This window comes from Thermobia domestica, chromosome 7 (genome assembly GCF_964235325.1).
Source record: "Thermobia domestica chromosome 7, izTheDome1.hap1.1, whole genome shotgun sequence".
Classification (NCBI taxonomy): domain Eukaryota; kingdom Metazoa; phylum Arthropoda; class Insecta; order Zygentoma; family Lepismatidae; genus Thermobia; species Thermobia domestica.
The window spans coordinates 202452324-202740681 of record NC_137460.1 but is presented as its reverse complement, the minus strand read 5'-3'; the positions used below and the strand labels follow the sequence as shown (position 1 = coordinate 202740681).

Genomic DNA, 288358 nt, shown 5'->3' with positions numbered 1-288358 from the left:
ATGACGTCGGCCTGATAAACCTTGTTACTATTCAACTTGTATATGCGAAAATGGGATTTACACTTAATCAAAATATAAATAAATATATTATTCAGTGGGAATATGGTTACTAATGAAACCTTTCGATTCATTACATTTAATTTGAAGTAAAGAGAGTAAATAAATTGTGTAATTAAACCGAAATCGAATAAAAAAATTATTAGGTACAGGGTGCGTAAAAAAAGTTGCCATTACTTTCAACTGTAATGGTACATTACAGTTTTCCCCGGCCCATTAACAAAATTTTGTTAGAATAACAAAATTTTGCTAATTGGGAATACTAACTACTGATGCTTGTTAAGTTAACACACTCATTCATCCCATTCAAATGTAACCAGTCACACTAGGACAGTATATTATATCTACTTGGGGTATTGCGCGAGTAATTCGCTACGTTTATCTTCTGTACAATTAAAAATCTTTAAATTTCGAAAATTGTGAGTTCCGATACTTTTTTTTCAGTAGTGTTCACATAGCAATAGAGCGGACAGAAGTTCTAACTGAGAAATCGACAGAAACAATTCGTAAGGCTTCACTCGCCGACTAGCATATCCGATGTCATTTGGATCTAGTTTTTCGACTATCACTCCCATTTAATATTGTTCTAGGCTCACCGTTACCACGCTCTTGCGAAGGGACTGAATTCTGGGGTCAATTTACATTATTGTTACTATTATTGTTATTATTATTATATTACCCTGACTATTACCGTTCTCCCTTCTTCCGTACGTCCTGTTAAAATTCCTCCTGGCGTTATCGCCCCTATCCGGGTTCGATTCCATGTTGGTACGGTCATAGGGACGATAACTCCGGCGATTGTTGAACATGGGCCGATTCCTGAATAGTCGCCGGCCATTACTGTTGTTTTCTGAGCCATACCCACTAGGATAACGAGATCCAGCTTGGGTATAACTCAGGAAATCTGTCTGACAACTTGCCGTTACCTTTGTTTTCGTTGGTTTTAAAATCTTGGCCTGTCGGGCGAAGTATCGTTTTGGTGGACCACCAATTTCCTTGCCGCACAAGGCAGCCAGACGTGAGGTGACTTCTCGCACCGTTTGGCACAAGTGGGACGCTATGGCCCGGGACTCATCGGGTGGAAGAGCGTTAACTATAATATCTACCAGTTCGGCCTGAGAGGGATGTTCAGCTATCTGATAATATAGTTCAATGATTTTCCAAGCATAGTCCAAGAGGGACCCATACTTGGAGCGATCATACCGGAGTGATTGTAAGTTTCTCTTTTGGAGCCACTCGATGTGCTCATTACAATACTCTTCCTTGAAAAGAATCAAAAAATCACTGAACGTCCGGATTTGGTATTTAACAGAGGCAAACCATGCGCCCGAAGCGGCGATCAAACATTTCTCGACTATTTGTAGGCGTTCCCCATCAGTGAGTTTGTACATATCTAGATATTGCTGCAGTCTCCGCAGGAAAACTCGAGGTAACCCGTTAGCAATGTTCCCATCGAAAGTGGGAAAACGTTCAATATCCCGGAGGGAAACTTTAGAGCTCATACTATACGGGGCAGGAAAAGAATCTATTGGAATCAACGCGTTATCCTGAGCGGTTGGGGTTGTCACCGGATTTGCCACCGACGGAGTGGTCACCGAACTGAACGCTCCCATATGACCAAGAGAGGTTCTATAATTAGTGTCGACCATCTGAGTTTCGAACTTGGGACCCACCACGGCAGTAACCGACGGTCCGGCACATCCCCTTTCCCCTCCTGGCAGCACGCTGTAAGAGTGTACCATTCCAAAAGTAGAATGAGCATTTACGCTAGTGACTGTTGTAGTCACAACACTTGACTGCATCGGTACATTGAAATTGTTCAACCATGATTTCGAGGTTGGCTGATGCGGGGGACAATACATTGCTGTGTCCCGTGCTTCAGGCAACACTTGACATTTTCCCGGTGGGACGTTACTTGTTTCTGGGAAAATTTTCCCTGGAGAATCGCTATCAGGAAAAGGATAGGAGATATCAGACTTCCAATTTAGTAATATTCCCCTTAAGACTGTCTACTTCGGTTTGAATTTGACTAATTCTTTGATCAACCGACTCTAGTTTAGTTTCTATTGATAAGTTGGATATTGCAACATTTAATTTACTTATTTCAGCCTGCTGCTGTTCAACCTCTTGTTCGATGTTACTGAATATTGTGTTCGTGCTCTCGAACCTTACATCTATTTCATTTAATTTTTCATTTGTTTCGTCTCTGAGCTGCTCGGTAGAATGTTGGGCCTGGTATCTAACCCGGTCTAGTTCAGTAGACGTTTGCTCCTTTAATTTGCTAATTGAAGAAGCAAAGTCTAAACAGATCTGATCAAATTTACTGTTTAGTACCTCGAATCGAGCGTCGGTCTCTCGTTTCGAGGTATCAAACTTTTCATTTATCTCACGCCTCATTTCTGCATTCTCACGTCTCATTTCTGCATTATTTAGTTCCATGTTAGTGAATTTTTCGTTCATCATTTCCATCATCTGGCGAATTAATGCAGACGTGTCAGACCCTCCAGATGACATTCCTTCCTTCGGGTTTGCCGTCTGATCCCGAGAATCATTGTGATCTCCATTCTTTTCATCATCGAGGTCAGATATCTCCGCTGGAGATATTTGGCCTCGGTCCTTTTCACAATCCTCACAGTATTTTATTATTTCCCCGGTTTGAACTTTTTCTGCATTTTCAGCAGTATCATCCAAATTGGTGCAAGCAAAGTTGATCCAATTTAGTCCACAACCGGTGCATCTTATTAATCTCCGCGGGGCGCGAGATCTTTTCTCTTTTTCATCTAACGTGCATTGAGTGCACGTGACTTCACATTCGTCCTGTGACACAATGACCTTATTTGTTGCCATAGTTTTGAGACACTTTACAAAAGACAAGATATATATAAAAATACACATATACTATGAAATACTTATTCGCTATCAAGACAAGTATTATTCATGAATTAAAGGACTCCCATTCTCTTTCCTTCCTTGAAACCCTTCTAGCGTTTAGTTCTAATTTAGAAAAAATTTTGACACTCCTTGTCTTTTTCTCCCTTAGAAAAGGAAGAAAAAATGACAAAGTAGCCAACGACTCTAGTTGTTTCACTTGACTATAAAATTTCTCTTATTAATTTCAATGTTGTAATCAATTCAACATGCCCTCAACCTCACTCTTTGACATTCTTAAAAAAAATTCAGATCTACCGGTCGCCATTTAAACTGAGATCCGTTGCCATGGGAACAAACGTTGTCATGACAACCATCCTTGTCGCGGTTCGCCAATTCAAAACTGATTGGCGTGATAACTTGTATTGTTCAATAAGCATTTTCAGATCCGTTACCACAGTAAACATGTGTTACCATGGCAACAATCTTGTCACGTGTCGCCAATCTAAAACTGATAAAGGGCAAGAAAAAAGAAAAGAAAGACTCTGCAACATTTGTGATGCATGGAATAAGTCGTGAGTGGGAACCCTTCGCCCCTGGTGGGGGGGATATTCATGAAGCTATAGGCTTATGTCTAATTATATTGGAATATATTATCCATTTCTTAATTTCGAACATACTAGGTTCGACCGAAATGAGAAAACTTTTTTCGGACTTCTGAAAAAAAATAAATACATGACCGTGTTTATTACATATAGAATTCCCAGTCACGACCCCCTTTTCAGTTTTATTAAAAAAAGAAGAGAAGAGAAAATTGGGATGAAAGAGAAGAAAAATAGGGAAAGTAAGAGGATGAAAAAAGGCACTGTTACTGGATAATTTTGAGAAATATGGTAAAGAAAAGTGAATAATTATGGAATTGGGATCATTTCCAATAGCTAGTGGGTGAATGTTTGGTATTAAGGTGATCAAAGGTAGACACATGTTAACCCATACATCCCATACCTAGATCCATTTAACCCCAACTACCGAATTATCCCAATCTAGCTCTGAGATAGATGAGAAAATTTAATTTAACCGTTTATTCAATATTTCCAGAAGTTCTAGACTAATATCCAATATTTGAAAAATAAACGACGAAGTTGATGGCATGTTAGAATCGACCACAGAGAAAAAAAAAACAAAGTAACACATCTATTTATTGAAACTTTTGACTTTCAAAGTTCTCTCATGATGATCATTCGTTCAGGCTACTTCGGTCCTTTTTACTTCCTTCATAGAGCCAACTTAAGTTAGTATTGACATTCAATGACTTTAATTGCCAACTACCATTAATTATAATAAGTCACACATATATGTCAAAATAATTGGTGCACTTAATACTAAACCTACATTTCACTCACACACACATTCATACAGGACAATGTATACTTCAGGTTGTATTTAGTTGAATTAAACTAACCTAACTACATTTCTATAGACATTTATTACATTTCAATAAAAGAAAACGGTTTGACATAACAGGAAAAATTTGATATATGAAAAAAAAACGTTTCATAAGCATGCACAGAAATCTCCTACTTTCAACAATATCAAATAACACATTTCTCTTTCTAGAGATATTAAAAGTTGGATTACATTAAAAAAATAATATTCGACAAAAGACGAAAGACAAAAAATAAAGGAAAAAAAGAAAATTCAAAGGTCAACATATTTAAGATTCAGTGCAATGAATACATATCATTGTGAAAAAAAATATAATTGGTTAATCATTCTTAAAAAAAAACACTTTAGTAGCATTTTATTGAGTCTGTCCCAAGAGGTGAAATTTCGACAATTTTATGAGTCTTTGTTCTCACGTCGATAATAACTCCTTTTTCAACTCTCTTTATTCACTATGATTGGTGTCCATGAGAGTATTTAATCGTTTGTCTTAACGACAGACAAAAATTTAGTTTCTTCATATTATATATAAAATTTTCATTTCGTCACTTGACGCACTTGATATAACATTTCAAAGTTTATCGAGATTTAAAATATCGAGTCCAGTCCCAAACATTGGGAACTTATTTCCATTATACGATATCTCAATGGACCCATCCTAGGTCCTGTATTCACATTACTAAATTATTAGCCAAAATCAGTTTAACTTAAGATCACTAAATTTTTATTACCAGTATAGATTGTGGAGTCAAGAGATTGTAGTCACTGAACTGACGAAAGCCAAATAGTTATGTTTCCAGTCGTAGGGAAGGATTTGTTTCATAGATTACTGATAGAAGGATTCGTTGGTGGGCGCACTGTTTCGTAGTTTACTGATTTCACTATTGATCTCGCAAAATAAGTTTGGATATGGATTAGGGTTATTTTTACTTTTCTTACGACCTGCTACTTGTTCCATTTACATTCAACATTTGACATATTATTAAAAAAATTGAATAGTTACAAACATTACTAACAAATTAGTAAGGTGTCATTAATTATAAATTACGCGGTAATACTTTACATCACAAATAATCGGTCAATGTCGGGTGTCAAAAATCTATGGCAACCTAAAGCAACCAGGATAAATACCGAGCCTGTTACATACATACTCGTAAATATATATATATATATATATTCATATTACTCAATATAATAAATTTCACTTTAATATCCATCTTAGTATTTCGTCGACATTTAAATTCTACATAACCTTTTTATATTCGATAAATATTCACATTTTATTGGCTCAAAGACAAAACAAAAACCCTGACTAACAAAAATTATTTTCTCTTCTCATAAGGTTGCGACATTGAACTATATATATATAAACCCGATAATCGACAAAGATTCAATTTACTAAGATCCGCGCATAAAGAAATGGTTGATATTATTTAATAAGTTGACATAAGAGGTGGAAATACAACAAATAGAGCAGGTACGTAAACCTTTAAACTATGTAAGTACATATATAGATGTATATACAGAGAAAGAAAAAATCAAGGTTATTTGAAACTAGTGGGCCCAAACGACTAATACATACACCATATAACCAATCAATAGAAAGAAAAACCAGAAATCAGTCGTCAATGGGTATAATTTGTACGATCGATGAATAACAAGTAAGTTTCTGGGAATCTGAAAGCATAGTGTATATTCTCGTCAGTTTCTCCCGTGGTGGATTGAGTATCGTGAAAATGGTCCTGAGTTGTGCTGAAATACCTCCGCGAATTGCATTCCTCGATGTCTCAGTTAGTACATACGATCGAAATAAGTGATATGAATATTGTATGTTTTCATGAATTTCAGAACCGGGGGGGGGGGAAGGTTGAAAAATTTTAAAAAAAACTTTAGAGAAGAAGTAGAGGAAAGAATAGGTAAAAAGAGAGGAGACAGAACACTACAACTACGAAAGATAAGTGGTCGAATTTACGTATACAACATACTATAACCAAATATTCTCTTTTATGCCAAAAGGGGTTCGGCTTACCAAATAAATAGCCGAAAAAATATGTCTGCAAAGTCGAGACGAGTCTGTGTCCTCGATGGGATTTTCGGACAGACAAAGGCTTTAGGGAAATCCCACCACTCCCGTATCCGGGCAACGCCCTTGCAGATTCCGGAATCCACCGGAAGGTTGGAGTAGAGTCTTAATTTGGAATTTCAGAAAAGAAAAAAAATCATCCGACCTCTAAGAAACTAGGAGAGTCCAGAATAGTAATGAAACTAGAGTAAAATAATATCTAAGATATCCCTAATTAGTGATTTGCCAAAATAAAAAAAATAAATAAACTGAACTTTGGATAGGTGATTTCAAAGACCAAACATCACCGATGGCTACCCTGCGCAGACATGCCAAAGTCTGGGATGTCGTTAATTTCCCTCATCTAATTAAACTAAGAAAAGAAATGAAAATACTTAAGGGGACTAGGGGTCGACATCCGGGTACGCGAATGAGATAAATATTAATTAAGTAGCGGTTGATTTAATCGGATAGTCCGAACTGGGCTGTTAGCTATATGAACACTGCACAATAAATAAGGTAAGCAACGAAGAAAAAAATCTCGGAGAGTCAATGAATGTTAAAGGTACAAATGACCAAACCTGTACTTTTCGATGATCACAGGATATAGCAGTTATTTTTCTTAATTATCATTTCTGTCAACCTTTAAAAGTAAATCCCACATGATGCTACCCTATCTGTTGAAAGGCTTAAGATCCGGGGCTGTTAATATGAGGTCCTTAAATGCGAAGTAACACACAATTCCCAAATACACTCTACTATCCAAATAGCAAACTCGGTTGGATGAATGTACTGGTGTAGAAGTCAAAACGCGAGAGATTTTTAGTAAACATATTCATATTCTCACTATATAACATACACTAGGCCTATCCATTTAAATATAGGTGTCATATCATCTCATTCATATTTTATATCATATTATTAATATATCATTACATTCATTCATTATTTACTCATTTTCGCGCTAAGTAATATTTTATAGACACCCTATTTCATACATTTTACACGCAGGCCATACACATATTTATATTACACACTAATAAATATATAATTTTCACAATCTATCACGCTCAAACTACCACACGATAACATTCATCGAACCACTGACTCTTTGTTTCGAAGCACCCAAATCGTATTTACTTCGCAGTAAAAAAAAGCATACGTGTATTTACTGAAAGTTAAATTGCCAACGATGATTTTACTCCTGATTTGCTGATAAAACTAAAACAACAATGGAGATTTTCTACAGCCACGGGAAAAGAGAATATAAAACTACATTTTGAAACAAATAGTAGCAGCATATGGACTTTACCTCTATTAAGAAAATAGGCATTCTTTATTTCAGTGGATATTTCAATTTCTACTTGACCTAGCAAGCTGTAATTTTCAGAACAGTAAGATCTCATGCTATCTTATATGAATGTATACTCATCTGAACCGAAAACCATGTCCACGGGATGTAATTTGAGAATAAATGGCCAAAATCAAACAATCTAGTTCGCTAAGTCATGCGATATCGTAATGTCAACAAACAATTGACTACCAAAAACGGACACGATGGCGCTGTAGTGGAGGCATAATTTACCGTGTACTGAAATATATACTTGTACTTATTAATCAGAAATCTAATATTTACTCTCGTTTAGTGTGCTTTGAGCTAGACAAATGGTATTAAACTAACGCATATGAACTACACTGTCCTAACCGTAGAAATCACACACTCACACAGAACTACTAACTAAACACACCACTATAAATACTACACATAAAAACTAACTACACAAGCACCATTTAATTACATGCGTATTGAGGAAAAGTACTCCTTTTTGGTATATAGAGTTGGCTCTATTAAACTTTAGGGGGCAAAATGAGAAGAGTTAACCCTAGGTCCAATTGACCTGACCAATTGTTTACATAATGATTGCTAAAGATTGATGCCCTGGAGGCACCTTAACGAGGTTCATTGAGGGACCCTTCCCCTGAGAGGGGAAAAGGCCCTAATACAAACAATAACTAACCCATTCCCCCGCTAGAACTGGTTCAATTTGGAAATGAATAGGAGCCCCTTTTTGTTAGCTTAAGCTGCCATTATGATAATTAGTATTACCGCTATGAAACCTACCATGTACATGCAGTTATTGATTAATTAAAAAAAATCACATTTACTATACACACTATAATATATGTACGAAACCAGGTCGTATTGTCCCTAATCCCTAACTGAATTTGAAAAGATCAACAAAAAAATCACTTTCCTATACTGTCTATCCTATCTGGGCAGCAAACATGGCTTCCTGCAAACCGAAATCCTGAATCAGATATTTTCCCCTGGTTTTACAGTTCTTTCAACAAAAATATGGGTTTCCTGGCTCCTGATTGATCACACGACGTTTACGATGACATTTAGTCTAAATTTTACCTGTTTTACACTCGAAATCCACGTCTTTACCAGCCAGTATAGCGTAGTTGATTTCCACGGCTGTGCTCGTAGAGTCGTTCTTGATTATTATATCAACATTGCGCCGAAAACGACAAGGGTTGGAAAATTCCACCAATGAGGCAGAGTCCTCCAGCCGCGGAAATTACAAAGCGAATAGAAATTTGGCAAATCCAGATATAACCGGATCTGAAAGTGACTATGGACTAGTGAGAGGGGGTGAGGGAAAGATTAGGTACCTGACTGAATTCTACATTGGTCTGAAATTAAGAAAATTTATATCCAATGACGGAATTATTTTTTGGTATGACGTCGGCCTGATAAACCTTGTTACTATTCAACTTGTATATGCGAAAATGGGATTTACACTTAATCAAAATATAAATAAATATATTATTCAGTGGGAATATGGTTACTAATGAAACCTTTCGATTCATTACATTTAATTTGAAGTAAAGAGAGTAAATAAATTGTGTAATTAAACCGAAATCGAATAAAAAAATTATTAGGTACAGGGTGCGTAAAAAAAGTTGCCATTACTTTCAACTGTAATGGTACATTACAGTTTTCCCCGGCCCATTAACAAAATTTTGTTAGAATAACAAAATTTTGCTAATTGGGAATACTAACTACTGATGCTTGTTAAGTTAACACACTCATTCATCCCATTCAAATGTAACCAGTCACACTAGGACAGTATATTATATCTACTTGGGGTATTGCGCGAGTAATTCGCTACGTTTATCTTCTGTACAATTAAAAATCTTTAAATTTCGAATATTGTGAGTTCCGATACTTTTTTTCAGTAGTGTTCACATAGCAATAGAGCGGACAGAAGTTCTAACTGAGAAATCGACAGAAACAATTCGTAAGGCTTCACTCGCCGACTAGCATATCCGATGTCATTAGGATCTAGTTTCTCGACTATCACTCCCATTTAATATTGTTCTAGGCTCACCGTTACCACGCTCTTGCGAAGGGACTGAATTCTGGGGTCAATTTACATTATTGTTACTATTATTGTTATTATTATTATATTACCCTGACTATTACCGTTCTCCCTTCTTCCGTACGTCCTGTTAAAATTCCTCCTGGCGTTATCGCCCCTATCCGGGTTCGATTCCATGTTGGTACGGTCATAGGGACGATAACTCCGGCGATTGTTGAACATGGGCCGATTCCTGAATAGTCGCCGGCCATTACTGTTGTTTTCTGAGCCATACCCACTAGGATAACGAGATCCAGCTTGGGTATAACTCAGGAAATCTGTCTGACAACTTGCCGTTACCTTTGTTTCGTTGGTTTTAAAATCTTGGCCTGTCGGGCGAAGTATCGTTTTGGTGGACCACCAATTTCCTTGCCGCACAAGGCAGCCAGACGTGAGGTGACTTCTCGCACCGTTTGGCACAAGTGGGACGCTATGGCCCGGGACTCATCGGGTGGAAGAGCGTTAACTATAATATCTACCAGTTCGGCCTGAGAGGGATGTTCAGCTATCTGATAATATAGTTCAATGATTTTCCAAGCATAGTCCAAGAGGGACCCATACTTGGAGCGATCATACCGGAGTGATTGTAAGTTTCTCTTTTGGAGCCGTTCGATGTGCTCATTACAATACTCTTCCTTGAAAAGAATCAAAAAATCACTGAACGTCCGGATTTGGTATTTAACAGAGGCAAACCATGCGCCCGAAGCGGCGATCAAACATTTTTCGACTATTTGTAGGCGTTCCCCATCAGTGAGTTTGTACATATCTAGATATTGCTGCAGTCTCCGCAGGAAAACTCGAGGTAACCCGTTAGCAATGTTCCCATCGAAAGTGGGAAAACGTTCAATATCCCGGAGGGAAACTTTAGAGCTCATACTATACGGGGCAGGAAAAGAATCTATTGGAATCAACGCGTTATCCTGAGCGGTTGGGGTTGTCACCGGATTTGCCACCGACGGAGTGGTCACCGAACTGAACGCTCCCATATGACCAAGAGAGGTTCTATAATTAGTGTCGACCATCTGAGTTTCGAACTTGGGACCCACCACGGCAGTAACCGACGGTCCGGCACATCCCCTTTCCCCTCCTGGCAGCACGCTGTAAGAGTGTACCATTCCAAAAGTAGAATGAGCATTTAAGCTAATGACTGTTGTACTCAGAACACTTGACTGCATCGGTACATTGAAATTGTTCAACCATGATTTCGAGGTTGGCTGATGCGGGGGACAATACATTGCTGTGTCCCGTGCTTCAGGCAACACTTGAATTTTCCGGGCGGGACGTTACTTGTTTCTGGGAAAATTTTCCCTGGAGAATCGCTATCAGGAAAAGGATAGGAGATATCAGACTTCCAATTTAGTAATATTCCCCTTAAGACTGTCTACTTCGCTTTGAATTTGACTAATTCTTTGATCAACCGACTCTAGTTTAGTTTCTATTGATAAGTTGGATATTGCAACATTTAATTTACTTATTTCAGCCTGCTGCTGTTCAACCTCTTGTTCGATGTTACTGAATATTGTGTTCGTGCTCTCGAACCTTACATCTATTTCATTTAATTTTTCATTTGTTTCGTCTCTGAGCTGCTCGGTAGAATGTTGGGCCTGGTATCTAACCCGGTCTAGTTCAGTAGACGTTTGCTCCTTTAATTTGCTAATTGAAGAAGCAAAGTCTAAACAGATCTGATCAAATTTACTGTTTAGTACCTCGAATCGAGCGTCGGTCTCTCGTTTCGAGGTATCAAACTTTTCATTTATCTCACGCCTCATTTCTGCATTCTCACGTCTCATTTCTGCATTATTTAGTTCCATGTTAGTGAATTTTTCGTTCATCATTTCCATCATCTGGCGAATTAATGCAGACGTGTCAGACCCTCCAGATGACATTCCTTCCTTCGGGTTTGCCGTCTGATCCCGAGAATCATTGTGATCTCCATTCTTTTCATCATCGAGGTCAGATATCTCCGCTGGAGATATTTGGCCTCGGTCCTCTTCACAATCCTCACAGTATTTTATTATTTCCCCGGTTTGAACTTTTTCTGCATTTTCAGCAGTATCATCCAAATTGGTGCAAGCAAAGTTGATCCATTTTAGTCCACAACCGGTGCATCTTATTAATCTCCGCGGGGCGCGAGATCTTTTCTCTTTTTCATCTAACGTGCATTGAGTGCACGTGACTTCACATTCGTCCTGTGACACAATGACCTTATTTGTTGCCATAGTTTTGAGACACTTTACAAAAGACAAGATATATATAAAAATACACATATACTATGAAATACTTATTCGCTATCAAGACAAGTATTATTCATGAATTAAAGGACTCCCATTCTCTTTCCTTCCTTGAAACCGTTCTAGCGTTTAGTTCTAATTTAGAAAAAAATTTGACACTCCTTCTCTTTTTCCCCCTTAGAAAAGGAAGAAAAAATGACAAAGTAGCCAACGACTCTAGTTGTTTCACTTGACTATAAAATTTCTCTTATTAATTTCAATGTTGTAATCAATTCAACATGCCCTCAACCTCACTCTTTGACATTCTTAAAAAAAATTCAGATCTACCGGTCGCCATTTAAACTGAGATCCGTTGCCATGGGAACAAACGTTGTCATGACAACCATCCTTGTCGCGGTTCGCCAATTCAAAACTGATTGGCGTGATAACTTTGTAGCGTGAATTTTCGTCCGAGAAAAAAAATATAAATGTTTTTGGAAAGATCTTGTAATCCATCTATGTGACGGTAAATGCTCGCTTTGATTAAGTGATTCGCGTTTGTAACGCTAGGGTGAGCTGAGTCTAAGCCTTGACTGCGATGTCACCGTTTGACCTGACATCTAGTGGCCGAATTGAAAACCTGTTCAACTGAACGTGTTATCTTTAGTTCTATGGACAGGTGAGGTAGAAGGAAGACGTGAATTCCTTTTGATCCATTTGATAGAGTTTAAAATGAGTTGAATAGAATAAGTATTAGTAACATTTAAGTTTGCTATATTCACTGTCTTGGGAGGCTATTTAATTAGGCTAATGTTTTCTAAATTCAAACCTTTTCTTTTTCTCCTACGATCAGTGGATATTGGTAATATTTCTTGGGAAATTAAATTTAGAAATTAATCAAGGTATTTTTGGCTACTTAACTAGAAATTGCTACGATGTAGTAGTGAATGACTTTTGGTATATCAGTATATTTTGAAGTGCTCATTTATATTTCTTCGTGTTTGTTAATTAGATTCCATTTGGTACGTACTAAAAATCATTTAATCAACTCGTGCGTTTACTGCAATATTCATTCTATTTGTGTGTTAAAATTGCATTGATTTAAGATTTTTGCTCCTTTAAAAACCAGTTATATAGAGCTGTCAAAGTTTGCTCCTTCAGAGCCAAAAATATAGGCTTTAAACGATTTATATTATTTGTTTGTTGTTTGGCTTTACGTTATTTGTTATATTCAAAGATATTCATATTAATAGTTGTTGTTGAAAATTTCCCTTTGAAAAAAAAAGTTAAAAATAAAAGTTTACTAGCATGTATTTCATGGAGTCTTAATGAAATGAACCAAGGTCCCTATGTATGCGGTGTATTTCGCTACATAGAAAATATATTAAATCACCTGTCCATAGAACTCGGTTCTCTGTAGGCCGAGAAGGCTCCATGAATGTAGTATATAAATGCCTTTGTAAGAGGAAAATTAGTAGGCGTGTATTTTTGCTCTCGAAATTTAGTAAAAGTAAAAACCCTTTTGGGAAGTATTTAACCTTCAAAATTATAATACCTTATGGATCAGTTTGGAAATCTTAGTGATACAGATAGAGAAAGTAATACCTCTTTTGGTACTGATTTAGTATTGAGTGGCCACACTTTAGACGATGTTACTATGAGTGAGAGTGTAATTTCGCGTATAGAGAGCCCAAATAATGCTCACGTTAGTGGAAATAAAGGCCCTTGTCATAGACATAGTGAAAATATAACCATGGAACCTCTGGGATATGTTAAATTTAATGAAAATGTTAGTCAATATAGAGAACCACCTAGCACAAGTTTGATGTACGGTAAAAACCATATGCAAAATTTTCAATCTTTTACTGACGAAAGTGATAGAACCACTTATGTTAAGACATTTTATAGGAGTAATAGTGGAAATGAACCTATTAGTGAACAAAGTCAAAGTAACTTGATGGGTAGAACCTTACAATGTGGACCCATAAGTGCACAGCCTAAATTAAACCAACCTTTGGGATACGGTTTTAAGTTTGATAAGTATCTATCAGAAACTGTGTATAAATCAGTGCAAAATCAACTTTATCATATTCCGTACGTAGACGGAAGTGATAGTTTGGCTTTCTGTCAGTTCTTATTGAAGGTGGAACTTTTGATATCACGTGGAATTGCACCGAATGAAGTGATTTTGGTTTCGGTTTTGGGTAAACTTAATGGTGATGCGTATAGGGAGATGCAAGTACTGTTGAATGAAACCTTAGAATGGCGCCATATATCTGAAAGGTTACTTCAGTTATTTGTGTCTACTATAGCACGTATGAAATTCACCCAGGAACATTTGTACCGTATTATGGGAACTTCCGAACCATTTTATGAATTCGTTCAAGAAAAAATCTGTGTTTTGAACATTTTGTGTATTCCCATGTGTGAGGAAGAATTTTGTACACTCGTGTGCAATTTAGTAACGCCTGAAGTAAGAAATGTACTCGTTTTAACGCAAATTCCAACCAGTAAGCAACTTTTGTTAGATTTTGCTAGGTCATACGATTCAAACTTAAGGTATACCAAGGATTTTCGTACCGTTTCACCTAACCAACCTATGCGTATTTCTTATGGGAGTAATATTGTTTCTCGCCCGCAACCTAAATTCTTTAGTAAAAAGCCTGCGTTTTCTAATGCTAAGATATATGGTGGGTGTAATGCTTGTGGGAAGCCTACTCATCGTTCAGTTACATACAATTATAATTCTAAACAATTTGAAAAGTGTGAAAATAATGCATGTGGAACTTTGCCAACTGAAAACTTTACTTATCAACAAAATGTGGCAAAAATAGTAGTGTCAGTTTGTCACGAAAATGTCTTTTGTGTGATTGATAGTGGCTCATCTATAAATTTAATCGGTAGAGAATTTTTAAATAAACTGAAGGAAAAATGTAGACCAAAAACTAAATCAGTGAACATTTCGATTTCGGGTATACCTGGAACTAAAACAAGTAAAGAATTAGTGCAAATCATATTTTTTATAAAGCGTAAGAAATTCGTGGATTGGTTTGCAGTAGTTGAGGAAACTGAACTTAACCTTTTGCTCGGTACACCTTTCTTATACGAACACCAAGTTTATGTGGATTACGCCAAAAACTTAGTGCATTTTCCTCGAGAAAATCTTACTGTAAAGTTAGCTTCTAACTCCGAGAGACCATGTGAGAACAACTTCTGTGCTCCAGTTTCTAATTTCAGGGTTGCCCAGGAAAGACCCTTGACACCTTGCTCAACCGGCAGTGGTCTGAATGGGAGACACAATCCTGAATCACAAAATGTTTGTCGTCGGGGAAGAGAGTCTGTCGTGAGTTATGGGAATGCTGATGTGGGAGGAAAAGGAGCTAATCCCAGATCGTCGGCTGCCTTGTATGCTGAAGCTGGTCCCAGTGGTGTAGGACAGCAGGGGGTTCCCTCAACATCTTGCCAAGCTGAAAGGAGTTTCCAACCAAATCATTCTTCACCGGATCACAAGGAGGACGAAGAAAAAGGTACAGTTGATGTGTTAACAAATTTGTATTCACCTGATCTTGAAAGCTATGTTAAAGATCTTATTTCTAGGTATCCGGATGTAGTCACTGATAAACTAGGTACAATTAAAGATTATGAAATAGAAATCCAGCTTGAAGATAAGAGTCCTTCGGTGACTCAACCATATCCTCTAGCCAAACATAAATTGAATGAACTCGAGAAATTTGTAGACGATCTAATAGCTAGAAATGTGGTTGAAGAAGTAGATAGCTCACCTTATGTGTCTCCATGCTTTTTAGTTGTCAATAATGACAAGTCTAAGCGGCTCGTAGTAAATTACTCTAATATTAATAAGAAGGTGGTAGCTTCAGGGTATCCAACTCCCAATGTTGAAGCGTCTATAGCAAATATAGGAGGTCATAAAATTTATTCAAAATTAGATCTAAAGCATAGCTATTTTCAGTTAAAACTAGCTAAAGAATCTCAAAAATACACTGTATTTGCTACACCAACTAGACTCTTAGCTTTCAAAACTATGCCAATGGGTTTTTGTCATTCCGGATTTGCATTAACTAGAGTTTTAAATAAAATATTTAAAGACTTAATTGGTGAACATTTAGATCTATTTGTTGACGACATTTGTATACACACCAATGATGTAGAAACACATAAGGAAATTCTAGAAAAGGTGTTTGCTCGATTAAAAGAATGGGGAATAACCATCTCTCCTAGAAAAACCTTTTTGTTTAAAAGAAAAATAAAATATTTAGGATATGAGTTTGAAGGTGGAAATATGAAAATCGATCCAGATAGAGTTGAAATTATAAAGAATCTACCTAAGCCTCGTAATAGGAGAGCATTAGCAAGGTTGATAGGTTTTGTATCATATTATTTGAAATTTTTGCCAGGTTATTCAGAATATTTAGCACCTTTGTACAAGTTGAAATCTGAAAAGGTCCCTTTTCGGTGGGGAAAGGAAGAAGATGATTTGTTAAATAAAATTAAAGAGGCAATAGTAGATCGTGTTGTCCTGAAAATACCGGACTTTAGAGAGCCATTTGTTATACACTGTGATAGTAGTTGTAAAAATTATAGTGCTATTTTATCACAGTATGATGATACAGGTAAACTTCGACCCGTCTATTTTTGGTCTAAGGCGATTCCAGAGAGTGAATGGTCAAAGAATATATTTGAATTGGAGACGCGTGCTCTTTGTTTAGCACTTTCGAAATTTGTCATGTATTTGTTTAAAAAATTTACTGTTTTCTCAGATAATTCCAGCCTAACTTGGATATTGCGTAACCACAAGCGTCAGCGCAAATATGGGTATCTGATCGAGCGTATCAGTAAGTATAAATTTGATGTAGTTTATCTGCGCTCACGCCGTAACCATCTTGCAGATTATTTAAACCGTATTTATCAATATACGGAGTTCACTTCTCCATCTGAGGAAATTGTAGAAATTGATGAGTTTGAAGGCAAAGAGGTACACGTATCGTATTTTAACTTGTGGGAGGAGCCTTTATTAAATGAACCTTTGCATAAATATCAACGCGAAGATACGGAGTTGAAAGAAATTATAGATAAAATAGAAAGTGGTGAAAATGTAAAGAATTATAGTCTTAAAAATAATATTTTGTTAAAGAAAACCAATGGTAGAGTAAATGGTGGTCAAAGAGCAGTAGTACCAAAATCAATGGTAAATACCGTTATAAAATATCATCATGATGAAGTCGTAGGGGGCGGTCACAGTGGGATTTCCCGCACGATAGGTAAGATAGCATCTAAATTTACTTGGAAAAATATGTTCGATGAAATTAGGAACTATATACGCCAATGTATTGTCTGTCAAAAATCGAATGATAGGAACACTCTTAAATACGGAGAATATTATTCCAGGAAAATAATCTATCCATGTCACACTTATTACTTAGATGCCTTAGGGCCTTTGCCTAGCAGTAAGGGTTTTAAATATATCCTAGTTCTTGTAGATGCTGCTAGTAGATTCGTTGTAATGGAACCTTTGAGAACCTTAAGTTCACGTCTTATATGTGACAAATTAGAAAAGATCTTCATGTGTTATGGGTTATGTAATAAGCTGGTTCATGATCAAGGATCATATTTTATGTCTACGACCTTTAAGAACTTTCTTTTTAGCAGGGGTATTCAAAATGTTACTACATCTAGCTACTCTCCTAGCTCTAATTTAGTTGAAAGACAGAATAAGGTAATTCGTCTAATATTAAGATCTTACATTCATCAAAACCAAACGAAATGAGTTGATTTCATTAGACAAGTTCAATACACCATGAATGTCAGTATAAATTCAGAAACTAAGAAGACACCTTCTGAAGTTTTCTTGGGGCGTAAAATGTTCAACCCTATGGATGTAATTTGGCTGTTAGACTTAGGTATAGTAGAGTCCTCTACAAATAAAGAAGAGATTAGCAAAACGATCATGACGAATATAGAAAAGGCGTGGCTCCGAAAGGAAAAGCTTTATAACAAAAAGAGAGTTCCTTGTACTCTTCAAGTAGGGGAACTGGTTCTTGTTAAAAAGATTATGAAGGCATCTTTGGTAAAAAGTTCAATCCAAAATTTGCATTGCAATATTCTGGCCCATTCCGTATTTTAAATTATCCGACAAAGAATACAGTTTGGTTAAAATCTGTTGAAGATCCCACTAAGAAACTAAAAAGACATGTAATGTATATAAAAAAGTATTACCCTCCCCGAACTTCAGATGATACAGTAAATGAAAATCAAGGTTAAAAATATAAAAGGAGTTAATTTAGTCTAATTAGAGAACCTATGTAAATAGTGTATATATTTGTGTGTATGTTTATTTTGGAAGAATACTGTTCGTTGTGTTTGTATCCTGCAGGAATGTATTGTGATCGAGATCTGTATTGTCCACAACGCTTGTCATATTGTCAGTCCTGTTGTCAATGTTGTCATCCAACTGGTGCAAGGAGCAATTCCAGAGATCAACTTTGAAGATCCTGTTATTGAGTGCAGTGCAATGTCTCGACTAAGAAGAATATGTATGTATGTAACTAATCCAGGCCTGGAAACCAACAAGTAAGAGATCTATTCTTTTCTTATCGAGTGACATTGGAAATATGAACTTTACAAAATTGCAACTCAAATTCGCTATCTGGAAAATCTTTATAAAAAAATTTTAAATGCGGGAGGCACTTTATTATGTAGCGTGAATTTTCGTCCGAGAGAGAAAAATATATATATAAATGTTTTTGGAAAGATCTTGTAATCCATCTATGTGACGGTAAATGCTCGCTTTGATTAAGTGATTCGCGTTTTTAACGCTAGGGTGAGCTGAGTCTAAGCCTTGACTGCGATGTCACCGTTTGACCTGACATCTAGTGGCCGAATTGAAAACCTGTTCAACTGAACGTGTTATCTTTAGTTCTATGGACAGGTGAGGTAGAAGGAAGACGTGAATTCCTTTTGATCCATTTGATAGAGTTTAAAATGAGTTGAATAGAATAAGTATTAGTAACATTTAAGTTTGCTATATTCACTGTCTTGGGAGGCTATTTAATTAGGCTAATGTTTTCTAAATTCAAACCTTTTCTTTTTCTCCTACGATCAGTGGATATTGGTAATATTTCTTGGGAAATTAAATTTAGAAATTAATCAAGGTATTTTTGGCTACTTAACTAGAAATTGCTACGACGTAGTAGTGAATGACTTTTGGTATATCAGTATATTTTGAAGTGCTCATTTATATTTCTTCGTGTTTGTTAATTAGATTCCATTTGGTACGTACTAAAAATCATTTAATCAACTCGTGCGTTTACTGCAATATTCATTCTATTTGTGTGCTAAAATTGCATTAATTTAAGATTTTTGCTCCTTTAAAAACCAGTTATATAGAGCTGTCAAAGTTTGCTCCTTCAGAGCCAAAAATATAGGCTTTAAACGATTTATATTATTTGTTTGTTGTTTGGCTTTACGTTATTTGTTATATTCAAAGATATTCATATTAATAGTTGTTGTTGAAAATTTCCCTTTGAAAAAAAAAGTTAAAAATAAAAGTTTACTAGCATGTATTTCATGGAGTCTTAATGAAACGAACCGAGGTCCCTATGTATGCGGTGTATTTCGCTACAACTTGTATTGTTCAATAAGCATTTTCAGATCCGTTACCACAGTAAACATGTGTTACCATGGCAACAATCTTGTCACGTGTCGCCAATCTAAAACTGATAAAGGGCAAGAAAGAAGAAAAGAAAGACTTTGCAACATTTGTGATGCATGGAATAAGTCGTGAGTGGGAACCCTTCGCCCCTGGTGGGGGGGATATTCATGAAGCTATAGGCTTATGTCTAATTATATTGGAATATATTATCCATTTCTTAATTTCGAACATACTAGGTTCGACCGAAATGAGAACTTTTTTTCGGACTTCTGAAAAAAAATAAAATAAATACATGACCGTGTTTATTACATATAGAATTCCCAGTCACGACCCCCTTTTCAGTTTTATTAAAAAAAGAAGAGAAGAGAAAATTGGGATAAAAGAGAAGAAAAATAGGGAAAGTAAGAGGATGAAAAAAGGCACTGTTACTGGATAATTTTGAGAAATATGGTAAAGAAAAGTGAATAATTATGGAATTGGGATCATTTCCAATAGCTAGTGGGTGAATGTTTGGTATTAAGGTGATCAAAGGTAGACACATGTTAACCCATACATCCCATACCTAGATCCATTTAACCCCAACTACCGAATTATCCCAATCTAGCTCTGAGATAGATGAGAAAATTTAATTTAACCGTTTATTCAATATTTCCAGAAGTTCTAGACTAATATCCAATATTTGAAAAATAAACGACGAAGTTGATGGCATGTTAGAATCGACCACAGAGAGAAAAAAAAAAAGTAACACATCTATTTATTGAAACTTTTGACTTTCAAAGTTCTCTCATGATGATCATTCGTTCAGGCTACTTCGGTCCTTTTTACTTCCTTCATAGAGCCAACTTAAGTTAGTATTGACATTCAATGACTTTAATTGCCAACTACCATTAATTATAATAAGTCACACATATATGCCAAAATAATTGGTGTACCTAATACTAAACCTACATTTCACTCACACACACATTCATACAGGACAATGTATACTTCAGGTTGTATTTAGTTGAATTAAACTAACCTAACTACATTTCTATAGACATTTATTACATTTCAATAAAAGAAAACAGTTTGACATAACAGGAAAAATTTGATATATGAAAAAAAACGTTTCATAAGCATGCACAGAAATCTCCTACTTTCAACAATATCAAATAACACATTTCTCTTTCTAGAGATATTAAAAGTTGGATTACATTAAAAAAATAATATTCGACAAAAGACGAAAGACAAAAAATAAAGGAAAAAAAAGAAAATTCAAAGGTCAACATATTTAAGATTCAGTGCAATGAATACATATCATTGTGAAAAAAAATATAATTGGTTAATCATTCTTAAAAAAAGAAACACTTTAGTAGCATTTTATTGAGTCTGTCCCAAGAGGTGAAATTTCGACAATTTTATGAGTCTTTGTTCTCACGTCGATAATAACTCCTTTTTCAACTCTCTTTATTCACTATGATTGGTGTCCATGAGAGTATTTAATCGTTTGTCTTAACGACAGACAAAAATTTAGTTTCTTCATATTATATATAAAATTTTCATTTCGTCACTTGACGCACTTGATATAACATTTCAAAGTTTATCGAGATTTAAAATATCGAGTCCAGTCCCAAACATTGGGAACTTATTTCCATTATACGATATCTCAATGGACCCATCCTAGGTCCTGTATTCACATTACTAAATTATTAGCCAAAATCAGTTTAACTTAAGATCACTAAATTTTTATTACCAGTATAGATTGTGGAGTCAAGAGATTGTAGTCACTGAACTGACGAAAGCCAAATAGTTATGTTTCCAGTCGTAGGGAAGGATTTGTTTCATAGATTACTGATAGAAGGATTCGTTGGTGGGCGCACTGTTTCGTAGTTTACTGATTTCACTATTGATCTCGCAAAATAAGTTTGGATATGGATTAGGGTTATTTTTACTTTTCTTACGACCTGCTACTTGTTCCATTTACATTCAACATTTGACATAGTATTAAAAAAATTGAATAGTTACAAACATTACTAACAAATTAGTAAGGTGTCATTAATTATAAATTACGCGGTAATACTTTACATCACAAATAATCGGTCAATGTCGGGTGTCAAAAATCTATGGCAACCTAAAGCAACCAGGGTAAATACCGAGCCTGTTACATACATACTCGTATATATATATTCATATTACTCAATATAATAAATTCCACTTTAATATCCATCTTAGTATTTCGTCGACATTTAAATTCTACATAACCTTTTTATATTCGATAAATATTCACATTTTATTGGCTCAAAGACAAAACAAAAACCCTGACTAACAAAAATTATTTTCTCTTCTCATAAGGTTGCGACATTGAACTATATATATATAAACCCGATAATCGACAAAGATTCAATTTACTAAGATCCGCGTATAAAGAAATGGTTGATATTATTTAATAAGTTGACATAAGAGGTGGAAATACAACAAATAGAGCAGGTACGTAAACCTTTAAACTATGTAAGTACATATATAGATGTATATACAGAGAAAGAAAAAATCAAGGTTATTTGAAACTAGTGGGCCCAAACGACTAATACACACACCATATAACCAATCAATAGAAAGAAAAACCAGAAATCAGTCGTCAATGGGTATAATTTGTACGATCGATGAATAACAAGTAAGTTTCTGGGAATCTGAAAGCATAGTGTATATTCTCGTCAGTTTCTCCCGTGGTGGATTGAGTATCGTGAAAATGGTCCTGAGTTGTGCTGAAATACCTCCGCGAATTGCATTCCTCGATGTCTCAGTTAGTACATACGATCGAAATAAGTGATATGAATATTGTATGTTTTCATGAATTTCAGAACCGGGGGGGGGGGGGAAGGTTGAAAAATTTTAAAAAAAACTTTAGAGAAGAAGTAGAGGAAAGAATAGGTAAAAAGAGAGGAGACAGAACACTACAACTACGAAACATAAGTGGTCGAATTTACGTATACAACATACTATAACCAAATATTCTCTTTTATGCCAAAAGGGGTTCGGCTTACCAAATAAATAGCCGAAAAAATATGTCTGCAAAGTCGAGACGAGTCTGTGTCCTCGATGGGATTTTCGGAAAGACAAAGGCTTTAGGGAAATCCCACCACTCCCGTATCCGGTCAACGCCCTTGCAGATTCCGGAATCCACCGGAAGGTTGGAGTAGAGTCTTAATTTGGAATTTCAGAAAAGAAAAAAATCATCCGACCTCTAAGAAACTAGGAGAGCCCAGAATAGTAATGAAACTAGAGTAAAATAATATCTAAGATATCCCTAATTAGTGATTTGCCAAAATAAAAAAAATAAACTGAATTTTGGAAAGGTGATTTCAAAGACCAAACATTACCGATGGCTACCCTGCGCAGACATGCCAAAGTCTGGGATGTCGTTAATTTCCCTCATCTAATTAAACTAAGAAAAGAAATGAAAATACTTAAGGGGACTAGGGGTCGACATCCGGGTACGCGAATGAGATAAATATTAATTTAGTAGCGGTTGATTTAATCGGATAGTCCGAACTGGGCTGTTAGCTATATGAACACTGCACAATAAATAAGGTAAGCAACGAAGAAAAAAATCTCGGAGAGTCAATGAATGTTAAAGGTACAAATGACCAAACCTGTACTTTTCGATGATCTTAGGATATAGCAGTTATTTTTCTTAATTATCATTTCTGTCAACCTTTAAAAGTAAATCCCACATGATGCTACCCTATCTGTTGAAAGGCTTAAGATCCGGGGCTGTTAATATGAGGTCCTTAAATGCGAAGTAACACACAATTCCCAAATACACTCTACTATCCAAATAGCAAACTCGGTTGGATGAATGTACTGGTGTAGAAGTCAAAACGCGAGAGAATTTTAGTAAACATATTCATATTCTCACTATATAACATACACTTGGCCTATCCATTTAAATATAGGTGTCATATCATCTCATTCATATTTTATATCATATTATTAATATATCATTACATTCATTCATTATTTACTCATTTTCGCGCTAAGTAATATTTTATAGACACCCTATTTCATACATTTTACACGCAGGCCATACACATATTTATATTACACACTAATAAATATATAATTTTCACAATCTATCACGCTCAAACTACCACACGATAACATTCATCGAACCACTGACTCTTTGTTTCGAAGCACCCAAATCGTATTTACTTCGCAGTAAAAAAAATCATACGTGTATTTACGTTAAATTGTCAACGATGATTTTACTCCTGATTTGCTGATAAAACTAAAACAACAATGGAGATTTTCTACAGCCACGGGAAAAGAGAATATAAAACTACATTTTGAAACAAATAGTAGCAGCATATGGACTTTACCTCTATTAAGAAAATAGGCATTCTTTATTTCAGTGGATATTTCAATTTCTACTTGACCTAGCAAGCTGTAATTTTCAGAACAGTAAGATCTCATGCTATCTTATATGAATGTATACTCATCTGAACCGAAAACCATGTCCACGGGATGTAATTTGAGAATAAATGGCCAAAATCAAACAATCTAGTTCGCTAAGTCATGCGATATCGTAATGTCAACAAACAATTGACTACCAAAAACGGACACGATGGCGCTGTAGTGGAGGCATAATTTACCGTGTACTGAAATATATACTTGTACTTATTAATCAGAAATCTAATATTTACTCTCGTTTAGTGTGCTTTGAGTTAGACAAATGGTATTAAACTAACGCATATGAACTACACTGTCCTAACCGTAGAAATCACACACTCACACAGAACTACTAACTAAACACACCACTATAAATACTACACATAAAAACTAACTACACAAGCACCATTTAATTACATGCGTATTGAGGAAAAGTACTCCTTTTTGGTATATAGAGTTGGCTCTATTAAACTTTAGGGGGCAAAATGAGAAGAGTTAACCCTAGGTCCAATTGACCTGACCAATTGTTTACATAATGATTGCTAAAGATTGATGCCCTGGGGGCACCTTAACGAGGTTCATTGAGGGACCCTTCCCCTGAGAGGGGAAAAGGCCCTAATACAAACAATAACTAACCCATTCCCCCGCTAGAACTGGTTCAATTTGGAAATGAATAGGAGCCCCTTTTTGTTAGCTTAAGCTGCCATTATGATAATTACTATTAACGCTATGAAACCTACCATGTACATGCAGTTATTGATTAATTTAAAAAATCACATTTACTATACACACTATAATATATGTACGAAACCAGGTCGTATTGTCCCTAATCCCTAACTGAATTTGAAAAGATCAACAAAAAAAAAATCACTTTCCTATACTGTCTATCCTATCTGGGCAGCAAACATGGCTTCCTGCAAACCGAAATCCTGAATCAGATATTTTCCCCTGGTTTTACAGTTCTTTCAACAAAAATATGGGTTTCCTGGCTCCTGATTGATCACACGACGTTTACGATGACATTTAGTCTAAATTTTACCTGTTTTACACTCGAAATCCACGTCTTTACCAGCCAGTATAGCGTAGTTGATTTCCACGGCTGTGCTCGTAGAGTCGTTCTTGATTATTATATCAACATTGCGCCGAAAACGACAAGGGTTGGAAAATTCCACCAATGAGGCAGAGTCCTCCAGCCGCGGAAATTACAAAGCGAATAGAAATTTGGCAAATCCAGATATAACCGGATCTGAAAGTGACTATGGACTAGTGAGAGGGGGTGAGGGAAAGATTAGGTACCTGACTGAATTCTACATTGGTCTGAAATTAAGAAAATTTATATCCAATGACGGAATTATTTTTTGGTATGACGTCGGCCTGATAAACCTTGTTGCTATTCAACTTGTATATGCGAAAATGGGATTTACACTTAATCAAAATATAAATAAATATATTATTCAGTGGGAATATGGTTACTAATGAAACCTTTCGATTCATTACATTTAATTTGAATTAAAGAGAGTAAATAAATTGTGTAATTAAACCGAAATCGAATAAAAAATTTACTAGGTACAGGGTGCGTAAAAAAAAGTTGCCATTACTTTCAACTGTAATGGTACATTACAATTTTTGTAGTAAAGCTTTTATAATTATTTCAGTAGATCCGAAAAATTAGTTCACTATATTCCTTATTTTTTAGTGATATTCCGTTTTTTAGTGATAGTGTTACTTTTCCTTAAAACGCACAGAAGAAACTTTCTACATGAATGCTTTTGTTTAATATTTGGGTAGTTGCAGAGGTATGTCCTTGGAGGTCCGGATCCCCTTCCCGAAATCCCGATTTTTCTGTAAGTTTTTGCCTAATATTAGAGCAACTTTAAAAATTTTAATACCATTATTATTATTATTATTACTGAAGTTTAGTGAATTTAATGGTTCACCCAGTTCCAAAAAGGTTAAGGGCTTTATTTATGGTTGTTTCAGTCGTAGAGCACACAGCTCTGGAGCTTGTGTCCCTGGATCTATCCCAGCGCCGGCCCAGTGGGCATTGTGCTGGAGAAACGCCGTGTGTGTAAGTTTTCTCGGGGTTCTGTTTCCTCCCACTTCCTTCATTTCGCAATTTCTTTCATTCCTATCATCGACGTCTTCTTTACCCTAGCCGGCATAACCATGGAACGTAAAACTTAAAAACAATTTTTCTTAAGACTCTTGTCAGTTCAGTACTCCTACTTTCTTCTTGAAATTTTACTGGAAATCCTTAGTTTAACATTTAGCTATTTGTAAGTACGTACGCTGGTGGTCCGAACACTTCTCTCTAAGGCCCTTCGCAGATTACACGACTTCGTGTGTCAAAGACGCGCGACAGGCTGTCGCTGGATTACGCGACTTCTTATGTCGAATACGCTTGACAGGCTGTGTTGTCGCATCGCTGATATTCGACACACGTGTAGCGGGAATGTGAAACTTTTCTAGCCAGAACAAGGGGACAATGCATTTCATATAGTTTGTCTGCAATTGCCGTAATACTAAAAAATCTGGTATATTCTTTAACGACAAAGTGCAAGCATATCAATGTACGTATGTAGCCTGTAGTTGCCGGTAGTAGTAGTGGCCCCCGTATGCCCGAATGACTCATCCTCACTCTCTTTTATGACCAGGGTGAAAGGTCAATGACCTGGCCCAGGGTCAATGACCGAGGGGTACCTAGGACCACCCCCTCTAAATTTTGGCAGGGGTACCTTGGCCCATCCCCTAAATTTTGGCAGGGGTACATAGGACCACCCCCCTTAAATTTTGGAAATTGCCAAATCTAAAAATTTGGTATGGTAGCCTAGGACCATAGTATGTACCCCTATTAGTATTGGGTGTCTATGTCGTTCCCTTTCATGGGTAAAAAATTGCCAAAAAGTCAAATTTCGGGGGTTTTTGACCTAATTTATCCCCTTTGATGAGGTATTATTACCCTATATAGTTATATGGGCGTATACAGGGGTTCATTACCTATCATAAGACATGGGTATATTAATGCACCCCTTGAAAAATTTGGGAGGGGTACCTTGGCCCACCCCTTAAATTTTGGAAATTGCCCAATTTAAACATTGGGTATTATAGTACAGGACCCTAATATCTATTATGATAAATTTGGACGGTCCACCTTGTTTCCTTCTAGGGGTACAAAATTGCCAAAAATATAAACGTAAGCAATACGTTATACCACGTGTTTGGTTTTCGACCTAATTTATCTCCTTGGATGAGGTCCTATTACCTTATATAGTTATATGGTCATGTATAGTGGTCCATTATCTATCATAAGACATGGGTACATTGGTGCACCCCTTGAAAAATTTGGGAAGAGTACCTTGGCCCACCCCTTAAATTTTGGAAATTGCCAAATCTAAAAATTTGGTGTGGTAGCCTAGGACCATAGTATGTACCTCTATCAGTATTGGGTGTCTATGTCGTTCCCTTTCATGGGTAAAAAATTGCCAAAAATTCAAATTTCGGGGGTTTTTGACGTAATTTATCACCTTTGATGAGGTGTTATTACCCTATATAGTTATATGAGCGTATACAGGAGTCTATTATCTTTCATAAGATATGGGTACATTGGTGCACCCCTTTAAAAATTTGGGATGGGGTACCTTGGCCCACCCCTTAAATTTTAGAAATTGCCCAATTTAAACATTGGGTATTATAGTACAGGACCCTAATATGTATTATGATAAATTTGGATGGTCCACCTCGTTCCCTTTTAGGGGTACAAAATTGCCAAAATATAAACGTAAGCAATACGTAGTACCACGTGTTTGGATTTTGGTCGATTTTATCCCCGTTGATGAGGTCCTATTACCTTATATGGTTATATGGGCGTATACAGGTGTCCATTACCTTTCATAAGACATGGGTACATTAATGCACCCCTTGAAAATTTGGGAGGGGTACTTTGGCCCACCCCTTAAATTTTGGAAATTGACCAATTTAAACATTGGGTATTATAGTACCGGATCCTAACATGTATTATGATAAATTTGGATGGTCCACCTCGTTTCCTTCTAGGGGTACAAAATTGTCAAAATATAAACGTAAGCAATACGTTGTACCACGTGTTTGGTCTTTTGGCCCAATTTATCCTCTTGGATGAGGTTCTATTACCTTATATGGTTATATGGTTATGTATATTGGTCCATTCCCTATTATAAGACATGGGTATATTGATGCACCCTTTAAAAATTTGGGAGGGGTACCTTGGCCCACCTCTTTATTTTGGAAATTGCCCAATTTAAACATTTGGTATAATAGTATAAGACCCTAATATATATTACTATAAATTTGGGTGGTCCACCTTGTTACCTTTCATGAGTAAAAAAAAATGCCAAAATATAAAGATAAGCAATATGTTGTATCACATGTTTGGTTTTTGGCCCAATTTATCCCGTTTGATGCGGTCTTATTACCGTATATGTTTATATGGTCATGTATATAGGTTCATTTCATATTATAAGACATGAGTACATTGATGCACCCCCGGGAGGGGTATCTTGACTCATCCACTCAGTTTTAGAAATTGTTTAATATAACCATTTGGTATCTTCGTACAGGTCTTCAATATGTACCACTATAAATTTGGATGGTCCACATCGTTCCCTTTCATGGATAAAGAACTACCAAAAATCAAATTTCGGAGGTTATTGACTCCTATTTAATACGTTATATGGTTTATTATCTCTATATGTTTGTTTTCTTTTAAATTTGGGAATTATAAAATAACATAATTTGGTAAACGTTTTCTAGGACCCATTGGTGTTCCTCTTATGGCCAAATATTCAAAATTTAAAGGTTATTGACCGGCTTTATTATTGAATAAGTACAGGATTTATTACTTTTTCATAAGACACAGGTGTATTTGTGTACCAATCTTAAATTTTGGAAGGGGTACATTTCTTATTGTCGTATCAATAATTGGTAATTGTTCTTTGGGTAAATCATTAGGATCACGTGATCGGTTATTGACCTATGAAGGGATTAGGAGTCCAGGACATTGGTACATTGAAACTTTGTAGGATAATTTGATAATGCGTCATTGGTTTTGATTATTCCCGCCAAATATAAACGTAAGCAAGACGTTGTACCACGTGATTGTCCTTGATGAGGTAGTGTACAGGGATTCATTTCCTTTGTTGTGGTACTTCTTAAGTTTGAGTACACACACACACACACTTCTAGAAAACAGTTGGTTCTACTCAGGTAAACAATTGACGGACATTATTGACCTTATTGAACATATTAACTCTAAGACTTAGGTATATCAAGAGAAGTATTCTTTAAATTTGGGAATGGTGATAAACAGAATTTTAACATAAGGTGTGAAATTTGAAACAATACATTGAACTTTAGTCACAGCTCATAGTCTAAGATCATTGGTGGTGATTGATTTGAAATCTGATAGCTAACCTTATTGAATCTTATGATTCATAGACGAAAGGCAATACATGCTACAACAGTTTAAAATTTAATCATAAGGTGATGTAATCTGACACTAGCAAAGTTATTGTTAATGCAATTTGATTGGATGATCACTATCTTTCCTGCAATCTGATTGGTTGATCACTATCTTTCGTGCAATCTGATTGGTTGATGATTTTCAAATCTTTGCTGTATTCAGTTTTAAGTTTTGTTTAACATTTAAAAATCTTGGTTTCGTTCAACATTTTGCACTCACTGATAAATATGATCAAAACCGTTTATTTGTTAATCGAATAGTTAAAAACCGGATAAAGTTTGACGGTTAACCGTGAAACGTAAAATTTTTTTGTTTGAAATTTGTTTCAAAATTTTTTGTTTGAAAATTTTTTTGTTTGAAATTTTTTGTTGCAAAATTTTGTTTGAATTTTTTTTTGTTTCAGAATTTTGTTTGAAAATATTTTGTTTAAAATTTTTTTGTTTGTAAATTTTTGTTTCAATTTTTTTGTTTAAAATTTTTTCGTTTGAAATTTTTCGTTTCCAAAATTTTTTTCTGTTTCAAGATTTTTGTTTGAAAAAATTTTTCGTTTCCAAATTTTGTTTCAAATTTTTTGTTTGAAAATTTTTGTTTGAAAATTTTTTTGTTGCAAAATTTTCTTTAAAATTTTTTTGTTCGAAATTTTTTTGAAATTTTTTGTTTTTCCAAAATTTTTTTTGTTTCGAAAGTTTTGTTTGAAATTTTTGTTTCAAAGTTTGGTTTGACATTTTTTAAAAGTTTGTGCACTCAGAACTAAAACCTCTGGCAACATTGTGGTGCAATAGTACACGTCAGAATATGGGGTTGTACTTGAAATGAAAAAAACACAATTCATTGAAATGGATCATTTTATTACACTCCACATACATCCATACCAGATAGTGGTTCTGGATATTGTCGATACAATGTATTTTGAACTTCTTGCACTAGTTTGTCTTTAGCATATAATTTTAATTCCAGTTGAAGTCTTTTAAGGTCTAATGCAATATCAATTGGTGGAAACTCAATGTCCATTTGATCACAAATAAACTGTTTATCAATACAGGTATGCACTAGCCGGAACTGTTTAGAACAAAAACATCTGGCAACGTTGTGGTGCACGTCAGAACATGATAATGCAACGTCATCAGTTTTGCATCATATATAAGTATCGTTCGAGTTAGTATTCATGATAACATCATCATGGCTACTTGTCTGCAGTTTCTAAACACACGTGATGTGATGAAATCATTTACCAAAATTACTGATTTACAACAGAATGTACCTTATAGAATCTTAGCTAGCCAAATGATCCCTACAAAGTTTGGATTAAGAATCGTAGTGAAGCTTGAAAATGATAAGAATATAATTTTACCAGCAAGATATTTACCCATGGAACCATCAAAACAAGAAGAACTGCTGCGTTTCTTAAATACTGGATCTGAATCTTTATGTTACAAAGGATTCTTGGGTCGAAGTCATCAGTTTGAATTTAGTACACAGCCGGATTCGTCAGCAAAATCATGAATCAGCACATTTCTTTCCAATGACGTCAGCCGTAGTTGTATGAATTTGGTTGGTCGGCATGACGTCAGCAACTGTGATGAAACCATGAATTCAAACGTCAGCACATTCCTTACCAAAGACGTCAGCAATAACTATAAACCAGCAAATACAGTGTCATCCCACGAAATCATTTGAGCAAGTGCTTTTCAGGAGGAAAGATGTGTACTTCTAACGATAAAGAGTTCATCTTCGCAAGCTATTATCCAATAAATATATTTCAAACAAAACATGTGATGATTGGTATCAGTGCTAAAACATTTGAACCTGTGATTCGATTGGGCAAAGCAGAACAATTTGGTGTACAACTGACCTGTGAAGAATGGCAAATATTATGTTCACGAATCGACCAAATGAACGATTATTTTCATGATGAGCTAAATGTGACCATAGTCAAATCATTAGGCTCAAATCATGAAGTGGTGCTGCGTACAGTCCTCGAAGAGAAGATGGTGTTGTTACGTAAAAAGAGTACATTCCATGTCCCTCGCAACATGGTGTATCTAACACAAACGGAATGGAACAAATTCATCAGCGTATTTCAGTGTGTGAAACATGCAGTGGAAGTGTGCAACAAAACTAGTATATTCCTGAAAAAGTACTATTTTGAAAAATGTGTTATGCATATTGTACAACATGTATCTAGATATTGTGATGGTTGTCAACATCGTTCTTGGGTGCATAACTGTATTGATAAACAGTTTATTTGTGATCAAATGGACATTGAGTTTCCACCAATTGATATTGCATTAGACCTTAAAAGACTTCAACTGGAATTAAAATTATATGCTAAAGACAAACTAGTGCAAGAAGTTCAAAATACATTGTATCGACAATATCCAGAACCACTATCTGGTATGGATGTATGTGGAGTGTAATAAAATGATCCATTTCAATGAATTGTGTTTTTTTCATTTCAAGTACAACCCCATATTCTGACGTGTACTATTGCACCACAATGTTGCCAGAGGTTTTAGTTCTGAGTGCACAAACTTTTAAAAAATGTCAAACCAAACTTTGAAACAAAAATTTCAAACAAAACTTTCGAAACAAAAAAAATTTTGGAAAAACAAAAAATTTCAAAAAAATTTCGAACAAAAAAATTTTAAAGAAAATTTTGCAACAAAAAAATTTTCAAACAAAAATTTTCAAACAAAAAATTTGAAACAAAATTTGGAAACGAAAAATTTTTTCAAACAAAAATCTTGAAACAGAAAAAAATTTTGGAAACGAAAAATTTCAAACGAAAAAATTTTAAACAAAAAAATTGAAACAAAAATTTACAAACAAAAAAATTTTAAACAAAATATTTTCAAACAAAATTCTGAAACAAAAAAAATTTCAAACAAAATTTTGCAACAAAAAATTTCAAACAAAAAAATTTTCAAACAAAAAATTTTGAAACAAATTTCAAACAAAAAAATTTTACGTTTCACGGTTAACCGTCAAACTTTATCCGGTTTTTAACTATTCGATTAACAAATAAACGGTTTTGATCATATTTATCAGTGAGTGCAAAATGTTGAACGAAACCAAGATTTTTAAATGTTAAACAAAACTTAAAACTGAATACAGCAAAGATTTGAAAATCATCAACCAATCAGATTGCACGAAAGATAGTGATCAACCAATCAGATTGCAGGAAAGATAGTGATCATCCAATCAAATTGCATTAACAATAACTTTGCTAGTGTCAGATTACATCACCTTATGATTAAATTTTAAACTGTTGTAGCATGTATTGCCTTTCGTCTATGAATCATAAGATTCAATAAGGTTAGCTATCAGATTTCAAATCAATCACCACCAATGATCTTAGACTATGAGCTGTGACTAAAGTTCAATGTATTGTTTCAAATTTCACACCTTATGTTAAAATTCTGTTTATCACCATTCCCAAATTTAAAGAATACTTCTCTTGATATACCTAAGTCTTAGAGTTAATATGTTCAATAAGGTCAATAATGTCCGTCAATTGTTTACCTGAGTAGAACCAACTGTTTTCTAGAAGTGTGTGTGTGTGTGTACTCAAACTTAAGAAGTACCACAACAAAGGAAATGAATCCCTGTACACTACCTCATCAAGGACAATCACGTGGTACAACGTCTTGCTTACGTTTATATTTGGCGGGAATAATCAAAACCAATGACGCATTATCAAATTATCCTACAAAGTTTCAATGTACCAATGTCCTGGACTCCTAATCCCTTCATAGGTCAATAACCGATCACGTGATCCTAATGATTTACCCAAAGAACAATTACCAATTATTGATACGACAATAAGAAATGTACCCCTTCCAAAATTTAAGATTGGTACACAAATACACCTGTGTCTTATGAAAAAGTAATAAATCCTGTACTTATTCAATAATAAAGCCGGTCAATAACCTTTAAATTTTGAATATTTGGCCATAAGAGGAACACCAATGGGTCCTAGAAAACGTTTACCAAATTATGTTATTTTATAATTCCCAAATTTAAAAGAAAACAAACATATAGAGATAATAAACCATATAACGTATTAAATAGGAGTCAATAACCTCCGAAATTTGATTTTTGGTAGTTCTTTATCCATGAAAGGGAACGATGTGGACCATCCAAATTTATAGTGGTACATATTGAAGACCTGTACGAAGATACCAAATGGTTATATTAAACAATTTCTAAAACTGAGTGGATGAGTCAAGATACCCCTCCCGGGGGTGCATCAATGTACTCATGTCTTATAATATGAAATGAACCTATATACATGACCATATAAACATATACGGTAATAAGACCGCATCAAACGGGATAAATTGGGCCAAAAACCAAACATGTGATACAACATATTGCTTATCTTTATATTTTGGCATTTTTTTTACTCATGAAAGGTAACAAGGTGGACCACCCAAATTTATAGTAATATATATTAGGGTCTTATACTATTATACCAAATGTTTAAATTGGGCAATTTCCAAAATAAAGAGGTGGGCCAAGGTACCCCTCCCAAATTTTTAAAGGGTGCATCAATATACCCATGTCTTATAATAGGGAATGGACCAATATACATAACCATATAACCATATAAGGTAATAGAACCTCATCCAAGAGGATAAATTGGGCCAAAAGACCAAACACGTGGTACAACGTATTGCTTACGTTTATATTTTGACAATTTTGTACCCGTAGAAGGAAACGAGGTGGACCATCCAAATTTATCATAATACATGTTAGGATCCGGTACTATAATACCCAATGTTTAAATTGGTCAATTTCCAAAATTTAAGGGGTGGGCCAAAGTACCCCTCCCAAATTTTCAAGGGGTGCATTAATGTACCCATGTCTTATGAAAGGTAATGGACACCTGTATACGCCCATATAACCATATAAGGTAATAGGACCTCATCAACGGGGATAAAATCGACCAAAATCCAAACACGTGGTACTACGTATTGCTTACGTTTATATTTTGGCAATTTTGTACCCCTAAAAGGGAACGAGGTGGACCATCCAAATTTATCATAATACATATTAGGGTCCTGTACTATAATACCCAATGTTTAAATTGGGCAATTTCTAAAATTTAAGGGGTGGGCCAAGGTACCCCATCCCAAATTTTTAAAGGGGTGCACCAATGTACCCATATCTTATGAAAGATAATAGACTCCTGTATACGCTCATATAACTATATAGGGTAATAACACCTCATCAAAGGTGATAAATTACGTCAAAAACCCCCGAAATTTGAATTTTTGGCAATTTTTTACCCATGAAAGGGAACGACATAGACACCCAATACTGATAGAGGTACATACTATGGTCCTAGGCTACCACACCAAATTTTTAGATTTGGCAATTTCCAAAATTTAAGGGGTGGGCCAAGGTACTCTTCCCAAATTTTTCAAGGGGTGCACCAATGTACCCATGTCTTATGATAGATAATGGACCACTATACATGACCATATAACTATATAAGGTAATAGGACCTCATCCAAGGAGATAAATTAGGTCGAAAACCAAACACGTGGTATAACGTATTGCTTACGTTTATATTTTTGGCAATTTTGTACCCCTAGAAGGAAACAAGGTGGACCGTCCAAATTTATCATAATAGATATTAGGGTCCTGTACTATAATACCCAATGTTTAAATTGGGCAATTTCCAAAATTTAAGGGGTGGGCCAAGGTACCCCTCCCAAATTTTTCAAGGGGTGCATTAATATACCCATGTCTTATGATAGGTAATGAACCCCTGTATACGCCCATATAACTATATAGGGTAATAATACCTCATCAAAGGGGATAAATTAGGTCAAAAACCCCCGAAATTTGACTTTTTGGCAATTTTTTACCCATGAAAGGGAACGACATAGACACCCAATACTAATAGGGGTACATACTATGGTCCTAGGCTACCATACCAAATTTTTAGATTTGGCAATTTCCAAAATTTAAGGGGGGTGGTCCTATGTACCCCTGCCAAAATTTAGGGGATGGGCCAAGGTACCCCTGCCAAAATTTAGAGGGGGTGGTCCTAGGTACCCCTAGGTCATTGACCCTGGGCCAGGTCATTGACCTTTCACCCTGGTCATAAAAGAGAGTGAGGATGAGTCATTCGGGCATACGGGGGCCACTACTACTCCGGTCCCCCTTGACCCGCGTAGTAAATCCAGGGTCTAGTCAGTATATTGCTACATCCGCCACTGACTACATGAAATATTACCTTCATGCCTCGCACCCTCTCTATATAAATTTCATTGTGGAAATGAAATGAAATCTTTGAGTTTTACGTCCCACGGTTATGCCGGTTAGGCTAAAGGAGACGGTGATGATGAATAATGAATGAAATGGTGGAATGAAGAGTGGGAGGAAACGGGAGAACCCCGAGGAAACCCACGCACAATTTCATTATGGAGTGTCACGAGGCATCAGCGTTATGCCTAAATGCTTATAAAACATTATTTTTCATATTTTTGTACAGTATATATATTAAATACACAGAACATAAAAATAACGAGATGTTATAAAATTACTATTGGCCTAGGGAATCGCAGTTTGTGTATGTGTAAAATATATTTGGGAATATCTGATCATTTGTGCTATTTTTTAGAGTCTAATTTGAAATAGAAAAGAAAAGCGGTAAACAATATAGTTTTATTTTGCAATTTCCACCAAACAGTTCATTGGATTAGTACCGAATTTTGGAAAATGTAAGAAAGAACAAAATGGCAACATCCAGTGTACTACCGATCCGATTTTTCTCTTTCGATGGCATATCCATTAATCCACTATGGAATGCACAACACACTTTTCTCCACTATTTTCGTCTTTTCAATTCTCTTCTTATAGGAATCACTGCTGGAGTTCCGTATACCAGGTTGTGACTAGGTATACGCACGAGTCGAGATTTAAGCCTGTCTCGACTCGAAAATTTGTTTGTCTCGACTCGAATTCGAGACAAGACGTCTCGAAATTCGACTCGAGACAAAATTTACGAGTTAAAATATACGCACACATCAGCCAGAACATTATGACTACCTACCTAATTGTCAGTATGTCGACCTTGGGCACAAATAACAACGGCGACACGTCTTGGCATGCACGCAATGATCCTTGATAGGTCGCTGAAGAGAGTAGACACCACATATGCAGACATAGGTCCTCTAATTCCCGTAAATTCCGGGGATGGGGACGATGCGCCCTGACGTCACGTTCAATCACATCCCAGATGTGTTCGATTGGGCCCAGATGTGTTCGATTGGGCTCAGATCCGGCGAGTTGGGGGGCCAACACATCACTTGGAACTCGCCCCTGCGTTCCTTGAACCACTCTATCACACTCCTGGGCTTCTGACATGGTGCATTATTTTGTCAAAAAATGCTATTACCGTTGGGAAACATGGTCGTCAGGAACGGGTGTGCGTAGTCTGCAAGCAGTGTGCGATACGCCTCGGCCGTCATGGTACCTTGCTCGAGTTCCACTAGACACATGGATGCTCACGTGAATGTTCCCCAGATAATAAGTAAGCCGCAGCCAGCTTGTTTCCGTCCCGCAGTACAGGTGTCAAGGAGCTGTTCCCTTGGAATACGACAGATTCGCGCCCTCTCATCGTCACGATGAAGAAGTTATCGAGATTCATCAGACAATGGAACGCTGTGCCACTACAGTGGTTATTCAGTACATACCAGAGTTGGCGTGGGTCAATGAAAACTTGACCCACGACCCACTGACCCACCACCCACCGTGACCCACGACCCACCATGACCCACCACCCACCGTGATCCACTCTGACCCACCACCCACCATGACCCACTGTGACCCACCACCCACCATAACCCACCATGACCCACTCTGACCCACCATCCACGGTGACCCACTCTGACCCATCACCCACCATGAACTACTCTCATCCACTTTGACCTACTCTGACTCACCAAAATCCATCGTCACCAACTCCGAACACGATCCACGGCCTCTTCTGAACTGACTAAAGAGTTTACACTTGTAATAAAACAAGAGTGCGAAATTATCACTAATCGGAGTTTGAATTTCTAGTCAATCGCTCAAGCACAACTCTGTTACAATAACTAAGAGAGTATTCTTGCAAGTGTTAATTTCTGAACGCATTCCCCAAGAAACTTCTATTCGCAGGAAAATATCCCTGTACAATATGGAAAAGGTTATGGTTTCTCAGTTCACAGTATTTTTTCTCACAAAAAAACTTGAAAAATCAGTTTTTCATAGTGTATAAATGTGGTCTGGTACCCTATGTGAGAGCATTTCCATAAAGCATGCTCATAATTGTAATTTGTGTAATCACTAAAACACCACGTTAAATATAAATTACAAATATGCATAATTGCAATTATTATGAATATTTATTCAAAGTAGTTTACCTAAAGCAAAGAAGAGACTTACTAAAAATTAGGTACAAAGTTGAATAACATAAGTAATTAGCCATTAGTAATACAAGTATACATTTTCCGTAACTCGTAATTTTCCACCTTAAAACAAATCTGAAATCGGATTTATTTCCTGTTGGTAACTTTTTCGTGGTAAATCGTCCGCAGCGGAATGATGTCCATCCTTCAGCCAAGAAATAACTAGCTCGTCTATTTCGAGCTTGTCTAGCGGTGGGTCATTAACATTGATGAGCAACAAGTTAGACAATGTTTGAGCACTTAGTCTATTTCTAATATGTCATCTGTAAATTCATAAGGAGAAATCCCCGTTTGCACTCTGTCGTGGAAATTGATAATACTTCTACCCGATTTCTGCAACTTCTCATCGACAATCTACTTGTTAGACTCAAGTCTGATAACGATTTTTCTTGGTCAGGTTTGAAATACTCAGCAAGAAGTATCATCTCTCTATCACCATACAACATCTTTTCCATATCGACCATGTCAGTTGGCAATGTCGACCCATGTAGAACAGAAACTTCATCTACCACACCTTTGATAGGGAATCTTGTGAATAAATTATCAATTAAAGCCTGATAAACTGATGATTTCTTATTTGTTTATAAATCTAATTTTTGTAGTTACACATGAAGGTTTGATACCATTACCAAGTTTCCTCCCCCATCTAGAAAGCGAAAGGGAACGAGGTTCCTGGAAAGTGTTCAGAGGTGAATGGGAATTTCCCTCCTTCCCCTTCAATTACCACACTGCTGTTTGCCATGTACCAAATTACGATGAATTTCAATTAAATTATCATAATATAATTATTTCCTTGTTGAATTATCATTACTTTTCAGTGGAAAAAAGGATGAAATTTCAAAGTTCCAAATCAAAGTAAGTAGACCAACGTAAAGGGGAAAAAAAGTATAAAATTTTCCATACAATTATGCGTACAATCCAAACTTAAAAGTTCCGTGTAATTAAGCTTACAGTACAAATTTTATGCCTATTTTTCTCACAACTTTATGGGTTGATTGTCCTGTGCTGTAAGCGATCCATATAATAAACATAAGCTTCAGCAATTATTATAACAGAAAGCAATGGATATATGAAGCCAAGCACTGTATTTTTTGTTTCTGATTTTTTTTTCTTAAATGACATCGATCGTTTTCGATCATTTTTACTAGAGGTGGGCACGAGTCGAGCTGAAACTCGACTCGACTCGAATTCGAGTCGAGTTTCGAGCCGTGTGAAAGGTTGTTTTCTCGAGTCGAGTTTCGAGCTGAGTTACTGTTTTTGAGATTGAGTTTCGAGTCGAGTCAAGTTTGGTACATGGCTCGCTCGTTTAGCTCGTTTTAGCTCGATTTGAAATCATGGCCTGATTAAACTGTAAAGTGAAAGCCATGAGAAATGTAAGCCGTACTGTGGAATACTTTTAGTGTTGCTCACGAGAGGGGACACTGCTTGCATCTCATTTCGTCTCGATAACGAGAGCACAATAGATTTTTTTAAAATAAAAGGACAGCCTCAAATGTCGTGAGCACCAATATATGTATATACTGTAGTTTTTACCATCAAGGATGAGACCTGCACGGTCGTATTTCTGAACTTAAGCAGAAGCCCAACCCGGGTAGTGATGTCAACGGGCTCGGCTCGGATCAACTGAGCAAACAGCTCGAGCCGCCTCGGTTGGAATGAGCCATCGGCTCGGCTCAATTGAGCCGATGGCCTGAGCCGACTCGTTCGGGATGAGCCACCGAATCGGTTCGGTTCGGCCCTGGTGAGCCATCGGTTTTTGCCGTCTCGGTTAGGTGAGGTGTTGACTCGGTTCATTTCTCGGTTCGGCTCGATAGTAGATGAGCTGTGAGCCGAGCCACTCGATCCGTTGACAAGCCTAAATACGGGCGGAGCACCGCGGTGATTTAGATAACTGCTAACTCCAGAACAGAAAAAAACAGGGTTGCCGGGGTATTCTAAGATGGATATAGGCCTATACATGATGTGTCTCATGTAACCCCTCTTTACTCAAATTGATGTTGGCATCAATTTATCTCCTGGTATACACCTTTATGCTATAGCCGTGTTGAAGCAGCTCTCACGTTATGAATACTCGTAATTAATTAATTAATACATAAAATTTACCATATTTTCCAATATTTTATCATATATATCTCGAATAACCCCTCCAACCATAATTATCAACATTAAATCTCCTTGTCTTTATATATGTGACTGTGTATAGTTGCGTTGAAATGGCTCCCATTATGAATGATTAATAAAAGGGATAATTCAAAATTGATCACTTTTCTGAATATCTTATCATAGGCTATGTGAGAAATTACTAATTTTTCAGTATTAACATATTGGTTTATTAGTCTGTTTTTCTGTTAGTATCAATCATTATAAAGAATTCTAGTGACAAAAGAAATAATACTTAACTTTAAATTATCTTCATAATACTCTTTCGTAATATTCCTATATTACCTTTAGCTTTATAATTTTCCTATGGCATTTTTAAATTCCTCATATTTAGAATTTCTTGCGAGAAGAATAATCGTCATCTAGTTTCTACATATTATTATTATTATTATTATTACCAATATTATAAAAAGCCTATTCCTGATAACAATGTTGTTATTTGTATAATATGGGCAGCTCGTGGAAACATAATTGTATGCCACATTTTTTGACTTTCGAGTAAGTATGAAAAGAAAGTTCATCATTCCTATGGAATTCGATACAATGACACATACCAAACAAGTTTCCCTTGTGGTTTAATACCAATCCAGTCCACCTAATAACTTAATTTTACCAGAAGTGACAATTATCATGATGTTCGCTAAATCCTCTCATATCATGGTAAAAACGAAATGAATCTTTAAGTTTTATGTCCCACGGTTTTGCCGGTTAGGCTAAAGGAGACGGTGATGATGAGAGATGAGTGAAATTGTGGAATGAAGAAAGTGTGAGGAAACGGGAGAATCCCGAGAAAACCCACGAGCACGGTGTTTGTCCACCACAAAGTCCACACGGCGCGAGCTGTGATCGAACTAGGGACCCCAAGCACCGGAGGTGACCGCTCTACTACTGAGCTACCGTCCCCCCCACACATCATGGTAAATAAAGTGATGACTTCGCTTCTTCATATTTTGTATGGCCGGAAATTCTCTTTTATCTTATTCATTGGAGGCAAACGTTCTTACAGATTTAGACTGGACTGCAACTGAACACGTGTGGTTTATTGTTCAACAGCCCTGCAACTCTGCAAGTAAACAAGTTACCACCAAACGGAATCTGTAATCAGAGGTCCCTCCCTACAGAGGTTCAGACTTTTCTTTACTGAATAGTTTTAAGCTCTTTCCTTTTTTATAGGAGGCAATAAAAATAGGAGAAGAACAATATTACTTTTCTGCGGCAGTGTGTCATTTATTTGAGCAAAGCTATGGTAGTCAAAATTTGCAGACACTCCTCAAATAACAGGAAGAATCGCACAGCTATTTACAAAGGCAATCGGAAAAACAAGTTCATTTCTCTGCTTTCACGAAAATATTTACATGTGTGACACTTTGCGTGCTGAAATTAATAATAATAATAACAATAATAATAATAATAAGAAGAAGAAGAAGAAGAAGAAGAAGTACTAGTAGTAGTAGTAGTAGTAGTAGTAGTGTCATTGATAATAATTGTATTGTGTATGTATAATACTTCAAGAGAGTACTTGAACTACACACACGATTAGGCTCGATTTGGCTCAACTCGAAACTCGAACCAAATTCGAGTCGAGTTGGAGGAAATTTTTCGAGCCGAGTTCTCGAGTCGAGTTCAAACATGTCTGTTTCGAGTCGAGTCGAGTTTCAAAGAAAACTCGCTCGTGCCCATCCCTAATTTTTACAAACCAACTCACTACCAATTTTCCATATTTAGAAAAGTGCCCCTCCCCCACATAAAGGAGAATTTTAAAAATGCTAGGACACATTCTGTTTATTTTCAATAAAGAGTTAATACACTGAATTTCAGCTCCGTAAGTTTAACGGGTTGCGAGATACTCATTTTTTTCCCGCAAAAATTTGAATCCTCACTACCTCCTTAGGATATTATGCATTATAATAAAAGCAATATAACATCCCAATTTGGATTAAGACCGAACTATATATCAAAAGTAATTTCATTTGACTTGGCAATTTGACCGTGATGATCAGGCACACATAGTTACATGCATTTTTTTATATATTACAGTGATTCAAAAATGTATTTTTTTCCAGTAGTTAGCTCTAAAAACTCACAGGTCTCGAAAGCCAAGTTGTAGTGTAAATCCTATTGCTATTATTACAATTAAAAATATCAATATCCAAAAGTGCCTGAAGTTCTTTTTTCACTTGGTTAGATATACTCACCTCAGGTAGGTAGACAGAAACAAGTGGAAAAGGAAGGGAAATGAAGGTCTTGAAAGTAAAACAGAGACAAATTTACCAATCGTCAGAAGATACTATCTACAATGCAGTGAGCAGAGAGGGTCGGTAGACCATACTGAGTCGGTGGGTCGCAGTGGGTCATGGTGGGTGGTGGGTCGCAGTGGATGGTGGGTCACAGTGGGTCATGGTGGGTGGTAGGTCACAGTGGGTCATGGTGGGTGGTGGGTCGCAGTGGGTCACGGTGGGTGGTGGGTCACATGCTGTTGACCCACGACCCACTGACCCACTCAGAAAACTTGACCCACTTGACCCACTGACCCACCGACCCACTCCAACTCTGGTACATACAGTAATTACAATACCGTACGAAAGGCTGCTTACATTTAATGTTTCTGAAGAACCTGCTCGTACACTAAATTACATTGATCTTGTAAGTCACACTTAAAACTTATAGGCCTAACAGAAAATAAAAATATGTATGACAAACAATTACGTATGAATGAACTTTTGTAAAAGCACTGACTTCACACAACGTCGACGGACACACTATTGTTTGTTTATCGCTAGCGTTATATTAAGACAAAATATAAAAAAGCTTCTAGTGCCCGCGTTTGGATTTTTGACGTTCGGATTATCGACATCCTACTCTATATACAATGTATTTCGCTAACGGAAAAATACTTAAAGCAACAAGTTTTAATTATACTTTTTAGTTTTCTGATTTCTGGTAAAATCTCTTTATTCTATGTATATTTTTGAATTACTCAAAAAGATGATCTTATTTACATATACACATATACACCACAACTGAGTAAATTTAAGAAGCGACAAATATATTAAAGGACTGAACATGTGAAACTTCCGTTCGTTATTATTAAAGACTAGCAGAATACCCGTTCTTCGCACGGGGAGAATAGTTTCATTTTGGACACAAAGGGCACCAAAACTGTCACCAATCAACTTATGGAGCCCCAAAACTATGAATTCGACATTAATATCGGTAATTTTCAATTATCGTTACATGTCACCATTGCCCCTTAGAGTACTAATGGGACTGAATTTTGGTTTAAACGGCCGGAAGTGTCACTGTTCATCTCAGCGACCCCGAAAACTATGGATTAGAGAATAATATCTGTCATTTTCCCCTTCCCTCAACTTGCACCATCAAAGTGATACAATAAAAACCATCCTGAACCTCATCTATAGTAGTATTGGCTCCACCCTATCGCACTCTTGATTATCCAATTTGCGTCCACCATGGTCCATAGCGAATGAATTAGGGATGCTTTGGCCCGGGATTGCGTCACCTATTGAAATTTTGCTTATGCTTATTCAGGGGCCATGCACGCTGATGCGAATGAGTCAGAGGTACCTTGGCCCTGCTATGACGTCATTGAATTGGGAGTTTTGGATCAGTTGTTATGATGATTCTTTAAAATTACTAAAAAATATGGTCTTGATGATTCATTACGTTATGAAATAGTACAGGTTTACGAATGCTTTTTATTTTTCGTTCCCTTTTATGGCATAAAATTTGGAGATTGTTATTCCTTTGATGAGATGGACTAACACTGGTGCAAATAAAATCTTTAGTTTTACGTCCCACGGTTATGCCGTTTAGGCTAAAGGAGACGGTGACGATGAAAATTAATAAATTGGTGGGAGAAAATTGGAGTATCCCGAGCATAATGTTGCCCACCACAACCTACTTTCGCGGGGTTTGAACCAGGGACCCCAATACAGCAGAGGTGAACGCTCTACCACTGAGCCACCGCAAACCTACTGGTATGAATGAATTAGAGGTATTTGGTGCGAGCTAATATGTTCGTTTGACGTCACTGAATTGGGATTTTTAGCTTGGAGGTTGTGATGGCTTTTTCGTTCCCTTTTATGGGTATAACATTACTAAAACAAGGTTTGATCTCTTTCTTGATCTATTACATTATGAATTAGTAGACCCCAGTAATAGTATAAATTAGTATTAGTATTATTATGAAACTCGAAAACTTTGGAGTTCCTCCGTGGCTAAACGGTTATCGTATGCGCCTTTAACGTGGGAGACCAGGGTTCGATTCCCGGAAGGAGCTCATGCGGTTTGGATTTCACGTTAATTACTAGGTTCTATCCTCGCTGCTGAACGGGACGTTAAACTCAAAATCAAATTAACTCGAAAACTTTGGGAGGAATACTTAATTTTGGTTATGGTTTAGTTTTCATTCATGGAACTTATGGGACTCGAACCACGATATTTAATTGTCAAAAAGTGTGTCCAGGAAAGCATACATTTATTTGAGACGCATAAAAGAGGGGCGATCCCAGACTTGGTTAACAATAATAATTTATATTGTATTCGTTTGTGGATTAAATAAAACTGTTGGAAAGATTTAAAAAGCTTCTTTCTGCATTGACTTATAATCATATGTTGAAAAGGAAACGTCAACTATATCGTGTTACATATGCTTACATATTCGTTGTCACAGTATCGTTGGCATTGTTTGTTCGAACAAGTACGGTGTTTAATTGTCAAATAGTGTGTAATGCTTTACTTTGAAAAAATATATTCATTCTTTGAGAAGGAGGAAAGGGATGAGATGATGTTATTTTGGACCTAGTTAGTACCTCTTAGTGTTTTCGTCTGTGACGTCACATTTACGTTTTGTTTAAATCTGATTGGTTCATTGTAATAACGATTAATCATACTTCTGTAACGAGATAACATTGAGGAGTTATTTCTTATGACAAACAAGAACACTTATGTGTAATGGTTTACTTTGAAAGAATACATTCATTCCTAGAGAAGGTAAAAGAGGGAAGTGATGAACGGAAACTAGTTACTACTTTTCGTTTCCGTTCGTGGATAAATAATAATGACGTCATGAGTATAGGCTTTTATAGGGCATGGGTACATGAACGAACATGAAATTTCATGATTGGTGGATTAATTTGGCAGAACCAAAGTCATGGTCTCCAGAACTAATTTTAGTATTTGATCACCTAAAATTGCTAAAGATATAATTTGGGAAGGTTTCTAACCTCAGGTATTTTCTTTATTAGTTATAGGCATGCACAGGCTAGATTTAGTCTCCTAAGGTCATGAGTTTTATTCTCGATGATGACTTATATGACTGATATTAAAAAAAATGTGCTGTTTTGGATTTATGCTCTACATAGACGTTGTGTGAGCTCTTCAAAGTAGAGTTTACTGTCACTTTATTTACATATAATGAGGATATGCGTACCTTAATGCACTCCTCTTAAGCTTTCACGATACTTTAAGGTTACCTTCTTGGTCTTGGTGTTAGTTCGTGTAATTTATATCTTAAATAACATTGACGGTTTAGTTAAAATCATCATCTCAAAATATTGTAGCCAAAAATTTCCAGTGGGTGCAAAGAGGGAATTGTTTCACGGTTAACCTTCAAACCTTATCCAGTTTTTAACTATTCGATTAACAAATTAATGGTTTTTAACTATTCGATTAACAAATAAACGGTTTTAACTACTTGATTAACAAATAAAGGTTTTTAACTATTCTATTAACAAATAAAGGTTTTTAACTATTCTATTAACAAATAAAGGTTTTTAACTATTCGATTAACAAATAAACGGTTTTAACTATTCGATTAAATTTTGAGTCCACTAATTTCCAGTTATTTTAAAAGTTCAAGTGAAAATTTGAAACTAAAATTTGTAGAACTCAAAAGTTTAAAATCAAAAAATTTGAACTGGTATTTTCGAATTAAAAGTTTCAACCTGCATCAAACTAAAAATTTTATAACTTGAAATTTTCAAATCACAATTTTCGAACTAAAAAAGTTGAAACCAAATTTTAGAAATAAAAAATTGAAACTAAAATGTTCGAACAAAAAAACGAAATAAAATTTTTAAATTCGAAATCTCAAATCAAAGAAAAAATCAAACTGAAATTTTAGAATTAAAAGTTTTCGAAACAAATTTTGGAAAATACAAATTTTCGAAAAAAATGAAATAAAAAATTTCGATTTCAAATTTCTCAAATCAAACAATTTCACACTGAAATTTTTGAACTAAAAATGTAAACAAATTTTCGAAACATGAAATCAAAATTTTCGAACCAAAAGAAGTTGAAACCAATTTTTTAGAACTAGAAAGTTGAAACTAAAATTTTCGAAAAAAATGAAATCAAGATTATTTCAAACGAAACCTGTCAAGCTATAAAATAAAACGAAATTTTCAAATCAAATTTTTGAATCTAAAATTTCAAACCAAAATTTTCGAACTGAAAGTTTAAAGTTTCGACCAAAAATAAATTCGAAATTTTCATACAAACATTTTGAAAAAAAATAAGCAGCGGTTTGAAAGTGATCACTTAATTAGATTACACCTTAGAAATAAACGGTTTACAACAAATGAACGTTTTTGACTAATCAAAGTGTAAAATTAATGAATGGATTTCAAGGACGTTAAACGTAAACCTTAACCAAAATCAAGTATGCCTCCCAAAGTTTTCGAGTTAAGTTGATTTTGAGTTTAACGTCCCTTTCAGCAGCGAGGATAGAACCTAGTAATTAACGTGAAATCCAAACCGCATGAGCTCCTTCCGGGAATCGAACCCTGGTCTCCCACGTTAAAGGCGCATACGATAACCGTTTAGCCACGGAGGAACTCCAAAGTTTTCGAGTTTCATAATAATACTAATACTAATTTATACTATTACTGGGGTCTACTAATTCATAATGTAATAGATCAAGAAAGAGATCAAACCTTGTTTTAGTAATGTTATACCCATAAAAGGGAACGAAAAAGCCATCACAACCTCCAAGCTAAAAATCCCAATTCAGTGACGTCAAACGAACATATTAGCTCGCACCAAATACCTCTAATTCATTCATACCAGTAGGTTTGCGGTGGCTCAGTGGTAGAGCGTTCACCTCTGCTGTATTGGGGTCCCTGATTCAAACCCCGCGAAAGTAGTTTGTGGTGGGCAACATTATGCTCGGGATACTCCAATTTTCTCGCACCAATTTATTCATTTCTCATCGTCACCGTCTCCTTTAGCCTAAACGGCATAACCGTGGGACGTAAAACTAAAGATTTTATTTGCACCAGTGTTAGTCCATCTCATCAAAGGAATAACAATCTCCAAATTTTATGCCATAAAAGGGAACGAAAAATAAAAAGCATTCGTAAACCTGTACTATTTCATAACGTAATGAATCATCAAGACCATATTTTTTAGTAATTTTAAAGAATCATCATAACATCTGATCCAAAACTCCCAATTCAATGACGTCATAGCAGGGCCAAGGTACCTCTCACTCATTCGCACCAGCGTGCATGGCCCCTGAATAAGCATAAGCAAAATTTCAATAGGTGACGCAATCCCGGGCCAAAGCATCTCTAATTCATTCGCTATGGACCATGGTGGCCCCAAATTGGATAATCAAGAGTGCGATAGGGTGGGGCCAATACTATTTCTATGTTGAAAATTTTATCGAGATCGGCAAAATTTCTAAAAATTTTGAAGCCATTAATAAAAAATAATTTGTTGGGAAATATTACGGAAAACCGGAAAATATAATTTAAAATCTATTTCTTCGTTTGATGCTAGTAATCTTACTTGCTGTAACATGTTTGCAGCATTATACAATGTATTTTGCAAACAGGAAAAATACTTAAAGTAACAGGTTTTAATTTTACTTTTTTAGTTTTTGAAATTCTGGTAAAATCCTCCCTCTTCATTATTTGTATGTTTTTCGAATTACTCAAAAAGAGATATGATCTTATTTACACATACACATATACCGCACATGTGAGTAAATTTGAGCAGCGAGAAATATATTAAAAGGGTTGAATATGTGAAACTTCCGTTCGTTATTATTACAGACTAGCCGAATAGCTTGCACGGGGAGAATACGTTTCATTTTGGACATATAGGGTACCAATGAACTTATCGAGCCCCAAAACTATGAATTCGATACTAGTGTCGGTAATTTTCAATTACCTTTACATGTTGCCGTCCCCTCTTAGGAGTACTAATGGGACTGAATTTTTGGATTTAAACGGCACCTTCTGTTCATCTCAGGGACCCCGAAAAGTATGGATTCGACCGCCATTTTCGATCATGTCTCTCTCTCTCTCTCTCTCTCTCTCTCTCTATATATATATATATATATATATATATATATATATATATATATATATATATATATATATACATATATATTGTTGAGGGATTGAAGTTAAAGAGATTTTATTTATAAAATTTTAATAATTGGATTGAAAAGAAAAAGATAAAATGAATGTGAGAGAATGAAAAGACAAAATTAAAAGTTAAGTAATTGCAGAATTAGGTTAATGAAATAAATTTCAAAATTGTGTTATTCCAGTATTGTTGTGGTTATGTCAGTTGTAAATGCAGACGTGTGAATGTGCCATGTTGTGATTACGTAGAATAACAAAGATGAAATGCTGTGTCAGAAATGTCGTGAGAGTAAGTTGTAATGTTTGTTATTATTTGTCAATTGTTCACATCGACACAAATTTTACGATGTGACAAAATTGACAGATTACGGAGATAGACGTCTGGAGATTTTGTCTACTTGATGATCATTGCAGAAATGTGAATTTCGGCAATGAGATAGCAAACACGTGGAGCAACGTGAAGCAAGGTGGCAGTTTGGAGAGTAAGAGGTTTGACATAAATACTCTATGAAGATGAGATCATTCGTCAGAGAGAGGTCTCAGATGAGCATTCGACGGAGAGAGGTCTCAGACGATCACTCAAAGGAGAAGAGACTCTCAGTTTAGTCATTTGACATTTTATAATTCTACGAGATTTACTTTGAGACTGTTCGTTAGCTATGGTGAACTAGTCTGTAATACCAGTTTTACAATTGTTCGACTTTGGAATATCTCAGCAGTATAGTTGGAGTTTACTCTGCTGCACCTTAGCTTCTTAACATCATCATCATCTATCCTGAAGGTATGTGTTTGCTATTCGTTTTTCGTCATCATGTAGAGAAAATAGTCAGACTCCGTAGATTGTGATCTGGTAACGTTTGTCCATTCTTCACACAACAAAGTACACTTGAACATTACAAATTATCATTGAAAATACAATGATTTTAAACTTCACTTGTCATGTGTTTACTTTTTAGAAATAGTAATTGTGCTTTCCCGGACATTACAGAAAATGTTCGGAGGACAATCTTCCTGTGTCTCTGAGTTACGCATTTGCTTTTAAAGGCACACACAGGGGGGTTAACAATATATATATATATATATATATATATATATATATATATATATATATATATATATATATATATAGTTTTTTTTTAATAATAAAGGTGCCGGTACGCTGGACCTCACGTTCACAATGGTTAAAAAGTTGGAAAGTTGGTTGCATGGCTTTCAGGGTAATAATAATAATAATAAGCACAATATATATATAGCACAATTATTTATTTCGGAAGGGTTAAAGGTATTCGGGGGGTTCAAGTTCAATTTGAGGATAAATTATATTAAAATTTGTAAACTTGCCCCTAGAATTAGATTAAATTTGCACAAAAATCAGGATTTCGGGGGGTCCAGAACATCAAATTCCACCACCTGCGTTCGTCTCTGTTGAAATATCTATGTTTTATAGTATATTCCAGACAGGAACGTAAATTACGAAAAGACAGCATAATGTTTTAAAACATGGTTCATAGGATAAGAAATATACTCACATGGTCCTTGGCAATTTTTAAAAAACGACTATATTTTTTTCATATCTGGAGATAACTACTCGATGTTCCTCTACACACTACACACTTATACGTACGTTTAAGATTCAATTAAAATGTTCATAATTCGAAAATATTTGCAGCTTTATTGTCTGCCACACCACGCAATAAATCACAAGACCAACTAAATGAAAGACACTTCATTGCTGAAAATTCATCCCACGACGTTTTAGTGTCCCCGAAACCGAAGCTGCTTGTAAAAAGTTCAGATTCACAGGATCTCTTGAGCCGCTGTAGTCGGAACTTCAATCTTTTCCACCTGTAATTGAGCACAAACTAGACAGCGCGACGAGTTGAAGTTGCTTCTCAATGCGAAAATAATAATAATAATAAGATTTTAGACAGAAAGCTTGGTTTACTAAATTGCTTTTCTCAATGTGTCCGCAAGTAACAAAAGTGAGCGGGCTTCCATATCCAAAGAAGTTTCAACCAAAGCATACAAAGAAACAATAACACAATAGTTTTGATAACATCTGTGTGGTCCTTCGGTAGGCTACAATCCCGTAACAAGCTAAATCCTAAATTGTAAAATTGGTAGGAGGAAAGGTGAAACGCCCACTTCCGCCTAGCCTCCTCCATCCGAACCCAAGTGAAGAGTTTTAAAAAATAACCAAATTAAAACTCAAACTGTCAATCTGGGCTCACCCAGATAAAGCCTCGCAGAGCGAGCTTACTGGGGCTGTCTCATATCACGAATCCACCTCGATGCAAATAGCAGACAATCGATCCAATATTACACACCAAACATATCAAACAAGGTAAACACTTCAAACATATAAAACAGATAAAACAATCAAAACACAATGTTTCAATTTTTCATAAATTTATTGCAAACGATGTGAAGATGGTGTATATGCACTAAAACGTTTGAATAATACATATACACATTATTTAATTAACCAGTCATTTGCCATTAGAGATAACTAAACTTTTGAAAATGTAAATCTGATCAAATTTCGATTATCTAGTCTTCAAATCATTTGTTCCAATTCAAACTAATTAAATTTAATCTCTGGCATATTATTCCAAATATAATTTAAATTCCAAATCTCTTGAAAAACTTTAGAAAGAACAGTAATTAAATTTATGAATTCTCAGGAAAACATCAAAAACAGTAAAACTTGAATTCTTCTCTGGCAAATTTATTCCTGACCTAACGTCAAATTCTAGTTAATTAACATTTGTCTATGTCAGTCTTCAAATATATTTCATAGAATAAAACCTGTCTTTAATAATAATTCAAAATTTGTCTATCAACTTTAAGCATTAATCAAAATACCAAATCTTAACCTTTTGACAACTGGAGAAAAAATTGACTAAAGTTCATTTGATTGAATGTAAAGATTATAATCTCCATAAGAACCAGAATTAAGTAGCTGCAAAGAAAAACAAGATCAAAGAATGAAATACTGAATCTAGCGACGGTTCAAATTTCAAACACGTAGTCCCCGTTAATATTCAGCATTATACTTCGCCATTTAATTTGGAGGAATATTCGGATTAATTCAAACAAAAGCAAAGGTCCGCGAATTTTTCCTTCTATGGAACCAATTCTACAGACGACCTCACATATTAACATAGATCGCGTGACACTACTACTTATTTAATTGAAATCAAATTTATCACTCACCTCTGTATATTTTATTCGATTTTACCTTCAATCAGTCTCCCTTCAATAGAAGCCTTGGCTCCTTTTTGACTGGACAGATAACCAACAGATAGAGCAATTCTTAGCTCAGTGCCAGTCTGATATTTCCTCAAAAATTATGCTAAATTGAACTATCCCGATAAATAAATTATTCATGGAACAAAAGTTTAAGTACGGCAATTCTGGCGATAAACTGGTCGAAACAAGGTCAAACCCAGCAATCGAGCAATTGACCAAAATCGAATTTGTACACCACAAATATTTCCTTTTTCTATATTTAAAAAAAATTCCGAGAAAGTAACAACTGAGAAAGTTATAGTAAATATACTTTGATTTAACTCTTGGAGCACTAAAAATTATGTAATCTGAGGGATTCGTAATCACTTTGTATTCACTGCCCTCTTTGGCCACCGAAATCCCTTCCCGGCTCCGTAACTTTCTTACCGTAACAATTTCATTCTTTTCTTCTCCAAATTCTTCTCGAATCACAACAATCTCATTCCAAATTACGAAATATAATAAAACATTCTATTCACCAAGAATAAAGAACAGTATTAAGCTCACTGGCACTGAATTTCGAGTTGCGCCACACTCTCCATTCAAACACATAGCCTAGCTACCACAAGCAAACGAAGCAGAGAACGCGACAACGAAACAAACCACCAGGGTTATATCAAAGAACTTGTCAGCGCAAGCTGGAGTTACGCTGGCTGGTAAAGATTAACAAGTTAGGCTCTGCACTCAAGTTCGCGCGCATAGCTCTTTCTCGCCAGTTGTCAACAGTTACAGTAAATACAGTCAATTCCTCCACCCATATTTCCTTCTATCTTTCATTTTTTGTTTTTTATTTTTGTACACATTCATCCTTCGTCGATCGTAGCATCTCGAAGGGATGCAATGCTACAAAGGGTAGTTTGGACTACACCCGTGGCCAAAACAAAAGACTCGTAGCTGGCTTGTATAGATAATTGAATGGATATTTTCTAAAATTTCTACATCTTGAATGCACATTTCCATTTACTGAATGCCCATGTTGTGTATGCACATGTGTGTGTATGTGTGTGAGCGAGAGAGAGAGAGAGAGAGAGAGAGAGAGAGAGAGAGTGAGTCTGACTTTTGCTCACCGTCCACTTTTGTCTTATTGCTTTATTTATCTCAGAAATTCAACCCTCAACTTTCGATCTCATGGCTATTGAATTAGCGACAGACAAATTTGTTGTGAGACAGTCTTTTCAGAAAAAAAATCTGGTTGGTTCAGAACCTTTATGGTTAATATTACCGTGCGAAAAAGGAATGAACAAAGAGAAGCGCGAGGATTTACCAGCCAGGGAAAGATCCCTGAATATTATTAACTGGCTTCAAGAAGAAACAAAGATTCGCAGCTCTTTCTCCTGAAAGAAAAAAGGAAAACGAAAACAAACAAAAAACTGATATTCAATAAACTTATACATGTACTATTTGGTTTTTTTTCAAGTTTCTTCTCAACCCATTTTTAAGACAAAAAAGGAAATATTCCGCTACCATTAAAAGGTGCCAGTATGCCGTACCGTTGCGCACCGACAGAAAAAAATCGACATAATATATATATATATATATATATATATATATATATATATATATATATATATATCTTCTCCCTATATATATATATATATCTTCTCCCTTCCGCTAAGTTGCGGGGTTGAATTTGGATTTAAACGGCCGGAAGTGTTACTGCTCATCTCAGTGACCCCGAAAACTATCAATTCGACACTAATATATGTCATTTTCCCTTCCCCTCTTCTCTCAAGTTGCACCTTCAAAGTGAAATGATATAAACCATCCCGAACCTCATCTATGTTGAAAATTTTATTGAGGTCGTCTGATGATTCAAGAGTTATTAAGTTAAAAACATACTTTCATTTTGATTGTAATAGATAATCTGTCGCACTAGAAAACATGTATTTGTTTACATACAGGATTTTGTACATAAAGTTTATATAAGTGTCTATATTAAATATTAAATAATAGTAATTATATGTTTTAGTGCATGGGTATTAGTGAAATTTGCCTACTGCTCTTTCTCTTAAGAAGTAATTTAGTTAAAATTAACAAAACTTCACCAGACCAAAGAGCATATTGAGAACTCAGTTTTATTCAAAAGACCTATTTGTTGCAACAGAACGCTTTATGTTGGTAGGCTTGTATGTAACTGGAATTAATGCATGTAACTGTATGTAACTGTAACTTCTGTAATTAATGCACACCCACGAATAAAGGACATAACACAAATAAGTGCAGACTATAAATTTTCAACTAGCTGAACTTGCGCTCTCTACACAGCGCATCATTCACATATGAGCATGAATCTCCTTGTCATTATTCATATTTGTACATGTCCCTTTACAGATACAAGTGAAGAACGCCTTCATAAAAATCGGGAAGGGGTATCATAAAGGGGAATTTTTCGACTATTTTTTTTCAATATCTCGCACCGTTTGCAAGATTTGAGCCCAGTTGTGGTTGGAATTTCTAATTCATATATGGCCAGTGTTTTCTTTCTCTTTGCATGCATTATGTAATAAGTAAATAAATTACACATATTATTAATTATGTCAGTTATATACTGAGTTCATTATAAAAAAACTCTCCAAACAATGAAGATTCATCTTAGACTGGAGAAATGGTTATCCTTCGTTTTCTTATCATTTGGCCATGAAACAAACATCTGAGAGATATATAACCCCTATATACAACTATGAGATGTTGGAATATATAACTCGTAGGGTATGAAGCTTTACTTTTTCAAAAATTTCAGTACTTCCAGTGTACCCCTAAAAATTTAATAAAGAACTAATGGCCATGTTTTTTAAATATTCATTAGAACTGGACAATTTACACAGAATTTGGAATCGATCAATGAAAACGGCACCTTTCTAGCACTTGTGGGTTCAATATCTCATTGTCGAAAGGACTGGAGATAAACATATAAACTTTTCTGTAGGGACAAACATACGCGTAAATCTAGTATTTTAATAAAAATAATTGGGATAGTTTTATTTTCGAGTGCTATTTTTTAATATTCGCAATATTGAAATTTTTGAACTTATATTTTTCACGCGTTTGAAAAAAATATATATCATTACTAGTAAAATTAACCTAATACAAACTTTTCCGGGAATAAATCGAAAAAAAACTGTTTTTTACCAACAGGTTCAAAATGTCGGGAGATTTTACAACACTAGTTCAGACATTTGTACTTGGCAGAACATTAAACTCTGACGTTAGTTCCGACGCAGTTCGCTGCCTGTCCTGTTTTACCAGTCTGCTCAGCCTACGACGTCCGACATATGTAATGAGGTGGGGGGGGGGCGCCCAACACCTCGACGTTTGGACGTAGTTTCCCCTTGGTTTCGCCACTTGTTGAAATCACTCACCTCAGCACTCCTCGAACACCTGAGGACGTCCTGCAGTTTCCGAAATTCTCGTGCCGAGTGTTTCTGAATGAGTACTTTCTTCAAAATAATATTAAAAATTATAGAAAGATTTTCGAGACATTCGAGTCGAGATTTTTACGAGCTGTCTCGACTCGAAAATTCGAGTCGAGAAATACGTTTGTCTCGACTCGTCTCGAATTTTACAAAGTGTGTCTCGACTCGTGCGCAACCCTAGTTGTGACTGAATTTCTGAAATGAAAGTGTCTGTATCGAAAGCTTCTATTGAGCTCATCTTTCAGAATGAGTTTCTGGTTGTAAAAAACGTAAATTGTCGTGTAGTATGCAAAGGTCTTAGCTTGTCGCAGGTGGCAGGTTCCCGCGACAAGCCTGCGACAGTGTCAAGCTTGTCGCGTAGTTTGCGAAGGTTCCGCGCCACATCCATTGTAACAAATGGGAATTCATTACCCCGTGACAAACCTGCGACAGAAAAAAAAAATTGTCGCGCGTCTTCGACACACGATGTCGCGTAGTCTGCGAATTCCCTAATCCCGACTATTTTGTAACTTTTGCCTACTGTCAGGGGCGGTTTTACAGATTTTAAAACAATCTGTCCTCGTATAGAATTTGTCTTCTATATTATTATTAGTAGTAGTAGTACTGAAGATTTCAGACTTCAATATTACATCCTATTGCAACAAGATTGAGGATATTTTCAGGCTGTTTCAGTGATACACTCCTGTTCACAAACTTGGAAGCTCCAAAGTCCAAACAAATAAGATTAGATCCGTCACAGTTCTCGCATATCTATACAGAGGGAATTGCATTATCCCTCAATTCTTTATATAGACAAGAGCTGTAAGTCGTACATGTGACGCCACTAGCCAAGCATGTTGAGGCGCTCAGTTATCGTAAAGAATTTGTGAAACGTGAAGATGCAGAGTTCGAAACTCGCTGTCTGATGTTTTACCTATTTTTTAACATGAAGATATGATGAAATACTTAAAGTGTAACACTTTTTACATATATAAATTGCAATTGTAATTATTTGATTTTGATATTAAAATTGGTGTTTACTGCCTATATTGCATTTTTGTTTACTTTCAAACAAATACTTACTAGACTTCTCGATTTAAAATTTCTAGTATAATCAGTGACACTTAGATGGGTGATATTAGACTTAAATAAATGCAAATAATCATACTGAAGTTGATAGCAAAAAGGAAAAGAACTTGGTTTGGACACTGGCTAAGGATGAATTGCCTTATAAGAGATACTTTGGAAGGATTAGTGTCTGAAAAGAGAAGAGGTGGAAAAAGAAGGTTTTAACTCCTACACGATATGAAGATCTAAACTTCGGATGCGTTAACATAAACTAAGGAGAATTTGTCTTGACCACGACACATGGTAACGCCCTTTCTTTGGGTAAAAGAATTTGGATTATGTATGCGTTATATTGATATTTTAACAAAATATGCATACGAATATAGAAAAGAATACTTCCTATGTACAAATCTTGGTTGAGCGGATATATGGAACGTATTGAAAATGGCGAACAAAAATATTATTATTTCTAGCAATAGCAGTACTAGTGGAAGTTAGGAACAATTACACAATTGCTAGGAAACAATAACGTTTGCTTTTGATCAGGCAAATTTTTATCGATACTAAGGATAAACCTCATGTGTTCCTGAATTGTTTAGTAAACACGTTACGACAGTACGAATCAAGGTTATAGATAGAGGTCTGCGCGGATATAAAATATGGCATCCGCATCATCTCTATCCGCACCCGCATCCGCATCCGCAGATAATGAGGTAGCAAATATATACAACTTACATATTCTATAATAGTCATGATTTCGAAAATATTTTTAAACACATTTTAAATAGCTATCCCTTGTAGTTGTCTTAATCAAACGAAACAATATATTATATCAGTTTTCTCGTGATCAAATATCAGCTACGCTAAATAAAATGTAATATAAACTGTGCAGATACAAATTAGAAATTAATGAACGATCTATGTACTTACCCAAGATCTTCAAATGCAGGTATCGGATCAAAATAATGCCACGTAGGTGATATCCCCTCTATCGAGTAATTTTGGACCACGTCACTAAGTTTTTAAACATCATTACTCATAAAAAAGGAACATTTGTTCAAAACACAAAGGTGAAATAGAAATAATCGTTATTAAGAATTAAAAATTAATCGCAGCACCGCAAACAAATTCACATACAACCACACATAACAATTCACATTAAAAACACTTCATATTTATGGTAGAGGTTTTAACGCAAAAGAAGAAAAAAAAATCAAACGAAACATAATGTTCTAGTTATTATTTGCCACAGAGACAGCACACTTTTTTTTTTTTATACATGTTGCAAATTTTGGAGTTAAGGTAAGTTGCTGTTGAGAAAAATTATATCATCGACTGAACTTGGATTCAGACTAGTGCGTCGATCCTGCAAAGTATGACCTGCAGTTGAAAAACTTCTTTCGGATGGAGCACTTGTAGCGGGCACAGAGTGGACAAACAATGCTACTTTGCTCAGAAAGGGATACTCTTCTTTTTGTTGAAACCACCAGGCAATGAGGTCAAAATCCTCCTCGAAGTGAAACTTCCCATGTACATAGCTGGTAACTTCATCTTTCCGGCTTGATGGACTTCCTGTGGCTTCATCATCAGAAGAATCTTCAAATTCATGAAAGGTGCCAACACTGACCTTTTGCTTCTTTATTGGTGGAGATAGTCGTTCTTCTCGGATAGAGCTTTTCATCCTCTTCGCTACCATCTCTCTAGCATTGTTTTTAACTTCTTCTCGCTCATCCTCTGAGAGAAACTTCATACTTTTGTATTTAGGATGAAGAAAAACTGCCAATTTATGGATCATTGTTATGTCCCACTTTTCACTGATAAGTGCAAGCGCCTTTTTCTTCAAGTTCTGAAGAAACAAACAGTCTTGTGTTGTTTGTGTTCTCAACATACTTTGAAGTTTCTCTTTCCATAATACAGCAAGAAATAACGTAGGCCTTTTTGAAGCTTCAAGCTCATCGGAAGCTGCTTTAAAGGGTGATAAGAAAAGTATCAATTTTCTTAACAAATCCCTGTTTAAATCATCCAATAAGTCTTCTTTGTTCGCTTCCTTCAGAATGGATAAGATGTTCTCCCACTGTGTTTCGATGCTTTCAAACATAATTAATTTACTATTCCAGCGAGTGTCAATATCGCCCTTCAGGGTTTTATCGAGACGATTTTGCAGTCCGGATCTTTTAAAGAATGTCGTAAGACCACGGCAAGAACCAATCAAATACGAAATATCATCCACTTCTGTGTTTGAATTTGTTGTAGTGTTCTCTACAATTGTGTTTAAAATGTGAGCAGAACACGATATCCTTGTGTATTGCCGCAAAGCAGAAACGATATTTGGACCTCTGTCAGTCACAAACACTACTTGGTCAATAAATTCTTTGATATTAAAACTTCTAAATACGCGAACAATCTCAATTCTTATATTATCACCAGTCTTTTTCATCTCACAGTCCAATCCCCTAGTACACAAGACGCGTTCTTGCAGTGCTCCTTTGTGAATGTAATGAAAAGTGACCCCTAAATAGTTTATTTTCTATACCGATCACTCCACAAGTCAACAGTCACTGCACCACCAATATCATCAAGCACCTCCTTCACCTCACTAGATACCGTATCTCGAAGAGACGCAGCTTCTTCTGTCAACGCCCTAGAAATCGTGGTTGGATGTGGAAGTAGATCTTTCGCGTTTATTGGTCAATATTTCGCACCCGTTTCAAGCAAGAATTGCGAAAATTCTACAAAACCGTTCCCAGAAACAACAGAGAAAGGAACAATATCTTTTGAAACAAAGGTCACAAGTCTTTTTGTTGCACTTTGCTTTAAGTTCGGTGGAACTGGAACACACTTGTTCTGTGGTTTCACATTCAAAAAACTAATCATCGGCGCCTGCTTTAGATCACATTTGTGTTTTGCTATATTTGATGTACCTGACTGATGTCCCTTGTAAGTGTAAACTTTCTTGCATTGGAAACATGCCACAACATCTTTGACTTTAGTATCACCATCGTACACATGACCAAAACTTTTCCATATTATTGATTTCAGTTTATTTTCTTGCACAATAGTATATACTCCCTGCTTTAATTTGGAAGTAATTGTAGTGGCTGAGGTAGCCTCCATCCCAAACTGACACTAGCACCAGCAATTACACTAAATAAAAAAAAGTCTCGAAACTAACAACGCAATACAATCTGCATGCTTTCACGACCACGCTTTTACTGAAACTAGAAGTAAAAATAACTTCGAATACAAATAGGAGGTCTATGCCTTTAATTTCGGGACGAGGCAATAGAGGAAGTTTAGAATTTACTTTTTTTTTTTTTTTTTTTTTTTTTTGCAGCTTCCACTTATTGTTGGACACACTTAGGGTCAGAGAAACAACGCATTGGTTGTTCTTTCTTTCGTTACCAGAGGCCCAGAATATATATACACACACGAAGAGAAGGAGAGAGACAGAAATTGCTGTTATAAAACTCCAATCCGTCGGGATCTTCGGATTCGGGGTCATTGGTACCTCTCCGAAAAGAGAAATCTGCGGGATTGTAAATGTGCATTCGGTATCTGCTGTACTTCAAAGAAAACAGTAAAGAAGAACAGTCAAGTAACAGTAAAGAGAGAGAGACAGATGAGCGTATTTTTCTAGATTTTAGCTGCTGAAGAATGATGTGATTTGTTTACTATTTCGGTGACCTACGCGCTTCTCCAGTTTGCCACCAGTTTCCAGCTTTACGGAAGGGGATGTGGTGTGTTAAATTATGGTTTTGGTTCCTGACCTCTCAGGCTGGGGAAACTTTATTTGAACACATTTCTTCATCTTCAAGGCCAATGGTCTGAAAATTTTCAGCTTTATCAGAGGGTCTTTGGCGGCAATTATTTTTCATTTTTTACAGTAAAAAGCGATACTCGAGGAGTACCGAAGGGGCCTGTCGTATCGTTCTTTTTAGGTCAGAGATGTCATTCACCTACAAAACGGCTGCTAAAAATATTGAAAAGAGCAATAAAAGGACAACTCTCATGTCATTTCTTGTCCTTTTGCTGTCACTGAGTCACAAGCTTCAAACATACTTATTTTGATTTTAGCTATTATTCAACCTGTTTTAAAACGTTTAATTCAAAACAAACGTTTCTTAGTGCTCTTTCCATCATCAAAAATTTTATAGTGATTTTTTTTAGGTAGAGAAAAAATGTAGGATACCATATCCGCAACTTTATCCGCTATCCGCACAGAAAAGAAATATATATCCGCAGATACTCATTTTGCTGCGGATATCCGCATCCGCACAGACCTCTAGTTATAGACATGTGACGTCATGTTGTTAGTATTTTCCCTGTGAAAAAAGTAGTTTCAACTCTAAGACCGAGAGAAATGGAATATTTTTCATGTTATTATACATCAGAAGTATCAATATTGTAAATGATAAAAAAATCCTTAATTACCTCAGCGGGAATCGAACCCAGGACCCCTAATTTACGAAACTAATGCTCACGCCACTACCTTAAGACTGCTCTTTTAAGTAAGAGGACAAGACACTCTATATGAAATGCGTATAGCAAATTGCACACGTTTACGATTCCAGCGTTTTAATAACGACGAAACTCTGATTTTGATCATGATAAAATACTATAGTCCAGAGAATTAAAATTTAAATAAGAAAACTAACAAGACATTCAAACACTCAAGGACATGAAGGAGAAAGTGGTCTTAAGAGTGATTCGAACCTTCAACTGCCACTGCTCTGAACTGGAACCTGATGCCCCAGACCATCTTTTCCTCTTCTTTCCAATTCACCGAAAGTTTCTCCGAACTCGTCTGTATATTCTACTCGGTTATACTCGTTTTACAGTTATTTCCAGTAACCTTGAACGACAGGGACACGAACACAGATACATCGAGGACATTTAAAATTTAAAAGGCTCTCCCACCGGGAATCGAACCCGGGACCTCGACCACTGAACTATCTAATGAGTTCCTAAGGCAAGTAAGCTTAAGGTGGACAATATCATCCTCGTGGATTTTTCGATAAACTCTCGTATCCTCCCACTTTATCAATTCAACGATTATTCCATCATAATTCATTTACTTTAATCATGGTCTCCCTTAACCTAACAGGCATCATTGTGGGACATTAAAGGTAAAGCTTTCATTTCATTTTCAAACGGTTAACCGAAACCAAACCATACCTAAAAATAGGTGTATTTTCTGTTGTTCATTAACGTGTTCTCAGAAAAATATAAAAAGAAATAAACATGAAGAATCGTAACTTCATTCAAAAGTGAAAGAGCAGATTCATAATACCTTAATCTATAAGAAAGCATTACAGGAAACTTCCGAAACTTTTCCAAAATATGTATTGATATTCTGAGAAGTGTCAATATAGTGTCTGTTTTCAAACAAAACAACCAAATTGCGGTTCGGTTTATGAAATAAATCGACACATTCTGTTTGAACCTTAAACCGAAACCAAACCAGTCAACCGGGTTTTGGAACACATCTTGTGGCAAGACTGTAATTGATGTTTCTATTGTCTCGTGAAATATTATCTCAATGCGTGAAATGAACTGCCCATTATGTAGTGCAAATTTGGAGATAAAACCTCTATTTCCGCCCATATATATAACATGTTCTATAATTCGTGTAATTATCCACAGCACTGGAAGAAGAAGTTTTCACACTATTAATGTGAAGTTTGGCACTTATTGAAAAATGTCTGATTTTCTAAAATTTTAAAAGTAATTCAGAGAAAGTCATTGTTTAGCCTTTTTGAGGATGTAAACATAAAAGTTCATTTTCTGTATGGGAGATTCAACGTTAAATTTTTGAAGCAGTTTCCTTCAGTCATTATTGGTAAGGATATTGGGGCACCTGATTATTATTTGTTACAAAATGCAATAATACACATACGCAATGCAAATATAGTCGTCTCGAACATAATACGGGATAAGGCTTTTGGGGAGCAAGGGGCATAAGAAGGTGGTGCGTGGAGTGTTACGAAAATCCCAAATTGTATTTTGGAAACGCCAGTAAGCGTCAGATTAATCACAAATGTCACAGAATTGATATTCCGATGCTTCTTGTGTTTGTCAGAGACTGATATGGGCTAGAGCTCCCCTCCAAAAGTCACATAAAAATTCGGCATAAATATCCTTACCAGGGACACGGGAAGAAACAATTTTTTGGTCAACTAATTTCAAAATTGGCGTTCTTGTAGAAAAAAGGTAAGCGTTTTTGAAATCTGGATCGCTATTCTGGTAAGGTGTCCGCTTAGGGGAACAGGGGGTGAAGAGTATGATGGTGAATCTTTATAAATACTCCAAATTTTATTTTGGATGTGAGAGTGAGCGTCAGATTAATTACAAATTTCAGAGAATTGATACTCCGATGCTCCTTGTATGTGCCAGTTACTAATGTAAGTCTGCAGTCTCTCTTCTAACAATCACATAAATAATTTGCCATATTGGAGGAACATAACCTTAGGAGGGACATACCTGAAAAAGCTACTTTTTGGATCAATTAATGTGAAATTTGGTGCTATCGTAGTAAGAAGGTATGAGCTTTTCAAATTTGGAATGTTATTTTGGTAAGTACTGCCTCAGGGGGGCACAGGGGCAAATTTTTTAGGGTGATTTTTAAATAAAAATGCCAAGTTTTATTCTAGAAATGAATATGAACGCAAGATTAATTACAAATGTCACAGATTTAATACTCTGATGCTCATTGCATGTGCATGTGATTGATATGTGGCTACGCTCCTCTCTTCCAAAAGTCATATCAAAATGCACGATATATATCCTTAGCATGGATATACGGGAATAATGTAGATGTCTTATGTATTTTATCATTATTGGAGACAAATTTGGTGATTTTCTTTACAAATCTCAAATCTACTCTAAATGATTTGTAACAGATTATGCATATAGCTTTGTTGTTATGGTCACTAGAATATAATTAAAGAATTTGCATTTTTTTAAAAATCAATTGCAGGGCCGGAGGCACAAGGTGAAGAGGTTGCCAACTGGAAAATGAATTTTGTGTTTTAAATGTGGATATTTATTAAAGAAAATATTATGATGAAAAATTTCCAAATAGCTTCAAATAAATATTGTACAGACCGAGATACAAATAAAATACACGAAAAGGACAATAAAGTAGAATCTTTTCGTGATTGGCTGTAAAACACCCCTTTACAATTGACATGGACTCATACATCAATTGGCGCCAATGCCACATTCACAAGTGATGCTAGTTTGAGAAAAAAAATTTCCCCCGGCGCAGAGAGATTTAGGAAAGATTTTTTAAAGAGGGAAAAAGGGAGATTTTACGAATATGAGATAAAATGTAGGAAAATTTAGGTTTTCAAGAGGTATTACGCAACGGCAGTACGACTAAATACAGCGGAATTCTTTCCACAATCCGACCATATGTACAAAACAGAAATATAACACACTCTTCATTCGTCTCCGAACAACCCTTCTGCTTGAAATGGGAATGGATCAACAAACAAAAGGAAATCAACTACACGTATTACTTACGGATTGGGTGGTATTATCACAGTAAAAAGAAATGTTTTCTAGAGTGCTTCGCCTTGTCATGAACGTAGTGTCCCCGCGTAGTGCTGGGGCTCAATGACCACAGATATCGTTGTCAGTATGTTCAACAATGGAATGCTCACAACATTGGAAATGATGAAGTAAAAATTTTGCATGGATAATGCACTAGATGTTGTACTAGTACATACGTCTGCGTGATTTGACATCCATTGGTGAATTACTGATTGAGATAACATGACCAGCGTTTTGAACAATGAAATGCTCACAACAATGGAAATAATGAGAAAATCAAAATTTTGCACGGATAATGCACTAGATGTTGTTACGCGTTTTCAACAATGAATGGTTGTAACAATGGAAATAATGAGAAAATCAAAATTTTGCATGGGTGATGCACTAAATAATGTTGAGGTACGATAATGTTCTAAGTTTGGTTTTATTATTGTTGTAAATAAAGTAGTTATTGTGCTCCAATCTTTTTTTTCCTAATATATTTCTATTGGGCGAGGGTTACGCCATCTAATGGCTCAGGTTCAAACTGCTTAGAGATAGGGAAGAACCTTAAGGGTTTGGGAAAGGTCAGAGTAAATGAAATGCACATTTTCGAAGTTCAAGTGACTAGGCTTTTGTTGTCCATTGGTCCAGGAAGGGGTCGAATACTAAGAAAAGACGGGTGGTAGAAATGGAATTTTTGATCATTTCTGATGGAAATTTCACTGAAGTTCCTAATATCAGTGCCCACTGCTTAATGCTCACTTTGTTAATGTACATTAGTCCATTTGTCATTCGTCAACATTTTCGTTTCTATCGTGAGTCGTTTCGTTTTTTTTTTATGCCTAGGTAATGATGTGTTTTCACTTTTCAATAGTATTTCGTTTTTCATGTTATAATAATGGCCAACGTAAAAACCAAGTGAGCATTTTATCGGAAAAGAAAGCACGAAACTTAAGAGAAGATGAGAGGCAGGCGAAGGCTCTAAAACAGTTTCTTTTGACTTCTGGACAAAATTTCAAAAGTGATAATCATACAAATGTTGAAGAGGGGCAGTTGTCAATACCAGTTATCAGCACTTGCAAGTTGACAAACTTTTGAAACTAAGTTTATTTTACTTGATTGCAGGAATTTAATAATTAAAATGGAATTGATAGGTCTCTTCAGTTACGGGTCTGAGTTAAATTTAACGTATTTCAAAATTTATTTGAATACAATTATTTTTCACACAGTATATATGTATATAACTCAAAATGTAACTGTAATCGAAAGGTCATTAGGATTATAAGTAACACTTTTGTTTTTTTTTTTTCAGAACTCTCACAGTTAATCACAGCAGCTATACATATGCTCGTTGTATTATAACAGTGTAACAATCATTATCAATCCATTCTCCTGTTTAAAATTTAGATGTAGCGATATTTCTAAACATTTGGAAATAGTCCTAATGCAAAGTAGAGTTTTGATTATTAGTTACTTATATTCAGGGATGCACCGACGGAGGTGGTCCGAGCATCTGGATCCCCCGAACTTTTAATTTTTGAGAATATTAGCATAATTTCAGGGGACAAATACTCAAAATTTATATGAAGAGTTCGATGAAGGATGCCACACATTTTGTGCAAGAACAACAAAAGTCACTGCTCCATAATCGCTGCCGTTTTGCTCGCTCGACATCGTTGAATTAGTGCAGGTGCATAAGAAAATATTTCCTAATCCGTGGGATTTCGAATGAAGAAATATTATAACTAATCACGATGAATTTCTTATGAAGTATATAATCATGTGCTACCAGGTGTTTTGCCTGATTCCACTGCAAACGGATTATATGACGACGTAATTTCAAGAAGGCCACCAGAATAGATACTAATACCTTTCTCTGTCTGTAACTCGTTTATGGCTAATTCTATGCAAATTTTGTAGATGACATTTTTTGTTCGGAATGAAAAAAGGAAGAGAAAAGGTTATTATAATATTTTTTATATCTCTTACCGTTTCCGAGATTTCTCAGTTGTTTTTCCTTCAATAGCAACGGCATATATCAATATGTTCCACTTGGGGGAAGGAGGGATTTTGAATGACGAAATATTATGACTAATCGTGATGTATTTGTAGTGAATTATATGATCATTTACTACCAGGTATTTTGCCTGATTCCATTGCACACAGGCTGTATGACGTCATAATTTCAAGATAGCCGCCAGAATAAATACTAGTATCTTTTTATCGTCTGTAACTCATTTATGGTTAATTGTATGCAAATTTTGTAGATAACATTTTTTGTTCAGAATGAAAAAGGAAGAGAAAAGGTTATTATAATTTGTTTGGGGAGCAGGAAAATTCGGTGTACAGAAAATTCGGTGTGGGGAATGTTAAGTGTAAAGAAAGATTCGTTGAAGTAGGCCGTAGGATTTATTAAAAACTCAACTTTGAGGATAAATGAGTGTATTAGTTTGAAGTTCAAATTTTGTGTAGAACGTATTTTTACTGTCTACTATCATTTTTACTGTTTACTTTCTACTTTATATTGCTTTATATTGAATTGTGTTCCTGAAATTATTGGAATTCTAGATTTCGAGGGATTTTAACATTTTATGGCCCTTACATGACGAGAAATTTGTCCTCCAATCAGACACTTTAGTCCTCAAAGTCCTCCAATCAGCCACTTTAGTTTGTTTACCTTAAAGCAAACAAACTAAAGTGTCTGATTGGAGGAGAAGTCAACTATTTGTACAACTATTATCTGATAAAACCATCCTGCTTTATATTGCCCTTTCCACTAAGATTTTTTTGATCAATATATTTTTGCATCTTACATATGTATATACAGAGTGATTCTTTGAAAACTCACGGATTTCATTTGGCTCTAGAATTTCTAACTGAAGTCAGATTTTCATACGGTTTGCTGCAAATCATCAAGGAGTGATGGGAGATTTATGGGACTATGTTTACTGGTTTAAATTCATCCGGGGTAATATAGAGCAGGCCGCAAGAAAAACAGCAAATATTCGCCATTGTACGTTACAGTTCGAATGAGATATTGGATATTTGAAGCGATATCACATGTTGAATAGAGATTTCTTGGGTGACTTAAGAGTCGGTACCTGACATCTTTCACAACATCCGCCAGCGAGGTCCGATGCTTCCGTCTTCCTCAGAAGCGATCCTGTTTCCTGCAATTTATTCACTAACGACCATATTATGTTCCTGTCTGGGGCAGAACGTGAGGCAAAGTTGCGTGTAAATGCCCTTTGCGTAGCAACAACAGATCCCGTTCTCCAAAAACTTTTTAACGATAAAATCACGTTGCTCCAAAGAGTACATTATTGTAACTGTCTCCTGATCATATTGATACAGTAGTACAGCATAATTCTCAATACAACGGCCCAGTTTCTTGTTTCTTATTGACCGTCGCGAGGTTGCCATCTAACGAAGAAACTCAAATCTCCACACCGCACCTCACCCAATTCCAATTCGATACAGTGGCGAATATTTGCTGCTTTTCTAGAGGCGTGGCCGATATTACCCCAAATTAATTTAAACCAATAAACATAGTTCCATAAATCTCCCAACGTTCCTTGATCATTTGCCACAAACTGCATGAAAATCAGACTTCAGTTAGAAATTCTAGACCCAAATGAAATCCGTGAGTTTTAAAAGAATCACCTTGTATATGTTCTATGATGTACTATAGGAAAGGTGTTTTTAGTTGTTCCTATAACTATTCTCTGAACTTATAATTGTTTTATTTCTGACAAAAAGTGCCAGCTTCATTGTGTGATGAAAAGTAGTTTATAGTACCCCGCGAAAGACATGCAAGAAGTAGTGGACTGAAGGCAAAAAAATAAATTTGCTTTTCTTGAAATAGGAAACAACATTTTATTCGTTACATTTTATGGTTTTCGTTTTCACAATATGAAGTGTCGTAAATTATCGTAAGTGGTAATATTCAATATGTATTACACCGAATCTACCTTACACCTAAATTTCCCCACACCGAGTTTTCTGTACACCGAATTTTCCTAGACCCAATTTGTTTGATATCTCTTACGGTTTCGGAGACAGTTATAGTTTTAATCGCACAAAAGGAAATATGTTCTTGGTTTGAGTGCCACTTATGTTATGTAACTCGCTTCATAACTATGGACAAAGATTTCCGATTTGAAAGGATAATTTCAGACAATGTGGAATTTTTGAAGGTGTTTTTGCTTCTTTTTTGGTCTTTATCTCAGCCCTTATTCAACCGAGTTACACCAAATTTGGTGGTTAGCCTTTTAAGGCCCTACAAATTTTGAAACCGATCGAGTGAAATATGCAGGGTGTTCCTTTTTTTTTTTTGGTATTTTTTCAACGGTTACCAATCTGTTGTCCGGGCTATTTCTCTGCCCCTATTTGAAACGATTTATACCAAATTTGTAGAATGATTTTGTATGAATATCTAGTTGTGGCCTCCAAAACTTGAGACAGGTTGGAGGAAAACTCACTTGGTATTTGATACTTAGCTAGAAGATTCACTCAAGAACCATACGAAGAAAGAAAGAAAGAAAAAGAGCTGGGAAAGAAATGGCTGTTGAGTATAACATTACAGACTCTATCAATATCCAAAGATTGTCAATAACATCTCTCTTGTCTCATTCAAATCTAAGGATGTATTAACATCATATCTCGCAAATAAAGTCATATTGCATGCACAAAAGATTAAACAAAAACTGATAGATAGCTGGAGGAATAATTCAAAATCATCAGATGGAAATGATGTTAGAGAACCTCAAAACACTCCTCTTAAGTTGATACCAAAATTATCCTACATTCATTGTGCATTTCACGTCATTCTACTAGTCTGCACATATATTCACCAGATACAGACGTTTTCATCCTTTCACTGTCGTGGTCGCAACATTTTCCAAAAGGCACTAAGTTTGTCACTGGATTTGGTGCTGATAAACGATTTATTGATATCAATCTCGTTTATTGCAGTATATGACCGACAAAAGTTCAGGCTTTGGTAGCTCTTCATGTGCTTTCGGGCAGTGATATTACCGGGTCCTTCAAGAATAAAGGCAAACTATTTTTTTCGAAAGGTTTCCAAATAACAGAGAAAGAAGTTATTCAGGCTTTGGTATTACTTGGATTAGAAGAATTTAAACTAGGCAACTAGTTGAGCAATTATTTGCCAAGTTTACTTGCCAGGATAAATATCAAACATAGGTGAATTTCGCTGATGGATGTTTTCAAGAAAAGATGTGCAAAGTGAAAATTTACGTCCAAGAAAATCCTCCCTGACACCGCATATTTTAAGAATACATTATTAAGTGTTGGAGTGGCGCAATGGTGATAAGCAACATCCAAACTTCCCAGAACCATCACGGTTTGGATGGGAATAATCTGGAAACAAGTATTCTCCTATGATGAGTTCGATGCCATGTGCACCACAATGATTACTGAAACTAGGACGTTGTGTTGTAAATTGCATGTGTAAAACACGGACTTTACCGTGCACAGAAATGTGTAAGTGTGGTGGCGATGAAGAGATCTGCGATAACAGAGATTTTGCAGACCACGGTAAAGAACCCTTGGACTCGAAGGATAACCTGTGAAGTTTTCTCTGTATAATATTTTTACGTGTTAATTATAAGTAAAAAAGAATTGTGTTCATACCGTATATTAAAAATAATATAGTTGAAACACGTAGAAATTTGCAATATTCTTAGAATATTATATGTAAGTAAGTAATAAACAACCTACCAAAGTAATTTTCAGTGTTGCTATCGGTAAATTTGAATTGGTACTAGAATATTCACCCTCCAAATTATAGGTTAATGCAGCGAGAACAATGCTCCGAACGGTTTTTACGAGGGAAGTTGGAGGGGGTATGTGACATGTCAAAATAATCGAAAACGATGGTGTTGAATCTATAGATGCTGTGGTCGCCGACGTATATAATGACACTCCTGATGATGTTAACTCAAAGCTTAACTGATAAGTTTTTATATCATATATTTTGAAATCTTATAGAATTTGCGCATTTGCCATGCGAAGTGCGGCTGGTTTATATTATATATATATAATATCGCTTAGCGGGGAGGGGAGTTTAATTTAGGAAATTTAACAAAAATCTGTAACTATTTTATTCTAGCACCTACTGTAAGTGGAGTTTTCCTCCGATCTGTCTCAAGTTTTGGGACAACTAGACACTCATACAAAATCATTTTAAAAATTTGGTATAAATCGATTCAAATAGGGGCGAAAAATAGCCCGGACAACAGATTGATAGCCGTTGAAAAAATACAAAAGAATTGGAATACCCTGTATATTTCACTCGATCGGTTTCAGTATTTGTAGGGCCTTAAAAGGCAACCCACCAAATTTGGTGTAACTCGGTTAATAAGGGCTGACAAAAAGCCCAAAAAAGAAGCAAAAAGACCTTCAAAAATTCCACATTGTCAGAAATTATCCTTTCAAATCGGAAACCTCGCCCTCTATAGTTACGAAATGAGTTGCATAACATGAGTAACACTCAAACCAATAACATATTTCCTTTTGCACAAATTACGAAACCTAATTTCACCTGTAGCCTTGGCCGAAAAGTTTTTTACTTTTTTTAATATGAATGAAAAACAACTGAGAAATCTTAAAACTATGATCATATCTCGGAAACGGTAAGAGATATTAAAAATATTATAATAACCTTTTCTCTTCCTTTTTTCATTCCGAACAAAAAATGTTATCTACAAAATTTGCATAGAATTAACCATAAACGAGTTACAGACGGAGAAAGATATTGAAATTATGACGTCAGTCTGCAACTGAATTAGGAAAAACACTTGGTAGCACATGATTATATGCTTCTATTACAAATACATCGCGATTAGTCATAATATTTCTTCATTCAAAATCTCACGGGATTATATATGCCCTTGCACTAAATGTAGGGTCACAAACAGCGTTTTCTTTATCGCATTGTTACTGAAGATGAAACAACAAAAAGAATTGCTCAACCCCGACTAACAAGCGGCCCGCGTGCAAACCAAGATCTTCATTCTCGAAAGACCATGTTGTATGATGTAATGAGAAGGAATAATAAACTGCCTGAGCGCAAGTAACATTTTATGCAGAGTTATACGTTCAAAAACTGACCAATCAACGAAACAATTCAGTCAAAAAGACTGAATAGGTGAGATGTCATTCTTCAACACGACACCCTCGTTCCCACATCGCCAATATGACCAAATCCGCGATTCAAGAACCTGAATGGGAAATCTCATCCACTATACTATCCAGACTTGGCGCTGTCAGATTTTCATCACTTCCGATCGTCTTCGAACACTTTACGTGGTGTATCGTTCGATAATGACGTGGAATTGAAGGGTTGGTTGGACGAAATTCTTTGGGTCAAGACCGGGAGATTTTTATCGCCGAAGGATCAAAAAAAAAAAAAAAAAAAAAAAAATATTGAACGATCGGAGGAAGTCGTAAATAGTAACAGATAAAATATTAATGATTAATTTGTTGTAGCTTGTTTAAAATAAATAATAAAAATGTTCATGAATTATTCCCGAACTCAATATTTCCTCCTGCATAACATATTCAACGAGTTGAATATGCTTATTGTAATAGGAACTCATTTTCAAGGGGTAAATAGCTAGGTTGTAGAGTATAACCACCTAACCAGAATAGTTAGGTTAGGGCGCGGATGTAGAGTACAATATATCACTGATCATTCTTAACAAACTCAACTAATTTAAAGTAAAGGCAATATTTTAAATCACTACCTCAATCTCACGATAAGTTAGAGTAGATTTGAATAGCTTGGGTTAATATAAGGTAGAGAAGAAAACTTAGGTGATTAGGTGAAATAGAAACATCAATAACTCTAACTTAACCATCCCTTGTCAAACTAGGTAAAATCTATGCCATTTTAAGGTGCAAAGCATATTATGCACTTGAAAGAACTTAATATTTTATAATACAGTTATCTATCCCAGAAGAAATTCTCTCCAAATATATGAGTATTCGGTGAGTTATTCTCATTCTCGTTGGTTGGAAATTTGAAAAATGAGAGTGGTGTTCTCTTACTGTTAACAGGTTAAGTACCACCTGTATTGCAACAAGAACATCTCCTATAGCCAAAATGTTTTTCATCATTTTTGGTTTCTGTGTGTCTTCCTAAGTAATAACTTATTTATTTTAGGTAATTCTGTAGTATCAGTACTATGTAATATTGATTCTTTCTTGTGGTGACACGTTGGTCTCACGTGGCCCCAGACAGACAGTGGTCCTGCTCCGGTCTCTCAGGCTTAGTGGCCACGTGAGACCAACATGTCACCCCACAAATTTTAGCCGATTGTACCCAGACGTTGGACTCAATTCCACAGGTAAGGTTGTTTCTTGTACTACTAGGTTGACTACTAAAAACTACAATAGCTTTTAATGTAAAAAGTGAGATCAGTGAGTCACTACAGGACATAAGCTAACAGGGAGCAGGAAAATTCGGTGTAGGAAAATTCGGTGTAAGAAAACTCGGTGTAGGAAAATTCGGTGTGGGGAATGTTCGGTGTAAAGGAAGATTCGTTGTAGTAGACCGTAGGATTTATTAAAAACTCAACTTTCAGGATAAATGAGCGTATTAGTTTTAAGTTCAAACTTTGTGTAGAACGTACTTTTACTGTCTACTATACCAAATTTTGAAAAATTGTGATCGTGAAATAATTTCAATTCTAGATTTCGACGGATTTTAACATTTCATGGCCCTTACATGACGAGAAATTTGTTTTTTGACGTCCGTTCGTGTGATTAAGCGAAGCGACTATCTCTACCAATCGACATTTAATTTAAAAATTAAGTTTTTATGCTGTTTTGGAGGATGTCTCCTAGAATTTTCTACTTCCAAAAAAAAAAAAAAAAAAAAAAAGAAAAAAAAGAAAAAAAGAAAGAAAATGTAGGTTACTAGACGGCAAAGTTGAAAATTGTAGATTTTTCAAAAGTGTTCTGACGATTTTAAGTCTATTTTATAAATAAATATTTAAATTTTACATAGCCTATGTATATGCAGAGTAATTCTTTCAAAACTCACGGATTCATTTAGCTCTAGAATTTCTAACTGAAGTCCGGTTTTCATGCGGTTTCTTGCAAATCATCAAGGGAGAATGGGAGATTTACGGGACTATGTTTACAGGTTTAAATTCATCCGGGGTAATATAGAGCAGGCCGCAAGAAAAACAGCAAATATTCGCCATTGTACGTTACAGTTCGAATGAGATATTGGATATTTGAAGCGATATCACATGTTGAATAGAGATTTCTTGGGTGACTTAAGAGTCGGTACCTGACATCTTTCACAACATCCGCCAGCGAGGTCCGATGCTTCCGTCTTCCTCAGAAGCGATCCTGTTTCCTGCAATTTATTCACTAACGACCATATTATGTTCCTGTTTGGGGCAGAACGTGAGGCAAAGTTGCGTGTAAATGCCCTTTGCGTAGCAACAACAGATCCCGTTCTCCAAAAACTTTTTAACGATAAAATCACGTTGCTCCAAAGAGTACATTGTTGTAACTGTGTCTTTATCATATTGATACAGTAGTACAGCATAATTCTAAATACAACGGCCCAGTTTCCTGTTTCTTATTGACCGTCGCGAGGTTGCCATCTAACGAAGAAACTCAAATCTCCATACCGCACCTCATCTAATTCCAATTCGGTACAGTGGCGAATATTTGCTGCTTTTCTAGAGGCGTGGCCGATATTACCCCAAATGAATTTAAACCAGTAAACATAGTTCCATAAATCTCCCAACGTTCCTTGATCATTTGCCACAAACCGCATGAAAATCGGACTTCAGTTAGAAATTCTAGACCCAAATGAAATCCGTGAGTTTTAAAAGAATCACCTTGTATATGTTCTATGATGCACCTTATAGGAAAGGTGTTTTTAGTTGTTCCTATAACTATTCTCTGAACTTATAATTGTTTTATTTCTGACAAAAAGTGTCAGCTTCAATGGGTGATGAATAGTAGTTTATAGTAATACCCCGGAAAAGACATACAAGAGGTATTGGACTCAAGGCAGTAAAATAAATTTGCTTTTCTTGAAATAGGTAATAACATTTTATTCGTTACATTATATGGTTTCCGTTTTCCAAATATGATGTGTCGTAAATTATCCTACTTTGTAATATTCAATATATATTACACCGAATCTACCTTACACCAAAATTTCCCCACACCGAGTTTTCCGTACACCGAATTTTCCTACACCGAGTTTTCTTACACCGAATTTTCCTAGACCCAAGCTAACAAGAAGTTGTGTGAGACTAATCTGGCACCACGTGGCCGTAAGGAAATATTTTATGAGACCAACGTGGTCTCACGCGGTATTTAATGTTAATGGGGTGTCTCTTTTTTATTCGGCAATATTTATCTTAATTATTGCAAAATGTAACTTCATTTCTTGTAATGAAAAACTTTATTATTATTATTATTTACCTTTAATCATTTTATTTCTACCATGATCAATATTACCGGAAGCTACTACTAAATAATACATATTTACAATTTACAAACTACAACTTTTAACCTCAAATGGAAAGATATTTAACAATCACAATTAAGTACTATTTTTGTTTAGCTCAGCACCTCTGACAACCTTGATCCTGGTTAGCAATAAGATAATCAAAGAGAAAAAAGAATGAACAGTGCTATTATCCTCATTACAAGGACATATTTCACAGTAATTAAGATATCTTCCCGAGATGAAAACGTTAGCACGTACTAGAAAGAAATGGGAATATTCTAATTTCTAAGGCGAGAAAAATTTAGACAGAAATTCTTCTACAGCAACAAGGTGAATATTAAGGCTGTGTCCAACACTCGAAATGCGATGGGATTTCCCTATATAATAACATGGCATATTTCTTTCCAAAATATTATGAAAACTATTTATTTTATATATTTCAAAATTCGTCCAAATGTTTGTTAGTATTAATATTGCATGTTAGTATTAATATTGCATGTTCACTTTTACTTTTTTTTTGGTAGGGTAATATTAAAGCGCGCTAATTAAAAATTAATTTTCTTCCATTTAAAAGCTGTTTAATTTATAGTCTTTATGTGGCAACAACGCAGAACAGCAGATAGGAGACTATACATTGGGACAGAAAGAGAGGGCTCTTTTTCCAGGAATTCTAAAAACCTTGTTCACCCCTCTGGACCTTTCCTTATTAATCTTCGCGACACGTGGTAGAGATTTATGATCCCTTCTGGCTAAAAACCAATGTTGTCTCGATTCCTTTTCTTTCTTTCCTTTTTCCTAGTTGAAATATATATATTTTTTTAAAATTTTTGTTGTTGTTAACTGAAAATAGGAAGGAAAGCTGTCTCCTTATTTTTCCGGACTTGTAACTACACAAGTTGATCGGAGGTACGGCAACACTGAGAGCGGTGACAGCTTAGGCGCGCTATACATTACGAGATCAATCCTAGGAAATATCTTAGGATTTATCTTCGGAAAAATGTTATGACATATCTTGTAGGAAATCTTACCCTTGTGTGCCATACACGTGAAGATTTTTCCTGTCTGGCCGAATGACGTATATCAACATTGTGAAATAGTTCTGTTTAATAAAAGTATAAAGTTGAAGAATTACTATGCTAACCACACTGCACATCCCACTGATATTAATATCAGGCGCTATATTGTTAAATTGGATACCTCTAAAAAAAAAAAAAAAAAAAAAAAAAAAGCGTAAGTCAGAAGGGTGCTGGTATACTTTTGGCGCACCACATTTTAGAAGATTTACAAGTAAAATTTAATACTTTGCATGAAAAGACATATTTATAAGAAACAAATTTTTTGGAAGCAACATAATTAAATACAAAGTAATACACCTGTATTTTATGTTTACAACTGTAGGGTTACTAGTGTAAAATCATTATAAATGTTTTAACGACGGTTAAAATAGGTGAGACAATGTTTAGCAGAAAGGGTCCAGCTATTTTTTTTAAGAAATGCTACAATTTCGGTAGTTTATATTCACATTAGTTTAGTTTAGGTTGGTTCAGGTTAGTTACGGTTATGTTACGTTAGATTATATTAGTATATTGGTCCAACACAATTTTCAAAAAGTGATAGAATTTCGCTTACTTCTATTAATATTAGGTTAGTTTAAGCTAGTTAACTTCATTAGGTTAGATTTAGTTAGGTTGTGTTAGGTCTAAGTACTTGCATCTTCCATTTCTTCTGTAAATTTTGTATGTTCTGCTTACTTCTGGACCCCTTCTGCGAAACTTTTACGTAAGTGAGTGCATATGAAAGTTGACCGGTGATACTATTTTCCACCACCGGTGTATTACTGCATAGTTTACAGAAGGTATAATTTATGTTTACGAGTGGAGCGCTACTACCACGATACCGTGACAAGTGCTATTCAAACTCTTATCATTGCCAAAACCCACTCGTTTTCACTACATCAACTGACGCGCCTGCTTCCTTCGCTCGCACCCCCTCACTGACGCTCGGAACCCCGCTTAGCCCTGCTCTGACTAGGTTAAATAGCATTCGTACTTTCTAGAAACAACCTAGCACAACTTGGTTTGCGTTTTTTGCACTATAGTTTTTATACTAGATATATATATCTTGATCCCGTATTTATACGCAAATCGTAAAAGAATTGTAGTTTATCAACAATTGCTTTTGTTGGTCCTCTTCAGGGATTTTATCTATGCTATGTAAGATATTTTCATGTCGGTCAACGCAAATCATTTGGAAAATAGTGACAAATTATAATTTTTCAACAATTATTTCGAGTGGTACATCTAAAGTAAACCTGCACGATCTGAAGATACCTCATCATTTGTGTTTTCATTTGTTTTGTTTTCACTTTCTCTCACCTGATGTCGCTTAAATCGAAATCTTAAGAATTTTCTTTCCGAAATAGAGCGTGCTCTAAACAAGAGAAATCTCATAGGATCGTTCAGAACACAGGAAATGACATGGGATCTGTTGCCATGCACGTTGAGATTTTGACTCTAGGATAAATCGTAAGAGATTTCCTAGGATCTATCTTATAGTGTATAGTCGACCTTACACGCTCGCGAGAACTAACCGAGGGTTGTGGGGGTGAAAAGAAGCAGTGGTTGGGGAAAGAGCCCTTTAATGCTGTCCCGATGTATAAGCAGGTAGTTTCTTTCATTCTCTGCCCCCCGCTAGTTCACGTGCGTGAACTCTGAGTTGTCCCCGCAGACGAAGATACCAATGGAATGCAGATTGACAGCAGATAAGAGCAAATTTAGTTTTCTCTCTCTTCATAGATCATAAAGATTTCATTGATTCTGCGTAAACATCTCGGCGAATCGTTACCTGTAGAGGCATATTGGAACTAACGATGTACGGAAGTTTCAGAAAAGCTCTCTGTGTTGTTTTCAAGTGAGAGAAGTGTTCATCTTGTAAAAATTGTTTTGAACTGTATAGTGAACTGAATAGCAAACTCGCTTATTTGTCGCATCAACTGACAAAAGTTTGCATAGAAATCAGAGGATTTACTCTATTGTGATGGATAGCGAACTACAAAATAGTAATACATGTGTAAGAAGAAAACGGTCGAGAATTCATTATTCAAAACTGCCAGAGAAAGAATCACGCCAAGGATCTGTTCTTCAAAGATATTGGAAGGAAAAAAGAAGAAAGCTTGAAGAGAGGTAGGTGTTAGTTTTTAAAGTTATTTGCGTAATATATTTTTCACGTGATAGCTTACTGTGTATGTATATAGAAAAATGCAATAGCGTATCCATGTTTTGAGTGTTCTGTAATAGTTGTGAAATTTCCTTTCCCCGCTCTATACACTACCAAATGGTAACCCATAAGAAAGATTTAGTTCGATAATCATTTGCCTCTGGTAAGCAGAGTTGCACTGTTGTACCTAGGTACTTCTGCACAAATTATATGTTCATTATTAATAATAATTGTATTAGAAGTAATTCTAGTGTTTAAAGTAGGCCCACCTGGAATGGCTCCTATGGATGTTAGCAAAGAATTCCTTATCTGAGTGCAATAATTCAGTGAGTAGATATTTTGAAACACATTTGTGCTTTGGTGTTATTTTTTCTGTCCTACTGAAAGGGACGTATATATTTGTAGTCCTTTAAAGATGTCACAATGACATTTATTTGGGTCAATTATAACACGATTCTGATAAACAATATCATCCACAAAGACTGTGGAGCGCCAAGTGCAGTTGATTGGAGAGGGATCGTCTGGCGGATCGTCTTATGTACAATTTACGTACAAATTACAACCTATTACTTGTACGAAAATGATAGTGGAATGTACGAAAATTTATTGTTGAGTTCTACGTTCCACGATTGTGCATGTAGGAAAAGATTATTGAAAATAAATGGTGATAATAAAATGAGCGATGAAAGGACATAGGCAACTATGCACTAACTTGGATTGGAACCCGCAACAGGCATATCTCGCGATCGCCGATCTAATATATTTGATTTGGACCGCTCGACCTTACCTGTCGACAAAGGAGCTTTCTATATTCAGTGATTTGGAAATTATATTGTACTCTATAGCAGGGTTAAAAGTGTATTTGAAAAGGTCACGCCGTCCCCCGTGCCTATCTTTGCCCATTGTAATTTTTTTAGAAAGTGAGGGGACGCCACAGATATTTTCTGGAAATGGGCGGACGGCGTCCCCCGCACTTTTATTCCTGCTCTGTAGGCTAAAGGATATGGATGATGAACGAAGTGAATCATCAGGGTTCAATTTGAGGACTACAAATTTGATATAAAACCGGGAAAACCCATGGACAAGAGTTTGTTCCCCCCAGAATAGTATTTCCTGGGATTGAAGAAGGGACTTCTTGCACCGTAGATGACATGAAAAGAGTACTTTGAAGCAACAAAACATTTTTCTGATAGTATATTCCAGCTTATGTTATTGAATAAATGAACAATGAAAATAAAATGAAATCTTTGAGTTTTACGTGTCACAGTTATGTCACGTAGGCTACAGGAGACGGTGATGATGAGAAATGAATGAAATAGTGAAATGAAGAAAGTGGGAGGAAACGGGAGAACACGAGGAAACCCACGCACATGGTGTTAGTCCACCACAAAGCTCACCTGGCACGAGCTGGAATCGAATCAAGAATTCCAAGCACAAGAGGTGAATGCTCTACCACTAAGCCACTTCGGCATCTGTATAATGAATTAAAGAGGTCGCGGACATAAGCTCACCGGCAAAAAACTCACCGGACATAAGCTCACCACTAATAATATAATTGTATTATAAAATAATTAATGCAATAAAGAATACAATAATGTTAACTAATTACATTTATAGCTTAAACTAATTAAATTACAAAGGAAAAGAAACCTGAATAAAATAAATAAACAATGGAAAAATGGCAAATGGAAAATATGACAAAAATAAGACTAGACTTTGAATATTAACATGAAGTAGATTTTGAATATTAAAATATAATAAATTGAAAACAGATTTGGACAAAAAGAAAAAAAAGATACTAGTTTCTTTTACTGAAGAAAGCAATCCAACCCCCTCCCCTGTGCTGAAACTTTCGGTGCAGGAAATTTTGCAGCACAGAAATATCGGTAAACGAAATTTTGGTGAAAGGGTATATCCTTGTTACTTCTTTTTCATTATGGCTGACAGTATCTGAGATATATTTCATTTTCCTTCTGGAAAACGTATGATGTGTATGAAGTGGTATTAAAATCCAGACTTTGACTAGTAGTAGGCCTAATGCAATAGAAAATAGAGCTATTAATGCTATATATCAGTTGTCAGATATCAGAATAAAATAATTAGGATATTGCACGGTTTAATGTGTTAAACGTGGGCAGGCTTTGAGGAACTTGTGATAAAATGCTCCGGATATTTAAATATTGGCTTTGACAGCTAGTAAGCCTAGTTCCTCAACAGAAAATAGGCTATACGACTAATATCATATAGGAGTTACCAGACATCAGATTAAAATATTAAGAATGTTGCAGAGTTCAAGTCTTAAGGCTGTCATCATATTTGTACACCAGTATTCATCAAATGAATCTCTTTCTTATTTACTGAGAACAAAACTACTACTTATGAAACAAAAAAAAAGCTTGGATCTTAGTAAATAAGAGAAAGATTTGTTTGAGTGTTGGTCTGCAAGCACGACGGCAGCACTAAGATGCAAGGTCTAAATACATCTGAGTATGATGAATACGTTAAAAAAAACAACGAGATTTTATTTTCAAAAAGAAAGCCTATCTAAATAATATGGAGATATTTTTACTTTCCCTTCGACACCCTAAAAAATAAAAATATTCATTTCTGGCAACTTTCTGTGAGTTAGTTGCGTGAGGCTACGAACGTGCCAAACTAAAGGATCTCGAGATATGGACATCTTATTATAATAACTGAAATTTCCACCTCTTTTTTTCTTTTTCTTTCCGACCAATGTTTGTTCCCTTCTAACAAGCAATGTTTTCCAAACGTCACACCAAATTTGCTTGAAGCTCCTGCAGTAAAGAAAGGAATCAAAATAAGACATATGTGTTTTTTGTATCGGCCAACGTGAGGGATGAAGGAGGCAAACACCCGGTTCGCATGTTATGGGGCGTTTGCCTCCTTCATCCCTCACGTTGGCCGATACAAAAAACACATATGTCTTATTTTGATTCCTTTCTTTACTGCAGGAGCTTCAAGCAAATTTGGTGTAACGTTTGGATAGAGTGATACAAAACCTTTTACGAAGGCCACAAGTAGTATCACACAATGCTGATTTGCTTGAAACATGAGCATACTTGTGGGACGTAGAACTGATGTGAATAGATCATGGGGCCCAGTGGTTTAGCGGTAGGACGCTCACCTTTGGAGCAGGAAATTCCTGGTTCGATCCCAGGTCACATAAGTGTGGTAGACAACGTCGTGTGTTTTCTAGGGGCCTTCCCGTACCCCTCCAAGGTCTCGTTCTATCAATTATGTCATAATTCATTTACTGTCTCCGTCTTCTTTAGCCTAAAATGCACAATTGTGGTCAGATGTAAAACTAGTAATTATATTTCATTGTCATTTACTTTACTTGAGCACAACTCCCTGAAACCCTGCTCGTTAACTTGGAAATAGCACTAAAATACATTTATTATTTCCCTTAGACTTCCTACGAATAGATATCTGTATATATTTGCAAGGAAAGTAGTGTTGACATTGCCGCTGATAATGTACAAACAAATAAAAATAAAAAAAGTGTAAGAGGTCCTAAGATCCAGCTGACAAGTGAGCTACCATTTCTCTTTTTCATGTTTTGCGAAACGAGTTCACATAGAATTTCATTTCATTGATAGTACGTGATAAATTGACAGTACAGCAACTCAAGTCTAATTTCATATAAGTTTCTTTCAGATCACAATCTTCTGTAAGAAGTGAATCTCTTCCACATCTTTCACATGACGTACTATCTGGGTCGAAGGAACAACAACTTGAAGCAGAAACTGTAAGGAGTCAAGAGTGTGCAGCGATTCATGTTCAAATGAATGAGATTGATGAAGCTCATGTGCCAGCATCTCGAACTACTGTTGAAGAGGAGTTACCTGAATTGTCAATTGAACATGAAAAATTGTTTAATGAAGCGCCAATTTCAAACAGCCGAAGATTAGTTGATCTAAGTATATTTGTAGAAAAGATTCGTCAGATACAAAGGCATTCCATTGAGTGTTCATTTGGGGGATATATGGTACATGAATCGTCTATACATTACGGTATTGTCAGTGTGTTAAAAGTTCAGGTGTTGTAAGGAATTGTGTCCAAAAAACATATCTGTTTCTACAGCCAACAAAGAAGCTGTTCACTTTGATGCAGTTTGGGAAGCACTAAGCATTGGTATTGGGTTTGCGCGAAGTGAAGAGTTTTTTGGAATTATGCAAGCTCCTTACATGTCCTACCCGATCTACCAGAAATATGAGGCAAGGTGTGCAGAAGTGATGGACAGTTTGAAAGTAGACGCAATACAAAAAGCCATTGTAGAAGAAAAGGCTGCGGCCATCACTAAGGGAAGTGTTGATGAAAATGGAAATGCCATGGTTACGGTTGTTGTTGATGGTGGGTGGTGCAAAAGATCTTATGGACATGGTTTCGATTCCAAGAGCGGCGTTGCCGTAATTATTGGTGAACAAACTAAGGCAGTAATATACGCGGGCGTCAGAAACAAATATTGTCTTATTTGCAAACTCTCTGAACACGAGAAAAAACAAGTCAAAGAGCACCATTGTCACAGAAATTGGAATTCTTCATCGTCGTCAATGGAATCAGATATTATAGCAGAGGGTGTAAGGTGGCTCGTTGAAGAACATGGAGTGTTATGCACTAATATTATTGCTGATGGCGACTCTTCGACGATAAGAAAGGTAAAAGAAGAAGTTGCTTTCCCTAGTAACAGACTTAGTGAAAATGTCGAATGTGCAAATCATGCAGTTAGAAATTTAAAAAAGAAACTAATTGCAATTAGTGAGAACAGCAAAGCATTTCCAGGCAAAAGTGGTTTACTAGCACGGAAACTTCTGAAGTCAAGAATAAATAGTATTGCAACAAGTATTCGTCGCAACATAAAATATGTTGGGTCCAAAACAAATGAGTTTACTGATGAAGAAATTAGCAAATTTAAACAGTCGATACATGAAATAGCATTGCACGAGTTGGGTGATCACACATTATGTGGAGATAAGAATGACTGCAATTTGGAAGGGGATGATAAAAAGCAAATCGAGTTGTTGAGAGAAGTAGGAATGTATACGCAAATACGTGAAGCAATGATACGATTAGTAGCATTGACCGATAGTCTGCTTTACAATAAAACCAACAATCCAGCAGAATCATTTATGTCACATGTATCTAAGTGTATTGGCGGAAAGCGTATTGATTTCGCTAGAGGCAAAAGCTATAAAAGAAGAGTCTCAGCTGCTGTACTGTCATTTAATAGTCCAGCACAACAGTGGCATGGAGACGTTTTTAAATCGAAGTACAGTGACAGAAAATGTTCACCACTCCAAAGACTACTAGTAAAGCGTGCGAAGAAACTAAGCAGAAATAGGCAATATAACTCGCGTAGACGGTTAATTGATGCATATGATGGAGATTCTGAAACAGTGGCAGAATCTCCAAAGCAACTTGAACGACAAGATTTGGATTACGGTGCATGCGATGCAAATCCTCAACAAATGCAGGCCCTGATTAGTGAATTTTTAGTAAATACATTGAGCGTGGACGAGAAAAAAAGAAGGGAGATAGAAGAGGACACAAGGATGCAAGCAAAATGTCAGAGATGGAAGGAAGAAAGAATGATACGTATAACTGCATCTAAAGTAAAAAGAATAGCTTGTAGACGGACTTGAACACTGTCAGCACCGCTGGTAAGGGCATTATTATACTCACCTACCTATTCAAACCAAGCCATAAGCTGGGGTAGAGAACATGAAACGACAGCAATTCAGAAATATGAAGAAAAAGTAGGCGTTACAGTAAGCAGATGAGGACTGTTTGTTGACCTAAAAAATCCTTTTCTGACTGCATCACCGGATGGAATTGTCCACACAGAAAATGAAGAAGACTACTTAGTGGAAATCAAATGCCCGTACAATGGACGTTACTGTTCGTCTATTGCTGAGTCCTGTCAAACTATTAAAAACTTTCCTCTCGCTATAGTAAATGAAGAGTTTCAACTTCCAACCTCTCACAGTTATTATTACCAAATTCAAACAAAGCTCGCTTGCGCCGATGTAAATCGCTGTGATTACGTTGTTTTTATACTTAAAGATCTAGCAATTGTAAGAATAAATCGTGACAGGGCGTTCATGTCCAAGATAATTAATAAGCTAGAATCATTCTATATGCATTGTATATTACCAGAACTAGTTGATTCCCGTGCACGTCGCTCTTTGCCTTTGAGAGAACCTGAAAGTATATTAGAAGCAAGAAAAAAGCAAAAAGAAAAAAAAAATGAAAGTTTGAAGTAAGGAATGTTTCATAGCATTCCTGTATTTACAATAAGTTTTAAAGAATGTAAAATAAGGATGATTTATAACTATTAAATTACTGTATTTGTAGATAGATTGGGAGGAAGGTGAGGGAGAGTGGTCAGAGTTTAGAGTACTGCGATTTAATAATTTAGGATACCTTGTTTTGTTTGCAAAATACTGAATTTACACCCAATGATAAAACAAACAAAAATGATTGTTATTTTAACAGTTGTGGTTTTGCTCTGTGGTGTAGAGATTTCTCATTATTTTTATATAATATTTTCGAACAATAATGAAACAGAAAATTACATAATAGGCCTATGTTCCAGTTTAATTTGTTTTGTTGTGTATTTGTATATATTAGGCTTACTTGACTTTTGTGTACTGTACTAAGCATGTAGGCAGATAAGGTTGTCTCATTTCTGACAGCAGCCAGTCTTGCCTTCCGCAACCCTTTCTTCTTCCGAACCATATGATCAGATTGTCAACTAACATAACTTCGAAGATATACACTCTCCACATTATTAGATGAACAATCTTTTCTCATTTCATAACTTGTTATCCTCCCCTACCAACTTTTGAAGGTCAGTGCGGAACAATGGTGTGAATGAATCAGGAGAGATTGTATCAGCAACTTCACGAGCAGGAAAAGAAACCCTGGCAATTCTCCAATACTTGAATTTGTGTTTATTTTTATATTATTCCCAGCGTTATCAGATTTATTTTTAAAATGTAATATTAATTAACTATAAGAGCTAGATTAAAAATAAAAAAGTGAACATGTAGTATTGGGGTAGGTTAACATCTGGAGAAAATTTGAACTGCATAAGACAAATAGTTTTCATAATATTTTGGAAAGAAATTCACCATGTTATTATATAGGGATTGATGATCTCAGCTCAAAACGTTAGACACGGCCTTAAGATATGTTACACCACGTTCTGTAATTAAATTACACAATCTGATTTAAAATTTTAGACTTACCGCATTCCAGTTGTGCAGTAGAAACCATAGTTTTAGGTAGCACTTCAAAATTTATAGCACATTTGCGAAAATAAACAATATTTATCAGTAATTCTGAGTTTCAATAATCAAATTTTGTTCCAGCTAGTGACGGTTCTTGAACGAATACACATCAGTATAAAATAAATTTTATCGATGTGACTTCTCTCAAGGGCCACCACTGGTTCCAACTTTATTTAATTGTTGTAAAGTTTCGCATTTTGTTGAAATTCTTGGCAATAAATATGTCAACTGTCATTAGTGTACAGACAGTTATAAAGCAAGAAATTTCGCATAATTTGTGTCTGTTACTCAACGTCAAAATCTGACTTATACATTTGAAATGAATATCAAAGAACAACGCATTGCGATGAAAGCTGCTGTATAACTGATTCGTTAGCGAGCTTTAAAATTGGTCTAATAATTCGTTAATTTGCTGGGGGAAATGGTTAATATTAAACTATTATCCATATTCGCCGGATTTACCTCCTCCTGACAAGACTTGACATCATTTATAATCAAAAAGGCGTGCTTGACTGTTTAAAGGAAAACCCTGAACGAGATTTCATATTTGTTGAATGAATCTTATTTTAAGTGCGATAAAAATGCTCTTTTTGTTTTTAGTCCTAAGACTTATGAACTGGATTGTGCATTTCCCATTTCAATTAGGTACTGGTAACAATGACTGGACTTTTATTTTCCTTTCCGAGCAACACGCATGTCAATAAGTACATACCCGTGTTTAATTATTGAAAACTTTCTAATATTAATAAATAATTAATATTTGAATACTGTTTTTATGCTTTTAATATTTCAATACAAACTTGACGGAGACCATTACTAACATCGTAATGCAGCACTAAGTGCACGAGAAAGTAGGTCGAAACATTACTTTCGATACAGTCATTCAGCATCACTTATTTCGATCTACTTTCAAGAATCTCTTATAGAGCAAGCACCAAAACACTCTACCAATAAGTCGTTCCACAGCTTTTCATTCACTTTTCGCCTCTCCTCTGGGATTTCCTTTTTTGGGGCTGGTTTTCCCACTACCCGTAACTCATTTAGTTTCTTCTCTGAAAAAATATAAATGTACATATATCAAATAAAAATTAATGAAAGATATCAAAATTCAGCTTAAATACAAATCACTGTAAATTATATGGATTATGTCAAGATTGTTTCCAAATTCTAAATTCAAATTATGGATACAAACACAAGCATTTTCTATTCTGCTAAACAGACATCTAAAACTTGATCCAAAAATATGAAAGATATGCAAAGCACATTTTGTTTTTATATAAAAGCCTCTCTGACTTAAGTCACTTATCAGTCATTCAATTATACATCAGCTCAACATGACAAAAGAAAATCAAAATGCGTCTGCTATTCACTGACAGTGTTGCAAGCATTAACTTTGCACATCATCCGTTGAGATCTTCAATGTAAGTACATTTCTATATTTCTGATTTTGATAGTATCCTATTGTTTAGTTCTTGCATTCAAACACAGCATTAATTTATAAACTTATACTAATGCATCTATTATAAACTTATGAGATGATAATTAAGTTTTCTCATTAGTATAACACAAATATTATGCAAAAACAACTAATAACATTAAAATCTATGCAATCTTAAAATAGCATATTTGTATTTTGTTCTTTACAAATCCATAGAATTTTTCCGTTCTCTTTCTAGAAATTTTATAGGTTAACCTTACCTGAGTATCAAATGCATACATATACACACACACGTGCAATAAAACTACAACTCTAAATCGTACTACCATATAAGACCACATGGAGAAGAGGTAAAAAGCAAAGAAAGATTTAAAGAACAAAAAAGCAGATATACAGCGTTCAAATGAAAACCAACTTGTCCCCACTTTCCCACCTTATCTGATGAAGTATTTAGCGAAAGTGCTGTTAGTGTACTTTGTGTTGGGTGATGATGTTTTCACTATTGTCATGTACACTAATGTCCAAAATTATTGTCGCATGTCTATAAATATGTTATTGTAGGAATATAATTTGATAACGAATTCGTCCGGTATTTCTTACAACGTCAGTATGTGTATAATCGGCAAAGACATGTATGTGGCAAATTTCACGTCAAAAGAGCAGTAAATAAGAACAATAAAACGAAAATAGAACTTCCTTGTCCATTTAGCAACATTTTGTTTTACCCATTCTAATTTTCGGATTTATAATTCTTTTCCTATGAAATTTACCACAAATACACATTTCCCGATTATACACATAGTATCAGTATTAAAAGTACCCTGCAAAATAATTATCAAATTATATTCTTACAAAAACACAGTTATAGATATGCGACAATCATTTTGGACATGAGTGTACATATACATATAAAGGGTGTAACAAAAAGGTACGGTAAACTTTCAGGGGTGGATTGGTTATGGGTAGACAAGCAAAAAGTTTACGTGACCATATGTCAGGAAAATGCATTGTTACAGGGTTACGGCCATTGAGCCGTCTGATGATGTGAAATAGTCCCTTAATGTGACTCAATTTAAACATGAATAGCTCGCCCCCTAATTAAGCTAGAAAGGTAAATTTGGTATCAATGTGTTTCTGAAGGATGAAGTTTTCGACTGATATGTACTTCATGTATGTGGAGGGTATCACGGTGGACGGGGGAGGGTAACTACGTGATGCAAAAGACAAAAAAATGGGGTTTCCCTTCCCCGTCCGCCGTGGTACCCCCACACATATGAAATACATATCGGCGGAAAGCTTCATCCTTCAGCAACACATTGACACCAAAATTATCGTTTTACCTTAATTAGGGGGTGGGTTATTGACGTTTAAATTGAGCCACATTAAGGGGCGACCAGAATATGACTATTTCACAGCATCAGACGGTTCAATGGCCGTAACTCTGTAACGATGCATTTCCTGACATATGGTCATATCAACTTCTTTGTTTGCCTACCCATAAGGAATCCACTCCTGAAATTTTGCCGTACCTTTTTGTTACACCCTGTATATATGGCCGCTGATCCTACAGGGCTGCTGAATAAAAGAAATCATTATTTTTTTAAAAAAAAAGTTATTTTCACAAAAAAATCCTTTTCTGGAAAGAAAAAACTTCATCTCAAAAAAGCAATCCTTTCTACATCTCTATACTTACGATCGTATTCACTCAAATTTGCTTCCTTTGACCACTGTCCTAGAGATCTTACATAAGTAAAGTAATCAGAATCAATACCCAATCCAGCTGTAAAATCAGGATTCTTCTGCTCAATGAGATAAAGCAGTCGAATAGACAAGCGCACATTCATGTCTCGTCTCTTCTCAGCTTTTTCAGCAAGCCACAAGAACATATCTGTAATGAAATAAACCACAAAATCGCATAATAAAAGAGGTAAATTGGTATACACAAAATAAGATAATCATACATCAGCTGGTATTTACTAATGTTTTACCCACAAATTATCAGTAATGACAGGAAAGAAGATGTTTTGAGTTCATTACTAATAAAATATTTTCGTCAATCACATATTACCGTAACCACGACATAATAAACGATATATCTGTTATTAGATTCAGTAGATTTTCAGCAGTTCGTTTCGTTAGTTTTATGATACTGAATCTATTACTTTACAGAAGGTCGCTTTATCCTTATGATAGGTACTAGTACTATAGGTGCCGTCAGAGGTACTACGTAACTTACACGTCACACGTGAAGTAAGATTGTCTGCGATTATCATGTCTCCAAAAATGCATCCGCCCTGAGAGGGTTACGTAGTACTATTTTCCGACACAGACTATAGGCATAACCAAATTGAAAACAGCGTAAGTGTAAAGGTTTCGCAACGACACAACTCTTGAAGGACACAACACTCGGTCAAAAGCTGAAGAGGAAACAATTAGAAGGTTCGTGCGATTTACTACTGTGGACGGAAACAGCACGCACAGTGAATTCGCATATGCAAGAAAAGTTTCTTCATAAATTTTATGATGGTGGCCGATTTCTGTACCATGGGGAAGTTTCCTACACAGAGTGGCATGGGAAGGAAAATGCTATTTTCTATATACAGTACGTCTTAGATTTCATATACCGCCACATGCTCCTGCTTTGTGTGACTGAGAACGTCCTAAAGACAAGACCAGAAGCCGCACCGCCAAAACACCAGCAGCCTACATGGCTTGTATGGAACAGGAGACAGGAAACAAAACTATCTCATTTAGACACACCTCAGTTATATCGCCAGATGGATCACTCATGGACTTTCGTGCTTTTGGTGTATTAAAATGAAAGATCACAAAACGTCGAGCAATAACATTTGAGAAACTTTGAAAAGTATGCAAAGGACGAGTGGGCTAAACTAGATCAGGGCTGTGCTTAATACAAGCCTCCTTCAATGAAAGTTCCGATATCATGCAATTGTTCATCGCCAAGACTATCATACTGAACACGATCGGTAGTGGAAAAAAGTTTTACAGTCTCGAGAAAGCGAGTACCACACCATAAGGACGAAATGATATCCGTTGGAGAAAAATATTTTCCAACGAAACCTTTCAGGGAATAAGGATGCAATAGATACGCCATTCACAAAAGATTTACATATCTCAGAAGACTGTGGAAAATGTTTTAGGACCGTTTCTTCTATAGTAAACTAGGATCCCTTCTTTTTGTGGATACTATATTCAACAGAGATAAAATGATAAAATATAATCTACTTTCGAAGTCAAACGAAACAAACTCCGATCTGGTGTATCTGCACTTTTTAGATCTTCCATGCCACACTTAAAAAATAAAATAGATAAAAGGCATTTAATTTTATACAAATTCTTTCATACTCTGGGAAAATCTACTCAAAAATCGAAAATGAAGCAGAAACTCAAAATATTAAGAGGGCACGGCATTAGACAAGCTGCTCGCAACTATTCAACGTGTATAACTGGTTTCGAAACAAAAATCTGAAACATTTTTAACATTACAGATTCATTATCATCGAGTATAGCCTTCCCATCTTACAAGGTATATTCACGAAGTGTCCCCTCGGGATTTATGTGAAATGGATTCAAATGCAGTTCTCCGCGGCCCAATGTGTATTGTACTAATTTTAGCGGCCCATAACGGTAATTTGTATATTTGTGGGCCTTCATATATATCCGGAATTCAATCATGTTCGCTCGGACACAAAATTGCTTTTAGTTTCTTTAGATGTAACTGAACATGAATGTAGGCATATGCAAAACAAATTGGATCAAGCACTGCTTCTCTGACACATTACCCACCTCAGTCGCCATCTGGGATCCTCATATTGGATTCAACTTTCGGTTTTTGAAATGGGAATAGGTGCAAGTGATACATCAAATTTATTTACAATGTTCTTGGAAAGTTACTGGTGTAATGAATTTTACCGTTGCTTGTACCAACGTTGCATGTTAAATTCCTCCAAGCACTTTGCGAAAGGACACTACAGAGTAATATCAGGTACTCTTACATTTTTAATGTTGACAAATCAAAATAATTTCTAACTGGAAAACTACTGTAGGTATAAACAACATTGAATTCCGGATATATACCCATAAATATGCAAATTACAGGTATGGGCCGTTAAAATTAGTACAATACACATTGAGCTGCGGAGAACTGCATTTGAATCAATTTACACGAATCCCGCGGGGACACTTCGCGAATGTACCTTGTTAGAAATAATGAAAAAGGTCACATTAATTTCCTGAGTGCAGACATGTTGGCTTTGTTTCTAGAATAACACAATTTTTGTTACACTTCTAGGTTCAGTGAAGATTCTGAAGACTCCAGACCGGAAAAGGTTGAGAAATTCTGCTATACAGAATGTTTCCGTAAACTTGGATACGACTTGGAGAGATGATGGACAATGATAAAAAGTAGTTTTACGAAACAACTATCCGGAAATGCGTTGGTTCACAGCTATACCTCGCAAAAATTTTGCCGGAACGATACAAAAGTTGTCATAACTGGAGAAGAAATTGTCAGATTGAGGTCCGATCAAAGAAATTATTATGTTGTTTGTCCTGGATTCCACTACCGTAAAATTGGATGAGGAGTATTGGCGCTGCAAGGATAGTCTCACAGGAAAGTAGGATATTTCTGGACTTAAAGCGACCGTTGCCTTATTTCACTTTGTCGTCCTCATGTAATGTTTTTGTTTGGAAAGTTGTCTGTTCCGTGAACATATGGTCCTAGCGACAAGCTGCTTGGGCGTAATGCGAAATGCGGACACTGAAAATGGCATTGGATTAGTTTAACTTTTGTCGCGTACTACAAAAGCAGAGCATGAGCGTCACGCGTTAAACTTAAGATTTCATTTACAAGCTGAGTACGTAAAAAAGGAAGTAAGAAAAACATTATGCACAACTGACTTACGGCGTTGCCCTAATCACGGATTCAATCTACAACATGGCACAAACACTCTGTCATTCAAAGCATGTGTACGAATTTACTATAGGAACAATGTTTGCACGCCCTCTTCAGTGCAATTCTAAGAGCGAATCATCTCTTGTCGGGTATAGAGCTCCCTCGTGGCTAATCGGTTAGTGTACTCGCCTTTGAAGACCGGGTTCGATTCCCGACAGGAGTTAAGCTGTAGGTCCACGTCTCATATAGCCTCGTTGCTGAAAGGAACGCAAAACTCAAGTCAAATCAAAACCTTGTCAGGTATATTGTGAGATGTTTCGTTCTCTACACTGGAGAAGGCATGTTGGTAGTCCTGTAGTTAGTCATGAAACACTACTGTGACGAATGCATCCTTCTATGCAGTCTGTAGTAGAGAGATTACTTTAACATTGAAATAGAGTTCAAGCTTGAAGAACTTGGAAACGATAATGAAACCCAATAAAGCTTATCGGAACAGGTATCCACAAAGGAGGTATATCCAAAGCACTCTATGTTTTCCAAACTTTCCAGTGTATACGGAAAACCAGACACTTGCGATTAAAATTTCAATACTGAAAAGATGAACTACTACAGGATGGTCCAGAAGAGGGCGTACCCACCCTCCCATTACTTCTTCGAAGACAATGTTAATGGACATTCTTACCTGGAAATGCTTAATGAGTGGTTGATGCCTCAACTGGAAGAAAATGGTATCAAAGACACTGTTGTGATAGAGCAGGATGGAGCACCAGCGCACTTCGCGATTCACGTGCGCAATTACCTGAATCAAACGTTTCCTGGCCGCTGGATTGGAAGAGGTTGTACATCTTCACCAGCTCCCTTTGCCTGGCCTCCAAGAAGTCCCAATCTAACGACACCAGACAATGCTCTCTGGGGTTTCATAAAGCAACAAATAAGAAACACTTGATATCACACGACGCAGGAATTACGAGCAGCTGTGGAACACACCTTCACCCTCGTGACTCCGGAGTATCTCCGCAAAACATCTGCCAAAACTTGGCGCAGAATTCAGCTGTGTTACCACATGGATGGTGATCATACCGATATTTATGATTCTTAAGACTTCAACTGTGTACAGACATTCTACCGTAACTAACACTATACTGCTGAAGCCAAAGGGGGATACGCCCACTTCCGGACCACCCTCTAGACTCCTGACTTTGAAGAAGTGGAGTTTGATCGTGCGACAAAAACAACCTTGAATAAGCACTCGGGACTTAGCACATGAAATGAAGGTGGTGCACAATACTGTTTAGAAAGTACGTACTGCATCAACAACAACTAGACTTCTATCATCCACAGACAGTCCAGCTACCACCACATTGTATTCACTGAACGTACGCACGAGGGTGTCTTAAATCAGAAGATGGTAAAATAAAAATTACTTCCAATGGGAAAAATTAGTTAACTTTTCCTGGGGGTCCGGACCAGCCGACGCCGAAACCATACTTTTCTGTAAATTTAGTCCAATTTTAGGATTTTTTTTTTTTTTTACGAATTTTAATACAATTTATCCTCGTATTGAATTTGCCCCCCTCCCCCCCAAAAAAAAAACTTTTAAATTCCTTCCGAAATAAATTTCTGTGGCTGAATGGCTAGTGCAGCGTTGTTTGGCAGATTCAGTTTTCATCTTTGTGTTGTTCACAGGCGAGGCATGCTCAACGGAAGAAGACGGTGTACATAATAGCTGGAACACTAATGCGTAGACCAGCGCAAACTTTCACTCTATAGTTGTGAAGCGTCATAAACAGAGATTTGCAATAAACGTACGAGTGATCAGTGATCAGCTAATAGGCCAGTATCTTCTTCTATCCAAATTGGGTTATTAGAGAACGTCCCGCTTGGTAGGCATTAACGCATGAGGTTGAACATGGGGAGGACTCAGCTGTTCATGACGCTCTTGATTATATCGAGTACTGCCACAAATTCTGCCTCAAATATCACCTCTATAAAAAGTCGAAACAATTTTAGTTGGTACAATTAATATTATTGGTTTTTGAGTACTGATATTCAACACTACTTTTCAAGTGAAAAAAATTCAATATTGTCAATAAGCAAAATAGGCTGGGGACTAAACGAAAATACACGAACAATCATCAGCTTGTACAACGCTGGACTTGATGCACCAACAATATTCAGACTCCTGGAAAAAGTCTAGACTTCCAGGACAAAAACAGGCCACGGCAAGAAACGATGAGGTTAACACACGGTAACCAAAGTCTGGCAGGATATTATGTACAAATTTCATAAATCATTAGAGCCTAAAAAACCAGAATCTCCCGAGATCCTATGCGAAATTAAAAATCATGGATAATGAGACGAAAATATTTCCAAAAGATAATGTTATATTTTACGATTATACTGCAATGCATGTCTATTACTGTAGAAAAGGACAGCTTGTAAATCCAACTTCGACTCTCACAAGAAAGAAAGAAAACAATCAAAGCCCTTGTAAACCAGGTATACTACGAACTGCTATTGTCAGATCATAATTATAATTTATTGCATCCGTTCATCGTCATATAACAAAACTGGACATGTCAGTTTTACATACACTGTATACACTAACATACATACAATTATTATATATGCATTATTCTAAATTCACCCGGAATCAACAATACATTTACGAACAGTGGTTCACTATCTCATGTTGTCTCTTCTATCAGTGTCCATCATCCCTCCAAGTTCTACCCAAGGTCATGGACACCTCTATATTTTGAACAGTCTCACACACACAACTTATTTTCAACCTCACTTTACAGGCGACAGAAACTGTCTGGAAGACACAAACGAAACAAAACTTTCTTATTTCCTCCCTTGTTACATTTTGAAGTTTTCATTTAACACAATATTCAGAGTTTATCGCAGTATTTATTATTTTGATAAAATTTACTTTCTCAATTTTCCTTAAGGAAAAGTTGTGTCCAAGTATTGAGTTTATTGTAATGTGGGTTCCTATGACCACGGCATGGAGCGTCCTCAGGTTGTGTATTGAGGAGAAAACCTCTAGATATAGAGCTTAGCTGCGAATATATTGAATAAGGGTTGTTCTCCAGCTTGCGCGTTTGGTGCAATTCTAATAACCCTATCCTGTAAAAAAGACACTCGTTCAGGAACATTCACAAAAACATCGGACCACGACTAGTAACTTGGCATGACTTCACCAAAGTGAAATGAATATGAGATTTGGAACATGCAATATAAGAAGGCATGCTTGTTAAAATCCGTAACGAGTGACTTAGAGAAACACAGGATGGACCTAGTAGGAGTTCAGAAAATTAGATGGAAACTTTTTTTTTTTTTAAAAAAAAAAAGAAAATACAAATCACCAACTAAGAACAGGGACTTTTGTTCACAAACGAATAATATCAACAATTAAACGTATTGAATTTGTTAATGATAGACTTCCTTTTATTACTCTTCATAGGCGGTGCTATGATGTTATAGTTCTAAATGTACATGCCCCAACAGCAGATACAAATGATGATATGAAGGATATTTTATACGAAGAAGCAGAATATGTATAACTCTCGCGATACCATATGCATACTATTAGGGGATTTCAAAGCAAATGTAGGACAAGAGGATATTTTCAAACAAATCATAGGGAATGAAAGTCTACATAAGAAAAGTAATGACAACAGCGTTAGACCCGTGAACTTTGCAACGTCTAAAACCTTTATTGTGAAGAGTAAAAAATTCCCACATCGTGACATTCATAAAGATACTTGGACCTCATCATATGGAAAAACAAATAATCAAATTCATCACATTTTAGTAGATAGAAAAAAAAATCTAGCATAATTGATGTTCGCTAGTTTAGAAGAGCTGACTGTGACACTGATCACTACCTAATAGCAGCAATTATAAGAGAGAGATTATCGTTCAAAAAAGGAAATCATTAGCATCTGAAAACAAAGAAGTTTGATTTAAAGAAATTAGAGAGGGTTTGGCGAGAAGAGAATATCAGATTGAAATGTCAAATAGACTCTCGGTTTTAGAAAATTTGGAATTCACTAGTGTTGAGGATACTTGGATTAGGGAAAGCTTTCTTCGAGGAACGATAAATCCCGCTACTTTCCTGGGCTTCACGCTCACCTGATATACAGCCCATCAAACACATATGGGATATGGTTGGTCGAAACGTTGATCCTTTAGCAGACAGGGTCGATGTCTTGTGCATTCGCATGTAAGCAACATGAAAGGCGATCCCCAGGAACACATTCAACGCATATCTGATTCGTTGCCACGTCGTAGAAGCTATGCAGCACGTGAAGGCTTCACGCCATTATCAAGGTTAGAGATCTTGTATAGTTAAGTTGTATTTATTTCTGCAGTGGTGTAAGAATCTATGGAATAAATTTCATTCCACTTATCGCCTTTCATTTTGTTAAAAGTTTCACAAACAACAATGCAAACTTTATAATTCTCTGTTCTCATAGAAGTGGAAATGATTCACTTTGAGTAAGAACTTTTCACAGGAGACATCAAATCTAAAGAAAATTGAATTAGATGCTTCCGAACGAAAGAGAACCCTACACTTAATCGCGAAGAATCTCAACCAATAAATGAGTATATTACAGGGTTTGTCCAAGAAGTAATAAGACTTGCCTCCGAGCAGCGCTCCAGTCGCCACCAAAGTGCTCTCAATGGATGGTGTCGGTGGTGGGAGTCTTACCTAAGCATCGCACCGCGTGGCAGTCGCTTCTGAGCAGTGAGAGAATGGGGATCGATCGTTACGCAGTGTTTTTTTTTATTATTATTATTATTATTTTAAAATTTTATTTTATTTTATTTTATTTATTTATTTTTATTTATTTATTTATTTTTTTTTTTTTTTGTCACGGGATAAAAAGCGAAAAATGGAGCTGACGATAAAGCAGCGATATGCCAACAAATTCTGCGTTCGCTTGGGCAAAACTGCTTTAGAGACTCTTGCCTTGATCGAGCAGGCCTACGGAGACAATGCCATGTCGAAAGCCCGGATTTTTCGCTGGCATAACGACTTCAAAGACAGGTGAAGACAGTTGAGGACAAAGATCGATCTAGACGCCCTTCGACGAATTCTTCGGATGAAAGCGTATCAAAGGTGAAAACTCTTGGACTCTGATGGTCGGTTCGGTCTGCGATTAACAGCGGAAGAACTTAACATGTGCAAGTCAACGGTACACAACATTGTAACCGACAATTTGAACATGAGAAACGTCTGTGCAAAATTGGTGCCAAAAGTGTTGAGTTGACAAAAACAACGACGAGTTGACGTGAGCCATGAAATGGTAACGGTTGTGGAAAGTAAAGCAGACTTTTTCCTGTTCCCCAAAGTGAAAACCGCCCTGAAGGGTCGCCGTTTTGATGACGTTGACGCCATCCAGAAGGCCGTAATTAAATCTTTAAAAGGCATTTCGGAAACTGACTTCCAGAGAGGGTATGAATCATGGAAATCGCACTGGCAGTGGTGCATCGACGCCCAAGGGGACTATTTTGAAGAATTTTGAGTTGTTAAAATCGGATGAATGAATTCCTGTTTATAGACTGAGTCTCATTACTTCTTCGACAAACCCTGTATACACAGGTCCCTAAATTAGCAGACATAAATTACAGTGGAGATTCTTTGTGACGCCAGAAAAAGAGTATCGTATGCATATGTGTCTGCAAACGTGACGATAGGTTATTAGATGGTTCTAAAGGGCACCCATTATTATTCGGCCGAAAGAATGACGGTGAAACAATAGTAAGAGTTGATGCAACGCAAACAACTACGAACTGACGAAGTGAACCTAATAAAACTAGTATTTGCTCAGAAGTATATGCATGTTGCCATGAAAATCACGAGAGAATTCAATGATCTGCAACTCTGGTTGTATTAAAGCATTTATAATTATAATACATCTATACGCATTGTTACATGTACACTTTGTATTTTAAATTATTCGTTCTCTTTTCTATTCTAATTTGAACAAATTATCCACCTACCAGTTTTCTCTTTCATGTGATTAAAATCGTCCAAGAGAAGATTAATAAGTTTCCGGACTACGTAACGTCTACAGGAGCATTTCTCATCTTTGAATTTTCTTTTGAAGGGAACAGCCCGCCACGTTGTGCCAAGAGTGTAGTATATAAAGCTTGAATGTACGAATTGAGTCAGACGCTTTGTCACCACTTGCGTGCTAATCCATGATCTTCCATGCAAATTGGCAGACATTACTGCCATCAATACCTGCAGCGCACACGTATCTGAAATAAGTAAATAAATGAAAGTTATTGCATTGAACGTTATTAACGACATGAGAATTAGGTAACTGTTACACACACAACAATACTAGAATACGTATCTTTTCATCAAAAGTTGGGCACACAATGTTGGAGTAATTATAGACACTATCAATTTAAAGTTAATAAATTATTATTAATGAATGTAACAACTATCTACAGTGAAAGCTACGTATGTTGACACACTTGGTTCTTTTTTTAAAAAAAGTCCAAGTTTATAAAAGTTTCCAAATACGGAGTAATCCTAGAAGATGATCTTATAGGAAGCAGAGCCCAAATTAAGGAAATGCTGAGACAGAGTTTGAGTTTTTGTGTTTTGAAATGAAATCTTTGTTTAACGTCCTACGATTATGCCCTTTCGGCTAAGGGAGACGGGTGATTAAGGCAAGTGAATGGTGATGGAAGAGTTGATAAAATGAGAATGTGGGAGGAAACGGAAGTACCCTCAGCAAACTCACGGACACTATGTTGTCGAGCACAAACTTACTTGGCCGGAAATCGAACGAGGAACCCCACGCACCAGGTTTGTGTATGTGTGTTTTACGTCCTTATGTATCAAGATTATGAAGAACAGGACTTACTATTGACCTGGACTCTAAAGCACGACCGGTGCAATTGGTGGATGCACAGACGATGATGTAAGCTCGATTTTCAGAGCATATGCCGTTTCTCACATTATTTTATCACGAACAGAGTTGGATTACACGACAACGACATTGGTCCCAGCCAGTGATGAAAATTTTCCGATTCACAAAAACATACTCCACTTATTCCTACATTATTGTTTAGTCAAGATGTGAGATGGAAAATTTTCTTTCTATTTTTCCGGAAAATTTTCCGTTCTTAACAAATATCAGTGATTAACAATTCGTCAGTATTCATAAAATTGATTGAATTCATATATAGAAATGTTAAAAAGTGAAAGATCGTTTAAAGAATCTCAAAATTTTCATGGCTTAAACAATTTTCAGTACTATGTAGGAACAAGTGAAACAATTTTTCATGAATCGAATGAATAAGTGGATTATGTTTTTATGAATCGGAAAATATTCATGACTTTTAATAAATTGAAATTAATGGGATATTTGTACTCTACGAACTCGAGGTGTGTTCTCTGCACTTTGCATACACACACACACACACACAGAGAGAGAGAGAGAGAGAGAGATAGTTGAATTGAGTTGATTTTGAGTTTAACGTCCCTTTCAACAGCGAGACTATATAAAACGGTACAAACTGATTAATGTGGAATCCGAACTATATGAGCTCCCGCTGGGAATCAAAGCCAGGTTCCCCATGCCAAAGGCGCGTATGCTAACCGCTTAGTAACGAAGAACTCGCAGAGCGAGAGAGAGAGAGAGAAACACTGTAAAATTTTATTTCACAACTTGAAATTAAAAATTTTCCGGTTCCCGAAAGCTAATTGGAAAATTATAATTTGTTGCTGACTAACTTTCCTCTACTGAAATTCAATTTTGTAGCTCTATGTGCAGTTAAATATAGTGGAAAATTTTCCACCTAACATCACTTTACATAATATCCAAAATTGTCAGGCCTATGAAAAGTGTTTTCCACTTGTTTCTACATCGTGATGAAAAGTTTTCGATCTATGAAAATCCCTCTCACTTGTTTCTACACATCAATAAAACTTTCCGATTCACAAAAAAGTTGTTTACTTCTTGCTTCAAAATGATGAAAACTTTCCGACTCATAAAAAGTTCTTCAATTTTTCCATATAAGGCAGAAAATATTTGGATTCATGAAAAATTGTTTAACTTGTTCCTACATAGTACTGAAAATTCTAGATTCTTTATACGACCTTTCTCAGATTCTTTAAACGATCTTTCACTTTTTAACATTTCTATACATGAATCCAATCAATTTCATGATTGCTGAGGAATTGTTACTTGATTACTGATATTTTCTAGAACGGAAAATTTTCCGGAAAAATATAGCGGAAAATTTTCCGAAATGGAAAATTTTCCACCTCACATCATCCAGCCAGGTTAGAGAGATGTCGAAATTAATAAAGTTTTGCTGTGTATAGTAGTAAAAGCAAACTTTAATAACACAAAATAAAATAATAAGAAGAACAGTTTCTGATCTTGTTTGACGAGCTTTCGCAACACGAAGTTTATAAAGGATGGGGTCCTTTATTGAACAATGATCTAAAGCATTACCTTGGTCAGGCTGGCTACAAAAATTATGGAAAAAAAATCAGTTTTTTTCTGGTATTCCAGAATATTTTTTTGAAATTTTTGCTGATACGTTATCAGCTACACAATTTCCAATGTTGATGAAAAAAAATCATGATAATAAATACGTAAAACGGTAACGATGACGATAACGATAAAACGATGATAAATATGTAAAATATTTTTCCCTAGTCCAGTAAAAATATGAATAATATAAAAACAAACATAATGTGTTTTATTAAGAAATTACAGAATATTAATTTAATAAAATTCCTGCACAAAACAAGAAATCAAACATTTTCCATGAAACTTTACTTCGTAACATCAATCACTCGATGAAAGCTTCATCACATATGAAAGGAAAAAGTCACAGTTAGACACTCATTGAAAAAGGATGCATATAGATACATTAAACTGGCTGCCGTATATTAACGACCTATCTTTAGAAAAAAATCAATAGTATTATCCACTTCATTTCAATTGTCCAAAGGCTTTATTTGTTCATCAATATCGCGCACATCTTACATTATTTTATCTACTGAGCTTCAAGCTCGTTCAGGATGATTTTTCTTATCCTGTATTTAGCTTCTGTTTGTTTGTTTGTTTTTTTTCTCTTCTTCCCGTTGTTGATTTGTTGCTACTTCAAAACGAGTACTAGCATTTCGTGCGTAATGAATCATAGATTTGCTTATGGATAGTTTCTCAAGACCACCAGGAGAAGCTACTGAATTGTATGTACATCTATGTGCTACTAGAGTTTGTTCTTTAAATTAATACTGCAGATTACACATTGATTGAAAATCCTTTTTCTAGATTTGAATTTCCATGATAGAAAATCCAGACCATTTTAACATTTCCTAGATCATAGCACTCTAAGGGTGGCGAGCACCAACCAAGAGTAAGTGAAACTAAAGTAGTAACTTACTAAGAGAGAAGGAAATCGGTGACTTCCAGTCGAGAATACTGAACTAAAGGATTAAATTACTACAGAAGTAAAATTTTCATTTACTACTGTAGTAAATTTATTTATTCCACAAGTGGTAGAGAGCACCATAGAAGAGTACACTACTACATTAGTAACTTTAGGAGTAAATAAGGACAAAATTTACTCCTAAGCAGTAGTAGGAGTAAAGTTAGAGAGTAAGATGAGTTCTTTGGTTTCTGCGTGTTAAGTATCGAATTCTATGGTTTACTTGCTCTACGAAGAATATAAGGAGATGGCAGAAGAGGTATACATCCCAAGAATGAGGCTCTTAATGGAGAGAAGAGATCCATTTGCGATGTATAGCGACAATGATTTCAAAGAGAGGTTTGGGTTTCGTACGGAATCTTTCGAGTCGCAGTTTGGTATGCTGGAGCCGTAACTGTAGCATAATTCTGACAGGAACCGTGCTTTGTCTCCTAGTTGCAACTTCTTTTGTGGCTTGCAAATATTTCGCACTGGTATATACTTATCAGATTGTAGCAGGGGATCTCATTAACTGCGGAAGAGCTTTTAACAAAGTGATAGACAGTTCTATTGCCTTAAAGCCACTGCATGTATCCATGCCAAGAACCAAGAAAATATATCATTGAACAAAAGAGAATTCTATCGAATTGGTGGATTGCCGAATGTCATAGGGGTCATAGATTATGTATATATTGCCCATACTTTGTCCTTCTTGAGCACAGGCAGAACTATATAGAAATAGCCAAAATTTCTTTTCTATCGATGCACAAATCATTTGTGATGCCAATATGAAATTTTTGAACATGGTAAGCCGTTGGCTGGGTTCCACACATGACGCACGCATTTAGGACAATAGTAGAGTTGCTGTAGAATTTACTAATGGACAATATGATGGGTTGATTGTTAAGGAGACCGTGGAAATGCTCCCTCCAAACATCTTATGACTTCTGTATTTCTACCCCACATAGGAGCCGAAGGGCGCTAGACTAGAGCCCGTATTGCTACAAAATATGTAATAGAACGTACAATCGGTGTTGGAAGAAACGTTTCCAAATTCTTACTAAAACAATGTGATATAAACAGAACACGTGTGGGAATGTTATTGTGGCTGCTGCTGATCTACACTACTTTCGAATAGAACTGAAGGCGTGTTTCACCTTAATGCTATGGATGCTAATGACATCAACCAATATGCATTTCATAATACAGAAACAGATTTTGCAAGGCAATCTGTCAGAAGGGTATTACCTAATTATTTTTAATTAAAATTTTACCTAATTTTCTAGTAAAATAACAAGTTAGTGTACAGACTTTTCCTTCTTAAATGAATTAATAAAGCACTTCTTTTATTTCTTTTATAGTTACGTTTCTCACTTTTTCTTTTCTTTTTCTTTTTTTCTTTTTTGCAATTAGGAAATTAATATTTTCATATTATTTCTTACTTCAGTACAAAAAGTTATACAATAAAGGTGTTTTGATAATTTCTAAGAAAAACAAGATGTCTATTATAATTTTGCTAACACAAATTAATATTAGAATGTGGTAATTAGAAAAATTAAATGTACTAATACTGAAATAATATACACACATATTATGTCATGTGGAAAACAAAAACACATAAACCACTAGAAAAATATCAAGCAAATAAAATACGTTTTATACATATCCAACATATTTATATTTATTTACAAAAACATAAACTTCTCGAACGTATTGTCTGAAGAACCGGAACCTGAAGTTTGCTCCATTTCATTCTTGAACTTTCCATTTAAGGTTATGCTCTTCTATGATTTGTCTTTGTCTTTCAATTAACAACATTTTTGCATTATATTCCTCTAGTATTAAACGCATTTTCAACGAATGAAGCTCGTTTGCTTTTTCCAACAACTTCCTGCTCTTCACTACAACCCCATATTTTCTGCTTTATTTCATAGGTGCACCTTCCGATAAGCTTCAGCTGTCGATAGAAAACGAAATGCACGTGCAAGCAGTGTGCAGAAATGGCTTACTTCTTTAGTAAAAAGGCGTTACTACTTTAGTTACAACTAAAGAAGTAAATAGAAATTGAGCTCTCCAACATTTACTAAAAGAGTATATTACTACGGAAGTACTTTACTAAAGTAGTCCAGACTAAAGAAGTAAGGGTTACTATAAGAGTAATTTACACTAGTTTGGTGCTCGCCACCCTAAGTATCCAAACTGTTTAGCCTTCTCATACAGCCTCAGTGCTGAAAAGGACGATAAACTCAAATTCAACCTATCAACGAGGAGGCATTATTTCATCTTAATATAACACAGAACTTATGCCACTGAAAAACAAATTAGATGTTTGACTAATAGTGTAATAAGAAAAAAAATGAAATGAAATCTTTGTTTTACGTCCCATGGTTATGCCGGTTAGGCTAAAGGAGACGGTGATGATGAGAGATGAGTGAAATAATGGAATGAAGAAAGTGAGAGGAAACGGGAGAACCCAGAGAAAACCCACGAGCACGGTGTTTGTCCACCACAAAGTCCACACGGCGCGAGCTGGGATCGAACCAAGGACCCCAAGCACCGGAGGTGAACGCTCTACCACTGAGCTATCGCGCCCCCTAGTGTAATAAGAGTGTGACTATTAAATGGAGATATAACGTATTAGATACAACGAAGTAACGTTTAACGGGTGATTAAATAATTTCTGCACAATTTTCAAGCTCATCGTATCTGGGTACAGCTCATCATATCAGTCGCGTTGTTGTTAAGTGATGAAGAGAAATGTATTTTAAGGTAGAGTTGAAAGGCATAGAACCTCTAATAAACATGACTTCGGTTAAGTGTGAAACAATACCTAGTCTAGCCATAAATATTGTCACAAACTTTTGGCTTTGACTGTAGAACCTGTTGTGCAGGTGGCAAGGTACAATTTAGCTCAAGGTCAGCCCTGGCCAGTGTGTGTCGAACAGGGAAAGAGAACGGGTGGATCTGCTTCGCTTAAGCATGGAATGGAGTGAGTACAAAAATAGAGTTGCAGTGTTTGCGTTGCATAAGGGTGAACATTCACCAAGTGAGATTTTCAAACTGCTGAAACTTCTGAAAATCAGCAAAAGATTTGTTTACCGCATAATCCAGCGGTTTACTGAGACCGGCAGTGTACGTGGCCGGCGAAGGGATGGTCGTCCTCGCAGTGTGAGAACAGTAGCAGCTGTTAAAGCAGTGGCTGCTCATGTGCGGCGAAATCCACTCCGAAAGCAGATCATCATGGTACGGGAGCTCAACATGGCCCCAAGATCAATATCCAGGTTACTTTCTGAAGACCTGAAGGTCAGAGCTTATCGGCGGAGCACGGAGCATTTCTTGACACCACAGCTGAAGCAGCAGAGGAAACTGAAGCAAGACAGCTCCTACAGCGGTACGCCAACAATGGACATCGGCAAATCCTCTTTGCCGACGAGAAAATCTTTACCATTGAAGAGAGCTTTAACCGCCAAAATGATAGGATATATGCAGCAAGCTCTCGAGAAGCTCGTGGGAGAGTTCCTAAGGTTCAGAGAGGTCACCACCCCTCCTCAGTCATGATTTGGTGGGGGGTGAGGTATGAAGGCCACACCAGACTTCACTTTTGTGAGCAAGGTGTAAAAACAAGTGCCAGGGTATATTTGGAAACTGTTCTGGAGCCTATTGTGAAGGACTTGAGTGACACCATGTTTAACAATGATCACTGGACCTTCCAGCAGGATTCTGCGCCAGCTCATAAGGCAAAGATGACACAACAGTGGTTGGAGGCCAATGTCAGATTTCATCTCCAGTGCTGAGTGGCCTTCTGGTAGCCCTGATTTAAACACTCTGGACTACAAACTGTGGGCAGTGTTAGAAGACATGGTCTGCAAGAAAAGATCCTTCACTTAAAAGTTTGAAGCGTTCCTTGGTGGCAGCAGTGGCGGATTTTCCGATTGATACTCTCCGTACTGCAATAGATGACTGGCCCAAGAGACTCAAAGCCTGTGTGCGTGCCAATGGTGGACATTTTGAAGTTTGATAGGTGCCAATTGTAAAGAATATATGTGGTTATAACATATTAAAAGCAGATTGAAAAATCTCAAACTGTATTTCATATATTCACAAAAAAGTGTGTGACAGAATTTATGGCTAGACTAGGTACTGTTTCGGCAGCGTTTATATGACCTTCTTGGATCTATGAAAAAAGTGGATGAGGTAAGAATTTTTAGCAGGGTTAATTATACATGCAGAACCACTTATTCTATCATCAGTCGCTATGAAAAAGTCTGCCAGTGGAAGAAAAATCCAGAGAAAGTCGCCCGTTCAAATTGGATAACGAGGAATTACAAAACCTCAACGAAGTCTGTGAGAACAAGCTCAGAGTTACCCATAGGGGTTTAGCACGTAAGTTTAGGGATTCCAAAACTGTACTTGTCCGATCTGAAAGTGTGGCTCTCCAATATCATAAGTGACAAAAACATTTAAATACAATGGAAAACAACTCAAACAGATACCCGAAAAGTACCAGAAATTGGGAAGTAGCTTATGAACAGTGACTCTACCGTCGTTATGAACGATGAGATATACTTTGGATTTGCAGGGATCCAGAAATCTCCGGATTTTATGTCGCTGGTGCCGAGTAGGTATCAGATGACGTCAGATTTAAGAGAAAAAACAAACAAAGAAACAAACACACAAAATAATCCTAAACGTGTCGTCTAAGTAGCCATCTTGTCGAAGTGGGTCACTGAACCTTACATTGTAACCGTACGAAGCCCAACTATCACTACTGAAAAGTATATAAGCAATTGTTTGAAAGAAAGAAAAAATAAAATAAGTCCGTTTATCAACAACTACCGCCAAAGTGAGAAAATTATCTTTTGACCCGATCTCGCGAGCAGCCATTATGCAAAGAAAATACGTGACTGGCTAACGAACCGAAACGTATGTGTTGTTCCAAAGAAGACAATCATCCCAAACTTACCCAAAGTCAGGTTTGTACATGATTTTTGGAGTATGTTAGCTTATATGGTTTAAAGAGATGGCTGGGAGGCCAAGTCTGAACGCCAGCTAACGCTCAATTCCGGCAAAAGATGAGAGAGCAATTGATCCCAAAGTGACTCAGAAAATGATGGAGAGGATCCAAGAAAAACTTCGACAAACTGAAGATGACGATGCCTTTGCCATTTCGTAATCGCATGTTCTTTTACACGTAGCGAGTTCGAGGAATAAGAATGAAATTACTGATTGATTTTAGTTGATTTTTCGTGTTGTGCAGAAAATTATTTACTCATCCGTTATTTAAAGATCCCATCATCTTTCGATTGTTGCTTGTTGTGCTGAATTATTTTCTAAGAAGAAAATTTACAGTGAACATTTGCAAAAGCATCATCCTATCCAAATTTCTCTCCAGCGAAGCTACAAATGCGGTGAACTCATTAAGAAAACAAACAAACAAGCTAAAACAGATACGTGGAGGAAAAACATACTTGAGTGGAGCTGGCAGAAATATATTGTTAATTTTTCAATGAGTCCTATTACTATACTCACTAATTTATTTTGCTGTTTATTGTTTCTCCTGCTCTCACTCCATCATGGCGTTCTTTATTAGGGTATCCACAGAAAATTCGTTTCCAATTTCCCTGATTTTCCTTAACTGCATTTTCAATTTTTCCCTGACACTTTACTGGCCTCCACCGTCCCCAGCCAGCCAAATCTCATTTTTTCTGCAGGTCTATATGTATATATACATACAGCATACACATACATATGTATATACATTTTACCTTTTTACATTATGCACACAAGATTACAAAGATTTATAAAGTTACAATTACAAATTACAAAATACATTAATATTAAAATGTGTTGTATAAGATTTATGCAGCATTATTAGTACACTAAAAATAGCATGGTTTGAAAGCAATTTCTTCTGTATACAATATGAAGGATGTGTTGAAATGAATAATTATATTAAATTATACAGTCATTAAGTGTAAAAAAATTAAGGGGACTTCAGACACACATGTCCTTATGCAAAATGCAACATGGAACTGCAAAATGAACAAATCTCATACATAAAAATAGTATGCTTTGAAAAAGCTATTTATTCTGTAAGCTGAGACAGTCATAGCTGTACACAAAAACACAGTAAAAGTACACAAAAGCATTTTACAATTCTAATTTTTCACAATAAAAAAAATTAAATCTCTTGTTTTTCTAATTTTGAAAGAGAGTTTTGAAGAAGAGATTTTCCTGACTTTTCCTGATTAAGCATTTTCTTTAATTTTAATGACTTTCCAGAACGTAGACCTCATGCTTATTGTTCTCAAAAATTAGGACTCTACTTTTCTTAAAACAAATATCGAGTTTTATGCCAAAATACAATGCTTTCAGGGAATCCATATTACTAAACTGAAGTGTTTAAGACTCAACTGAACTGCTGAAGCAATGCTCTTGAATTTAATTGAGGTATATCAAAAATTTAAATCAATCCATTATACTCACAATAACCACATGATACAAGACAGAAATGTGCCTAATTTCCCGATAATAATAATAATAATAATAATAATAATAATAATAATAATAATAATAATAATAACAATAATAATAATAATAAATGAATTAATTAAAAATAAAATAACTTTAGTTCATGATGATGAACGCGCACGCAACTAGTAACATGTGTACATATTATGCTTACCTTTCTTAAAGAAATATTTATCCTTTTTGGGAGGTTGATAAAACGTTGTGATATCTGTAAAAGAACAAAATCAGTGGACCATTAAATCTTGTTATAACATAATACTTTAACATCTGTAGCTACAGCGAAATCTCTTACATAACGAACACCGATGGAAAATCTATTGTTACGTAAATGAAAGGTGTCTGTTACACAGAGATTGAAGAAATTTAGTTCACTTACAGCTCATACAGTACTTTATGCAGTCAGTAAGTAGACTGATTTGTAAATGTGTAGCTAAATAAGTGTCAATATGGAAATACTGCTCAGTATTCGAGTTACTGGGGGATGAATACTAAATTCCCTTCTGTACAGAACAAAAAGTACTGCTACGAAGATGTGATTATATTGGTGTATAAGTATTGGCGCAAAATATTCTGTATACGTGGTCATTATTATCACAAGTATATGCCACTGTCCTGTAGAAATCCCTTAATTTGCGTACTGACTGCACTAAAAGTAACAGTAATACAAGACAAACATAAAACTTCAAGTTCAGTTGCAAATATTCTGTGTAGTGGTTCATCAGATCATTGACTAATGACGAAGACATTTTCTATGGGGAAAAGGATTTTCTGTCTACCGTGCTGTAATGCAATTTATTTTTAAATTGCAGAAAATAAGTATGAATTTAAAGTAGTAAACGTTCGTTATCAAAATTGTGGTAAAATATAGGAGGAAAAAAAAAAAAAGACCGCATCTGTACCTGAGAATGTCCGTAAAAGAGATATTTTTATCCCATAATAATATATGCTGTATATTTTTGAAGGGACAAAAATCTGTCCTATCATCAAGGTGGCCGTACACTTTCGATCCTGGACAATTTCAACCCTCATTTTTCCCCGTCCTGAAGTTTCTTGAGGGTTAGAAAAACAGTCACTGAAAACTTAATTATGCAGACAGAAAGATGAAATTAGTTTCGTGAAAGAAGAATAGCCATTTGCGTGCATAACAAAATTTTAATGCCATGTGCATAGGAGGGTGGGTGTGATGACATTTTGCTGATCTTCTAATATACATGTAACGTGGAATGAAAACATTTCTTTTAGACCATACTTTAAAAATCCCCAAATGGAACTAGGTTTAGACAGTGGCATGTGAATACATGCTAACAAAATAAATTACCTGCTTTTGGAGGCTACGACGTCACAGATCAACTAAAAGTCGCTAAGTTGCTACAGCATCTCGCAGGACAGTCATAAACTAAGCTATAGCAGATGCTATAGCAACTCATAGGTACGAATGTGTTAACGGATGTTTCACTATATTACAGTACTTTTTCTTTTTTTTTTTATTTTTCCTTTTTTTTGTTTAATGAGTATTCTTAAAGTTTTAAATAAAAATGCAGTTTTTTTGCAAATGCAAGAGAAGAAAAATGCTAGCGCAAGCACATGAAAATCAAAATAAATGTTATTTTCTGTCTGTCTTTCATATAAATGCTGAGCTTTTGTCTTACAAATACATAACAGGTAATTACGAAATTGAACTGGATGGAATTTACACTAATGAAATCCGAATAATATTAGATAACAAATTATTATTTCCAAAACATTTACAGGTAATCACATCTGAGGTCAGATTTTTTTTTATCTATGTTAAAATAGCTTTGCTGTACTTTTTCAAATATTAACACTTGCAAAACTCTCTACATATGTAAGGTGCATTCTCGTTTTGAATACGGTACGGTGATTTGGAACAATGAAAATAATAATAATAATAATAATAATAATAATAATAATAATAATAATAATAATAATAATAATAATAATAATAATAAATACTATTGAGTCTATTCAGAATAACTTTCTAGCTTGGTTACGATGGAAGTTCAAATATTTCAAAAATATAAGTTTGTATAGTACATAAAAAGAACTGCATCTTTTGTCTTTAGCCGATAGGCGATATATTTTCAACCTTAAAATTTTTCATAATATTCTTCACGCAGGTTCCTTTATTGTTTTTGTTTTCATAAAAACTCTTAACACTAGAAATTTTGTTCGTTTTCTCTCTAAGGCTTTTACTCTTTAAAATCATCTAATTATAAAAACATTGATACTGTAAAGAAATTTTATTCTATTATACACATTTTCCAAACTAAATTTGTTAAAGTTCGGTCAGAACTTATTCAGTTGTTAAAGAATTTTTAATATTGCCTATTTAATTTAGTGTGGTGCCCTTTGAGATGTGGTATTATTTGGGATTTCTCTTTTAAGGTTTGTTAGTTCTTAATTTTAACCATCTCTTTCCTTTTTTTCTTTCTTTTTGTTTTGCCCTTTCTTTTTCTTTCTTAGGCTTAAGTTTATTGTTCATGATCGGGTACTGCATGATCTTATTTTGTCATAATTAATATGAGTTTTTATTTATGATCCATGATTACATACTGAGCTTTTAACTCCGTATGTAATCATTTCTAAGTTATTGTATGTTAATTTTTATGATTTTGATTGTGCAGCTTATGTGTTGCAAGTGTAATCTACTTGCTGCCAGATATATTCTGTGACATTGTTATATGAGTTTGGTTGCATGTATCATTTACCTGTTGTCCGGGAGCACCTGTGGCTGTGTATGTTGTTTGCTGCCTAATACATAAAATAAAAATTGTATATAATTCATTAGGAGCGTTTAGGGGTAAGGGGCAATTGTCCCAGGACTTTCTCTGTTTACAGTGCATAGGTGGATTTACTCTGGTAATTTATTTTTATTTTTGGTGCTGCGTTTGTTTAGAGGGAACTTGAGAGGTTAATACTTGTAATATCAATTTGCATTTACAATTCATCCCATCTACATTTGATCCCATTTTGAAAATACATAAAGCTCCTGCAAATGCAACCTATCTGTCACTTCAAACGCAAAATGAATTTATATCGTGTTGTGGTGAAGCAGCGAACGTACTTATTATTGAAGAACTAATTTTAGCTAAGAAATTCAGCGTTATAGCATAAAACCCGCGATATTAGTATCAACGAACAATTTACTATATATGTAAGATGTTAAAGATGATAAACTAGTAGAATATATATATATATATATATATATATATATATATATATATATATATATATACTATATAATTCGTAAAACTTACATTCCAGCAACACAAAAAGCTTTTCTAAATGCCTTGTGTGATTTGAGAGTAAAAACGGAAAGTGTATATATGTGTCAGACCTACGATGGTGCAAGTGTTATGAGACAGCATATTTTAGGAGTTGAATCTATTTTCAGATAAGAATATCCTTATACGATCTAAACATATTACTACGCTCATCAACTTAATTTGGTATTATTATATGCATGATCATTAGGGAAAACAAAGGATTTTCTTTTTTTTAACCTTTTACGAAGCATCCATAATTATTTTTCCACAGTGCTTCCTCACGGGTGCCTTCAAGATACTCAAAAAACAGTTGATCTGAAATTTTGAAGTATACTATTCTGGAACCTCTACACAACATCGTATAATTGTTTATCTTTACACACATATTTGGAATCACGAACAGATTGAATGCATTTCTGCAAGTGAGGAAATTACTCTCGCAGATGCTCATGTATTCAATACCTCAGTAGAGAAAACACTACAAGATATTCGAACGGAAAAAGCAGCACTAAATCTTTTTCAGAAGATATTTAAATTTGCTCAGGAAAATAACATTGATATAACAGATCAAGAGTCTAAGAGAAATTCAAAGTTTGCAGGCAATAAACTTAATCATTTTATAATTACTGCCATGGTCTCATCTGAAACGTCGGCAGTTCTTGGGTTAATATTCTTTAACCTATGTTACATACTATTATAAAGGAGCTAGGTCAGCGCTTTGGTGATGAAGGCAAAATTATTTTGCGAGATGTGCAGACTTGCCGTTCTAAATCATCAATTTTCCTAAATAAAAGAAACACTGGAAGCTTTTGCGAAAAAGATTGGAATGCAGTTCAATAAATCCGAAATAAACGTAGTGTAAAAATATGTTTAAAATGTGGAAATTTCACCTAACCTCAATACTACTCCAATGTTTAAGCTTTACTTCCCAAATCTATATTTTCTCACAGCAGAGTTTTATTTCAAATCGCATTGACCCTACTGGTGTCATCATGTGTACGCAAACGGCTTTTTAGTGTTCAAAAAGACTAAAATCGTACCTGTGCAATAGAGCAGGATGAGAGAGAACGTCTGCTCTGGCTGTTTTGCAAATCGAACAAGAAGTAGCCGCTACTTTTAATTTAGAATCAAATAATTGACGCGTTTGTAACGAAAACAAGATAAAATCTGTGTTTTTTTGAGAACTAAACAATCTAACAAAGTTGATTAGTGCTGTAGCGAAGCTTATATTGCGGTATGAAATAATTTCAAAATTGAATACAGATGCAAAATTGAGTGTTACGCTGACGAATTACGTAGTGCTACGGGCAAGCATCACTAAACAATTTCGTGTGTGTAAAATAACGTACATCAGTATTGTGTAAAATTGAAACTCTTCAGAATTTATGAATATTCTTGACATGTCAAACGTGGCCATCAATATCTTATTTGATTCAGGAGTACACACTGAATATTTCTCTCTTAGGTTTGTGACAGTGCAAGTATTACGAAACGACGCATGTGTGAATACTTTTGGACAGGACAAACGTTGTATTATTTTTCAGAAAGACCATCGAGCGGTATCATGATCTATCGCTCGAGCGATCTATTGAAAACAATCCATTTGACTTAAAGCTAATATTTATCTAGGCCCATTGTCGAAAAAAAATGTCAAATTTGCAATCCTTTATAGCTTTGTTCCTATTTAATCGAAATACGTCATCAGGGTGTCTACTAAAATTCCAAAATGAAATTTCGTGACTTTTTTTGTGACCTTTTCTTTACCAAATCAAAAAATTTCCTAACATTTTCAAGAGCGAATTTTGGTGCGAATTAGGCCGAATTTTCATCCATACGATAGAAACGTACTTTGCTTGCGATTTGGTAGTGTCTAAAGCCGACCACAGACATTTTTGGTGGTGAATTTTGACGTTTTATAGAACAAAATTTTCCAATCTGTGCTTACATTTGTACAATTAAAAAAAAAAAAAAAAAAAAAAAAAATCGTGACCCAAAAGTTAAATTTCGTGACTTTTTCGTGACTTTCATGACCGATTTCTGATTTCGTGACTTTTTCGTGACCGATAGACACCCTGGTCATTTCATGGTCACAGTATTCAACACTAAGATACTTCGGATGTATGTTGCATGTTTATACTTGCGTTATTACTGTTGTAGATCCCTAAATTTTGATGTTTCTGATACTGTAATGCCTTTAGTTTGTAACATTGAATAATAAATGCGGTACTGTAAATTTGTCAAATAATATAACGATTTGAAATGTATAAAAACCTGACATAGTGCCATTTGAAAAATATAACTTTATATTGGACTGGCAATACGGTTAACATGGTGATATTGCAATATATATCACATTATCCCACTGTCGACAATTGTATCATCAAACTTTCATCCTTTTTTATTAAATAGTTTAAAGTTAGAAGAGCGTTTGAAGATAAATCGTGGAAAAATATTGTTTTACAATTTAAAGAAATTACCTGAATTAATGCATAGAGCGTCTAGAATTTCTGGATACTCATACAATCCCTCGAGCATGTCAAATATTAACAGCATTGTATTATATATTGGTCTTGACATAATTAAATTTATGATTATCCTGGTTATGATATCCATGCTGTAACAAAGGAAAAAAAGAAAAGGCAAATGTAAGCGAATGAACACATATTCAAGTGAGTGTGTTTCTACTGCTAGTGGCAGATAAAAATGAGTAATTGCAACAATACAACTGCTACCGCTAGCTGAAGAAATCACTCCAAATGGTAGATAATCTACGATTAGTTTAAAATTATTGCTGGCACACAGGCGTCAATCGTTCCTTCTCCCAGTGTGATTCTCTTTTGAGAGTTCCCTCAAAAAGTAACAATAAAATTTGATTTAAACTTACTCAATGGTACTGATCTTCAATACTCTCCATGTATGTGGCCTTGGTTAAACGTGTTTTTCTTAAATAAATCACGTAATCTTTATCCGATTTTTAAGTTGTTAATTGGTTTACATATTTCAACTAGTTTTCTGCCAACTTTTGAAAATTTTAATGACAACCTTTTCTTTATACCTTCCTCTATTAGAACAATTATGTGCCTGACTGATTGAGTAATTCTCCTGTTTCAGAGCATTCAATTTTTTAAGTATACATTTCAGGTTGCTTGTAAACTAAAATTATGATGTAAAGAACTTGTATTCCTCGAATATAAACCACAAGTGAAAGTTTTGTACAATATACTCAGTGTGTATCCAGTTGCCTAGTACTGGTTGTTTGTAGGATGTCCAAATTGTAGTACAATTCCATCCATATACGCTACAGAATATACAGTACTACACGATCAAAGACAGCACTAATCCATTCGCGACCACTGATAAACCTCACTTTTGTGTCGTAGACATATCCTTGATATAGCTCCATAAAGGAACCGACCCGAGTTATAACGATGAAAAAGGTGGTCAAGTGTCGGACGACTTAAGAAAGGTTGGTCTGAACAATTTTGAACATGCTGCATCCAGTGGAAAGGTACACCGTCGCGTTGAAAAATAATGTTGGGAATATCCAGGATTCGTAGATTTATAAATTGTTGTACTATACTCTTGTATGAAACAGCTGTAATGGCTAAAAACTGTCTATCATTAGGCCACATCAAGCATTAATCCCTCTCGCTCTTAGTATCTGGTCATATAGTGATTCTCGAAGTGCCATATTCTACAGCTGTCAATATTAAGGGCGTTGGCACTCTACTCAGAATTACTAAAAAACGCAATTTATCGAAATGATCTGAGTATATAACATTATAGCAATATATTTAAAAGTAGTAATGATTAATTTTATGTTGATATAATCAATATGCGCTTATATAATTAATTAATAATTAATTAAAATTTGTTCCAATTTAGTGCAATAATTAATAAAAATTTCGTTCCAAAACTTGAATATGTTATTCCCTAATTATTATTGATTAGAATGAAATGGTATTAAATTTTTCTTGAAGCTTGATTTGTTTTCAATTATCTTAAGAACTAGATATTGGAATGAAAAAATGCAACTGAACTGCACACCACAGCGCAAATCCGTTTTTTGATCACTTATATTTGTCGAAAGAGGCCAGCGATCTTCAACATTTATATATCGTTCTAAACACTGAAATGTCTTCTTCCTCTCGATATTATACTTCATCATGTACTACCAACGTACTTTATGTATTTCGAGAATAAATGCACAAAGTGTTAACATTTTAAAAGGAACATCTGTACGCTAGCGCCACTCGCATTTTCGACGGGATGTTCTACAACTACAAGGTCCTACTATCACCTATTTCGCAGTGTAGCTAACGAGTTGAAGGTGTTACCAATCAGGCGTGAGCTGATATACTGCAAATACATAATGGCTCGTAAACGACCTTTATCAAAAACCAGAAAACGAAATAAGCGCTCAAAATCTGCTCGAGCCGCAGCTAAACGTCGCAAAACTGAAATTGTTGTTTCTGTTGATGATTCTTTTCCATGTTATCAAGAACAAGGAACCGCTGAAGATTCAAGACAGCATGATGAAAGGTAAGATTGTATATATATATATATATATATATATATATATATATATATATATATATATATATATATATATATATAAGCTTCGTGTTACTGGAGTATTCGTTTTACTTATTATTTAATGTATATTTACATGATTTTTGTCTCTGGTTTTTAATTATGTTTTGTTTTCGTTGTTTAGCATCTGTTCTCAGTACCTACCAGTTTCTATATACAATCTAATATATTGACTCGCTATTTAGACTGGGACGGAATATTGTATTACATTTAATACTCTCTCACTGTGAACCAAATAAGGGTACCATTGTACTGTAAGTTATTTCAATAAATTAGAGTGCTAAGAACAGTGGCTCGCAAGGATACCCGTGAACCGTACGCCATACCAGGGGGGGTCTATCTTCGAAATCTTGGTTTACGTAGGTATAATATTTGTCAATTAGAATCGGACAGTAAGTAAGATATAAATAATGTTGACGATTAAATAATATAATAATATTCACATGTGAGAATCATTTTCGTTCTGAAATATTCCATGGTACGTATAAAATTTGTGCATGTCATTTTGTTCGATCTTTAGCACAATATAATAATAATTTATTGTTAATGGACTAGAGATTATGTGGAATTAATTATGATGATACATATCATGACAAAGAGCGATGTATACGAATATGATGTTGATTAAAGAGAAGAAGTACGATTATAATTACATGCCACTTGGTCCTCAAACATATTTGTCAAATAAAATATTTACTTTTGCAAAACTGAGATAGGCAGCTTCAGAACTGCGTAAACTGATGAGCAACTAGTTATATAATGCAGTATAACTATATGGATATTGTTCATGGGTGGACAACTTCACACTATCCCTCCTCTCTCTAAATTATTTCTAGTATAAAAGAACTCTTTCGAAAATAATAATTTTAGCAACTAACCTAAACTAACGATTTGAGATGAAAAATCTGAAAATCGGACGGGTAAGTGTGAAGTTCCTTATTTCATTAGTTTGAATAATAATAATAATAATAATAATAATAATAATAATAATAATAATAATAATAATAATAATAATAATAATAATAATAATAATAAGTGTCATCAGTTATGAGTACATCCTAGCTCGTAAACGGTACGGTGGGGAAGAGATGAACGAAGAATTTCTCTGCTTTGCACATCACGTGACTGACTAGCTTCGGGTTAGAATTCCAAGAATTGAGAAGCAAGCAAGCAAACGAGGGGATCTGATAAGACTTTTTTTTTTTCATTTGTGCTGCACAGAGGGTTTTCACATTGGAATTGGCATGTCATTTCTACTCCCCCTCCTGCCGGATTGGTTTTCCTGTCTTGTTCCGCCAAAATGTTTCTAACTTGTAAGTGTTGACTCAGCCGCGAGCATTTCAGGTGCCATAGTAGGGTATCTGTTTCGCTTTCTTTCTTTCAAGGCATGGTAAAAACGCCAGTCGGGAATCATATTCGCAAGCTCCCGCATCGTAGGCTATGACTTGAATGATTTTTTTTTCTCTAGAATTTATTTACATGTTGTACTATAGCAAGCAATTTATGCAGCTATTTAATTCACTTGGGTACTGGCTACTATTTAATTCTACAGCGGAAAAAAGTTGTGTAGAAACCAAGGATGTAGCTAGGGGGAGCACGGGGTCCAAATCTTGACTTGCCTTCCAAATATTTAAACTAGTATATAAATACTAGTTTGCTATTTATACTACTAGTTTAGTATATATGCCCCCCACCCAAATCAGAGCTCTGGCTACGTTCCTGGTAGAAACTAAAAAAAATGTAATTGCTGAGAATTTTGAACGTCCGAAAACGTGATACGCAAAAAAAAAAAAAAAAAAAAAAAAAAAAAAATTGACGCGCAATTACCAGCTTTGATGATTATTGCATCACAAAAGTGGTATGATAGAAGAAAAAAATCATTCCTCAGTGAGATCCGACTTTTCCAACTTCTAAAATGTGGAATTTGCTATTTATTTTTCTATAGGAGTATTTTTTTTCATTTGCTCAGAATTTTCTGGGATGGGTTGGGTAAGACCCCCGTCCATCTGCACGTCTCTATATATATCACGTAGCTATCATTGTATCACAATGATGCCTCTGAAACTTCTGGATTAATTTTAGATTTCCAAACTATGCTATGCATAAGAAATTGAAGTCCTTTAGAACGGCTGTGTCCGTCCGTCTGTCTATCTGTCTGTCTGTCAACAGGTATCACAGCAAAAACGGTAAGAGCTATTTTCATACAATTTAAGCGGTAAAAACTATCGACAAGTGGTTTTCGGGAATCGATTCAGCATCCCAGGAACAGATTCCATCTCCTTCAAAAACCTCCTACTTAAACCGAAAGTGGTCGATTTTTACCACTTCCTGTTTCAACAGTAATAGTCATAACCCAGAAACGATAATATCTAGCGTCAAACGGTTCTCAGAAATCGATTCAAGGTGTGAAGGAAACAAAACACTTCGACTTTTGTATTTCCACTAAAACCGGAAGTGGTAGAAATTCACTACTACTTCCGGTTTCAATATTGATTTTCATTGACATAAAACTGTGAGAGTTATCGACAAGCAGTTTTCAGAAATCGATTCAGCATCCTAAGAATATGTCCTATCTCCTTCACCAATCTTCAAGTTAAAACGGAAGCTATACAAATCGGCCAATTCCGGTTTCAACAGTATTTGTCATAACTCAAAAACGGTAAGAGGTATCGACAAGAGGTTTCTGAGAATCGATTCATCGTTCCAAGAATAGGTACAATCTCCTTCGACAATCTTCTACTTAAACCAAAAGTGGTAGAAATCAACTACTTCCGGTCTCTACTATTTTCAGTTTTACTATGTAATTTGTATAGTTTGGAAGTCTACCGTAGTTTCACACTGTGGAACGATACTCACTTGTTTCTTCTTTCAGAGACAATCGTCAATCACAGAATTGATATGTCATGCTCCACTAATTGAAATCAAGCGAAATTCTTTTAAAATTCTTATAATTTATGTGTGGATGGATACACATTGAGTAAGTAGAGAAAATTACGAGAATTTCTGGGAGCCTATCAGTTTTGTGGATTCATGTAATTATAAAATATGTTTCAACTCTACTATTCCAGGTTGTCTCGAAACTTCGTTTTTACTTATTTCGCAAACATATACCTCGACAAAGATAATTTTGAAGGATATGTTTAATAAACATTCCTTTTAATATTTGTAGGAAAAGTAGCTATTTGTGCTTACAATATCGCTTACAAATTTCAGTTCACCCTGTCCTGTTTCAAGAATACTTTACATTATTTTTCATATTAGGTCAGTTCAGATGAAAGTACTTTATTGAAGTATCCTCCCGCGGACAGCATAGGAATTCGATTTATGAAGAACATCGCCGCAACCGTCTAACGTCATCCACGTTCGGTAAAGTTGTGAAACGTAAAGATCACACTTCGTGCTTCGTAATGTGTTGGTGAAAGACATTTTACACAAGAGAAATCTATCGACACCATCAATAGAATACGGAAGAAATCATGAAGATGTTGCTCTACGAAAGTTTGCGGAGGAGAAGAATGTGACAGTAGAGAAACGAGGATTATATATTGATTCTAAGTATAGTTTCTTAGCTACTAGTCCAGATGGTAAGAAATATTTTTCAACTTCTTTGTTGATATAATATAATAATTGTTTAACTCTAATAAGTACTGTTTGTTCAGTGTGTTATAATTAGAGGTATTAACTGAATCTGAACGAAACCAAACCACTTCCTTTTTGTTTATGGAAAAGGGACAGACAGATTATTATATTACTTTAAAAAAAAATCTTTTCATTCTAGTCTATCAATTAATTCCCTCCTAATCATATTTCAGGATATGTAGTAGAAGATGATGCGTTAGTGGAAGTAAAGTGTGTTCCTTCACTCAGAAATAAGGATGTCACTGAAGAGATAAAGAAAAAGAAAGGGGCATTTTTTCTTAGAGCCCTTCCAGACGGAACTATAGGACTAAATACTAACAGCGACTACTACTACCAAATTCAGGGCCAGTTGAATATTACAAAATTAGACAAATGCTTTTTAGTTGTATACATTGATGATAAGTCACCTTTACACATTGTGGAGGTAAGAAGAGATGAAGAATTATGGGAAAATGTTATGCTACCGAAACTTATACGGTTTTTTAAAGAGTGTATTCTTCCTGAGATAGTAGATTCTATGGTACAACGTGGGATGCCCTGCAGAGACCCGGAATATATCCTAAGTGCTCAAAGCAAGATCGCCAAGAAAAAAGACAATGATCGAGCAAAGATGAAATAGGTGTAATAATGTACATACTTACTGCAACGAATTTGTGTTCTAAATAATCGTGTTTAGCATGTGTATATAATTATTGTTACTATTATTGTATATTTGCAGTTCGTTAATTACTCTTGTAATGTTTTATAATACTGCTTGTATCGTGTTATTCGAAATGCTGGAAAATGCCATGATTTACTGGATCATGGTTAGGAAATATAACCATGAGTGTTTATTTGTTGTTTTTGTATTATAGTTAAGCTGTGTATATGTATTTGAATTTGTTCATGTTGATGTACTTGTTAATATTGAATAAAGTAACTTAGGGTATTATTATATGATATAAAGACTCAAAATAGAGAACTAAGAATGATCTAAATAGTGTAAATAATTTATAAAATGAAAATTATCATTGCAACACTTTATTTTTACTCAAATATTCTGTTACATATTTTTTATTCACATAGACTCTTATGTACTTATGTTACTCTCAAATAACCGCTTAACATTATTTCCAAGTTCCAAGTTTTTAAATGTAGTTTATAATGTAGTAACTGTATTCTTGCGCTGAATAACCAAACAATCATACCATTATTTGTATTTTAGTATAAATAAAGAAATCGCTAGTCTGACTAGCCCCAGGTAACTGGGAAAGCAGCCAAGAAGACATTGTACCAGTGTTTCTCAAACTGTTTGGTAACAACTCCCAAAATCGGTAAAATATCAAGGAGTTTGTAAGTTTAAAAATATTCATTCGTAAATGACTTTGTTACATTAGTATTATACAAAGAGGAGACGTCGTAACTTTTACTGACTTCTAAAGCGGGTCTAGAGGTAAATTGTTTGAGAATCACTGTGTTACACATTCTTGGCGGTCACAAGCCCGGTGAATGCTGAGCGACAGTTGCCGATTGCTTTTCCTGTCATTTGTATTTTGTGTATATCTTTATGTAGAGAGGATAGAAGTGTGAAGGGGAGATCGACCAGTAGGGTAAGTGAGCGCGAAGTACGTCAGGGAAGAATGAACATCTCCGCTCTATAGGACGAGTTTTTTGGAGTGAGTGACAGCTTCTACACGGGGAGGGTTACTGATCGGATCGCGCGTTGAACAGAAGGATGGGTATACCACCATTGAAAGAACTCCCCCGCCACGGTTAGTGCTATAGATATAGACTGCTGCTACCAAACATGTTCTTCTAATTACTTGGTTCTCAAGACAAGTTTTTGGGCCATTCTTTTTCCTTGAAATCCCATCCTTTCAATTCGTATTTGATGCTTTTGTATTTCAAGGCGACAGAAGAGGTTTCTATGGCTTTTTTTTGTTATATTGTCGTTTCAAAATTTTATTAAATTTGATAAATAATAACAAATGATATATATAAAACCAGAGTAACCAGACGACGGTGTATGGCCCTGCACCGGCCCTAACCAGGGGTTTTCCCAGAATTTTGTCTCGGGTTCTGTATTTTTGCTGGGGGAGTTTGGATATTGATGCATGGAGGAACAACATAACGTAAACGAAATTACATGTGTGATAAAATAAGGCAGAAAAAACATTTTCTAACAAGTACACCTTCTCCAAAAAATACTTTTCATGGCTTGATCGAGGGCTATTTCAGAATTGACTATCTCTACAGGGTGCCCCTGGAATTTTCAATTAAAGTTTCTAACATTTCTTCATACATTTACCCAGGGACGTACGAAGAGGTTGGGTACTGGGGGCCCGGAACCACCCCCCCGAAATTCCGACTTTTTTCTAAATTTAGTCTAACTTTAGGGGTAATTTTACACATTTTAATATAATTTAACCTTAAATTGTTTTCGGACCTTCCGAAATGATTTGGACCCCTTCCACAATAAATTCGTGCGTACGTCTCTGAGGCAAATACAGATACTTTATCTTTAGGGGTGATATGAAAGGCTATGTATTTTTCTCTGTATCGATCGATGAATTATGGCAACAACCATTCAAACTATTGAAACAGATCAACGTGAAGCTTCCACCACAGCAAGCATATATAACAGGCACGTATCCAGGTGGGACCTGGGGGCTCATGTCCCCTCCGAAACTGAAGTACGTTTTTAATAAACATACTTTTACGTTTTTGAGATTCTTTTGTTTCAAATTACTTCGAGTCTGTCAAAATTTTGGTCAATGTGTTGTCGTCTTCTTTTAAGTCCAAGAACATACCGTGATACCATTGCCCCTTGGTGGAATAAAAAAGAACACTTTTAAATAGGATTAAAATTTCGTTTCTGTTCTGTTTACAACTTTAAATGTAATAGAAGTATACACTCAGTGTTTTCTTGTTATTCTTGTTATATGCTATCGCAGACATTTTCCTTAGTTACATATCTCTCGGAAATATTTGTTTGACTTTCTTTGAGCCACAATACAGTTCGTTCAAACTAAACTGGTTCTTATAATGAAAAGTAAGGGAAAGTTTAAGCAAGAATAGAACTGTTGCATTATATTATTATTATTATTATTATTATTATTATTATTATTATTATTTTGAAAACAAATTGATACGTGCTTACGAGACTTCCCCTTGTCACCCCTCCGCGAAAAGAAAACCTGGATAAGTGCTTAATATATAGTGATTAAATTCCCATCAAATCAAATAAGTTCTCATGTATCCGAACTTGATACATGTATTCAAACTACAGACCAGGAGAGCATAACGTGTTCTACAAGATAAAATTTTGAGATGACCAATTTCACATCACATCACATCAGGATTGTGAAGACAAGGGACGTACTCAGGGAATGGGTCCGGACCCCCCCAATATCCCGACATTTTTGTAAATTTAGTCTAATTTTAGGGGCAATACAAAGTTTAATATAATTCAGCCTCAAATTGTATTTGAACCCGCCCAAAAACTTTCGACCCCTCCCGACATAAATTCCTGCATACGTCTCTGGTGAAGACTATATCTGAATTCGGTTTCTCGTAATAAATAATATAAACAAAATTTTATATAGGCATATTTAACATTACTGTACTCTTTTGAATAACAGTTTCATGATTTGTTAAGATTGTTTTCTGATTTATAAGATATTATATTAGATTCAGCTAAAAACATACCACCATATTTTAAACGTTATAACATATGTGGCAACAGTAGCGTAACTTGAAGCCTCAGAGTCCCCATAGCCCTTGGTTATGTGCCCCCTGGGACGCAAGGCTTGTGGGGGCGCAATTTACGCCTATGTGTGGCATATACTATTGGGAAATAAACTATTCAATAAAATGATTCTGACAAGTATTCAGTGACATAAATAGAAAATATTTTGTCCAGCAGGATAAGTGGCGTAACAAGATGAAGGACCAAGTGAGGTGCCCCTCCCTCAATTCTGATAGAGTTTGAGGGGCGTCAAAGGTACATAAGATTCATTTTGCAGCCCTCAATAAAACAAAAAGGAGGCAATATTACAAACAAAAAAGTATATTAGTTATTTCTTTTGTCGGCGCTGACTGACTACGGTCCGCCTTCGGTAGAATCTTTTTGTACATAAAGTAGTTACTATATAAATTTTCTTTGTACTGTATATGTGAAATGAACCCTCCAAACATAATGTATAAATAAACATGAATAAAAGAATAAATAATTCTATGTAATATTGCAGTCACGGGAGATGTAAACATATGCCTTACTCCCTTTATCTATCTGTTAGGGAAGCGTAATAAAATAGGTTTCCCCCGACATTTTAAACTTCCTTACTCGGCTGAGTAGTGTTTTCTTTTTTCCTCAAAATCAGCTAAACGGAACGTTTTCCTTCTTTAAAAAGTAGTATTACTGTTTTATTACAAACAGTAATAGTTTTTAGGACTATATTGAGGAATAAGAGCTCAAGATTTAAAATTATCGCACTTTTTCGTACGGTAATCGGATTTTGATGTACATTTGCGGACAGCCAAATTACTGTACAATTTCCATCTCTAAATCGAACAAAATCTGTTTTTAAATACATTAGTATTTTATTTCGTAACAGAAGAAAAGACTTGATGGGTTGAAAATATATAAGTATTGGGAACAGAAGGAAGAAGTTAAAGGGTTACTTACAAAAATAAAAATAACGTAAGTGTATTAGCGCGATATTGCACTCATTGGTACGCGTTTTCGTGCACAGAGAAATAATAATAATAATAATAATAATAATAATAATAATAATAATAATAATAATAATAATAATAATAATAATAATAATAATAATAATAATAATAATAATAATAAAACGTATCAGATACTCCATAGAAACACATTATATACCAAGCAATACAGAACAAGTAATCATTTCATTTCTTCCTTTTCTCTACTTAAATGTATTTAATTTACTGATATTTCGTATTCTGAAAATGTACAAGAATGAAGATAAAACAAGAAATTCCCATTTATCAAAAACTTTCAGTACTTTTTTTTCCTTTTTCTGAGACTTCAAGGGGGTCCGAATAATGATGAGAATCTTGAAATTATTTTCATTATTTCGATCACTGGTTCTTAACAATGGCTTAACGCCCCCACAGGCGTTTTCCTTTCTAAACGAGGCTTGGAACAAAAAGGGGCGATTGGAGGGTGTTTGAGATTTCATGACATGTTATAGACTGTTTTCTTATTATTAGACGAAAACTATGACTTATTTTACCAATACACACAAACATACACGTATAAATATACAGAAGAATTGTGTATATATAAAACAATTATGTTCTTTATGTTCATTATTTGTCAACTGATTTGACTGTATTTAACACTTTTTCATTATTGAGATGGCAACATCGAATTAAACAACAAACATTTTCACACACGTTTTTGCGAGCGGAGGCAAGACCGACTGCGATGCTAACTCCATCTCTGGACGGAGAAATAAAACTCGTGAAAGTCCTTGGCTGTTAACACATCCGCACAAGATTTTGTGGCCTGGCTCAATATGAAGGAGCATCTCTCTGCAGAAAATGCTTGTACACGAGATTTGTGATTTTGCTTTCTTGATTTAACTGCAATTATAAATGTAAAAGTGGAGACCTTTGTGAAGAACTTTGAGAACTATTTATTATTAAATTAAATTCATATTAAATTGTAGTATATTAAATTCACGACTAGCAATAAGAATCGACTTACTTGCGCTTTTTGCAAACATCCAACTCGCATCTTCAACATGTTCACCTGATATGGACGATCTGCCATTCCTTGTACGTTCTACAACACTTTTGTTTCTTTGAACTTATTGATCCATTACAGGAAGAGATTTCTTCACTTTTCCCGGTTCTCCAGAATATTTTTCGGAATTTTCCGATATGTAATTAACCATACATACTTTGTCATGTTGATGGAAAAATAAGACCAAGAAAACATGACAACGATGATGCATAAGTAATATATTTTTTTTTCCTGATCAACTAGAAAAATTAATAAAATAGAAACAAATACGACGTATTTTATTGATATTATAGAACACTTACCTACTAAAACTTCCTACGCAAAGCAAGAAATTGAACATCATCTCTGAAACTTGAATCTGCAACTTTAGTCACATGATGAAAGTTTCGACACATATGAAAGGAAATAGTCACATTGAAGCACTCATCGAAAAAAGGTGGACGTGTGTTCATAAAACTGACTGCAACATATCTTATGTAATTCATTTCACTTTTCCAAACGTTTCATTTTCTCATCAATATATATTTTCCATTATATTAGTCTCCTTAGATTCAAGCTCGTTAGAGTGATCTTTATTTTTCTGTCTTCAGTTTCCTTTTGTTTCTTTTTCTCTTCCTCTCGTCGTTGCTTCTGCAAAACAAGTACGAAAATTTCGTACATAATGAATCCTGGACTTCCTTATGAATAGTTTCTCAAGGTCATCCAAAAATACTACTGTATCATATACAAGTCTGAGTACTACTAAAGTTTGTTCCTTTAAATTATCTGCTACACATTGCGCATTTTGAAAATCCTCTTTCTAGATTTGAATTTTCACAAGAGAGAATCAAGACCATTTTTAAAACATCTTTGAATCATTTTCCTCTGAAATATCCAAGTTTTTTAGCCAAAAGTAATCCAAATACTAAGAATACTGATCCATGATTGTTTTACAATTTGGATTTGAACTAAACTCTTAGAACTGCCTCACAACTCTACTTGCCTTGTTGCCAATAAACTAATTACTTTCAACTAGTTTACAAAAAAAAAAAAAAAAGACTTAATGCGATTCACTCCAACATCAGACCCTGCAGAAACATTTAAGATTCAAACACGAAAGAGCTCCAGTCAATTTAAATTTAAAGGTGAGTTCTCCAGAAGTTTAAGAATAAATTTCCATAGATAATTTCTGCAATTTCAGCGGAAGTCCACAAATGTCCAAATCGTTATTGGTTGACATTTTTTAAAGGTAATGTGTATATCAAAACCAATGGCAATCTTTTTCACAGGAAGATTTTCTTCATTTGCCACATCAATTCATATACATTAACTCGAAGAACTGAAACTTCTGGTTTTACAAATTTACATTGAATCATCATCCTTTTTATTATTATTATTATTATTAATCACGCCCGATAAAGTGTTGTTATAAAGTTCACTGAGAGGAGAGTCAGTTTGAAATTCAGCAAGGAAAGGTTCTACTTCTGAACCAAGTGACTTAGAAATGTAAGTTTAGGATAAGCATTTTATCTTCATACATACCTGACACGATCTGGTAGCTCGAAGAGCTCGGAATTTTTTTATTCTTCCTAATTCTGCCACACTTAATATACAACAGAATATACGAACAAATGTAACGGCTCGCTGGACAACAATACTATTTTCAACACAACACAGAGCAAAACTTCACCGGAAACTTTTCTGAGTCTTTACAGGTGTGCTGTACTATCTGTAAATAAGTTATGCTCAGCTCTTAAGAAATTCAACGACTCTCCATTTTGTAACCTCAACTGCAGCCTTAAGTGTTCCACGCAAAGTAAGTAACGCACAGCTTTTTATATCAAGTATGACAGTATCATTTTGCACCGTCTCTTGATATCTGGCTTGAAGGTATGCAGAAATCTAAAGTTTACATTATGGTTATCCATTGAAATCAGAATCATCTTGTTGAATCTGAAGGGTGAAAGCGTCTCTTTAAAAGTGATTAAAAGGTCAGAAGCTGTACAATTTTCTAAAAACGCCAATGTCAAATAAGGCGTGCATATTGGCCTTTTTACTCCAGAATCGCACATTTATGCCTCCTTCAACATCTGAATTAATTTATTTCTAAAGGATGGTGATAACCCCAAACTAAAGTGTATGCTATTTTGTCACGCTGAAGCTGCATTTTTCAGGCAATCTCAATGTCTGGGAACGTAAGTGATACTTTCAAATCTTTAGCAGCAGTTCGCATTGATGTATGCCATTATACTTTGAATATATCATGATAATTCTCCTTTTATAATGTTCTTTTTACTAAGGATCTCTGTAAACTATTTCGTTTCATCCCTGAACTCGTACGAGTTGCATCGTAGAATCCACATTTGAGCAAGCAACATCACCAGAAACCAGAAATACCATTTACCTGTACAGATGAGGTACAAATTGGATGACACTCAAAGTCAGAAGGTAATGGCTTGTTTTAATTCACAAAGGCGTAAATGTTCCTAATATTAAAATGGACAAGGCGTCTGCATATGCTTTTTACCTTTCATGTAACTTGATATCGCTTGCCTTCCTACGTTACTCAGCGAAAAAATGTTCCGGCAAATGTTGCAGCGATCGCAAAATTTTTCACTTGGTACTTCTCCAATTCATGATAAAGAATTATCTAACAATCAGAAAGGACTGAACGTGGCCTTGGAGTACATGGAAACTGTGTATGCTTATCTGCAGAGGGACACTGGATACAACGAACATTCAACATCACAACTACAACACCTCTTCACTTTCGATCCGGCGTCTGCAACTTGAACAACCACGCTAAGCCAGCAGAAAGCTGTCACCAGGCACTCCGTCTCTCCGCTTCTCGACCGCTTTTCTATACAACAATAAAAACCTGTTGTTGACAATTGTATTAAATATTTTTCTTCTACCACACACCCCGCTTCGATCTTCTGCATTAATCAATTTGTATTTTATTTATTTATTTATTTATTTATTTATTTTATTTTTATTATTATTATTATTATTTATTTATTTTTTTTTTTTGACAAAACCAGTTTTTGTGTTTAGGTATTATTAAGTTTCTCTATGATAAAAAACGAAAGTGCTGAACTAAAATGAGTAAACAATGAACCACGATTGCGTGCTTAATACACAATAATAAAGGGTATACACTCATACTCAGATTGCTATTTATTCATTTAGAATTTTGTGCAACAGTGTTTTTATTACTTTGAATTAACTATTAGCTTCGCACATTTGAATATTTAGAAAATTCTATTTTCCAGCAATGAATAATATCGAGAAAATAAACTAAAGCGGAGAGAGAATAGCTTAATCCTCAGAAAACTAAAGTCGTACCCAGGAAAATTATTTCACGGAAGAAAGAAGTCAAACCAGTGTAAATTCATAGTTTCACAATTTCCTAATGCGTCTTACGTTTACTGACAGACGAAAATAATTGCGTAACGTCCTGCAAATTGAGATAGTAATTATTGAGTTGATGATCTAACAGTGAAAGGAATGAGAATAGAGGAAGAAACAGAACTCTGAGAAAACCCGCCTATTCTGTGTTTACTTACCACAAAATCCAGGACGCACGAGTGAACGTTCTACCAACTACGCTACCGAATTGTGTTTAAGTTACTATCAATATGCACCATGTTTCTAAATCGCAATCTGAAATACGAGGTCCGACAATAAAGTAATGAGAATGTTTTTTTCAGCTGATGCTGGCAACCCTGCAGACTGAAACAGCCGCCAGCGTGTGGCCATGGACCTGCTTCACTAGCACAGCAGGTGGCACTCAAGAAATATTATTCATTGTGGAGTTAAAGGTTGAAGAGTGCGGTCGTGTATTGGATCCCAGTCACAATGGAAGCACGTAAGATTGAGCAGAGCTACGCAATCTTTTTCTGTGTGAAACTTGGTGAGACTGCCGCGGTAACGTACCGGAAGCTTCAGTAGGCCTTTAGAAGTAAAGTATTATCAATGGAACAGGTGTATCGTTGGCACAAAATGTTTGCGGAAGGCAGAACAAAAATCTAAGATGAACACCGCTGTGAGCAGCCCACAACAACACGAACGGAAGAGAGCACAGACAGGGTGAAGGAACTTATGCGAGTGGATAGACGATTAACCGTGAAAATGATTGCAAATGAACTGAAGATGAATCGAGAAACAGTGCGTCTGATATTAACTGAAAATTTGGAAATGCGAAAAGTGTGTACCAAACTAGTTCCGAAAAATCTCACACAGCAACAAAAAGATGACCGAAGGACTATGGCGGCTGATTTGTTGGACCAAGTGGAATCTAACTCGGATTTACTGAACAGAATTATCATTGGCGATGAAAGTTGATGTTTTCAATATGGACCCGAAACGAAACGTCAAAATGCGCAATGGTGTTCGGAAGATTCGCCACGACCAAAGAAAACCCGCATGTCGAAGTCCAAGGTGAAATGCATGCTTGTGTGCTTTTCTGACTCCAGGGGAATTGTCCATAAAGAGTGGGTACCTCCAGGGCAGACAGTAAATCAACATTTCTACATAGAAATTCTCGAAAGACTTCGAAAACGTGTCCGTTGTGTTCGTCCAGAGATTGCTGACACCTGGATCCTGCATCACGATAATACACTAGCCCATACTGCATTGTCTGTTCGGCAGTATTTGGCACAAAAATCCATTACAGTGTTACTACCCCCTCCTTATTCACCGGACATAGTCCCATGTGATTTTTTTTTCTGTTCCCAAAAGATGAAAGTAGTTGTTAAAGGAATAGCAGAAACCAGAATACCATTCTGAAGCAGAAACAGGCATGATTATTGATGGAAAAGACTAAATATGTACTTTTAAATGTATAACAATAAATATTTTATAAGCACAAAGTAGAAAATACACTTGGTATCTTAGATATATCCCATATTTCATTATCAAGAGTCCGATGAAAGTAGTGCAGGTATCTACTAAGTATTAATCCAATGCATAATAAACTTATACGCACTTCCTTAAATAAACCTCTTTACGAATTAAAATACATTACAATTGAAATAAATTAAAATTAAAACCACAGAAGCTCAAATACGAGTAACAGAATTCCAAAATCCTTTCCCTTGTATGACAAGCTACCCTCACTTAACGCAGGACAGCAAACTCTAATAAAATCGAAAAAACAGTGGGAACAAACAAGAAATTATACGTGCGCTAAAAATGAATTTCCCATTGGTTCCTTGATCCAACTGCATTTTATGGTTAATTCACTAATATGATATTGATATTCCCCTGCCCAAACAAAAGTAAAAGATAATGGACACAATTAAGGAACATTAATTTGTTGCATCGTTAGTGGAAAATACAGATAGGTTTCCAAGTCTGAAGTTGCCAATTAGGAAAAAAAAAAAGCACTAAATCACATCTGAGATCATCTTAAAATTTTTCATTTCAAATGTTTTTAAAATCTCATTCTTAACAAATCGAAATTCCTTGATTCTTAGCAGGGTTCCCTAACTATTCCCGATCTCAAGTTTTCTGTGTATTCTCAGTTTTCCAAGTTTGTCGCCACCCTGCTGGTACACTGTTCTGAACTTTTACTGCACTCGAACAGCAGATTTTATTTCTGCAAGCTCCAAGATAGACAGCTTTTTCCTGCAGAGGCGCCATTTCACTTTACTGAACCAATTTGAATCACCACTCGTCCAAGTCCTAAAGTAGTGCAGCGTTAGTAAACTGACTTCATTATCTGCTATTTTATTCACTCACCATTAAAATACTTCCAAGCTTTTCTTTAAAAAAAAAAAAAAAAAAAAAAAAATCTTACCTATAATGGGGAAATCCAATAGCACGTTTGACATGAGATATAAAATAAGCAATGGTAGCCACAATACCCATATACGGACGAGGATCTTTCTGAAAAAGAAAAGCAATGAAAGAAACGATATATTTAAATCAGTGCAAGGAATGTGTGTACGCCAATAAATAATGTAACTGAATTAAACTTTGTCTGCACGCAAAATTTCGTTTAAAATATAAATCGGTTCGAAACCAGAACATGTAAAAGTTGGACACTTCTTATAAATTTCATTTCACCTGTAAGAGGTGGGCAAAACCTTTATTGAGTTAGCGGTACTTATCATTTCAGAAATCACTGGCGGTTCACTTATCTGTTCCTCAGCCCGCTAGAGGCCATCATGCAATAAAACAATGATCGATACAGAGAGTATGACACAGAACACCTCTGACGACTTGCCGGCCGACTAGTAGACCACGGTCGAAGCGTTGGCCTGTAACATTTCAAAGGACGAATAAATTTCAGTAGAGGTTTTTATAATTGAAACCGGTTATGGCAACTTCTCATTCGAATATCCACTTTCTTCAAGAAAAAGCAGCAGAAACTGGCATCCCTTCATCCAGATCACAGAGAAATCTCTCTGAACATTTTGCCGATAGACTATTGCATCGTCCGTCTCCTCAAACAGGGCTTTGCGCAGCGGACGGCCTGTGAATGTGTGAAGAGAAATGATTGCCAGTGCTTATTAGCCACGTCCAATGGAAGGTGCGGTGACGGGCGATGGTTAGAATGCAATGCCATCAAATAGAGTATCATCAACGGTGGCGTCCTGCAATTTCCAGAAGTAGGTTCATTTCGAAATCATCACTATGGATACTAAACGACCTTTGTGTGACCAAGTTTAGTGTACTAAATGAATGTAGAAGGTCCATATAATTTGTTTCTAAATTCCATTAATTTGTTAACACATGGTTAACTAACTACAAATATGAGTACTATATATATACATGTACGAGCGGCACTTTGAAGTATCACATTAAAGAGGTTATGTTCGAAAGGTACTTCGTGGTACAATTTTTTTGTCGCTTTGCAACAGGTGGAAACACGATGTAGAAGAATTTTTCCCGCCAAGCATTTGAAAGGTGTGCTAGGTACTGTAATAAATGGTACGTGGTCAGAGATATTTTACTTTTGTCTACACTCTCCGTAGTGGGTATGCATTGTTAAGTTTTGCAATGAGTGAGACTGTTTAGTACGAGACAGCTAATTGTTTTCGATGGACCTAGAAGTACCATCCGGACTGGAAAGGTATAGTTTATGCCCCTTTATTATTATTATTATTATTATTATTATTATTATTATTATTATTATTATTATTATTATTATTATTATTATTAATATTTGTAATATTTGAGAAGAATTTTGAATACTGTTCTCTGTAGGTAACACAACAAAAATGTAAAACAAATATTGTCATAAGCTCATTTGGACATTATTTTGGCTGTATGCGGCTCAAGCAGTTTAATTTTCTTTTATTTTAAAAGGATTGTCACTTGCAAGCAGACTACGTTTCTCTGTGTGCGTTTTCGCGCTCAGAGGATGCAGACGACTGACTTGACCTTGGCTAGTGCTTCTTTAGCCAATCACAGCTCTGTCCGCTCTTACGTCATCCAGCACGAGAAACTCACGCGAACAGCGAGAACTAAAGAGATTTGGCGGTAGGCAACTTTACTTGGCGCCGAGACAAGAAAAATGTAACATCTCAAATACCTTGCTACAAAACATAATCATATACTAATGTAATTCAACATTCGCCTATCGGTTTATATTACAATATATAAAAAGGCATCGATACCCAATTTTAGTGTAATATTCAATACCTAATATAAGGTAATGTAAGTATGGTTAATTATTAAAATTTTAAGTCCATTTGTGCGTATTGATTGTGATTTGCATGTTATGTCCTCAAGCCTCGTGGTAATCAATTTATGTACATGGTACTGAAAATAATTCTTACTTGTTGTTTGTGGTGTTTATTATCTTTCGAAAAATATGATGCTGGATCTTTGGTGCATAAGCATATTTAAAGTTGTATTTGGAATCTTTGCTTATGTGTAGTTGGCGTTTAAAGGAGCTCGTTTCATCGTCAACGCTCGGGCAAAACATTCTACAAGGATAAATCAAAAAGTAAGGTGAAATTGCCTGTCAAACCCATAGTATTGTGTGTAGCTAATTAATTCTTCTCCATGTTACAGGTAATCTGGTAATAGAAGTGTGACGGCTTGTACAACATTCTATGTCCACCCGTCTGGTGCTGAGAGCAACTCAAAGATGGCGCAACGACTGAAACATTACACCAAGGAGGAAGTGCGCGGTGTCATTCGTTTTTTCTGGGCCAAGGGAACAAAACCATGTGATATTCATCGAGAATTGGTGCAGGTCTACGGAGATAGTGTTATGTCGCTGAAACAAGTGTACGTGTGGTGTAACGCATTTGCAAGTGGTAGGAGTACTGTCACAGATGATGGCAGAAGTGGCAGACCATCAACGTCCATCACCGACACGAATGTGGCTGTCGTCGATGCCATGATTCGTGAAGACAGAAGAGTGCGGTTGCAGGGCATTGCCAATGAATTGAATATCTCTTATGGTTCCGTAAGCGGTATCGTCCATGACCAACTGGGCTTCATAAAAGTGTGCGCGCGCTGGGTACCCAAGCTTCTGAGTAACGAACACAAAAACCAGCGAATGGGCATTTCCCTGAGCCACCTCACACGTTATGCCGACGAAGGAAATTCATTCCTTCATCGCATCATAACGGGCGATGAAACTCCGATACCTCTATGGACACCTGAATCCAAACGTCAGAGCATGACATGGAAACATCCATCGTCACCACAGGCCAAGAAATGCAAGACAATAGCATCTGCCCAGAAAACAATGGCTACTGTCTTTTGGGACCGTCTCGGTGTTATTCATGTTGAATTTCTGGAAAAGGGTACGACCATTAATGCAGACACCTACTGCCAAACCCTGGACAGGCTGAAAGCAGCCATACGGCAGAAACGGCGGGGGGCACTCCGAGAGGGCGTGTTGTTACTGCATCATAACGCACGTCCACATACAGCCGAACGGACCCGTACACACCTCCGCGGGTTCAAGTGGGAAATTCTCGATCACCCTCCGTATAGCCCTGATTTAGACCCGTCAGATTACCATTTGTTCGGCCCCCTGAAGCAACATCTCCGTGGGCAGCGTTTCCAGACACTGACAGAGGCACAACAGGTTACACGTACCTGGTTAGGAAATCTGGAACCACATTTCTTTGAACAGGGCATGGATGATTTGGTGCCACGTTGGAATAAATGTTTAGACAACTACGGTTCCTTCTTCGAATAATAGTGTGATACCATACTTCAAACATAGTAAAGCTTCAACGACGTATCTCTGTACGCTTTTCTGTAAATCAACAATTCACCTTACTTTTTGATTAACCCTTGTATGTACGACTATCTAATGTAATGTTTGCTCTCTTAGGATTATCATCTTATGGAGTAAACGTTATAATATAAAGTTTCTAACAACGCCGTAGAAAACTTCAATCACGCATGAAGGTTTGGGAAATAAAGAATATTTGTACACATGTGTTTGTATAGTAGTCATCAACAAAATAACTGAAACAATTATAAGTCAGTTGCGTACGCAGAAGTTCGTCAAGGAGGGGGGGGGGGTTCAGGATTTCAAGTTAATAATTCCAGGTGTTTTTTTATACATCTTAATATGGCAAATGTTTATTTTTGCATATCTTGCTTAAGGGAGGAGAAGGGGGTTAAAATTCCGAAACCTCATCTTATGTCCGCCACTATTAACAGTAAAGGTAGCCCATCGAGGAAGCTCAATGGGGCCTACAGGTACTATGGACGTAAGACTTCATATTTTCTCAAACTCAGCACAGTTAAGATGGTGTAATTATCTCTTATCACGTAGGCAACTCTTGAAGGCTCACTTACTATCAATCGAAGTAAAAGAATTGTTGGATGTAGAAATGATTGCTATGATAGAATACGTGGATTAACACTGTCAACTGTACTGATAATTGTAAGAATCCCATAGCTATAAGAAATCCTGAATATAGTCCTTCGGAGTGAGAAACAAAAGAGTTGTTATAATTTAGGCACCAATGCTCACCGCTTACCAGTGCAAAATTGAAGCTGGGAGAAGGAAAAAATACACAATAAGACTCTGTCTTCCCTCCTGTCAATAAAGATTCTGAAAGGAAGATTTGGAGACACTTGTAGTATTTAAACAACTCCAATCGGTAACAGAAAAGAAAATACTATGTTTCTGAAGTGAAAAGACCCTCTAAGTAGTCATTTTTAAAACTTACTCAGGATTTTTTTTTTTTAAATAAAAATAAGAACAGCAAATGAAGTATTGGGGATTAGTGAACCTCTGGGAAGAACTCAAGCAAAGGTAGAACGAGAAATAAGCCCCATCCGGTTGGTAAATACATAGCTTATGGACTATAACAACAGATCTAAATAACGTCCTTTGATAAAATAGTTTACCCACTTTCTGTCTATTATTATCATTATTATTTCTAAACTCAACTATTAAACACTTACACCAAACATTTACATCACTTCTTTCACAGTCCGCGTTCTTACAATATTTACAGTGTTAACTTTGCAGTAGTTATTCAGAAATGAATCTATTATAATTACGCCAATTATTTTTCTGTTTTTAAAAACTCCGAGTGGTTAAAATGCACTACTTAGTCTAATTTTGTGATAATCCGGAATTTTCATGTAATCAGCTAGTTTCCACTATTATTACAGATTTCCATTATTATTCAATTATAGACCTGTAGTCTAGCAACGAACACATGGTTAGCGAGTTGCGACATACCATGTCTCTAACAGATATATTGGGAGCTTTCTGGATCTAGTGGCAGTCACGTTTGCCTCATGGCGCTGGATGGACGCCAAAAATTGGGGTGCACCGGCCGAGCACGAATCTGAGACCACACGAACATGAGTTCAAAGCTCTAATCACTACAGTACCCCAACCTTCATACATATACAGTACATGAATAAATAACTATTCCTTCCAGCAAAATAAAAACACAATTATTATTGGTAACGAACGACATTCTTTTTAGTCCCACAAACGTTCGATTTACAAACTACACATAAGAATCTATTCTGAAGCAGTTTGATGTGACCTATCGCCTAATATGTTTTCTACTTGGACAATATTTTATTTAAACAAAAATTAAAATGTAAAAGTTAATGATCAAAATGAAATTTTTGAGTTTTACGTCCCACGCCTATGCCGGTTAGGCTAAAGGAGACGGTAATGATGAGTAATGAATGAAGAAAGTGGGTGGAAACGGGAGAACCCCGAGGAAACCCACGCACACGGCGTTTGTCCACCAAAAAGTTCACTTGGCGAGGGGAGGGTTTGAACCCTAGACCCCAACCACCAGAGGTGAACGCTCTATACCACTGAGCCATCGTGACCCACAAAGTTAATGATCATTTTAGGCTATAACTTATTAGCCATACTATGCATTGTCGTCTTACCAGTATCATATTGAAAAACTTAGTGAGGGTATATTTAAAAAGTAAACAAGAAAAATAATCATAGATTTTACCTTACATGCAATGAGTCTTGAAATCTCTTCGAACTGGTCCCAAATAAACTGTCTCTTATCTACTATTGTAAAACCTGAAACGGAAACATATTTCTTGCAAAAATAACAATCTTCCTTTTCTTCCAATCTCTTCACCACAATATCCTTTTCGTTAACTTCGTCTGACTTCGTCCATCTGAAGTAATAATCGTCGCATTCCTTTAACACAGTACGATAATTGACAATAGATGGTTTCTCCGGATCACTTGTTCCGTCCTTACCTCCTGATTCTTTATTCGAAACGCCACTCGTACCTTCTTCTACAACATCCATCGGGACTTCTTTTCTATCTTTCACTTGAGCACCTGCCGTCCGAACATCACTTTCACTCTTACCTGCTAATTCTACATCGAACTGAGTTTCATCCTCGTCTTCCCATAGATCGACAATTTCTAGTCTGTGTGAAGGTCTCGGCAGACTTTCATAAACTTTTCTGCTCATAGGTGGCACTGGTATTATCTGAAGCGGACCGTCTAATGTAAGTCCAAAGTCTTCGCAATAAGCTTTGACAGGAGGTTCTACGTAGTCTCCAAAAACAGCTCTTTTATACTCTTTAATGTCAACGCGATGGCAGCACTTGTGAAGGCCTTCCGTCAAATATCTGGCAGTGAATGAAGTAAGACTCGCCATGCGACCAAGGAACGACAAAGTCCGCCTCATGTAACTTTTCCTTTCATTTACACACCATAGTCTGCGAAACAAAAGAAACGGAAAATGTTCAAAATGTTCTAGTACAATTTTGTTTTTGACTGAAACTGAACTCAGCGTTTAAATTCTGTAATCATTTAAACAAATTCTTATGGATGTTAGTACTAGACACAGAACAAAGATACAATAACAAAGAAAAATTCTCACGCCGGGCGGTCTCCAGGAAAGTCCAATTTCAGTGCTCTCACATGAAGCAGTTATTTATCTTCCTTTTCTAAAATTATTTCTGGTCGTCTTTATTTTGTGCTAAGTGTTGAAGAAGCACCGTATCAATACCACCATATACTGCACCTTTGATTAAGTGTAAAATGAAAAAATAAAAAATAAAGTTACTACGAGTGTACTACACGTACAACTTTCGTAAGAGGGATAAATTCCAGTTTGTTGGAAAAAAACAATTCTGTTACATACCTGAAGCTTCCCTCACTGCTCTACATAATCACCACCTTCATTTAAACATTTGTTGTATCTGTTCATGAGCTTCAGGATTCCCATGTTATACTTTTCTGCAGTTCCAAAACGTTTACCGTCCAGAAACTCTTCCAGCTTAGGGAAAAAGTGGAAATCGCTAGGAGCAAGGTCTGGACTATAGGGTGGATAATCAAAACATTTCCATCCGAATTGATCCAGCAATTCTTGAGTTGCAGCAGCAGAGTGAGGGCGTACATTGTCGTAAAGAAACACAATTCCTCCAGAAAGCATTCCTTGCCTTCTGTTTTGAATGGCTCGGCGTAGTTTTCTTAAGAGTCTTACAATAACGATTTGCATTGATCGTAGTACCTTTTGGTATGTAATCAATCAGAACAACACCTTTACGATCCCAAAAGACGGCTGCCATGATCTTTCGTGTTGACAGAATCCGAATTTTCTCGTTGTGTGTGTGTGATGGCGAATGATGCCACTCAAGTGATGATTGGCACTTGCTCTTTGGGGTAATGTGAGACACCCAGGTCTCATCACCAGTCACAACCCGATCAAGAAAGGTGTCTCCATCTGTGTGATATTGTGTCAAGAATGTAAACGCTCAGCTGGCCCATTCACTGAGTTTTGTGTTGGTCTCTCAGTTGTCGCGGAACCTATTGTGCACGAACTTTGTTGTAGCCGAGATGTTGCAACACAAATTCACAAAGCAAAGAACGAAAAAAGTATGGAATGTGCAATTCGTCGAGAATTATGTGCCGGTCTTGCAAGATTCTGTTGTCCACTGCAGTCTTCACGTCTTCTGTGATGAGTGATGGGAGTCCAAGTCGAGTTTCATCGTGCACATTCGTTCGTCCATTGTTCAGCATTTCACATTTTCTCCAATTTCTTTCTCTTCTTACATTATCACTATACATTGCTTTCAGTTGAGTAAATTTCTGCCAGTTTTACCTTTTGAGTATTCAGAAATCAAATAATAGTCCTTACTTCACAGTCGGCGGGATTTTGAATCACGAAGTTTATTTTGACCGCCCAGGTGCACAACGGTGACTTCTTGCAACCTCCAATCACGGCATTATGAGCACAGTTGTTGCGAAAGCCAGTTGATCTTGAAGAAAGAAAGAGGAGTGAGGTGTGCGGCCGAAAAGCTCGAGAGGCCTTTTGTTTGAATGTAATGACCACCTGGCTTAATGAACTGGCGGCAGAAGAGTATAAAATGGGAATTCTAAAGCTGGTGAACAGATACGACAAATGTTTAAATGAAGATGGTGATTGTGTAGAGAAATGAGGGAAGCTTCAGATATGTGACAGAATTGTTTTTTCCAATAAATATTGTGCTTTTCATTTTATATAACTAAACGGTCTTTATTTTTCGGATGACCCTCGTATTAATAAAAATTCCGGATGCAAGAAATAATATGAGGAAAACATTTTGTTACTACCAGATATGATCTATGGATAAGATACAGCACGATATATCAAATAACATTAATTAATAACATCAAGACATCACAACAAAAAAGAATAACATCAGGAAAGAAAAACATCACATATAATAATCACTGATAGTAGCATTATTGCATAACTCCTTTAGAAAAGATGTTATGGAATGGAAACTGGATTACTGATTATCTTCTACGAACTCCCGATTTAACTTGACAACTGGCAAAAATGACACAACTTACCAACAAATACATATCAAAGATGAGAAGTTCATTCCCACTTTTTCCCCCTATTTTTAAAATACTCTATTTACCTTATATTTATTCTATCTACCACCTTATATTGCCACAGTTCGTTAATTTCACTCTTGGAATGATTAATATTCATACTATTCTACGCATAAATAATTACTCACTGAGTGGCGTAGCTTAAGTATCCAATAGATTATAAATATTTGTCTTATACACAACAGCAAATACTTGTATTCCGGCGTTGTAGTTCGTTATATCATCATTATATTAAATAAACAAGTACATAGATACCGCACTATATCTTAGCAACCGAAAACAATCTCGATTCGTCGTCATAACAACGACTAAAATACAGAAGTCAACATACAAACTTGGAATCAGGATTTAAAAAAAGAATCATTTTTGTTGATTTTTAAATTTAAATCGATTTTTTAAAATTTAAATCAAATCTTTCTTTTCTTATAATACATACAAGTCGTGAACTGAAGAAAAAACATTAGGAATTAGTATTAAATGTTAATTATGCTATTTAAGTGAAAGTAATGGGGTTGAATTTTGAATTAATTCACAATCGTTAACCTATTTTAATCCCAAACAATGTTTCTTAAGAATCAAGGAAAAAGTGCAGCAACGATTATACCCTGGCCGGTGAACGATGATTTCTGAGAGCTTTGCACAAGGCCACGGCGAGCGAGCAGAAGACAGCAGGGCAGCCAACCTTAGGCTCAGAATCTGTCGCGTCTCCATGGTGACCACCGCACATTGCCAAACTTTCACTCACCTCCTCTAACCCTCAACGAGGAAGCAGACGATTCTCCCCTTGCGCGAGAAGCACATGGCAACACCGCACTCTTCAGTCGTCCTCGTGAGCTGAACTGTCAGAAATCATCGTTCGCCGGCCAGGGTATAACAACATGACACTTTTTTTTTCACAGAAGTTACTGATATTTGGCAGGGGCATATTTTTAAAAAATCGGAACTAGCTTGTAGCACGAAATACATATAAAATACATAAATTTCGCCTAGAGTTATAAAATCTAAAACAAATTTAAGTTTCGGAGGGGGATCGGACCCCTCTAAATACACCCCTACTATCTGGGAACAAACATACACGCACACAAAAGAATTTTCGTTTTAAATGCCGAATGGTGATTTCCTCGGTGGAATAGTTAACGATCTGCAAACCTATCTTCTGAAGACAAGAAAGCAAGATTGCTCCCGTTACCCGTTCAAAACAGGATATTTCCTAATCATCCTCTGGATGACACTCGCTTTCATACTGTGCTGTACGTACATTTGAGTCTCATTGTCTTATGATTATTATCTTCCATAATCGAAATAACAGAACAGAAACAGCATTTTACTAACTAACTAACTAACTCTATGGCCTATGGAACCCGGAGGTTCAATGCCGCGTTCACAAGAGCTCTCCACTGAATTCTTTCATTAGCTAACTGCCTCCAGTTTCTATTTTGTATTCCAATCTCTGCGAGATTCATCTTAATATTGTCCTTACATCTGCGCCTAGATCTTCCTAATGGTCGTTTTTCGATTGGTCTTCCAGTCAAGACTTTGAAAGCGTTTCTACTTTCTTCCATTCTAGCTACATGACCCGCTCATCTATGCCTCTTAGACTTGATGACCCTAACAATGTTGGGTAAACCGTATAAATTATCTAGTTCCTCGTTATGAAGTTTCCGCCATTCCCCATTCCCGTTCCTCTTGGGTCCGAATATTCGTCTCAGGACCTTGTTCTCAACTACTTTCAGTCTATGTTCTTCCCTCAGACTAAGCGACCATGTTTCGCAACCATACAGAGCAACAGGCATGATTATCGTTTTGTATATTTTAAGCTTCAGATTCCTCAACAGAATTCGCGACGACAAGAGATTTTGAACCGAATAGTAACACGAATTCCCTGCTTTTAGTCAACATTTAATTTCTTCGTGAATATGATTTTCCTCTGTTAATATTGAAAAATGAAATGAAATCTTTAAGTTGTACGTCTCACGTTTGTGCCGGTTAGGCTAAAGGAGACGGTGATGATGAGAGAGGAATGAAATGGTGGAATGAAAAAAGTGGGAGGAAACGGGAGAACCCCGAGCAAACCCACGCACACGGTGTTTGTCCACCACAAAGTTCACTTGGCAGGAGCAGGGTTTGAATCCGGGACCCCAAGCACCAGAGGTGAACGCTCTACCACTGAGCCACCGCGGCCCCAACTCTTAATATTGATCCTAGATATTTGAAACTATCCACTTTATCAAAAGTATTATTTAATATTTTAACGCATCCATAATTTGCTGTATTACGTTCCCGACGCACTTCCATGTATTTACTTCTAAACCCATGTCCCTGCAAGCGTTTAATAAGATCTCTGCATTTCTTCCTATTGTTCTCCTATTATCACCTATTAAATTTACATTATCAGCATATGCGATAACCTAGGCCCTGGTTGCTATCTTTGATTTTCCTTATAGCGTATTCAAGAACAAAGTTAAATAATAATGGCAACAACGCATCTCCTTGTTTCAGGCCATTTTCGACGTGAAAGCTCGTGGACAAAAATTTTCCTACCCGGACTTTACTTTGGGATTCATTTAAACATATCTTAATTAATCTAATTAGCTTTCTCGGTATTCCAAGTTCTGTAAGAACGTTGTATAATGTTTCTCTCCTAACCGAGTCGTACGCCTTTCTAAAATCAATAAATATTTGATGTATCGGGGTATTGTATTCCCACTTTTTTTTTTCGAATATTTGGCGAATGGTAAATATCTGGTCGATAGTTGATTGATTTCGTCTAAATCCGCACTGATAATCTCCAATAATTTCATCTGCGTATGGGGTCAGTCTTGCTAATAGAATATTTGAAAGGATTTTATAGGATGTTGACAGAAGAGAAATGCCTCGATAATTATTACAGTCAGTTTTGTTGCCTTTCTTGTGAATTGGAACAATGATTGATTCTTTCCACTCTTGTGGCAATTCTCCCTTGTTGCAGATAAGGAGAATGAGTTTGTGTATCTTATTCCACAATTTTTCGCCTCCAGCTAAAATTAACTCAGCCGGAATTTCATCTACACTCGGAGATTTGTGTTTCTTTACTTTCTTCATAGCGGTTTCTACTTCTATTCCGGTTATTTTACTTACTGTCACTTTAAATTAATACTTTATACTTTATAACGGTTTAATTAATACTTTATAGCGGTTGTTTTACTTACTGTCATTTAAATTAATTTATTTCGGAATTTGATTTAAATCAACGATTTTTATTTTAAAAAATCAAATGATTTAAATCCAGTGTTGTGTAAGTTACTTGTAAAAAATTAACGCGTTACAAGTTACTTTACTTTCCCTTAAGATGTAACGCGTTAATTGCCCCAAAAAGTAACTGTTACCTACTTCGAAAGTAACGCGTTACTTTTAGGTTCGAAACTTTGAATATGTGAGAAAAATCTTATTACTTTAATTTTTCTACTACCACTATTCTTATTCTTATTCTTATTCTTATTATTATTATTATTATTATTATTATTATTATTCCACGTTCTGAAGAGCTTTATGTGGATGCAAAAAAAAAAAAAAAAAATCTTACTTGATAGCTATATGAACATTTTTATATAATGTAACACTGACTAAAATGCCATACTGTTTACTCGTAGGGATGGGCACGAGCGAGTTTTCTTTGAACTCGACTCGAGAACTCGGCTCGAAAAATTTCATCCAACTCGACTCTAATTCGGATCGAGTTTCACGTCGAGTCAAGCCAAATCCTGTGTGTAGTTTAAGTACTCTTTTCAAGTTTCCTACACAGACAATATAATTTTATCAACGATACTACTACTGCTAGAAATTATTATTAATGATAACAACACTGTGTATAAACATGAAAGGTATGCGGTTTGTATCTGAATATAAAAAAACTAGTTGATTATCAACCTCGGTAGACGTAAAGTTTAAGAGTCAAGGACATTGTTCATGAGCTTCTGAATTTGGGTTTAGGGTCTGGGTTGAGTACTCGGGCTCGAGCCAAACATTGTTAAAAGTTATAGTGCGCTGGCCAAATATGTTCAAAACTGCTCGGCCCGGGTTTAGAATTATCAATGACTCAAGCAGCTCGGCTCACAGCTCATTCACTATCGAGCCGAACCGAGAAGTGAGCCGAGCCAACAGTTCATCCAACCGAGGCGGCTAGGGCCCTCAGCTCAGTTGAACCGAGCCGAACTAAGCTCGTTATAAAAATTTCTTGAGGTCTCGTTGTCGAGACGAGACGAGATGCGAACAGTGTCTCCTCTCGTCGGCAACACTAAAAGTATTCCATATTACTGCTTATACTGTATTTCTCATAGCTTTTGCTTTCCAGTATAATCAGGCCATGATTTCAAAACGAGTTAAAACAAGCTGAACGACCGAGCCATTTATTAAGCTTGATGTCAAAAACAGTGAATCGGCTAGGAACTCGACTCAAGAGAATTACCTTTGACTCAACTCAAAACTCCACTTGAATTCGAGTCAAGTTTTAGCTCGACTCGTGCCCATCTCTATGTGTTAGAAAAAATGGTTGCTTATTATTATTCTGCTAAACTAATTATATAATAACAATGTTGTTATGTGAAATTAAAAATACAGAATATAAAGAAGCATTACACTACAACTAATAACATGAGAACACACAAACTGGAGGTGAATCAAAATTTGCTAGTAATTCTAAAATCGATACATGCTTATTAAAGCTAATTGTTCCAAACTATATAATCAACGGGACTCTAGAATAGGCAAACTGATCTGAAAGAACGCGAATATTACATACCATCAACAAAATATTTTCTAGTAGTGAAGTACGTCTGCTCATCAGTCAGATTCATATTAATCCCTTACTGTATATCGTTAATTATGGCACCCTAGATGTTGATAAAATATTTCCCGCGTGGGAACTTCTGACACTTTACTTTTAAATTCTGTCCACCTTCATCCTCAGCTTTAAAGAAAAAAGAACGGTAAAATATTTTCGTTCTCCATCTTTATAACAACACCAATCAAAGTAAAATAGACTACCGGTGCAATTGCACTCGTAGTTCACTCACTGAATGTATTGATTTGGAGATGTCAAAATCTATGACAAAATCTTCCAGGTGCTTGCTTTCAGTACACGCGATTTCCCTGAGGTTGTGCTCATCTTCCGAAAATAGCAAGTGGCATTATCATCTTACCTGCTTCTCTGTCTGTCGGTCACTGATATAGTTCATGCTCCATTGCTCTATTCTGAGAAATTCACTTACAGGAAAGAAAGGTTTGTTTCCGAGAAAAATATACATAGGTTGTAGTTACCCATCCGAAATGTAACGCGAAAAAAGTAACGCAAACTAGGTACGTTACTTAAAAATTTGTAACGCGTTACCTTACAGTTGCTTTGGGGAAAATGTAACGCGTTACTTAAAAAGTAACGCGTCATTAGGAAACGTTACTTAAAAAGTAACGCGTTACTTCCGTTACGTTACTTCCCAAGACAGTTTAACTCGCACTGATTTAAATCAATCCACCCTGCTTGGAATAATCAACAAACAAATCGATATTAATCAGTACATTTTAACTTCCTTTTTCTTTTAGTTAGTGCAACATTTAAAAGCACTTTCTGCCCTAAAGCTGAATATACACAAACATTACTGTTGCATTATCGTTGCAACTCATACTACAAATAGCCAAAATAAAAAGGCTTACAATTTGTTTCATTTAAGTTCCTTGGCAAAGTTAATGTACTTTGCCTTGTCTTACACTTAACCATTTAATACAATCATTAGAGAATAACAAATGTATAACTAAAGAAAATAAAATATTACGAGACAATTCTTAAGAGCAGAGAAGGAAATACGCGGAAGCGTAACTTTGGTGCTACTAATTACTCGTCAGTTTTTTAATTATATCCGGGATTGAATTCCATGGACGTCCTATTGCTTACTGTATAAGATTCTGATTAAAAATGTGTTTTATGCGGTGGAATTTTCAAAGTTTAAAGACTCAATGAAGCGTGGCTGTGTGAAGTGAAAGATTTCTAAGAATTGAAATTGAAGCATAAGAACTCAGGTTGACCAACCTTCAGAACTTTGAATAATGCAAATGAATTCTGATACTAACGAAGAGTTTCCAGACTAAGCCACTGTAAGTGTTTTTTGTAAGGAGTCACATGGACATATGGCTTCAGGTTAAATACAACTCATATGCAGCTATTTTGTATTCTCTGTAGCTGAGAAGAGAAAGAAGTTCTTCAGTTAAATCTTAATACACAAGTCAGAAAATACTAGTGTTGGACTAGTGCAATTTTTGTCGTAAGGAAACAGTTTTCTAAGTCCTTTAACGAATGTAAGGCTCATTAAGCTTTTCTGAATATTTCTTTTATATGATTTCAGCAAGAAAAGTTTTTGATAATAACGATTCCTTGATTACAAACTATCTCACAAAGTGGAATTATACGCGTGATCACATTTTGTCAATGCGATTTAGTATTGATCTCGAACCTATAATAATAGATTTCGTCTTGTTTGGACTTATTTTCAAGCTATTTTCTTTGCACTGTTGAAGGATATTATTTAGACCGTCGTTTAATATTTTTATTGATTCCTGCAACTTCGCCAACGAAGATGCAAGTTCGCATTGTAGATAACTAGCATACAGTATAAGTGACACTTTGCAACTTTTATTTCATTGTGACGTCATTAATACATACTGAGAAAAGATGGAATTTCAAAATGCTTCCTTGCAGTACATATGTTATTTTTAACCAATTAGATCAATCGTTTGGAGTGTTTTCGTTGACTTGCTGCTAAAGGATCCAGACAATATTAATGATTAGTTAACGTTGTTTCTGAGGGCTGGATTTCTTCTTGTTAAATATGATTTGTGTGTATGTATGTGTGTGAATTTACTCTAATTTTCTTCTAGGGGACAATACTCTGTATTATTTTAGTGAAAGTCTGGATTTGTTTTTGTTTTTAAGTGGACAGGCTGTGTGAATAGTTCGTTTAATTCTATTTCTCTAAAGCGTACTTTTCTCTAGTCCATTATTTCAATTCGATTTGTTTCTTATTAAGATATTAAAAATATTCTAAATTTATAGTCTCTCAAATAAATTAACTATATCCAGATTAATTCCTTTTGAATATCTGAACATGTACATACATTCATTACAGAATGGTCGTTCTTTGGAAATGGAATGATTTTATTTTTACTATTTATTAATTTTTTTGTTCAACATCCCGCGATTACACTCGTACTTTTTGAACTACAGGAAATGGATGATCAATGAAAGTGAAGGATGAAGAATTTTTTGTGCTCCCCTACCGGGAATCAAACTCGGAGCCAAGTGCACCAAAGACATACGCACTAGACACTAACAAGCAGGAAGAGTTAATTCTCGTTCTTCGCATGTAAAATATTTAGTATATATATTTATTTATAGCCGCGGATCCAGGATATGACCAAGGGAGGGGCTAAACCATAGTTTGCCGCTTTATCCAAGTGTAAAGAAAGCAGGATTGAAGCCTATTTTATCCAGTGTATACCTCGGTGTCATGAAGGGGCTATAGCCCTCCCCTTGGATCCGCGTCTGCATATACATACATATATACAGCGTTTTATTTCTGAAAATAAAGGTGTCGGTATGTTGTACCTCAGGTTCATAATGGTTAAAAGGCTACATACCTTTCAGGGTATTACTATTATTGTTATTATTATTATTAACAATACTAATTATAGTGTTCAGTAGCATATGACTGCAGTCTTGTAACTAAAAACTCTTACGTACATATACAAAAATGCTTTTAAAATGTCAGATTCTTACATCTTAATTTTATAAAACAATAAACATAATGATAATCAGTACTTCTTAGTGATTTGTTTCTTGTTTTTTTCTTTCTTTTTGCAAAGCTGTGAAACTAAGCTGCTATTGTTTGTTTTCAAATGGCATCAGAGTTCCACAAATACTGAATTTCAATAACAACACACGTTCTTCAAATACTAATCACGCTACCAAAATGTTTTAAAATCTCTAATAAATTAATGGATAAACTGCGAAAAAAAAATCTAACGGATGTTTTCACTTAACTCTCTTCCTAATAATGAATAAAAACAATTAATTGGATACATTAAAATAGGAACTGAGCAAAGTCTCCTCTGCGGAGAAAGTACAGAGGTGGAGTTCCAACAGAATTTTTGTACTGGCTTTCATTTTAGTTGAACTTCAACGACAGACAAATTTGTTGGGATTATTTCATGGGAAGTCAATTTTTTCAGAAAAAAAATCTGGTTGGTTCAGAGCCTTTATGGTTTATATTACCGTCCGAAAAAGGGATGTGTAAGGACGTCCCATCGAAAGAAATATACAGAAGGGCCCAAATGTTTCTAGTCCCTGAATACAATTAATTGACTTCAAGAAGGAACAAAGATTCGCAACTCTTTCTCTAGAAATTAAAAAAAAAAAAAAAAATACAAGAAAAACAATGAAGGCAGATTTTTAATAAAACTATATATTTAGTATTTGGTATTTTCAAAATTTCCCGTTAACCCTTATTACGACAGAGGAAATACTTAGTTGTAATTACAAAGGTGTCGGTACGCCGTACCGCCAGAAATAAATAAATAAATAAACAAACAAACAAACATACATACATACATACATACATACATACATACATACATACATTACATACATACATACATACATACATACATACATACATTACATACATACACACATACATACATACATACATACATTACATAAATACATACATACATACATACACATATTATATATACCGTGGCGGATCCAGGATATGATCAAGGGAGGGGTTAAACCATAGTTTGCTGCTTTATCCAGTGTAAAGCAGGATTGAAGCCTATTTTATCCAGTGTATACCTGAGCGTCAAGGAGGGGCATAGCCCTTCTTGGATCCGCGCCTCTCTATATATATAATTTTAACTTTTTAAAAGGAAATTTGTTGATGCAAGTTAGTTGAGTTGATTTTGAGTTTAACTTCCTTTTCAGCAGCGAAGCTATGAGACGGAATATACTGACTGATTAACGTGGAATCCGAACCACACGAGCTCCCGCCAGGAACCGAACCTGGGTCTCCCACGCCAAAGGCGCGTACGCTAACCGCTTAGCCACGAAAGGTTGATGCAAGTTCGATTTCAATGGGAAAAATGAAATGATTTTTTTTTAATGTCCCATAGTTATGCCCTTTACGTTAAACGACATGGATGATTAATAGAAGAGAATGATTATGAAATTAAATGTTTATGCTCTCACTGGGAATCGAACCCAGAACCACGTGCACTATAGACAGACGTGTTGGGAATACGGCTCTAACCCTAAATGGTACAAGACAAAAATCAACTAATTTCATTAGCCCTAAACGGTACAATTGTAAACGCCAAGTCCTAAAAGCACTACCATCGCGTCCATGCCAAGAATATTGTAGAGGCAGTACAAATAGCTAGCGAATATCACCATGTTTTATCGAATATTTAAGTTTATATTTTGTAGCATGGATACTCATAGGTGAATAGATTATAACTCACAAAGCGTCAATGACATTTTAGGGGATCTTTCAGAAGCAATGTTACTGAAATTTATGAGAAATTTTAAAATATACATAAAATGAGTATAATTAACACAAGAACAACACTTTTAATACAGGCCGCATCCAGAGCTGGGGCGGGGAAGGGGTGATGTATTGAAGTACGAGACACTAAATCAGTTTAGAATCAATGGCATAGCAAAGTGGACCAGAATCGAATTCTGGTAGAAAAGGAAGCATACATGTTTTTAAGTTCCGAAAGACGTTTAACCAACTTCAATCCGAACCAACAAGAGTAATTCTCAAATTTCCAAGAAAACACATGCCCTGTTTCACAATTATTTATGTACGAGGTGATTCAGAAAGTAAAGCCTTCAAGCCCACTACTTTGCCAATAGTACTGCAAACATTCTTAACTATTTATCATTAATGTCACTTGTTTCACTTTTCTATCTCTTCTCATTCCAGAGTAATGGAGCAATCCATAGCATCCCGTGGTGACGTCCGGTTGAAACAGCGGGCTGTCATTGAATTTCTGACTGCGAAAGGTTGTGCGCCCAGAAACATTCATCGCCAGCGACGAGTTGTGGATATACCATTAAGACCCAGAAACGAAGCGTCAGTTGATGGAGTACCGCCACATGTCCTCTCCTCCGCCAAAAAATTCAAAGTTGTTCTATCTGCTGGCAAAGTGTTGACATTCTGCCTCATCCTGCCTATAGTCCACATCTTGCGACCTGCGACATTTGACTCTTCCCCAACAAGGGCTAACGCTACAGTTGTGACGCGGATGTGGAAGCAGTAGTCCGGCAATGGTGTCGCCAGCAGCCACCACAATTCTTCGTCGACTGCATGAAAAACATTGTTTTGCGTTGGCGCAAGTGTGTTGCCCGAAATGAGGACCATGTTGAAAATTGATGTCACCATTTGTAGCTGACATTGCACGCTTTCCACTGATACCTATATCAGTGCTATCTGTTGAACATAAATAAAGGTATCACCTTCGAGGCATTTCTTTCTGAATCACTCTCCTCTTTATTTATTATTATTAACAATCTAAAGGTGGGGTGAATTTGCTGTTGTCTTAAGTGATTTGATCAATAACAATAAGTCTCGTTGGAAAGCCTCAAAGAAAACATGCGCAATGTTTCATAAGTTACTGTTAATCTGTTTTACAAAATGGTGTGAAACAATCCGAAACAAAAGTAACAATTCCCTAATCTCAAGAGAAACACACCCATCTTTCATAAAATCGCAGAATTTTTGCGAAAATTTCGCGGAGCGTATATTTTAATTATCGATAGAGGTAGGGTTAAATTTACTTTCTCATTATTGATCAATTTCAATCTGTTTGTTCGGTAAGCCTCAGGAAACGCATATATCATATTGCAGCAATATCCAATACTTATTAACTAAAGTTCTCGAAGAAAATATATTTTTAAATACAATGGAAGAGGGTTAAATCATTTCCATACAATTGACTCATTTTAATTCCATTCCAGCGGATTGCAGGAAGACCTAAAACATCATACACATTATACTGTATAAAACCGAATAATTTTTACGAAAATTATAGCGAAACACATTTTTAAATGAGGGAGGGTTAATTCAATCCTTATCAAGAGTCAATTCAACTCTCTTTCTTGAGTAATTTTAACCCTACGCACCGGGGATTATGGGAAAGCCTCAACAAAAACACACACCATATTGTGTCAAATTGAAATATTTTTTAATACAATTATCGTGAAACATTTTTCTTAAAATAAATGGGTTAATGTAATTAATATTTCCATTCATGGCAAATTTCAACCCCAAATAACGGGAATAATTGGAAAGTCCTAAAGAAACCATTTACTATAAGAACATTGTGAAAAATCTGAATAATTTCTAAGTAGGTTCATATGAACATCGCTTTGTTATCATATCAGGCATCTATGAATACTTGCAACATAGAGTTAATTTTATCCATTTTATCCCCTTTTTCTCATCGATTTCAACTCCAAACGAGAGACTTCTTTACTAACGTTTGAGGAAAGTACGTACTGTATAATTAAAATCACTTAAATTTTATGGGAGTTGGACTGACAGACATACATTCAAATGTCTGTTGCATTGAATGGTAGAAGCTATATTACACTTGCTTAGTTCGAAGAAAAATATATTTGCGGTAGTAATCACTTCAACGACACTGAAAAATTATTTGCTATTATATATATTTTATAAAACCCGAAGTGAAGGATTAATAATTACTGCTTAAACGAATTTTAACAACAACTTAATTAACTTACAGGAGCCGCACGCTACAGTAAGGTCCGCCTTTGGCTGAATTTAAAATGTGATAAAACGAGTAGGAAAGGATGATACACAAAATTTCCATCATTTTTAAATAAATTTTCTGTGATAGGAAGGGGTGATTTTATTTTGTCTCTTTTCCTAAAGAACTTTTTTCCTGTCACTGTTCCCTTCCATATCGCTACACAATCATCGACATATCTACTAAAGAACACTGATTTGTCCCCCCCCCCTTTTTAATCTTACTTTCATCTCACCATCATTCATGGCGATTTCTGCCAACGCCACAATCAACCTTGGCCCTATACTAAGCCCCTACTTAATTTTAACCAACGTATCACCTGTGATGCAGTAACTGTTCTTCCACAGAGCTTTAGGATCTTTTACAGATCCTCTTCACTCCAGCCATTAATCCTACTGTCTTTCACCTGTCCTGTGATCACTACGGCTCAGAAGTTGAAGACCCAAAAATTGCGTAGAAAGGACCTATAAAAAGACCTAAAAATATCTTAAAAAAAAAAAAAAAAAAAGACCTAAAAACTAGAAAAAAGAACGTAAAAATAAGACCCAATTTAATAAGAATTACATATTTAATGAATATAATGCTCGTCAAATACATGCTTCTGGTAGGTTAACGGTCTGTCCTTCCATAAACTGAAGTACAATCTAAAATACGAAAACTTACTCACTCTTCCCCCTCCTCCCAATGCTGGAGGACATTGTTACACCTCCTATCTGACTTGTGATTGTTGCAGATCTGGTTTTACCAGTCCAGTTGTTGAAGAATGTCTTATCAATGGAATTTTCTTTACTAAAAAAAAGATGTTTAAGAGGTGATGGTGATTCGAGTTAAAGACCAGTAAATTTATTGTCGAAGGATGAAGGGCAAAAAAAGACGTTAAGACCTACGAAAAGCTTAAAAAACACCAATAAACAAAAACGCCGAAAAAGGCAAAACAAGGACAAACAAAATCCATCATTTTCCGGCCTAGAATGACCCAAAATGAACATATATTATGTTAAGTCTCGTCTTCAGGCACTCGTAAAAAAGATGATTTTTCCACAATTTTCGGGCCCTAGTAATCACCCTTATTTTGTTCCTTCTTAAACTTGGAAACATAGCTTTCACATCAGCACTAAACATGTTCTTAACTTGAATCTGCCTTACTTCTCCCAACCTTCTCTTCAGTTCCACTGAGTTCTTCACACTACTAGTTTCTTGTTGCCTTCTTTTACCTCTCTTTATCTCTTGCTCCAGCGATTCAAATATATTGCCTCTGCAATCCAACACTGGTCTTAGTTTAATATTTCCTTTTTGAATTTTTGGGAATCCCTTCATAACCGGTATCTTACCTTCTTCATTCAGACGTTTCCTATACCCTTCTTTTGTCAACAACACCATCACTTTTTCTTTAATTTCTTCACTCATAGTTTTGTCACCTATTACCTCATAAGTTTCATCATACAGCTCACTCAGTCTCTAATTGTACCATTGTTTGTATATAACCTCAATTACACCCCCTTTGTCTGCTTGGTTGCACACATATGTATTTCCTTTTCCTTATATTCTCTGACATACAGGTTGGGAACCATTCCTATAAGGCACTGAGTTACAACACTATTTCAGACAACATATATGTACTAACATTGACGGCAAAATGGAACAGGATTTTATTGACTAAAAATGCTCTCATGAGTTATTAGATATGTACATCAGATGTATATATTCTAAAAGTGGACCTCTCACTGGTCTAGGTGATACCGTGTGCCTCTGGTGCACATGGTTCGTGTTCGATTCCCGGTGGAAGAGCACTGAAATTTGAACCCGTTGCGGTGGTTTGTGTTCGCTGCAATCGTGATGTAAACTGTAGGTCAACGTCCTATATAGCCTTGGTGTTAGAAAGGGATGCTAAACTTAAATAAATAAACAAAAAACTCTAGTGACACTGACCTTGGACCTAATATAGTATCCGCGAAATCTTCAGCACAGTCATAGGCATCTTCTGGTGTGTTTTCAGGTTCTTTTATAATTTGATATTGTTCTATTTCCTCTTCCTTCTCCTTTTTCAAATTGTCTATTTCCTCATCCAGCATCTCGTGGCAGTAATCTATTATTGATCGGATTGATTCCCTAGCCCGGGGATCCTCCAGGGATTCCAGAGTAATTAACGAACTTACATCCATAAGGAAATGATTGTCAAGTTCATAATCAAGAGGATCCCATGTTGGTTGTGACTGTGATTTGTCCTTTGGCTCATTCATTCGGGGGAAAACACGAACTGGTGGGTAAATCTTCTTCGGTTCATCTTTTGTAATGCGGTGCTTGAATTTGCATTCTTCAGCGTTATATTTCAAAGGGTGTATCATCCTCCACTTCCCATCTAATTTCGTTGGCAAGGTTTTAAGTCTCACTATGTCACCGGGACCTGGATCCCGTCGTCTTGTAAACCAGCCAGTCCCAAGCATTTTGCCTAGGATACAATCTCTAAGCCAAAAAGCTGAAATAATAAAATAAATAATAAATAGTAATGTTAATAATAAACATGTTATCATCACATTAATTATAATTAACTACAAAATTATACATTTGTGACAGTTTAGCATCCCATTTCAGCAACGAGGCGAATGAGATGTAGACTACAGTTTAAGCTGGAATCCGAACCACTGCAGTGCGTTACAATTTTAATGATGTCCCACTGGGAATCGAATCCGGAACCACGTACACCAAAGCGATTATTAATGACACTCCTCATAGGTTCACGAAGGTAAGTCAATTGATGCAATGTTACATTAATATATGAATATCAGTTACTGCTCTGAATCTTACCACAAGTGTGGTGTAGATGCAGCACAACCATTTATTGTAGACGATGCTAGTGGTCAATGTTTTATGTGGCGGAGTCAATCGAGTGTAACCAAGAGTAAAAGAAAGAGCCCGTTTATTCAATACTGAGACTATGTAAGAGTTATCAGTATCTCGTAGTTAAAAGTAATTTTATCAGATTCAGCACATTGTATACTGGTGTTAGATCATGATTTTTGTGCTATCTTTTCTCTTCAACGTTTTGAAGAAATTTGTGGTTGATGATTTGAGAAATTATAGATATAAGAAAAAGTAAATATGACAAATTTATTGCTATCGGTAGCAATACATCGCAAAGAAATAAGTTAATGATGAACTTTCGTAATCTTAAGAGTTGTGCTGTGTAATATTTCCAAGTATAGTATATCGTTTCTACAAAGAGCTAAAGCTCTGATACAGATTCCATAAATTAGAAATAAATACCGTATACGCTCGCGTAATGTCCACACTTTTTTTTTTTTTTTTTTTTTTAAATCGCGGTGTCAAAATGTAGGTAAGGACATTACGAGGGTCGTTCAAAAAACGCACAATTTTCAGTCACATTTTTTTCGAAGTAAATTTCATTTTGAACTTCCTTGAAATCCAAGATACAGGTGAGCAGGAAACCTGTTTGAACTGCACTTAGTTTTTATCTCTCGTCTGCTGACCGGATTTCTGGCGCCAACGTTACGACTCACGGACACCTACACGAGAATGTAAAGGAAAGTTTCTCTTTTAAACAGAGTGTCTGGTGCCTGAAGTACGAAAATTAGTACCGTATTAGAAATACCACAAGACGTAACTTAGATTTTTAAGCTGTGATTTATAGGGTGCGGACAATACGCGGGTCATTTTTTTTTCCCCAAAAAATCTCTGAAGTTGGGGTGCGGACATTACGCGAGCGTATACGGTAGTTTTGGTATTCCTTGATGTCTGGCATTTCTTCCTCTGTTTTTATTTCTATTTTCCTTAAGAAATCGAGCTGATTACGGGCCTGAGCAAACCTAATGAATAATAAATACAAATATACTGGCTTAATATACAGTCTCTAAGACTTAAAGACTCACTCTATTATCGATTCTCCATTTATATAGGCATAATTGTTTACTAATCCACTGGAAGATGCAGCAGTTGAAAAGGGCAGAAGCAGGCAAGTAGCTCACGGGTTAGGGCGGGTGTTACGAACTAAATCATGGTACAAATAATGCATAGTAAATATATTTAATATATATATTAATGTATTACAGAAATCAAGAAATCGTCCGTAAGTCTTTAGTATAGCTTTGATTCAGAAGGACAGAATTACAGTCGGTGGTCTTTCAACTTGCATAGGGATTCCCACCTGGTTGAGCTGGGGTTTAGCGTACCGTTCAGAAATGAGGCTATATGAGATGAACCTACAGCTTAACGAGGGGCCGGAACAAAATGAGCTCCCGCCGGAAATACAGCTCGGGTCTCACGTATCGAAGACGCATACGCTAACCATATAGCCGCAAGAGAGCTCATCTTAAGAGATTCTCTCAGTTGCACTACGCAAATGGCGAAACGATAAGTATTTTCAAATACAAGTGCTGTCTTTGTAATTTCCTTAGATACTACAACAATAGTACGTAAAATCACAGTTTCTGTGAATCTCCTACATAGGCTTTTCCCTTCTTTTTTCCTTATGAGGCTGTAACGCATTAGGGTTAAGTACTAGTCTTACCTAATAACATAGAGACAGCCAGAATCGTAACTTTTTCTGGAGGAGGGCAAGCGTAATATTTCGACTCCCTAGAATTTAAAACTTAATAAACATTTTTGTTACTTCTAGTGGCCCTTGCTGACTTTTACTACAGAGGTTGTTCAGTCTACATTTGGCCAATTTCTACTTACCTAAAAATCTAGAAGAATCCATGGCGCCAGGTCCGTAAGTGCTCAATGTGTTTCCCTTGGTTCCTAACAATAGGGCGGCAGCGTAATTTCCACTGTAATAGGTTTCTCTGAAGAACTGGAAGGGGAATCTTGTCCCATTCCCTTTGCACAGCTTTCCAAAGTCCTTCAACAGTTGTCACACACCGTTTTCCCAAAGCTCGCTTCAATAATCCAAATCCACAATAGTCCATAGGACTTGCATTTGGAGATTTAACAGGTACCTCATTGAAAGGCATCACATGTATACCACTTGCCTCCTCCATCTCCCTGTAGAATGCGAGGGACGATCATGAGATATGTGATGAGACCTTGGCCATGTGAATGCACACCAGATTGGCGTCATTTCCGTACATTGTTGGAATCTCATGTTCGTAGATCGGCCGCATGATCTGCTCCTGAAAATACTGCGAATTTATTTTGCAGTTCTTCGCCACCCTACGAATCTTAAGTTTACCTCGGTAACAGTAGCCAGTAACGACCATGAACCCTTTTGGGAAGGATTCTTTACAAACACGGACCCACCTTCTGAAGTTCCAGTAACGACCATGAACCATTTTGGGAAGGATTCTTTACAAACACGGACCCACCTTCTGAAGTTCTTGGTGTCTTTCTCTTGGTACATGATGGCTCTCGGTTTGCCGCAGTCGGAAAGGTAAATCCATGCTTCATCGAGCGTTACGACGTACATCCACCTTTGTTTTGCCAGATGCCGTTCGTACAGCTTCCGGGCGTTACACTTTCGTTCCTTTTGGTGAGCATCCGTGAGAAGATGGCCGCGAGCTTTCATGACTTTTTCCATCTTGAGTTGATGGTGTAACGTCCGGCTCACAGTCCCCAAAGACACGTCAATACGATTAGCCATACACCTTTGTGTTGGTGAATTTTCTTGCATTGCCATTTTGCGAAGTTTCATGGTGGAGGTGGCCTTGCTGCATCGCTTCCTAGGCAAATTCGTTGGAGATCCAAATGGTGGAGCTTCGTCGCCCTTGGACTTTTTAATAACATTTTTTATTCCACTTAAACTTATGTTGCAACCATTCTTCTTGCACTGTTTTCTAATGACAGAAACACTAAAGTGGGCGTCATAAAGAGCCGCAACATAGCCTTCCCAAAAACCGTCTTAGTTTGGGCGGCATTTTGGTCACAGAGCGGAAACCAACACACTCGGAAAAAAAATTAACACTCACAACAATGGTCCTGTTTGTGCGTTATTGTCGTCCTCGCGGAAAAACAACTCCGTTCCCAGGAAGCCACTGCACAACACTGCAGGACGCCACGAGCCAGGTCGGGTGAGTCCACTCTGCCCAGGAAGGGGAAGGAACGAAATCGGCCAAACGTAGGCTGAACAACCTCTGTAAAGTAGGGCCCAGGAAAATTGTTTACAACTGGGGAATATTTCAAGCATGATCGAAAACGCATCAGTTATAAGGTATTCTTCCGGTCGTCCGATTTGAGTAAAGTTCAAGACATGATCCGAGTCAATCGAAGAAATGGCTTTGCAGTTGAGTTGCTTACATGGCACACGTACATCTTTGTGCATGACCAACTTTATCTTAGAGAAATATATTTCTTCAAATGATGAGGCAGCAACCAGCGCCTTAAATTAATTCTTCAACTTCGCGCGAATTTGCCCCCATGGCCCCTGGCCCAGGGTCAATGATCTAGGGGTACCTAGGACTAGTGTTGTAAAAAAACGGTTTTTTTCTGTGAAGTTTTTTTTTCAATAAAAAACATCGTTCTTTTTCATGTTCTCTTTCAAATGTCTGTTTTTTTTCTGGCGACTATTATTTATTGATTTATGTTGCAGATTATTGAAATAATCAACAGAACTTGAGTCGAAGCCCTTGTAACTTACAAATCGTTTGTTTCTTTTTACCTATACGAGCAAAATTTTTGTGTGATTATTCCTTTCGGACCCAGGTCATTTTTGGCGTTTTCCTACATTTTCAGTTAGTGATATATTGCTCAAGAACCATTCGCTCGATTGATATGGTTAAGGCCTTGTTTTTTAGAAAATGGATGTGGCTATTTTTTGATGTAAGTTGCATTGCAGTATTGCCAACGGGTGGGAAATTATTGAGGGAAATGTATGGCTGAAAGTTTACAAAAAATTCCCTAATCGAATTTCAATTTTTTTTTTGTATCTAGCACCACTGCTGCTATATGGGTTCAAGTCACCTAAAAAAATTCTTTGGTGTGTTAACAAGGTACAGTGCAATCCTGAAGTTTCTGGCTTCCATTAAAAGAGGGAAAGAAAAAATTCTCTGTCATCATACACATGAAATTTTGACACTTTTTACGCCTTAGAAGCAAAAAATCAACACATATGCCGGGACTACAGCTTCTCTAATTACCCTATTTAAACTTTTTATGGTGCGTTCTGTAGGGCAAAGAGGAAGCTTTCAGTTAGTGGTACCCTTCTTTCAATGTTGCCAGCAAGAGGGTAATAATAGAGGAGAAAAGGGAAATTTTCCGAATTTCTCACCTAAAACCGGGAATTAATTGTTTTGGCTGGAAACACTGCCATCAGACAGACGAAAGATATCTGACAATAAACCTTGCTACTTCAAGAATACATTCTACAAGTATCATTGCGATATCTAACAAAGTAAGCATGAAATTAAAAAAAAAATATCTCATTCTACCTCAGAAATTCACCATTTTTTTACCATTTCAGAACATAGTTTATTATAAACCTCAACTGTACTTCCCCTAATTGTTCTAGTGAAACCTTTTATGGTGCGCTGTGTAGGCTAAGGAAGAGGCTTTTAGACACTGGTACGTTTGTTCGAGTGTAGCCAACAAGAGGGAAATAATAGAAACAAAAAGGGATTTTTTTCCAAAATTTGCCCCTAAAATCTGGAATTAAAATTTTCTGTAGATGGCAACACTGCTATCAGACACACACACACACACACACACAAACTATCTTAAAATAAGCTTTGGAATTCCTCTAATATATCCTATAAGTATTGTGACTACATCTAATAAAGTACGCATGTCAATAAAAAATATCTCATTCTACCTTAAAAAATAAGTTATCTTTTCAATTAGAGAACAAGATCTACTGTAAACCTCAACTGTACTTCCCCTAATTATCCTATTGAAACTTTCTATAGTGCGTTGTGTAGGGCAAAGACGAGACTTCTAGATATTGTACGTTTGTTCCGATGTAGCCAACAAGAAGAAAACAAGAGACAAAACAGATAATTTTCCCAAAATATCCCCCTAAAATCTGGAATTAAAATTTTCTGTAGCTGGCAACACTGCTACCAGATAGACGCAAACTATCTTAAATTAAACATTGGCACACAACTAATATATCCTACAAGTATTATGGCGATATTTAAGGAACAAAGCTTCTAATTACCAAAAATATATTACGGTAAACACAAAAGGGAAAAGCAACAAATATCAAGGGTTAGAACCTAAATACGAATTTTTCGTGCACCCCCTAATTACCCCATTGTTGCGATCTGTACTTGCGTTTGTTAAGTAACAACAAATGTTCGATTGTAGTAAGTTGACTTGCACTCGGACGTATAGATACGGATTTATAAACAAAAATCTCGAATTTTTTGTCCAAATTTAAGGAAGTTTTAATTTCCCTAATTGGCAACACTACGCGTAGGCCCGTCCAATTGATATCAACAGTTAGGTATCCATCCGAGGTATCTATCTGGCAAGTCTTAAGGAGGTCTTTCTACAACGAAGCTACAGGGAAAAAAGAAATAAAGGAAATTCGAAATTAGAAAATTCTCGAATTTTTGACTGGGGTGAAATTTAAAACGGAAATTCGACACCAGAAGAAAAAGAAATTAATATGATAAACTATGCTTCAACCATATTTGACAAGAATAATATCCTGATATCTTAATTAGTGTCCACACAGGAGCGGATTTAAAAAGTGACATACCCGTGTGTGCTACTTTGGGCACCTGGGCCACCTAGTGTACTCGTACATTTGATTACATTTTTTAGTACTAACCCGTGTTGTTGTTGTAGGTATAGTCTCGACTAATAATAATATCGTTGTTGTAAACAATAACTTTACAAGGAAAATTTTCTCTCCTTTTTACATCTTAGTTCCAACACTGTTGGTGAGAAATGCAGGGTGTTTCAAAATGAATATCGGAGTCTTAAGTCTTCGTAGTACTTATTACATTTTACGTACAATTATAAGCAATGCATCAAGTAAAAGAGCACCTCAAACAGTCTTTGCTACAAGTGTTCGATGTGAGATTCATTCGTCACACGGTACACATCTAGTCGATAGGCGAGAAAGGCCCATAAACTTTTCGCCATATGGCACAAAACACATTCAATTTAGGAGAGTCTCGTTTCAACTGTACCATTCCTGAGGATTTGCTGACGGCCAGATGCAAACATTATGAGTGTTCACATTAGCTCTTAGGTGAAATGTCGATTATCACTGAAGACGACACGTTCCAGAAAATCTTCATTGTTATGCAGCAATATTTCACTTGCGAAATTGGCACGTAAACCGTACACTGTAGGCTTTAGACCTGTAGCAACTGCAAACGATATGGACGTAGTTGCAAGCGTCTCCTTAATATTCTTCACACAGACGGTTGCACTGTACAGATTTAGTCTTTATTAAAACACAAAAAGCTTTCTGCTCTCTAGTCTCCATGTTTGCTACTTGCTCTTTCTAACGGCAGACAGAAGAAACAATACATGCACATGTGTGCGTACAAAACTGTTTGAGTTGCTCTTTCATTTGATATAATATTTATAATTGTAAGTTAATTGTAATAGACACTACAAAATTTCAAAACCCTAATATTAATTTTGAAACACCCTGCATTACTTCAAATTGAGTCATCCTATATTCATGATTCGACCATTTACTTTAGCATTGTCCATGTGACCTTAAACTAATGCAATATAAACATAATTTATGAATGTAGAATTCATATAGGCCAGCTTAGTAAATGTAACTACCATCATCATGAAGTCTGTTTCCAACAAGAAATGTTTAATTTAAATAATATACTTATAACTAGAGACCGGATGTTAGGCAAAATGCCTATTCTTCAATGCTAAAGATATGATCAAAAATAACGTTCTAAAGTTTATATCGGGGATTATAGTTTCGATTTAAGCCAACTTTATTTAGCCTATTTTGCCTATTTCGCCCCTCACTGTCTAAATAATTGCTTTAGTGCCTAATGTTGCGTATTCTATGCATTTACTTTGAAATAAGATATATACATACATACAGATATATATATATATATATATATATATATATATATATATATATATATATATATATATATATATATGCTTCGTTTTTTACATATAGAATGAAAGAAGACATTAACAAACAGGTATATTGCTTTATTTTTTGAACACTATTTATGACGAATCTATTTTTTAAAATTGTGTTGATGCCTATTTTCCTGCTTAAATTTTAATTGCCTTTTTGCCTGCCTATTTTCCAAGTTTTTAATGCCTAAACATCCTGTCTCTACTTGTTATTTTGCCGGACCCTCCAAACTTGCCGTTCCATGCAAATGCACGTGTTACAGATATGGTAGAGCCGGCTCTGCATATCATATATATCTACTCGACAAATTATTTAAAAATACTATTAGGCAAATTAGTTTTTACCTTTAGACAAGTTATTTGAATTTTATACTGTTCGTGACATTATTTTCGTATATATTAAAGGCCTGCTTTCACGAAAAAACAAAGTTTCATTTCTACTTTTATTTCCTAGTTGATATTGATGAAAACTGCTGAAACCCGAATTGTTAATAGGTATGGTATTTATGTAAATTGTAAAATATTTGTAGCGTATCAGTATCTAGCGTTTAATTTATGTTGCATTTTACGGTGATTATACCTACATAAAAATATTTAATACTTATATAGACGTAAGATGCATTAGAAATGACTATTTGAAAAAAAAAACGAAATTTAGAAAAAAAACGAGAGGCAATGTTTTTTTCTAAAAAAACGTACATTTCTGAAAAAATACGAACGTTTTTTTTTATTTAGAACACTACCTACGACCCCTCTAAAATTTGGCAGGAGTACCTTGGACCACCCCTAAATTTCGGCAGAGGTGCTTAGGACCACCACCCTTAAATTCTGGAAATTGACAAATTCTAAAATTTGATATGGGACAATCCAAATGAAATCGACCAATTTCCAGGTCAAAAGTTGCTGACAAAATTTATTAATTTTATTTTTTACCTAAGATTGTACCACATTCAGGGAGTTGAAAACGGGTATTCATTTATTTTTTAGCCTCGCAGATTTTGTCGTAGCGGCCATTTTGTATTGGCGCCTGAGCGTATTTTGCACTTTTCAGAAGATTGCGTTAAATTCTGTAACTTTTTCGGTTTTAAAGATAATGTGTTCAAACCAAAACCATATGAAAGATAATGGATAACATTCAGTGTTCTGTGCATACTGAGACGTACTTTAGAACGTCGAAGAAAGAAGTTCTGAACATTGAGGTTGGAAACCTAGAAATTGTAATTTTGGAATGTACATTTTGAAACGAAATGAGACTCACCTTCAATTCTTTGTCCACATAGAAACTAGATAGTAAACAACATCCCGAACTAGTTTCAGATTTGAGAACTATATACTCGATTTTTTGGAAATTTTCAAACTTTGCGAATTTTCGAAAATTGTGTATTTTCACCTCAAATATCTCAGGAAGGACAGGAGTGAAAAATCTCAAATTTGCACAATATAGACGTTAGTTGTGCAGTACCAAGTGAGTTAAATTATATCATTGAGACTTGAGTAGTTTCTGAGTTATAAGTTGTTGCAGTGATGTGAAATTCACCATTTAAAAAGTTGAACAGATGTACAGGTTTTGTGTTGATACAGTATCTCAGGCATACAATTTATCTATGTTTCATCAGAAGAAGTGCAGCCAAACACCAAGAAATTCGAGATTTGCTACTAGTAAGAGAATTATTAATACAAGATCATATAGATTTATACTTCTGACGAAAACACAAATCAGATGTTATGAATACTCACAATCAGATGAATTTACTGATTGCAGTACTTCAGTACTTCCAGAATATATCATGTTGTCATTTGCACCTAATGATACCGAAGACTGTATTTATGACAGAAATGGTGGATTGAGGGAATTGAAGACATCAGTCAGGAAAATAACGATCTTTTTTATCACTTTTCCCATCCCCATGGCCCAAGAACCTCTTTTACACTATGTACGAATGACAAAGTGTGGGTGCCAATCACTAAGGTTCGCCGGAAATTCACACACACAGAGTTCACAACTCCTACAGGTCGTACTTTCAACATCAGTGCCAAACTCTGTACACAAATTAGTCAACTATCTACTTCACTGATGTCTTAACAGCAGCGCTATAGGCAGAAGAGAAATAACAGGCGACTTTTGTTTTTTGTACAAGATATGATTCATAAATTATGCATACTTTGCCTATTTAACATTACTGTCGAGTTATTTTGACTTTTGCTACAAAGTATATATTCACTCTTTGATGAGGCTTTATTACCTTATATGGTTATATGGGTGTGTAGAGCGGTTCATTTTCTTTTATAGGACATGGGTACATTGATGCTTCCCTCTTAACTTTGGGAGGGGTAAATTGGCCCACCCCTTAAATTTAGAAATTGCGAAAATTAAAAATTTAGTTTTATATTATAGGAACGGAGTATATACCTCTCTATTTCGGGGCTCCACCTGGTTTCCTCTCATGAGTAAAAAATTGCCAAAAATTCAGATTTTGGCTCCCCTATTAAATTTTGAGAGGGGAGTGTAGAACCACCAATTAATTTCGGTTGAGTTGATTTTGAGTTTAACGTCCCTTTCAGGAGCAAGGCTATATGAGACGGGACCTACTGATTAATGTGGAATCCGAACTACATGAGCTCCCGCCCGAAATCGAACCCAGGTCTCCAACGCCAAAGGCGCGTACTCAACCGCTTAGCCCTTGAATTTGGGCATTATAAAAAAGTAATTCGTAAATGATCACTAGGACCCTAATATATGTCATTATAGATCTTTCCTAGTAAGATAGTGAAATCGGCCCTTGATCCAAATTGGGTTGCTACTCACCCAAATGGTTACCCTTGACCAAAAACTACCACAAAATAACTTTAACCCCTACCCCCTCCTTTTTCCGAATTATCGTATCATACATGCTCAAAATTGAACATTTTTTAATTTTGGTGGGGGTGGTCCAAAAATTTTGAAAGTTTCACAGATTGTAGATACTATCTAGATGCAGAAGTGCAATTTTTTTCAAATCTATCGATTAGTATTTTCTTTATTTTTTTGCATGTTGAAAATTTCAAAAAAAAATGTAGAAATATTTTTGGGGGATACGTTCCTGATTTTCTGGTTAAAAAAATGTTATACCCTTATGTACAACATATATTTTTTTCGGGGCCTGAAAACGATGGCAACATTATCAAAAAGAAATAAAACTGAAGACAAACGTGTTTTTCGCAGTTTTTCCACCATTTTAGGATTCTCAGGGTGAAAGCCTCTTCAAGCAATTCTTTGCCAAAGTTCACAATTTTCCTTTCTCTTGCGTCCCTTCTGCTTGTGTCGTTCTTTGGCTGCTTCGATTCTGTCCATTTCGGAATAAAAACACCAACTATATCTTGTAATGCTCCACTTCGTGATCGATTACAAGATTGTATTTATAATTATTTTATTTACAGTTTTATAGTTTCTTGTGTTCTGAAATTTCTTATTTGTGATGTTCAGTCGTTTATTCTTTTAGTAAGTTATTCTATATTGTTACAAAGTATGTATCTTACAAAATTTATACAGGTAGTAGGCAACTTGGATTTCAGTGTGTGCCATATATTTACGATATTATTTAAAAAGAAAAGAAGAAAAATTGTACGTGAAAAAAAAAAAAAAGACAAGAGATTAAGATCCTCGAACTATGCGTATGAAATTAATCGGAATGAAATTCTAGAAGTTCTTGGACCCATAGGGTCCTCATAATGTTTTCTTCCAACCCGATGTTCCTGATGTCTATTGTGTAGCTTCACATTAACGTACCCTCAAAATTTTAGTTTCTTTAATGAAGGTTTGATAGGAAAGCTATTTTCTGGGTTTCATCTTCAATCGTTGCGAGTAGCTACATTTATGACCCGTAAGTTACAAATGAGGATATGTATTAATGAATATGTTTGATAGAAATGTGTTGATAATCAGAATAATACATGATTATATTATTCGACAGATAATAAGTTGTGGTTATTGTGTTATTAAAGATGTTTATATAAGCCAAAGAGGCAAGCAAATAAGTAATTAAAGAATTAATGAAATGGCGTAATTTATTGAATATGAATAATATATATATAATTACTAATCCGTTCAAAAACCGAATTGTCACACATGGTCGTTAATCATAGAAGCAAGCTACCTCATAATGTTATTTTACCTAAGCTACCTAGTTAACTAATATACTCACCTAGAAATCCTAACCCAATCTAACCTATCAACTTAACCTAAAGCACAGAAGAGTTAAAATACTTACCTGTCAGTGATGATTGTTATTTTTAAATATATATTGGATACATGGGTACGTAGTGCTATACAATATGTGGGCCTCTAAAAATTCAACATTATTCGTTTTCTGTTGTTATTGGTTATATAGTTTCATGTGATTCGTAGGTGGAAGCTTTTGTTCCAACGGACTTGGATTCTGATAAAGAAGATCAGATGCGTTATATAATACTGCAAGATTTCCTCTTGCTGGCGACCAAATTATGGGCTGGTGCCATCTCGTGGTGATAGCTATTTTCTTCATGAAGACTACGAGATGTCATCTTTACAATATGTTTGATGTGCACCTATTCCAACTTCATTTTCTATGGAATTTCAGTGGTTCGATGGGCTGCAGACTTTCGATACTTCTAGAAACCATATGAAATTAATTATGAACCACCATTGTCTGCTGACTTACAGCTCCACGCAGCAGATGGGGTGCAGTTCAGAATGGCGACACCATCGCAGGATCATATTGGAGCTGAATCCACCTACTTGGAAGTCAAATAGAATATAGTGGTACTGGAACAAAATGTTTATGTCTACGAATCAGAAACTAAGGAAAATTTTGCACATTTAACGGACGTCGGGAAAAGAAGAATGTTATGGGTGCCCGAAGGGTTCAATTTTATGCATTGTACAAAGATAATGCAAAACCAAAATATGAATAAAGACAGTCAAAAAGATATATGTGATAGTGATGTGAAAAAGAAAATAAATGAACTAAGTCATAGTCAAGGGATACCGTCTATAAGTAAAGCAGGTGTACAGATACAAACGGCAATCATAACGAGAAATTCGGAAGGAACTAATGAATTATGTAATATAAAAGGTGATAAAGAAAGTAACGTGAGTATAAATGATGCCAGTGAAGTTACAAAGCAGGATTTACTGAATATGATACTATGCAGTATTGAGGAATTTAGTCTGTTTTTCCAGTCGGAGACGGAAAATCTATGTAAATGTATGGAAGATGTGAAACTGGAATTGAAAAGTGAAATAAAGCAGGTAGTTACTACATTGAAATCTGGAACTCAGGAAACAAGCACGGAAACGAATAGTGACGTAGAAGATGCATATGAGAAAATAGTTGATGGTAGATCAAATGAAGTGACTGACAGGGAACAAACAAATGCTAATCACGAAAAGGCAAACAATGCTGTGATTAAGTCCAAAGAGAACGCAATTGTTAATTGTTTGAAGAAAAGTGATGTTATGGATGAGAACGAAGAACTTCACTTAAATGAAGATTCTAATGATAAAGATGTTGATAGTGAATCACAGGAGGATTCATTTGGCAAGCCGCAAGTGGAAAGTGATGATAAATCAAATCTGCAAAGTGCTGACGAAAATCAAATAGAGAGTAAATATGAATTGGAAGTGGAGAAAGTAAATGAATTAGAGGAAGAACCAAACAGTCAAGATTTTAAAAGCGGAGATTTTACAGGAAGGGAGACTGATAATGAAGAATCTCAGGAATTAGATGGTTTGGATGAAATGAAAAGAAAGGAAAGTGACCTGGAGTATACAGAAGCAGATAAATACGCGATAATAGAAAACGAGAAAGACACCGACATTAATGCTAACCTAAAAAGTGATAATCCTTACAATTTGCAATCACGTGAAAATGTTCACTTCAAAAGGTGTAAGAGAAAAATTGCAATAAAGAAAAAGAAGAGAAAGAAATTCAAAATGAAAAGATATTTGATGAACAGGCAGAAGAAGAAGCCACAGTCCATAAGATGTTCAAAGAGAAAGAAAACCAGAAGAAAACTCATAGGGAACTTTCGGAAGAAAAAGGTAAAGATAAAAACCCAAAATCAACTATGTAACCTGAAGAAAAAGAGGAAGAAAAGAAAGAAAATTGGACTGAAGAAGAGATGGAACTATTATAGGAGGAAAGGCAATAAAGTGGAAAAAGATATACGCGGAAGAAAGCGGAAAAGAAAGAAACAGACATATAATGAAAAGATGTGGAACAGAAGAAGCTGGAGAAGAAAGAGACGGAAAATGACAAATGGATGGTGTTTCATTGTGTGTTTTGCAATTTATTATTTCATTAAGGATTAACATCAACTAACAGATGATTAATTTTTGTTCTTATTGTTTATTATGTTATTACCATTGTTTTGTTTGTTGAACTTCTCACCATAAATTTATACCTTAATAAACTGGTCCCTATATTATAACCAAAGTCTGGAAAAATTATGCTGCATTAAAGATATCTTAAAATTTTATGCAGCTCAATACTATTGTAATTTAAAGCATTTCCATATTCAGAGAGAAAAGGAAATTATTTCCAAATAATGATACTCAAATGACTTAAAATAATTTAATAAAATTTTATCTCAAGATAAAATTTTTGCATGGCCCGGGAAATTGTAATGCTCCACTTCGTGATCGATTACAAGATTGTATTTATAATTATTTTATTTACAGTTTTATAGTTTCTTGTGTTCTGAAATTTCTTATTTGTGATGTTCAGTCGTTTATTCTTTTAGTAAGTTATTCTATATTGTTACAAAGTATGTATCTTACAAAATTTATACAGGTAGTAGGCAACTTGGATTTCAGTGTGTGCCATATATTTACGATATTATTTAAAAAGAAAAGAAGAAAAATTGTACGTGAAAAAAAAAAAAAGACAAGAGATTAAGATCCTCGAACTATGCGTATGAAATTAATCGGAATGAAATTCTAGAAGTTCTTGGACCCATAGGGTCCTCATAATGTTTTCTTCCAACCCGATGTTCCTGATGTCTATTGTGTAGCTTCACATTAACGTACCCTCAAAATTTTAGTTTCTTTAATGAAGGTTTGATAGGAAAGCTATTTTCTGGGTTTCATCTTCAATCGTTGCGAGTAGCTACATTTATGACCCGTAAGTTACAAATGAGGATATGTATTAATGAATATGTTTGATAGAAATGTGTTGATAATCAGAATAATACATGATTATATTATTCGACAGATAATAAGTTGTGGTTATTGTGTTATTAAAGATGTTTATATAAGCCAAAGAGGCAAGCAAATAAGTAATTAAAGAATTAATGAAATGGCGTAATTTATTGAATATGAATAATATATATATAATTACTAATCCGTTCAAAAACCGAATTGTCACACATGGTCGTTAATCATAGAAGCAAGCTACCTCATAATGTTATTTTACCTAAGCTACCTAGTTAACTAATATACTCACCTAGAAATCCTAACCCAATCTAACCTATCAACTTAACCTAAAGCACAGAAGAATTAAAATACTTACCTGTCAGTGATGATTGTTATTTTTAAATATATATTGGATACATGGGTACGTAGTGCTATACAATATGTGGGCCTCTAAAAATTCAACATTATTTGTTTTCTGTTGTTATTGGTTATATAGTTTCATGTGATTCGTAGGTGGAAGCTTTTGTTCCAACGGACTTGGATTCTGATAAAGAAGATCAGATGCGTTATATAATACTGCAAGATTTCCTCTTGCTGGCGACCAAATTATGGGCTGGTGCCATCTCGTGGTGATAGCTATTTTCTTCATGAAGACTACGAGATGTCATCTTTACAATATGTTTGATGTGCACCTATTCCAACTTCATTTTCTATGGAATTTCAGTGGTTCGATGGGCTGCAGACTTTCGATACTTCTGGAAACCATATGAAATTAATTATGAACCACCATTGTCTGCTGACTTACAGCTCCACGCAGCAGATGGGGTGCAGTTCAATCTCTGTTACAATCCTTCCACTTCAACAGACTCTTGAAGTTAAAACCTCGCGTCGGTTCCTCGTATTAGTGCTTGCCTCAGTGGTCGCACCCAGTAGCGCTCTCTACCGCGAGCTGTGTGTAACTTTGTTGTGCAAGAGTTGGGTGAAGTGGAAGCACTGTTGCTGAGATGTATTTGGTGTTTCTGTTTCGAAATGAACACAATCGAAGCAGCCGAAAAATGACAAAAGCAGAAGGGACGCAAGAGAATGGAAAATTGTGAACTTTGGCAAAGAATTGTTTGAAGGGAGTCCTCACCTTGAGGGTCCTAAAATGGTGGAAAAACTGGGCGAAAAACAAGTTTGTTTTCAGTTTTATTTCTTTTTCACAATGTTGCCATCACTTTCAGGCCTCGAAAACATTTATGTTGTACCTAAGGGTATAACATTTATTTTAACCAAAAAATCAGGAACGTGTCCCCCACAAAATTTTTTTCTACAATTTTTTGAAATTTTCAACACGCAAAAAATAAAGAAAATATTAATCGATAGTTTTGAAAAAAAAAACCTGCACATTTGCATCTAGATAGTATCTACAATCTGTGAAACTTCCAAAATTTTTGGACCACCCCTACCAAAATTAAAAAAATGTTCAATTTTGAGCATGTATGATACGATAATTCGGTAAGAGGAGGGGGATCAAAAATTTTTTTGAGGTAGTTTTAGGTCAAGGGTAACCTTTTTAGTCAATAGCGACAAAATTTGGATCAAGGGCCGATTTTACTATCTTACCAGGAAAGAACCTTTGGATGGTCCAACTCGTTCTCTTTCACGGGTTAAAAATATTTTATAAATTTAAAATTTGGAGATTTTGACCTAATTTATCCTATTTCATGAGGGTTTATTACATTATATGGATGTGTGCAGGAGCCCATACCCTTGCACAGGAGGTGGGTATATTGATGTGCATGTCTTGAATTTTGGAATGCGTACCTAGGATCACCCCTCAAATTTGGGAATTGTCAAAAAATAATAATTGGTAAATGTTCTCCAGGACCTTAATATAAACCTTTTGTAAATTTCGTGCTCCATCTCCTTCCCTTTCATGGGTATAAAATTGTCAAATATTAGTACGACTACGTGTTTCCCACGAGGTCGTTTATTGACCCATTTTGTTCAAATAGTATTCTTAGTTTATAATAGTTTAGTTAAATAGTATTGTTTGATGAAGCTTCATTACCTTTATTATTATATGGGTGAGTATAGGGTCCATTCTCTTTCATATGGCATGGGTATATTGATGCACCCTTCTTAAATTTTGGGAAGTGTACATAGGACCACCCCTTAAATTTGGGAATTCTCAAAAAAACAATAATTGGTAAATGTTTAGTAGAACACCAATATATATCATAAATTTGAGTGGTTCAACTCGTTCCCTTTCACCGGCTAAAAATGTCAAAAATTTTAAATTTGGAGATTTGAACTATTTTATTCTATTTCATGAGGCTTTATTACGTTATATGGTTACATGGATGTGTACAGGGGACCATATCCAATCACAGGACATGGGTGCATTAGTGCTCACCCCTTAAATTTCGGAATTGTCAAAATAATAATAATAATAGGCAAATGTTCTCTGGTACACTACGAGTTTGAGTCGTCCATCTCGTTCCATTTAATGAGTATAAATTTGACAAAAATATAAATTGCAAGGAATTTTGACCTCATATATTCTCTTTAAGAAGGTTTTACCACATTATATGATTTTATAGGTGAGTACAGGGGTTTATTTCCTTTCATAATACATGAGTACATTAATGCAACACTTAAATTTTAAGAAAGGTATCTAGGACTATCCCTTAAATTTGGGAATCTTCAAAAATAAATAAATAAATATTCTCTAAGAGCTATGGTAAATTTGGGTCGTTCAACTTGTTTCCTGTATTTGAATTTCGGTTTGAAATATTTTACTCTGAAATTTTTTATTTTGAAAATTTTGATTTGAAATTTATATTTAGTTTAAAAATTTTAGTTTGAGAACTTTGTTTGAAAGGTTTTGCACATTTAAAATTTTTAATTCATCATCATAATACAATAGTACATGTCTGAACATGATTATGTAACGTTAGCAGAACTATATTCCATCCGTTTATAATTATTTTTGAAAGCTTTGGATTGTACTTGGAATGAAAAACGCAAACAAATTAAAATTATAATTTTATTTATAAATACATATACACTGCACTGGTTAACCACATACACCCATGTCAGATAAAGGATTCGGATATTGTTGATACAATTTATTTTGTATTTCTCTGTACCAGTTTGTTTTTAGCATATATGTCACAAATGAACTATCATTCAATGCATGTATGTATGTATCCACGAACGTTGTTGACAAACTTGACATGATCTACATAAATGTTGTACAATATGCATAACACATTTCTCAAAATAGCATTTTTTCAGAAATAAACCTGTTTTGCAGCACACTTCAACAAAATGTTTCACGCACTTGAATGCATTTATGAATTTGATCCATTCAGTTTGTGACAGGTACATAATATTGCAAGGCACATGTACTGTACTTTTCTTACGTAACAGCATCATTTCGTGGATTGTGCTTAAAGATTTCACAATTGTCACATTCAGTTCACTATGAAAATAATCACTAATTTGATCAACTAGTGTACGTAATGTTTCCCATTCTTCAAAGTCCAACTGAACACCAAACTGTTCTGCTTTGCCCAATCTAATGACAGGTTCAAACTATGTAGCACTGATACCATTCATTACATGTTTTGTTTTAAATATATTTACTGGATAATAGCTGGCAAACAGAAATTCTTGATTGTGAAAAAATGAAAATGCAATGGAATCTTTGAGTTTTACGTCCCATGGTTATGCCGGTTAGGCTAAAGGAGACGGTGATGATGAGTAATGAATGAAATGGTGGAATGAAGAAAGTGGGAGGAAACGGGAGAATCCCGAGAAAACCCACGCACACGGTGTTTGTCCACCACAAAGTTCACTTGGCAGGGTTCTTGAATGTGAGTAGTACACATCTTTCTAACCAAAATGCTCTTGCTCGAATGATTTCATCACAAATCATAGGATTGCTACTGATGTCATAATGACAGTTCATTAAAATAGAATGTTGCTGACGTTGTAAAATTCAAAGCACACCAAAACAAATCCACTAAACATTAAGATGGGACTGTGTACTAAATTGAAATTGATGACCTCTTCCAACTAATCCTTTGTAGAATAAGTATACAGATTTGGTTTTTAAGAAGCGTAATAGTTCTTCTTGTCTTGTAGCCTCCATTGGAAATACCGTATCTTGCCGGTAAAATAATATTCTCATCATTATACTATTCATGACTATTCTCAATCCATACTTTGTAGGAATAATTTGGCTAGATAAGATTCTGTACGGTATATTCTGTTGTAAATCAGTAATCTTGGTAAATAATTTCATCACATCACGTGTGTTTAGAAACTGTAGACAAGTAGCTATGATGACATTATGAAGAATTCTATTTGAACGATCCTTAAATATGAGTACGGCATAAGCAGATTCCATACAGTTCTTCTGACGTTGCATAAACTTGTTTTGACATGTACTATTGCATCATCATGATACAATGTTGTCATATTTCTTTATTCTAAACTATTGAGATTCTTTTGTAATACTTGTAAGTGTTTCGGTGAATGCAAGAATTTCCAAAGTTTTCACATCAAAATTTTCAAAATAATAAAAAAATCAAATTAATATTTTTAAACTAAAAAATTTCAAACCAAAATTTTCAAACTAAAGTTTTTCAAACAAAATTTTCGAACAACTTTTTCAAACTAAAACTTCTCAAACTGTATTCGAAAACAAAGAAGCATAACTTCTGAAACTTTTAAAAATATATGAAGCAAAGATTTGAAAGTGATCAGCAATTCATATTACATCAAGAATAATTTTGTATCGATAACCTTAGGGTATGGAGTCGTAACTGCAGCACTAGGATTCAAATATTTTCAACCTAAAGATTTGAAAGTGATAAGCTAATCAGAATGCATCAAGAGTAACTTTCCAGTGATCAACCAATCGAAATGCACCAAGAATAATGACCTTAGACAATGAGTAGTACCTAAAGTGCAATGTGTTGCTGCAAATCAATCGATTCATCAGACATCATATGTTAAAATTTTCAAACCAATAAAAACAACTAGTAACAAAGTAGTAAAGTATATGAAGAATTTCCTGTTTTTTCAACAAAGAAGACATTTAAAATATAGCTGAACGGTATTTACCTCTGATTTTTCCATTCTCATAGAGTAGGTCTATTTCAGGTTTAGTCGTCTTCTGTTGTTCTGTTACCAGCTTTTTTTCAGTTTGTACGGCTACCGATGAGTAACGACGCTCCAGACAGGGTTTCTTTGCAGGTACCGTAGGAGACTGAAAACTCGACCTATTCAAAGAAAACAAAAGTTACAAATACATTCATTTCTGATTGACATCAAGTAGATCATAAATATCTATTTTGAAAATATTTTAATGTCCCAGAGAATTTCTTTGCACTTTAACAAATGCAAGTTGATCTGAATAGACTATGATTATTATTACCACCAGAGAACAAAAATGGTATTAGATAGCGACAAGTGGTTTTCTGCAAACGATTCAGGGTATCAAAAGAACATACCATCACAATCCCCAACACTACCAAAATCGGAAGTGACTAAAATTCATTACTACTTCACGTTTCAATATCGAATTCCATAGAGCAAACATAGTAAGAGGTATCGAGATACAGTTTCTTGCAATCGATTCAGTTTCCCAAGAGTAGGTTCTAGCTCTTCCTTAATCCTCTCTTGAACCCGGAAGGGGTTCAAATTAACTATTTCCGGTTTCAAACCAGAACAATAAATACTAATAATAGTGATAGAGAAAATATTTAACAATAATAATAAAAAACAATAAAAGCTCAGAAATCAACGTTTGAGAAGAAGCTTTCCACATTTGTCAAGTACCATCAATTCAGTATTCATCAGATCGTCTTTCACGATGTCAGATTTCAAAGAAACCGCAGGGGACTTACGAACAGGTGGAGATTTTGTTCGTTTCGGGCAAAGAACCGTATCATTGAGTTGGCGTACTGGCTAAATTTTAGGCCGACAATATAAGGTGAGATACGAAGAGCTGGAGCTCGCCGAAGACTAACACTAACAGAAATACGTGGGGTTTTGGGAGGTTCGTTAATCGGTGCGATTGGAGTCTGAATTTCTGGACTTTTGACGGGAACAAGATGTGTTTGGGTGGAAACGTCGGACGTCTGGGTTGCCACAGATTTGCAAGAGGTAGCTGCAATAGTAGCAAAGGGCACAGAAACCGAGGAAGGGATGTTTTCTTTTAAACGAGGCTTAGCAACGGTAGCTGAGATGTTCTGAACAACTATTAGCTCTCGGATACGTTTCCCACCTTAAAAGACTGGTCAGACTCGAGATCAAGCAGAATGCTCTCCCTTGCAGTTGACACAAAAGGGCTTGGTCGCTGTACAAGGTTCCGCACCATGACTATCCTGCCCACAATTTGCACAAAGAACAACACTCGCATTACACGACGTGCTGGTGTGGCCAAAATGTTGACATTTGAAACAGCGCAGGGGACTGGGAATATAGGGACACACCTTAAGTCGATAATAACCAACCTTCACATAGTATTTACCTTCACATAGTAGAAAGTAAATAAAAACAAAGTGGGTAAGAAGCAATTTGTTAAGTGTGTTTTGATGACTTAATACCGGTCCTCGGTTGAAGTTTAAGAGATCAAATCACATTTGTGCTGGAACCTGAAAATGCAAGCATTTTTAAACAATTAAAGTTAAAACTGCAAATCTATAATTTATTTTGCAAGAAGTGATTTTATTAAGGTTGGAGCACAACTACATTTCTTGTCGGCCCATTGTATTGTAAGTTATATACCAAAACAACGAACAATATGCTTTGTGATTTAATGTGACATACGCACTTGTTGATTTGTTCTTTTCGGGGAAACGGTAAAAGGAGAAAGGTGTAGTTTCTTCAAGAAATATTAATAGCAACGATTGAAAGAACATACAAACAACTAAACTGACATATAATATATATAAAATTCTACACGCAGCAGGATAATTTCTTAATAAAAAATACGCATGAAGAACATGACGAATAGTTATCGAAACGTAGCGCGGAATTGCCGTTTTACTATCACATTTGAATGCTTACGTATTATTATTATTATTATTATTATTATTATTATTATTATTATTATTATTATTATTACAGTTATTATTTTACTACAAGTAATTATTAAACAGGCCTACAACAAACTTCCAGAACGTTTTCTGAACAAAAGAAGTAATGAAAAAATGCCTTTTTGTTGTTACAAGGTATCAATAGATCAATATTTCATCCTTAGATACTGTATCATCTCTCGGAATACTTTGATAGCATATGCCTAAAGTTGGCATATGCTATCAAATGAGTAATTTTGTATGAAGGCCGCGTATTACAAGCATGAAATATTCAAGTATGCTTTTTTTCTCTCTGTTGTTAGATTTTCAAACTATGCTACGCTTAAGTATCGGAAGTCCTATAGAACGACTATGTCAGTTTGCTGACAGGTATCAGAGCAAATGGTAAGAGGTACTGAGAAGCGGTTTTTCGGAATCAATTCAGTGTCCCGAGAAAAGGTTCCATCTGCTCCACTTACAATCTACTCAAAATTGGAGTGGTACAAATGAACCGTTTCCAGTTTCAACGTCGATTGCCATACAACAAAAACGGTAACCGATAGTAATAAGCTGTATTTTTTGAATCACTGCAGCGTCCCAAGAACTATGTACCATATTCATCCGCGTCTCTACTAAAACTGAAAGTGGCAGAAATGTATTCGCCTCTATAGAGTTTTATATATATATATATATATATATATATATATATATATATATATATATATATATATATCTTAATCTTCTTCCCTCTATGAAAACTGAAAGTTGTAGGAAGCTATTTTCAGTTTTTTTGACTGATCGCCATAGTCAAAGAAAAGGTAATAGATAGCAAGAAGCAGTTTTCTGAAATGAATTTAGTACCGCAATAATAGGTTTTATTTCCAATTTAATTTTCTCTACTGAAACGAATAGTGGTAGTAGTAAGAACTAGTACAACTTTCGGTTTCACCTTTTAATTTCTACATAGTCATAACTGTAAGAGATAACGAGAAACTGCTTTTGATGTAGATTCAACGAGCGATGAACAAATTCCATGTTTTACACTATCCTTCTATGATATCCGAAAGTTATAAATCTGCCACTTTCTGTTTCAATATTGAATTCGTATAATTCTACTTACAGATTCCTAAATTTTCTTTAAACTTCCAAGCTTTTGACTCCTGGAGTCTTAGTCACGGAGGTTAAAAACAGGAAGAAAAAGAATAGAAACATCAAGGAATAAAAATGGAACAGACTTACCATGGCAAGAGCTGTTGTACGGGGACATGTAATCAAGTACGTCAGTGATCTCCAGATGAGGATGAGGCGAACTAAAATATGTCAGAGTCAATTTGTGTGCCTTTCTTGTTCGTTGTTGGAAGATTGTCAACTCATGTTGTTACTTTTATTGTCATGCGAATGCTGTGAAATTTTGTAATTACCGCCTCCCGTTCGTCACTCAACCATCCCTTATCTATTTTTTTTTTTTCTTCGATAAACCTGATACTAGATTTTCCACTTTTGAACCTCTATGTTCGTTTATTCGGAATTTTATATTTCTTTTTGCATTGCCTATATAACTTTCTTGCAAACTTTATTTCATAAATACCAGATTTTTCAATGGGATCCGTGCAATAACTCTTAAAATGGGTGATATTCTATTTTTTAAATTGTCATACTTTTTCTCTCATATCGTCACTCGAAAGTAAAACTGCAACTTACCTGATTAACACGGCACGGGATAATCGTTAACCTACAGAACAGCTCAAATTCGTCGCAGAATGGAGACATATAAATCATGAATGATTTACAGAGAAATACTGTACGATTCCTCATGCAGTGGAGCACTTAGTTCCGTCAGTGAGGATGGAGGAACACATCTACTCCAGAATTGATCATAACTGCTCAATAATGTTGAGATCTGGAGATTCGGTGGGCAGAGGAGATTGTGTTCATCTCGATGTTCCTAAAACAACGCCTCAAAAGTTCCAAAGTGTGAATTGGCGCACTGATATCTTGGAAAATGCATTATTAGCCAAAAACAACCCTTAGACTATAGAGTAAGTGCTCACTGAAAATATTCATATAATCACTGGCAGTAATGCGTTTTGTGAGCGTAATCACAAGACGCAGAGAATACCAGAGAGCGGCAGCCCATAGTAACAAAAATCTGCAACTATATTGCACGATAGGGAGAAGATAGTTCAGAGTGTAAGTTTTCTGAGTGTTTGCCATACATAAGAACGGAACGCTATTGGAAATAACATGAAGATGCGGACTCGTCAGAATACATTACGCGTTTCCAATTACTTGCAGTTCACATTGCATGTTCTCGACATTTTCATTGAGCTAAAGCGTTCGAAGTGGTGATAAGCGATTTGGAAGTTGCAACCCGCGCCCGATTATGATTGCTGCAATAAGCCATTCAAGTCCTGACTGGGTGCCGTATTCGCTCTAACGGTTATTGGTGACAGTTCTTTTCAATGCTTGGAAATCTCTATCATTGAGAATTCCCTTCTGTCCACTATTACTTTTCATCGATGTTGTTTATCATGACTTCCTAAGGTTGGCATCACTTTAGACACTGTTCCTTGCGACAGACCTAGGATATTGGCCTCTTAGATACATTTGCACCAACTAACAGCGCATTCACAATTTGCCTCTGAAATTCAGATAATTTTCCATTTTGTGCCATCACAATATGTCCACTCCAATACACATACCACTAACAATAGTCAGGTTCTTTACATGCATATTCAGTGTCACACATATTCCATCATTTTGATAAAAAATATTCTTCTAAAACATCATTAGAGCTCCACGCAAGAATTCGACATGCCTGCGAAAATAGTAACTTAAAAAAAATACAACCTATCATTTTAATATAATTTATTTCTCTCCATATACCGAACTCTTTCCAAAATGTATACATACGTTACATACATACATTACATTATTTTTCTAATCGTCAAACAATACCTAAAATACGAAGCTGAAGACTAATGAATAGTACCTGAATAACTCAATGCATTATTCAAATTAAAAAAAAAAAAAAAAAAAAAACTGATCAACAGGGGGCAGCTCTATAACGTAGCCTTCCTAGGTAATACGAAGAAAAATATTTCTTAGAAAGAAACAAACAATTATGGATATTTGTATACGAATGAGGAACAACCGAACAAAATTTTCTAGTTATTTTAATATGGAGTCTACTATTTGAACTACGTTTTATTAAACTGATTTATCTCTGAAACGTTACTGTGAAAGCAAGCATGAGAATCCACAGACAAATATGTGAGTGCTACACTTGTAATTTAAATAAATAAAATATCAATTAGTAAAGAAGAGTCAATTGTAGAGACATTGAGGATCGGTTTAAAGCGGGGAACACTCACGGGGGATTCAGTAAATTCTGTTTCTTCGAGACTTGTGGAACTTTACGTAGCTTCCTCGTTAGAATTACGATTAGGGTTTAGATTTCTGGGCTTTCGGCATCTAACGCCATTAGCACGTCACGTTTTGAGGGATGCCGTCCCTCGGCGAGTACATTCTCCGACGAAAGGGAAGGAAGGACCAAAGCGGCCTGGGACCATTATGTTAAGTACCATCTCAGCATTTGCCTGGTATGAATGAGAGAAACCCAGGAAAACCTTAATCAAGATAGCTGGCCTGAAAAAGCTGTTACACTTTTTCGACCGAGTGGCCCCACCGGGAATCGAACCCAGGACCGCTCGCACCGAAGGCGAAAGCGTTAGTAGCTACGCTACGCGGGGCCATGGAGCTTCCTCATGGATATATGATTAACAAAAGCAGCTTCGGCAAGGAATAACAAGGTTTGACTCCCGGTAAGAGCACGGGAAACTCAGATTCTATGTTAAACAATACGGTAATCTCTTGGTGCTGAAAATAAATGGTCGAATTAATTACTTACAAACGACTGAAATCGAATACACACTTTGATTTTAATGCTTCATGAAAGTATTATCATGTCCATATTTCACGTTAATAAATATTATATACGTACGAGAAATTAACACTAGTTAGCTTTTCATCATTACTGAGTTTTTTGTATCCGTTTCGAATTACAATGTGAATAAAAATATACGTTAATGAAAACGTAACCGAATTATTTTTATAGAATCGTTTGAAAAGTTCAAATGAAAAAAATATGTTGAGCAGTTGCTAACATTAACTGTTTTCCACTTCTTGAATAGCCTAAATCAAGTATTTAGAATTAAGTTCAATAATTCCGTATTTATCCTGTAATATTTGTATCTCACATAAGAATTTAAAGAATGCTTTCAAAGTAAAATATGACTAGATGTCGGGAATGAGAGGGAGTTAACTATCTCACCACCACTGGTGCTATGACTTCCGTCTAGTAGAGTTCTGGAGCTGCCACTGTCGCTCAATGCTTTAATTTCAATCCATAACAACAATCATGCCTTTGGAAATCAAGTAGTTAATATTTGTAATAACTAACATACATGACACACTTTACAGTAACAAAGAAAACCCCTAATGTTCACTTAAAACAATTCTAAGCACTTACATTGTTGGAAACTGCGAACTCGCCCCCGATTTAGAAGTTCCAGGTACAGGATGAGAAAAAGACGCTGCATGACGTTCACGTTCCGCAGCACGTACTTCAGCTTTACGTTTCATAATACCAGCTTCCAGCTCTTTACATTTTGTCTGCATACGCTCCACCTCGAGAGACTATAAACAAATGAGCAAAAGTCAGTCTGAAAAAACAAACACTATCGTATAGCAAAGATAGAAAATAATTTAATACGAGAACAACATAGTCTACACAAGGTTTAACTGTACTGTTGTAGTACCATTTGTTTCTAATGGTAAATAAAGGAGAATATGAATACTCATGATTATTAGCGTCCTCGCTTTCTATGCGAAAGAAACATGCTGGCAGTGGGAGTTCATGTAATTAAAATTCCACGTTATGCTATAAATCACTGCCTCATATAGTCCTGATATAGAAAAAGAAACATTCAACTCCAAACACGCAGGACAAAGTAAGATACTTATCAAACACAAATTTTCTACATTTGTAACAAGCACTTTTTACACGAGACGAATACCAAAATTATGTATTGTTTCCCTTTAGTTCCGTAATTTTCAATTTCCAAGTTATTTATTTCTGCCACTTTTCAACTCAGCTGCTGTCTATATCACTGGCATCTTTGCATTCTACTAACAAAAGTGTCTGAGAAGTCTTTTCGAGGGAGGAGGGTTCTAGAAGCTGGAAAATTACACTTTCGAAGGTAGTTCTGGACTCAGATTATCTGGCTGGCAACGAATCTTCAGTTTTGAAAACAGACAGAGGTCACTGGGGAATAGTTCTTATGAGCCGAATGAATGGCGGACCGGTTCCATTTGTGATTTTCACTCACAGCTTTTATATCTTGTACCACTTTAACACAAAAGTGGAACAATTATTAATTACTAATCACTAATCTAGTTCGCTAATTAACTCCCTAATAGACAAAGAAAATAATTAGGAGAAAGATACCAGTTACACAATAGCTATTTTTTCTTTCTTTCTTTTTTCTTTCTTTCAGATATTCATGTCTTAAACTCTGTAACCACTAACTGGAAAATAATTTGATTCTGGATTTTATTTAATATAGTAAAAAGGTGTTAACATGATCAAGAGAGTACGATACCCACAAAAGGCTTCTTCTTATCCCCATCTAGCTTTCCACGAGCCTAACGTAAGCTGACTTTAAATAATCAAGTGCTCTGTCAAAGTTCTTTCCACGATGATTAGAGAACCTATAAGGGTACAGATATCCTCAATAGCTAGTCTTGTGTCCTTCATAATTAGGCTCAATAGGATCAATTTCTTACAGTAATTACAAAAATTAGGCTTCCAAACTATGGTACATCTTTATTTTACCCACGCCCTCTTCATAAAACCATTCACACACTTCCTTACAATATAAGTCAGCAAGGGTAATGTTTCCTAAAACATCCTTTAACTGGAGATGAATATCACAACATGCAGACAAAAACTTTATTAGACACCTCTTTGAGGAATCTATTAACTGAAGTCACCTATCGAAAAAAGGTTTCCTTTCTTGTTAAAAAAGAACATGCACAGTGAATTCAATAAGTTCAGGAACTATCTCGAAATAAAATACTTAATGATGCCAAAAAGAATTATTGTCACGTTAGTTTCCAACGTACACCTCTTTCCGCGCCACTCATCCGCGGGACCGGTCGCAGAGATTCTGGAACGCGCAAATAAAGTCATTCATTGGAATGCTGTTCATCATGGATATCACACTTTGTATTCGTTGTCAGCGTTTCTTTATTAAAAAGACGGGTCATAGTCCTTGAACAGCACCATATTCGTCTGATTTGATCCAGCAGACTTCAAGCTCTCCCCTAGGCTCAAATCCACTCTCAAGGGGAAGTGGGGTGTTCCAGAGACTCTACGACTGATCCTGTCAGTATGTGGGGGACAAGAAGAGATGTATGTAGAAAAAAAAACGTGGTAATGAATTTCTCTGGCATCGTTAAGTTTATTATTTCAAGGTATTCCCGAAACTTACTGGACTCATTGTGTAGTTACAATTTTACAAAATTAAGTCTTGAAGATTGAAGTTAATTCATGTGTAATTATATTAATCTACTTTTATTTGTCTTTGAACTCTGGCGAAACGGTACATAAGTTTGGTAGGCACAACGCACTTGTTTACTTTAAATTTCTTTTCTTTTGTACAAATATTTACTCCTAAATCCTACAATTCAGTAATTTGTAAGTAATAATAAGTTTATATTCATTATGACGTTCGAGGAATACCAACATTTGCTTTGACATATCACGATGAGCAGTTCCAATACAATGAATTGGCATTGCAATGGTCATGCGTCAGCAAAGATGGATAATTTAGTCATATGTTGTCAGTAAAATACCATCCATAACGATAAAAATGAACCAATGTTAGTTCTAGGCCGGATACATAATTTCTCGCTTACCATTATCTAGAAGAACTAAAAACGTTTCTTTTTAAAAATAAAGTATTAATCGACTTCAAACAAAAGCGCTAAAAAATAGAAAATAATAAAGCTAAAAAGCACAAAATAAAAACTTTTCAAAAACAATATTAATCGATTACAATAAAAGCGCTAAAAAACAGAAAAATAATTCAATATTATCTATATACTAAAATGCTAGGTTTATAAGTTTGTGGCCAATTCTTTAGATAATGATATCTCGGAAACCACAAGCTCTACAAAGATGCCGTTTCCACTGATCGACTGCAAATTTCGTTTAGATTGTTCAGTTCTAATTGAATATTTTAAAAAAAAAAATGTTCGTTATTTCTTTATTACATTTTTAGTAGAACACTGGAAGTATTGAAATTTTAAGTAACGCTTCATATCCTACGAGTTATACATTTCAACGCCACACATTTGTATACGGGGTTAGTATATCTCTCCGGCATTTGTCTCATGTCCAAATGATAACAAAAAACGAAGGATAACCATTTCTCCAGAGTAAGATGAATCTTTATTGTTTGGAGTGTTTTGCCCAATGAACGCAATATATCACTGACATTATAATTAATTGTGTGTGCAGTGTATTTGCTTATTACATGCTGCATGCAAGAAGAAAGAAAACACTAATCATACATGAATTATACACTCCAATCGGAAGTAGGCTGAAATCTTGAAAACGGCGCGATACTGAAAAAATAATCGAAAAAAATCTCATCTTTACCCCTTGCTGATTTTTTATCAAGATGTCTTTCACTTGTGTCTATAAAGGGTCATTTACAGATGATGTAAGGAATAAAAGGAGACTCATGCTCATATGTGAATGATGCGCAGGTTCAACTAGTTATATATAAGAAAATTAAAGCCTGTGCCAAACCAAATAAATTTGTCTTAATATAAAATTAGTTGGGAGGGTAATTTTATGCGGCATTAATTTATTTGGTTTGGCATAGACTTCAATATATATATATATATATGTTAGTCATGTATTATTTTCTCTGCTTTAAAGCTCTTTACTATCCGCATTTATTGTTTCTACTTTCTTGCGCTTTTGTAGATGTGAGTTAACCTTTTATATTTTGGAAAAGCTTTTATATTCTGCTTTTTAGCGATTTCTACATTTCAGGACTTTTGTTGCAGTCAGTTATATTCAAAAAATATTTTTTAAGCTTTTTACTGCATTTTTGAAGTCGGTTATTCTCTTTTTAAATGTATTTAATTTGTTCCACTTTTTTGTTACCCCAGTAGTTTCCTTAAATACCTAAACTAAAGGTAGGTCACTAACTGTGTGACCTACGAAATATGTGTGATCAAATATATAATTAATAGGTCTACATGTTACATAATTAGATGGGAACTCACACACGGTATTAACACTATCAGATGTTGATGAGTTTCGAGTTTCAGACTTTAACTCCAAATACTGTTGTCAGATCCTGATCAAATTTACATGAAACTTTGTGACAAAGTATACTCTTTGAAACTTAAGAATAATAATCAAGATCGGTGCATTTACATTGAAGTTTTGCGTGAATATGTACACAATGAAGTTAGTTAATTACGATATCAACATTGTCAGCCGTTGAAGAGTTTCGCGGTCAAGCTCTCCAAAAACTATCACTGCATCATGACGAAATTTATATGGAACCAACAGAAAAATATACTCTTTCAAACAGAAAAATAATAATTGAAATCAATGCAACTATGTAGAAGTTATAAGTGATCATAGACATAACTATGGTATTAACATCGTCAGTCATTGGGAAGTTTACTCGTCTAGCTTCGAAGATTGTTGTATATCCTTATGAAGTTTATTTGGGACCACCAGGAAAGAACAGTGTTCAAAAAACATTAATTAAATAAAAAATAAAATTAATAACAATAAAATAAAATAAATAAAAATCGATGCACCCGTGTCGAAGTTATGCGTGAACACAAACACAACATTTATTTATATAAACGGGTCGAACTGAAAACCCCTCCTTTTTTTCAAGTGGATTTAAAAAAAATCTTTCCTAATTATAAGTACTTAAAAAAAATAAAGGGGAAGTCACTGTTTGCAGGAGTCGAAAGCTTATATCGATCTGAGATTTTTACCTATAGCTTTGGCATTTTATACTATTTTGGCACAAAAGTTTGAATAATTACTAATTAGTAATCGTTAATGTCGTTCGCTGATGAACTTTCTAATAGATAAAGGAAACAGTTACTAGGAGAAAAATGCCAGTTACAGACTAGCTATTTCTTTTTGGAATGACTTTAAAAAAAGAGAAATGAAATCTTTTAAGTTTTACGTCCCACGTTATGCCGTCTAGGCTAAAGGAGCAATGAATGAAATGGTGGAATGAAGAGTACCCCGAGAAAACCAATGCACACGGTGTTTGTACATCACAAAGTTTACTTTGCATGAGCGGGAATCGAACCAGGTTCCCCCGCACTAGAAGTGAATGAAATTCACCTTTTAAACTCTTTATTCACTAGCAGAAAAATATGTTGATTCTGATTGACTTTTTTTTAATATACTAGAAAGTTGTTAACATGACTAAGAGAGTACGATACACAACAATGAATCAAACTGCTGCTGTTGCTTGCTGTTCCTGACACATTTCTGCCATTGCATATCGTCCTTTGTAAGAAAGCTCAAGAACAGCAAACATTATTTTCTGAAGTGCTACTGGAGCTTGAAAGTGATTCAAGTTTTTACACATTTTGAATGAAGTTCATTTCTGGGAAATATGGTAACCAATTTATAACGACGTAAACGATGTATGTATAAGTCTTCTGGTCCATCTTTGATTAAGTCAGATTACCATTACGTGATTCATTCAGATATATTCACTAATATCACAATATTTTAAACTTCGTAACATAAATTTATTCGCGAAGATATTGTAGTTATGCTTATCTGAAAGAAAAAAAAATATTTACATCTTGGAAAAGGAGAATGCTTAATTTATTTCTTCGCAATAATAATAGGAGTCTTACCTCATACTCGAAATTTGTGATTTACGGATACAATTTCAGTGTTAACCTGACACCTTCTTCAGTGACATCTAAAAACTGCAAAACTGGATACAATGTTAAGGTTTCTCCCTTGGAGAGAAACTCTCCTTAGGGAAAAGTACATAACATCACTCCTCAAACACTATTATCGAAATTTTGCTTTTTGAAAAACTGTGTTGTATTTCTAACTAGCAGCGTTCACCCCGCTTCGCTGCGGTCACCCCGGAACGCAATAAACTTTGTTACTTAGATAATTTTTACTTTTTCGCTTTCAAGTGATATGATAAAAACCATAGAAGATTGCAGTAAATGTTAACATTATATCGCCTGTCATTTATGTTAACCCGCCCCGCTTCGCTGCGGTCACCCCGGAACGCAATAAACTTTGTTACTTAGATAATTTTTACTTTTTCGCTTTCAAGTGATATGATAAAAACCATAGAAGATTGCAGTAAATGTTAACATTATATCGCCTGTCATTTATGTTAACCCGCCCCGCTTCGCTGCGGTCACCCCGGAAGTTTTCGCTTTCAAGTGATATGATAAAAACCATAGTAGATTGCAGTAAATGTTAACATTATATCGCCTGTCATTTATGTTAACCCGCCGAGTGACACGGTCATGCGGGTTGCATATAAATACGTTTATTTTTATACCTATGATGAACTAACAAAGGATTTGTACGTTATGGACACTTGAATGGTCAATTATCTCAAGACACTGGTAATTAAAAATTAAAGTGATATGATAAAAACCATCTAGGGTCCAAATCCTAATAACCCCCCAAAAATAAAAGAAATTGGTTCAGCCGTATTAGCGTGATGAGGTAACAAAGGATTTGTGCGTTCTCTTTTATATATAAGATAATGGTTATCACTAGTCTTAGATCTACGACCTATCTGTGAGTACACTAGTAACGAAAAAAAAAAAAAAAAGATTACTGTTGATCGCTTTTCAGTATAAACGAAACAGGCACTTCTTACGCGTGAAGTATTTCATCGTGTTTCCAAATTGGTTATAAAGGTTCCATATGATTATGAAACATGGATATTATTTAAATTCAATGCGTACTTAATAACATACAAAGAATGAAAAAGTAATTTACTGGACTGAGATTCGAACCCGGGATCTCTAGCATACCGTGCCGATGCGTTAACCACTACGTCACCCAGTCCGCTTCCCAGAACAGCCATACATTCTCTCATTCCTGTAGTCAGTCCGGTATGGAGCACCGATTACAGGAGTGAGAAGGCGTCTGGCTGTTCTGGGAAGTGGACTGGGTGGTGTAGTGGTTAACGCATCGGCACGGTATGCCGGAGATCCCGAGTTCGAGGCCCGATCCAATCAATCACTTTTTCTCTCTTAGTATGTTATTGAATTCGCACTTCACACCTACAGAGGACTTTGTGTGCAAAAATAAGTCTAAAGCAGTTGTTTCCCTCCTTTCATTAATAACCAATGGGTATTTGTTTGTAACTTTTGTAACTTCTCATCTGTTTAACAAACGCACGTAAGCTTTCTATCTACGTTGCCCTTAAACTCATTTTCAATTTCTTCGCCGGGCTCTGATTTTTTTTTTTTTTTTTTTTTAAACTTGTGTATTTATTTTGACCTTTTGTCACTGAAGTATTGACAAAGTATTAAGACATGCCCTGAATGCATTACTAACTTTCGTTACGAATTCAATTCCCAACGGGAGCTCATGTGGTTTGGATTCCACATCTCATATAGCCACAGAGCTGAAAAAGACGCTTAACTCTGATCCAACGAACTCTTGTCAAGTTACATAATACATTAAAAAAAAAAAAATGAACACGCATATTTACGTTTCATTTCTACATTCGAGAAAGAAAAGTTTGTCTGAGTCAAAAAGGAAAAATGAAAGTAATTAGACTCACCTTAAACAGCAACTCGTCCTTTGCCCGTTTCAATTCCTCCTTCATATTCTCCAACTTCTTAGAGAACTCTTTCCTCTCAGTAGCAATTTGGCGATTTACTCTTACCTTCTCATCCTCTAACCCTCTTTCTGCTATACTCAATTTCTTTCGTAAAATTACTACTTCTCCTTGTTTTTCGTAGTAGCTATTTTTCCACTTGGCACTCTCCACACGCAGTTTATTATATTCCTCATCCAATAACAACTCGCTACGTACATCGCCAATTTTAGACGATGAGGGCGCTGGATCAGCTTCCTGCACTACCTGCTGCGAACTCAATTGAGTTTCTAGAAAGTCTAATTCCTGTACTACTTCATCCTCAAACTCCTCGCCCCACGGATCATCTTCCTCTTCAAACTGAGACTTACTCGCTGTACTGCATCCTGGTTGAGGATCACCAGTACTTCTGGACGGTTTTGAACATATTTCAATACTTAGTTTCGGTTTTTTAGGGACAGGGGAACGGAAAAGGCTCTCGAAGCTATCAGGGACCTTAAATTCACCCTCTTTCTTCTTCTCAGGCTCCTTCTTTTTCTTATCCATTGCTTGCTAGTTTCACATTCTGAAAAAAAAAAAAATAATAATAATAATCATAATTATTATAAGTACTCTTGTCATCATGAAATAACCGGCACTTACCTTGTATCCAAAAATGTTTAATTCTTTATATAATTTTGGTGTTCTCTGAGTGTTTTCTAAATACTGCTACCTCTAGTTGCTCTTTTTTCCCTTAGGCCTTCATATTTACTCTCTGAACTGAAATGTTGGAAGAAAAAAGGGACATCCACAATAATTTTTATTACTATTTTATTACTATTATTCCTTGTAAATACTCGGATTTTCTCACAGAAATCAATTCTTAAACATTAAATTTTTAATTTATGAGTGTCATTGATAGAGTTTAGAAAACTATTTTACAAATGGCTGAAAAGATGTTCTGCCATTCCAGCGACGTCCCATGAGTTTTACTTAGAAATAAAACTACCTTTCCATGCTCAATTTGCCGATTTTCCTGTGGAAATTTTATTATATTAGTATTAATTATAAGTAGTTAATTTTGAAATTGATCTCCTTTTCCCTCTCCTTTTCTATTTTAAATTTTTCTTGGTTAAATCACTTAATTTTGCTACATCTCTGAAGCACACGCCACTGTTACAGTTCACTTTGTAAGTTTTCACAATTAACAACTTATAATTAATACGGTACTACAATAAAAACTCCAAAGGCAAGGAAGTTCTTTTTGTATTCAGCTCGGCAAATTGAAAGATGATTTTATTTGCAAATAGGTCTCACGGTGAATCGCTGAAATGACAGACCATCTTTTCAACCATGTATAAAATTGTTTTCTAATCTTGGCACTCATAAATGAAAAAAAAAATTAATATTCAAAAACTGAAAGATCTACAAGTGACACAACAAATTTAAAGGTTTTCCAGGTGATCTTGTGTTCTTCAAATATCTCGGAAAATTCTGTTTGAGGATGAATACGTAAGAATAACTAGAGGTAATGTTAATTTAAAAGAGCCCAGAGAGTACGAATTAAACATTTTTGGATCCAGGGTGAACGCCAGTTATTCAGTTATAGATATATATATATCCCATAGGCCGATTAGCAAATACTCTTGTCATCACTCGGGTGCAAATTTCTCAGCACTATGATCCTTCGCTATGTTTTTACTACAGACTACCCTCTGTACATTTGATCACCAATTACAATCTTCCTTTTGCCTCCTCTTTTACTTTCTTACACTTTATTAATAAAATAACTTCTTCGCAATTAAAATTCTAATTAATTTCTTTTTTTCTCTTTGTATCTCAACTATTATTCTTTTTTTTCTAACTTTTGGTAAAAAATCTCATTAGTTTTTGTTTCACTTAGATAATTTTCCAATTTTACATTTCAAACATTTGAATCGCTTGTACTTTCATAACGATGGCACAATATCACCAAAAAAAAAAAAAAAAAAAGATAAATAAGAAATTGAGGAAACCTTAGGGTCTAGTACAGAATTGACACAGATTAACCTGTTACAAGAAAATAAAAATTACTGATGCATTTTGTATTTAGTACAATATTGTAACAGGTTAATCTATGTCAAATACTGAACTCTAAGACTTCCTCAATTTTTGTTCAAAGTCAGCCCTCAATATGGTAATACGGAAGACAAAATACGAAAGTTACAGGACGTTATAATTTATTCTGATCATAACCACAATACCAATCCATTAAAAAAAGATCGTGGACTGTCGGAAGGCTAGCATCCAAATATTTTACTAGCCTGACGGATGATCTGTTTGCTGCTTACATCTTAGGCTTCATACATGGACATGCACACACACTAGCAAGCACAAGAATTAATTTTTATTTATAAATAAGATTACAGTTAATAAAATGAAGCATTTCCCCAGATTAACATTAAAAAAAAATCTTAACTTATATGTTTTTTAATAAACTCAACATGTATCCAGAGCTTAGACAACTGAGACAGCAGCCCGTTGCCCAGCGCCGTAACTTAGATTTTTTCTGGGAAGGGTGGGGGAACAAGCATTAATATTTGGGCCCCCTAGAAAATGTTGTTTTGGGCTCTTCCGCAAAATTCGAAAATAGGATCCTTCTTTCCATCTTTCTCTTACTCTTTGTGGACCCCTGCAGCCTGTGGGTCCTTATGCATAACACTGGGCCTGTTCCCTACATGACAAATTAAATAATTGGACAATATTGGCAAATCTCAAAGACATACGAATAAATATTATTTCTAGGACCCCTAATAGTAGACATTTTTTTTACTGAAATGGGCTCACGACTCACTTTTGTTTTACCGTATTTATCTTTTATATTGTTTTGTTTATATAATGTACTGAATACTGAACCTGTTTGATGCTTCATTTATAATTTCATGTTCGCATCTTAAAGTGAGCCCCCCTCGAAAGGCGGGAGCCTCCCTGGGGAGGGAGCTACCCCTCTACAAGTTACGACCTTGCCGTTGCCTACAAAAGAGATGGTGAAGGAATGAAGAATGTACGTGTCCAAGGAACTAAGTGCTGCCCACTACAATCGACATATCTCAAAACAGTAGATAATTGATTCTGATTGCAACATTCAGTTGTTTCGTCAAAAATAATTCACACAAAAGATTATTCATGTATTTCAGATTTTATATTATTTATCACAACCCTACTTACTGCAGATATCAAATCATTATGAATTACACGAGAAGTACCCGTAGAGCTCTCAAGATGATTGGCCAGTAAATGATCAAATTCATTTAAAGATTTTAAATAGTCAATATAATTACCCCGATTATCAGATCCTCTATTTTCATTTTGACCTCGAAAAGCCAATTCTTGTTTTCCAAGAAAACAGACTGCATTAATTAAACGCAATAAAACTTGTTGATTTTTTTTTTTTTTTTTTTTTTTCACAACAGCAGTATGTTGGACAATATACAGAGCTTGTTGTTAATCTAACTGTAAATCAATTCTTGTATTTCCAAAATGTGCAACATTTATGTTACTGTAAGTGTAAGACTTCCATTTATCATGTTTCTGTGCAATATTGCGAAGGGAATTCAAGTTAGAAAACCATTCCTTCGACCACACATTAACTTCATTATTAAATAACAAGCACGGTCAACAAAATTATTTACACAACTTAGAGCTACCTCACAATCAATTAAACTTATCATACGAAAATAATATAAAATGCCGTGTGTACTCACTGTATTTTTCTTTTACATCCTTAGTTATGTAAATTTAATTCAGGAGCTGGTCTTGCCATTTTCACAATTTCTAGCTTTTCGTTGTATGAACGACAATTGAAAAGCAGATTTAATAAACTTTCAGTAATACAGTAATTGTCAACAGAAATCCTTCCTGAAGGTTGCTCTGACATCCTCGCCCACAGGAGGTGCGGTGGCTCAGTGGTAGAGCGTTCACCTCCGGTGTTTGGGGTTCCCAGTTCGACCCCAGCTCGCACCGTGTGGACTTCGTGGTGAACAAACACCGTGTGCGTGAGTTTTCTCGAGGTTCTCCAGTTTCCTCCCACTTTCTTCATTTCACCATTTCATTCATTTCTCATCATCACCGTCTCCTTTAGCCTAGCCGGCATAAGCATACCGGCTTTAGCCTAGCCGGACGTAAAACTGAAATATTTCATTTCATTTCTTCCCCCCCCCCCCAATGTCATAACACAAGTGAATACTTTATTAATTTCATTTCAGTTTTTACACTTAAACAAAACATGACTTAAAAACACAAAGTACAAATTCAATCGCCTCCTCTGATGCTATTTTACACCATCTTTTATTTATTTTTATTTTTGTTTCATCTCTTTGATACACTTGAATCCCCCCCCCCCCCGACTTTGTTATTTGAAAATTGCTTCCACAGTCTTTCACTCAATTTTAAACTTGTAATCACTTTACTCTTTATTTGTTTATAACTCTTTCAATTTCCTGCAAGAGACAACTTCAGTATATCATTCACCACCATCCCGATTTTGGAGAAATGAGCCGCACCCGAAGTGGCTCTGTCTTGACTTTAAAATGTCCCGATTTCCATGTTTATTGATTAAGTTGGTGATTATTATTATTATTCGAGTTCAGTTTACAGTCTTCAAAATAAGAGAAAACCTTCAACACACTTTCCTTTTATCAAGTGGATAAATGTAATTTCTTTCTCACTAGAAAGACTTATATTATGTTATTAGTATTACAAAAGAAAATCATACATTTCTAGATTCATTTGCTGCATGAAGTGTCCCCACATATTGCTCTGGAAAGGTGGTAACCCTACTTCCAAAGTAAATGGAAGTTGTGCGAGCAATAAAGAACGCTGAAATAGGCGATTAACCAATGGAGCATCAGTTTGTAAGAGCTTTCACAATTAAACGCAAATACCGAAACAAGTATTTATAACAGCTATGCCAACTATCGCAAAATACTGTAGAACACAAAATTTTCGTTGCGTTGACGCAAACTGTTATAGAATGAGGCAGATGTTCAAGATAATTCCCCCCCCCCAAAAAAAAATGCACTGTCACTACTCGTATAATTTCCCTTTACCCTTCGTTCACGCCCAAGAAACCGATTACTTTAGAGGGAACTAGTGTAACCTGGCAGCCCGTTCGTGTGCTGTGGGTGGAGGTGGAGCGAAGGGGAATGTGCTGATAACTACACGATTCTCACTAGAGAAGTCGTTTCTGCTATGTCACCATATGATGACCTCTTAAGGAAGCGAACAGACTTCGTGCAAAGAAGTTATTGTGTTTCTGAACGCATACAATTCTCAGAAACTTGTATCATTGAAAAAAGATACTAAGGCAATTTTGTTGATTATCCTTACGATCATGAACATGAAATTTGATTAGAACGATATCAGTATTATTCCATTTATAACGTTTTACAAGGTTTAAGGTTACACTTACAAAATGTAAGTCCCAGTCAACTATATTCCTAAAAACTATATTAATTAACTGTTCATGACGGGGACAATCTACTAAATGATATTTATGACTACAATATAATAATGTCACCTTATAGTAGTTGCTATGAGTAACATAACGTTCAACCACCGCCACAAATAATAAAATTTTAAAACTAATGAGTTAAGTGCCGGAGAGTAGATCCAGAAATATGAAAAATAAGCAAAAGGGCCTATCCGACTGCAATGACGTGAATAGACTTTGGGGGAGTTGACTGAAATTCAGCTGAAATATAGAAGGGACTATATAGATTCTATATTCCAAAAGCAAATTTTCGTAAAATGGATGGAAGATAGTCAAAAAGCATTAAACATTACCATTAATGTTAACAGAAAATGAATTCGTCCACATATCTCAAAAACTATAATAGGAAGATGGCTAATTGAAAGCTTATTGCAAAGGCATAATGAAGAGCTTAAAAACAATGTACGTGTATAGGACGTAAGGTAAATATGGATGGAACATTCTCAAAAATCCAGTTCTTTGAGAAAAATCAATAATAATAATACATTATATGTATCTCCTTTGAATTACCAGAGAAGACACCACACGCAAAGGTGAGAGGTAAACTTCCATGGTTGGTGCCATTTAAGGGGAGGTATTGCTACTTTATATACATGTAGTGCTATTATCAACATTAGGAACAGGATGGATAGATACAAATGACATGCTGATGAATATAGGTAATTACGGATATTCAACGTTATTCTTCGCTTCTTGTTCAGATGAATCGAAATAACAAAGAAGGAATTATAATCGTGACTTAGATCCGGATTTCAGGGCTCAAAGTGGTCAGGTCTCTTGTAAATAGTTGAAAAATGACCAAAAGCACACGAAAAAGTGACCAAAATCTCATGTCCCTTTTTTCCTTTGTCAATTTCTCCATCACCTCTTCCTTTGTTATTTTATCTTTTCTTCTTTACTACTTCATTTTGAGCTTCTTCCTTTTTTAGGTTTCCTAAGTATGTTTTGTAGTTACGATAACCAGACTTAGCAAATGTAAGAAGCTTCTGACTAAGTGGAACCAGTTCTGGCCTATTTCCGAATTTCTTCATCCCAGACATCATATTTAACTTAGCCATGAAATATTCAAATTCATCACCTACTCCTAAGAAGAACATACAAGAAGAATAACACAAGACGAACATGATGAACCAGACAAACACATACATGCATTGTTGAGCGGAGCTTTAACTATTACGGAGAAAACTAAAAGACTATTATGATAGAAGAAAGAATAGACACAGAATATAACCCTACCTTGAGAGCTTAAGCATCCACCAACCATCCACTGTGCTTTAGAAAGAATAAAAGCTGAAGTGAAAATAAAGCTGACCGTTTCACATGTGGAAGCAAGTACTGAAGCTTTCAGAAGAGCAATGAGTAACAAGTTTCTGCCTTTTTCCATTTATTTTTATATTTTTCTTAGAAAACTGCCAATGCAAAACATAAATCACACGAAAAAGTCACTTTACCTCCCAAAAAAGTAACTTTTAGTTAAAAAAAAAAATGACTCGTTACGAGCCCTGGGATTTGGAACCTTCAGACTATATTTAGCAGGCGAAGTATTATTTGGCCTGATCACGTGATATAGTTTGGTCCTTATGGCAAACTGGATAGGCCCTTTACAGGAAAGAAATGGTGAATTGGTTGTTCTTCGTAAAATTCACTTCAACTAAACAAGTTTGATGCGGTATTTTGAAATGTGAAGAGCTGTATGTTGTTGGTACTACTTTGAGTGGTGGTATGCTGACGTCAGACATTAGGATATAACGAGGAAATTAGTTCCTCGTATTTCCATGTGACATTTCGATTTTGAGTTTCATAACCACGTATGTTGGTAAAGAAGAAGAGTTATTACTAGAGACTGGATGTTAGGTAAAATGCCTATTCTTTAATATTAAAGATATGATCATAAATAACGTTTTAAAGTTTATATTGGAGGTTATAGTTTCAATTTAAGCCAATCTTATTTTGCCTATTTTGCTTATTTCACTCCTTATTGCCTAAATAATTGTTTTAGTGCCTAATGTTGCCTATTCTATGCATTTTCTTCAAAATAACACTTCACTGGGAATATATATATATACAGGGCTTGAAAAAACTTGCTTGCAAGTACTAGCCAGATCATTTTGCAGTCACAGTGTTTATACAAATAAACAAAACTCACTTTGTGACAGTAAACATATCAATATTTTTTTATTTTGTTTATTGGCATGTCTTACAAAAAAAAAAAAAAAAAAGTGACATCTGTTATTTATTCTTGAATTTCTTGTGGATATGTCCAGCTGTATTGCGGTCACTGCTTTTGATTGATCGGACTTTACTCGTAAAATGTTAAAAAAACATTGGTGCAGGCGAGTGGATTTTCCAAAAAAAAAAAATCCATTTGAGCAAAAAAGCAAAAAAAAAAAAAAAAAAAAAACTCGCCATTGGTGATAATATATAATATACAAATAATACATAATATAAACATCGTACATGTGATGCATGTCAAGCTTCGTTTATATAATATAGTACAAGAAGATATTAACAAACAGGTATGTTTCTACATTCTTTGAGCATTATCTAAGACTTGAATTTATTTTTTAATTGTATTGAGTATTTATCTTGATTATTTCTAGTTACATTTCAGTGCCTATTTTCCAGGATTTTAATGCCTAAACATCCGGTTTCTAGTTATTACGTTTTGTGAAGTGCCATGGATTACTGAAATTGAGGAAGAATCACATATTTAAATGCGAACATCGCGTTCATGCTGAAAAAAAAAATGTTATCAGAACATTACTTTGACTAGAACAGTGACTAGAACCGGTTCTCATACGTTCAGTCACTTGCCAGAACTGTTTGTTCCTTTTGTACAATGTCTATTGTGAGATGAGTTGGTTGTGGCTTCTATTTTCTACCCGACCGATTCCATTTCAAATCGTCCAGGCAAACTAACATTGGTCCCCATCATAGTCTCAGATTTCATTTTTTTTTTTTTAATATGGAATCTACATGCAATATTATTAGACATATTATTTCTTTTTGCTGAAAAAAAATTTTTTCTTCGATATACAGCCTTCCAAAATGGCTGTCCTCCTCTCGGATTGCTCTAAAAACTGAAAAACATGTCAAATTAAAAGTTTTGTTGTAAAGAAACGAGTGTACTTAGTAACATAATCGCAATAGCAGGAAGAGTATAAAGTTGTATGTTTCGGTGGAGGGCCAAAATTCGTCTATTGGTCCAATAGGAATCGCGCAATTCACTCGCAATGTTGCCAACTTTGGTGAAATTTTTGCTAACTTCAAACATGTTTTTTTCTGTCCTCACGAGCAGTATCAACCATCTGCTTCTAGCATCGAAATCTACTCCATAATATCTCTTTAAAATGTAAAGGACTTACGTTTCTGATTATTACATCCCACGTTATAGCATGATGAAAAGCGGAAAATTTCATTAAGACGCCAAGTTTGGACGCCATTTTCTCAAAAACCCCACCTTTTAAAAATCTGAATTTTTTACATGTATTGGTGAAGTACGTAAGTATCTAATATCCGTTAACCGTTCATGCGGCTGCAGCTCCTAACATTCACAATTAATTATTGAAATTTCGATTTTTGTACTTGGAATGTAAATATTTCCTATGGGCATTTAGGTCCTATACACAAGGCGATTTGAAAGGGAGTATGAAAATTTTGAGAGATGAATCGTGACATCAAATCCAGTAGAAAAGTTCCTATAAACATGAGTCGAATTCCGCTTTGTTTTCGAGTTACAGGGTTTCCAACTCGGGACCCAAAATCGGCACGCGACAGCGGAAAATAAAATATATATTTCGCGTTAAATCAGAACTATGTGTTAAAGTTATGATGAAGTTCAGAGAGTTTCTTTGTATCAATATGATGATTTTTACGTGCGTTGCAATTCGGTTAGCAGTGTTGCCAACTTGGAAGAACTTTTGTTTCCAAATGACACTACGTGGTTTTTATTTGATATTTGGTATTCATTAATGATTGTAAACATCACATGAAGCACAATTTTCCCCACATCACCGCAGTTTGCGAATACTTACATGTATTTCATTAAAAGGTTTTATCTCGTGTGTTAATGATAGTTTGCAACATTAAGTGTGAAATTCATTTGATGTTTGCCATCATTAGTAAAACCAAAATGTCGAATAAAAACTACGTCTGTCTAAGTTGTAATAATAATAATAATAATAATAATAATAATAATAATAATAATAATAATAATAATAATAATAATAATAATAATAAAGAAGAAGAAGAAGAAAAAAATATTTATTATTGCAAAACCTCTCGTAACACTACACATCAAGTTCGAACTTGTTCAAGAAGTTTTGCTGCAACCACGAAACAGTTTATTACGTGATTCGGTGTTGTGAACATCGTCCTTTATGTGAACGTCGCGAACATCGTCCAGTAATGACCGTATTAAATGTGTTGATTATTCTAAAAGGCATAAGATAATTGTGTACAGAAAGAATTCTTGACAAAAATTTTATCTTGCGGTAAAATATATATATTGCGTACAGCGCGTCTGCCAAAACGTAGTATTAGGAGAGGACGGTTATTGCTGTAAAGGGTGCTTTGAATATTTATCGTGAATAACGTGAATGTGTGTGACATATTGGTGACCACGAAAGAAGGTGTAAATATGAAATTATGCACCAGCAAGATAAAAAATTTGTTCTTCTGAATATAGATTTGGAAACCATTAACCAGGCAGTTAACATGCTAAACGTGGATGTGTCGCCATTAAAACGGCCGTTATCGGTGAAACCTAGACTACGCTGAAGGATTCACCTCTCAAAATTTTTCATACCGCCTTTCAAATCGCCTTGTGTACAGGACACAAATAATCATCCTCCCCTAATAGTACGTTTGGACAGACACGCTGTACACAATCCATATATTTTACAAGATAATTTTTTTTGTCTCGAATTCTTTCTGTGCACAATCCTCTTATGGCTTTTAGTATAATCAACACATTTAATACGGTCCTTACTGTAACACGACTTCACCATTGTTATTCACACAAACACATAACTAGTGTACTACAATGTCATGCTACCAGTGCAACCAATTTTCATGGTTCCAGAGAATACTATTACGATGTTCACGACACCGAATCACACAAACTATCAATAACGCACGAGATAAAACCTTTTAATGAAATACATGTAAGTTTCGAAAACTGTGATGATGTGGGGAGAATTGTGCTTCATGTGATGTTTACAATCATTAATGAATACCAAATATCAAATAAAATCCAGGTAGTGTCATTTGGAAACAAAGTTCTTCCAAGTTGGCAACACTGCCAAACGAATGGCAACGCACGTAAAAATCATCATATTGATACAAAGCAACTTTCTGGACTTTATCAAAGCTTTAAAACACAGTTTCTGATTTAAGGCGAAATATATATGTTTTATTTTCCGCTGTCCCGAGCCGATTTTGGGTCCCGAGTTGGAAACCCTGTAACTCGAAAACAAAGCGGAATTCGACTCATGTTTATAGGAAATTTTCTACTGGATTTGATGTCACGATTCATCTCTCAAAATTTTCATACTCCCTTTCAAATCGCCTTGTGTATAGGACCTAAATGCCCATAGGAAATATTTACATTCCAAGTATAAAAATCGAAATTTCAATAATTAATTGTGAATGTTAGGAGCTGCAGCCGCATGAACGGTTAACGGATATTAAATACTTAGGTACTTCACCAATGCATGTAAAAAAATTCAGATTTTTAAAAGGTGAGGTTTTTGAGAAAATGGCGTCCAAACTTGGCGTCTTAATGAAATTTTCCGCTTTTCATCATGCTATAACGTGGGATGTAATAATCAGAAACGTAAGTCCTTTACATTTTCAAGAGATATTATGAAGTAGATTTCGATGCTAGAAGCAGATGGTTGATACTGCTCGTGAGGACAGAAAAAAACATGTTTGAAGTTAGCAAAAATTTCACCAAAGTTGACAACATTGCGAGTGAATTGGGCGATTTCTATTGGACCAATAGACGAATTTTCGCCCTCCATTGAAACATACAACTTTATACTCTTCATGCTATTGCGATTATGTTACTAAGTACACTCGTTTCTTTACGACAAAACTTTTAATTTGACATGTTTTTCAGTTTTTAGAGCAATCCGAGAGGAGGGCAGCCATATTGGAAGGCTGTATATCGAAGAAATTTTTTTTTTCAGCAAAAAGAAAAAATATGGGTCTAATAATTTTGTATGTAGTTTCTTATTTTAAAAAATAAACTAAATCTGAGACAGTAGTATGGACCACCCTGGACGATTTGAAATGGAATCACTCACCCTACGTATCTGTCTATCACGCAGTTATGATAGTTTGCTACTGTGCTGTCAGCTGTTCGTATCTCCTTGTAGCCGGTGTGTGTGTTAGGTTTGTGCGCTGGTTGTAAAATTCATGGAAGTGCGTACTTCTATTTGTTTACGGCGACTGTAGAGTTTGACAAAATGTTTAATGGATTAGATGCTAAGAATTACTCATCTATTCATTTTTAAAAATAAGTTTGTATTAGATTCGGTGCTTTGCGGCATTGTGTGGTTTAATTGAGTTACAGAAATCCTGTGATTGTTGTGGCCGAAGGCTTAACCATTTCTGACGTATGGTAAAAGTCAACATTTGTTAGTTTTTCTTGTTTGTTGTAACAGGAATTGTGCTCGCATTTTTTAATTATTACTTTTCAAATTAGGAAATGTGCTTTGACACCGTTTATTTTATCAAGGTATTTTCATTGTTACGGGGGTAGCCCCCATGTAGTTCTGATAGTAAGCTTTGTACATTTTATCCCCATAGCAGAACATGCCGCGATCTGTGGTGTGATCGCAGAAAATTTGTTAAAAAATTGCCAGAGGGGAAAAAAAATAAACAGGAAAGTATGAAAACATGCCTGCTATGTGTAAATGTCTTAAATACACGGACGACTCGCATAAACACTAGCTGGCCTAACAGTGGAACATAAAACTTAAAAGATTTCAGACTCACATAAATAGACAAATTAGACTGTTTTTTACATCTCGTAAAGCGCAGCTTTTCTTTTAGCAAAACTCTTTCAAAAAATGTGACTTCACAGGTTGTAACTCAAACAATGGCGGATCTAGCCCGGGGCCGGGGGCATTGACCACCCAGTTTTTGAGTGATATGCATAATTGAAGATATTATTTATATATTTTTGAAAGGTTGTAGTAAACTTATAATATACAACTCATAATGTGGAGTCTGGCTGGCCCCCCTTAGTTTTTACCATCTAGATCTGCCTCTGAACTCGAACTAGGGATAACGCTGAACACTGTTTACCATGCTTCATGTAACACTGTAATAAAAACATCATAGTATCATCTTGATTTTTTATTTTGGAATTCCTGCAGAAATTTTTGACTTATAGAAGCTCATTGCAGAAAGACAAAGAAAGTTCTGCTACCGGGCATTTTACTAATTTTTAGTTGAAAAATTCGATATCTTCGTTGAAAATTATGGATAGTTTGGAATATTTATACTGGATCATGTTAGGTCAGGTTTGGATAGTGTAACAGCTGGTATTCACTTCATTTAAAGTATGTAGTTTTAACTTATGGCTGTTTTCTAATACATTTTGCGGAAGTAATGCATTACGGTTCTTTAAGAACTGAGTCATCTGAACAAACTCCAGGTGCAGTTTAGTAATTATTTGCCAAAGATGATTTTACTCTCCGGAGTAGTCTGGGAGTGAGCTTCTCGTAATAGGTTGTCTGTTTCAAGGAACTGATCCTAACACTGCTCAGACAGGGTTCCCACAGAAAAATGAAGATTGATTTCCCTGACTTTTCCTGACATAAATTGTTGAATATAAAGGGAAAGATATGGGATAAGTTCTATCATACACTTTTTTTTAACGACCTCCTCCCTTCCCATACCCGTCCACTACACTCCTTTAATTAGGATTTACATATTTCTTATGTTCAATATGAGTAACTGATATTTACACATAAGTTATATATACCGTATAATAACAACACTACATACCTCGACATTGCAAATTAGACTTTTTTAAAGCAATATAACATCCAGTCAAGAATATATTGCCAACTCTCCCTCAGACCTATTACTATCAGTCCTAAAATGAAATGAAATGAAATCTTAAAGTTTTACGTTCCACGATTATGCCGTCTAGGCTAAAGGAGACGATGATGATGAGAAATGAATGAAATGGTGGAATGAAGAAAGTAGGAGGAAACGGAGAACTCTGAGAAATCCACGCACAGAGTGTTTGTTCACCACAAAGTTTATTTGGCGCGAGCTGGGATCGAACCAAGGGCGCCATGAACCAAAGGTGAACGTTCTACCACTGAGCCAACGTGGCCTCTATCAGCCCTAACATTACCAACTCTAAGACATGTTAATCCTCACATTTACATTTTTTAAACAGAATTTTGTTTTGCTTTCAGTTCTTGGATTTGTTCTACAAAAGCGTATTGTTCTTTTTTGTAACATCATTCCATTTGTTTCTTCTTTGCTTCCAATTTCTTAACTTCAGAACTTAGTTCTCTTTTTTAATCTTTGACTTTACTTTCCTCTGCACTTTAGATTCGTTTCTGTTTAAGTTATCCATCATAGCGTCTCCGACTCGAACGAACTGAGAGAAGCATTCTTCGATCAAAACGAACACATTTTACACCTCCATAGTACATAACTTCTTCATACACTCGCCTCTGTGCTACCAGAGAAACTTCGATTTAGTTTTGTATTGAGTAAGAATCCGCCCTCCACACAGACATTGCCGTGGGATGAAATTAAACATTTTCACAACATTCAACGGCAAGAGTTTAGTTTGTGCCTAACAGTGACTGCAACCGATTCACCTGACCTGGCTCCCGGAACAGTTCAGGAACCAGTTCCCATGAACGATTCGATTCATCGGAGCACTCTAGCAACCAGTTCCTCGAAACAGACAAGGAACTTACTGCCAAACTACTCCGAAGAATGAAAACTTACTTAAGAACGGCTTCCTGAACTAATCCGGAAACCATATCAGATGAATCTATTATAACCCACGCATATCAGTTAAAATAATAAGCAGCTTGTAAACTAGATAAACACAACCTAACCAAACCAAACGAAATTAATAACAATATCACACAATAACATCTAATTTATCAACTAAGAAACTTAAATAGAAAAAAAAAAAAAAAAAAAAGAATAACGACGATTATTTTCAAGTATACATGGGGGATCAGTAAAAACGTCAGTAGAATAAATTAAGTAACTCGTAATACATTTTCTACGACTATTTTCTAATCTACATGCAGGGCTACCGTCCCCAATCCCTCCCTAAATCAAACTTCACTGAAAAAAAAAATAATCTTAAAATGCCTTCCAAAATATTACAAAAAAAAAAAAAAAAAATCAAATGTTACCCACCATTAATGATACAGCAAACTAGCATACCGAACAAATAAAAAATATTGCTCTCCAATGGACAAACTTCACAAAATTTCCCAATACCTAGATTTGTAAGACCGAAAAAAGTTCCATTACGCAAAAAATATTTCTAAAACTACTACAATTACGATTAAAACATACATGAGACACTATTAATCTGCCACTCACACCACATTTCAGACATAGGTTCATTCTGCCATCACAACTCACAACCATTATATTTTTTGTCAAATTCAATTAAACCACACAAAGCCGCAAAGCGAAAACAATTCATACCCGAATTCAAAACGCAATTATTTAAGAAAGACGAGTTAAGACGCTCCCCACTAAATTCATCGAACGCCTTTTGAAGTTCTAAAACTAACTGCTGAGTCGCCATGAAAAAAAAGAAACTGAGAAAAGAACGAATTCCAATTAGACCATCACGAAGCGGGCATAAGACATTAACACAACTTCCAAGAACTACGAACTGCCCGCTTGATACACTAGCAGGGATACATCTAGAGGCAAAAATCGAAAGCACCGAAAGTACACACATCACTTCACACAAAAGAACAACATAGTTCGTTTCCATCCAGTGATTCGAACACTGGATGGTAACAGCCAAAAGTTACTGTTAAGCACAAGGTAAACTCTTACCCATTTCACAAATCAGAATATTCTTGTTTCTTGGACCTTACCTTTGCAAAGAAGTCATCTAACCTGATGCTCTAAATCTTCTCTTCGTATTCTCTCAAGTCATGAGACCCCTGAATTTCAATACAGAAAGACATAAATTCATACTGTTTTCTCAGCTACAGAATGAGATATTCTGTTATGCTCATGCAGAGTTTGTAGGATGCGTTTAATCCTATTTTGAGCAAGTTCTGAAGTGTTCTTTTATAGCCTCCGGTCCAAAGCTGACAGAGCACATACTACTTTGTACTTCAGATAGCTACTTACTACAATCTTCTTGATTGTGCCCAACAAAAAATTTCGACAATCAATCCTGAAAGCCAGTTTATTTTAACCTGATACTTTCAGTTCTTTCAGGAGTTTTCCTGTCTTAAAACCTATGTTCACGAAGATGACAAGTCACACTTCGATTTCTGCTTTTACATGATCAATTATCTCGCTCTTTGTCTCACACAAACAAACACACAGTACCTTTCTCCCTCAGCACGAAACAGCAACACTGCATCACTGTAATCATGGAAATTGGAAATGCTGTATCATTGTGGTTCTCTTCACATGTCAATATGTACAACTGATAGAGAGGGAAAAAAAAAAAAGAAGAACGAATGTTACACTTGCAGATTTACGTTCCCTGACTTTCCATGTTTTTTTTACGCGAAATGGACGATTTCCCTGACGTTTCCATTTTCCTGATTTTCCAGAATGAGGGAATATTTTGATGGGAATCTGATGAATTGGTTCAAGTGAATATTGCAGTAAAACTTGTCGAATACTTATTCAAGTCCTCTACCACAAACGAGTCAGCTGTCCATAGATTCCTAAAGGCAGTGTCAGAATCGTACAAACAGTAAAGGTAAGTAATCGCAGCGAATGTGTTAAGAAAGGAACTAACCTAACGCAGTGTTGAAAACGTCCTTATTTATATACAAACCCACCGTCAATAACACGCCTGCTCTGCTTGGTTAGAGATAATTTGTGGCTACTTAGCATTGGGTGCATGTGCTATTTACACTGTAATTTTCATAACGTATTTCAGGACGCAGTATTTACACCCACAACGATGAAATCCTCTTAAAAGTGAATATGTAGGGGGGAATTATTAAGAAACACTTTCTAAGGTAATGACAATGAATTTCCTTATAAATGTCAAAAATCTAATTTTTTTAAGCCTGGAAATGGTGAAACTATTCTGCCCCACAAAAGCCAAAATGATTGTTATACCGATATGGTTATGTTTGTTAGTGATTTTGATATTTTTTTCAGTAATCAAGCAGGGTAGGCTGGTTTAAACCAAAGTGGTTTAGATAATGTTTTAAACCAGCTGTTTTTTTTTTTTTCCAAAAAATCAAGTGGTTTAACCCCCCGCCCCAAAAAAAAGGATTTAAATCGTGAAGTTCATGGTGACGTTTCCACATATAAACTATCTGCATTAGTTTTATCTCATTTTCACCTTTTAATCAAGGTGTGACATGTTCAATTCTCGGTCGAACCACAACCCTTCTTTCAAGTGTAAACCAAGCAGCGGTCCGGGTGCCACTAAGCGAAAGCCTTCTCCTTAATAACCTAGGTATTACATCAGAATGTTAAGCCTAAACATACGAAACAAAACCAAATTGTATATTTCTGTTCGCCTGAATGCATGTTGTTATATATATATATATATATATATATATATATATATATATATATATATATATATATATATATATATATATATATATATATATATAAAAGGTTGCTTAAATATATTGATAGACATTTATCGACTGCGTACATAGCTTCCAATATTAGCTTGGATTGGACTTGTAGTTTTAATTTAATTCAATGATATCTGTATACTAAATTTGTAATTTAACACCGTAATTTGAGCGTACTGATTATGATACGTTGACCATAAAATTTTACATGCCAAGCAATAACGGAATTTTTCCGTTATTGCTTTGCATTTAAAGTAATAACAGGGTTTTTCTAATGGCTAAGGCGGGAGTTTCCCGATTTATATATAATTCTGTATAAAGGTTTCACTTGTGCAACTGTTTACCTTTTTGCCCTTCTAAAATGACAATTATATTAACGAGTATGTTAAGATCAGTACAACGTATTTTTATCAGGAGTCCTTCGTGAGTGAGTCGGCAGACTCATCGCATTTACGGCCAATTAGTCCCAGTTTCGAGTCGAAAATTTCTCACGGATGTAAGCTGACAAATGGTTTGGATACCGCTTTAATCTCATGTGACCCCTTCCAACATAACCCCATTGTTGCAGGCGAAACAAACCCATTTCTATCCATTTGTAATAAAAATACATAGTGCAAATTATTTTTAAAAAAATGGTTTAAAAAAAACAACAAGTTTTCTGTTTTGTTTTTTACTAATAAAAACCATGTCTTTCGCCAATCCTGTCACAAAGAAAATTCAATCACCGTATGCCTAATAATAAATGTGCGTCATGTCCATCTTCGTTCCTCTTCTCACGAATAGTTTGAGTAGACAACATTGTGTCCGTGGGTTTTCTCGGAGTACTCCCTTTTCCTCTCACTTTCTCATTCAACAATTTTTACATAATCATTCAAATGCTATAATCGGTGCTGGTTAATCATCACATTTTCGACAATTTACAATTAAAATCAATACTTTGCATGAAAAGATATTTTTGAAAGAAACACATTTTTGCAGGCGACAGAATTAAATACAAAGTAATACAACTGTATTTTAAGTTTACAAATGTAGGGCTCTTAGTATAAATTCATTGCAAGTTCTTTACGACGGATAAAGTGAGTGCATATGAAAGGTGACTCACATACTACTTTCCAGCGTTGGCAAATTTCTGCACATTTTACAAACGGAGCGTTACGAGCATGAAACCATGATAAGTGCTAATGAAACTCATATCGGATATAGTATACATGAAGCTGCATGAGTTCCCGAAGGAGCAGGATGCTCATACTTTTAGGGATTATTCATTGAGTATGTACGAACTTACAAAGGGGGTAACAAAGCGACTTTTATTTACTTATCGACTGATACGCAAATAAAAAAGAACGTACCTGTATTTTATATCTGCATGTGTAGTGCCCTTGTACTTTATCTGTGACTATGTGTGTGTGGGGGGGATTTAACGCATATCGCATGTCTTGCGTACATGGATACTTCTTACTATTGCACTACGTAGAAAATTTATGGTATTTCATGAAGAACTGGTAATAGAACACAGAAGAAACGCAGATCAGGGGTCTCTCATGTATACTATTACCCTCATATCATTGCCAAAACCCACTTCTTTTCACTACCCACGCTTATGCACATAACCACCATCGCTGACGCGTAATTCCTTAGGAGCCATCAGCTTTGCCCTGTTCAGACTCGTTTATATAGTATTCATGCTTTTAGTGGACACCTATCATATATGTTTGTTTCTTGTACTGTACTCCTTATGCCACGCATCCGAAAGCCGTTTTTATACGCAAATCGTAAAAAGAATGTAAATTCGTAACAATTATTTTTGGTGGCCCCTTGAATTTTATCTATGTCAAGTGAGCTAGTTTCACGTAGCTCAACGGAAAAATTTAGGTAAAAATAAGGAAATTAGTGAATTATAACCTTTCTAATGGTGCGCCTAAAATAAACTAGTACGCTTTAATCATCGTATTCCTTAGCCTGAGAAGCATGATCATGGGACGTTAAACTGAAAGTTTTCTCACGACAATCGAGTGCGAGGTACGAAAGTAGCCTACCAATAAAAGAATTCCTGTAAGACACTTTAGAGCATTCTACAACGATTGTATAAAATACTTCAAATCATATGAAGTATCACGAACTATACAATAAAAGATATATCATATTACTGTAATTGTGCTACATACTGCATAAAGACATCAATAACAATCACTCTATCCTTCCCGCTGCCAGCAGAAGAGCATCAACTTTCGAGCAGGGCTGCCAGGTTAGTAAAATATATGTGAAAACCAGAGTTGCCACACACGATGGTGCGAAACATAGTCCAAGCATGCAGTGCGTACGCAACTCGAAGACTGCAAAAATGAATTGCGACTGGTATCAATACTATTGCTGATTAAAACATATATTTTCATCTGGGTTGCCTGTGCATAACGGAATGAAGCCCTTCGAGCCTTTTCAATAGCGATTTGCGTAATTGCATCAAAAACTTTGCGTTTTAGTCAGATATTCGGCATACAACTTTTTTCATATTTTTTGCGTTATATTGCGCTTTGCAAATTTTGTGAAGGTTAACTCTGTATGACGTTCTTGGCATAATTACTACTACCATGTTTGTAGTTGAGGATAAACCAAAAGTTCATTTCAAGCTAATCTTCACAAAATTCTACATTAATATAATTGCTGTGCTAATTATCGCAAACTAATCGCTAATGTTGCGATGAGTTTAAGAGAATTTTTTTTCCAAAATGTGTGTGCAATTAATGTAATAAGAAAAAAATGTTCGATGTTTCGATATGCATGAATCGTTTAATGGCTATCGATTGTGTCGTCTGGCCTACGTGCAGGTGTAGAGGTTGGTCAATGGCGCAAGTCTTTGAGTAAAGGTTAAGTGCTGAGGTTCGTTTCGTGGGTTATTCTGACACTCATCGATTATCATGTAAGAAGTAGACTTGGTTTTATCATCAAGATAAGAACATAGTGTACGAATATGGCTGGCTATGATTTGAAAAGCGAAGAAGACGTAAAACAATTCCTGGAAAATCTTGCAATAGAATATAGATTTGGATGTTACAGTGAAAAGAAACCGGAAGGTAAAATATGTTTCATAGCTCATCATATTAGAATAGTACTAAATTATTTATCTGCTTGGTAGTGTAGTGGAAGATCGTTCGCCTCTGGTTGGAAGATGGCTGAGTTTCCTGGTTTACATTCCAGCTCGCTCCAAGTGGGCTTTCTGGAGACCAACATTGCGTGTGAGTTTTCTCGGAGTTGCCTCGTTTTTTCCCACTTTCATCATTTTATTCCTTATCTCCTTTAGCCTAGACGCCATACACGTGGGACGTTAAACAAAAGTTACATTTCGACATTCGTCTTGCCCTATTTTCAGGCAAAAAAAAAAATAATAATAATTTTTGTCATGAGAAAATTCATTGTCAATACCATAGAAAGTAAGGTAAGTCTTTACTTTGTCTATTTCATACATTTTTTCGATTCAGTAATTTGATCTTTCAGTTCTGGCTTTGAAAACTGCAAGAGTGCACTTTGTGGAGAACAAGTTATTTTGCGTATCTGTTTTTCCACACAATATTGCCGAGCGAGCGGTAGGGAATCAAAGCTGGTTAGAGCGCCGCAGGACACGTTTTTTTTTCTGTCTGGTTCGGTTCATTAAACGGTCCATTGAATGGAATGGCGGGGTAACTTTACAATGCACGCTCCAGCTGGTATACTTACTCAGAAACAAGAAATTACACTCTGATAATTTTATTAAAATGGTTCAAAACTTACCTAACCTTAAGCTAACCCATTCCTACTCCTACTCTCCTATAAGCCTTCCTTTTTACAGCGGTCTTACTTATCGGAGCGCAGCTGGAGCGTGTATTGTAAAGTTTACCCGAAATGGTCAAAGTGAAGACTTACCGAATGTGGCTATTAAAAATTCCACGGTGCACATTCAATTTGATAGGATTTGACTGATTTGTTTGTAAATACTGCATCCGGAAATATGGCATTAATAGTAGTGAAGAAAGAAAGGAATCTGTTAGAAAAAAAAACGAATGCTATCTAACAGGAAGGAAGGAGGGCAGCAACGGTGCCTGAGGGACACAGAGTGCACTTCCGTAGGGAACACGCGCGTCAGCGATGTTAGGTATGTACGTAAAGTAGGATGTCGCTAAAGTCGCTACGTTTATCTATTCTCATTTTGTACCAATACACTATAAATTTTAACACCTTCTCTAGTGTCTACTCTGGAAAGAAGCACCTTTGACTGCCAACTTTTGCCAATGACATTTAACGCCATCAACATAAGGTTCACGAAAATGTTGGACCTCATCCAACCATAATCTTAGATGCTGGGCATTAATTTCCTCATTAGACCATAATGTTTGAGCATGCCTCTCTTCAGTTGCCACCTAGTACAGGTTGGTTTGTGGTTCTTACACTAGTTTTATGGCATATTTTCTGATGCATTATTTACATGCAAAATGGTGCGGTCCTAAGGTGAGTATGCACCGAGGAATTGTTGAGATACCCTTTCTAAGGTTTGCATGTGTATTTCCCCGTGAATGACAAAATAATTACGCTTTTGAGCCTGAAAATGTTGGACCTTTTCTACAACTCGTCTTCCTTTAACACATTCACTGCGATTACTTTCCTTTGTGTAAGTGTTCGTCCATTTCTTTATTTCCAATACCTTTGTACATCTACCACACTTTGTGCTAAATTTCAGTAATCCTTGCCTCTCCAGAAAACGCAATTACTCCTGTTCCTCACATCATATGTTATAAATAGGGATAACTACTTGTCTCATTACAGTTTGTCTGACGTCAGTATACCTCCACTTAAAATAGTACCAACAAGACACAGCTTTTAACATGCCATTACACTTGTTCAGTTCGTACAGTTTCACAAAAAATAACCGATTCGCTATTTCTTTTCTGTTAATTTGACTTTTTTAGATTTCTGGACCTACTCTCCAGCAGTTAACCCACCCATACTACTTTCTAAACACACACATTACATATATATGGTATTTTATAGATTGAAAGCATTACTAACATTCAACAAGAAGGCATCACAGTATCAACGGGAGATACTGATTCAGTTCAGAGCAGAGTCCACAAATGTCGTATGCTTTAGAACCTGTAATATATATATTGTCGAAGCTTTGATGTGTTTGAAAGTTAAGCTACTTATTTTAATGCAGAATTAAATATGGCATAATTTTCAATTGTTTGCAAACACTTTCAAACTCAAAAGTAAAAATTTTCTTTCAGGACATGTACAGGTATGACAGTATGGTATTGATCAACAATCAAAAGATCAAAATTTTTGGGATTGACATTTTTGGAAAAACTTTTTTCTTTTCATCTCATGGCCATTTAACCCGTCACGTTTTAGAAATGACGTCCCTCGGCGAGCACACTATCCAGGGAAAGGGAAGGAAGCGGCCTGGGACCTATAAGTTAGGTACCACCCCGGCATTTGCCTGGTGTGAATGAGGAAAACCTCATTCAAGGTGGCTGGCCTGGAATAGCGTTTTACACTTTTTCGACCGAGTGGCCTCACCGGGAATCGAACCCGGGACCGCTCGCACCGAAAGGGAGAGCGTTAGCTTTTTTCTTCATTTTTCAAACAAAATTTCAGAAGGATACAGCACGAAAGCTGACACATTCCAAATGGAGGGTATTTGAATCAGTGAGTTATAATCTTTCAAATAATTAAATAAAAACAAGCAACAAAATTTCTTGAACCGTTCCAGAGATAGAGCATTTTAATATTTTGCGGAAATTCACATTGAGAAATTGTGCTAGAGGCACCATCGTTGGTTGTCTGTATCTCGGGCCAGGAATCTTTTTGCATTTTTAATTTTAATGGGTTCCTTAGTTTGTTCAGAATTTTAACATGTTAAATTCAATACCATCTTTGACTATCAAGGAAGATTTTTTCTTACCCGTCTGAATTGATCTGCACTATGCCCTAATTGCTCACGATACTAGATCAAAACTAGGCACTGTCCCCTTCGGGAATTAATCTTGGGACCACGTGTATCAAAGATAAGCAGTATTAATGATCCTTATACAGAAGTACACTCAATTGATGTGCCATACATAAGTCAGGCAGTTAGCAAATGTGTACTTTTATGTCAATGTTAACATTGTATTATTTTTAATCTATACTAATTACTAGAATAAAGTAAAATAGATTTAATGACAGATCTTACACATTCACAGGGTTGTATTTGTATACGAGCCACGGCGACCTGAACTCAAGGTGGCAAATTTATAGGGGCAGCATATTTTAAAATATCCAAGGTTGAAATATAGTATATGGAAAACAGATGCTGTTTTTGAGAGAGAGAGAGATTTAAGGAAAGTGTATTCTGAAAACAATATTGATATCACAGTGCGACCAAATTTTCTGTGTGGAAACTATCTTGAACCTCACAACAATGCACAAATATTCAGAAAACATATTTGAAGAAATAAGAATGCTCGTTTGTAGAAGATATTTTTAAATTATCAGGTCAGGAGAAAAGACGTGTAAAATACTTCGTGTGAAGTGTTGTTCTGTATGGGGCAGAAACATGGACATTACGTAAGAGTGATAAAAAACAACTGGAAATCTTCGAAATGTGGGTGTGAAGAAGAATGGAAAGAATTTGTTGGGTCGAGCGGATGACGAATGATAGGGTGTTAGAAATGGAGAGAGAGAGAAAAAAAAACACTTTTAGATATTATTGAGAAGAGAAAAAGAAAATGGTTGGGACATTGCCTAAAAAGAAATTGTATCATAAAGGGCATGCTATAGGGTATGGTGGCAGCAAAGTGAAGGAGAGAGGGCGGCGGAGGCTACAATTAATGGATGATATAAAAACAAAGATCATACATGAAACGAAGAGGTTAGCGGAAGACCATGGAGCATGGAATCTTCTTAGCTGCGCAAGTGACCTGCCAATAAAGGCAGAATACCTATGATGATGAGGTTAAGAATAATTTGTTTCCGATAATTTAAGCATCTTTCCAATCTTGACTCCAAGCGATCTGAAACGTTATGTAGTAGAACTTATGTATTTGAGTTGCGGTTTTTAAACATTTCTTAGTTTTATAACTTTACCACGAAGCTCTATAAGATGATTTTATAATTGCATAATGAATACGATTCGATGTTTCCGACTTGTAGCATTAGGAATAATTTGACTCAAGTTTTGTGTATACGTGGAAAATGTCAGTCGGAAATTATCAGTTGTATTACACTAACTTACCACCAGCTAACGTAATGCTTTTGTGGCAGTAAGGCTTTTCTTTTTCGTCTAGTGTGTTTTACTTTCTTTGATTGCAATTTAGGATTACATAACTCTTGAAGACCAACTTTATTTATCTGACGTCATACTCTGTCGTTGTAAACTTTCAGTTCAGGCGAAGAGTGTAAAGTAAATCCAATTGTTTGAAGAAAGTCGTCGATTAACAGTAAACAGGAAAAACTTACTGGACATAGGTGTACAATGTACTGATATCGCTATGGAGTCAACAAATATTCACCTTCATCTGCGTGGGAACGTATCCTCCTCAGATACAGGTGCCTAGTAATTTTACCTGCTCCTAAATCAAATTTCCGCTGATAGATTTGAGTGGATAGCAGATTTATCTAGTTTTAAAACATTACATTCCGGAGAGGTTGAAAATGATCCAAAATTGTGATGTTGCGGCAATTTCAAGCGTACCATTACTTTCATTCATTTCAAAACGCTCAAGCTTGGTGATACAAGATTTTGTGTTTATATATATATATATATCTCAGGGTGGAAAAAATAGTTTTTTTTTTTTAAATCAAATCTTTCTCATCGTATAATACAAGTCGCAAACTGAAGAAAAAACAGGAATTAATATTAAATGTTAATTATGCCATTTAAGTGAAAGTATTGGGGTTGAATTTTGAATTAATCCCCAATCGTTAACCTATTTCAATCCCAAACAATGTTTTTTCAGCATTAAGAAAAAAGTACACCATTTATCAACATGACACTTTTCTTTTCACGAAAGTTACTGACATTTCGCAGGGGCATATTTAAAAACATCGGAACTAGCTAGCGGCACGAAATACATATAAAGTACATAAATTTCGCCTAAAATTAAATAACTAACTCTATGGCTTATGAAACCTGGAGCTTCAATGCCACGTTTACAAAAGCTCTCCATTGACTTCTATCCTTATCCAATTGGATCCAGTTTCTACATTGTATTTCTATTTCTAGGAGATGCATCTTAATATTGTACTCCCATCTGCTCCTAGATCTTCCTAATGATCTTTTTCCGATTGGTTTTCCAGTTAAGACTTTGAAAGCGTTCCTACTTCCATCCTGGCTATATGACCTGCCTACCTGAATCTCCTAGACTTGATAACCTTAACAATGTTGGGTAAAGCGTATAAATTATGTAGTTCCTCGTTATGAAGTTTCCGCCATTCCCCATTCCCGTTCCTCTTGGGTCCGAATATTCGTCTCAGGATCTTGTTCTCAAATACTTTGTCTATGCTCTTCCCTCATAGTAAGCGACCATGTTTCGCAACCATACAGAGCAACAGGCATGATTATCATTTTATATACAGTATTTTAAGTTTCGAATTTCTCGACAAAATTCGCGACGACAAAAGATTTTGAACTGATTAATAACAAGAATTCCCTGCTTTTAATCGACATTTAAGTTCTTCGTGAATATGGTTTAGGTCGGTTAATATTGATCGTAGATATCTGAAAGTATCCACTTTATCAAAAGTATTATTCGATATTTTAACGCATCCAAAATTTGCCGTATTATGATCCCGAGGAACTTCTATGTATTTAGTACATAAATTTCGCTTAGTTTTAATTTTTTTAGGAGAGGGGATCGGATCCCTCTAAATGCGCTCCTAATATCTGGAAACAAATAGACCTGGACACTTAAATGTCCATGGTGATTTCCCCGTAAGAATACTCAACGATTTAAAATCCTTTGTTACGAAGAGAAGACAGGATTCATCCGTTGTCGGTTCAAAACGAGATTTTTCCTAATTATCCTTTGCATGATACTCGTTTTCATACTGTACTTGCACACATTTGAGTCTCATTGCATTAGGATTATCTTCCATAATCGAAATAACAGGACAGAAACGGGATTTTACTTATTTTCACTTTAAATTAATTAATTTCGGATTTTGATTTAAATCAACGATTTTTATTTTAAAAAATCAAGTAATTTAAATCTTGATGAAAATCAGACTGATTTAAATCAATCCACCCTGATATATATATATAATATAAGACACAGTCAAATGAAAAAGTCCATTTCCATGTACAGATTTTATTATTGGATAGAGCTCTATATAATAACAATTTGCTGTTGAGACACTTATCTCACCTTGCAACGAGATTATGAATGCCCTGGGAGAACTCCTCCTTGAATTGAGTAGGTAACCTCTGTCACAGTTTGCTGCACTTCTTCATCCGATCCATAGTGATGCCCCTGGAGGTGTTTCTTGAGTGGCCCAAAAGTGTGGAAATCACAAGGACTCAAGTCAGGACTATACGCGGGGTGATCTAGCACTTCCACGACGCCAAAAGATCATATTTTTTTGGCAAGATGAGGTCGGGCAATGCTGTGCAATAAAATGATGCCCTTTGTGGGGTTACCCAGCAGGGTTGGCTGGTTTAAACCAGCTGGTTTTTTCAAAAAGAAAAACTGGTTTAAACCAAAAAATAAAAAAAAGGTTCGTAAAAGTGTAACTATTCATAAAATCTTGATGAACACACATTTGTGGGTTATCACGTTTCACTCCCATATATTACTCGTACTATATTCAGACCTAAATTCCACGTTCATTACTCAAAGAGATTATATTACAAATGCAACCTTTTTTTATGTACCTTTATGGATGTTTCTTTTGTGATTTTTTTATAGTTTATTATTGTTATGCAACCAAAGGAAAATTCTGAACATTTCGTTTTAATAATGTTTACTATTGATAAAATACATCGAAATGCCGTAATTTTTGGGGAGGGGGTCATACAAACCCCACGAGAGGCAATTATTGAAATCATAAGAATCTTTGGTAACTATTTATGTATAAATGGGTCAGAGCCAAAGTGGACTCAAATCATTCGTATCTTGATTCATGATATGCAAAGTAAGTCGTTGTATTTGTTTAACTTGGACTAATAAAAGTCGTAGTGAACTGACTTGGACTAAATTAGTTCTTCTGTACTCTGTAGTACTTTGAAATTGTCCATATGTAATTCTGTATAATGGTTCCACTTGTGCAATTGTTTATCTTTTTGTCCTTCTGAAATGACTGTTGAAGATTATATTAAGAAATATGTAAAAATTAGTCCAACGTATTTTTATCAGGAATGCTTCGTGAGTGAGTCGGCAGACGTATAGCATTTGTAGCCAATTAGTCCCGGTTTCTAGTTCAAATGGAGGACAATTTCTCTTGGATGTAAGCCGAGAAGCGGTTTGGATTCCGCTTTAAGCTTATGCGACCCCTTCCAGCATAATCCGGTTGTTGCATACTAACACCAAGGCGAAATAAGCTTATTTCTGTCCATGTGTGATATAAATACATAGAGCAAATTATTTAAACAAAAAAAAAAAAAAAAAAAAAAGGGTTAAAACCCAAAAAACCATGGTTTTTTGGTTTTTCAATAAAAACCATGGTTTTTGCCAACCCTGTTACCCAGGCGTTTATTCTTGATTGCTAGCCGCAGCTGACGGAGAATGTCGCAGTATTTGTTGGTTTGTTTCTCTTTTGGGGAGGAACTCCACTGGCAGAAGTCCCTGTTTGTCGAAGAACAGTCACCATGGCTTTAACAGCGGATGTTGTGGAACAGATTTTCTTTGGTTTAGGCCACCCTTCGTGCTTCCACTGCATACTCACATGTTTGGATTCCGGTTGAAAAAGTGGGCATATGGATTGATCTCCAGCAATGATCTTTTCAAGAAAATCGTCGCCCTCGTTCTGATATCGCGTCAAATGGTCCAGTGATATTCCCATTCTGTTGTCACTGTTCCTCGAGCAAACACTTGGGGACCCATTGAGCACAAACCACTGGGTAACCAAGTCTGTTGTGCACACTGTCATGGTCACTGTACATGAGCATTAATGGCATCCAAGGAGACCTATCAGTCAGTCTGAATGTAATTATCGCATCAGGAATACGATTCATCACCTGCCTGGGTCGTGCATAGCCAGTCAGTACCTCCCTGCCACCACGAGAAAGCCGACATCACTTTCGCATGTTTTGTCTGGAGCACATTCTACTTTCTCCTGTGTATATCCGTTAGATGGACACCTTCCGCACAAAGAAAGCATATCACACCTCGCTGTTCTTCCTTGGTACCGTTGGTCTGGCACCTTCATTGTGTGTCACACAGTGCCACGTCTTGCCTGGGGGAGAGAAAGGAACGTTGATATGTAACCAACCTCTGCTAACGTGCCATACTACGTCCGAGCGCACAAATGTAACATTTATTATGCCCTACACATATATGGATATAAAGAGCAAACAGGACTAACATCTCTCTCAACACGTTGTCCGGATATTTGCAATTGGACCTTTTCATTTGACTGAAACTCATATATAATGCATAGTTAAATAGGAAAAAAAAACTGTCAAAGTTTTAACAGAAGGAATTAACTTTTAGACTGAAGTGTGTACCATTAATCTCAGTTTATCTAATTGTTACTTTGTCTTTTTCAGTGTGCCATTTACTGGGTGACTACTTGGAGGCTATAAAAAAGGACTTTGAAAAAGCAGCTAAAGTCTACAAAGCCAACTGTGATGACTATAGCTTTGCGAAAAGTTGCTATAAATACGCCAACTACTCGTTTATTGGCAAGGGCATGAAAGAGAACAAGAATAATGCGTACGAGTATTATCAGAAAGGCTGTGATAAAGGAATGGCTGACGCGTGCTTAAATGCAGGGTTAATGTGTGTGTCAAATAGCCCCCAGTTCAAAGCGTCAGGGAATTACAAATACGGACTGGAACTCCTTGAGAAAAGCTGCCAGGGCAACAACGCGTTTAGCTGTTACTACATTAGCGGGATGTTCATTGCAGGTGTGAAGGATGTTTTCGAAAAGGACATGGTGAAAGCTCACAAATACGCCTTGAAAGCTTGTGAACTTGGAAATATGTTTGCGTGTGCCAATCTTAGTCAAATGTATAAGAAAGGTGACGGTGTGGAAAAGAACGAGGAACTCGCCAACAAATACAAGAAGAAAGCGATTGAAATGCAGGAGGAAGTTCGAAATCCCCTGCCCACATTGACATTTCAAGAAGGAGACAATAAGATATAATTTTATAATAGCGTAGGCCTGCTTTCGTAATCAGACTAAATCTTTTTCATAACATCAGAATGTTGCGGTAGTGTTGTGTGATTATTTATTCTTCAGTGTGATTTATAAGGAACCGATATTGACATTGTTCTGAGATGGATTTTAATGTCTTATATGGAAATAGAGTACATGGATGAATTTTTATAGTGTCAATTTTTGTGTAATTCTGTTGTTAGAATTTGAAAGTTTTGACGTGCATACGGTGTGATGTTCAAAAGTTTTGGAGTAAAAATGGTCTTATCATGGATTGCAATTGTTAGCGTCTGTTACTTGTTGTGCAACTCAGAATGTTTAAAAAAAAAAAATAGTGCTGCAACATAATCTGGCACATAGATAAAAGCGATTTTTTATATCAATAAAAAAAGATGTGCTAGCAAAATAGTTATTATTTCTAGTATGGTTCTGCTGATTTTTAAAATTAGTGACATCTGTGATAAAATTGAATATTCATCTTCTGACCAAAGCATATACTATCTAATAAATAATAGCGTTACAGTTTCGACAAAATATCTTTGCCTTCATCATGCACATTATCTGATAGAATGGATGGTATTCATCTTCCTTTTGAAAGCTCTACTCATTATCACAGTCTTCCTATGTATGAGTTAAGTGATTTCATTACTTTTGCTCTCAAGCTAAGTACAAGGATCTAAAACTCACGTTTTTGGTTCCAAACAATACGTCTGCTGAGTTAGAAAGGCATAGGGTGGCGTATGCTTCATTTTTTTTTTTTTTTTTTTTTTTTCATATAAACATGTTCCTCTCCTTTACGTAACTTTGAACTATTTGTTCTTGGAAGTTTCGTCTTTCAGAAACTTATAACCTTAACATTGTTATAATTTGTGATTTTTAATAATTCAAACAAAAGTCTCAATATCATCAGCGTCCAGTAAAGTGTCTTATATAATACGGAGGCATTGTTTCACATCATTTTCTTTAGTTCTGTGTTGAAAAATAGATTAATAACAAATTAAGTAATTTTAAAAAAATGGTGGACCTCTGTTCATTATATTTGTTTTGAAAAAAAAAAAAAAAAAAAAAGAGATAAAGGTATTGAAGCAGGTCTATTCATTTCTGCTGTATTGTCAAGTTTGAATGAATGCACTGTGAATCAGTTTACAATAGGGAAGGAGTTAAGAATACCAAACTCGCGTTGTCTATAATAACAGATTTGGATAATTGACCTAATATGTACAGTAAAGTCAAGCACAATAATCCATATTCTTCGGAAGTGCTAATTCAGAATGTGGGACATGAAAATGAAACTGGTTATCTACCGTGCCATTAATTTACCTATTCTACTCCTCGGAACTTTCCTGTTCCTAAATTGGTTTGTAGCAAGGTTGGCTGGTTTAAACCAAACAACGAAAAATTTCCGTGTAAGTGTTCGTAAAATCTTGATGAACACACATTTGTGAGTTATCACGTTTCACTCCCTATATTATTCGTATTATATTCAGACCTAAATTCCCCATTCGTTACTCAGAGAGTGATTTTTTTATAGTTGTTATTATTATGCAATTGCAATCAAAGTATTTCTAAATACTGTTTCGTTTTAATGTTTATTATTGATCAAGTACATCGAATTGCCGTACTCTTGTGGGGTGGGGGGTCATACAAACCCCACGAGAGGCATTTATTGAAATCAGAAGTATCTTTGGTATCTATTAAATATATAAATGGATCAGAGCCAAAGTGGACTGAAATAATTCGTATCTTTATTCACTTTTCTCGGTGATATGTAAATTAAGTCGTTGTGTTTCTTTAACTTTGAGTAATAAAGGTCGTAGTGAACTAACTTGGACTAAATTAGTTCTGCAGTATTTTGAAATTGTCCGTATAATGGTTTCACTTGTGCAACTTGTACATCTTTTTGACCTTCTGAAATGACTCTTGACAATTATATTAGGAAGTATGTGAAGATTCGTACAACGTATTTTTATCAGGAGTCCTTCGTAAGTAAGTTGTCAGACGTATCGCGTTTGTGGCCAATTGGTCCCGGTTTCGAGTTCAAATGGAGGATAATTTCTTTCGGAAGGCGAGTAACGGTTTGGATTCCGCTTTAAGCTTATGGGTCCCCTTCCAGCATAACCCGGTTGTTGCATAATGACGGCAGGGCGAAACAAACTTATTTCTATACATATGTGATGTAAATACATAGAGCAAATTATTTAAACCAAAAAACTTTTTTTTCTCTCAATAAAAACCATGATTTTTGCCAACCTTGGTTTGTAGTGATTAATTGAACTGTACGTAGAATCCTGAGTTTGCCCTCAGGCTCTACTGACCCTATGAATCCAACGAACGCTAAGAAAATGCTTTTAAACTACAATATTTGTTATGGTATTAGTATACTGTATTTCACGATTGAGATAAACTGTTAAAATTGTAGTTAAAAGAATGTTGTGGAGTTGAACACCGTCATGAATTTCTCTTCCTTTCTTTAATTAGTCAATTTATTCTCAATTCAGAAAATAACATTTGGCGCTGAGAAGGCACTTTTTCACTCTACCACAAGAAAATGACATCACATAATTAGTCAATCGTAATTTTGTACAATATACTGCTTAAAAATTGCATCACCTTGTTAAAAGTGCAATGATGTTGACAATAGAAATACACATAAGTCACAATAGTAGTATGTCACGCCCTTTTATCACCGTAATTCTCAACTTGAGTGTTAAAGCTCTGAGTGCCTGTGTGAACTTGTTATGGCGTGTTTATATCGAACTCGTGAAGAAAACTCAGGTAAGTGAACTACTGTCGGTGATCTACGAAGAGCAGCAGCTAAACCAAAACAGTAATCAGGATACAGACTTAGAATTTATACATGACAAATACTCTATATTGAGATCATCTTTTCATGGATATAATTGCAGTCGTTGAGGCTTCTCGGTGTACAAAATAGAGCATGCAGTGGTTAGTTTTCAGAGGTACGACAGAAGCTGAGTACACTAGACATCAGAATAGGTTCATATTACCTCTTTCATAAAATTCCAATTCAATATATTTTGCTGCGACTATTACAAATTATAAATCATTAGGTAGCTTCTCAGTTTGCCAATTAACTCCTAGTTAACACACAGTTCTGTATCGTATATGAGATAACTAAGTGAAGAAACTATCACAGCACGTTACATTAGTCTCATCCCAGAATACGTCAAAATTAAGCATTTCTGCATCCTAATGTTAAAAGGCTATCTTGGGTTTCGAAATAGCCAGTGATATTAATGATCGTGATGATTTTTATTCATTTGAAAATAGCACTGAAATTACATAGTGACGATTCAGGTGGGATGGAAACATTCAGTTAAGACACTTTACTAAATTTCACTTCCCATTACAAGTACTGATAACCTTTTAACTTTCGTATCTCTTTACGTTGGTAATTTGTCTAAAATCTTTTTATAATTGTAACAATCGAAATATAATATTGTACAGTTCAACGTGCTGGCTGTAAACACACGTCAGACGACAGCCTCGAAGACGTCAGTCGTCAATCCTCGCCAACGATCGGCAAGTGACGAAAACCAACGGAGGTAGCTGACATTTTAGGATAAAAGCAGCGTGCACCCAATCGATTGCAATCTATTGATCATCCATCAATCTGTAAGACGCCTGGTCATTGAGAGGAATCTACCTACACTTTGACCGCAAGTGCCTTGATTCCTATTGCCCTAAGACATATGGTCATTGGTTTCCTACTAAACTTACCAGTAAATCACTAACTTATTTAGAGGAACTTATATTTTATCTGTAATATCTATTACTGTTGTACACAAAAGGAAATTTGTTATAGGTGATGTGAAAGTCCAAACTCCCGTGTACCATTTAGCTCTATCCTAACGGACAGAATCTTTACGATATATATTATATCGTAAGTGAATTGTGAATGAAAACTCTGTCGTCCGGGCGTCCATTATCTTCCATGAGCGACGGTGTTATTGTTGCAGCGGAGAATGCTCATCTACCCAGAATATAACAAGGAAAGTAATTACATAAAAATATTGCCAGTAATTCAACTTGGAAGCTGAACATCAATAACTCGTGAGGTTTCAAGCATCTACTAGCGTAAGGAACTTTGACAGAATCTTCCGAACCCTCGTGAAACTGTCAAAAATCCTGCGAAATTTCGGCACAGGCATTCGATGCTCTTTAGAAATCAATTCTGATGCTCTGTTTTAATTACTCACGAATATTCTGTAAATAGGTGTTATGTGCAGCAAATCTTAAATAACCGATTAACTTCCGAGTTAAATCATGTCTTTCATAAATTGCATTTCGGAGATTATCTTCAGTAACGTTTCGTTTCGATTCATAATAACTACTACTTCATGTTCCTAATTTCGATAGACATTAGAGGTCATGAAACGTATAAATCTGTCGAAATCTCTCGAATTATTTTCTCCGATCAAAAATTCGTCACTACTACTGTGGGCACGGTGATTCAGTGGTACACGGGATGGTAGGACTTTTACCTCTCGTGATCCCAGTCCCCGCCAAATGAACTTTGTGATGGACAAACACCGTGTGCGTGGGTTTTCTCGGGCTTCTCCCACTTTCTTCATTCCACCATTTCATTTATTACTCACCATCACCGTCTCCTTTAGCCTAACCGACATAACCGTGGGACGTAAAACTAATTTCATTTCATTTTTCTTACCTCTCGTGGGAGACGTCCCCGGTTCGATCTCATGGCCTGTAATTTAGTGGTAACGCCATTCTATCCGTGGGTTTTTCCGTTTTCTATTGCATTCACATTCTACAATTTTAAAAATAATCATTCACTTTCATTAATAATGTTTTTACCATAAAGTACACGACCGTAGGACGTTAATATTTAAATTTTCACGTAGCTACTGTTTTTGGTCGAAAATAATAATAAAAACTCTGAAGACAATTACTTTTTCACTAGAAATAAGTGAAAACGTCATAAAAATTACGGAAATTAATCAAATTTCGCCCATTTTTGGCAAAAGTTATTGGAAATCTGGTTCCTAAAAACGGATCGTAGAATACTACTACTCTTCTATAGCTACAAAATCGAAGTCAGAAACTAGATGCATTGAAAGGGCAGTAGCTGTAAAAGCTCATCATAAACACAGAAAAAGCACACTTTCATTTCTTCAGGTCTTAACAGATTGAGAGTGAAAACAATGAAACGACGTAGAGCAATTGTACGAAATGGTTGATGAATTATAGATGTCTAAATTCGTAGGAATTTCGGGGAAGGGAGTTACTTCGATGTACCTAATTCAGATGATGTTCATGATACCATCCTGAATTTGAAAGCTCTCAAAGGTAATTTATAGCCGAAAGAAAATCTTCACTCTAAGCTCGCCGTAGATGAAGGATTAGACATCTATCTACAACGAAATATTGGAATTGAGAGAGAAAACAATGCTCATTAAGATGTCGATAAATTAGAGACTGAGCGATGCAAGCGATCGAAAGAGTAAGGAAGGACTCCCTTGACCGTGTCCTAATGGAAGTCGATGCAAGGTTCACTGCATTGCAAGATTCTGATTCAAAGTTTGGCTTCCTTCTAGACAATAATACATTGTGTTTTGGTGCTGACACCAACGACTAAGAAAAGAAATGCACAACTTTACAGGAGCTCCCTCACTGCTATATGGTGAGCTGCGCGCCTTTGTTGCGGGGGAGACAGGTTCGATTCTCAGATTAAGCTGTAGGTCCCCGTCTCTCATCACCTAGGCTGTGAAATGGTCGCTAAATTAGAATCAAAGTAGAACCCTACAGTAGTAATATTGGCGCACAGCGAACATATGAATAAATTTTCGTCTCTAAAGTGTTACTTAAAACTAACTAAAATTCTATGGCCCATGGGGCCCGGAGTTTCAATGCCGCGTCCACAAAAGCTCTCCACTGACTTCTGTCCTTAGACCACCGGACACTTTTCATTCCCATTTCTGCGAGATCCAATTTAATATTTTCCTCCCATCTGCGCCTAGTTCTTCCTAACGGTCGTTTTCTGATTGGTCTTCCAATTAAGACTGAAAACGTTCCTACTTTCTTCCATCCTGGCTACATGACCTGCCCACCTGAGCCTCCTAGACTTGATAACCCTAACAACGTTCGGTAAACTGTATAAATTATATAATTCATCGTTACGAAGTTTCCGCCATTCTCGTTCCTCTTGGGTCCGAATATTCCTCAGGATCTTGCTCTCAAATACTTTGTTACTTGTAACTCGTGCTGCAAAACTTTCAAGGTCTTCTAACATTAGTATTACGGTTTTAAGTTGATAGTGTGATCCTCAATTTCCGAATCGCCACCAAATAATGCTAACTATTGCTGTTTCGGCTTCCCCATGAGTAATTACAGCCTAATAGGGCCATTGCCAGCTCTGAATTAGCATGGAACTATAAAGTTGGCCTACCGACGTATCAAAGGTACATGGTCATGTGGTTGGCAACTGCGAAAAATCATTTAGTAAACAAAACTAAAGTAGACAGACTGAGTGAGCTTACTTTTGTGAATATTGAGAAAGAAGTTGAGTTGGTTTTAACGTCACTTTCAGCAGCGAGGCTAGAAGTTGAAACAAGCAGTTTGAAGATATTGTAAGCAGTGGCGGCGATTGGACGTTAAAAGTGTGTGTGTGGGGGGGGCAAGATATGATATGAATGTATATCAATGTTAATGTTCCTGGTTGTTTCTAACACTTTGTTTGACGACAGGTTGTATAACTAATAGGATACTACCTTTTTCGATTAAAATACCGTATATCGTGTTTCATATTTAATTAAGTAAATTGACAAGAGCAACGCACATAGGTACTAACCCTTGATTCCTTGCTCATGAACATCTTAAAATTCTGCCTGGAAAATTGTGTGATGAGATTATTTAATAACATATTTGTAAAACAAATAAATAGAAAGGATAGGAATATTAGCATTAATCATACTAATGAATAATGACGTTTGTTTTGCAGAAGTTATATTGAAACTGGGGATTAATGAACAACTTACATTATTAATTCCACACTTGCCATTAAATGTATGTTATTACTCTTAGAATATGAAAGACAGTAAATACTACAAGCATATGCTACGACGCAATTGTAATATTAATTCCTTTGAATTGCAATTAAAACGCAATTCCTGTAGCTGTCGTAACTCCACGGGAAGACAAATAACCAATACACATTTACGCAACGACAAATATTATATGGTACCATTTTTTTTCTATGAACCAGCAATATATGCAAAAACTTTACATTTCCAGATGAAACTATATACATTAACTATTTTAAATTATGGCTTTTTAAAGGTAAACTATTGAATTTCAGTCAATCAGCTACAGCATCATCTCTATTTATCCTAGGATCATGGTTAGTACCTCATTCTCTTTAGAATAGAACAACCTTAGAAAACCTAAGTTTTCCTATCATGTCCCTAAGGCGGGAAATTTTGAGGGAAATCTGGATTTTTTCTGATTTTTTTCACTTTGATCTCCTCTGGACCCCCTTTGTTAAAGCACAGACCTCAAAATTAACTGAAAAATACGAAGGGGTGTACTAAATATGTATAAAAAATTTCAAGCTCCTATCTTGAAAACTAAGTGTGGGAAAATGTTTACCAATGAGCTAAGAACATTCACATAATGCCCCAGATGACCCGGATGTAATATAAAATTTTCCTGAGACATCCCTCTTTATCCTAGGATCATTGTTCGTACATCATTCCCTTCAGAATAGAACATACTTTCAAACGGTACCACTCACATGTCTCCATCATGTCCCATCATGAGATGGGAAAATCATGAAAAAATGGATTATTTGTTTTAAAAAAATATTCCTTCTTTGTACTTTTTTGCCCCTCTGTACCCCCCTGTTTTAACGCAGAAATCTGAAACAAATCTGAAAAATACTAAAGAGTGTACTAAATGTGTGTGTGCAAAATTTCAATCTTCTAGGTGCAAAAGTAAGCCTGCTAAAAATAATATTTCTACAATACTTCAGATTCCCGTATAAAATAAGATCTCAGGTAAAAATTCCTTGAGACATCTCTTTATACTAGGATCATGGTTCGCACAGCATTCTTTTTAGAACAGAACAGCCTTTCAAACGGTACCATTCACATGTCTCCATCATGTATCTGAGAAGGGAAAATCGCACCAAAAAAAATCTTTGTTAAAAAGATTTTTTTAAAAACCTTTTTGCTCCTCTGGACCCCTAGTTTTATCTGAAATCTGAAAAGAATCTGGAAAATATTAAGAGGTGCACTGAATGTGTGTGCAAAATTTCAATCTTCTAGGTGCAAAAGTAATAAAAAAGTCATAACAAAAATATTTTTATTTATGACGTCATCACACTGTACGTCTCGATGCAGAAAGGCGTGAAAGCATATGTAACGTGTTCAACAATGCCTCCAGGCTTGAAAAAGAAAACAGAAGTAAATATCTTTTTTGGTACTTTTTTTAAATCGAATAATGAAGATTCTAGCGTATCACCGAAAAATAGATGATATAATTTAAAAGAGTTAAGTGGTCACTTCAAAAAAGTGGGGGGCAACTGCCCCCTCTTGCCCCCCCCTAATCGCCGCCCATGATTGTAAGACAAGTCTGCAGTAATAGAATAACGTGACTTGTGTGTGGAAAAAAAATATACACAAAAATGAGATGTTTAAGTTTCGTGAATCATCATCATCCAAGTCTTTAGAATTTGTAAAAAAAAATCACGTTTCATACAAAACACTAAGAAAAGTTACGTATACGAGGTGGTACCTAAAAGTTCCCATACTAGTCCTGTTTATAAGGAAGTACTCGATCTACGTTTACACACTATCACCTTCAAAATAGTACAGCAACACCGCGCTCCCAGCTTTACTGCTGCTGCTACACTTTCGCCTAATAGCCTCTCTGACGCCTTAAAATCTGTAAGAAGAATTCGCTCTTAACGGTCTGATACCTGGGGGCGAATTCGTGATGCACAATGCCGAATAAGACTATGAGCATGCATTTGGTCGAGCTGCAGACCTGCTTCGCCTTATTCAGCCGTGGAAATGAAGGGCTTTAACACTGTGAAGACTTTTGCTTTGTCTCAGGGTTGAACCCATATACCAAGTTTCGTTACCGGTAATGATCCTCAACATGAGACGGGTCATCCACAGCACTCTGATTGAAATTTTGGCAACTTCGACACGATGCTCCCGAATTAGCAGCCTGATGATGAACTTGGCAGCAACACGACACATGTTCAATTAAACAACGTGAGGATTGCCTGCACTCTTCTTTATGACACACCGACGATAGTAGCGATGTTTGGGATTGTTCTCCGACGATCCTCATGCACAAGTTGCCGAACTATTTCTAGTTTAAGGTCCCACGCATATGCCCTTCAGGCTGAAGAAAACGGGCGACTGTAAAAGAACTGGTGGAAAGAAACAAGAGAACCTAAGAAAATCCACAGACATGTTATTGTCCACAAACTCATTTGGCCTGGGATTAAATAAAGGAGCCCTCTATCCGAGGTGAGCGCTCTACCACTGAGCCATTGTGTTTCCAGTTGAATTTTTGGAATCTTATTAGCTTTAGTTCTTTTCAAATTTTGATACATTTTTGGTTGGTCGATGTCCCTTTCAACACCAAGGAACATGACACGTCGACCTACAGCTCACCGTGGAACCTAATGCACATCAGTTTCCACTGAGAAAAAAAATATAGGTCTCCCGCATCGAAGATGTGTACCCCAACCTTATTGCCATGAGGGAGGTTCCTGAGCAATTTTTGTGTAACATTGATGTGTCTTTGCATTTTCTTCATTATACTATTTACTTACCCTGTACAAATAAATTTTTAACGCACGCAATTTGATTATTTCAGAACACACCCATGTCTTTCGATCACGTTTATCAAGCATCAGTACTAAACTTGGGGACTTATTTACGTCTCAGCGAACTTGCGGAGCGTAACAACGCAAAACATGCAACAATCAATTATGACTCTATGACTATTATAGCGAACTAAAAGGCAATTTCGCATTGCGTTGCGTTACGAAATGAGGCCTGTGTTCACAGTTACCTGAAAAGTATTATATTCGGATTGTTTACCTAATGTTAAAAAAAAAAAGCGGTGTAACTTCCGTGCTCTTTCCTGACTTCATAAGGATGATTGGCATGAAATAGTACGAGCAATGCAGTTCTGGTTTCTCTCGCCCTGCTTGTTGGTAGTTTTGCTATAACGCTGATTAAGAAGCTATACTTTTCTGCATTATAGCTTGTGAATTTTTACATGTCCACTATTGAATTCTGCTGAATTCCTGTGCTCTCACACTCCATACATGGCTCTATATTATGGCTGTTTCTTAAACTGAATGCGCTCGAAAGGGTCTCCTTTCATTATGTGGAACGCGCTGGGAAGGTTCAGAAATGCTCCCAACAATGACAGAACCTCTATAAGAAGTGTGTGCAGTCATACTACTGTAAAGAAAATTATGTTTTTAAACAACCTTTTTTTTTCTTTCTTTCAAAATTCAATACCTTTAGATTTGTATTAGTAGTTTCCGGGAATATTTACTACTAAAAATCCAAATTACCAGAGTGCATTGCCGGAAAATAGAAAAATAACTGAAATGAACTTTACAAAGGGATTTTTATCAGGTAGAAGTGTATTTGCTACAAATAAATAAATTAAAACAATAACGAACCACAATAATCAAAGATACAGCAAAATCAATTCTTTAAAAAAAGGTTAAAAACACAAATATCGTCAATTGTTAAAACATTTCATAAACACTAAAACTCTTTATTTTAAATAGCAGCACAGACGAACGAATCATTACCATTTTCCCTCCTACTTAAAACTTCCTTCAATCATTTGCATACAATTCTAAATTCTGTTCTCCTAAGCAAAAATGTCAAAGTTGTTTATCTACAAAATTAAAAGCAAATAGAAATTACGATCTGTAATTCTACAGAATGTCAGGGGCTTAACTAGTAGTATAGACTTCAAGAGTCACGGAATTTCCAAAATATTTTATATTGGTTTGCAACACACTAGAGCGTAAGGACTTATTGCTTATATCACGAACACTTCGTTCATAGTCAGCTTTTCAGCACGTATTTCTGAGACCTGTAATCTTTGTTTACCTGAAACTGATGTTTTCTTAAAATAACCTTAATAACTTTATAATAATGCATATTAATACTAATTTTCAATTTACTTTTCTTTTCATAGATCTTCTTTTAATCACAATTCACATACTTCTTACACAAAATGCTTTCTAAAGAATGCAAGATTTCCAATTTCTTTACAGACTGATTGAAATAATAAAAACTAATCGTGATTTAACATTTGAATGATTAGCGTAACTGTTCACGGTCAACTTTCAAGTCTAAAAACACTCAAACCTATTATATTGTTATGTAATGCAACCTCAAACTTCATAGATAAGCATACCAGAATTACTCTGTTGTTATCCTCATATAGTTTGTAAGAACGTCATTGCTAAGGAAAATAATAATATGAGATGCAAAATTTTGTAACAGACAATACAATGACTGCAGTTTGCAAAACCTGAACAAAGAGGACGTCTGGCTTAAAAACATTCTGAGAACTTGAATGGTTGAGAAGGAGACTTGAGACGAATTAACATGTATGGTATATTCCGAACAGTGTCGTGTAAATAAGAATCAGTTAACTTTCCAAGCTTGTCTATATTAAATATGGACGATTCTTGCACTGTCAAAAGAACTAACATACCTTAAATACAATATAAGACACAGACATAACATCAAAACCTGCAGCAAAATCAAAACTAAATGAACTTAGCATATTTCTCATGAAAATATATCACGACAGATCAAGATTTCCTGAATCAATCTGAGTATCTGGTAATTTACTCGTAAATGACTAAAATGCTAATAATTATATGCAATTGACGAAACTATCACGCAAGTTTTATTAAAAACGAAAATAAACTTAAGTATATTCCTTGTACATTTACCAATGAAGAAATCAGTTACTGGTAACACCAATTACGATTAAGGTATCACAAGCATCTAAATCAAGTTTTTACCTCAGTTTCTTCTTTTAGAAGCGCATTATCTTGAACTTGAATCTCAGTGGTAATTAACAGCTGTATACAGTTTCCGGAAACAATCCTAACTATGATCCATACTGTATTTCTACTTACGAAGTGCTTGTGTTACATCAATTAATTCCTTCCCTTGTTATACGGAACGCTATACAATAACAATTTTCCGTTTTACTATATACGGATTTGCTTTTTAAAAAAGTACAAGTAATTCGTTTGATACATAGGTGTGTAATAAACGCTTACACATACAAGAAAAATGAAAAAGGAACATTTATTTCACTTACTGCGAACAGATCTTTCAAAGGAACTGAATACATTATAAAATCGGAATTCAAATCTCATTATTTTTCACTAAATATATAGCCATATAAAAAACACCCATCGCTCTTCAAGAAGTTTTTATACTGTTATTCGTAGCTAGGATTGGAACAAATATAAATATTTATTCTTCATCTCATCGAAACATTTTCAAGCTCTCACGTCTGAGGAAGTACTTAAAAAAAAAATCAACATTCTATCAAGACAAATAATTCGTGTTATTCTTTTAAAATGGTTCACAAAGTTTAAAAACCGATCCTCTTATATTATTTCCTTTGTCAAAACTTCTAAATGAACTGAGAAATTAAAACGGCCTGCTCTTTATTCCAAGTTCAACTGCTTTATTCAAAACGTTATAAAAATCGACTGATGCCAGTCCGTTTTCTCGAATGTAATTCCATAATGATCATTAAAGGGAATCAGATTTTGAACGTTAACAGTACACTTGTTTTTGTATGTTCGTAACCTACTAATCAATCTCTTTGAATGGACTATGAAACATATGCAATTTATAAGGGAGTTAAAATGTGCCGAAATATTTATAATACGCAAAATATTTTCTTCCTCCTGTCTCTTCGAACACTTTATAAAGAGAAAATTTTCAAGAAACGAAACAAAATTCTTCAGTTTTTCTGTAAATAAGACTACATATTTTATTAGCTAATTAAATCTATTCAGATTCAATGTCACCTTTGCTAAATGTACTGATGATACAAAATTGTAAAATAAATTATATCCTGTTCGTAGAAATTACTTCAATATTCCGACTGTATTCAACAGCTTTATTCGTGAATTAGGGTATGAGGAGCGTACTGGGAAACTACGATTTTTCAGTTTTCAATATTCTCTTATATTCAGTTACCTTTGCATGCAAAAGCGTCTTTAACACAACCCTCACACGGATTCTAATGGTTTCAATAACAATAAACTGAAAATCCCAAATATAATACATGATACACATATGATTGGTTTTAATATTTAGACTCATTTCAAACTATCTGGGTTATCACATCTGAGGAAACAGCACAGTATTTTGGGGATACTATTTTTCATTCCATATTCCAATACAAACTATTGTACTCATTATTACTGAAAAAAAAAAAAAGCACAACAAAAAGACTCCTAATAACAAACCAGCATCTGTACGTGTGTATACAAAGAAAAGAAAATATATAGATATATATGTATATATTAAAAATTGCAATCTTCACTTCAGTCTAGAAACACAATACAGCTAACAAAATATATATATATATATATATATAATGACAAAAAAAAATATTAGAAGATGATTCTTCACTTCCTTCACATACAAACACGTGTTTTGTCCGTTATATACATGATACTTTCTTTCGTGTTTGTGTGTGCTAATATGTGCATACACATACATAATTAGTAGTTACTTTTCTTTCAAGTGCACTATGCAATTGAAAATATACTCTCTATTCCTTACATGGAACAACAATCAGCGGAACATTATTAGGAAGTATTTGTTGAGTGACTAGCTTCTCATTTCGATGCTCAAACAACTTCATTCTAAGCTTTCTTGCGGCGTGTTGACACGAACATACAAGTAAGTATTTATATACAGAAGATAGACTTATGAATCCAAACAACCTCATCATGTCTAATACTGGCATCAAAGTAAATGGAATATAACGGTCCAAATTCGGTCCAATCATGCATTTTTTCAAGCAGGATTTTATTTACTGACATAGTATTTTTTTAAAAATCTTTCTACACACCAAAATAATGTGAAGATATTGCACTTGAGGAGCAACACGACATAGGATAATTCGGTTGTGTTAAGGCTTCTCATTGGTCTTACCTCTTGTTGTTTAATCGTGCTTCAACAATTACAAAAGTGGTTTGATTTCTGCGATATTGTTTATTTCTATCATATAAAATGTAAATCCTTACGACACCTGGCATTTGGACAACAACTAAATAATGAAAATATCGAGCAAAAATGACCATTTTAGTTCATATTGTTAAGGAGTTGCATCTTCATATTCTGATATTATTTATTGAGGTCTTTCTAGAAATCTTTTGAGGAACCGAAAATGACAGATACAAACCTGAGATACTCTTTCATAATCAGTTCCATAACCTGTATGGATCTATTATATAATTTATTGCAGATATATTTCTGCTTTAAAAATCTCACGATGAAGAATAATGAACTCATTAATCCTCTCCATGTATACATACACGGTACTTGTCTTTCGCTATCTATACGTATAAACATTACTCATAATCGTTTTTCTTGCACTTTCTTTTTTAAATACATTTTATCGTTACTACAAATTGAAAAAATAAAAGTAACCATCTACCAATAATCATTACTGCAACATTAACTATCCATTTAAATCAAAGGCGACGACAAAATCCTTCTACAGTAAGAACCTCGAAAATTGCTTGGCAGATACGTCTTACATTGTAATTCACTGAGGGATTCTCCATCAGATGTCGCAGTATTCGATCTCCGCCTTCTTCTGCAAGCATTGGACAATAACGCTTTGCTAAAAGAAAAAGAGGGTGAATTATGACTTAGTATTAATCAAATTATGAAGAACTTGACAATTTCAGCTACACCTAAGAAATATTCTACGGAATTATTTCTTATGTAATATTATTATCTTTTTTTTTTCCTGTTGTTTGATTGAAGTTGGAATTCCATTGGCGGTACTTGGATTATATGAGACAGAATTACGATTTAATATGTGATTAGGGCCATCTTATTGAAATCAAGGAAATCCAAAAGAAACACTAACCAATAAGCCACTTGCAGCAATCTTTCACCGTGTGCACAAGGTATGTGAGTACAAGGGACTTCTTTCGAGAGAGATATCTGAATAAAAATACAATTTTCGCAGCTGGAGCGAAAGACAGGTGTAATACAAAATGTTAAACATGCAAACGCTAAAGACATCCTTAACATATTTGTACATTATTTGTGCTGATATATTCCTGTCGTAAACCTTCTTTATCTGAACTTTCACTTCTAAATCTACTGCCTTCAGTAGACGCCTGCTCATTTCTCATTTCAATGGTCGTGTAGTTTTCGCGAGAAAATAATTTTACTGGAAGGGAGGATTCCCAGAGCATAATGCACATCATATTAGGTGCTGCAGTCCGTCCAGAATTCAGAAAATACCAGAGACTCATAAGCATTTACTCTGAAATATCGATTTTCCCAGGATAAATACAAACTTTATATTGAGTCGAATGTATGCATATCTGCAATGTACAACGAATTAAAGAGCATTACGAATTATATTTCGTCTGATTACAGTGCGAAAACTGTTTGTGCTTCCTACCTCCTTGAGAATCCCGAAGACACAAGCAAACAAACACGTACTGCTTAAAGTGCACTGTCATCTCGACCTTTTGACATAATTTTATAGCAGCAAATTCAAGACAAAATTGGGCATAACATATTTGAGGAGCATATTTGAGAGCGCATGACCATGTATCTAGGAAACATGCAAGGGAAGACAGGTTGAAATGAAATAACTTTTAAAACTTCCCTTCGTTATAAGGTCTTGTGGAAACTGCAAATTTGCTGATCGGAATGAAAGTTTTTTCTAGCTTTAGTATCTATAACTGCTGGTTTTTTATTATTTTTTTTTATTCGTTATTATTTGCTAATCTTCAACTCAGTGATGACTGGTGAAACCACAAATTTTCCCCGGGGCATTTCTTTCATCGAGGTCAACCTAGGTTACCGGTATTTTTGCAGTACTACTTTCACTCTCGTTTACTCAAATTCTTCCCTGGAATCATCATTGCTTCATCTCCATGAACAGATTTTTATCTTCTCGAAGAAACAATATAGTGGGTCAAACAACTGTAAGACAACTAATGCAGAGATGGGATGAACTGTGAAAGAAAAGTGATTAGAATTGAAATGTGACCTAAGCACGGAATCGTGCTGTCTCATATACTTTTCAATGTCACTACGGCAAGCACAGTTAGAGAAGCTACATAAAAGGGAAATAGAAATAAGTTTAAATTTTATGACAACGTGACGATTTGGAAAGAAACCGAAAAGTACAAAAGACAACTGAATGCTTGCGACAAATACAGATGAATATGACCATGAAAGAAAAGTGAAAGAATATGATACTGTATTTCAAAAACAATTAAAAAAAGAAGAAGAAGAAGGCAAACAAATAAAACTAAAATAGTACTTCTCTAATACCTGAGTTCATCAGTTACCGCACCTGACCGAATACAAGAAATACTAGTAGACTACATCGCGAAGATGATTTTGCTAAAGCGTGAAATCTCTATATCTCTATATACATGATAACATACCCAAAAAAGCGCGATGATGGAAAAACTGGTGGAATAAAGAAGTTGGAGGAAACGAGAGTACTCCGAGAAAATCCACGGACACGATGTTTTCTACCAGGAACTTACTTGACTAGGGATCGAATCAGGGACCCCACGCACCAGAAATAAGCGCTCTATCACTGAAAAAAAAAATCCTTAAAAATGTACTCTGTTAAGATAATGTTAAAGAAGGAACAGGCAAATCTCGGCTACATTGATACGGAGATGTAGAAAGAATGAAAGAGAAATACTTGCCTAAGAAAGTTTGACACGCGAAAATGACGTGAAAAGGTTACCGAGCAGATAACGGAACAGATGAAAAGACCAAGTTCCGAAGTACGTGTAAAAATCAACAAAGAAAAAAAAGCCCTTGGAGAATGTTCGCACACAACCAGACTTGGAAGAATGCTTCTATGTGCTGCTTTCTTGTTTTGTAAGCGGGTCAAAGTCATGATTCGATCCAGAATGAGGGGATCATTTTCCATACGTCTCTTTCACTGGGTGCAAACATCCACACGCTGCTGCACCTATTCTGCTGTAAGCAAATGTGGTAACTACGCGGAGGAACATTCTTCATTTTCAAACTATCACACAAAATTCAGTGGACGGTGTGCTTCGATATGCCCAAATGTGCACTTAGCGCCCTCACAGACAAATGCCTATCATCACGAATAATTGCTGCAACAGTATCCATTAGAGTCTCGTTAATCACCGACGGCCTTTGTCCAGGATGAGGAAGTAAAGCGCCTGACTGACGCCAGTGGCTATTCTCAGTCTGTCTTGATCGGCGTAAGTTTCCGCAGCACTTTTCCCTAACACCAACAAAATTTTATGGCATGTCGTCGTTCATCTTGAATACTCATCGCGAAAAGCAACCTTATACATAAAAACCTGAAGAGGTAAACGAAACATGTTTTACATAAATCAACACAGCTGCTCAGTAACATGGTTTAGAAACATTTTATGACTTGCTACCGATGCAGAATTAATCAACCTACACGACGAGACTACTGCCGAGACGACAGACAGTGTTGCCAAGCCAGGCAAAATTCTGTCTCACCTTCTCTGCGGCAGCCTATGTATAAATTATTAACTGCACATGGATAACCATGTCACAGTGTTTAAGTGTATCCATCATATTCATTGTCTGATATTAAATTTAAACAATTCTGGAAAAGTTTGCTTCGGCTGCATCGGTATTACTTGTGTTATTGTAAACTTAAAGAGAAGTTTAAGAATTGTTCAAAATCTATGCTGAATCACTCATCATTGGGCATTTTCTTGAACTGTTACCATATATTTATATAAGTTAAGAAAAGATACAAGCACATATTCACTGATCAGAAACTGATCCAGATTGAAAATCCTCAGCATACCTACTATGACTACAAGCCTAATGATTTCTGGTACAACTCGTCTGATAAGTTACGAATAAAATCAAGAGATGAAAACTGCATTTATTTTTCCACATAATCCTCTGCTATTGTTATACATTATCCCAGCGCCTAACCAACGCCTGGCAGGCTTCGGCATAAAAAGATTTTTCAGTATGTCTGAACCATTCTACGGCACACTACTTCACTTCATTATTACTGTGGAAATGTTTCTTTACATATTATGATTCGATGCACACAAAAAAAAAAAAAAAATGACCTTCCGTATTACAACGGTACTTCAATTCAGCAGCCTTTAACTCTTCTGTGCTTGTCAAAAGCAGAAAGATGTTTTGGAACAACGTGTACTCACTTTTAGGAACAGCAAATGGTAATGAATTGTTCTTCACTATTCCTAACGAAAAATTACACACCTCTGCAACTTCACAAGTTACGCGACGATTCTCAATGATAAGCTGTTTATCGCGCTGAATATTCCCCAGAATGATTGCTGCGCGTTGGGATTCGCCATGACCGGGATCGTCAGTGACAGATGAACGACCAATCAAATGTCTTACTGCGGCTGAGTGTCTCATCACTGTGAGGTTACTGAAGTCTTCTGTAAATTTCAGTTGGTTTTATCCTGTCCTTCACCACACGCTATTCCGTATACACGTTCACACTGATGTTCATCATCTATCAAACAATCTCTGGAATGGGGATCGTTAACAGGGCACAACTGCCAGTTTCTAAGTATGCTCTACCTCCAACCTGGTATTAATTTTGAACCTGTAAAAACACGTCCCCGATTGACTTCAAGGCTCCTCGTGCATTAGCGTCTCCGTATCAAATTTTTCAAACAAAACTACACGAATCATGAAAAGGAGAATCACAAAAAGTCAAACATAAATCCTTGTCAGTTGTTAGCTATTACACATGTTCTTTAAATAGCACATACCTAGGTATATAATACTCACCATTTTTGGTGCACACATGTTGAATTGCCCAAACTGCCCACAACTGTACCTGATAGGCTTCATGGCATGCTAGTAGCGGGAAGAATGGATGGAAAGAGCGATAGGCGACCATCTCACCCTCTGGAGTCTCCCAATTGACTACTACTTCACCCTGCAAGCATAACAGCATTGATATTCAGACGGGCGAATGATAAGGTTGATTGAAAACCGCAATCTTCACAGTTCAATGATCATGAACTGAATTGGGTTAGTTTCAACATTATCGATACATATGCATATAATTATATATGAAGTTGTTGTCAGTTTTTAGCTCAACAGAAAACTAATAAAAGAAGATAACGAGGTACGCAGGAAGGGAAAAATGTAAAACTAGTTATATTTCTATAGGGAACACCAGTAGATTTAGCTATTGGGCTATTACTGAAAATATTGTCCAACATTCCTTCAGAGCTTAAAACTGAAATTAACAGAAACTTATAATCTAAATAGTAATAAAAATACTATATAGCATATGTATATTAATTTCACAAATATTATTAAAAGACACAGCGATAGAGTGCTAACATCTTTCCATGAGAAGGATCTCGAAATCTCTCACACGCTGATATGAGAATAGGTTGCTGATTGACAATTTCGCGTATCCGGTTTCCTCGAGGTTACACCATTTCCTTCCAATCTGTTTATTTCCTCTCATAATCATTCATTTGTGATTGTAATTAGTTTCCTTCGGATTACAAAGAACAATTTACGTACATTAAATTTCATTTTATTTCATGTACTTTAAACCTAATTGGTGGAAGTGTCTGCTCACAGGGAACTTTCCAAAACACATATGAAGCTACAATAAATGAGTCTAATAGTAAGAAGCATTTATGGTATTACAACTATTACATTTATCACCGAAAATTGAATTATTTTATTGGATTATACGTCTACCTTTCCTGCATCAAAAATCAGATTATACGTTCTACTTTGTTAAGATTTCCATAATTGCTTATGTGCAGTTATATATCATATATATAAAATAAAAGTTCACCTTTCTTGTGTGTATTAATTGTAATTTTTGTCGATAATTTCAGCATCTTTAATTCGTAACGCCATCCTTTAGGCACATTAACCTAGAAGTTCCTAAGTAATTTGCTCGGTGGATTTGTATTTCCTATTTGTCCTTTCTTCCAATTATGTTATCTTAACTCCTACTAAAGCACTAATAAATCCTGTTCTTCACTTAGTGCTTTAGTCGAAACTAAGGTTAAAAACTTTTTAGGTTAGTGCGCTTAGACAAAGGCGTCACGAATTGAAGATGCCGACGAAGAATTACATAGAATGATCAACAGTGTTTATGTCTATCCTCGGGAGCTAGGACAAGGGGAGCCTCGTTTACCGGTTGAGAAACACTTCCGGTTTCTCACTTGCAGTTACCGACAACTAAAATGTTGGACACCGACCTTCCAGGGCATTTACATTAATTGGTTACTTCTGCGTCACAATCCTCGAGTTTTAGGAACAACATTGCAATTAAGTTTAGCTTAAGAAAAGCAAATTAATCAAGTAATCTCCAGAAAACAATACATAACTGTTCACACATACATTGAAAGAGAAATGTGTTTTTCTCGAGAAAAGTTCAGCAAACGCCGCTAAATCAAGCAGGAGAATTCCAGGGGCTGTTATATAGCCCCCTGCTTGACTACTTCCCAAAACGAGAGAATGTTCCTACATCAGCATCATTCTATTATTATTATTATTATTATTATTATTATTAAAATAAACTGTACATACCAATTCACGCAGAAGATCGTCCCTAGTGACAGTGGCGACAGTCCAACGAGTAGCTCCGTCGCTTGCTAAATGAGCAATTATTCCTGCAGCAAAATAACTTACATCGATGTGCTTTGAATGAAGCAGTTTCCTGCAACACAAACGAAATACGTGAAATAAATATAAGGTTTTTATATATTACCACAACACAAAGCAGCTATACAATAAAACTAAATAACAGAGCTAATAAAACTTAATAACAAGATCAAAGTTTCAATATCCTTTCTTCTTCTACCACTATTACTACTAAATTTTAAATGTTAATGTACTATTACTTTCATTTGTTGAAGTTTAGCTTCGTCTTTCAACACCGAGCCTATATGAGAAATGAACCTACAGCTTAAGATGGAATCTGAACTAACTCTTCTACCTGGAATTGAAACCGCCCTACCAAAGGCGCGCACTAGCCACTAGATCATCAGAAAGGCCTTAGATATAAACGTTAATAATAATAATTCATTGAACTTCATTTAATTTCATTTGAACTAAAAAATGCACGAATAGATCAGGGGAATCGAACTAGAGACTCCGGGTTACAGTACCGATGCATTAATCACTACACTAGCCAGTCCGCTCTGATCTGTTGCACGTCAACTCTTGAAGTCGGGCACTTAAAAATATTGGCTGTTTTTTCCATTTATTCATTACTTCCTTCTCTTTTTACGAACACTTCTTTCAGTACTTTATTTTCACGTACTAATGAACTTATTTTCTTACCTTCTTTTCATCCTTTCTAGGTTGAACATAAAAAACACCATTAAAATACGTGTTTAATTATTATAAACCAAAATTTAAGTTTTAAGTTTTTAGCTTACGTGGTTTGGCGTAGGTGCTGATTAGTCATCACTCACCAGGACTTCTTTTATATCTTTTGGGAACATGGTAATTCAGTGGTAGAGCATTTACCTCTGGTGTGTGGAGTCCCTGGTTCAATCCCCGGCCAAGTATGTTTGTGGTGGACCACATCGTGTTCTTGAGTTTTCTCGGGATACTTCCCTTTGTTCCCACTTTCTCGTTCCACCAATTCTTCCATCATCATTCACTTGCTTTAATCACCGTCTTCCTTAGCCTAACAGGCATAATGAGGAACGTTAAACTCGAAAATTTCATTTTCATTTTTCTTTTATATCTTCTGTATTGGCAAATTAGTGTACGGTTTTAAATTTTTAAATACAAAGAAAGAAAACAAACAATATTACCCTTTGTAATATTAAACATAATAGACATTTTGAATAATTTTTGTCACGTATGTCGCCTAATTTTAACAACATGGAAACCACGTTGCAAAGAGTTTCTTGATACAAAAAAGGAAGCAAAAAATATATTCATACTTGGAGTATTATTTAATACCTTTCTTTAAAAAAAAATGAATTTGATTACTATGAAGCACTAATCTTCACTCAACGAGCTGAATTACAGCTACGGTATAGGATTCTCCTAACTACTAGTAACTACATTTACCTTTAGGACCATATTTGAATTGAACTCTGAATTCATTAATTGAACCCAGATACGGAATTTCAACTTACCAGTCTAATCTTGAAATGAAATGAAATTTTTGAGTTTTACGTCCCACGGTTATGCCACTTAGGCTAAAGGAGACGGTGAACATGAGAGATGAATGAAATGGTGGAATGAAGAAAGTCGCAGGAAACGGGAGAACCCCGAGAAAACCCACGCACACGGTGTTTGTCCACCACAAATTTCACTTTCAGTCTAATCTTATCTGAGGATTATACTTGTATATTTTGTTTCTAGTTCCGAGCCGCGGATTAATTCGAGGTAAAGTCTCACATTGAACTGTAGTTCTACGTACCATACACCATTTCTGTTGGAAAAGGAAACTTAAATTCCAATCAACAAATAATCAGAGAAACTGAAACTAACCTGAGGATCGAAATGAAGTTTTCAACCATTAGCATTTTCCGTAGATTGGAAACTTCTGCAATATTGTTGATAAGGCCAAGAACTTTGGTTTCCACTGCACTTTCGCCTTGGAAGCTCTCCAAAACTTCCAGAAATAATTCCATTCCTCCTTCCTGCAAAAATACGCAGCAGGTTGTCGGAGACTCGTCTGAAAAATAGAAGTTAACTATTAAAACGACGCTTATAATTTACAATAATACTTTATTTATAATACGATTAAGATTACTGTGTGTTTACAAATAAAGAAGGGAGTGCATTGAAGTGCAGTCTAGTGATTTAAATATATACTGGAATAGTGAAATGAATAGAAGAGAAGCAGCTCAAACTGAAAGCGATCTCAATCATTATCACCTTTTAATTTTTAAGAATGCAAGCAAACTTCGTTCTTCTGTAAGCTCCGTAAGGCCCTTTCAAATTTTAAGGAATAATTTCAAGACAAACAATATTAAATCAACTATTTCCTGGTCTTTTCTTATAGGCCAGAAATCTGGAGATAAAATTATGACGTCGTACTTGTTGAGCTCTCAAATTTTTGCTTTGTATAAGTCTTGAGAGCACAATTACCTCATTTAATAGTGTGATTCACTCATCAAATGACCTAATTTTTCAAACTACTCATATTACTTCATATTACTGAGGTACTGATAAAAGCAAATTAGGTCAGAGTTATAGGAACCATAGTGAAAACCACTCAATTTGCCAAAATTTTTCACATACTAATATGCAGTGCGCAAATACACAGAGTTTTAAAGAACAGATGTCAATGCACAGTGGATAGAGCCACAACGGCATAAATATTTCTTTTCGTCTGCATGACAATCAAATGTGAAGGTGTTTCTCAGACGTGGTTAGATTGTTTTTGTGTTAATGATGCTCACCTGGTGATGTCATTGCCCCGGTGATGATTTCAGATCTTCCTCGGAGAGGAGGGAGATTTCGGGACATTTTTCCCGTGCGCAATTTCTTTCCCGGATCACCCCTGAAATCATCACTGGTCACTGCTCAAGGACGGCATTTAGACCGTTCTCTGAAATGGAGACTCATTGGTCGGATGGAGATACATTATATACAGACAGAAGTGTCCAAAGTCACAAATATTTTGAAGTGTTGTGTTACGTTTGTGAAACTGACTCTAACGGAGACCTGTACAAGACCGTGTAATAGCCACTAATACACAGAACAATGATTAGCTCTAATTGCCAGGCGCCCCTTCATTTTAACCGCACAACTGGCTTCCGAGGGCGCTATGATCACCATGCGGATTTATCAATATCTACTGTGACTCGGAACCTTCGGGTAAGACCATTAAAAAAAAAAGAAAAGAAAAGAAAAAAGAAAAGAAAAGGAAAACGAAAAAAAAAGTCTGCACTCTGTGTGCCGTTGACCTATCGCAGAGATGACGTCGTCTATAGTGATGGTGTCAACATCAGCACTGGTCACACAATCAGTATAGTCAAAATTCAGTATACAGTCGATTCCCAACATGTACATTATCTGGCGAGAGTCGTACAAAAGATACCATTCACTGAAACATCAGGAATGAGATCAGTATGATCGTAGTGATTTACTGGTGTGGAGCTGAATTATTATCGATCTCCGTACTGATTTCTAGATGATTGAAGCAGGTTCTCTGACCGCTCGGAAGCAAAGCTGCTTCTTTGGGGGCTTATGTTCAGCAGTTTCAAGTGCTGTTGAATCTGAATTCGTCTGCACGTACGGTAATGCCCGTCCATAGAGATGTCCTCGTCAATGACTTCCTTGCCAATGAGGACATTGATCGAAGGTCATAGTCAGCGGAGTTCCTCAATCTAAACCGAATCGAAATGTGTGTCAACAGATGCATCGCACAGACGCCAATTTCTTTCCAGGGACCACCAGAAGCCCAAAATCACTCTTCGCAAAGAACGGGAGTAGTTTTCACGGGTCGTCCTGCTTCAGGATCATCACCTTTTTTTGAGTGCAGCTTCTACAATTTTCGATATAGGCGTTCCTCAGCACGAACTCACGCTGTGAACGCCTTGTGATATTTTTTTTTTTTTTTTTTTCGACCTGTTTCTTTCGTCTCGTACTATTCGACTCATGAATTGGTAAGATATCACATAATGTTCAGGATGTATTTTGCGAAGTTCCTGAACAAATCAGTCTATGCTCTCCAAAATTCAATACAGATGCAGAACTTTTATTCAAATGAACCTTGATTTTTGGAAATTTTACGCTTAAGTCCGATTTCCTTTAGAGAAGTAATAGCACTTATAAGTCGAAAATTTACTTGTTAATTTCTGTAGCAGTTACTTTTCTTATTCTTTTATTTTATTTTCATTAATATTTTGTATATTGTTATTTTATAATTTAATATGATTATGTTTTTTTTTATGTATATTCTTTAATACAATGGATACATCCAATATATTAATTTTCTTCTTTAAATAAATAAATAAGTTATATGCCTGAAGTTTCGCGTTCTATTGCTAACTGTTTGCAGCGTACCGGGCAACGCATTAATTCACTAGTCGTGAGATTCATAGGCCCAATTAAGTTCCAGATGCTTTTCTTCGGTTAATTTACGATTTGAATCTATCTTTTGTTCTAGCAAATTTCGATATACGCTTGTTAATATAAAAAGAATGAACTGTGGTCTACGATCTACAAGTCTATTCGAAATAAAGATGACAATGTAACTAGAAATATATTTTTTTATCATTACCTCATAATTAAAAGTAAAATACATGTAATAAAACGTACCAAAAATATACACTTCACTTCCCATTAGAATTTGGTCCTTCGCTTCCATTTATTTCGTTCCACTGAATTCAAATTGTTATTACATACTTGAAGGATTAACAAAAATGTTTTCCTTTCTTCAGGTTCATATAGAAACGAGCGAGAGCTCGAAAGTGCTACAATACTATCAATTAGATAATTCTAATACTTAATAGTGTACCAACTGAAAGAGAGCGCTCACAAAATACAAAAAGTAACCAACCTGTTAAATTCCATAGGGCACTCAATGTAAATTTCATCGTAATGTCCACTAATCCGATTTCAACTTTACTCCTCACTATGGAAAGAAGTTTCTGCATATACTGTGGCTGTGCACCTAGCATGGAAGTCTCACTCGTCGATATCTTGGCAGCTGTAACATATTGTAATAAGGTTCAGACTTCATCAAATATATAATAATTAAGATCCACGTACAGTGTAAGCTGAATCTACTAAATAATCAATCAATCAAGCACCGTATAAAAATTGGATCCACATGATACAAAAACATAAAAGTTTAAATATTACAATAACCCGTGCCTTTTGAGTCATTTGACAGAAATGGTAATGTATTTTCTTCTTGTATAACACGAATGAGTTGCTAAATTACAACTATTTACCACTAACATTTTAACTACATTTTTTTATGTACATAAGTTAAACTTTCAGTGTTTCATCAGTATTTTAGCTATTCGAACTAGAGTTTCAAAGGCAACTGACTGCCTTTCGCACCAGTGTTAACTAATTTCGGAAATTGAGCAACAACTGTGCCATAATACATCGTTATAATTTTATATTTCAACAGACACATTATAGTTTAATTCAAATTTATAGTATTTACCTTTTTCTTATTGATTATCAAAACTATGCTCTGTGAAAGCATAGACACTCCAGATATTTATTCAATCAGTAACATACACTGGACAAATAAGACGTACAATTAAGATCAGATGTGGGGAGCATTCAAGATCTAAACAATTACATCAACCAGAAAAGTCAGCATTGACACAACACGCACTAGAAGGAAACATAAAACTTTGTTTCAAGTGCATCGGTTATATGCACATCCAGACACGGATGGATATGAGAGATGATTAAGAAAAGCAATAAAAATAAAATTACGTAATAGCCCCTTTTAATAATAAAAAGGTTTAAAATGAAGGGAAATTTGTAACATTTTATTACTATAAAATGACTGAAGAACAAGAAAGAAAGAATAATAGTAATAATTAAGGAAAGGGTTAATATCATAAATTTGAACTGTGAGTTATTGAGGAATATTTGATTATTAATATTCGTCCATGTTTACCAACGAAGTTCAACTGTTCAACGATGTTCATAGCCAAGTTTCTATTGCAGAAACAACGTTCAAAGTCAAGTCCCGATTAAGTCTGGATGAACTAGGTTTAACCTTGAACGGCCGATTTTCAAGGTTTAACTTCGTTGATCTTGGTTAACCTATAGTAGCTGAGAATTTCGTATACAATGTCGGACTGTGATATATGATTTGAAGATGAAAACTGTTTACAAGTCATTAATCCTTTACAGCGAATAACAGAAGATAGCTGCAATCCGCTTATCTTCAATTAAACTTTAAGTAACACTTCTAAAAAGACAATGTTCACGGAAAGAGAGAGGAATAATTTTCCTTTCCCCAAACAGTGCACCACAAATTTAACTTCTTGATTGTTGCCCTATCTTGGCTTACACAGAAAACACAATGATAAATGTATCTTGAAAGCTCGAATTCTAAGGTATTCAAGATCATAATTGAGAAGAGGACTTCACATTTGTTTCGCAGACAGGATCCTCTGTAATAGCTTGGCAACGTCACTGAGAGAAACACGAAGCAAAATCAAAGAAAATGTTACGTAAAAATACTTATGGTACTTTATACGTAACCTAAGTGTGAGAATATGATAAGATTTAATGAAAATAAAATATCCCGCTGACCTCCTTTTCAATGTTGCGGACCCCTGGGGATCCGAAGATCAGAGATTGGGTTCGGACTTACAGCAGAACGTGGATCCGAATCCATGAACTCTCACTAGGATAGAACTCATATTTCCCGCATCACGAGGAAGTTCTGTACTCCAGAATATGTACACATCTACTAAGAACCAAACACTGGTTGATGAGTGTTTCTTACACGGCTAATCATTTTTATGGCATTTCAGTTTGCCGGTGTATTATAGATCTGTACATAAATAGTGAGCACGCACCAGAATAAGATTGTATGACGGATTAGAATATTATTTACAAAAAAATAGTGATGTTAGAATATTTAATTAAATGACCCTATATTTTTAATTTTATTTGCTGTAACACTACATTTTTCATTTTATGATTTTTTTTGCCGCTCGAAATACTATTAAAATGAAAAGATCAGTTCGCGAAATGTTTTCTTCACTTGTTTTCTTGCTAGACGCAGAGTATTTTATAAACTGATCTTGGTTCACTTACACCAGATGTACTGAACTTAGATTTCCAATGATGCAACCAAATTCCTTGAACCACGCTCAAGTTAGAAAGTCCAATTTTGAATACGTTTAATTAAACGCTCATTTGAACTTCGTTGTGCACACGGCTAACTGAAATATAACAATGTAACAATTAAAATTATATCACAATAACTGTACAATTTCCTAATTAGTCAACGCCGATGATAAAGACGCTGAGCTTCTTTGGAAAGTCATGTTAAAATAAATAAAACACAGATGGAACAAGTTTACGTAATTGAAATTCTCTCTCCTTCGCACCTTCTTTCCAGTCAGTTTCTAAATGAATTACTGATAACGTAAATTTAAACTTTAGCTACGCACAGAAGTGGTTAGGAAAGAAACTGAAGACAATATTGCTTGAATTTCGAAGATATGCATACACGACTTGTAAATTTTGACTAGTTCGTAAAATTATTGGTAAGCACATCGATTACAAGGTCAGTCCCCCACTCCATGTAGAACTTACCTAATACTAGGTAACTATCTTATCTGACGCGAATTCTGTTTGAAAGTAACCCCACGAGGTGCTGCAGGTATGCTATGTACCAAATGTGAATTTATTCACTCAATTGGAGATCCTATAGTTCTCACAAAGTACAGGAAAGAACTTCTTTTGCGGTTCCAATCCAAAGTAGTTCAACGGTCTTTCAACCAATTTGAAACTGGAGACTTATAGGTGTTCATTTTACTCCGACCTCCCTCGCCCTCGTTCACCCCAGCCCTTGCAAAAGGAGCTGTCCATCGCCCCCGCTCGAACTCGCCCTCGTGCTGGAAACAACTTCTCGCCCTCGTAAAGGGAATTGCCCCTCACCCTCCCGCTGGAAACTTGTCCTTCCCTCGCCCTCGCAATGGCAACTGACCTTCGCCTCGTTCACCCTCGCCCTCACGAAGAGAGTTGTCCATCACCCTCGCTCGCCCTTGTGTTGGAAACTTTTCCTCGCCCCCGCAGTGAGTTGGCTCTCGCCCCATCACACTCGCCATCGCGAAAAACGCTGTCCATTGCCATTGCCCTCGTGCTGGAAACTTGTCCTCGCTCTCGCGCACCTTCGACCCCGCAATGACAGTTGGCCCTTGCCTTCGCGAAGGGAGTTGTTTATAGCCCTTGCCCTCGTGTTGGAAATTTCTCCTCGCTTTCGCATCATTGTGGGTGAGGGAATTTGAGGATGAGGATGCCGTCGAGAGGGCCACCCTCGCGAGGGTGAACATCTCTGCTGGAGACTGTACGCCAGACCAGCTGCAACAGGGTACGTGATGTTCCCAAACCACGTAGAAATGCTTTGATCATTGTAAACCGGCCGCTGTTGTCTTGAGAGATTGAAGTGGTCACTGCATATTACCATGAAGATGAAGAAATGAGAATATCGGGTAACTGAGAATGTCCTAATGAACACGCTAGTTCATTTTCACGTTCACTAGTACAAGTCGGTCTAAGTCATTGTGTCAAAAACCCTCTAACACCATCACAGAATCTCCTCCAGCTTGTACTACACCTTCCACAAACACTGTGGAGGAAATTCTTCACTAGGGTTTCGGTGTACTCGAGCCTTGCATCATTAGAACAGGAGAAGATGCTACTGGTCAGCCATATTAAACACTTTAGAGCCCATTACAGTCCAGTGCTTGTGTTTTTGAGATCACTGAAGATGTACAGCTTTATGCAACGCAATGAGAAGTTGCCGTGTAGCTAATTGTGTAATTGATGATTACAATTACAAGATGTTCCCTTCCGGAAATTTGTTGATATAGACTTGCATCCACGAATTGCAGCAACTCCTGGTAGACGTGAAAACTGCTTTCCATGAGTAAACGTAAAACTTGCCGTTCGTTTCGATCGCAGTTCCGACGCCATTTCGAGTCCACATGTATGATACGCCATTTCTTGTAAAGACGTTGGACAGTCCGCTTTGATTTTTTTTTTTTTTAAACAACTTCATTTACTGTATGACCACGTGCACAATGACCCCTTTTTGCCACTGTTATATTCTTTGCTCTGACCTATCTTGAGGAGCTATTTGCATACAGCCAACTGGAACACTCACTCTAGTAAATTACAATGGTCATGTGTCAGAAGTAGTGGATAATTCAGTCACGCGTTGCCAGATAAATGCCATCTATAACGATAAAAATGAACCAATGTTAGTTCTAGAGGAGGTGTCTAATTTTAGTCTCTCCTTTTACTTATTAAGAAAAAAACAAGGAAGAAAAGGCAATAATTCATACTTACCAAGAATGGAACAAATGGCAACACTCATTCTATTCATAGAGGCATCATCAAATGCACAGAGACAATTCATTACTAAGCGAGCACATCTGTACTTGTCGAAAGCCACATCCTGCAGAATCCGATCACTGCACAGAGTTAAAAGTGTGTTTTTCTGTAGCTGAAATGCAAGATAAGTGCGTTTTTACTTTGACATTTATTGACACTTGAATGACAATTATTTGAATTTATTTTCACAAATAAACAGTTTTCCGTTCTAAATTTACGTTATGCTTATATATTATGTATAATTATTCCGAAGGATTATTTCGCTACACTTTATTAGCTTTCTCATGAGTATAACTATAAATTATATATGTTTGTACATCAATTATATGTTTCTTGCTTTCTAGCCCAATCGCTAAATTTATGTTCCTCATCATTTTCATTAGAACTATTTTTTTCATTAATATATTATATAACGTGTTGTTACTCTGCTAACATCCTAAGGAATATATTTACACATTAAATTCCAAGCATATATTTGCTGATAGATCCTATACGATATATAATTCAAGTAAGAACAGTCTTGTGTTATGTAATGCGTTCATACAACTTCAATGTTTCCTGGCCTTTTTTTTTTTTTTTCATGGCGTGTAGAAGTTGCTAAATTGGATGTTCTTTAAAGTTCTTCCCTTTCGTGGAACTCTCCTGACAAAAAAGTGGATAACCTCACCCCTCGAAAATTGTAGTATTTCTTTATATTTATTTATTTATTTTATTTTTATCTTTTTTTTAATGTGTGTTATAAAGTTAACAATGTTGATCACTAGTCTTAGATCTTTGTCCTTTCTTGAATAAACTGATAGCGAAATTCCAGATAACTGTTGACTGCTTTCCACTACTTAAACAAAACAAGCTTATAAGAAGTATGATGCACAGATCAAATAGTAACCACTGATTTTTTTTTTTTTTTTTTTTTTTTTTTTTTTTTTGTATGCTAAAATTGAGATCAATTTCTTAATAACTGTAAATTCATTTTTGTGTAGAAGTAAATATACAGCAAACTGTAAAGAACACATAGTAGATATAAAAGTTTTTGTATCTATAGATGACATAAATGTGTCGATGAACAAAAGATACGTGACCTCTGCAACGAGACAGTTTTTACGTTAATGTTACATATATATTTGACCTGTGTGTAAAATCATCTATTAAAAGACAAATTCTGACCAAAGCATATATTAACTAATAAATAATAGAGTTACAGTTTCGGCAAATTAACTTTGCCTTCATCAGACCCATTATCGGAATAGCGGACTAAATATACATGATGTATGGAGAAAGATATTGGATAAAACAGAGAAGAAGGAAGAGGTAAAAACAAGTGTGTTGAACAACGGATAGACAATTAAAAGTTTATGTTTTTCAAAAGTGAAAGTTATTCATACACAGGTGTGCCAAGTAAAAGTTTAGCTCTTAAATGAAAGTTGATCATTAAAAGTTGCATATGTATTAATTAAAAATTGTTAAAGGAAAGGACGAATATGATTGGTTCATGGAATGACTCCTCTCATTTTAAGAAAAGTATATAAGCTGTAATCTTAGAAATTGTATTTCATAATGTGTCTGATGAAGGCAAAGTTAATTTGCCGAAACTGTAACGCTATTATTTATTAGTTAATATATGCTTTGGTCAGAATTTGTCTTTTAATTTATACAAGAAGTTCCAAAGCTAGAATGAGTAGTATTCAAAATCATCAACTGTTACCTCTGTACCTAGCTCAAATTAAGTACTATGTTCCAAAATCTATCTCAGACAGTTCAGCAGTTTTCCTGTGATTTGATCACCCACAACTCGTTTAATTTTTATTATATATGATAAATGGAGGAAATAACCGATTTTCTCACTAATTCCTCTCACGAAGTGCGAATTCAGGAAACGGACTAGGTACTGTAGTGTTTAACGAATTGGCACGATAAGCCAGAGACCTAGGTTCGAATTTAGGTGCAACAGTGCATTTTCTCCCTTTTTGTTTATCATTGTATATTATTTAACATTTTATTACTAGAAGCAACAATTAAATATGTTCCTTCCGTTGTGAATGATTCTAAGGTACCAGAAAACTTAATGTTTGTTAAATTATTCAAAAACCAGACACACACATAATTTTACATGATCTTTACATGTGGGTCAAACTGACCGCTTTCGTTGTTCTAGGTATGACAGAAATCAGTGGTCCTAATGTTAATGAAAACCGTGTTTCGAATAGCTTCGCTCCAGTTATTTATCTGAAGGGTGGCAAAACCATCTTGAGCATAGATCCAAAAGATTGCATCACTAGACGTAGTTTCAAACGACAGACAAGCCTTCTTTATTAAGCGCGTCTGTAGACGTTCTCTCCGATTTAGCATCATCTTCGGAATGCATCTAAAGATGCACTCTTCATTAAAGGGATTAGGCGCTACTAGCAAATAACCATTCCGACAGTATGATTAACTGCAGTTGGGGCGTAATGCAAAACGTCTAAAAATATACTCGGATTGAATGCATTTGCGCAACACATTACGTGCCTCCACTTCAGGAATAGCGTAGTTAATACTTTTTTTTTTAACGCTGCAGTTTAATGATGACGTTACAGTTCCTTTGTGATAAAATGAGTAATCGTATTTGGAGAACTGAGAAACTTCAACGAGTTGTTAAAAGTACCTATCAGTCACCAAAAATCAAATATTTTTACATCTCCTATGTTCACAGTAGACAGTTCGTGCTTACATTAACGTCATTTCCAGGAAGCTTGCACAGTATCCTTTAGTTTATAGAATTTACACTTGGAATTTCCTGATATTACCTTAACTGCTAAAACATTTTTAAGCATGCTGAATGCGTGCTTATGTTACAGATGGAACATAACAGTGTCAGTATTCCTATCAGAGACCATTTTATTAAGAAACCCCCTTCTTCAATTGAAATCAGTGGTGTCAACTTTTATGGATTTGTAAAGAGCAACGTACCTAATATTTTAGCGTGTATCGTCATTATTTATCACCGTTAAAGACCACCATATAAAACATCTACTCCTCATACACTTGCAAATATTAGAAACTGAATTTTAAACATAAATTCTACGAAGTAAAGGATTTTGTGGAAGTTTCCTGAAATGTGAAACTAAACTCAGTATAAGAAGTAAATACATAATAAATAAATAATGAAGTGTGTATTTAATAAAATAGAATAAAATTCCGTATAATCATGCAATCTTGGTTGGTTGGGCGTTTTAGAATCCGTTTACACATGACCTACAGTTTAGGATGGGATCCAAACCACAGTAATGCCCTCAAATTCTTCCCCCTGTTCCGTTAACAACTCTGGTTTTTATAGTCGTAACTAAAAGATTTTTTTTTTTTTTTTAATTATAAATCATTGATCCCATTCAAATATTGGCGTCGTTGATAGACCATACTTCACTCAAACATTTACACCTTGTAATTGGGTCACACAGAGGAATAAATAATTTCAGATTCTGTTACAATAATAAATAAATAAAAGACAGTGTATACGCAAATGAAACCACGTACCTGATAATGACCCGGATATATTTCCATAGCTGTAAGTGTAAGCTCCACAACATCCTTTAGAACACGAGGATGGATCTTCTGTGCTAGATCACCTTTCGTTAAGTTATATAAACAGGCTGTAGCTGCCATTTGTACTCCAAACTGTTCACGATGTTGTTGCATGCCAGGAAGTACCAACTAAAAGACAGAAATGTTAACTATAAAATAATCTTAATCGACATAAGAGAACTTAATTCAAGTTCTGATAGTCCGGTTCGACGGTTATAGTTTTACGAAGAAAGAAATGGATAAAGATGCAAGTAAATGATTATGGTAGAACTGGTGGAATACAAATGATTACAATCCATTCAAAACTAATAAGCAAAATATTTTACATTTATCATATATGTATAGTATACTTGTGCATTAATCATAGAAGTATTGCTGGCATACTTGTAAGATAGCAGAACAAAATGGACAAGTGTAACAGCTCAGGTAGCTATCCAATGAAGCAACTATAGTTTTGGAACCCAGCCTCACACATCCTTTAATGCATATTTAACAACAGATAACGCTTTACCGAATTCGGTACAAAATTTAATAACAACATATTTTTACAAAGACAAAACCTGGAAACATCCTAAAAACAAACTAAGTGCTAAAGCCAATCAACCTCACAAAAGTAAAATTACACCCATACCCCTAGAATTCACTAATGATAAAATTCCAGTGGAAAGAAGCTAAATAAATGATTATGAAAGCATAACAAGCTTTCCATTGTTTCCTTTCGGCTTTTATAAGCTCTTCCCTCCAGTTATTATGAACCATTTTCTATACTTTTTTTTTTTATTACTTTTCCTATGTTTGTTTGTGTCACGAGGTGTACAAATTAACCTAGCCTGAAGTTTGTCCTGTCAGTATGTGCGTTCGTTGAAAATATACGGGCTACTAACATTAAAGAACGTCTGGAGACCACATTTAGATCACAAACCATTATTTTTTTTTACTCAAAACCACGAACAAACTATCAAATCCAGAAAGAAAAAAAAAAAAAAATACAACTTAAGAATATAACAATCATAACACAAACCTGAATGACATCAACTCTGGCATCTGTGAAATTGGGCGTAAGCCGGAAAAGATTATACAAACATTTCTGCACATATACTGGACGATGCGAGTATCTGCGTAAAGCTTCCAAAATTTGAGCTTCAGACGCAGTGCCCGTAACCTAAAAATACACAAATTACGTTATTTAATCAAACCTAGTAATAAACATATATAAATCAATCAAGAAAACTTACAACACCTTACTTTAGAATCTAAAGAAGAGAGAATGTACACTTACGTCCAAAATGATTGTAGCATATCTGTAAATGTCTTCTTGTAAGAATGTAATTTGATATTGATTTTGCAGGGCACTTTTAATACCGATACTATGTGTATAATCGGTAAATGTATATTTGTGGTAAAGGGTCTTAGTAAGATAGTGAAATCGGCCCTTGATCCAAATTGGGTCGCTATTGACCCAAAAGGTTACCCTTGACCTAAAACTACCTCAAAAAAATTTTTGACCCCCCACTCCCTCCCCTTACCGAATTATCGTATCATACATGCTCAAAATTGGATAGTTTTTAATTTTGGTGGGGTGATCGAAAAATGTTGAAAGTTTCACAGATTGTAGATACTATTTAGATGTAAATGTGCATTTTTTTTTTCAAAATAATCGATGAGTATTTTCTTTATTTTTTTGCGTGTTGAAAATTTCAAAAAATTGTAGGAAAAAATTTTGGGGGGACACATCGCTGATTTTTTGGTTAAAAAATTGTTATACCCTTAGGTACAACATATATTTTTTTCGGGGCCTGAAAGTGATGTTAACATTGTCAAAAACAAATAAAACTGAAAACAAACGTGTTTTTTTCGGGCTCAAAAAACCTCGCATCGGCTGAACGCATCTATCAGTGCTTGCTTCACTGGCCGCATACAGTGGCGCTCTCTACCGAGAGCTGAGTGTAACTTTGTTGAAAAAGTCGTTGAAGTGGAAGCACTGTTACGGAGACATATTTGGTGTTTCTATTCCGAAATGGACCCAATCGAAGCAGCCGAAGAACAACAGAAGCAGAAGGGGCGCAAAAGAAAGGAAAATCGTCAACTTTGGCAAAGTATTGTTTGAAGGGACCCTCACCTTCAGGGCAATAAAATGGTGGAAAAACTGTGCAAAAAAATGTTTGTTTTCAGTTTTATTTATTTTTGACAATGCTGACATCACTTTCAGGCCCCGAAAAAAATATATGTTGTACCTAAGGGTATAACAAACTTTTAACCAAAAAATCAGCGACGTGTCCCACCAAAATTTTTTTCTACATTTTTTATGAAATTTTCAACACGCAAAAAAAAATAAATAAATAAATAAACAAAACACGCATCGATGGTTTTGAAAAAAAAATTGCACATTTACATCTAAATAGTATCTACAATCTGTGAAACTTTCAACATTCTTTGATCACCCTCACCAAAATTAAAAAATATTCAATTTTGAGCATGTATGATACGATAATTCGGTATTTTTTTTTTTTTTTTTTTTTGAGGTAGTTTTAGGTCAAGGGTAACCTTTTGGGTTAATAGCGATCCAATTTGGGTCAAGAGCCGATTTCACTATCTTATTAGGAAAGACCCTTTCATTATAAATACCAAGATTAGAATGAGTAAAACATTTTTTTTTTTTTTTAATCTAGCAAACGCATTGTTTGGAACTGACAATGTAAGTTTAGGAACCTTGCACTCAGGTTGAGAGTGCAAGTGATGCAGTTTTTTGATTCATCTATTAAAAACTGTTTAATTATTATTATTACTATTATTATTTAGTTTTCCTATCTACCATTCCATGCTATATTTATGCCTTTGTTCAGACTTCGTTATATAGGCAGACAGGGGCATCAGCGTGACGCACAGATCGAGGTGTCTGCCGTTTACCATTAGGATATTCCTACGATATTACAAAATTTTTAAAGAAGGAATAAATTTACTAATTTTTTCCTTTAAAAAAATGGAATCCACCTATATATTTCTAATTTAGTAGCGTACCGTATTAGATAATTTTGAGAAAGTTGCCAGTGAGTAATACAATATGTCCAAAATACAGTCTTTCTATCCTAACTATTCAATACGTATCCTTCATAAGTTAGGTTTCACACTGATGAACCAACAAATACATGTACAAAAGCCCTTGAAATTTTGTACATACACACACACACACACACAAAAGCACGATTTAATTCACTTCATTACAGTTCCTATATGTCAAGTAATCAACATTCTGTAGGGACAGTTAGAAAATTTTAACAATGCCATGTTGAAGACAGTATTAGTAACAAACTTTGATATCTACAAATTCACATTTCAACCATAAAATTCTTAAGAGCTAATACTGTCTTATAAAAGAAGGAAAAAGTTGTACTTACCATTAAGTTAGGATTGTATTGAGGGTGTTTTTCATCTGTAAACATATCGTCGTAACAGACGTCAGTTTGAATCAAACCCAAAAACGTCAAATTCGGGTGATGAATTACAAAGCGCCGTAAATCCATACAATCTATTTCTTCCTTCCCTGAAATATCCAGCGACGTGAGATGGGGTATACATTCAGGATTTCGCAGCAATTCCGTCACTTTCGATCTTAACGGTGTAAACATTTCGAACGGATGATTATCTCGCTCATCCGAAATATCCAGCCAACGGAGTTCACTAAGTTCTAAGATTACTGGAATCACATTCTCGCATGTAGCCACTTTTAAGTTATACATACTTAACGATTTAAGCCTATCGCGACACTTTCTTAGCGCTGTTATATCATCCACACGAGTGCAAGATATGTCCAAATTCTCTAGAAGAGGCAAATCCTCTGCTACAATTTCTAAACCGTGCCTATTAAACTCTGTATTGCTCACATTTAGAGACTGTAGATTACGAAGCTTGGACAAAGCAACCACAACGCAATATTTTGAGCTATCCATAAAAGTACTTCGAGCAACATTTAATGAGCGCAGGTTCTGTAACGTCCATTCACCTAAGCACCCAATTAAATCATTCACCGTCACTTTTAATCCGGTGACTTCTAAATCCACTATCTTATGCGCACGCAACACTCGGAGACCCTTCGTGGTTACACTACTTGCATTTTTCAATTTCACATGCTTCAGACGAGTAACACTAGCATCGAACAGCGTAAGGGTGGAATCTGTTAGCTTCCCCTTTTCGCACAACGTAGTCAACAATTGTTCCGATATTTCAGAATGAAAATACACATCATTTTCACGAAACAACAGCTTTACTCCGCCACTATCATCTCGTGTTGGCTGGCTCTCACAAATTGCCTCTATGTTGTCACATATATAGTCCACACACACTTCCTGCAGAGACAACGGAGAGTCGTACATCTTGTCTTCTACTATCTAGCAACGGCTTCCAATTATATCAACACATTCATACTGCCTACCTGAAAAGCAAAACAAAAAAGTAACATATCTAAAGTAGAGATAATTCAATGTATACGCGTGTGTGTAATCTACCTAAAGGCAGGTTCTAGCCTATTTGCCTAGACTTATGTGTCAATAAAAAATGTTGTCTTTTGAAGAAAAAAAGAAAAACACTATATTAAGCCGTTAATTGTTATGCTATCATTTATATTATTTTACCCCCTTGTGAATTATAATTATCTCTCTCTTATGACAACATATTAAATTAATCCACTACTACTACTAATTACTACTACTACCTACATGAAATGTGCAATGAATATATATACAAATGAACAAATGAGACATACAGTAGACATAAGGAAAGGAAAGGAAAAAAAAAACTACATTGACTGCACCTTTCATTATATATTATACAGTATTTATTTTTGGAGGAAATTTGCAAACTAAAAGGCTAAAAAATCTATTGCTGAGATGAGAAACATTGGGAACATAATGTTTTAATTATTATCAACCAGTCGTTTATTTTGAAGGGCACGTGACACGTTCGAAAGATTCGTACAAATGAGGTTGAAGTAAGCCACTCCGCTAATGAACTTGCTATTCCGTATATGTATACAAGTATTGTGTTTTTGAAGTAACCCAGATGTCTATCCATCAACTAAAACATAATCTAACAAACATATGATGGTTAAGAAAGAATCTCAAAATTTGACCTTTCAAACCAACAAACAAAACAAGATCAATTCATGGTGGTTGATATCCCTTTATGATATTGAAGAAAAAAATCTGATACGCTCTAAATATTCCTTTTCCCATAATCCATTCGTTAAATGAAAGCATGATATCAAAATTAAAACAAGAATATTTTCATCTAACATTTACTTAGTAGAGAGATTGTCATGGAATGTTTTGGATGTGTGACGCCATACAAATTTACTGCAACATTTGCATTGAGACACTAAACATCTTCATATCCTATCAACCAACAAAATATATGAAACTGCAGAAATTCACAATCAAAGTCGGACTTGTGATATCAACTAGTTTAAAAGATTAATTACTGGTAACAATCACTCGCTAACGTAGTTGCAATATCTCCAAACACCATCTTAGATAAAGAAAATGACAAACTCTATCAATGATTAAAGGAATGAAAAGGTTACCTGGTTGCTGATAAAAACTAAATTCCAAACCTAGACTCTCATTTACGTTGAATCTGGTTTTTAATTCCTTACGGAGCAAATATCGAAAATAAGTTTCGCACGTTTCGCTAATTTGCCCTTTCCACCATCGTGGCGGAAAAGAGCTCGAAAAAGGCACGGTGAATTTCCCTAAAAATGGTTAACAGTAATTTAGATAGAACTATAATTTACGAAATATTCAAGGTTAGGGCAGATACACAAAATTTTATAAGATTTTGTTCCAAACACTGCCAAATTTCTAGCTAATGTAAATTTCAAATTGCAGGAGTTCTTTTTCCTGCCACTAAAGTGTCCGGTTTTCTCCTGTATCATAATACAAACTAGTGCAAGGTAATACATGGGATGGTATTCAATTGCACTTCTAAATGCAAATCAACAATAAGGGTGCCGTGCAACAGAACAATAAGGGCATCAAACACGTTATGATAATGTATATACTAAAACTAATGTAGCGTTACCAGAAACGGTACGTTACATAAATCTTAAGTAATATATTAGAACTAGCTGAAATTCCCCTTCTTCGCACGGGGTGAACAGGTTTACGATTCAACCTTCCTTCCCCCCTTAGGATCCGTTTTTCACTAGAAATAAAAGTTGACTCCTGTATCAAGGTTGGTAAAACATCCCAATCGCGACTCGTTGAAACTATTTAACAATTGGAGGAATAAGTAGATCTATGGAGAAAAATTAAAGGTGACCGTCAATACGTGATCTTGAGTCCCTGTATTGGAAATGACTACATTTTTAGGTGTTGTAGAAAGTATTTTATAGATATGTAATGTACGAAAAAACAAGGAAAAGTACAGCCAAAAGAACACTTAGGGACTCTTGACATTAACTGCTGTGTGATTTTTTATAATTATTATTATCTGCTTACTAGTAAAATTCTAGGCACAGCTGAAGGAGGCTATTAAATATGAATCACAATACTCTCAAAAGGAACTTAACTGTGGTTAATTCCATCAGTCTTACATGGAAGTTACAGGTTGTTTCTCTCTCTCTCTCTCTATATATATATATATATATATATATATATATATATATATATAACGCATGAGGGTCGGGTTTCACATTGAACTGTGAGCTCACACGCGTCCCTTAACGACCGAGTGTCTAACACGCGTACCTTCTGTGAATGTGCCTCTGGTTCGATTCCTGGTCGTAGGATTTGTCTCGGAGTGGCTGTTCAGATCCCACATTAAATAGTAAGTCAGTCTCCTATAGGCTGGGGGCCACCCAATCATTCAGTAAATTCACGTCTGACGCAGTCTCCGGAATTTATATGTTACGGTTACCATATTTCTTTCTATTGTCCAGAGAAACGAGTACGACTAGTGATCTTCAATAACCATCCGACGACTTCAAGAACAAAATCAAAAGCATATTTAGTAAGAAGTAGGTCAAGATCTAGATATAACAGTTACACACAATTACTTGTGAAACTGAGGTAGCACCTTTTTTTCTTTCCTTATAAAAAAAATCCGATATTCCAATTTAACGCCTCTCGTTAACGACGCGAGATTTAACAGTTCACCATATCACTTTATCCAAAGATTAAAACAATGACTTTCTTTGGTATGCTCATTGAATATTTTTGACTTAGCATCTTCCAGTAAGAATGATAGTCTGAACTGTCTCAATTTTCTTTTATCGCTTTATAAAGCTTTGCTATACAAGTGACCTACTACAAAATATTAAGCCTTACAGTGCCACCAAGCGCTGGCTCCTTTTTCCTGAGGCCACTAGTATCACTTATTTACATGGCAGAAGCCGGCGTTTTTACGGACTTGCCAACGGCTTAAAGCTTTAGGAAATAAACACGTAAAGACAAAACCAGAAAGTAATCGACAAGGAGAGGCAGTATCGATAGCAGATAATACAAGTTGTTAGTGCTCGGTATCTTATCTTTTTTAAAGATCAGCATACGAACAACAGAAAGAATGATTATTTCAGAAATAATAGAAACTTGTGAGTTCTTCTAATATTAAACAAGAAAGCATGACTATTTGAAAAGTTGCAAGCGGTGGACGATGACCCAGGGCCTCGCGCTTTCAGAGGCCTCACAAAGACCAACGAGCCTAAATACAATTTGACACTGGCTTTTATAAAGACCCATCGATTCAATAATTAATAACGCAAATATAAACACTTATGAATTCGGATTGTTTTACATAAATCATGACATAATGGTGGCTTGAAACAAACTTATAGTCTATTCTTGTAATATTAAGCCATTAACATAGGCGACAGGCACTAAGTTTATTTTAATATTGCAATAATGAAAGCAAACAACTCTTTCATTTATTTAGCACTAATAACATAGTTGAGATTAATTGATTTCGAAAATTTATTATTTTATTATTAGCTATTTGGAAGAAAGAAAAAAAAAACGGAAACGTTACAAACTTTTCTTGCCCAATGATCCGCGAACATTTCTCACCGAGAGTATCGGAAGAATTTACTACGTCGCTAGCTACCTGCATGTTGTCATAATGAATTGGAATTAATTTCTTTGAGGTCAATGCATGCACCTGCAGATTTCGGTGAACTACAGAATGGTCCGGAAGTGGGCGTATCCTCCTCCCCTTTACTTTCAACAGTATAGTGTTAGTTATGGTAGAATGTCTGTACACAGTTACCTTGAAGTCCTAAGAGTCTTCAGAGTCATAAATATCGGTATGATCACTATCCATGTCGTAACACAGCTGAATTCTGCGCCAAGTTCTCGCAGATGCTTTGCGGAGATACTCCGGAGTCACGAGGGTAAAGGCGTGTTCAACAGCTGCTAGTAATTCGTGCGTTGTGTAGTATCGAGTGTTTCTTATTTGTTGCTTTATGAAACCCCAGAGAGCATTTTATGGTGTCGTCAGATCGGGACTTCTTGGAGGCCAGGCAAAGGGAGCTGGTGAAGATGCAAAACCTCTTCCCGGCCAGGAAACGTCTGATTCACGCACATAAATCGCGAAGTGCGCTGGTGCTCCATCCTGCTGTATCACAATAGTTCTTGGATACCATTTTCTTCCAGTTGAGGCACCAACCACTCATTAAGCATTTCCAGTTAAGAATGTTTATTAACATTGTCTTCGAAGAAGTAAGGCCCAAAACTGTTTGTTGCACTCATTCCAGCCCACACCATCATGTGTGGTGGGTTTCTCTTCATCTCTTTGTAAAACCGGGGGTTTTCCTTACACCATATTACAACGTTCCGAGAATGCATACTCCGGTACATAACACACTCGTCTGTCAGAAGGACTGCACCACGGGATCGTTTGGAACAGAACGTCTTAAGAAGAGTTTTGCATGCCTCTTTCTGCGCATCCATGTCGGTGTCACCCAGTTCATTCACGGTAAACCTTCAATTTTATATCTTCTTTCATGTGCCTCACCATGGTGGTCCGAGGAATATCAAACTCCGAAGTTCCTTTACGTGTTGATTTTGAACGCGATTGCTGCACTGATGCTACCATTTCATGCACGTTTCTCCCCGTCTTATGAGTCGACCGCCTCGGAGGTCTTTCACACTGCCCGTAGGAAATGCACATTTTTCCCATCCCAACATTGTTGCTCTTCTTGGTGGATTAATACCAATTCGGTCTGTAAATTTTGCTTTAACACTTTCCATGGTGTTACAGGGTGTGTACTAAAATTCTAAAATGAAATCTCGTGACTTATTCATAACCTTTTCTTTACCAAACCATAAAATTTTGTAACATTTTCAACAGCGAATTTGGCTGAGAATTACGCCGAGTTTTCATGCATGCAATAGAAGGGTGCTTTGCTTGAGATTTGGTAGTGTCTAAAGCCGACCATAGACATTTTTGGTAGTGAATTTTGACGTTTTATAGAACAAAATTTTCTAGTCTATACTTATATTTGTACAGATTTAAGAAAATCGTGACCCCAAAGCTAAGTTCGTGACTTTTTTCTTGACTTTCATGACCATTTTCTGATTTTGTGACTTTTGTGACCGATAGACAACACCCTGTGTCACCTGTGTAACGCCTTTCATGAAGCCAAACCGCAACAACTAATCTCTGTTCAATGCTATATGGACTTTGATCACACATTGTTGATTACTCCAAATTCACTGTAAATAACTAGCTGTTACCAAGCACAAAACAAATTAACATGGATAGCAATGTTGCCAGACAATGCGAAGAATGTTACATGGTGTCTAGCAAATTTCTCTCAGCAATTTCCCGACTTTTTCCAGACTTTTCCCGACCATTTCCAAATTTTTCCCGACTCATTCTAAACCGCTTCTACATAGAAAATAGAAAAACGGTTGAAATGAATCGCGATGTATTTAGGAACATTTAAAAAAAAAATACGATGTAAACGTACTACATCGCGATGCATTTAGGAACGTGAGGTTTACGGAGTCGCTCCGACAAACGTCAGCATCATTTCCAACATGTGGAATTTAATTCCATTTTTCCCGACTTTCTTTTCGCAAATTCCAGACAAATCCCCGAATTCCCGACCATTTTTTAAATTTAAGACAAATTCCCGACTTTCCCGATTTTCCCGACTGCTAGACACCCTGATGTTACCAAACAAATGTGGGTAAAACCTAAAACCGTCAAAAAAACACCAATTAGGGTACGCCCACTTCCGGAACACGCTGCAGAAACACCTGACGACTCCTCATATTTTTCGTGGAAACATTCCAGTACGATCAATCGATTCGCACAATTGTCATAATGGACAGAGTGTGAAACTACACAACGAGTGATTATTAGTCATCCGACGAAATTTATCTAATTCCTTCTAAACACAATATTAAATAATATTGCTCAACATTATTAAATTAATAATGTACTAAATAATATTTCTAAATTCTCGTACATTTCACACGACACTCGATCAAGCAAAAATGCTTGGTTGGTATTTTACTTGGGACCCAGATTATTGCAACATATTCTGTAGTTGGTAACCCTTCTGCGAAGAGTTGCTTCGATGTTAGTTTCACTTGTGGCCACGACCCGCTCACCGCTCTTTCGACCTGTACGTATGATTTTGTTTCTAAAGCAAATATAAGAAACTATCAATGTGTGTAGTATGTCCTATCTAAGTAATAATTCAAAATACTCAACAAAAATATGTCTATTATATTTCAAGCTTATCAAGTTTATTCTCTTTCTTTAAGGGATATTTAATTACATTTACTCCATATTTAATTACATATTCCAATTATAAATTTAATATACAAAAATATTTTTTCGCAGGTGGCTGAATGATACAGCGCTTACCTCTGGTATGTGGAGTTCCTGGTTCGATCCCATTTCCTCCCACTTTCTCATTCCACTAATTCATCCATCATCATTCATCTTCTTTCATCATCGTCTCCCTTAGCCTAAAAGAGCATAATTATATGATATTAAGAGTCTTCATCCTGGCGAAATTAAAATACCGCTAATTTTACAGTAATTATGTGATATCTTCAAATAGATAAAAGATAATTGAAATATGGAACAAGAGCGCCCTAGACAATATTATTTTGCGTTAGGTACCGTTATCACAAGTCACCTAGCGGCTTTCCGTTTTCAGCTGTTTAGAAACGCGAAAATAAACGCCGATTTTCAAAATGGCTCGAAATCGAAAGCAGATAAGTGAGTCGTGATAATGGTTTCTCATGTAAAATAATATTGTCTAGGGCGCTCTTGTTCCACATTTCGATTAACTTTTATCTATTTGAAGATATCACATAATTACTGTAAAATTAGCGGTATTTTAATTTCGCCGGGATGAAGACTCTTAAACCGAAATATTTCATTTCATTTCAGTTTTTCAAACGGAGAAATGTTCTTTACAGAGTAATTTTATTACGCAAATATGATTGTACTATTATGCATACTAAAGTGGCACTTCACAGTCCTGAAATTTGGTTATATTCATTTACCGACATATCGTCAAGGAAATAGTAGAAAGTGCGGAAAGTGACCATTAAGTTTTCTGGAATTTTGTGTATACTCCAAATTTATTTTCCGATACTTCACATTCTTTAACTTTTCTCGGATATTCATATAATAGGAAGATTTTTCAAGAGTCTGACGCAATGTATTACCAATGAAAATATCAGAGAGTGTTGAAACGATTTATTTATTTATTTATTTTTTTATTTTTATTTTTAAACATTAATAGAGATAATACTACGTGCTTTATGGCATCCGAAAGTAAATATTTTAGACGTGTTTTACGCCCTCGCTCGAGGCTAGAGCTCACTGAAGTTTACAGCACTGAAAACCACTAAAGTTAAAATTTGGGGACGTTTCCCTTGACATCTTTCAAACTTGTATTCTATTAGCAATTTTAATTTTCAAAAGGTAAACTTCAAAGAATCCACAAATTTTACTTAAATCGTGTCTAGATCAACAGATGTACATTTTTACTTTAGGATCCAACGACCAAGATTTAAAGTAGCGCCAACCTTTATGCTACGCGCTTTCTCAACTTTTTCTGGTCCTTATACTTTTCCTTGGGTTACTAAAAATTCTTTGTGCAAGTATGCTCACTAGCTAACAAAGTTGGCTGGTTTAAACCAGCTGGTTTTTTCAAAAAAACCAATTGGTTTAAACCAAACAAAAAAAGAACGAAAAATGCTTTAAATCATGTGAACTTCATGGGGACGTCTCCACATATGAAACCATCTGCATTACGTTTATGTGCTGTTGCGATTCGAGGTGTCCCTTTAAGCGAAAGTCTTCTCCGTGATAACCTTGGTATTTCATAAGGATGTTACAAAAGCCTAAACATACGAAACGAAACCAAATTGTATATTTCTACTTGCCTGAATGCCTGTTGTTTTATAAAGAAGCCAAGATTGCTTAAATATATTGATAGAAATTGGCAAAATTTATCAACTGCCTACGCAGCTTCCAACGTCAGCTTAGATTTGACTTTGTTTTAATTTTATTGAATGATATCTACATACCAAATTTGTAATTTAATACCTCAGTTTTAGCGTAGTGATTATGATACGTTGACCTTAAAATTTTATATACAAATACATTTAAAGTAATAACAGGATTTTCCCAATGGCTAAGCCGGGAGTTTACCGATTTATATATAATCATGGTATAATGTTTTTACTTGTGTAACTGTTTATCTTTTTGTCCTTCTGAAATGACTCTTGACAATTGTATTAACAAGTAGGCCTATGTTAAGATCAGTACAACGTATTTTTATCAGGAGTCCTTTGTGAGTGAGTCGGCAATCGCATTTGTGACCAATTATCCCCGGTTTCGTGTCGAAATGGACAATTTTTCTTGGATGAAGCCAAGAAGCGGTTTGGATTCCGCTTTAAGCTTATGTGGCCCCTTCCAGCATAACCTTGTTATTGCATAATAACACCAAGGCGAAACAAACTAATTTCTGTCCATATCTAATATAAATACATAGAGTAAATTATTTAAACCAAAAAAACCGGGTTTAAACCAAAAAAAAAACTGGTTATTTGGTTTTTTCAATAAAAACCATGGTTTTTGCCAACCCTGCTAGCTAATAAAATTTGCGTTCTTACGAAATTGTGACGATTTTTCCAAATAGCAACTTATAACCACGTTTCTGTTAGCTAGATAGATCAAGCACAAATGGAGAGTTGCTAATATTATAAGCATACGTATATAATATTATACGAGTTTGTGAAGTATTAAGTAACAATTTATGAAAAACACTATACGCATACCCATGTTTGTGGTGGCTCTCCTCAACTTCTGTACCAAACAAGGTAATATTACACCCATTACACGCCGTCAAAAAATTGGTAATTACACAGTTCAAATTTGTTACTGCAAGCGCAAGAGAGGAATAAGAAGAAGAAATACCTAACACTGTGTATTTCCAAAACATATACGATAATGTCTGCATTTGTGAATCTATTGTGTGAATCAAATAGTGCTATTACTGGAGTGATATAAAAATGTGTACTTTGTATTTCGCTATAAGAAGTTCTTCCCTGATGTTCTTACATGCATGATGCGTGACAATCATTAACATAAATGGAAGGCATCTAATGTCTTGCAAAGTACTGCTGCAAAACTCATGGTTACAAGAGAGATGTGCAATCCATATCATGCACAACCTGCACACATTCGTCGGCACCTCTGAAGATGATTTTATTTCCTTTCCTTTAAAGAAATAAGAGCGTGTGTAAACTTTGGCAACAGTGTAGAGACCCAAAAGCAGATAGTGAAAAGGGGTAAAAAATAAAATAAAATATAGGTTAAATACTGATAAATCAAGTGCGTAAGTCTGAGGATTTTTTCACAGAATATAACGTTAACACTATAACATGTCAAATTTTTACCGTTGAACAAGAAATTTGAAGAAGAAATGGATAAGATACTCTTGGTCCTTTTTGAAACTACGATAATTTCATGCCACTCATATAGGAAGGGGGGGGCGGTGGCTCAGTGGTAGAGCGTTCACCTCTGGTGCTTGAGGTCCCGGGTTCGATCCCAGCCTCCGCCAAGTGAACTTTGTGGTGGACAAACACCGTGCTCGTGGGTTTTCTCGGGGTTCTCCCGTTTCCTCCCACTTTCTTCATTCCATCATTTCACTCATCTCTCATTATCACCGTCTCCTTTAGCCTAACCGGCATAACCGTGGGACGTAAAACTTACAAATTTCATTTCATTTCATACAGGAAGGTTCTTCCTTGATAGCTGGAGGTGCTTGCATGATTTTGAGTTTGTCGTAAAGTGTAAAGTGATCTTAAAACATTAGAGTGGCCCAGTGAATGACTCCATATGTTTCTCCTGCGACTTCGATCTCTTTACTCTGTGCAATTCGCCTATGGTCTTTCGGACTCCATGCTTCACTATGGATTACGAAACAGAATACCCTAAAAGAAGCATACTAAATAAATATAAAGGGTATTACTTAATTTCACCCTCAAATCACTTGGTAGTGATTACGGTTTATTTGTAATTGTGATAAGTATGAATACAACGTGGACATATGACACGAAAACTATACTGCATAAAACATGAATCAACTTCAGCCAGGTGGGCACTAAAAAGCACGAATAATATCTAACCGGATCAGGCACGAACTCAGAAGGGGCATCCGAGCGACAGCAAGGGGATAGGTCCATAGGGAGCAGCCGCATCAGGGATGGTGGGTAAACGCTGGGGTAAAAGTGAGGGGGAACGCCGTCGCCCCACTGCCAAAAAAGATGTATACGGAGTCTTCCCAGTTCCTAAAAATTACAATGGGCAAAGATAGGCAAGGGGACGGAGTTACGCCATACCGCTACCCACCGTCCTCCTACATTTTCAGATCCACTTTTACCCCCGGGAATACGAATAAACGAGGTCGTTTATGACGGCTCACTGTAAATCACAGTACTAGTTCCGGAGCTGTAGAATGATTTGAGGGAAACACTAAATGCCATACTAAATAAAAAATTAAGTAGGTAATAGTATCACGAGTTTTAAAAGTGATAAGTGAGTCAAGTATTGCTATTTCCGCATCTCTTGCTTCCAGGAGATTTCAATGACACGTGACATGTATGGAACTTAGAACAGCTACATTTTGTGTTAAACGATAAACATTAGAATGAAAGAAAGGAACGCATTTTTCGTGTAACTTTCGGAAAGAAGGTAGTTGTAAGATCAAATGAATCAAAAATAAGGGCATTTGTGCCGTATCGCCGGATCACTTTGAAAACTGAAAAATGTATTGCATTCGGTTATATTTTGTTGGATTACATTAAGTTACGTTAGATTACGTTACATTAGGCGTGCAGTATTACTTTAATACGGACTCATAGTATTAGTAGTAGTAGGAGCAGGAGTAAGAGTAGCAATAGTAGTAGTAGGAACGGGTTAGAAGCCCGGCAGGGTTTGGTTGGGTTGTTCTTGACATGAAATGGACAAATTAAAGACTTGCCAATTTTATTCTGTACATTTTACAATTTATGGATCCGTATAGTAAAACAAGTGTACCTCTCCGCGAAATAGTCCATCCGCCTCCACATACAGTGCCGCTAACAACATCAAAAACAATCAAGAAATACAACCATTTTCTTAACTTTTACTATTCCCCTTCCCTGCCTTGTACTCATTCTTCCTCACAAACTTAAATAAATTCTCCAACTGACCCGGTAAATTTCCTAAAATTGGTCCGGCGATACGGCACTTAATCCAAAATAAGAATGATAAGGAAATAAAGTGCAGGTCTATGCTTTCCTTACCTAGTAGACTTGTTGTTTGGAACCGAAAATGTGATTTTTGGAACCTTGCATATAGGTTGCGAACGGAAGTGATGAAATTACCTTATTCATCTATAGTAGCATATTTACAGTAATTATTTTCCTCTTCCTATTCCGAAAAATCTCATCTGCACAACTACGGTGGTCGTGGTTTTGTAAATTTCAAATCGGAAGTAAAATATACGCTACTGACTAAAAGAAGGTTTATTTTTGAAGGAACCATCGACTTTGTCTGCCATTGTCATGGTCCACCTAGATTCTAAACTTTTCAATGGTAGGCATACGAAGAGTAAAGTTGGCAACAGATAAAGAGCTATTTTGAAGGTAAATTATTATCTGCATACTGTGATTGAATTATGTCTATAAGTATATAATTTTCTTGCCGATTATTGACCAGTCTGCACGCAAATAATTCCTAGCAGATTGATATAGTAAAAGATTTAAAAAAAAAAAATGTCTTAAAGACTTGATCTGCACGATTTTGTTTAGTAATGTACGCGTTGAAATTTGTTAAGGTTATAGTTAAGGAGCCGTACTTCCCATTTAGGGAAGGACAAGAAACGCCCTACTTTCAGGAATTATTCAATGACTATCTAGGATGTTAAAAAGTAGGTAATAGACTGAGTTCTTGCCCTTGTACTTAGGGTGTTTAGGTAGTGCAACAGTAAGATGTATCCTCGTGCACGGGAGATGAGAAGTAGCTGTTCTTAACTATTACCTTTGTTAATTTTTACCAGAGCCTTCATTAATAATAAACATGTTTCATTTTCAACTTTTCCAAGTAACTGAAGAATTGGCAGGCAAATGAAAACAAAGTCTGTACCTCATAAACAACCTAAACGAAGATTCACTTGCTAGCAACTTTTATCCTTAAAATTTACGGAGGCGAACCTTTAGAACCATTTATATCGATTACATCTGTTTATTAATATGGCATATATTCCGAAGTTGGGCGTCCGCTTTCGTCAAGTTTTTTCACTGTTATCTCCTTTCCACACTTTCTGCAATTTGTTATTAGGTTCATTAATCTGTGCTCTTCACAAACTTTTAAAAGATTTTGCTCGTTATCAATGTATTCCTTCACAAATGTTAAAACTGCTAGCTCATTGTCCTTGTACATTCGCCATGTTGGTAACATAAATGCTCGTTTCTTTCCCACAATGCAGCTGTTCGGTTACTTTGCGCCAAGTAGTTCCCTCCGTTCGCCATATAGTCCCATGTTTATAACCGCTTATATATAACAAATAAACAGATTTTTCGAGACTCTTATATATTATCAAGCATACAAACGATCAAATTATCCATATATTTCCTGTAGATTTTAAAAATTTCGCTGGAAACGGACGCCCAATTTTGGAATTTAACCCATTAATATTTACAATTACTTTTACCGTACAGGTTATAAGTGTATTCTGCTCTTTACAATTACATATTCTAAAATTGACACGACAGCTGATACCTTGAACTACGATTCGACGTCGATTTTCAATAACTAGTCATTTTCATAATATTGATTATTGAAAATTCAATACAGAAAGGAAAAGTTCGTATTGCGCTTTAAAATGTACAGCAAATAATCTCCAGGCCTTAATATAACACTAAACTGACAGTTAATTGTTATTTTCTCATATGAAACATCTGGAAATTAGCGAAACTTCACTATAGGCTTCAATCTAAATTACGACACTACGATCACTCTGCTTAAATCCAGCCAGTTTGTGTTAAACCAACAACCGCTCAAGAAATCTAAAGAGTTCTTTTTCCACATATAAATATGTGTACCTTCTACCTTACCAAATTTTACAATACATACTAAGTATAGATAACTAACAAAATAAAAACATACTCACCAGACCTACAGCTGCCATTTACTTCTTCATTGTTGCCAGTTCTATAGATTAGAAACAAATCTCTATCTTTCAGTTATCACCAGATTCACATATCACATAGTGCAATGACCTTTTCCATTCTTTTAACATGTATTTTCTGACCAAATTGTGTTTTTTTTTTTTTTTTTTTTTTTTTCTAAAGGACAGTTGGTGTCTTTCTATGAACTTAGTCGAATAACATTTAATACTAATCAAATGATATTCAATTATGTTAAGGATAGATTAGATCTCAAATTTTTATTTCAATTTCTCGCTTTAAAACAGCCACCCCAGGGTCGACTCCGGCCCACTAAAACGCCTGAGTGGCCAGCCTCATACGTTATTGAAAAATCATTTATTATGTAACGTTTTAAATCTGTTGAAAAGTTTTTCAATCCTCTAACGCGCAGTGTAAAACCTATTCAGATTAATTCAGAACATGAAAGATCAAGTCACCCACTAAAATTATTATTTTTTCTTTTTCTTTTTGTCAGTAAATGTTTTTGTTACCGTTATAACAGTTTTCGTGTTCTATGATGTTGGTGTAAGATGAACGAATTTCTCCACTGAATATGGCTATTTCATTCTTATGAAAATGTTATATATTGTCTCCTACGGCCCTCAATGCCAGTAAGTCCTGTGTAATTGGCCCACATCCTGTGCCAACTTGCACATGCCTGCTTTAAATGATTATCTAAGGCAGCGTTTCCCAACCTTTTTCAGCTTGCGGCACACTACGGTTGTAACTTGAATAGACTGGAATAGTGATGTCGTCATTTCCTTTCCGTTACCATGGTGATCGCCATGTTTTTTTTTTCTATACAAACGCGTGATGCTAACTGAACTAAAGGAGCTTATTTCTAAAAATCTCCACATCCCTAAGTAACAAGGTAAAAATCGAATAGTTAATGTAAGCACAATTATCATGTAATTCTCCATAAGAAGCAATTATACGCAATATTAACTCCCTAATGTGTAGATTGACAAACTGTCGGCACAGAGAAAGCTGTAAAAGCATATGATTTTTTTAAAAAAAGAAAAAAAGTATTTTAGAATAATGTTACTTCTATTGGGGCATTTACACTTCTAATGTCTGCTTTTTATAATGGGAGTGCACAGTATTATTTCTAAGTATACGACACTACAAAAGAAAGAAAAGGCTAGCGTTTAGAAATATTCAATCCAGACCATCAGTGGATATAGGTATCATCTTTTCTTATATTCTATATCAACTTAAAAAAAAACATTTAAAAAAGGTACAATAATTACACATCCAATTATGAATGGTTCAGTATATATTTTAAACAACTGTTAAACAATAATCCTGTTCAAATTTGCAATAATATATCTATATCATGCTCATATTATTGAATGAAAAATTTTCCGGAATTATTTAAAGTTAATATGTGATTATGAACAAGGTAAGGATACTTTAAGATTTAATTTAACCTGAAAATGTAGAAATTTTCAAAATATACGATATCACGGAAAATTTCACAAGACATGTGAACTCGTTAATTTCAGTTTCAATGCTTGTCTTGCACATAACAGTATTTAACATATTTCTTTTCTAATTACCTTTTTTTCAGTTTCATTGATAAGAAATATTTAAAAAAGAAACATAAGTATTTCTTTCACTCTAATGTTTGCAGTTCCGAAATATTTCATCACTGTTTTCGTTTTGCATATAGGTTTTAGGTATTTAGGCTACTTGTTGTTTAGAAAATAAAATGGCGATCACCATGGCAACGAGAAGGATCTGACGTCACACTATTTCAGTCTATTCTCGCGGCACACTCATAGACATTATTATTTGAAAATATAAAATATCGTGGTATTTTTTTTTCTGTGATTACTGATCTGAGAAGAAAGCTCGATCACTGGTTTTCACCCGTGGTATATAATTATGCTTATTTTTCATTCTAATTTAAAAATTGAAAACAATTGCAGTGAGATATAGGACTCAGATTTTTAAAAATACACTTTCTTTTTCGAAAACTATATCTTAGCTTTCACTAAGAAGGAAGATTACTAAATAACAAACGAACAAACAAATCTCTTTTACTTTTAAATCACAAATGTACGTAATTTGTATGCATTTTTGCTTTGTCGAATGGATTGAATATTTTAAAATTTCAAGTTACGAAATAGCCTCCAACAATAAAGAAGCTATAATGGTCATAACAATGATAACAAATACTTTTTTAATATTAAAAATGAACAGAAAAGTAACACAGTATGAAACATAAAATTGTAAATTCATAGTAGAGGTTCATAGTATTGTGAAATACAAATATACATTTTTCCTTATGTCTTGCAATTTGAGTGCTATAGAGTCAATAATTTTGTTTCTATTTCCTCGCGGCACACTAGCGGCCCATTCACGGCACACCGGTTGGGAAACGCTGATCTAAGGCGTCCTGGGCTATTATTATTCTGGCGGATAACAAAATAATTATGTACAAATTGATAATATGTGTACAAACGGATGTACACTGGAAACGACTACGTGCTATTCTAGCACTTGAACCATTATATGCAATTGTTTAATTCGAAATTCACTCCCAGTGTCTTAGAAGTTATATCTGAGGGTAAGAGCTACATTCACTGGTGCATATTCATTTTACGATTACCCTCCCCTTACGTGTATAAATCAGGGTTGTTTTGTTTAAAACAAAATGTTTAAAACAAATGATTAAAACTTGTTTTAACAATTGGTTTTGTTTTAAACAAATTATATATACATTTTAAACATTTTGTTTTAAACACGTGTATTTTTTAAGACTTGTTTTAAACATGTTTATTTTTGAAGTAAGATTTGAAGCTTTCCTGGCGGCGTATATGATAAAGTTCTTCTCGGGCAATCAGCCAGGTGAAAACTGGTGGATAGGCCAACGTTTCGAGAACTGTCATCGTTCTCATCATCAGGGCCTATCCACGTTGGCCTATCCACCAGTTTTCACCTGGCTGATGCCCGAGAAGAACTTTATCATGTTTATTTTTATTTTATTTCATTTTTGTAAAAAAGAAATCTGCCAGAAAAAGAAAATGATCAAAAAGTGCTTCTCATTCAAAAGACTTCTTCCCATGTGAATGTTTTTATTTCTCGTGGTAGCAGGTCAGTGTGGTGATCTACAATTTCTTTTGTCTTTTTTTCCCCTTGTTTTTAACGTTTATTGTACTGTTTAAATGCTTATCAGTTAACTTGCGAGAAAGTGTCGTAGTCGAAGGTTGCACTTTTTATAGAACTGATAAAAAAATAAAAGAATTATTATGGAAACAAATTTTTGTGTTGTATTCAGAAAACAAATAGTTCTTTGTTAAATTGTGCTTCTGAAATATCGCAGGCATTCATTGATACAGTACATGTTGGTTCTCAGTCTTCGTACATACATACTTTGGAGCAGCGTTTCCCAACCGGTGTGCCGAGACACACTAGTGGGCCATGAATGAGCCGCTGGTATGCCGCGAGGAAATCGAAACAAAATTATTAATTCTATAGCAATCAAATTGCAAGATATAGCGAAAATGTATATTTGTATTTCACATTACTATGAACCTCTACTATGAATCTACAATTTTAAGTGTCATACCGTGTTACTTTTCTGTACATTTGTAATGTTGAAAAAGTATTTGTTGTCACTGTTATGACCATTATTGCTTCTTTATTGTTGCAGACTATTTCATAACTTGAAATTTTAAATTTACACTGAATCTTTTCAACAAAGCAAACATGCATACAAATTACCTACATTTGTGTTTTAAAAGTAAAATAGATTTGTTTGTTCGTTCGTTATTAGTGATCTTTCTTAGCGAAAGATTGGATGCAGTTTTCGAAAAAGAAAACGTATTTTTAAAAACCTGAGTCCAACATTTCATTGCAATTGTTTTCTATTTTTAAATTAGAATAAAAAATAAGCATAATGATTTACTACGGGGAAAACCAGTGATCTAGCTTTCTTCTCTGTGAAAAGATCAGTAATCACACACACACACACACACACACACACATATATATATATATATATATATATATATATATATATATATATATATATATATATATATATATATATATATATATATATAAAGTAATTATATATATCACGGTATTTTATATTTACAAATAATAATAATGATATTTTTGTGTGGTGCCGCAGTAATTCAAGTTACACCTGTAGTGTTCCGTAAGTTGAAAAAGATTGGGAAACGCTGCTTTAGGGAAAGAAAGAATCCGAAATGAAAGAAAGAAAAACTCATGACAAGGTGCAATCTAGAGTTTTATATGATTGCCGCTAGAGAGGGGCGTCCGTTTAGAGGTCATCCCCCCTAGCCTCAATTTCAGATGTTGGGAGCAGTAATACAGATGCAAAGTCCACAGAAAAAAATTGAAGTCCTTATATCGAATAAATGCGGACCTCGATCGCCATTTATATTGATCGTAAGGAACTATATGCCTAAATTGCTCTTTTGTTTATTTTTTGGCCTAGGATTTCAAAGGTGGATCTACTTTCGAGTTTCGGGCCTGCTTAAAATTCTGGAAATTGGGCCTAAGCAACGTTCCAGTTTTGATCATCTATATTTCCTCCGTATTTATTCGGTGTAAGGTCCTCAAACTTGTTCTGTTGGACTTTGCTTATCAAAAGGTTTCTAAAACTGCCTTACTGTCCCCAAAATCTGAGATTCAGGGTGGAGTTGGGGCGGTTGCTCTCCTGGCCGCACTCTTAACTGCGAAGATATTACGTTTTGAAATAGAATCCATTTCCTGAGTAAAACTGAACCTTATTGAAAATGGACTTGGATCCATTGTGCTCGGAAAGCCCCAAACATTACTTCTCTTCAATAAATTATTGACTTGAAAAAAGCAACCAATTACATAGGCTTGCAGAAAAAAAATTAAAGTCAACACAACGCGAAGTGTGCTTCAAATATTACTTTTCGAAAATTTATTATTTTAAAATAATTTTATTAGCATCAGTGTTCTGAAATAGTAATCAAATTTTGCAACTAAAATCTCACCTGCCTCCACGAAACGTGAGTTTAGAACCTAAGGACATAACTAGAAAGCTTTCAGAAACCGTAACTCTAAAATGACTTGTCTTTGGGCTAAAATAACCGGACAACGCGTATTTCTGGTAAAAATTCTAACCTTAAAACATGTAAAATGAGACCCTTTGCATTTGAAATTTCGAATTGCAATCAAAGATGGCAGCCATGATGCTTGATAGCACCATTTGATGTGTCAGACCACTTTCAAGTTTCATCATTTTCCCTCAACCCGTTTTCAACACACAAGGGTGGTAAGGACTTTTATTTCACCATGTATATTGATAGATTGTGTGAAATCTCCATAGTAGATAGATTTTAAAATCTACCTAAAAAGCTTCTTACAACCAAGAAAGTACTTATGAGAGTTACTGGCAAGAGGGTTAGTAAAAGGGGGTTGTGATATGAAAAAAGTTGTGAATCTATACTGAAATATTCTGTACCCAATACATTGTAGGCTTAACAGGGATAAAATAAATGAAAAGGTAGGTTACAAGCAGTGGTGTTATTCAGCCAGTTCCGACCGGTTAGCTAGAATCGGTAGTTAAATATTTTGAGCTCGCAGAACCGTTTGTTATAACCAGACATAACAATGAAATTTACCCAGTTATACCCAGTAACAGTAAATTTCAGTTTAACTATCTTTGTTTTTAGAAATTCTCAGAGCTAAAGCGTTAAACATATGATTCCGAGAAACAATCTATAAGCAATTTATTTCTTAATCTCAAATGCTCAGATATCAAGAATGAAAACTGGGATCACATGAGTGTACTGTGTGTTTCAGATGTAAAGCATCACGGGCAGTGGCCAATGGTGCATGACATTTCGCGCGGTGTTGCCGGATTTCGGGCTCTCCTTTCTAGAGATGCAAAAAAAGCCGGCTTTTTTTGAATCGATGGTTTTTTTCACATAAAAAGCCGGCTTTTTAGGAAAAAAAACGAGAATTTTGGAAATTTTGGCTTTTTTCATTTTCATGATTTTTCTATCTAAATAGCTTTCTTATAGTATATTCTATAGTTAGATAAGAATGCCATGACCTAAATGCCATATTTCGCTCTAAAATTCACCATCAAGAAGGATGGAGCACGTGTTTTACGAATTAAAGCTAACATGAAAAATGTAATATTTGAGGGCAATTGTAGAGGCTATTTAACTTTATTTTAACTTTTGAGTTATCGACATTTTTTTCTTCTCGAGATCATTTCAGTTTGTCATCCGTGTTTCATTTCTAAGAGCTTAGTACTCTAGCTTCTAGCGCAAAAGTTAAACTTGCGTTTCTCTATATATCCGTCAAAGCGTACGTTTTTCAATATATCCGTCAAACCGTACTTCCACATTTCTGTTATACTGTAGCTGTGCAACGATTTAGCAATAATTTTCCGGATACAACCTTGATTACTAATTTATACAAATAATCAGTAGCGGATTTAGAAACGTACTTTGGGACGGGTTTCTCTGATTGTTTCGTTTTCTAAAATGTTCTAATTTTATTTGGGAGGAGCTTGAAGTTTATGAATACAAGCGTAACTAATATTTCGTTTCGTTTATATATTATCAATAATCTTCCGGATACAACCTTGAAGATCATTTTATACTGAGAATCAGTGGCGGATTTAGAAAAGTATTTTGGGAGTTTTTTTTTTTTATCAATGTTTAGTTTTTCTAAACATTCGTGATTTTTATTTGACGGGAGCTTATAGTTTATGAGTAAAGGCATGACTAATAGATATTTCGTTTGTTTAAGACATTCCGTAATTTTGGAGAACAGGCTTCAGTCCGAAAGACCGCCCCCCTAACCTTCGCAAAACCGTCACTGCTGGTAATTAGTAATAACCATTTAAAAACAATAAGGAAGGAAGTCGGCCAACTCACAGTACACGCACTATTTCTACTTCACAGATGGAATGAAGAAAAGCTTTATCGGAATGGTCGAATGCTGAGTTGAATCCCGGACTTCCCGATAGAAGCGCAAAAGCTCCACTCAGTCATGTTTGTTGTGCAGTTGTATTTATCTTAACTTAAATATATTCCGTAGTCCTTTTTTTTCTTTTCTGGTGGTGGGGTGGGGAGAGTTCCATAATGATATGAAGGGTATGAGCCAAGAACATGGTAACTAACAAATTTTCAATTGCTGAGTTATGCAGCACCAGATAGACAGCTACGCATTCCACTTCGTTTAATCCTTCATGTATAGTCTTATGTGAAAAATCAGCATTCCGACTTTCAAAATGGATTGTGCAGCAGAAAATCTCTAATTTCTTAAAATAGTAAAATTGTGGGTTACCATGTTCTTACCTCGCACCCTTCATATGTTGAATCCCTCTTGTTAAAAATTCAGAAACCTTGAGGACTAAGTAAACCGTGATGGTGGTTATATAAAACTGTAGAATTTCAAGAATATACAAAACCAAAAGCTCTAGATGTGCAGCCTTTAAGTGTATCATATAAATCAAGTATTTTTCTTATGTTTTATTTTGTTCCAAAAAGAGGGTATGGAATATTTCGAAAAATACTACATAGAATTTTGCTAGTTATTTGTGTATTTTTAAAAGAAGTATTTACTTTTAGGGTTGGCTGGTTTACACCAGCTGTTTTTTTTAATAAACAATTGGTTTAAGCGAAAAAATAAATAAAATAAAAACTACGAAAAATGCGAATCACGTTAACTTCATGCTGACGTTTCCACATATCAAACCATCTGCATTAGTTTTATTTCCTTTTCACCTTTTAATCAAGGTGTCCCATGTTGAATTCTCGGTCGAACTACAATCCTTCTTTCATACGTAAACAAAGTAGCGGTTCGGATGTAACTTTAAGCGAAAGTCTTCTCCTTGATAACCTCGGTATTACGTAATGATGTTAAACCTGAACATACGAAACGAAACCAAAATTGTATATTTCTACATGCCTGAATGCCTGTTGTTTTATAAAGAAGCCAAGGTTGCTTAAATATATTGATAGAAATTGGCAAAATTTATCGATTGCCTACGTAGCTTCCAACATTAGCTTGGATTGGACTTTCAATGATATGTACGTGCTAAATTTGTAATTTAAAACCTCAGTTTTAGTATACTGATTATGATACGTTGACCTTTAAATTTTACATGCAAAGCAATAACAGAATTTTTCCATTATTGTTTTACATTTAGAGTAATGACGGGATTTTCCCGATGGCTAGGGCGGGAGTTTCCCAATTTAAGAAATTTACTGACCGGACTTCTTTAAGCTTATGTGACCTCTTCCAGCATAACTCTGTTGTTGCATAATAACACCAAGGCGAAACAAACTTATTTCTGTCAATACGTAATATAAATACATAAAGCAAAATATCTAAACACAAAAAACCTGGTTTAAACTAAAAAGAACCTAGTTTAAACTTCCCCAAAAAACGGGTTTTTGGCATTTTCAAAAACGACCATGGTTCTTGCCAATCCTGCTTACTTTTGTATGTAGGAGGTTTAAAAAATCTTATTATATACACTGGTTAATCCTTTGGAATTCATAATGAAGTATGTTGAGAAGTAAAACTGTTTGAAATATCTTTTCGAAATTCATGGTTTATTTTCGAGTTTTTATATTTATCGGCATCAACCACTAATTAAATGACTTTGTGTTATAGAGAAGCAAAACAAAATCTGGTTTATCAATTTAAAGCAGAATTTCGAAAAAAGCCCAAAATTTCCCAAGCAAAAAAGCGAAGCAGAAAAAACAGAGTTTTTTCAAAAAAAGACGTTTTTTTTTTCAAGCCCTTGCATCTCTACTCCTTTCCCTTCTCGTTCGTTCTCCAGTTGAGATTATGACACATACATTGGCAACATTATTCACAATGTAAATGTATTATTCCAGCAAACTCAAGAATTTTGCCTGTGCATCCTAAAAGTATATATAGTAACTAAATTACTTACCTATTAAATTTTCCAGTGGATATGCTAAACACTCGTCTTCAACATTACTTTCACGATCGTCTATGTCAGTTAATATTTCGTCATTGTCTGAATCTGAGTCTTGTAAATTTATTGTTATGGGATCCAAAAACTGTAAACACAAAAAATAATTCTTCGAGCTTAACTTCGTAGCAATTGAAAGAGAAAGAAAGAAAAAAACGGAGAAAGAAAATAAAACTTCTGCTGTACTATGTTTGCTTAAAGACATTGTCAACTATAATTTTGGAGAACAAACGACTTACCACGTAAGAAAACAAACGAGACACTGATGAATTCTCATTATGCTAGAAGAGAAGTTACGTTCCTACACAACTAGCTCCTTTCTTTCCTTCAGCTCTTTCTCAACTAGCTCTTTTCATAACAAGTAACACGCTTGGGCTTGGTGTAGGTGCCACGAAAACAATCCATCTGATTCCTAAGCAACTCGATATGCTCGAGTTTACTTTGGGCTAGGATAATTTATGACACCATTCAGACGCCTGATGTTTTTGATTCCCTTATATAGGAGAAAAAAGGGTGTTAAAAGTCGCACGTAATAAGGCAATGGAACGTGAAACAAAAAAGGAACAGAAAACATACTGCGTTTCTTCTGTCGAATAAGAAAGAGCCTATCTTGAAGTAAATTTCAAAACAAATTACAAACCTCCCATGCTTTATTCATACGATGTTAGGCGTATATATATGAATCAGATTGCAAAGGTATGTAGCCACGGAGAAAAAGGGGGCCCTGTCTTTCCCAACTATTTCCAACTCCAAAACTAGGTTCGTCTGGTATATTTAATAAATTTATTTAACAGTTAATGCAAATGATGGACGTTTATAGTTAAATATGAAAATTTAAAAAAGCAAACATCACAATACGGTTTCTATACCTAATTGAAACAACTAAAATTAATCATATGCTTTATATTCTCATTTCCCTAACTGGGGCACTGTGAACTCGCTACTATATTATTACATTATAATATCTGAGTTGATATTTTTTCGAGTTTTTTCCCTTTAGTATTTTAACCTACATGAGCACAAAGTCAGATAAACAGACTGCTATAAACAGCATTTGTTTTCTTATGAATAGTTTATTAATTTATGTCTTAAAATCCGGTTTTCAACTTCAGTACTGTCAAGATCCGTCTTTTGATAAGGTAGCATCGTGAAAACATAATATGTGTATAGTATACATGCTGAGTTGAAATGCTTTCATATTCTGAAAGAGGTCATTTGTTCTGTTTTTAATGTGTGAAAAGCTTTCCTCCCCTGGAAGTAATGTTCCCCTAGAACAACCTGCTGTTTACACCCCTGATTCTCCTGTAATAAAAGTTGAGTTCCAGTTCCAAATCGAAGAAAAATCCACTGGAAATTAGACGTGGGACTCAACGCTCGTTTTACTAATTGTTTTATATGGAAACCTTTAAAAGTGTGTATCATGATAACCAGTTGTCATAAAAAGATGTAGTTTTCACGTATGTGTTCGTAATTCTTTTCTCTACTTGATAAAGTGAGCAGTTAATGTGCTAGTACAATATTTCTAATAAGCGCCTCTGGTATTGTCAAGATTCGCAGTAGCGCGAGAATTCAGCGTGCAGAACTACTTGTCGCGAATTGTCAACACTACTCAAAGCCAATTGGACGCCGCGTGAAGCCAACTCAAGGTCATGTCGCTTATCATTTGAAACACATAATAGTGATGATGGTTATTTAGGTCTACGTATATTTGAAACGCATACATATTATGAACACTTGCTAATTCATTGCTGGATTAAGATTTTTCCAATACTTTTTGACAACAATATATGTTGGGTAATTTGTTTGCTAGATATTTGCAGTAGTACCTAATTTCGTCACACCACCTTGTATTAGAATGCTACGTAGGTCACTTCTTGTCACTTGTGGTATCCAGTAAAAAATTTGCTTTTGTCTACCTTGTACGGTTTGTTTCCTAAGAGAGTTATATCTATTTATCTATCCATCTACTCTCTCTCTCTCTCTCTCTCTCTCTATATATATATATATATATATATATATATATATATATATATATATATATATATATATAACGATATGTATGTATATATACCGAACGAGTTGTTAAAGAATTAGAATATCATTGGTTGCTAGTAAAGAGCAAGAAATCTTAATAAATAAGTTATTAACCGAATTTGAAATATATGTTTAAAATCATATTTTAAACTGTTCAAAATGTTTAAAACATGCTTTTTTCGTGTGTGTTTTAAAACATGTTTAGAACATTTTAAACACCTTTTTCATGTGTTAAACACATGTCTTGTTCTTTATTTTTTAATGTATTTTTCTAACCCGGTATAAATACGCGTCTGGACGTATGCCATAGAAACAACTTTGCAAAAATATAAACCAATTTGTACTAGGTGGCCCAATGCTGTCTAATCGAGTCAGAGCAGGAGCGAACCAGAGGCCCAACGCGAAAGTGCGCGCATGCTTCTACAGGGAGCAGGGACGTCAGCGACAGAACGTATGTGCAGAAACGAAAATAGTGAAAGAAAAACACTTGCTATCGCATAAAACCACATAGGTTAGAACTCTTGTAATATTCTTGCACTTATAACTCTATACATGTAAACATAAAATATACTATTTCTACATCGTAGGGAAACACTCCGCCGGTGAAAGTTAGTACGCCATACAGTCGTATTTTATATGTACAAAGGACTCATTCATTTTAACGCCAGTGCAGACATTGTAATGATTTACACTTGTGTTATGTTTCTACTCTATTGTGCCATTCAAATTTTCGTTTGTTATAGAATAGAATAAGTAATAATGGAAATAAAGTATTGATACTAACTTGACAGTCAGGTGAAAATCAGTACCTATCAAAATATATACAAAACAATTTTAAAATAATTTTAATGATTGTGCTAGGTCTGTGCTAAATTGTAACGTTGAAAATTGTATCTGTGCCATTAATCGTAATGACAAATAAGCGAGGAGGGACAATGCTGTTTTGATAGTCAAATGATGGCCACCATTCAAAATATCCCAAAACTAATTTCAAAGTAGCCTTTAAGTGTCAGTGACAGTCGTAACAAATATGCATTTTTATAAGATTTTGTTTTGTTGAGAAATTTACTTTGCGATCCAGTAGGATTTTTTCACTCCACAAATGTCTTTGTATTCAGTTTCAAATCTTCAGTTTTTCTCTTTGCTACAACCCCCACCCCAATGAAGGCATATCGCATTCCGTGAACCATAAATCAACAGATCACGTTTGACAGCATGCGCAAGAACATGCATGATTCCTATTGGTTATGTTTATCCAACATGTAGCATGATTAACTTCGGTATGATCGCAATAAACTGTGGAAGGACGGCGGTATGCGTTTGCGTAGGACGACACCCACAGAGGAGTTTAGAAATTAACCAAAATACTTCTAGTTTTTGAACAAAGTTTCTGCAAATCACCAATTATAACTCGAGCGGCAAAGTTATGAACTGAACATGAACTCAGATAACAATCAACAGTAGTTGTTCGTGATCTATAGAAGCACCGGTTGCAATCAGTGGCGAAGGGTCGTAAGAGGCCTTGAGGCCCGGCCTACCCATTTATTTTCAAAAATTGTAATCGCCTGTACTTCGGGTCGCTGTTCGGGCTTCCATTTATTTGTAATCGCCCGGTCTTGAGTTCGAGATCTCTATTCGGGCGGCCATTTATTTGTAATCGCCCAGAGTTCGAGTCGCTGTTCGGGCAGCCATTTATTTGTAATCGATTTAATTCGGTTCGAGGTCTCTATTTGGGAGAACATTTATTTGTAACCACTCAGTGTAATCTGGTCGCTGTTCGTGGTTCGTGGTCCTACCAATAAGTATTCTCCTGAGACTGGAACTTACCTGCACAGGACGATGAAGGACCTCTCCAAGAAGAGTTACAAACTGTTCCCAAATCGCTCGTCGGTCTCAATAATGAGATGAGCATTAGGCGCCGAGAGGTTCGGGTGTCTCGTCTCGAAAACCTCAGGGACGATCAGACGGTCATCCAGACCATAGCGCACACAAACATCACTCATACAAACAACGAAAACACACTGGATTAAATGACACTATACATATTTATTAGAACACTATCATATATAAAAAAATAACATAGCGAAGAGGAATGAACACAACACTGAACACTGAATATGTAAAATAATTTTCGTCACTGAAATCACACTTTGACTTTTCAATGCGCGATAGCCCTTTAAATATATAAGATTATAATTCGGATTTCACAGTAAATGCTTCTCTCACACCATTGACACACTTGGGGAATTAGCACTGGGGAAAAGTTGTCTGGATCGTCCCATGATGAATCCAGTTGTTACGCTGAACCATCCTAAAACGTAGAGGTGAGTCTTCAGCAAATTAAACAAGAAATTCTCCAAAGTAGAATGCTGATGTTGTAGGGCGCGTGTATAACATTTTAAACGCACAAGGTCTGCGGACCTGGGACTTCACTAGTTGGGGCTAGCTATAAGAAAACGTCCTTCACCGGCTAAATAGCTTGTGCCTCTTAACAAAAAGTCAGATTTGAAGCTCGACGCGAGATGCGTGGTTACGGCTTCCAGACCTGGAGTCAAACTCCCTGAGCATCAAAACTCAAGGTACGGGTTGCAATGATCAACTAAAAGTGTTGGCAGTTCATTTCAAAAATCACTCAGTTAACTCACCTGTATGCACATACAAACAGAATATAGAAAACAATTTATGTTAATTTTAGTCAACTGCCCATAATGCACTAGACACGGCGATAACTTTGGCGTGAGAAAGTACAGATAACAAGTACGAAACAACGCAGTTGGTGCCACTTTGGTTGCTGAAACATCTGGTCAGCCCGTATTTCTCTAATCTATTATAATGTTTCCATAAGCGATTAAAGAAAGCACTTAATTCACTTCCCAATAACTATAGAATATATACTGTGTATATAATGAGTCAGGGAGAAACAATGAAATGGTTCGTCACCAACTGAAACGTTCTCACTAAAAGCAATGTTTTAATATATATATATATATATATATATATATATATATATATATATATATATATATATGAGAAAACGATGAAAGACTTCTTTGTCCAATTGTGTGGGAAAGAAGCAATTCCCACCGAAGAACGAACTTATATGCGTTGCAGAATAAAGTACAAATTGAAAATAATGATCACTGTCTTTACGAAATATACAGAGTGTCTACAAAAAATCCTTCTATAACCTGGTAGCGGTTATATATGGTGTCTGAAAGGGAACGATCTGTTAAGTGCACACGTAGACAGGTTGAGAACCCTTGGCAGTATGATGAAGTATGAATAAAATTAGTTAGTTGGTAACACTGTGATATGGTGTGAGACTTACGTGCATAAACGATGAATGGTCTTTCACCTGAAAAGGGCTATTCAAAATAGTGAAATAACTTGTCCACTCACTACAAAATGATGAGGTTCCTGCATGAGCAATGTCCAATCCAAGTGTTCCATAAAGTAATAAGATCCTCTTGAACAATTGGTGCAGCTGGGTTTCCTTATCTTCCGTTTCTTGATATGTTGAAACCATGCTGTCTTCCTGTGTTGAATATCCTCTAACAATGAGTTGATGAGGGGAGAAGGGGGAATTTTTTTAACACTGGTGTGAGAAACGAAGTATGGTTATAACACCTGTATGATAACTTAACTAAAAATGCGCAAAAAGCGTTTGTAGGGCTATTAAAATTCTTACTTTTTTTAAAACGCACAAATACTTTTCGTAAAATGTTTAAGTGTTCCTTTTCGATCACTTTGTTTTGTGTAATATGAAGTAAATATGCACGCTCAATAACTATTCCAGAAAACATCGACTTAAAGAAATATCAAATATCTCAATAAAAATTAGTAAATATACTGATATCTGTATATAAAATATCAAAATATGAATGAATAAGCAAATAGCAAATATGTTAAAGGCACTGAAATATTAAAGTTATTGTTAAAGTTTCGATATCACTATAATATATTTGAAAAATATGAAAATCATTGAAAAAGTAAAATGAATGGAAATGTAAACTGACAATATACAAACAAAATAAAATTTTCACCTGCATGTCTTTTTTTTACTGTGCCTCGTGTTGTTTGGCAGAAAAGAATGAAAAATCGTTTTTCAAAAATAAAAAAAAATAAACTTAAGTGTCAAAGATGACGTTCATAGTGATTCCAAGAAACAAGCATGATTCTGCATATCAAAAAAAAAAAAAAGATCGTGATTTCGCTGACATGTATGAACAAAATTCGGCATGCCATAAGGTCAAAATGACTCTGCTCGTCATGAAAAAATCGAGACTAATTCGATAATGCTCAATACAACAAATGATTTTGTTCTGAAACAAAGTTATTATTAGCTTAAGCCTAGAATAATGGTTGTTGTTCATTTCCAAAAATGTAAACATTGTAGGGTTACCAGAAAATGTGGGTATTATCTGCAAGAAATTTATTAATAAAGCGTTGAAAACTATTCAATATTGATCCAAGTTTTTCGAAGGTCTGAATCAAGAAAGTTGACTCATTCACCCAAACATTCCTGAAAATAAATGGTCATTACACCATGAATTGACCAAAACTATAGGTGGGAAAATGTGTAATACTACACGTACTTACACACAAAATATGCCATCGACACCTGCGAGGCAAAACTAGAAACGTGAAAAGGCCTGCAACCATAGGCACTTATAAAAATGTTTCTATGCAAAACTGAAATATAAACATTAATATTCAGTAAACTACTCGTATGTTCCCTGGAACATAACGTGTCTTCCACCTAGAAAAGATGTGTAAACACACAAAATACAAATGCTTTCGTAGCATCGTAAAGATATGTCTCTATAAGACAAAATGCATGAGACTTGTGAGAAGAAAAACATGAGATACAAACAAGAATATAGTCAACGACATTACAACTTTTTGGTCGGTCTGAAACATCAAGATTAAATTCCCTACAAAACGGTTATGTAATTTCACGACAGTTAAACTTTCTTAGGCATCTTCGCTACAAAATATTGAAAATGGTTTTATTAACACATTAAAATTCAAAGTCGTCGAGCATACGAAATAATTGACAAAGTAATTTTCATAAAACATTATGGCTTCATGCTGTTGGAAAGAAAGAAAAAAAATATTTTTGGGGATCTATATCGAATTCAAATAGTTTCTAGGACATACTGTGACTAAAATATAATTTTCTGAAAATTAATAAAAAACATTACAAAACCTTAACGTACAAGTACACGATATAGTTACGATTCATAAACACTAAAATATTCACTAGAATATTACTAGACAATAAAATGTACTCAAAATATCTAACCTAAGAATACAAATGCTTAGTTACGAGTACCATAAAGGAAGAAGAGAAATGAAAAACTATATTTTGCGATTGATGGCGAAAATACAGGTAGCTATGGAATATCCAATGGATTAGCCACATCCATTTTTGCAAGAGATCTGCAATTCCAGGAAATATTGCCTCCCTAAAAAAATATTTATCCCCATAAAATATCCTACCCGAAGAAGTTTCCCTACGGTCGTTCAGAGGTCTAGAGAAGACGAAAAAAGTGTTAATTAGAAATTACAAAAAAATATAGAAGTTAAACATATTTCCGCATACATATCAATATGGGAGAAAAAACGACCGTTTACATCACATTATCTGTTCATATAGTTCCTTCTTGAATAAAAAGATTACTGCTTTCGTTCGGAGAATATAGTATTCACACGACATTCCTACACACACTGTTAGCCAACAAGGAAATGACTGTTTCACTCGTTTAAGGCTTAGCCTACTTTCCGTTCTGAACTTTTCTCTTCGAACAAAATATATCATGTCACATCCTGGAAATTCAAATAAAGTCAAAATCGGGTAAATGACGTAAATGAGGTTCAATCAAATTACAGTAAACACTTCAAAATGAAAACGAAAATCTAAGATTAACACTGAAAAAGAAATTTAACATTGATTATAAGTGTAAAGTTTCATATTCTACGCATGAGATTACCTACTAAATTTCAATGACAAATATACAAGTGTACAGTATATATAATTAAGAACTAAAAATTTTCTTACCCTGGGCATCTCGATACATTCCTTTTTTTAAAAAAATCTAAAAGAAAATCAAACATTAATTCTAAATAACATGTAATAACATATTTAAGAATTTCAAAAGTGGGAAGGGATCCTAAAAAGGAATTCAAAATTTAAAATACTGTAAAATGGATTATAACGCCAAAATATCTTCCCACTAGCTAGGATATGGAGCTGCGCTACTAGCTCGAATTGCTTTTGAAAATGCAATTCCTCTAGATATGTGATTACATACTAAATTTTAATTATAAACATACGACTATATATATATAAGTAACAACTAAACTTTTTCTGATCCTGCGCATCTGGATAGATTGTTCTTATTTTTTTCTAAAAGAAAATCGAACATTAATTGTAAATAACGTGTAATAACATATTTAAGAATTTCGAAAATGGGAAGGGATCCTAAAAGATTTTTTTAAATTTAAAACATTTAATAAAAATATGTTATAAGGCCAAAACATCTTAGCACTAGCTGAGGGTACGGAAATTGCGCCAAGATTTCAAACCGTTTTCAGATAAGTACGGTTCTCCTACGTATGTAAGGTAATTATTTACTAAAATCTTAAAATCAAACATCTAAAATGAAAACCAAAAAAGATTAATGTCATTAAAGTAATAGTAAGTCATTGATAAGGTTTGCAACACTAATACACAGCTGGTTGAAATATGAAGTACTACGTTGAGCAAAGACACACACATACACACACACACACACACAAAGAATCAATCAGCTGTGTGTCGTCTGTTATTCGTCGACATAAACAGGTGATCAAAAATGCAGCGGCTATGTTATCAAAATAAAAAGGAAGAAAAACGTGTTATCTGCTCTTTGCTGAACCGTTAAAAGCTAGAAGCAAAAATGAGTTTTTAAAAAAGGTAGTTCTTCTTTTCGTATTCAGGTGTTCTGATCAAAAACTAAAAGCAAAAAGGAAGAAAAATGAATGAATGTTTATCACCTTACAGTTGAAAGAAAGATTAAAAGAAATGCCTTGCTTTCCTGGATGAAAAAATGTATCAACATACAGTCTTGGTTGCCCCCTTTTTTCTTTTGATATGATTACTATTTCTACTTTGATCATTACGGTTTGTTTGTCTATTCCTACAGCGCTTACCTCTATGTACAAATCTATGCTTTATGTTGTCACACAAGTTGCGGTTCCTGTCTCGTTTGTGATAACTCAGGTTACCTGGCTCTGATTTACGACTCCTTCCATTTCTGTTACTGCCTTTTCGAGTGCGGTCATGGTTCTTTAAATTTCGTATTGTTTACAATCTGACCTTCGTATCTGCCTATAGCTAGGGATATTATTAGGTTCTGAATGAATAAAATCATTGTCAGATTTGTTACGAGGTTGGTTTAGGATGAATGTCTCTGGTTGGAATTCAGGTTTCTGCGTTTCCTTTTCACTAGAAGTGTTAGTGTCTAGCTCAGGTTCCAATTCCAATGTTTTGTTTACACTAGGAATATCAGTCATTAACTGAGGCTCAAATTCCGGTGTTTCGTATCCAGTAAGAAGATCTGACTGTAACTGGGGTTCACATTCCGGTGTTTTGTTTTCGGCGCTTTCTGTTCCTTGGTTATTTTCAAGAAACACATTCCGTAAACCGTCTATCTTTTGCCCTAATTCGCTCTTTACATCAGCAATAGTTTCTCTATTTTTATCAAGTTTTCGTTCTAACCTAGCAAAATTCTCTCTATTTTCAGCACGGTACTCTCTATTTTTATTTATATATTTGTCAACATTCTCTTTAAACTCAGCACGGCTCTCTTTCATTACTTTCTTAATTTCTTCAAAAAGTGAATTCGTCCTTGTAATCAGATCTACTTCCTGGTGTGCCATCTTGGACAAGAATAAACTTAAAACGTATGATTAGAATAAAATATGCTATCACAAAACAATATGATTAAAATCACCTGAAAGAGAAGTTTTTTTTCAGATTTCTCTGGTACTAAGCTGAAAGAGAAATGATATATTAAAATATTGATCTTACGAGTATACTCGAGCACCAACGGTCCAGAGTTCGAGTCCCTGTTCGGGCGCCATTTATTTGTAATCACCTGTAGTTCGGGTCGCTGTTCGGGCTTCTATTTTATTTGTAATCGCCCGGTCTTGAGTTCGAGATCTCTTTTCGGGCGGCCATTTATTTGTAATCACCCAGAGTTCGAGTCGCTGTTCGGGCAGCCATTTATTTGTAATCGATTTAATTCGGTTCGAGGTCTCTATTTGGGAGAACATTTATTTGTAACCACTCCGTGTAATCTGGTCGCTGTTCGTGGTTCGTGGTCTTACCAATAAATATTCTCCTGAGACTGGAACTTACCTGCACAGGACGATGAAGGACCTCTCCAAGAAGAGTTACAAACTGTTCCCAAATCGCTCGTCGGTCTCAATAATGAGATGAGCATTAGGCGCCGAGAGGTTCGGGTGTCTCGTCTCGAAAACCTCAGGGACGATCAGACGGTCATCCAGACCATAGCGCACACAAACATCACTCATACAAACAACGAAAACACACTGGATTAAATGACACTATACATATTTATTAGAACACTATCATATATAAAAAAATAACATAGCGAAGAGGAATGAACACAACACTGAACACTGAATATGTAAAATAATTTTCGTCACTGAAATCACACTTTGACTTTTCAATGCGCGATAGCCCTTTAAATATATAAGATTATAATTCGGATTTCACAGTAAATGCTTCTCTCACACCATTGACACACTTGGGGAATTAGCACTGGGGAAAAGTTGTCTGGATCGTCCCATGATGAATCCAGTTGTTACGCTGAACCATCCTAAAACGTAGAGGTGAGTCTTCAGCAAATTAAACAAGAAATTCTCCAAAGTAGAATGCTGATGTTGTAGGGCGCGTGTATAACATTTTAAACGCACAAGGTCTGCGGACCTGGGACTTCACTAGTTGGGGCTAGCTATAAGAAAACGTCCTTCACCGGCTAAATAGCTTGTGCCCCTTAACAAAAAGTCAGATTTGAAGCTCGACGCGAGAT

The 288358-nt window shown here is 35.5% G+C and overlaps 3 protein-coding genes across 8 annotated transcripts; 1 reads left to right on the top strand and 2 right to left on the bottom strand.

The window, feature by feature from the left end:
• Positions 1–85765: 85765 nt before the first annotated feature.
• Positions 85766–206608, bottom strand: LOC145690665 (uncharacterized). Of its 5 annotated transcripts, none has more exons than XM_081765785.1 (12): positions 206451–206608; positions 186934–187534; positions 179562–179728; positions 173073–173230; positions 152708–153254; positions 136026–136755; positions 130400–130488; positions 113105–113241; positions 107495–107548; positions 97369–97629; positions 88132–88326; positions 85766–86052 (listed from the first exon to the last, which is right to left on the bottom strand). In XM_081765785.1, exons 2-12 carry the CDS (start codon positions 187513–187515, stop codon positions 85910–85912), a joined length of 3063 nt encoding a protein of 1020 aa, XP_081621911.1. In that variant the 5' UTR covers positions 187516–187534; positions 206451–206608; the 3' UTR covers positions 85766–85909. The 5 variants fall into 5 exon arrangements, with proteins under 5 accessions (XP_081621911.1, XP_081621912.1, XP_081621913.1 ...); XM_081765786.1 differs by having other exon boundaries at positions 206322–206459; XM_081765787.1 differs by lacking the exon at positions 206451–206608 and adding an exon at positions 190692–190760.
• Positions 206609–207107: 499 nt separating this feature from the next.
• On the top strand, positions 207108–217015 carry Coa7 (Cytochrome c oxidase assembly factor 7). The gene is made up of 2 exons (XM_081765793.1): positions 207108–207356; positions 215999–217015. Exons 1-2 carry the CDS (start codon positions 207254–207256, stop codon positions 216595–216597), a joined length of 702 nt encoding a protein of 233 aa, XP_081621919.1. The 5' UTR covers positions 207108–207253; the 3' UTR covers positions 216598–217015.
• A 10213-nt stretch (positions 217016–227228) lies between these two features.
• On the bottom strand, positions 227229–268301 carry LOC145690666 (protein zyg-11 homolog B-like). 2 transcript variants are annotated; one of them, XM_081765790.1, is made up of 10 exons: positions 268213–268301; positions 253928–254961; positions 251554–251694; positions 250485–250661; positions 246930–247086; positions 242428–242577; positions 239406–239592; positions 237480–237609; positions 235701–235851; positions 227229–231534 (listed from the first exon to the last, which is right to left on the bottom strand). In XM_081765790.1, the coding sequence occupies exons 2-10, from the start codon at positions 254900–254902 to the stop codon at positions 231383–231385; spliced, it is 2220 nt and encodes a 739-aa protein (XP_081621916.1). In that variant the 5' UTR covers positions 254903–254961; positions 268213–268301; the 3' UTR covers positions 227229–231382. The 2 variants fall into 2 exon arrangements, with proteins under 2 accessions (XP_081621916.1, XP_081621917.1); XM_081765791.1 differs by lacking the exon at positions 268213–268301 and adding an exon at positions 267822–268061.
• Positions 268302–288358: the final 20057 nt, after the last annotated feature.

Excerpts from the sequence above, each read along its gene's own strand:
- LOC145690665 (XM_081765785.1), bottom strand. The coding sequence starts at position 187,515 with ATGGATAAGAAAAAGAAGGAGCCTGAGAAGAAGAAAGAGGGTGAATTT. Across the intron at positions 136,756-152,707 it reads GATACTATATTAGGTCCAAG|ACTATGGTGTGTAAATGAAA; the intron begins GTCAGTGTCACT and ends TTTGTTTCGCAG. Across the intron at positions 86,053-88,131 it reads AAATTTGAGTGAATACGATC|AGAAGAAACTAAATGAGTTA; the intron begins GTAAGTATAGAG and ends ATATTTTTTCAG.
- Coa7 (XM_081765793.1), top strand. The coding sequence starts at position 207,254 with ATGGCTGGCTATGATTTGAAAAGCGAAGAAGACGTAAAACAATTCCTG. Across the intron at positions 207,357-215,998 it reads CAGTGAAAAGAAACCGGAAG|TGTGCCATTTACTGGGTGAC; the intron begins GTAAAATATGTT and ends TGTCTTTTTCAG.
- LOC145690666 (XM_081765790.1), bottom strand. The coding sequence starts at position 254,902 with ATGTACGACTCTCCGTTGTCTCTGCAGGAAGTGTGTGTGGACTATATA. Across the intron at positions 237,610-239,405 it reads AACTTCATTTCGATCCTCAG|GAAACTGCTTCATTCAAAGC; the intron begins GTTAGTTTCAGT and ends TTTGTGTTGCAG. Across the intron at positions 231,535-235,700 it reads ACATGTGTGCACCAAAAATG|CAAAGCGTTATTGTCCAATG; the intron begins GTGAGTATTATA and ends TTTTTCTTTTAG.